The 266800-nt window shown below is 39.5% G+C and overlaps 5 protein-coding genes, 1 long non-coding RNA gene, 1 other non-coding gene and 1 pseudogene across 11 annotated transcripts; 1 reads left to right on the top strand and 7 right to left on the bottom strand.

Moving 5' to 3' along the window:
• Positions 1 to 25097: 25097 nt before the first annotated feature.
• LOC122647273 lies at positions 25098 to 28792 on the bottom strand (annotated as a pseudogene).
• A 31209-nt stretch (positions 28793 to 60001) lies between these two features.
• On the bottom strand, positions 60002 to 61029 carry LOC122647271. The gene is made up of 3 exons (XR_006330839.1): positions 60980 to 61029; positions 60803 to 60850; positions 60002 to 60158 (listed from the first exon to the last, which is right to left on the bottom strand). It is a non-coding gene; the product is annotated as an uncharacterized LOC122647271 (long non-coding RNA).
• An 8274-nt stretch (positions 61030 to 69303) lies between these two features.
• On the bottom strand, positions 69304 to 69374 carry TRNAG-GCC. The gene has a single exon. It is a non-coding gene; the product is annotated as a tRNA-Gly (tRNA).
• Positions 69375 to 70103: 729 nt separating this feature from the next.
• On the bottom strand, positions 70104 to 73352 carry LOC122647272 (probable choline kinase 2). The gene is made up of 8 exons (XM_043840701.1): positions 73294 to 73352; positions 72332 to 72777; positions 72008 to 72129; positions 71726 to 71921; positions 71326 to 71443; positions 71158 to 71205; positions 70609 to 70709; positions 70104 to 70299 (listed from the first exon to the last, which is right to left on the bottom strand). The coding sequence occupies exons 2-8, from the start codon at positions 72686 to 72688 to the stop codon at positions 70183 to 70185; spliced, it is 1059 nt and encodes a 352-aa protein (XP_043696636.1). The 5' UTR covers positions 72689 to 72777; positions 73294 to 73352; the 3' UTR covers positions 70104 to 70182.
• Positions 73353 to 81985: 8633 nt separating this feature from the next.
• On the top strand, positions 81986 to 102001 carry LOC122647291 (S-adenosylmethionine carrier 1, chloroplastic/mitochondrial-like). The gene is made up of 12 exons (XM_043840712.1): positions 81986 to 82064; positions 83249 to 83356; positions 84457 to 84543; positions 88601 to 88673; positions 90725 to 90815; positions 95967 to 96020; positions 96098 to 96193; positions 97116 to 97205; positions 97761 to 97812; positions 98493 to 98554; positions 98663 to 98743; positions 101619 to 102001. Exons 1-12 carry the CDS (start codon positions 82010 to 82012, stop codon positions 101742 to 101744), a joined length of 975 nt encoding a protein of 324 aa, XP_043696647.1. The 5' UTR covers positions 81986 to 82009; the 3' UTR covers positions 101745 to 102001.
• A 715-nt stretch (positions 102002 to 102716) lies between these two features.
• Positions 102717 to 119934, bottom strand: LOC122647290 (pectinesterase). 2 transcript variants are annotated; one of them, XM_043840710.1, is made up of 3 exons: positions 109742 to 110655; positions 107167 to 107774; positions 102717 to 102812 (listed from the first exon to the last, which is right to left on the bottom strand). In XM_043840710.1, exons 1-3 carry the CDS (start codon positions 110508 to 110510, stop codon positions 102729 to 102731), a joined length of 1461 nt encoding a protein of 486 aa, XP_043696645.1. In that variant the 5' UTR covers positions 110511 to 110655; the 3' UTR covers positions 102717 to 102728. The 2 variants fall into 2 exon arrangements, with proteins under 2 accessions (XP_043696645.1, XP_043696646.1); XM_043840711.1 differs by lacking the exon at positions 102717 to 102812 and adding an exon at positions 119886 to 119934 and having other exon boundaries at positions 107053 to 107774; positions 109742 to 110056.
• Positions 119578 to 218580, bottom strand: LOC122647289. 3 transcript variants are annotated; one of them, XM_043840706.1, is made up of 28 exons: positions 218352 to 218580; positions 218122 to 218263; positions 217006 to 217073; positions 204039 to 204229; positions 201701 to 203935; positions 199523 to 199598; positions 197149 to 197268; positions 189315 to 189570; positions 188724 to 189218; positions 188472 to 188657; positions 188079 to 188357; positions 180765 to 181409; positions 161661 to 162060; positions 161399 to 161541; positions 160868 to 161038; positions 158959 to 159171; positions 143510 to 144070; positions 143338 to 143397; positions 142871 to 143214; positions 142225 to 142654; positions 139861 to 140328; positions 137199 to 137315; positions 136892 to 137013; positions 136070 to 136814; positions 127737 to 127991; positions 127480 to 127662; positions 123942 to 124280; positions 119578 to 120803 (listed from the first exon to the last, which is right to left on the bottom strand). In XM_043840706.1, exons 4-28 carry the CDS (start codon positions 204220 to 204222, stop codon positions 120054 to 120056), a joined length of 9777 nt encoding a protein of 3258 aa, XP_043696641.1. In that variant the 5' UTR covers positions 204223 to 204229; positions 217006 to 217073; positions 218122 to 218263; positions 218352 to 218580; the 3' UTR covers positions 119578 to 120053. The 3 variants fall into 3 exon arrangements, with proteins under 3 accessions (XP_043696641.1, XP_043696644.1, XP_043696642.1); XM_043840709.1 differs by having other exon boundaries at positions 142874 to 143214; XM_043840707.1 differs by lacking the exon at positions 218352 to 218580 and having other exon boundaries at positions 218122 to 218304.
• Positions 218581 to 227076: 8496 nt separating this feature from the next.
• Positions 227077 to 266417, bottom strand: LOC122647292 (carboxypeptidase SOL1). Of its 2 annotated transcripts, XM_043840713.1 has the most exons (15): positions 266306 to 266417; positions 266005 to 266071; positions 265760 to 265855; positions 262785 to 262815; positions 262626 to 262682; positions 260661 to 260756; positions 256938 to 257060; positions 256670 to 256774; positions 244546 to 244592; positions 243013 to 243138; positions 242673 to 242775; positions 239524 to 239586; positions 235419 to 235502; positions 234338 to 234401; positions 227077 to 227414 (listed from the first exon to the last, which is right to left on the bottom strand). In XM_043840713.1, the coding sequence occupies exons 1-15, from the start codon at positions 266415 to 266417 to the stop codon at positions 227110 to 227112; spliced, it is 1479 nt and encodes a 492-aa protein (XP_043696648.1). In that variant the 3' UTR covers positions 227077 to 227109. The 2 variants fall into 2 exon arrangements, with proteins under 2 accessions (XP_043696648.1, XP_043696649.1); XM_043840714.1 differs by lacking the exon at positions 256938 to 257060.
• Between the last annotated feature and the right edge of the window lie 383 nt (positions 266418 to 266800).

Here is a 266800-nt window from a genome sequence, read left to right as displayed (position 1 = left end):
TACCAAGCAAATTTTTAGAAGTTCAGCATAAGTATGGAATTCCCATTAAAATTAGTATAGTATGTTTACTTGCAATCAAATTTAGGTTTCATCAAGTTTAATTTGCTCCATGTGATAGTGTCGGATTGTTTAATGGTCCAGATGTTAATTTGGAATCAGATTTAAGTTTCATCCACTTTAATTTGTTATTCATATTAAAGTGCTGGTTGTCTAAGTGTTAACTGTTGTATTTGACTCCTAAATCCAGAGTTGCACTCAATTTGTTAACACGCTAAAACTCCCAAACTAGGCAACTCCCTAAGAGGTCTTTCCTATTTTCTTACGCTAGTTACTGAAAAATACTATTGCTTTATTGATGGAGTTTGTGTTCTATCAATATCTTCATGAAGATGTGATCACATTCAACAAACTATAGATAAAGTCCTAGAAGTCTCTAGATATGATTCACCAGTGGAACCTTTTTCTATCTCACAAAGTCATAATAAATAACAAATTTATAAGAAAAATAGAGGATAACATATAAAAGAAATATTCTGCCAATCGCTGGATTACAATACATCGCTATGCAAATCATCCATGAATGCCAAAACACATTTCTCTAACCACAATCACAGGCCATCACTAAAAACCCATAACATACTGTTCATGTGGTGCATGTACAAATTACAAGAAAAAGGAGAGAACTTGGGATTATCAAGTATCAACAGGTCCAAAGTGGCCACAGTTGAACATGATACCTCAGGCAGGACAAACCCATATTCTTCATTTGGTTATTCAAATCAGTTTTCTATTATACATGATTTTCCAGAAACCTAATTCAGCTTTCTATTATCTACATTAAATGTTCAGCAAACAAAGAAAAAAAGCAACATTTTGAGTGTGAGATTGCAAGAGCTTAATGCAATTAGAGGGAAGAGGAAATAGAACGACATCTACAGTTTTACGAATTCCAGCACGTCTCTCTCCGAAAATATCATCACAGAACATATCTGCTAATCTCTCACTCTGCACAAATTGGTGAAACTGTGACTATGAAGCAGTGGAAATTAACATCTTAAAGTAATCGCAGTTATTATATCCAGGCTCAAAAAATTAAAAAATAAACCGTCCAAGGTCACATAAGTAATCAAAAGAACCATGGTAGACATGCTTGGGGTTGATTCATGCAAATCATGCTTACCCATGTGTGCAAGAAATTTAAAAAATATCTAATTGTTAATTGGTCATCTACAAACCTTTGGAGTCCCGTCCCCTAAGCCCCCAGCACCAGAAGTGCTCTCATGTGCCAAAGTTCCATTACGTGTAGGTGATTTCCATATAGAAAATGTAGGCTCGGGGACATCAGCCTTGGGACTATCATTCCTACCCTCAGAAGCGACAGATGTAGAATTAACCTCTTTTGGAGGAAGTTTCTGTTATGCTGCCATGTTGACATTGAGAGAACCATTCTCTGGTCCAATTACTACTCTATTTTCCAAGTAAAACAGGTGAACTTACGGGGACATGGGAGTCTTTGACACTTTTCTTGGGATCAGTAGCAGAGAAAACATTGTAGACAAGGACTAAGGTACCAGCTGGCAAACCCACACCTTTGCTGTTGCCATCGGCGATCTCGTTCGCCCCACCATACTGCACATAGTAAGACCTTCGGAAGGCCTTTACTAGCCCTACACCACACATTGCACGCAAGCATTGTGCAACCATGTACATCACAACACGGATTAGTGACACTTTAACGGCTGAGAAAAGCTCAAATGTCACTGCTGGGTCAATATGGCCTCCTGTACACACACACACACAATTGTTTATAATCAAATTGTAAACAACAGAAAACACAGAAAGAAGGAAAAAAATGGATTACCCACCAAAGATATCGGCGGTGCAGTAAACGAGGAAACAAAACCGGAGATGGATTGTTCTTGGCAGCGGCATTGGTAGTATAGACGCCTCCCATGTGGGGAAGGGTATTTAGGCAATAAAAAGGCTTGGCGAGAACAAAAGGCTCTACAGAGGTTGATTGTTCTTGGTGGCTCTGGAGTTGGCTTCTGCAACTGCAAAGCATAGCCAATTTCAACAACGGCATAGAAAACGGATTCTGACAAATATGGAATGGGTCCTTAATATGCTTGCTTCTAGAGCTCAACGAAGACAAAGGAGAGAGAAGAGGAAGAAGGAAATGCAAATAGAGTAGATTACAATCTGCATTTCAAAACAGCACAAATTAGAATGACTAAAAAATAAGGAAGAAAAAAGAGGAAGAAGGAAGAAATTCAATTGAGGCAGCGATCAAAAAACCTGGTTGTCCCAAGAAGTAGCGACAAGGTAATTTCCCTCAGGATTGAAACAAGAACTTTGAACTCTGCTCCATAGAAACCAACCGAAATTATAAAAATGCAAGCAATTAAACATAGAAGAAGCCACTGTGATGGCTGCTATAGTAAGGGAGGGATTGGGGGTAGAAGAAGATGCATAGGACAGGCCTATTTTCCTGAATCAATTTCTTCTACCTTCGGTTCTGATGTTTTCGAAATTGAGCGGAACTTCTTTCTTCTTCTGTGGTTGAGTTAACCTGGTCTCGGAAACAGGAAGAGGGCTTTCGTTGATGGATGAGACGAACCACCTCCTTAGCTTTGAAGAAGGAGTTGAAGTGACATTGATGATGGAAGCAGAAAAAGGGTTTGCTCTTCTGCAATTCAGAGGGGAGAGCAGATTGCAGCGAGTATAGAGGGGAGCGAATCTTAACAGAGTTCGTTTCATGACTCCAAAGATTTTTTCCGGTCAGGGTTTTAGTAGTACAGAATTTGAAGATGAGGCTTCTTCCTCCTCCCCCTCCTCAATGGCTTCTTCTTCTTCCATGTCCGCTTTATCCCTTTGTTTTTTTTTTTTTTCCATCTCCTAACATTGAGCTCCAAAAAATAGTGCTGGTCTTAAATCCAAAAAAGTTCATCCACAGCTTGAATGGAATACAGCCATCAAATAATACTCCCAAAGTTCCTCCTCTACACCTGCCCGGTTCAAATTCCAATTGAAAACACCATCACCCATCTCTCACTCTCTCTCTCTCTCTCTCTCTCATGTTGTTTATGACTGATGAACCAATACAGAAAAATGGGTATTAAGTCCAGCAATACACTTTATCTGGGGAAGTCAGTGTTTCTCCCTCCCTCCCTCCCTCTCAAGTTATAAGTTTGTGACTGAATCAGTTGTGTTTCTATCACAATATCATGCGGTACCTTTCAATTCAGAAGAGGTCAGAAGGAACCTTCCTTAGCCACTTACCTATAGATATTTCAACCTTGCCTCAGCTACCCCATCAGTTAGATTAATCATCCTACATCAAAGGAAAAGGAAAGTAAATATATAAGAGGAAAGAGAGATTCCTTTTTTTTTTTTTGTGAAAGGATGTCAAAATCATTTTTATGTCTTGTTTGTAATTCAGATTCTTGGTCCATTTGGCCAAGCAAACACGAAGTCCAACAGAAAAAGATAATATGCACATATGAAGGTTCAACCCAGTTATTTGATTCACAATATGATCTACCTGGCTTCAAGCTCTGAGATTTTCACAAGCAATAACTGCTCCCTTTCAAACACTGCTGTTTCAACTTGTCAATTGAGAAAATATATAACAATTTGCACTAAACTTGCCGTCAAATGAGAATATGAGACATACATAAAGAGAACTATAACACAGAATTAATATCAGAAAGAATGAATTGAACAGTTTCATCATGCTTCAAAGCTTATAGAGAGCATTGAAAAATAACATTTCACATAGAGCTGCTATTAAGACCTAATAGAATAGGCAAACATATGGCATAAAATTCTTTCAATAAGAAAAAGAATACTAAGTAAACCAGTGATCGGCTGTTGCTTTAAAGTACTAGTGAGTTTATTAAAGAAGAGAAACAGGCTGATAATAGCAATTTTTCTGATAGGAATAACGATGAAAACTCGGATCATAACAAAAATAATAATAATAAAAAAGGTAAATTACACGGTGACCCCCTGAGGTTTGCCCTAAATACAGTACAACCCCTTGTGTTTTTTAAATATACACTCAGCACCTTTAAGTGGACGGTGTTAAGAATAAAATTTAAATTCCAATTTTGCCCTTCAATTAAAACAGATCCACATCCCCCTCATGGAGATGTGATAATTGTTGAGAAGCATGATTTTAAAACTACCGTACAGTACAGAAAAAAGGGGTAAAATAGTCAAAAACAAAATCCCTGTTTTTTTAACTATTTTACCTACTTCTCAACAGCAGTGCACAAATACTGGAGGACCTTATTTTTACTGTTGAGAAGCATGATTTTGAAACTACTGTGTCTGCCTCTGCTGCTCTCCACAGGGGCTGCTAATGAACAATAGCCAGAAGTCAATAAAAAGAAATGTTTCTGTAAGAAAAAGTTTGACAGGAATGTAATATGTCACCTGAGAACATCAAACTTTCTCTCTTTTTTTACAATTCTGATTTTTCCTTTTTTTAACCTGTCCCTTTCCCCCACTGTGCCCCTTTCTTCTTCCAGCCATATGCAACATTTAGCTGCTGTTGCAACTGGAAGTGGTGTATACAAATCATCCACCATATATTGACATGGAGGGGTGTCACGGCGTTACGGCGATCCAAGTCGGTGGAGGGATGTCACGTCGATATATCGACATGTCGCCCGCCATGGCAAGCATGTCGACCATGTTTTATTTTTTATTTCCTCTATTTTTAATGTTTTAATAGATGTATACTCAAGCCATGTTTTATTTTTTCTCTATTGTTTCTCAAGTTTTAAGGATGGCAATCTTGTAATTAAGCAGAATCTAAGAAAGGGCATAAAAGGGTTTTGATTTAATGACTAAGGGTAAACTTGGAGGGATGCGTAAAGTATGGACAAAGGGGAACAAAAGAAGAGAAGGGTACTTTAGGAAAAAGGCAAAAATAAGGGTTTGTAATAACCCACGATCGGATTATGGATTTATGGTTGTCTTCAACCTTACGACTTCAGCCTGGGACGGAAAACAGCGCAGTATGAAGGAGATAACTCCTTCAACTGTTCTCGGTCCAGTCTAAACCTTCAGGCAAAGCATCGCCACATCATGTTCTATCAATTCCAGCAAGAACTCATCACAGAAATCAACTAAACAAGGAGTATTTAATTCCTGGAATCAGATCTGGAGACTTCTTAGTTGCAAAACAGAGACAGAGAGACAGGAAGAAGAAATCGAAGAGAGAAAGAAGAAATAAAGAAGTAATCGAAGAGGGAAAGAAGAAATCGAAGAGGGAAAGAGAGACAGGAAGAAGAAATTGAAGAGGGACGCTATGGCATAGGTTGACATGCAGGCTTCTCCAGCGCCAGGACGCCATGGCGACGCCATGACAACTATGATCAGAAATAACTTGGACATCAATAACTACAACCAACCAAAATGTAATTTTGCCATTAAAGAAAACAGAAAAACAAAACTGCAGGTACCTCTGAAGATTTGCTTAAATCGCCACTCGTAACCATGAAGATCCTTTGCAGTGAATTCCTGGTTTGGAGTTGCCTGGTTCATATCCTTCAAGAAAGAAAACCACTATAGAAAGTAAAGTACAAAGAAACAACAAGATAGAATGAGAAATACCAATGGAGGAAGGCATTCGTTAGCATGTTTCCGAAGAACAGAGAAGCCGCCATGAGTACTTGTATCAGATGCAGTTAGAGGTTCAGGAATGGTTGGATCAGGACTCCTGGGCTCACTTTGCTGTACAAATTATATCAGAAAACTTTAAATTAAATTTTCTCCACTTGCAACTTTACAATTGAAAGGGTTGAAATTTGAAAAGTAAGTCTTACATCTGCTTCAGGTTGTAAGGTAATTTCCGCATAAACTTCATTTGTTTCTTGTTCAGCCTGGAAATAGTAGAAATCAACAAAAATACAAAACACCCAAAGAGAGAAAGAGAGGCGAATTTACAAAGAGGAATGCCAGCAACTCAATGTGTATAACACGACAAAGGATCTTCGAAGGAAGATTAAACATAGGAATTTGCTGATTTAATTCCTGGTTCGTCGATGCTTCTAGCAGTAAAATTTCAAATGGGAAAATATATAGGGAAAAAAAATTCATGTCAGATAGGAAGAAAGATCGAGGAAGAAAAAAAGAGTTTGATTCCAGAAACGAGAAACAAAAAAAAAAACAGCTCACATATAAAAGAAATAGAGAATCACTCACTTGTTCCCACCATTACAATCTGTTTTTCTCCCTCAAAGTGGTCTTGGGATAACACCGGTTCCGATGTGAATCAGCTCCGGAAGACATCAATTCCCCACCTGAATCCGGTGACTTCTACCATAAAGGAACTGAGGATGCTTCAGCTTAATGGATTGTGCCCTTTGTTTCCTCAGTCATTTACATGTCCGCATACCACCATGTTTAATTCTACTTGGAATGGAAAGTTTAGCTTTGATTTGTTTGACAATGTATCTGAAATAACTTGGACATCAATAACTACAACCAACCAAAATGTAATTTTGCCATAAAAGAAAACAGAAAAACACAACTGCAGGTACCTCTGAAGCTGTGCTTAAATCGCCACTTGTAACCTTGAAGATACTTTGCAGTAAATTCCTGGGTTGGAGTTGACTGGTTCATATCCTTCAAGAAAGAAAACCACTAAAGGAAGTGAAGTACAAAGAAACAACAAAATAGAATGAGAAATACCAATGGAGGAACGCATATGTTTCAACCTCGCCTCAGCTACCTCATCAGTTAGATTAATCTTCCTACATCAAAGGAAAAGGAAAGTAAATATATAAGAGAAAAGAGAGATTCCTTTTTCATTTGTAAAAGGATGTCAAAATCACTTTTATGTCTTGTTTGTAATTCAGATTCTTGGTTCATTTGGCCAAGCAATCACAAAGTTCTACAGAAAGAGATAATGTGCACACATGAAGGTTCAACCCAGTTACTTGATTCCCAATATGATCTATCTGGCTTCAAGCTCTGAAATTTTCACAAGCAATAAATGCTCCCTTTCAGATGCAGTTGTTTCAACCTGTCAATTAAGAAAATATAGAATAATTTGCACTTAACTTGCCCTCAAATGAGACATACATAAAGAGAACTATAACACAATTAATATCAGAAAGGAAGAATTGAACAGTTCCATCATGCTTCAGAGCTTATAGAGAGCATTGGACAATAAATTTTCACATAGAGCTGCTATTGAGACCTAATAGAATAGGCAAACATATGGCATACAATTCTTTTAATAAGAATAAGAATACTGAGCAAACCAGTAATCGGTTGTTGCTTTAAAGTACTAGTGAGTGTATTAAAGAAGAGGAAACAGCCTGAGAACAACAGTTTTTCTGATAGGAATAACGATGAAAACTCGGATCATAACAAAAATAATAAGAAAAAACCCCATCCTTGCCTAGGTCATCCACCGAATCAATAGTAAAAGTTAGGAAACCCAAAAATGACCTGATGCAGCCATCTACGCCTCTGGCTTCTCTAAAATGTCACATATTGTCAAGGAATCTCTTACCCATGACCTCCACGAGAAAACCTCAGCGCTTCGACGGCGACGATGATGGCTTCTCCATCTGAAATTTTTTTGCAATGCAGGGCAGCAGGTTTGAGCTTTGATTTGCTTGAATAAGGTGAAGTGCACCAGGTGGAGCCAAACCTTAGGATGGGCTTGGGCCAGTTAAAAATTCAACAAAAAACCCTTGGGACTGAAACTAAAGCTCGTAACTGAATTTGTAGGAGGTTGAACAACCTGTATCAAGCAAAACATCAGAAAACAATCTAAACGAGTAAGCGAAGAACAGAATATTAGTGGCAGTAGACAAGCTTTAAGATAACCCCGAAATGGCAAACCATACAACTTTGTGGTGTCAAGATTCCATTTCTTGTGTTGTCATTAGCTAACATGAAAGTGACAGACAGAGTATGGCTCATAATTTGAAGCGTTCACTTAACTGTACTGAAGTTGTATACCAATGTTTGTTCTTCTCCCTCACAGTTATACAACAGAGATCAAGAACTTGGCATCTAAAATCAATAATGTAGCTTTACTGAATACTTAGTCTAATTGATACCGTGATCAGAAAAAAACGCTGCATACAAAATATACAATCATAGCTTTCTTAGGCCACTATGATTTCGTAGATGCATCATTATCTGTGTAATTTCTGTCTCTTTTCCTAATTTGTTACAATTTATTTGATAAACTCCTCTTAGAAGTCATATCCCATTCAAAAACGATCATTGAAAGAGATCGTGAAATTCAAAATAACTTCAGTGTCTGGTGATGGTAAATGACTCATAGTCTAGATACCAATATCTTCTCTAATAAAAAGACAACGCTTAAGCACCACACCATAAAACAGTGCAAGTCCTGCATTCAGAGGTGCCTGGATGGGTGAACTGGAGTCGATCATATCCTTTGGCCTTTGGCAATTTTGCTCGAAGTGGCTAAAATGCTTTGTTAAACTAGAAACAACTTCGAGTTAACTAGTCTTACCTTCTCTCTAAAGCACCACTCTTCAGGATCACTTTGATTTCCTCTATAGAAGACGGTTCTGCCACGGCTGGAGGAGACTTTGAAACCCCTTTAAGCACCCAACAAGTTGCTGCTATCATTTTGCACACAGGTGTGTTACCTAAAAGGAACAACAAAAAGAGTAAGCCCAAACAGAAAAAGCAACCATTATTTCCAAAAGATAAATTTGGGGAAGAAAAGTGACACAAATATTTGGAGGGAAAAAGAGAGAGACGAGAATTATTAATCATTACTTGAAAAAATTTCCTTTCTCTTCAATATCTATCTTTCTTTTTTAAATACAAGAAAGAAGGGGGATCCAGAGAATAACGTAAGCATAGCAATTGAAACAAAAAACAAAATAAGGAAAATAAATGGACCCAGTAGAACAAAGTGAAGCAAGGCATTGATATTGAACAACAATCACCAATGAAAACACCAACAGATAATAGTTGGCCTAGCTGTATTGGACTAGGAGTTTTATCGAGGTTTTGTCTGATGAAGCACCATGCCCTTCTGTGTTGTTGTATCATAAGTTTCTTCTCTTTCCTAAAGGAATAAGGTTATCATTCACCCACTGTGAATTGGGAGGAGCTAAATGATTATACAACAAAAGCTAACAACAAACAAAGGTTCGTACATTTGGGCCAGAAGATGCAAAAATCCACGGTGAAATTCAAGAGAGTTTCTGGACTGGCATACAATTATGTTCAAGGAACTACTATGAAAAAAATAGTACCGAAAAGACGAGGAACTATTAGGAAAAAAAAACTAATTCACCCACCAAACTCAATAAAATTTCAAAATATAGACCAAGACCACATAAATAAGATACCAACCAGGTATGACAAGTACAATAAGTAAAGGAAAATAAGTACTTGCTATCAGCTAGATAAGATATACCACAACTCAAAACTAGCACCCTTTCTTTTTTTATGGTAAAAATCCATAAATGGGTTCTGAATTAAAGCCATACAAACAGAAGAACAGCATCAAACTCAACTATATAGTTCTTCGAAGGACAATTTATCATAGTCATGTCCTAGATGATAAGAGAAAATTTGAGTAGTGGTCATGAGGTGCCAATGGTCGAGAAGGAAATAAAAAGAATACCATAAAATTAAAACAAATAAGAAAATAGTGATGAGTTCGAGTTACAGTGAAGCAGTCTTGAATGAAATGAAAATGGCAGTAGCTAGAGATGCAAGTCTGAGTGAAGTAGAGAACCTCAACGAGAAAACCTCAGCATTTTGACGACGATGATGGCTTCTCCGTCTGAAATTTTTTTGCAGTGCAAGGCTGCAGGTTTGAGCTTTGACTGCTTGGTGGAGCCGGACCTTTAGGGCTGGGCTTGGGCCTGTTAAAATTTTTAAAAAACCCTCGGGACTGAAACCAAATTTGTAGGAGGTTGAACAACCTGTATCAAGCAAAACATCAGAAAACAATCTAAACCAGTAAGCAAACCATAGAAATACTAGTGGCAGTACATTACAATATTCATTTCAAAATAGCGCAAATTAGAATAAGCATTGTGAGAGAATGACTAAAAAATAAAGAAGAGAAAAGAGGAAGAAGGAAGAAATTCAATTGTGGCGGCGATCAAAAAACCTGGTTGTCCCACCCACCAAGGGGAGGGGGGAACAAAACTGCAAACCCAATTGGAAGTGGTGCCCATACCTGTAAATCCCAAGCAAAAGTTCTCAATTAAAACATTTCCCATGTGGGTTAACAAGAGAATTGAGAATGATTTCTATATTACTTCTAATAATACTCTGTTTTCCAAGTAAAACAAGTGAACTTACGGGGACAAGGGAGTCTCTGGCACCTTTTTTGCAATCTTTGTCCAAATTGAATATTTTCCAAAATTTACCGCAATCTACTATCAAGGCTTTGCAAGCTCTTATGGCTTCATTCCTTTGGAAGGGCTCTGACTCCTCAAGGTTCCTTCGTCCCTTGAGTTGGGCTGTTGTGTGCCTTCCCAAAAAGGAAGGAGGGTTAGGCATTCGACGTATTAAAGAAGTCAACTCAGCTGGTATCATCAAGCTCCTCTGGAAGATAGCCTAAAAAAAAAAAGATCATTTGGGTAGATTGGATATACTTGGGTCCCCTTCGCCATGATTCCATTTGGACTGCCTCCACTGGTTCCGATGCATCTCGGGTTTGGAGGAAAATCATTGCCAGCCGTCATTTGGTCCTTCAAGTCATTCGCTCCAACATTGGTGATGGTCAGTCTACTTATCTCTGGCTTGACAACTGGCATCCTATGGGAATTCTTCTTCATCGGGTTACCCCCAGATCCATCTACTCCTCAGGCTTACATAGACTTTCTATTACTTGGAACTCAAACAGCTCTTGCTCCTTCTCTTCCAAGGCTGCTTGGAATTTTACATAGACATTCTATTACTTGGAACTCAAACAGCTCTTATTCGTCTAAAAGGCCCTTTGGCCCCTTGGCATAGGCTCCTTTGGTTCAAGCATCACATTCCTAGGCACTGCTTCACAGCCTGGAGAGCTTTCAACAACTGTCTCCCTACTCATGCTTTTCTTCGCAGCCGCTAGATCTCAGCCCCTCGTGCTTGCTGCCTTTGCTGGAACAATGATGAAGACCTGAATCATCTCTTCTTTGAATGCCCTACTGCAGCTGTAATCTGGAAGGGTGTGCTCCTTAAATGCTGGCCTGTTCGAAGATGTATCCTTCCCTTCTCTAGACAATAGATTTGGATTGATATGACTTTTGCTGGCTCCACTACTTGTGACTCGGTCGGGAAGATGGCTTGCGGTGCTACTCTCAACCATATTTGGATGGAGCGCAGTTTGAGAAAATGGACCTCCAATTCTCGGCCTTTCTAGAAGATTTGGGATTCCATTTCCTTTGAAATTAAAGCAAAGTTATCTTTACTTCCCCCCTCTTCTTGTATAGACACCCCTAGGAACAGGACCATTGTTCAATCCTGGTGTCTCTCTAATGTTTCCTTGGTCGCTCCGGATAACACTTAGGCTGGCTGGCTTGGCTCTTCCTCATTAGGGCCTTTTGTAATTCTTTTTTCTTCTCTCTTTTGGCAATGAAATTTTTATTCACCCAAAAAAAAATCATTTCACCCACTCCCATCTCTACCCTCTGCGCTCCCACCCCTCTGTCACGAATAGATCTCACTGTCTTTCTTCCTTTCCCTATCTCACTCTGCAACTTGGAACAGTCGTGCATATCAGGACTGCAACCAACACACTAACCCTTCTCTTCTCCATGACATGTTGAGAGTAAAGGAAGGCCATAGAGATCTTCAAATGGGGATATAGTAACAACAAAACAGTAAGCAGAACATCCCTATAACATTTATTTGAGCGAAAAACCAGAGGTGCATGCTTTGGCTTGAAATCACAGACGATGGCATGGTACTTTGTTGACGACCAAGACGCCTACCTCCAACACGTACTTAATTCTGCATTCTCCCCCTACATAATCAGTCAGTAAAATACGAAGCGTAACTACTCAAAATCCTGAAAATTGGAAAGCGGAGGGAAGATGTGATTATATTAAAGCCCTCTACTCAAATACCTCAGGAAAACAAAAGCAACCCCAGCAACTAATCTCTTAGAAGTGAAAAATGTACTCCATCCCGTTCTAAGCAAATGCCTGCGGGGTTGACCTGGTACATTCAATTTGAAAGAGGTAGGACTCCTCAGTCATTTACATGTCTGCATACCACCATAGTTGTCACGGTGTCACGGCGATCCAAGTCGGTGGAGGGGTGTCACGTCGATATATCGACATGTCGCCCGCCATGGCGAGCATGTCGACCATGTTTTATTTTTTATTTTCTCTATTTTTAATGTTTTAATAGATGTATACTCGAGCCATGTTTTCTTTTTTCTCTATTGTTTCTCAAGTTTTAAGAAGAAAATTTAGAAATCGAAGAAGAAATCGAAGAGGGAAAGAGAGACAGGAAGAAGAAATCAAAGAGGGACGCCATGGCGTAGGTCGCCATGCAACCTTCTCCAGCGCCAGGACGCCATGATAACTATGCATACCACCATGTTTAATACTAAGTGGAATGGAAAGTTTAGCTTTGATTTGTTTGACAGTGTATATGAAATAACTTGGACATCAATAACTACAACCAACCAAAATGTAATTTTGCCATAAAAGAAAATAGAAAAACGCAACTGCAGGTACCTCTGAAGATGTGCTTAGATCGCCACTCGTAACCATGAAGATCCTTGGCAGTCAATTCCTGGGTTGGAGTTGACTGGTTCATACCCTTCAAGAAAGAAAACCACTAAAGGAAGTGAAGTACAAAGAAACAACAAAATAGAATGAGAAATACCAATGGAGGAAGGCATTCGTTAGCATGTTTCCGAAGAATAGAGAAGCCGCCATGAGTGCTTGTATCAGATGCAATTAAAATCTTGCAGAAAGAGTGAACGGTAGGTCGCGGAGGTTCAGAAGTTCTTAGATCAGGACTCTTGGGCTCACTTTGCCATACAAATTATATCAAAAAACTTTAAATTAAATTTTCTCCACTTGCAACTTCACAATCGAACGGGTTGAAATTTGAAAAGTAAGTCTTACATCTGCTTGGTTGTAAGGTAATTTGCGTATAAACTTCATTTGTTTCTTGTTCAACCTGGAAATAGTAGAAATCAACAAAAATACAAAACACCAAAGAGAGAAAGAGAGGCATATTTACAAAGAGGAATGCCAGCAACTCAATGTGTATAACACGACAAAGGATCTTCGAAGGAAGATTAAACACTAGAATTTGCTCATTCAATTCCTGGTTCGTCGATGCTTCTAGCTGTAAAATTTCAAACAGGAAAAAAAATTTGTGTCAGATAGGAAGAAAGATCGACAAAGAAAAAAAAGTTTGATTCCAGAAACGAGAAACAAAACAAAAAGAGCTCACATATAAAAGAAATAGAGAATCATTCACTTGTTCCCACCATTACAATCTGTTTTTCTCCCTCAAAGTGGTCTTGGGATAACACCGGCTCCGATGTGAGTCAGCTCCATGAGACATCAATTCCCCACCTGAATCCGGTGACTTCTCCAATAAAGGAACTGAGGATGCTTCAGCTCAATGGATTGTGCCCTTCGTTTTCTCCTAACCGTGACTTCATCGATTTCATCCATGGTAAAGCATGTTGAAGCATGTTGAAAATTATCTAATTCACATTCCCAATCATAATAATAGTATCTAACATCCGCAAGCGCCTCCAACTTTGGAAACGCAAACTTCTCTCGTATGCCAGAAGACTTGAATGCATCCGCTCCGTCCTCCAAGCCTCCTACATCTACTGGACTGGAATTTTCTGCATCCCCAATTCCACCATCAAGGTCAGAGAGCGCATCCTTTGCGCCTTCCTTTGGAAAGGGAAAGACACCCCCCAGATTTCTTCACCCAATAAGCTGGAAGTCTATCTGTCTCCCTAAATCCGAGGGTGGTTTGGGCCTTCGCCGCATCCGTGACTCCAACACGTCGGGTATTCTTAAACTCCTCTGGAAAATCTCTTCTTGTCAGGATTCCATCTAGGTTACCTGGGTCCAAGCCTACCTCCTTAAAACCGACTCCATTTGGACCGTCAAAACCCTTGTTGACTCCTCATGGATCTGGCGTAAGATTCTCTCTCTTCGGCCCCTTGGTCTTCTAGGTATCTCCTCTTCCATTGCTGATGGCACCTCCACTTCCCTCTGCTCGACCCCTGGTACCCTCTTGGGATTCTCTATAATCTGCTTGGCCCCAGAGCCACCTATTCCTCGGGGCTGCCAAAGGATGCCCCTGTCTCTGCCCTCATCTTCTCTGGCTCCTGGTCCCCGCCCCCATCTCCCAACCCTACCATCATCACCCAGATCTGGGCAACCCTCCCCTCCTTGCAGCCCTCCACTTCCCTTCGAGCCGACAGGGTTATCTGGCTCCCCTCTTCTAACGGTACCTTCACCTCCTCTTCAGCTTGGAACCTTACAAGAGACCCTAGCCCTACTGTCCCGTGGCATAAATTAGTCTGGTTCACAGGTCACATCCCCCGCCATAGCCTCACCATTTGGAGAGCCCTTAGAATGAACCTGCCTACACAAGCTTTTCCCATTCACCACACCATCCCGGCTCCCCCCTCCTACAACCTTTGCTAGACAGGCCGAGAAGACATCCCCCACCTCTTCTTTAACTGCACCTTTACCTCCACCATCTGGAACAAGGCCATGTCATCCATTTGGCCGCGCAGCAGACGGGCGCGAAGCTTTGACCGTGAACGGCTCTGGTTGCTCAAGGCTTTTCCGGGGAACTCCATTTGTGAAACTATTAGGAAGCTAGTCTTTAGCGCTGCTATCCACCACATCTGGTTGGAAAGGAATCTCAGGAGATGGACTTCCAAATCTAGATCTTTGATGTGATTTGGGAAGCCATCTCCTTTGATGTCTCTACCAAGCTCACTTGTATCCGTCACAGGCATTCTTTGGATAAGGTCAGAAACAGACACATTTTGTCTTTTTGGGGCCTCGATCATGGCCTCTTGCGGTCTCCCTCCTCTGCGTAGGCTGGCTGGTCGCCCTTCCCCCACCCTCTCTCTCCCCCTTCTTTCTTTCTTTTGCTTCTTGTATATTGGTTCTCTCTTCCCTGCCCCCTCTTGGGGTTCGGTAATATATTCATTTACCAAAAAAAAAAAGTATCTAACACAGGAACAACAGTTTGCACCTAACCTGAGTTGAGAATTATCTAATTCACATTGCCAATCATAAGACACAAAGGAAACTCCAATGTAAAACGTTGAAACTGCCAAATTTGAGACTGCCAGGTAAGCTTAAGCTTGGATTTAAGCTAAATAAAGAAGCACTATCATTCCCAATCTTGCCCAATCATCCATCTAAAGATCATTATCTCTGCTACACTCAATTATGCACATGTTTTTTAATCTCCTAACATTGAGCTCCGAAATGCAATGCCGGTCTTAAATCCATGAAAGTTCACCTTCCGCTTGAATGGAATACAGCCATCAAATAATAATCCCAAAGTTCCTCCTCTGCATCTGCCCAGTTCAAATTCCAAATAAAACACCATTTCCACCTGAAATTTTTTTGCAGTGCAACGCTGCTTGTTTGAGCTTTGACTGCTTGAATAAGGTGAAGTGTACCAGGTGGAGCCGGACCTTTAGGGTTGGGCTTGGGCTTGTTAAAAATTTTAAAAAAACCCTTGGGACTGAAACCGAATTTGTAGGAGGTTGAGCAACCTATATCAAGCAAAACATTAGAAAACATTCTCAACCAGTAAGCAAAGCATAGAAACACTAGTGGCAGTAGATTACGATCTTCACTTCAAAATAGAGCAAATTAGAATGAGCATTGTGAGGGAATGACTAAAAAATAAAGAAGAGAAAAGAAGAAGAAGGAAGAAGGAAGAAATTCAAAATTGTGGCGGTGATCAAAAAACTTGGTTGTCCCACCCACCAAGGGGAGGGAACAAAACTGCAAACCCAATTGGAAGTAGTGCCTATACCTGTAAATCCCAAACAAAAATTCTCAATTAGAACGTTTTCCCACCCACCAAGAGAATTGAGAATGATTTCTATATTACTTCTAATAATACTGTGTTTTCCAAGTAAAACAGGTGAACTTACGGGGTCATGGGAGTCTCTGCCACTTTTTTTGGGATCAGTAGCAGAGAAAACAATGTAGACAAGGACGAAGGTACCAATAATTTCAGCTGCCAAACCCACACCTTTGCTGTAGCCATCGGCGATCTCGTTTGCCCCACCACCATGCTGCATATAGTAAGACTTTTGGAAGGCCTTTACTAGCCCTACTTCAAACATTGCACCAAAGCATTGTGCCACCATGCACATCACAGCACAGATTTGTGACACTTTACGGGCTATGAAAAGCCCAAATGTCACTGCTGGGTTAAAATGCCATCCTGTACACACACAAACACAATTGTTCATGATCAAATTGTAAACAATAGAAAACAGAAAAAGAAGCAAAAAAATGGATTACCCACCAGAGACACCGGTGGTGCAGTAAACAAGGATGAAAATCCTGAAACCAAACTACAGGCGGATTGTTCATGGCGGCGGCAATGGTAGTATAGGTGCTTCCCATGTGGGGAGGGGCATTTACGTAATAAAGAGACGTTGTGAGAACAAAGGCTCTGCAGAGGTGGATTGTTCTTGGTGGCTCTGGAGTTGGCTTCTGCAACTGTAAAGCATAGATGAGTTCAACGACGGCAGAGAAAACTGATTCTGATGAATATGGAACTGGTCCTTAATATGCTTGCTTCTGGAGCTCAATGAAGATAAAGGACAGAAAAGAGGAGGAAGGAAATGCGAACTGATTAGATTACGATCTTCACTTAAAAATAGCACAAATTAGAATAGCTTAAAGAATAAGGAAGATAAAAGAAACAGAAGAAATTCAATTGAGGCGGCGATAAAAAACCCAGTTGTCCCAAGAAATAGCAACGAGGAAATTTCCCTCGGGACTGAAACTAAGGCTCGTAACCGAATTTGTAGGAGGTTGAACAACCTGCATCAAGCAAAACAAGCTAAAAGAGTAAGCGATGCATGAAAAATTTATCCCATATGGGTTCTCTAGAGAGAGAGAGAGAGAGAGAGAGGTGTACCTTGACGAAGTAGAATCAAGTTATCCAGTGTTTTTGGATAGCGAACGTTTTACTTATCGGTGCACTTCTTCAACCAACCAAAAATTTCCCCTTACCTGTTCAAAGAATTTGGACAGTGGCCTCTGATGGTAGCGTAACTCAACATGTTAAGCACCTAGATGAGGTATCTGTGAGGAGAGGGAGAGGGGGAGAGAGCATTTCTGACTTAGGAAGGAATGAAATGGGCATGTATGACTGACTGGAGTGACTGCCTCAAGTCCTGAAATCCTAAGAAATAGTAAAGTTTCACACATAAAAGGCAATGCGAAAAGAATAAATTACGATCTTCACTTCAAATTAGCACAAATTAGAATGAGCACTGCAAGCGAATGACTAAAAATAAAGAAGAGAAAGGAGGAAGAAATTCAGTTGTGGCGGCGTTCAAACAACCTGCTTGTCCAAAGAAGTAGCGACGAGGTAATTTCCATCAGGACTGAAACTAAGGCTCGTAACCGAATTTGTAGGAGGTTGAACAACCTGTATCAAGTAAAACATTAGAAAACAACCAAAACGAGTAAGCAAAGCATCGAAATACTGGTGGCAGTCGATAAGGTCCAAGATCAATATTCAAGAAAGGGAAAAAGTTAGACAAAAATGGAGCGATCCTCTACAAATGCAATATTAGACATTGTTGGTCAAATGAAAACCTCAGATTATACTACTCAAATATAAAACAAAGCGATAATTGTGGAGAAGCATGATTTTGAAACTACCGTATCAGTACGGAAAAAAGGGGTAAATAGTCAGACAAAAAAAAAACCCTTTTTTAAAACTATTTTACCTACTTCTCAACAGCAGTGCACAAATCCTGGAGGACCTTATTTTTATTGTTGAGAAGCATGATTTTGAAACTACCGTGTCTGCCTCTGCTGCTCTCCACAGGTGCTGCTAATGAAGAATAGCCACAAGTCAATAGAAAGAAATATTTCTTTTTAAGAAAAAGTTTGACAGGAATGTACTGTGTTACCTGAGTACATGAAACTTTCTCTCCTTTTTTACAATTCCGATTTTTCCTTTTTTTAAGCTGTGCCTTTCCCCCACTGTGCCCCTTTCTTCTTCCGGCCATATGCAACATTTAGCTGTTGTTGCAAATGGAAGTAGTGTATACAAATCATCCATAAAAGTAAGGGTAAATTACATGTAAGGTGCCCAATATTTGATTAAAGTACCTATGAGATACCTCAAGTCTTAAAAGGGATGTTTGGGGTTTCTGCCCAAATTGAATATTTTCCCAAATTTGGCTTTTTAACATTTCACCCACTCCCATCTCTACCCTCTGTCCTCCCACCCCTCTGTTACAAATAGATCTCACTGTCTTTCTTCCTTTCCCTCTCTCACTCTGCAACTTGGAACGGTGGTGCATATCAGGACTGCAACCAACACACTAACCCCTCGCTTCTCCATGACATGTGTAGAGTAAAAGGAGGACAGAGAGATATTCGAATGGGGATATAGTAACAACAAAACAGTAAGCGAAAATTGAGTAATACGATTAGAGAAGAAGAACTTACTGGATATCAAGGAGTTAGTTCTCAATCCCTCCGGTAGCCTCAGGCAGCCACCATGCTCCCCTCCTCCGGCAGACTCCGCCTGCGCCCCTGCTTCCACCATCTCCTCCATCCCTTTGGCAGTCTCTGCTACTGCCCCTGCTTCCATCATACCAACTTCCTCTAAACCTTCCACCCCCCCCCTCAAGCCACCCCAGTTCAGCTCCTGAACACTCAAACTCCCCTGCATCTTCTTGGACCTCCCTTTTTCCAGTCAATCTCTCTTCCACCTCTGACAGACATACTCTCCATTTCGTTCCTCCCTCCATCCTTGATGATTCCCGTGTTGGCATCTGTCCAAAGGGCTTACTGGATGAAGAAATTTTGAAATGGCAGTGCTGCCTTGTTGGTCACTTCCTCGGCACTTGACCTCCCTTCCATGCGGTCAAATCTTCCCTACTGAAACAATGGCATGCCGCCAGAGCTGTCTACACTTACCTGCTCTCCAGTGGCATCTTCATTTTCCGGTTCTCAGATGAGTCTGACAAGGCTAGAGCTCTGGAGGGTGGACCATGGCAAATTGGCAAGAAGCAAATTTTTCTCAGGCAATGGAACCCTCACTCTTTTCTCAACAGAATCGACTTGAAGGCCATCCCCATCTAGGTCAACCTACCTGGTCTTCCCCTTCACTATTGGTGCTCCTCTGGCCTCAGTATCGTTGGATCGACCATCGGAACCCCTCTCTTCTCCGACGAGAGAACAAAGAGGATGGACAGACTCTATTTCGCCAGAATCTGTATTGAACTCAACGCGGATGATCCTCCTCCTGACTTTGTCACTATCATGGAATGGAGGCCACTGCTTCCCTCAAAGGATCATCTACGAGGGGCTCCCCCCCCCACTGCTCCCATTGTAAGATGTTTGGTCATCCCTCGAAGATCTACAGCCCTGCTTCAGGTGGCTCAACAGCAGCGCCCAGCCCTACTGCCGAGGACTCTCCCTTAATCGAAGACTCTGCCCTCGAGGGATCTTCTAGATGAAAGACTTTGATAGATGAAGCTGCTGTGACTCTCGTTCCAGCCGTTGCCGCTGCTACAACTTCGGATGACTCTACAGCGGCGTCGTCCCTGGCTACCGAGGTCTCTCCCTTAATCGATGACCTTGCTCTCGATGGGTCTTCTGGAGGACAGATGTCGTTGGTTGAAGCTGCCGCGGTTCTTATGCCTGCCATTACTGTTGCTACTGATTCTCAACTGCCTGAAGAGATTACATCTTCTGCCACTCTCACGGCTCTCCACTCAGCTGCCCCTCGTGTCCCCTCTCGTGGTGGAAGAAAGAATCATCACCGTCACCGGAAATTTCCCCTGGCCTCTGACGAGGCTCCTATCTGTGGCGAGCCACCCGATGCCCATCAAGCTTGCAGATCTGCAGATCTTGAACAAAACAGATTCGCTGTACTTCTCTCTCTCGAGCACGACGCCGATTACGACTTCGCCTCTCCGCCTGCTCCATCTAAGTCATGGAGGTACCCTGTTGCTGAGCTGCAGCCTCACCCTGTAGATTTCCCTGTGGCCTCCCCTACCCCTGCAGTCATACTTGCTGCTTCCTCTTTGCCTTCGAAGTTCACCACTTCCCCTTTTGTCAACCAAAGGCAAACCTCCCCCTCTGCTACCACCCTTTGTCGCACCATTTCAAGCTTTTGTCCCTCCCTTCCCTCGCTTTTATCGAGGTCTCCCATAGTCAACCCTGCCCCCCAGGCAAACACCCTTTCCACGTGTTCACCTACCCCCACTACCTTTCCTTGTGTCCAACTTCTTTCCCAAGTTTTACCCCTCAGCCACGTTTTACCATCTCGACCTGACCCGACCTCACCCCCTGTTGGTACACCCTTCGGCCCCCTTTCTGTTTCTTGCACCTTCTTCCCCTATGGTCAGGTTCCCCCCTTGAGAGAGTATCGCCTTCGGGCCCGCAGTGTCCCCCCGGGCTCCCGAGTTAGTCCTACCACGGGTTGGCTGCCACCTCCCCCCCTTGCTTATGATCCCTTGGACCATTTGGAATGTCTGTGGCCTTAATGCCCCGGCCAAACAAGCTAAACTTCGTTCCCCCCTCAAATCCACCAAGTCTCCCCTCTGCTACCTCCCTGAAACTAAGGTTCTTGAGCCTAACTCTTCTCTCATTACCTCTTCCTTTGCTCCCTCTTGGTCCCTTCTTTCCAAAAATAACCATTCTCCCTGTGGCCGTATTTAGGTTCTTTGGGACCCCTCCAAATTCCATATTTCGGTCATCTCCTCCTCCCCCCAACTCCTCCACCTCAACATCTCCGACCACCTTGACAAACACCTCTTCTTCTTCACCTTGGTTTATGCCTTCAATCGTTATCCGGATCGGCTCCCCTTATGGGACAACATTCGTATTCTTTCCTCGTTTGTTGGCTCCTCTCCCTGGGGCATTGGGGGCGACTTCAACGTCGTCAGATATAGTCATGAAAAGTTTGGACTCTGGGCTTAACGACCTCAGATGGTCGGGTGCTGACTTCTCTTGGCACAATAAGGGTTTTGGTCCCAACAGAATTGCCTGTAAGCTTGACAGAGTTCTCATAAATGAACCTTGGCTCTCCTCCCTTCCCTCCTCCTATGCCTCCTTTGATCTCCCAGGCTTATCCGACCACTCCCCCATCTTTCTTTTTGTCCTCCCCTTGTTATCCTTTGGCCTTGAGCCCTTTAAATTTTTTGACATGTGGATCTCTTACCCTGAGTTTCTCCCAGTTGTTCAAGCTACTTGGGACATTCCTGTCCATTCCTTCTCCTCCCCCCTCCTTACCTTCTACCTAAAGCTCAAGAATGTCAAAGCTGCCCTCAAACACTGGAACGCCTCCACTTTTGGCAACATTTCCTCTCGCGTCTCCTCCTGTCGCGACACCTTCTCCTCCATCCAATCCCGCCTTCAGTCTGACCCTCTCAACTCCTCCCTCGGGAAGGAAGAGATCTGTGCTGCTACCGAGCTATCCTCTGCGCTGTCCCAAGAAGAAAGCTTCCTTAAACAAAAATCCCGCATCAAATGGCTCGATCTTGGTGACTCAAACACCGCCTTCTTTCATCGCTCCCTTAAAGCCCGCTCCAATTCCAATTCCATCCTGTCCCTTACCTCCTCTGATGGCTCCACCCTCTCCTTTATGGATGCCATCAAATCAAAAGCCGTGGACATTTTCAAGGGCATCTTCAGCCCCTCTCCCCCCTCCCAACCCATCTTTCCCGAGGATCTCCTAAACAAATTCATCCCTCCCCCTTAGCTTCACCGCTTGCTGGGACATCATTGGTGACAAGCTTATCAAAGCCATCAAAAGCTTCTTCTTCAATCCCTATCAGATCCATAGCATCAACCATACCTTTCTTTGACTCATCCCCAAGTCTCCTGGAGCCTCTTCCATAGCCGAGTTCAGGCCCATCTCCCTCTGTAATCTCCTCTATAAGTTTATTGCTAAAGTCCTTGCCAACCGCCTCCACCTTGTCATCGACTCGCTTGTTAGCCCCAACCAGTCCGCCTTCATCTCTGGGTGAAGCATCGCGGACAATATCAACCTTTGTCAGGAAATTGTCCGAGGTTTCGACCGCAAATCCCACTCCTCGTCTGCCCTTCTGAAAATTGATATCCACAGGGCTTTCGACTCCATCTGCTGGGATTTCATCTCCAAAGTCCTTCTCAAAATGTCCTTCCCTCCCATCTTCGTTAACTGGATTCTTTCCTACCATCAGGGCTGTGAAATCTATTGTGTACTTTCCTCTGGAAAGGTGTGCACTCAGGCAGATTTCTTCACCCCGAGAGCTGGTCTTTCCTTTGCTTCCCCAAATCTGAAGGAGGTCTTGGGCTTCGAAGGATAAAAGATGTCAACATTGCCGGTTCGATCAAGCTTATTTGGAAGCTTCTCTCCATCAAAACCAGCATTTAGTCTTATTGGGTGTATGATGGGCCTCTTCGCAGGACTTGCCACACCCGGCCCGGTTATTAAGGGCGCACAGTGGTGGATGTCTCGACATCCAACCAATCCCCAAGGATCATAAGTGCGCATTGACTTATTCACAATCATTGCTTCAATGAGATACGTGATGTCGAGGGCAAGCGTGAAACAATTTAATTAATAGAGATAACATCATTAGTAAGAGAAGTCTAAATGATATTTCATTTATATAAATGATAAGGCTTGTGATACAACTATACGGTTCTCAAAGGTAAAGACGGAGCAAAAGTATACAAAAAACTATTCTATAAATATATAAAGCATTTATAAAGCATAAAAGAGTGGGAGGTAGCCTGGACTATCAGGCAAGACGAGGTCAGCCCAATCATCACGTGCAAGACAAGGTATCGTGCACTTCAAACTCCGGCGCCAAGTAAAATCCAACATTAAGTAACTAAATCACCTTTGAAAAATAAGGATATCCACGGGGTGAGCTCTCAAGTGAGCCCAGAAGGGGGCAAGCATACAAACACAATAAATCCACGATGCGTGCTGCTAAACCTAACATGTTCTAAGGAGATACTAAGTCTCGTGGGGTATAAGACTCACGATCTTCTCCAAGGTCCCGACACCCTTGGTCTCCATCAGTCCATCATCATGTCCTCCCTCCGCCTTTTCCAAGACCCCTCTCCTGCCTCCGTAGATCAACCTTCTCAAATCCCAATCTTTTCCTATCATCGGGGGTTTTAGATATCACTAAAGCCTCCATCTCTCGCCCTCTCACCGTTTTACCCTCGCACCCTCCCCTTGTCCGCTACCTCGCCTTCCCCTTATCCTCGCTAGGCTCACAACTCACAGGTAATGATGCGTGAGCGTGGCATTCGACATAAAGTTGAAATTAATGTGATAAACACGTAGGAAATTAGGGTCGAATCCACCACACGTAATTGTAGCTAGCCTAGGTGAATAAACTCCAATAGGCGAGGCGAAGACCGATCGAACGGAGTCTAAATATGAGGGCAAGAGATATTATAGATTAGTTATAGAAGGAATCTGGAGTCGATTACCCATGAACAATCCAACAAAGCCGTAGAAAGCATAAAGCGACCTTTTTAAACAACATACGACACCGTACGATAGGTTAGGGATGGTCGAGTCGAAATCCCGAGGGGGTATAGGTTATAAGGGCACAAAAATAGGAGGCCGAATGCGGGAGACTTCGAGGGAGCCGGTCGGCCGCTGGGCTGCAGGCAACATCAGGTCGGTGTCCCGGGCCCAGGGGTTTGCTTGATTGGCGGATCTTTGCATGTATGGCCCAAATTAGGAGTTTTAACATTAATTGAGGTGGGTCGATCTATTTTTGGGTGTTGATTTCAAGCTAAATAGTTAGTTAATTTAGGAATTTCTTGATTAAACCTAAATTAGCTAGGTTAGGGTTTACTACAAGTAATAGCTAAACATTGAAGGTTTGATTAGAGTTTAACACTCAATTTCAGGTCTGATTGGGCTGGAATTAGTTAGAACAGCCCGATCTCACAACAAAATCTAATTATTCAAGCTTAACTTTGAAGCTTTAATAGAGTTAACCATCTTAGGTGTATTTAGACTAAGCATAAACTAAACTTAGAGGAGAAGGAGAAGGACCTGCAAGGGTTCTCGGGGCTTACCAGAAATTAGAGGCGACAGGTCTTTGAAGCACTTTAATGGAGATTCAAGTTCCGGTTCGGTTGTGGGAGAGGTAAGCCTTGAGAAGCGACCCTTGTTCTGTTTCTCTTCTCTTCTTCTCTTTCCTTTTCTTTCTTCCTTCTCCAAGTCAGAAACGATTTTTCAGCTTCTCTAACTTTGTAAGTGATTTGTAAATAGTATAAGAGAAGTTATATATATATATATAGGATACTTAACCACTAAGGGGAATGGTCATTTGGTTATAAATTATTTCTAAAATTGATTCTTTTGTATTTATTACCTTATTCCAGCTATTGAGATGATGTCATGCGACATCGTGGATGATCCGGGGACACGCTGTAAGCTCGTCCGGAACCACATTCCCAACTGGGAAGCTGGGTCCCACGGGGTCAATTTTACTAAAATACCCTTAACCCTATTTGGTCGTCAAAAATGGTATATAAATATATTTTAAATTATACTTGCATTGAGTTTAATTAAGGGGAGGTCTCACGGCTCCAGCAGACTGCACGACTGTAGCCAGCTGCAGTGCGAGGGTCCCACATGAGTAAAAATTACTATTCTGCCCTGTACACTAATTAATTAAAAATACAACATATATACATATAAAATGGGATTCTTACCCGAGATTCGGCTTAAGACAGTAGGAGAGCCTTGGCCATCAATCCGGCCACGCTGACATGTGTGTCTTCAAGCGCTGACACCTCGGACTCATTTAAGGCCACGGTAGTTGGGTGATCGGAATGCCTTTGCATTTCGACGGAGTCGCAAGACAGGTCTGAATTTCTTAATCAGGCGGCCCACAACTTAGAGGCCAGCATGGCCAAATATTGAACCAGAACCTGAAATCACACAGATTTCAAAAGTTCAAATTTATTCGGAAATTTGACCGGGTTTCACAGGGACTCTATTTGGACGGTTTCCCCAGTGACGGACTCCTCCTGGGTGTGGCGCAGGATCCTCCAAGTGAGGCATATCGCCAGAGAGGCTATTTCTAGCAAGATCGATGATGTTATGTCTACCTCTCTCTGGCTGGATAAGTGGCACCCCTCTGGTGTTCTCTCTACCCTTGTCAGCCCCCGAGACATTTATACCTCTAGCTTGGACAGATCTTCCCTAGTTGCCTCCATCATCACCAGTGGTACTTGGTCCCCTCCCCCCTTCCCCCCCTTTGGCTGACCTTTAAAGCTCCGTCCCCCCTATCCCCCCTGGCCATCGTGGTAGAGGAGACACCATCTTGTGGCCCCCTTCCCGTTCGGGCAAATTCAGCTCCCATTCCGCTTGGGATATGGTTAGACATAGAGGTACCCCCTGTCCTTGGCACAGAGTTGTTTGGTTTAAAGGGCACATCCCTCGTCATAGTCTCACCGCCTGGCGAGCCCTAGCGAACTGCCTCCGCACTCAGGCCTTCCTCATTCACGGCCATATGCAAGTCTCTTCCAGCTGCTGCCTCTTCTAGAACGGCATTTCTCTTGCCCCTTTGCTTCTTCCAATTGGACCCGAGTTCTCTGGCATTGCTGGCCTAACCGCCGCAGCCCTCTCCCTCTCTACAGAGAATGGATCTGTTTAGATATGACCTTTGGAGGCAAGACGGTTTGTGATTCGGTTGGCAAGCTTGCTTTTTGTGCCGCTATCTCCCACATTTGGATGGAACGCAATCTTAGAAGATGGGCGTCCAACTCCCGCTCTCTTGACAAGATTTGGAATGCCATCTTTTTTTATGTCTCTTCTAAAGCTAGCACCCTCCCCCTCTCTAGTGTTGCGGATACCCCAACGAACAGGCTCATTGTTGTCTCCTGGGGTCTTCCTCTTTCCATTTTGCATCCTAGCTAGCCTTTGGCTTCGGCTGTTTGCCTTCGGGCTTGTATATTCCTGCTTCTTTCCTCGTAATTTATTTTCTTTTTCATCCAAAGAAAAAACAAAAAAAACAAAACAGTAAGCAGAACATCCCTCTGACGTTTATTTGACAGAAAAACCAGAGGTCCATGCTTTGGCTTGATATCACAGACGATGGCATGGTACTTTGTTGACGACCAAGACGCCCAACTCCAACACGTACTTAATTCTGCATTCTCCCACTACATAATCAGTCAGTAAAATACGAAGCATAACTACTCAAAATCCTGAAAAACGGAAAGCGGAGAGAAGATGTGATCATATTAATAAAGCCCTCTGCTCAAATACCTCAGGAAAACAAAAGCATCCCCTGCAACCAATCTCTTAGAAGTGACAAACGTACTCCATCCCGTTGTAAGCAAATGCCTGCAGGGTTGACCTGGTACATTCAATTTGAAAGAGGTAGGACTCCTCAGTCATTTACATGTCCGCATACCTCCATGTTTAATACTATGTGGAATGGAAAGTTTAGCTTTGATTTGTTTGACAATGTATGTGAAATAACTTGGACATCAATAACTACAACCAACCAAAATGTAATTTTGCCATAAAGGAAAACAGAAAAACGCAACTGCAGGTACCTCTGAAGATGTGCTTAAATTCGTAACCATGAAGATCCTTTGCAGTCAATTCTGGGGTTGGAGTTGACTGGTTCATATCCTTCAAGAAAGAAAACCACTAAAGGAAGTGAAGTACAAAGAAACAACAAAATAGAATGACAAATACAAATGGAGGAAGGCATTCGTTAACATGTTTCCGAAGAACAGAGAAGCCGCCATGAGTACTTGTATCAGATGCAGTTAAAATCTTGCAGAAAGAGTGAACGGTAGGTCGTGGAGGTTCAGGAGTGCTTGGATCAGGACTCCTGGGCTCACTTTGCTGTACAAATTATATCAGAAAACTTTAAATTAAATTTTCTCCACTTGCAACTTCACAATTGAACGGGTTGAAATTTGAAAAGTAAGTCTTACATCTGCTTCAGGTTGTAAGGTAATTTGCGCATAAACTTCATTTGTTTCTTGTTCAGCCTGGAAATAGTAGAAATCAACAAAAATACAAAACACCCAATGAGAGAAAGAGAGGCAAATTTACAAAGAGGAATGCCACCAACTCAATGTGTATAACACGACAAAGGATCTTCGAAGGAAGATTAAACACTGGAATTTGCTGATTCAATTCCTGGTTCGTCGATGCTTCTAGCTGTAAATTTTCAAATGGGAAAAAATATAGGGAAAAAAATTTCTTGTCAGATAGGAAGAAAGATGGAGGAAGAAAAAAAGAGTTTGATTCCAGAAACGAGAAACAGGAAAAAAAGAGCTCACATATAAAAGATATAGAGAATCACTCACTTGTTCCCACCATCACAATCTGTTTTTCACCCTCAAAGTGGTCTTGGGACAACACCGGTTCTGATGTGAATCAGCTCCAGGAGACATCAATGCCCCACCTGAATCCGGTGACTTCTCCTATAAAAGAACTGAGGATGCTTCAGCTCAATGGATTGTGCACTTCGTTTTCTCCTAACCGTATCTTCATCGATTTCATCCATGGTAAAGCATGTTGAAGCATGTTGAAAATTATCTAATTCACATTCCCAATCATAATAATAGTATCTAACACAAGATCATTATCTCTGCTACACTCAATTATGCACATGTTTTTTTTTCATCTCCTAACAATGAACTCCGAAAAGCAATGCTGGTCTTAAATCCATGAATGTTCACCTTCAGCTTGAATGGAATACAGTCATCAAATAGTACTCCCAAAGTTCCTCCTTTGCATCTGCCCAGTTCAAATTCCTATTGAAAACACCATCTCTATCTGAAATTTTTTTGCAGTGCAAGACTGCAGGTTTGAGCTTTGACTGCTTGAATAAGGTGAAGTGTACCAGGTGGAGCCGGACCTTTAGGGTTGGGCTTGGGCCTGTTAAAAAGTTTAAAAAAACCCTCGGGACTGAAACCGAATTTGTAGGAGGTTGAACAACCTGTATCAAGCAAAACAATAGAAAACATTCAAAACCAGTAAGCAAAGCATAGAAAAACTATTGGCAGTAGATTACGATCTTCACTTCAAAATAGCGCAAATTAGAATGAGCATTATGAGGGAATGACTAAAAAATAAAGAAGAGAAAAGAGGAAGAAGGAAGAAATTCAATTGTGGCAGCGATCAAAAAACCTGGTTGTGCCACCCACCAAGGGGAGGGGGGGAACAAAACTGCAAACCCAATTGGAAGTGGTGCCTATACCTGTAAATCCCAAGCAAAAGTTCTCAATTAGAACGTTTTCCACGTAGTGTTAACAAGAGAATTGAGAATGATTTCTATATCACTTCTAATAATACTCTGTTTTCCAAGTAAAATGAGTGAATTTACAGGGACATGGGAGTCTCTGGCATTTCTCTTGGGATCAGTAGCAGAGAAAACACTGTAGACAAGGATGAAGGTACCAATAATTTCAGCTGCAAAGCCCACATCTTTGCTGTAGCTATCGGCGATCTCGTTCGCCCCACCACCATACAGCACATAGTAAGACTTTTGGAAGGCCTTTACTAGCCCTACTTCACACATTGCACAAAAGCATTGTGCCACCATGTACATCAGAGCATGGATTAGTGACACTGTACACACACACACAATTGTTTATAATCAAATTGTAAACAACAGAAAACAGAAAAGGAAGCAAAAAAATGGATTACCCACCGCAGATACCGGCGGTGCAGTAAATGAAGATGAAGATCATGAAACAAAACTAGAGGCGGATTGTTCTTGGCGGCGGCAATGGTAGTATAGGCGCTTCCCATGTGGGGAGGGGCATTTACATAATAAAGAGGCGTTGTGAGAACAAAAGGCTCCGCAGAGGTGGATTATTCTTAGCGGCTCTGGAGTTGGCTTCCGCAACTGCAAAGCATAAATGCTTTCAACGAAGGGAGAGAAAACGGATTCTGATGAAACCGGTCCATAATATGCTTGCTTCTGGAGCTCAATGAAGATAAAGGAGAGAAAAGAAGAAGAAGGAAACGCGAACAGATTAGATTACGATCTTCACTAAAAAATAGCACAAATTAGAATAAGTAAAAAATAAGGAAGATAACCTCCTATTTTTTGATACCCCCGTTACCAAAATGTCAAAACAAAATGATAACCTCATATCAGTGAGTTTAGTAAAACCCCCCACCCAATCTATCAGTTCTTTTTTTGGAAAAACTTTATCAGTTCACAATGTAGAATAAATTAAAAGCTATCCATGTCCCATTAGAAAAACTCTATAAGAACCAAAAAAAAGGTGGGGAGACGCGGAGTTGTATGAGAACATAACAATTGACCAATTTCAGGATTAATTACAGGCATGCAATGTGAAAATCTGAGACAAATAAATACAAAATGCAATAGAATCCTTTAACAGTTAAAACAGTAAATAGAGTTAAGTACCAAGAAGCCCAAAGACAGAATTTTGATAAAGCACTACCCTCCAAAACAGAAACAAAAAAGAAGGGGATAACTCAAAAACAAGATTTCCTAGAGAAGCAAACAAGTAAAAAAATAAAAAAGACAATTGAACTTGAGAAACAAAAATAAGATAAGCACTTAAGGCATGAAAAAGTACTGGAACCAACAATTTCACTTGTGGAAGTGCCCAAGCCAAACAAAAATGAAGATGTGAGCACATACATACTATCACAATGTGAATATATACAACAAAAATTTATGCTTCTGAAACATTTTACCCCAATTGAATGAACATAAACATAAATGATGAATTAGAAATACCTATAACAGGAACACTTATGTATAATAGACAGTTGCATATAATTTTAAGAAATAGAGCAGAGAAACGAAGTAACCATTCACCATGAACAGTTAGAAAACTAATCATTATTACTGAGTCAATAGAGTGCAATCTTTTTTTTCTCATCTTGGCCTAAGGTACCTCAGGCTGAGATCACTACCAACACCAACACCACCCCTTGCTTCACATCTAACTACTTCATCAACCCAATTGTGATCTGGCTCCCCCGCTTTCACCATCATCTACAAGATTTATATCTGGTTCGTAGTTATCCAGTGTGGCATGCACAATCTGCACAAAGTATAAATCCTTAAATCAAAAGAAATTCATGATTGAGTAACCCAATTAAACTTAAAATAGCCAAAATTTTGAGATGTACAAACAGAAGCTTAAATCGGAAGTATATTCACAAGTAGAGAGACTTGATTATCAGACTCGCATATATACATGAATGCGCATGCTTTAATCATAACTTGCTACGGGTTTACAAACTGTTGATCCTATGTAACTACTATTACATGTGTTAGTGGCAGATGCAGATAATGTTAGATGGATACATATCAAACTCAATGATCTCCTAGAACTAAATGCAGTCTGCAGACACACCCATACTATGTCAAATGTGCATCAATATGAGTAAACATGTCAAAAATCTAACAAGAGTGTGAAGTCTTGGAATGCCAGCCCTAGAAACAAGAAATGAGTAACACCTAAAGTTATTTCAGAAGAAACTACTCTCGTTGTGGAAAGTACCCACCACAGCCCCTAATCATTCCTCTATTAAAACATTTCCACAATGTTGCTTCTAACTTTAACCTGTTTTCCTTGTGCAGCTACTAGCTCCAAAGCTCAATTTCTTCATATTGTGCCAGGAAACAAGTCATAAAACACTGGGTCCAATTGCCAACACATACTAAAGCATTAGAAAACCACTCACCTCATCAAAACCATCAAGAACATGTGAAAAATCAATTTGACTCAATGAGGAATTAGATGGAGGTAAATTTCAAAAATTATTGTGCTCATGTTGCGCTAACAAGAAAACATTACAACCAAAAAAAAAAAAAACCACCAACTACCATGGTCCAAAGGCATTGCAAACTTGATGCCCTCAAACAGCACTTGCTATAGGGAAAATTACTTTTACACCCCCTAGACTATTGCCATTTTTCTTAAAATACCCAAATTTTCAAACAATTACTTGACACCCCCTGAAACCTGACGTTGTTAGTCTGCTGTCAGTGGTTAAATGGAAAAGTTCATTTTACCCTTATCACATATTCAATAGAAAACACTGAAATTAAAATTACCTATTTACCCTTCTCCTTCTTCTTGTTACTGCAACCACACCTCCTGTTGTAACCCACCCCTTTCATTGTTGAACATCCTACCAGGAAAACAAATCCAGAATCTAGAGCAAAAGCAAGTAGAGACCAGCGGAATTCAAAAAGTCCCTAACAGGAAAGTGAGACAAAGTCATATCTCTAGAACTGACCAAGAAAGAAAAGTAAAACTGAAAAAAATATAGATATATATAGAGAAAATTACTTGGACACCCCCTGTACTATGGCCTAATTACTTACGATTACCAACGTTTGAAACAATTACTTGACACCCCCCCAAACCTCACAGTGTTAGTTTGCTGTTAGTGTTTAATTAGAAATATCCATTTTACCCTTATAACCATTTCTATTGAAACTTGCCAAGTTTAAATTACACATTTACCCTTTACATGTTTTACCTTTGAAAAACCCTAAAAACCCCAAATCGAGGATGTTGTCGTTGCCGGAGAAGAAGCAACCATAGGTCTTCTTGTAGAAGGGAGACCGTTCGAGGGACGGAGGTCAGTGAGTTTTCTGCACCTTAGGCCTGTAGCCTGCAACTCTCTCTCTCTTGCTCACTCTCTCTTTGTCGCTCTCTCATTCTCCCTCATCTTTCCCTCTTCGTTTGTTGAACGTGCTGCCAAGAACTGTGGTGTGCATCTCTCGTTCTCCCTCATCTATCCCTCTTTGTTTCTTCTTTTTCTTCACATCCGTCCTAGCTCTTTGAGCTCCCTGAAGATTCCCCTGCTATCCTCTGTTTCCAGCGATACCTGCAACTAGTCAATTCTGACTTGAACTCCACAATCTTCCTTTAACAGTTCATCCTGAGATTTTGGGCTAAGGAAATCCTTCCATTGGCAACCCTAAACCCTATGTTTTCAACTCCTAAACCCTTTTCTGGTTGGGAGATAAAGACTTGCAACTTGAATTGAATCTGCCCCTTCCGCCATTATCAATCTCAGCAGCTTTATTTCACTTATTGTTGGTTGTGGGACCTGAAGCTGATTGCATCCAGAAGGGTTTGGAATTTCGATCTACCACCTCAAATTTCTAGGGCTCCGGTTGGGGCTTGGGCTGAAGCAGAGGCTGGGGTTGGAGTAGAATCTGAGATGGAGGTTACCAGAGACTCCCTTATCTAAACCTTCATTTAGTGCCATTAATACAGAAGTAATAGAGGTGGGAGAAGATTACTCTTCCTTTTAACTTTTAAGTGTTTCTTCATACTTGGTTTCTCGGCATGGAAAGGTCATTGGTGAAGAAGTGGTTGTGGGTTTCTTCGCTGGTGTTATTGCCATTTCAAATTGATGGGTGTTTGGGGTGTTTTAAGTGGTTGTGGGTTTCTTTTCTAAGAGTTCTGTGGCATGTGAGGCTTTAATGCCAGAGTCAATTGAGTCTAGGTTGGTAAATTTAAGTCAGGTACATCATTCTCCTGAAAGTACACATTGAAACAATTTCTATATCAAGGTTTTGGGAATGCCAATTTCATAGAAATTGTGCAATTCCTTTCATATTGTTCATTAGTGTTGCTGTTTCACCCACCTATCTTTTATTGTTGAACTTTGTTTTGCCGGAGGAGACAGGAAGGATGGGATCCCTTGAAGGATCCACCAACCCGTATCTGATGGATGTGGTTTACAGAACTTTGTTTTGCCAGAGGAGACAGAAGGATGGGATCCCTTAAAGGATCCACCAATCCGTATCTGATGGATGTTGGGGTTACAGGAAGAAGAAGGAGAAGGGGTAAATATGTCACTTCACTACACCTTAAGGGTAGTTTAGGTATTTACAAAATATTTAACTCATGCTAACGGTGACTGACTAACGGACAGGGCTACTTGAAAGATATGGTAAACTACAAGGGGTGTTCAAGTAATTGTTTCAAACGTTGGGGAGACTAAGTAATTAGGCCATAGTACAGGGGGTGTCAAGTAATTTTCTCATATATATACTAAAAAGCCAAAATATCATTGGTGGTTTAAGATTTGCGCTTACACGCTGTTATCGTGACTTGGTATTAGCGCAGATGGCTAATACCGAGAATAGATGTGAGAGGGTAGATTGGTAGTTTTAGGTGTTTAAGTTATTTCTTTTAATTTTTATTTGTTTTCCTGTTTTACCCTTAAGTGGACAGATATATATTTGAAGTTTAGAGGAGAGACACACACATCGTGTGGCTCCCCAAGTCACATTCTCAACTTCTCTCTTCTCTCTCGTATTCTCTTCTTCTTCTTCTTCTTTTTCTCCATTAATTCACATGGTATCAGAGCTGTAAGGTCTGCTACAACCTTCGAAGATTTTTGCTTCTATTATCTGCAACATTCAATTGCAGATCTATTATTATTTTTTTTTAGGGTTTAAAGACCTGCGGTTTCTTCTATTTTCTGCTTGAAGGGGTGCAGCACCCTATGCTGTATTTTGGAGTTGTTTGTGGGACTGTTTAGAGACTAGTTCATGATTTAAATTAAGAACTAGGTCTATCTCGTTGTCTGAAGAATATTTGAAGGGGTTTTTCGATGAAGTGAAGGGTTTGTCAGGGTTTTGATTGAAGGTTCGATTGCTGCTGTCTCTGCTATCTGTATCGACTGTGTCAGGGATTTCTTTGAGGGGATCGATTATAATTTTTTGCTGCATATTTTGGGGAGATTAATTGCAGCCCTTGCTGCCTTTGTCAATATTTATCAGGGTTTTCTATCCCTTATCGATTTCTGTCCCTGCTGCCAATATTTTTTATTCTTTTCATCCTTCACTTCATCCCACACACAATGGGTGATGAAATAAAGTCTGCCGAAGGTTCCAAATCAGTCACAACTGAAATCTTTTCTTCCTCTTCAAATCGGATTACCGAGAAGAAGTTGGAGGGAGTTACAAATTTTTTACAATGGAAGAAAATTGTTAAGCTAGTATTGACTAGCCGTGATTAGCATCAACATCTCTTCAAAACTAAGCCTGAGAATGACTCTTCTTGGGAGACAGTTGATGCACGTATCTTGGGACAGATGTTGAATTCCATGGATCACCAAATTGTTGATTTGGTAACACACATTGATACAGTGAAAGAATTGTGGGAGTATCTTCATGTTTTGTACTCTGGCCAAAACAATCTGTCCCACATTTATGACTTGTCCCAGGAGTTCTACAAGGTTGATCGAAAGGGTCGTTCTTTGACCCAATACTTTGCTGATTTTAAGAGGATGTATGAAGAGCTCAATTCATTACTTCCTATCACTGCTGATGTGGAACAGATGCAGAACCAGCGGGAACAACTGGCTGTTATGGGATTTTTAGGAGGTCTTGGGAAAGAGTTTGATTCTGTTCGGTCCCAGATTCTTGGGGGTGACAAAGTTGCCACGTTATCTGAAACCTTTTCCAGGGTTCTTCGTGTTTCTCGTGAGACTACTACTGATGGTGATACTTGTTTGAGTTAAAATAATACCGCAAGCGTACGGGTCAATCGTAGCTACGGGTCGAACACGAGGAGATATACGCCACTCTATTTAATTAACTTAAAAGTAATGCAAAGTGGACCAAATTAAAGTGTTAAATTAAACTAATTAAACTAATGAAAATTAATGCATCATAACTCATAAGCATCTAACAAAATTAAGGGATTAAATTGGCATCCTAACACATGAGCATCTAACCTATCAAACTAAAGCGAATTGAAAGGAATAACAAAAACGTAGCCACACTTCATAATCACATAAAAAGAAATAAGGGAATAAAAGTGCATCCACATACCACAACCATATAAAAAAATAAAAAAATAGAGGCGGTAAGAAGAAGAAGATAGAGAGAGATAGAGGAAAGGGAGAATGAGATTAAGGGTTTAGGGAATGAGATACCTTGATGTGCTTGAATACTTGAATAAACTCACCATGTGCTTCCTCTTCTAAATCTCCATGTCTTGTCATCAACATAGGAACTTAGACTAGGAAGCTTTAAACTAAAACTATTACAACCATTAAACTAGACTTATGAAATCAAAACTAAGAACTTGAAATCAAAACTAAGAACTTAAGCCAAAAATAGGAAAAGAAGAGAAAATTTCACTAAGTGAATGAAATAAAAATTACACTAAAAAACTGAATTAAAATTGAACTAGAAACTAACTAAAAACTGAACTAAAAACTACTAACTCCTTACAACCCGGAGGGTAAGGGGTATTTATAAGAGGAAGAGAGGAGAAGAGAGAAGAGGGAAGTGTAGGAGAAATATTCCCTAAGAAAAGAGAATATTCTCTTCTCCTTCCTCTTTTACAATGCCTTGAATCCTAAGAAAAAAGAAAAAAATAGAAAGAAGAAGAAGAGAAAATTGTTTACATAGACCTTCTATTTCTAGAAAAGTAAACTTCCAATTCTAACAAGTGCTTCCTTTTCTTTGTAGATATCTTCTCAAGCAATAAAATCAAAGCATCTTTGATTTTTCAACTTTCCATAGGTGAGAGAATATCTTTCAAAATAAATCTATCCCAAATAGAATTCCAGAAGTGCCCTTGAGAAGTTGGAGGAGAGAGAGAGTAAGGGTGATGACTAGGATTCCTTGAATAATAAATAAAATACCCATTCTGTCCTTCAGAAAACGTGGAGCATGGGGTATTTATATAGGTCTCACCATTGTGTTCCTTTCGAAAAATCACACAAAATAGACCCAAATTTCATCCAATTCGGAGTTGGGGAGCCAAAGATATCTCAAGTTGAAGTTGGACTGTCTCGAGCCTTCCAAATGGAATCTTTCGGGTACAGTAAAGTAACTTCTGATAATTGCATTAAGGCCCCTAAAATCCGAACTTCCGCTTCACTTTGTCCCCATCCGACTGTCAATAATTATAAATAAACCCCTGCAGACCATTTTCACGCGTCGTTACGGAAACGGCCATAACTTCTTCGTTTCAACTCCGAATTAAGTATCGTTTGAACCATTGCGAAGCTGACTCGATGGGCTATGCATCCATTTATACTTCTAAAAAGCTTAAAAACATCTCCTTAGCATCATCTCCTTCATTTTCACATGAATTCACCTAAACCCTGAAAAGCACAAGAAAGCACCGAGTAACTCTGTCCAATGTGGTAAAATGTATAATTTATGCCCTAAAATTTCACACATAAATGTGCTCATCAATACTTCAGCCCTAGCTTCCTTTCCATCCAACCGTGGGCCCAACAGTGGGGCTAGTAGTGGTGGTACTCTGAAACCGGCAAAAAATAAAAAATAAAAAAATAAATTGAACTTTTGAAACCCGAGTGATTTTAGATTTTGGTTCAATATTTCCCATGCTAACCTCAAGCTATAGGCAGCATCACATCTTTTTCCTGTGCTTGGCATGCTGGTTTGATGGCCTGCGAAGCCTCTCTCTATCTTAGGCCGAATCCCAGGTAAGAATCCCATTTTATATGTATATATGTTGTATTTTTAATTAATTAGTGTATTAGGGGCAGAATAGTAATTCTTACCTAGTGGGACCCCGTACCAGAGCTACCTGTGTCGGGTCTGCTGGCTGGACAGGCTGCAAGACCTCCCCCTTAATTAAACTCAATGTAAGTATAATTTAAAATATATTGCTATAATGTTTTGTACAACCAAATAGAGTTAAAAGGGTATTTCAGTAAAATTGCCTTTGTGGGACCCAGTTCCCCAGTGGGGAATGTAATTCCGGACAGTTACCCATATCCAGATCATCCCTAATGTCGCATGACATCATTCTGTAGCTGGAATAAGGTAATAAATACAAAAGAATCAATTTTAGAAGTAATTTATAACCAAATGACCATTCTGCCCCTTAGTGGTTAAGTATCCTATATATATATAACTTCTCTTAAGTTATTTACAAACCACATTACAAGTTAGAGAAGCTGAAAAATCCGTTCCAGCTTGGAGAAGGAAGAAAGAAAAGGGAAAAGAGAAGAGAAGAAGAGGGATTAGAGGCTGTTCTTGAAGGCTTACCACCTACAACTGAACTTGAACTTGAATCTCCATTAGAAGTGATTTCAGCATCTGTTCTGCCTCTAATTTCTGGTAAGCCCTAAAAACTCTTGCTGTTTCCTTCTCTTTCTCCTCTTAATTTACTAGATTTCAGTCCAAGTGTACCTGAAATAAAAATTCTGCCATTAAAGCACTAAGTTTGAGCTCAAGTAATAAGAATCTTACCCAATTGCTTGCTGTCCTAATGCTATTTAGGCTCAATTATGCCTGAATTTCCATGACAGTACCTCTAATAAGCCCAATTTCTGTCCCCAATGACTAGTCCATGAACCTTAGATAAGAAATTTAGGTTTAATCGAAGAAATTCCTAAATTAACTAACTAATTATGAAATTGGAACCCAAAATAGATTGACCCACCTTGAATTAATGTTAAAACTCCTAATTTGGGCCATGGATGCGAAGATCTGGCCAACTGAAGCAAAACCCCCAAATTCGGACACTGACCCGGATGCTGTTGCAGGCCTAGGGGTGGTCGACCGGCTCACTGGAAGTCTGCATCCGGCTGCCCCTTTTTGTGTGATTGTTGGATTGATTCCTTAAGGTTTGACCTAGACTATTGCCCTCACTGATATATGATGTTTTGATGTTTATTTAGGACTGTTTTACTCCATTTTTGGTGAGGATTACTTGGCCTTTTGGGATTCTAACTGACTAGGTTTATCGACTATCTCAAATGAGAGAAGTAAAACAAAATTCAGAAACTTTGTTAAGGACAAAAACCAAATCCATAACTTGATGGCATCTGATCCAAGTAAGCAAGCGCTTCACAAACTGTTAGAAAAAATTCACAATCCAAGCATCATCCCAAATCCAATCAGATGCTCAACAGAATGCTCCACTTTTAGATCAAGTGATTGAAGAGGATCCTTTATAACAATTGTAAACCAATCCAAACCATCCCCCTCAAAATATATATATATATATATATATATATATATTCTACTAAGCGTGCATGTGCAAATACACGAGTGGCAAAATAGGAGGGGAGCTTGTGGAGACAAAGAGTTAAGGAATTAATTTGTAAACATGGTTAAGAGGTTTCCATGTATGAAATGGCAAGTCAAACATGGTGCTTCCAAATTGGACATAATCTCGTAACTCTTGATTAGACTTTCTAAAACTAATCATATTTTCTTCTCTCACAACTGTATTATAGTTATACTCCAGCGATATGAGTGATTAAGTTATGCCAATCAAGCTGTTAAATCTTAAAAGTTTATATCTTTTTCTTCCAATTGCTTGACCTTTGCACTTCCCTTCAATACAAGGAAACTCTAGGTTTTCCACCACAACTAATAAGAACAAGAAAAATGTTTCTCCACTGAATGGATGTTTCACCAAGCAGAAAAATCTCCTGATTTACCAATTACAGATTGTTAAGAGCAAACACAACACTTACATTGAAGTCTTGAAGGGATTAACCAGTCTGTATAATGCAAAGAAAAATTAGCAAGATATATAAGTAACTTATTAGAAAACGATGCCAATTACATCCCAAAATCACCTGTCTATGAATGAATCTGGTCAAGGTTTTGCATCCTAGAATACGAACACTCTCTTGCTGCTTTGTGGAGTCTCAAAGTCCAAGAGTTCAATTACAACAATCAGTAGACTGAGAGCGAAGTATGTCCTATAGAACAAAATGCATACATGAGAAATATACTTGAGATAATGCCAAAGAACTACCACCCATGGCCTAGCAGCAAAAGAATGCAAACAGACCCACCTTCCGGCAACTAAAATAGATACAGTATCAAGCATTTATGGATAAAATCTTCCCTAAATAAAGTAGTAAGAACAAAAAGGAAAGAAAAAAAATATTGAAAACTACTCGATAAGTCCAAATGAGGGGAATATTTAAATGACACCAAATCCGGGTCAAGCAAATGAGACTAAATTCACTTCTTGAGTTGCCTTGAGCCAGAAACGGAACTAACAGTAGTTGGACTTGGAAGTTCTAAGTAAAAAAGAAATGAGACTAGTTTCATAAGAACATTAAGTCCTAAATAAACTTTTTTTCTTTTTTCTTTTTTTAATTAAAAAAAACTGTATTCCACAACTAAAATTGAAGTAAACATCAAGAAAGATAAGAGGGGAAGAGAAAAGCATTAAACTTACATCTGCTCCTTGCATATGCGAAGCAGTTTATGGTATGCCTCTGTGATAATACTGACATATTTGATATGCTCAGACCTCAATTCTTTTGAGCACCTTTGTTCAAGATACTTGGCAATCTACAGCGAAGAAAAGAAGTCCAAAATAACCTCCAAGTAGAAACCATTGATACGGAAATAACGAAAGGAGGTTAAATTATGTTGAAAAAAGGGAGTACCTTTGCAATTCAGAGGGGGTTCTTGGCAGCATATTCACACAATTTAACAAGAGAAAATTGCTTGGACAACCCCTAGACTATTGCTCGTTTTCTTACTATCCCCAATTTTTCAAACAATTACTTGGACAGATTTTCTTCTTCTTCCTGCATCCAAAAAAAAAAAACCAGCAGCCACTTCTGCTGTTTCAAAAACCAATAGGGCATCCTCGAAGATTAAGCCCGAAATGGAGCCGACACCGCCTGTACTCTCGCATCCGTCTCTGGAGCCGATTCAACCTTCCAAAGTATCATATGCAAATTCTTTTTCTTTGGAGGCATGGTGAAAAGAATTTTAGCAGCAGTCATGAAATCCAGTTTCTCTAATTGATGATATACCTCATCATCCCTTATTGCAGCATCTTGTTATCGTTTTCATTGTTGTTTCTTTCGAAGACAGTGGAATTGTTGGAGCAGAGAGCCCTGGGATGGATGAGGCGTGCTACCCCTAAAAATTGGATCCAAGGATCTCCCACGCAAAATGTTCTGCCCATCTTATATCAACATTTCTGAACTGCACATGACACAGGTTCACTCCTCAAATTCAAGGAACGAAGAAACCAAAGCTTAAAACCAACGCTCTGGCTAATATCTTTCATCAATTATGCCAATCATGTGCAGCAGAAATTTGAGGAATGTAAGACACTAAATAATGGTTTATCAATGACTTTGAAATTCAAGGAACGCAATACTCGTGAGGAATGTAAAGAGGAAAAAGGCAAAATTGAGACCTAAGCACAGTATAAGGATTTAACAAAGAAGAAAAAAAAAATCTATGAACAGTTTTGGGTTATTTTGATTTGAAATTTGTTTAAGAAAAGAGGATTTTTTTCCTGAAATCGATTAGGGTGTCAAGTAATTGTTTGAACAGTCATGTTGCTGATTTGCAGATGTAATGCAGTACGGGGTACGGGCTGTGGGGTAAATTTGTCAATTTCACTGTTTTCTATTGAATATGTGATAAGGGTAAAATGGACTTCCTCATTCAACCACTAACAGCAAACTAACACCGTCAGATTTCAGGCGATGTCAAGTAATTGTTTGAAAAGTTGGGGATAGTAAGAAAACAGGCAATAGTCTAGGGGGTGTCCAAGTAATTTTCTCATTTAACAATTTTCCATTTAGGGGGTAGGGTGGTGGGGTAAATCTGTCAATTTCACTGTTTTCAATTGAATATGTGATAAGGGTAAAATGGACTTTTTCATTCAACCACTAACAGAAAACTAACACCATCAGATTTCAGGGGGTGTCACGTAATTGTTTGAAAAGTTGGGGATAGTAAGAAAACAGGCAATAGTCTAGGGGGTGTTCAAGTAATTTTCTCATTTAACAATTTTCCGTTCATATGGAGCACCCTTCTAAAAAATTACACAGCAAGATATCATTATCCAGGATGTTAAAAAGATAAGTAGGGCTACTCTGTTTTTATAAACACCATGTAACAAGAAGATAAATGAGTCTATCTCAAACAAGGATACAAGAGCTCAGAAGAAACCTTCCTCAGCTACTTACCTGCAGATATTTCAACCTTGCCTCAGCTATCTCCTCAGTTGGATTAATCATCCTACATCAGGATTAATCATCCTACATCAAAGGAAAAGGAAAGTAAAAATATCAGAGGAAACAGAGATTCCTTTTTCTTTTGTAAAAGGATGTCGAAATCACTCGTATGTCTTGTATTAATTCAGATTCTTGGTCCATTTGGCCAAGCAAACCACGAAGTCCTACGTTCAAGGTTCAGCTTGATTCACAATATGATCTACCTGGCTTCAAGCTTTGAAATTTTCACAATCAATAACTGCTCCCCTTTTCAGAGTTTAGACGCCAGCTGTTTCTAATAGGCAAACATAAGGCATATAGGCTGATAACAGCAGTTTTCTGATTGGCTGAGTAAAACAGTGATCGGCTGTTGCTTGTCCTACAGAAGGTTCAACCCAGTTACTTGATTCACAATATGATCTACCTGGCTTCAAGCTCTGAAATTTTCACAACCAATAACTGCTCCCCTTTTCAGAGTTTAGACGCAGCTGTTTCAACCTGTCAATTGAGAAAATATAGAACAATTTGCACTTAACTTGCCCTCAAATGAGACATACATAAAAAGAACTACAACACTGAATTAATATTAGAAAGAAAGAAATGAACAGTTCCATCATGCTTCAGAGCTTATAGAGAGCATTGGAAAATAAAATTTCACATAAAGCTGCTATTCAGACCTAATATAATAGGCAAACATAACGCATATAGGCTGATAACAGCAGTTTTCTGATTGGCTGAGTAAAACAGTGATCGGCTGTTGCTTTAAAGTACTAGTGAGTTTATTAACAAAGAGGAAACAGGCTGATAACAGCAGTTTTCTGATAGGAATAATGATGAAAACTCTGATCATAATAATAATAAAAAAAAAAACCCATCCATGCCTAGGGAGTCCACCAAATCATTAGTTGAAGTTGGGAAACCCAAGAATGATGCACCTGATGCAGCCGCCTACACCCCTGGTTTCTCTAAAATGTCACATATTGTCAAGGAATCTCTTACCCATGACCTCCAGCCTAAAACATGACCTCAAAAAAATGGACTACCCACTAGAGATGGTGGTGCAGTAAACGAGGATGAAGATCATGAAACAAAACCAAATATCATAGTTTCACCTGTGCACAATGTGACACAAATCATAAACAAACTGGTTTGACGATATTATGGAGCTATATTTGGGGGGGCAAGAGATGACCTATGTAACACAGAAGCAAATGGACTCCCAATACTATTATATCAACACCCATTATCAAGAATTCCATAACCGTGGCATAATTGGACTAAAGGTATCCTATCTTGAACCTATTAGGTTGTTTCTATGGGGTTAGACCCCTATTTTTTGACACCCCCGTTACCAAAATGTCAAAACAAAATGATAACCTCATATCAGTGTGGTTAGTAAAACCCCTCACCCAATCTATCAGTTTTTTTTTTGGTAAAAATCTATCAGTTCACATTGTAGAATAAATTAAAAGCTATCCATGTCCCGTTAGAAACCTCTATAAGAACCAAAAAAAGGTGGGGAGATGCAGAGTTGTATGAGCACATAACAATTGACCAATTTCAGGATTAATTACAGGCATACAATGTGAAAATCTGAGACAAATAAATACAAAATGCAATAGAATCCTTTACCAGTTAAAACAGTAAATAGAGTTCAGTACCAAGAAGCCCAAAGACAAAATTTTGACAAAGCACTACCCTCCAAAAAAAAAACAAAAAAGAAGTGGATAACTCATAAACAAGATTTCCTAGAGAAGCAAACGAGATAGGTTTTAAAAGATTAAAAGAGAATATTGAACTTGAGAAACCAAAATAAGATAAGCACTCAAGGCACAAAAAAGTAGTGGAACCAACAATTTCACTTGCGGAAGTGCCCAAGCCAAACAAAAATGAAGATGTGAACAAATACATACTATCACAATGTGAACATATACAACAAAAATTTATGCTATTGAAACATTTTACCCCAATTGAATGAACATAAACATAAATGAAGAAATTAGAAATACCTATAATAGGAACACTTATCTATAATAGACATTTACATATAATTTTAAGGAATAGAGCAGAGAAACCAAGTAACCATTCACCATGAACCGTTAGAAAACTAATCATTATTACCGAGTCAATAGAGTGTAATCTTTTTTTTCTCATCTTGGCCTAAGGTACCTCAGGTTGAGATCACTACCAACACAACACCACCCCTTGCTTCACATCTAACTACTTAATCAACCCAGTTGTGATCTGGCTCCCCCCTTTCACCATCATCTACAAGATTTATATCTGGTTCGTAGTCATCCAGTGTGGCATGCACAATCTGCGCAAAGTATAATTCCTTAAATCAAAAGAAATTCATGATTGAGGAACCCAATTAAACTTAAAATAGCCAACAGAAGCTTAAATTGGAAGTATATTCACAAGTAGAGAGACTTGATTATCAGACTCGCATGTATACATGAATGTGCATGCTTTAATCATAACTTGCTACGGGTTTACAAACTGTTGATCCTATGTAACTACTATTACATGTGTTAGCGGCAAACGCAGATAATGTTAGATGGACACATATCAAACTCAATGATCTCCTAGAACTAAATGCAGTCTGCAGACACACCCATACTATGTCAAACGTGCATGAATATGAGTAAACATGTCAAAAATCTAACAAGAGTGTGAAGTCTTGGAATGCCAGCCCTAGAACTAAATGCAGTCTGCAGACAACACATACTAAAGCATTAGAAAACCACTAACCTCATCAAAAACATCAAGAACATGTGAAAAATCTGCCATAAACCACACCTGAAATGTGAAAAATGAATTTGACTCAATGAGGAATTAGATGGAGGTAAATTTCAAAAATGATTGTGCTGATGTTGCGCTAACAAGAAAACATTACAACCAAAAAAAAAAAAAAATCCACCAACTACCATGGTTCAAAGGCATTGCAAACTTGATGCCCTCAAACAGCACTTGCTATAAGGAAAATTACTAGTACACCCGCTAGACTATTGCCATTTTTCTTAAAATACCCAAATTTTCAAACAATTACTTGACACTCCCTGAAACCTGACGTTGTTAGTCTGCTGTCAGTGGTTGAATGGAAAAGTCCATTTTAACCTTATCACATATTCAATAGAAAACAGTGAAATTAAAATTACCTATTTACCCTTCCTCTTCTTCTTCTAACTGCAACCACACTTCCTGCTGTAACCCACCCCTTTCATTGTTGAACCATTTGCTGCTGCTGTGGCAATTTGCAGACACCGGAGAAAAACGAAGCAAACAACCAGGAACATCCTACCAGGAAAACAAATCCAGAATCTAGAGCAAAAGCAAGTAGAGACCAGCGGAATTCAAAAAGTCCCTAACAGGAAAGTGAGATAGACCATGAAAGAGAAGTAAAACTGAAAAAAATATAGATATATATACTAAAAAGCCAAATATCATTGGTGGTTTAAGATTTACGCTTACACGTTAAAAGTTCCGGTGACATTGGCAGTTCTTATAGCTGCTTCGAGATCAAACCCTAAGCTGGAGGATTCAGTCTCTTCCGAAGCTTTCAAGGCCGCGTAAGAGTTCCAATCGGCAAGCAGAGACAAGGATTCCTTCTGATCAGTGTTACTCGGTCCCTTCTATAAACCAAGCTTGTGCAGTATTCTGCAAAATTCGAAGTAAGAGACGATGCCAAGGAAGAAGAAGAAAGTGATCCTCAGCTTCGAATCAGAAAATTAAGAAGCTGAGTGGAAAGCGTTCCAAATCGAGTGAGAGATCTGGTCCTTATGCACCGTTCAGTGTCATTATAATGCATAAAGAATCAAGAATATGATACTGAAGGACCTCAATTTTGGAGTTAAACATGTGGGGTTGTTCATTGCCTCACATCTAACTACTTCATCAACCCAATTGTGATCTCGCTACCTCCTTTTCACCATCATCTACAAAATTTATATCAGGTTCGTAGTTATCCAGTGTGGCATGCACAATCTGCGCAAAGTATAAATCCTTAAATCAAAAGAAATTCATGATTGAGGAACCCAATTAAACTTAAAATAGCAAAATTTTGAGATGTTCAAACAGAAGTTTAAATTGGAAGTATATTCACAAGTAGAGAGACTTGATTATCAGACTCACATATATGAATGCGCATGCTTTAATCATAACTTGCTACGGGTTTACAAACTGTTGATCCTATGTAACTACTATACATGTGTTAGCGTCAGACTCAGATAATGTCAGATGGATACATATCAAACACAATGATCTCCTAGAATTAAATGTGGTCGGCCCATACTATGTCCAACGTGCATCAATATAAGTAAACATATCAAAAATCTAACAAGAGTGCGAAGTCTTGGAATGCCAGCCCAAGAAACAAGGTATGAGCTACACCTAAAGCTATTTCAGAAGAAACTAATCTTGTTGTGGAAAGTATCCACCACAGCCCCTAATCATTCCTCTATTAAACATTTCCACATTGTTGCTTCTAATGTTAACCTGTTTTCCTTGTGCAGCTACTAGCTCCAAAGCTCAATTTCTTCGTATTGTGCCAGGAAACAAGTCATAAAACACTGGGCCCAATTGCCAACACATACTAAAGTATTAGAAAACCACTCACCTCATCAAAACGATCAAGAACATGTGAAAAATCTGCCATAAACCACACCTGAAATGTGAAAAATCAATTTGACTCAAAGAATGGAAGAAAAAGAAAAATAAATATGTGCATCTATAAGTGCAGAATGCCTATCAAGCTGTTAGTTTTTCAAAGTTTATATCTTTTGTTCCAATTACTCGATCTTTGCACTTCCCTTCAATACGAGGAATCTCCATGTATTCCACCACAACCAATAAGAACAAGAAAAAAGTCAACACAGTCTACCAACAATGGGTGAAAAATATAATTTAAGATCAGTTTCTCCAATGATTGGATGTTTCACCAAACAGAAAAATCTCTTGATTTCTCAACAACAGATTGTTAAGAGCAAACACAACACTTACATTGAAGTCTTGAAGGGATTAACCAGTTTGTATAATGCAAAGAAAAAGTAGCAAGATATATAAGTAACTTACTAGAAAACGATGCCAATTACATCCCAAAATCACCTGACTATGAATGAATCTGGTCAAGGTTTTGCATCCTAAAATACGAACACTGTCTTGCTTTGTGTAGTCCCAAAGTCCAACAGTTAAATAACAACAATCAGTAGACTGAGAGCGAAGTATGCCCTATAGAACAAAATGCATACATGAGAAATATATTTGAGATAATGCCAAAGAACTACCACCTATGGCCTAGCAGCAAAAGAATGCAAACAGACCCACCTTCCAGCTACTAAAATAGATACAGTATCAAGAACTTATGGACAAAATCTTCCCTAAATAAAGTAGTAAGAACAAAAAGGAAAGAAAAGAAAATCTTGAAAACTACTCTATAAGTTCAAATGAGGGGAATATTTAAATGACTCCAAATCTGGGTCAAGCAAATGAGACTGAATTCACTTCTTGAGTCGCCTTGAGCAAGAAACGGAACTAACAGTAGTTGAAAGTTCTAAAAAAATAGGAAATGAGACTAGTTTCATAAGAACATTAAGTCCTAAATAAACTTATTTTCTTTTTCTTTTTTTAAATAAAAAAAAATTTATTCCACAACCAAATTAAAGTAAAAAAGAAAGAAAGATAAGAGGGGAAAAGAAACCATTACACTTACATCTGCTCCTTGGATATGCACAGCAGTTTATGGTATGCCTCTCTGATAATACTAATATATTTGATATGCTCAAACCTCAATTCTTTCAAGCACCTTTGTTAAAGATACTTGGCAATCTACAGCGAAGAAAAGGAGACCAAAATAACCTCCAAGTAGGTTAAATTTGTTAGGTTTTAGAGGAGAAAGAGAAGAGAGGAGAAAAGCTCCAAGGGAGGCAAAGTTCAAACACGATTTGGTGTAATGTGTTATGTCTCTCAACTTGAGACAAACAGCCTTATATTGAGAAGAATATCTAATTACACTCAGGCCCTTAGCCTAATACAAATAGCACATAAAATACATAAGTAAGTGTCTAAGTACAAATATACCCCTGAAACTAAGTACTCTTAACACTCCCCCTCAAGTGGGTGGTATATGTCATACATACCCAGCTTGTCTAACATAAAACTGAAGTGATGAGAACTAAGTCCTTTGGTGAATATGTCTGCCACTTGTTCACTTGTCTTCACAAAAGGGTACAAATAGTCTTAGACTCTATTTTCTCCTTGATGAAGTGCTGTCAACCTCAACATGCTTTGTCCGGTCATGTTGGACCGGATTATGTGCAATACTTATGGCTGCCTTGTTGTCACAAGTATAGACTCATGGGTTCTGTCGTCTCAAACCCCAATTCTTGGACAAGTTTCTTCAACCACAAGATTTCACACACACCATGAGCCATGGCCCTAAATTCGCTTCAGCCTTGACCTAGCTACCACAGTTGCTTCTTGCTTCTCCAGGTGACTAAGTTTCCCCAACAAATGTACATGATCCGGAGGTGGACCTTATCGAAATAGACCCGGCCCAATCGCATCTGTATATACTTCAATTCTCAAGTTACCATTCCTAGAAAAGAGAAGACCCTTTCCGGGACATGACTTCAAGTACACGAGGATCCTGTAACTGCATCAAGATGTCCCACCTTGGGTGCATGCATAAACCGACTCACCACTCCTACAGATAGGTAATGTCAGTCCGGTGAGGGAAAAGATTAACTTGCCTACTAATCTCTGGTATTTTTCAGCATCCACAAGCGGTTTACCACAATCTTCCCCTATCGTGATTCGCTCAATGGGGAGGAGGCTGGTTTACATCCCAAGTAGCTGTCTCTGTAAGGAGATCAAGAACAAACTTCCTTTGACAAACATTGATCCTTGCTTGGATCTAGAAACCTCAATCCCGGAAATACTTGATGGACCGAGGTCCTTGATCTCAAACTGTCGAGACAAGTAAAGTTTAAGCTTTGAGATTTCGGCTTCACTATTTCCCGTGACCACAATGTCATCAACATAAACAATGAGAGCCGTAATAGTGCTGTCCTTCCTTTGTATAAACAATGTGTGATCAGCTTGACTTTGAGTATATCCGTTTTGCGGAGAGCTTGTCTAAATCTTTCAAACCAAGCCTTAGGAGACTGTTTGAGTCCATAAAGAGCCTTCTAAGACGACACACTTTCCCACTGTCACCGATGCTTGAACCTGGAGGAGGATGCATATACACTTCTTCTTCTAGGTCACCATGTAAGAATGCATTCTTCACATCCAGTTGGTACAAAGGCCAATCAAGATTTGCTGCCATTGAGAGAAGTACCCGGATGGAGTTGTGCTGGCCAGGAGCAAAGGTTTCCGAAAGTCGATGCCATACACCGTGTATAACCCTTAGCGACAAGTCTTGCCTTATATCTCTCCACGGTACCATCAGACTTGAACTTGACTGTGAATACCCATCTGCACCCAACGGGACTCTCCCTTTAGGGAGCTCAACAAGGTCCCAAGTATGATTCTTCTCAGTGCCAACATCTCTGTGTTCATTGCTTCTCTCCATTTTGGATCTGCCATAGCCTCGCCTACATTCTTGGGAATAGATATGGAGGAGATAGCCACAGAGAAGGCTATACCTGTAAGGGAAATAGAATCATAGGAAACAAACTTGCATGGGATTAGTACATGCCCGAGTTCCCTACGGTGGCAATAGGAAGGTCCAAGTCCGAGGATATAGGGGTAGAAGAAGGTATACTGTCTCGATGGATGGAGACTCGGGATGAGGTGATGAAGAAGGATTTTGGCGGGTCTTCTTTATAGGCAGCCGTGAAGCGGGATTTCTCCTTTCCTTCGTATACACCAGTAGCTCCCCTTGTTCTCTGTTCCTCTGTACACCTGGGTGCTCCCCCTCAACTACATTCTCTATACAAGGCCCCCTCAGCAGAACTTCTCTTTCCTTGTCAATCGAAAAGGTGAAATAGGAACAGGATAGGAGATAGGAAGTGAGGCAGACTGGGAACCTCTTCACCGAATACCACTACCAAGCGATAAACACTCCCCCGAAGAGGTGATGAAAAAAAGGTATGGTTTCAAAGAAACGGACATCTCTGAGAGAAGCCACCGACGAGTGGGAGGATGATAGCATTTATATCCTTTGGAGGTGGAGGAATACCGAGAAAGATGCGCTTGAGCCTTAGGATCCATTTAGTGCGGGCAGATTTGCTAACATGTACATAACAAATACAACCAAACACCTTTGGAGGGAGAGAGAATGAAGAAGACCGTGAGGGTAGGACAGCAAGAGGAACTTGAAATTGTAAGACACTAGACGGCATGCGATTAATAAGAAAGACAAGGTGAGTAGAGCATCGGACCAAAAGTTTTGGGAACATGCATGGTAAACCAAAGGGACCTAGCCACTTCGAAGGTGGCGATTTTTCTTTCAGCCACCCCATTTTGTTGTGGGGTATCAACACGAACCACTGATGAATAATGCCATGGTCGAAAAAAGGTTTCCAAACCACTATACATATACTCCCCACCTTTCGAACGAACAATTTGGATCCGGGTTTGAAATTGGGTATACACTAACTCATAGAATTTGTAAATGCAACATATACATCACTTTTATGTTTCAACAAGTACACCCAAGTAACCCGAGAATAATCATCAATAAAAGAGACAAAGTAGCGGAAGCCACGAAAGAGGTAACAGGGGAAGGCCCCAAACATCGGTATGTAGTAAGATGAAAAGGTGAAGTCGATCTATTACCATTGGATGTATAAACTGTTTTACAACTTTTGGCAATAGACAAGGTTCACAATGAAAAACATGAGAGGCTGGAAAGGAAGTAAACAAGTGAGGTAATGTTTCCTCATAACAAAAAAGAAGGGTGTCCCAACCGACGATGCCAAAGCAAAATATCCTCTTGAGTACGTCCACCTTCTAGCCCACAAACATAGGATTGAGGTTGTACAACGGAGGAAGCACCGCTTCCAAAACATATAAGCCATCGCTTCAGGACCACCGCTAATCACCTTCCTCGTCACCAAATCCCGAAAAAGACAATGGGTAGGAAAGAAGGTGACAAAGCGGTTCAAAGATTTAGTCAATTGGCTAACGGAAAGAAGGTTAGTAGCAAAGTTGGGAACATGAAAAACAGACTTGAGGGTAAGCAAGGTGTAACCTGGATATCTCCCTTACCGTGAGATGGAAGAGAATGTACCATCGGCAATTTTTACTTTATCTTTCCCGAGAACAAACGAGTAGGAATTATACAGTGGGACCTACCGGTCGTATGATCCGTGGCGCCCGAGTCAATAACCCAAGGTGTGATGCGGAGGAGGAAGAGGCCTGTAGTACTGAGAAGTAGGAGCTGCAGTGAACCGTCGTGGGCTACAACCTGACGAGGCAAGAATGTCGATGTACGGGGAAAGGGAGGATGAATCAGCTTGATGACCCCAACTGAGCCTTAGGCCCCTTTTTCCATTGTCCCTTCATCCCCGAGTGGAACCACGTGGGGCTTCCTGGAGATCCCAACAAGTCCTTTGTATGTCCGGGTTTACCACAATGGTCACATAAGAATCGGCTCTTCGAAGACCCCTTAGCAGCCCCCTTATCGGCTCCCTTAGTGGAGTCCGAGGATGGAAGAAACAAGAGCGGGCGCTCATAGTGGTGTTGATACTAGTCTCCATGGCACCCCTACGGGTTTCCTCGCTCTGTAGATATCCACACACCTCCTCCATGAGGGAAGACTAGGTCGGCCAGGATTTGTACCCTTAGAGGCTCAAATTCAGGATTCAGGCCACCAAGAAGAAATAGTACCCTCTCCTTCTCAAACAACCTGTGTACCTTGACTTCATCATCGGACACAATCGAAGATCTCTATAGTGATCATACTCCTCCCACAGCCCACAACAAGACAATAGTAGTCGAGAGATGCTTCTATCACCCGGCGTAGGCTAACAATCTGTTGGAGAAGTTGGTACACCTTTGTAGAGTCTCCAACACGATCAAAGATACGGGCTACACTGTTCCAAATATCTTTGGCGCTCTTTACCCATAAACCTCCGTCCAATCTCGGGCCATTGAGAAAAGAAGCGAGCCATCACCATGAGTTCTCGTGTCCCATTTGGAATACCCTGCTTCGGTAGGAAGAGGTGCCTTGATGTCGCCATTTATGTACCCCATCTTTCCCTTACACCTAAGGATCGCTTTCATGGATCGAGACCAATCTAGGTAATTGGTATTGTCCAACTTGACAATGGGAAGCTGCACATTGGTGTTCTCATATGAAGGGACAGAGGATGATGCAAGAAGTGGGTCTACGACAAAGGCAAGGCTGTTTCCTCATTTTTGTCACCCATATTTAACTCAAATCAAATGCTTAATAAGTCCAAACAACAGTATTTCAACCACAGCCATCTGCTCCTTGAACACAAAAAGAAAACAGTACAGAGACCAGAAAAACTGAAAAAAGGCTTGTAAAACCCAAACGAAGCGAACAGCAGCGCGAGCAACAAGGGTAAGTCTTCCTTACCCAAAACGATGCTGTATGGCCCAAAGAAAGCAGCAAACAAAGCTCACACTAAGAGCTGGATCACTCAAGAGCTCGGCTGCGGAACCGGGAGAAAAACTGCCGGCCGAAACTCGATTCTCTCCTCTCGATGCTACCAGCGACTGAGAGGACCAAATGATAGGGAAGAAGACTTCCAAACGATGCTAGAGCATCTGGTTGCTCCCTATTTGGTTGTCAAACAAGGAAGGAGAAGCTTGGTGAAGATACCCCAAGGTTTCCTTTGCAAACCAAAGAAGAACAAGGGGATTGCAGCTCACTCCAGCCTTCCACACAACCTTCAAACTCCGGAAGAAAGTGCTTTGATACCATGTTAGGTTTTAGAGGAGAAAGAGAAGAGAGGAGAAAAGCTCCAAGGAGGCAAAGTTCAAACACGATTTGGTGTAATGTGTTATGTCTCTCAACTTGAGACAAACAACCTTATATTGAGAAGAATATCTAATTACACTCGTGCCCTTAGCCTAATACAAATAGCACATAAAATACATAAGTAAGTGTCTAAGTACAAATATACCCCTGAAACTAAGTACTCTTAACAATGTTGAAAGAAGGGATTAACTTTGGAATTCGGAGGGGGTTCTTGGCCTCATATTCACACAATTTAATAATTTTCCGTTTATTTGGAGCACCCTTCTACAAAATTACACAGCAAGACATCATTACCCTGGATGTTAAAAAGATAAGTAGGACTACTCTGTTTTTATTAACACCCTGTAACAAGAAGATAGATGAGTTTATCTCAAACAAGGATACATGACAACCCTACAAACTAGATAGGAAAACACATCTGTATATGTACTCTCTCTCTCTCTCTCTTATCTGGGAAAGTCAATGTTTCTATCACAAAATCATGTGGTACCTTTCTATTCAGAAGAGCTCAGAAGGAACCTTCCTCAACCACTTACCTGCAGATATTTCAACCTTGCCTCAGCTACCTCCTCTGTTGGATTAATCATTCTACATCAAAGGAAAAGGAAAGTAAAAATATAAGAGGAAACAGAGATTCCTTTTTCTTTTGTAAAAGGATTTCAGAATCACTTTTATGTCTTGTATTAATTCAGATTCTTGGTCCATTTGGCCAAGCAAACACGAAGTCCTACAGAAGGTTCAACCCAGTTACTTGATTCACAATATGATCGACCTGGCTTCAACCTCTGAAATTTTCACAAGCAAGAACTGCTCCCTTTCAGATGCAGCTGTTTCAACCTGTCAATTGAGAAAATATAGCACAATTTGCACTTAACTTGCCCTCAAATGAGACATACATAAAAAGAACTATAACTCATAATTAATATTAGAGAGAAAGAATTGAACAGTTCCATCATGCTTCAGAGCTTATATAGAAAGAATTCGAAAATAAAATTTCACATAGAGCTGCTATTGAGACCTAATATAATAGGCAAACATATGGCATATAATTCTTTTAATAAGAAAAAGATACTGAGTAAACCAGTGATCGGTTGTTGCTTTAAAGTACTAGTGAGTTTATTAAAGAAGAGGATATAGGCCGATAACAACAGTTTTTCTGATAGTAATAACAATGAAAACTCGAATCATAACAATAATAAAAAATATTTAAAAAAATAAAAAAAATCCATCCATGCCTAGGGAGTCTGCCCTTCTAGTTTCTCTAAAATGTCACATATTGTCAAGGAATCTCTTACCCATGGCCTCCAGCCTAAAAACATTGTTAGAATCACCCTAGCTTACCACATGAATAGAATTAAGCTTCTTCATTATTCTAGCAAATTAGAAGTTAATCATTGTTATATGGATACAGCTCCAGCCTTATTTTGGTCACATTTGCCTTGGAAAAGAGTAATGGCTATAAAGAACACTCATCTTTTTTCAGCCCTTTCTGCACCTTCAAAATTGATATTTCCAAAATCTGATCCTTCCTATATTGCCTCAAATGAACAAAGAAAGAGAGGGAGAAGAGAAAATAGAGTTGATTTGAGAGGGAGCAAAACAAAAACAGTCAATGGCAAATATTTATATAGAGGAGGTGACAACTGAGATACATGCCAACTGTAGTTCCGTACAACTACGTAAGCTGCATAATCACCACGCACAATTTTACACACATCTTGCCAGGCCAACTAAGGATTTTAATCTCAAATTGGTTCTAAAAACCTATCAAGTTTCACACATAAAACAATGTAGACAAGGATGAAGGTGCCAATAATATGAGCTGCCAAACCCACACCTTTTCTGTAGCCATCGGCGATCTCCTTCGCCCCACCACCATACTGCATATAGTAAGACTTTTGGAAGGCCTCTACTAGCCCTACACCACACATTGCACCAAAGCACTCTACCACAATGTACATCACAGCACGGATTAGTGACACTTTATGGGCTAAAAAAAGCACAAACGTCACTGCTAGGTTAATATGCCCTCCTGTAAACACAAACGCACACAACTGTTTATAATCAAATTGTAAACAACAGAAAACAGAAAACAGAAAAAGAAGCAAGAAAATGGATTACCCACCAGAGATGGCAGTGTAGTAAACGAGGATGAAGATCATGAAACAAAACCAGATATCATAGTTATGTCCCGGATGATAAGGGAAAATTTGAGAAGCGGTTATGAGGTGCCAAGCGTCGAGAAGGAAATAAAAAGAATACCAAAAATTTAAAAACAAATAAGAAGTTAGTGATTAGTTCGAGTTACAGTGAAGCAGTCTTGAATGAAATGAAAATGGCGGTGGCTAGAGATACAGGTCCGAGTGAAGTAGAGTACCTCAACGAGAAAACCTCAGCGTTTTGACGATGTAGTTGATGGCTTCTCCGCCTGAAATTTTTTTTGCAGTGCGGGGCTGCAAGTTTGAGCTTTGATTGGTTGAATTAGGTGAAAAGCACCAGGTGGAGCCAGACCTTTGGGGTTGGTCTTGGGCCTGTTAAAAATTCAACAAAAAAACATCAGAAAACATCCTCAACGAGTAAGCAACGAAGAGAAAAGAGGAAGAAGGAAGAAATTTAATTGAGGCGGCAAGCAAAAATCCCGGTTGTCCCAAGAAGTAGCGACTAAGTAATTTCCCTTGGGACTGAAACAAGAACTTTGAACTCTGTGCCATAGGAAAGAACAAAGATTATTAAATTGCAAGCAGTTAAACATAGAAGAAAGCACTGTGATGGCTGCTATAGTAAAGGAGGGATTGCGGTAGAAGAAGATGCGCAGGACAGGCCTGTTTTCCTGAATCAATTTCTTCTACCTTTGGTTCTGGTGTTTTCAAAATTGAGCGGAACTTCTATCTTCTTCTGTGGTTGGGTTAACCTGGTCTCGGAAACAGGAGGAGGGCCTTCGTTGGTGGATGAGAAGAACCACCTCCTTAGCTTCGAAGGAGGAGTTGAAGTGACATTGATGATGGAAGCAGAAAAAGGGTTTTGGTCTTCTGCAATTCGGAGGGGATAGCAGGTTGCGGGGAGTATAGAGGGAAGCGAATCTTAACAGAGTTTGCAATTTGGAGGAGAGAGCAGGTTGCGGCGAATATGCATAGCACTTACTCCTTTAGCAATTTCCAATAAGCAGTCTTCAACGAAGGTCAGGAGTGAAATGTTCAAGTTTGACTCTTGCTGTCCTACCAATTCAATTGTTGCCTGAAGAGACTTCCTCAAATGCCTGTTTAGATCACTGATAATCCCAATTTCGGAGACTACAGCTCCTGTTCTGAGTTGCCGAGCCAAAGCATTAGCAATCTGAACAATATCAAATTTAATTTGTGGATCATGTGCAACATTTTTGTGATCCACATGTCGAATGACAACAGCTAGAATCAACTGCTCATTTCTTGTATGTAAGCAATGCTGAGACAACCAAAATTGGAGTAAAAATAAACAAATATTACAAGATTCAGATAAGGAAGAAATATTTGGAGGGGGAATAAGTCGGGTACAGAGATGTATAAACATGAAATGTGAGAATTTCAAATGAGAATATAAATGTTGTTAAACCTAAAAATCAATGCTTAGAAATTAGAATATAAGACTCACAAGGAACAAGACCAAATAGAACCAGGAAGCCCAATGCTCAACCCTACTGTATGATCACCGGGCAAAACACTATCTTTCACCCATGCAGTGATAATAACCAAAACACTATCTTTCATTATCATTATTACCCAAACACTTAAAATTTTCAGAAAGGAAAACCCAAACTGCAGAGATTCAACTGACAGAAGAATCAGAGAGCCTATGAATCCAACCCAGAGAACAAAATCAATCTAAAAAAATCTATAAAATTCAAAACCAAAGATGCAGTCAGAGTATATATGCAAACCACAACCTTTTGAAAACCCAGAATTCGTTCAAAATGAATAGTGATTACCAATCTACAGGCAGTGATTGAAGTTTCCACTGCCCCATCTTTCCAAGTCAACCGATAACTTAAAATTTTTCAAAAACAAAGAAACCCAAATACAAAGATCCCGTCTGAGAGAATAATCTAAAAACCAACAAAACTGCACTAACGTAGATCAAAATCAATCCAATAATCAACCAAACTGAAAACCCCAAAGCTGCAATCAAGGTATAGACATTTGTATAGAATTTAAAGGAAAAAAAAAAATTCAGAGGAACACACAAAATAAATAAATTAGATCAATGTCCAGATGCCGAGACTTACACACCCAATAACTTAAATTATCAAAAACCACGAGAAACCCAAATGCAGACATCCCGTCTGAGAAAAGAATCAGCAATTAAATCAACTAAATTGAAAACTCGAAAGCTGCAATCATAGTAACGACATTTATGACATATACCAAAAACCCAGAAGAACCCAGTATGTATAAATCAAAAACCAATAACAACGTCCAGATTTAATCAGAATAGAACATAAAACTTTTCATTAAGCTATATACATACTTTAAAAAATAAAAATAAAAAAAAAAAAGGACAGCAGATTTTACGAGTGTCTAGACAGTATATTCCCATCCATAAATTAAACGAGTGTTCCCCGTGTAGCGATGTAATGGTAGAAATATACAAATAAAGGTCCCTCATCTGATAATTAAAATAAATACATTGATTTATCTGAAAGAGAAAAAGTATATTACCTGGAAACGGAAGAGCAGCCAGAGAATCCATCTTCTGTCTCATCACAGATCAAGTAGTCAGCTCTCTCTCCCTCTCCATCTCTTCTGTTCAGTGCCTCCTTGGGGGAAGGCAGAGGCCAATCCCCTGAATAAGCACAATCATACAATTTATGTGCTTTGTAAATTAAGCTATGATATGTAATTTACAGAAATGATGAAGAAAGAGAAAAGCATAGGTACATATGCATTAACATAATTGCAGAACAACCCACCCCCCGCATAAAAAAATTGAAACAGAAGAATGCTGACTTACAGCTACTGATTAGGTTACCCCTCTCCCTTCCAAGCATTTCGAATTACTCTCAATCTTTCATGCATATTTGTAGGCAAAATAAGAGTTCTGGAATTCTCAATCAGTGATTTTGAAACACCCAGTCAAAAAATTAGAAGCATATATTGCTGTCTGATTATAAAAGAACAAAGCAAAGCATTAATTGCAAAATAATTCTGATGGAGAAAATTGTTTGCATTTCTACCATAAAGTGCTTAAATGATTTAAAAGTTAAGGAATTACAAAAAAAAGCTCGAAAACATCTAGAACAGTTTGAACCCCACAAGAAATCCGAAAGAGAACATTCTTTTTATATTCATTTTTAAACAATGACAATGTTTTAGTAAGACATATATGCATGGTCAACAAACAGGTGAATTGACAACCATATAAGTACACATTTCAATGGACATTCCTGCTTCAATGTACCAGATAACATTGATCAGAGTTTTTGAGTGCCTCCATCCATAATACATCGATAGCATTCACAAAATATAAATTGAAACCACAACTTACTATACTTTCAGACAAAGAGGTAGTCTTGCATTATATTTTAGCTGGTAAAGGCAACATTCGTAATGGCCTAATTTCAAATTTACTTTGTAATCTCTCCCTCCATGAAGCATTCATATAGCGTAACTAAAGAAGACACAACTTGGTTGATTATTGCATAAGGCCGAAAAGAAGCACAATAGATAAAAGCTAAATGTGATCAGCAAAAATAAACCAAGAAGATCCCTTTATCAGTTCCACATGCTTAGACATTCCAACTTTCTTGGCAGAGATGCTAGGGTTCTAGAGCCGTTTTATCTACTCTAGGCTCACATTATCTATACTGACTGGTTTTCTATCCAAATGTGTCAGTGGACTTCCTAGAAACAGGTTGCTTCTGACCCACCTTTCAAGAGCCTCTCTCACCTTTGTTTCCATGGCCACAGATTCAGTTGGGAATTTGCTGTGGAACTGTCACATATATTGACTAAGAGGGAGATCTGAAAGAAAATTGGGCTCTGATAAATCTGTTTCTTCCATGGAAAGATAGAGAGATATAACCTTATGACCTACGGTTCTACTTCTACATTATCTGTTTGACTAAGAGGGAGTTCTGAAAGGGAATTGAGCTCTGGTTAATCTGTTTCTTCTATGAAGAGAGAGAGAGAGAGAGAGAAACTTATGTCCTACGGTTCTACATTCTCTTTGGCTAGACAGCTTCAAGCAAGCTTTTCCCTCTAACCGACATCTACTATAGTTCTCCAGAATTTACAATGGTAGGCTCAACAGACCAAGTAGAGGCATCGCTGTTAACATCTTAATATAACGTCATACCTACAAGCTCGAATTCATCTTGATCTGAAATACTTTCATGAATAAAATTGTAGGTAGTACAAGCTTCATTTCATGGGAAAATTCATGTTGCGCTTCACCAGTCCATGACAAAGCAATGCCAACATTTGGAAGGAAATACAGGTGCAGAGGCATGATGTAGTATCCCAAAGGAACATTTGGCTGCAGATCAGCTGAAGAAATACAGAGATTCCAGAATTTTTGTTTTGGGGATATGAGGAAAAGGGAAAAAGAGAAGAATTGAGTGTCTAATATGGCACACCATTTGAGATATATTTTTAAAAAAATTAACAAAGAGAAGCCAATTCTTGGAAATAAAGCTTCCATGCTATGTAGGATGGCATCCACAAAACATTAACCTTAGGAACTTGAGAGAGAGGGAGAGACCGGCTGGCTTAGTCAGTGAGGTCTTGTGTCTGTCATTGCAAAGATCATCAATCGCTTCACCTGTGCACAATGTGACACAAATCATAATCAAATTGATTTGACGATATTATGGAGCTATTTTGGGGGGGTGGGGTGGGGGGGCAAGAGATGACCTATATAACACAGAAGCAAACGGACTCCCAATACTATTATATCAACACCCATTATCAAGAATTCCATAACAGTGGCATAATTGGACTAAAGGTACCCTATCATGAATCTATTAGGTTGTTTCTATGGGGTCAGACCCCTATTTTTTGATACCCCTGTTACCAAAATGTCAAAACAAAATGATAACCTCATATCAGTGTGGTTAGGAAACCCCCCCCCACCCAATCTATCAGTTCTTGTTTTTGGTAAAAATCTATCAGTTCACATTGTAGAATAAATTAAAAGCTATCCATGTCCCGTTAGAAAACCTCTATAAGAACCAAAAAAAGGTGGGGAGACACGGAGTTGTATAGAAACATAACAATTGACCAATTTCAGGATTAATTACAGGCATAAAATGTGAAACTCTGAGACAAATAAATACAAAATGCAATAGAATCCTTTACCAGTTAAAACAGTAAATAGAGTTAAGTACCAAGAAGCCCAAAGACAAAATTTTGATAAAGCACTACTCCAATAAAAAAAACAAAAAAGAAGGGGATAACTCATAAACAAGATTTCCTAGAGAAGCAAACGAGATAGATTTTTAAAAAATAAGAGAGAATTGAATTTGAGAAACCAAAATAAGATAAGCACTTAAGGCATGAAAAAGTACTGGAACCAACAATTTCACTTGCGGAAGTGCCCAAGCCAAACAAAAATGAAGATGTGAACAAATACATACTATCACAATGTGAATATATACAACAAAAATTTATGCTTTTGAAACATTTTACCCCAATTGAATGAACATAAACATAAATGAAGAAATTAGAAATACCTATAACAGGAACACTTATCTATAATAGACAGTTGCATATAATTTTAAGGAATAGAGCAGAGAAACCAAGTAACCATTCACCATGAACAGTTAGAAAACTAAACATCATTACCGAGTCGATAGAGTGCAATCTTTTTTTTCTCGTCTTGGCCTAAGGTAGCCCAGGCTGAGATCACTACCAACACCAACACCACCCCTTGCTTCACATCTAACTACTTCATCAACCCAATTGTGATCTGGTTCCCCCCTTTCACCATCATCTACAAGATTTATATCTGGTTCGTAGTTATCCAGTGTGGCATGCACAATCTGCGCAAAGTATATATCCTTAAATCAAAAGAAATTCATGATTGAGGAACCCAATTAAACTTAAAATAGCAAAATTTTGAGATGTACAAACAGAAGCTTAAATCGGAAGTATATTCACATGTAGAGAGACTTGATTATCAGACTCGCATATATACATGAATTGCGCATGCTTTAATCATAACTTGCTACGGGTTTACCAACTGTTGATCCTATGTAACAAATATTACATGTGTTAGCGGCAAACGCAGATAATGTTAAATGGATACATATCAAACTCAATGATCTCCTAGAACTAAATGCAGTCTACAGACACACCCATACTATGTCAAACGTGCATTAATATGAGTAAACATGTCAAAAATCTAACGAGTCTGAAGTCTTGGAATGCCAGCCCTAGAAACAAGAAATGAGCTACACCTAAAGTTATTTCAGAAGAAACTACTCTCGCTGTGGAAAGTACCCACCACAGCCCCTAATCATTCCTCTATTAAAACATTTCCACATTGTTGCTTCTAACTCTAACCTGTTTTCCTTGTACAGCTACTACCTCCAAAGCTCAATTTCTTCATATTGTGCCAAGAAACAAGTCATAAAACACTGGGTCCAATTGCCAACACATACTAAAGCATTAGAAAACCACTCACCTCATCAAAACCATCAAGAACATGTGACAAATCTGCCATAAACCACACCTGAAATGTGAAAAATCAATTTGACTCGATGAGGAATTAGATGGAGGAAAATTTAAAAAATGATTGTGCTCATGTTGCGCTAACAAGAAAACATTACAACCAAAAAAAAAAAAAAAATCCACTAACTACCATGGCTGAAAGGCATTGCAAACTTGATGCCCTCAAACAGCACTTGCTATGGGGAAGGTTACTTATACACCCCTTAGACTATTGCCATTTTTCTTAAAATACCCAAATTTTCAAACAATTACTTGACACCCCTGAAACCTGACGTTGTTAGTCTGCTATTAGTGGTTGAATGGAAAAGTCCATTTTATCCTTATCACATATTCAATAGAAAACAGTGAAATTAAAATTACCTATTTACCCTGCTTCTTCTTCTTACTGCAACCACACCTCCTCTTGCAACCCACCCCTTTCATTGTTGAACCATTTGCTGCTACTGTGGCGATTTGCAGACACCGGAGAAAAACGAAGCAAACAACCAGGCACATCCTACCAGGAAAACAAATCCAGAATCTAGAGCAAAAGCAGGTAGAGACCAGCGGAATACAAAAAGTTCCTAACAGGAAAGTGAGACAAAGTCATATCTCTAGAACATGAAGTAAAACTGAAATATATATATACTAAAAAGCCAAATATCATTGGTGGTTTAAGATTTGCGCTTACACGTTAAAACTTCCGGTGACGTTGGCAGTTCTTACAGCGGCTTCGAGATCAAACCCGAATCTGGAGGATGCGGTCTCTTCCGAAGCTTTCAAGACCGCGCAAGAGTTCCAATCGGCAAGCAGAGACGAGGATTCCTTCTGATCAGTATTACTCGGTCCCTCCATAAACCAAGCTTGTGAAGTATTCTGCATAATTCGAAGTAAGAGACGACGCCAACGAAGAAGAAGAAAGCGATTCTCAGCTTCGAATCGGAAAATTAAGAAGCTGAGTGGAAAGCGTTCTAACTCGAGTGAGAGATCTGGTCCTTTCGCACCGTTCAGTGTTATTAATGGCGTCTCTCTCGGTGAGAGCCTATTGGAGATGTTTGATTTTTCGAATCGGAAAAAATTGCTGGAACTGAAACGGGTATGAGCCGTGTGAATGAGAAGAATCACCTCCTCAGCTTCGAAGAAGGAGTGGAAGCGATATTGATGATGGTTATGCAATTCGAAGGAGAAAGCAGGTTGCGGCGAGTATAGATGGGAGAGAGTTTGTCTAATTGTCTCATGACTCTAGATATTTTCCGGTCAGGATTATAGCAATTCAGAATTTATACAGGCGCGTAGTGCCGAGTGAGGGAGGGAAAATAGAAACTATTAGAGCCGATTTGAAACAGATGACCGAAATAACAATAACGGTCGAGAGGAGATATTTATTATTATATAAGGAAAGTGTGGCGTCAAAGATACGCGCCAGCTGTAGAAATACATGCGTGCTTTCGTGCCAATTAGTGTAAGTTGTAACTCTGTAAGGCGGTTAATAGCATGCTCATCATCCGGATTTTAACTTTACCCTCCAAAAAAATTATTTATTATATACAGAGGATGTGAAACCCGGTCAAATTTTTGAATAAATTTGAATTTTTCAAATCTGTGTGATTTCAAGTTCTAGTTCAACTTTGCCCATACTAGTCTCTAAGTTGTGGGCCGTCTTGATTAAGAAATTCATACCTATCTCATGACTCATCTGTAAAGGCATTCCGATCAGCCAACTACCGTGGCCTTAAATGAGTCTGAGGTGTCTAGCGGAAGACAACACATAAGCTTGGCATGCTGGATTGATGGCCTGCGAAGCCTCTCTCTGTCTTAGGCCGAATCCCAGGTAAGAATCCCATTTTATATGTATGTATGTTGTATTTTTAATTAATTAGTGTATTAGGGGCAGAATTATAATTTTTACCTTGTGGGACTCCGCACCAGAGCTACCTGTGTCGAGTCTACTGGCTGGACAGGCTGCAGGACCTCCCCCTTAATTAAACTCAATGTAAGTATAATTTAAAATATATTTATATAACGTTTTGTACGACTAAATAGAGTTAAAATGGTATTTTAGTAAAATTGTCACTGTGGGACCTAGCTCCCCAGTGGGGAATGCTGTTCCAGACAATTACCCGTGTTCGGATGACCTTTAATGTCGACCGGCATCAAGTTATGGATAGAATAGACCAATAAATACGAATTCAGGTTTATAAACTATTTTAGAAATTAGTTTAAATCTAATTTCTGTCCAAAAGACAGATTTACCCCTTAGTGCTTAAGTAGTTAAATAAATATCAAAAGCCTTTTCAATTGATCACTATTCACAAGTCTAAGGGAGCTAAAGAAATTCGTTCCAGCTTAGGAGAGAAGGAAAGAAAGAGGAAAAGAGGAAAAGAGAAGAGAAGAAGAGAAGAAGAGAGGGAAAAAAGGGTAGCTTACCTTAGGGCTTGTCTTCAACAGTTGGAGCTGAACCAAGAATCTCCATTAGAAAGCTGCCTGCAATCTAAATCTGTTCCTATAACTGAGGTAAGCCTTGGATACTTGCTGTCTTCCTCTTTATTTCCCTTCTTCTCCATCTCTAGTTCACCCACTAAGAATTTCTGCCATTAAAGCTTGGAGGCCAAGCTTGGGTTTGTGAAATTGAGCATAATTAGACTGATTTGAAACAGTTTTTGACTCTCTAAGACCTGAAATTTGGAAAATTATCAAGTCTGAAAGTTGTATTGCTGTTCTTGATGGCAATTTATAAACCCTAAACTAATTAATTAGATTTAATTGATTAATTACCAAAATTATGAAGCTATTTATGAAATTGAACTCCCATATAGGTAGACCCACCTTTATATAATGTTAAAACACTTAGTTTCTTCCTTGCATGTGAAGATCTACCCAAAAATAGGAAAACCCCCAAATTCGGACACACTCCCGGATGGAGTTGCAGGCCCAGGGGCGGTTGACCGACTCCTTGGAAGTCTGCATCCGGCTCCCCCATTTTTGTGCCCTTATGACCTAGACCCCTTGGGACTTGACCTTGGACCATCCCAGAACCTATTGCATGGTGTTTGGTATGTTGTTTAGGGTTGTTTCTACTGTTTTCTAGTCGGTTTGTTGGATTGTTGGTGGGTAGCTGACCTAGAATTCCTTCTATAACTAATCTATAATATTTTTGTCTCATATTTAGGACTGTCTTGGTCTGTTCTTGCCTGCCTATTGGAGTTTATTTACCTAGGCTATCTACAACTACAGGTAAGGGGACTTTGACCTTAATTTATGTGTGTTTGTCATCTTAATTTCTATATTGTGTTGATTGTCATATCATGCATCATTATAACTGTATCTGAGACATATAGTTTCCTAGCTTGTTTTTAATGCATTAGAATGCACTGTGAACTAGGCTGCATATGAGCATGCTACATTGCATTGCACTGATATATTATTTATGTGAAATTATTGATGATGGAAATCAGTACTCTATAACTCAATCCATGATTGTAACATCATAATTAGATTGCACTGGGTTAGGTTGTTATTTACAACCCAGTACTACGCCCCTTTCCAACAGGGGGAAAAGTGTTGGACAACCTATGGTACAGCCGAAGGGACATGCCGGGGTGCCATTTTCTGTCCCATATTAGCGTGTCCGCTCCGCTGTGGGAATAAACAGACAGGGTTGGTCATTGAGGGTTTGTCGGGTCCGCTGCCTGGTGTGATGCCGATCTGGCAGGTCCTCACCGTAGTAGAATGGTTTCGCTCGGATGACCGACGTCTGGAGCTGCCTTGTGTCATGCTTTTCGGTTGGTCATTGGGGGTTTGTCGGGTTAGCTGCCTTGTGTCATGCTTTTCTGGCGGGTTCTCTTCGAGGCTAACATCTACTACTCGTAGTACTTAAACCTCATGAGACTTAGAACTGTGCTAGGAGCATACTAGTTAGGACATGCATCATGATTTACTGTGTATGTGTGCTTCCCCTCCCCCTTACTGGGCTCAGTTGAGAGCTCACCCTTGTGGATATCCTTATTTTTCAGGTGATTTAGTTACTTCTAATATTGGATTTACGGCGCTGGAGTTTGAAGTGTACGATACTTCGTGCGCACGTGATGATTGGGCAACCTCCTGATCTTGGCCTGATAGTCCAAGCTACCTCCCCACTCTTTTATGCTTTACAAATGCTTTATATATTTATAGAATAGTTTCTTGAATACTTTTACTCTGTGCTACCTTTGAGAACTGTATAGTTGTATCACAAGCCTTATTATTTATATAAATGAAATATCATTTAGACTTATCTTACTAATGATGTTATCTCTATTAATTAAATTGTTTCCGCTGCCTCTGATTATTGTATCTGTGAGCAATGATTGTGAATAAGGTACTACACTTGAGATCCTTGGAGATTGGTTGGATGTCAGAGACATCCCACCACACTTGGCCCTTAATAACCGGGCCGGGGTGTGATAGAGGAGGTGGCACCAGTTGTATTTTCGTACAATCTCATGATATTATTTGGCACCATGTTTCTGCTACTCTTCCCCAAGTGTTAAATGCTCGGTTGGATTCGGTTTTGGGCTGGGTTGAATCGGTTTCAATCTTGAAATTGTGAGACCAAAACCAAACCGTTAAGAAACTTTAGGTTTCGATCCAATATGGTTTCAGTTTATTTCTATTTTTCAATATCAGTTTAGATCGCTTCGCTTGTGAGCTACAATAAAATCTTAAATTAGTAATTTGTAATGAAGAAAGATTTCATAAAAAAAACATTTCAATTTACCTTCCCAAGTCAAAACAAGTATACAACTGAAAATAAGAAATTTGATTTGATATCTTAATGTTGTAATCCGAAAAAAGAAAAATTAATAAATTATATGGGGAAGAATGGAAGATAATTAATATTCAAATCAATGGATAAATAGAGTTTGTAGATAAATTATTGTTACAAATCATATAATTATTAATTGTAAGGGGAAGATAATTAAAATTGAAATCAATGAACGATCACTGAGAATATAATTAATATTGAAATCACAAAATGAACCCTACTATTAAATCATTTACTTGATAACCAATTAATTTTGTATAGTAAACAAGGAGATCAATGGAAGAAGCACAGTTATAAATCAATTTACTTTTTTGCATAACCAGGACCATTGATTTGTAACAATTCACTACAATCAGAAATGTACTCACTAATATTGAAATCAACGAAAAATCAATTCACTTATTCATAACTTTATATTCAATGATATTTTTATCAATTTCATTCAGTTCGTTTTCGATTTATCGGTCAGTCCGGTGTGGTCTGGTTTTTAGCCAGTCTCATCATACCCTAGTCCAAAACCAGTCTAATAAGGATCGGTTTGGTTAGGTCTGTGTTTTTTTTAATTGGTCTTAACGGTTCGGGTTAGGTTTTGACACCCTTACCCTTCTTCTTCTTCTTTTTTTTTGGGGGGGGGGGGGTAAATCCTTATCTTTCTCTTCTCCGCTTATGTTATTTAGTCTCGGGTAAATTACAAAACACCCTCTGAAACCGGATCGAATGTCAAGTCACCCCCTCCTATTGGAAAATACTCATCCGTCCCCTCTACGGTGATGGTGCTATCTTAAGTCAAACCAAAAAATGAAATGACAAAATTTACCTCAAATTTTAACTTTTCGAATTTGACTAAATCACATTTTATGTAGACATAGAAAGAAAAGATGCAATCCAAATTAGAAATTTCAGTTACTCTTTAATATTGCTCGAGATTCCAGATTTCAATTACTCTTTAATATTGTTAGATTCCAAATTTCAGTTACTCTTTAATATTGCTCGAGATTCCAGATTTCGGTTACTCTTTAATATTGCTAGATTAATCTTTTTTCCCCCACCCCCAAGTAAGGCTTGTCACCAAGCTCCCCTCCCAACTATATCAAGCATCTATGAAATCTTTCTTCGGTGTTTATTGCTCTTCTCCTTTGGTTTGCCATATCTTTGATCCCAACTCATATGCCTGAATTTTCATAGGCCACTTCCCACAAGTTATCTATTCAATAAATCTGAAAATCAAAAAGGGCATCTCCAACTCAAAAATTAAATTGCACACCCTTTCACTTATCGTCATTCATGTGAGAGGGTGATATGTCATAAATGTCTCTTTCCTTTTGTTAGACTTCAAAAGGGGTTCCCTCATTGGCCCGAAACTGCACTTGGTTAGTGTAAGGAATCCTCTCCCATATTTTATGGATTACAAATTTCCACCACATCAGTTTTTGGCTAAAACTGCATACGCACTCCCCCTCTAAAGAGTCCTAAATACCTCCTATTGGATGACGTTTTCATAACTAACCCCCTTCTTCACCCGAAGCTGCACACAATAACCCTACTCCATTAAAAGATAAAAATAATAATAAAAATAAAAAAAACCTCCCCCATATTTTGTACTTCAACTTGATAACTCATCTTTTTCCCCCTTGATGTTTTGTTTCTTGTTGAGAGAGAGATATGTAGTACTACCAACTAACATATGTAGTACTACCAACTAACAGACACTGGCTTTATTATCTCCCCAAAAAAAAACTTTATCACAAATTAAAGCCCCCTAATAAAACTGAAACTGTTAAATCCTTAACCCAACAAAATCACTTTTCCATTGCTTGCTCCCCCCTAACTCATCTCATATCCCACTGCAAATCTCATCTCGGTGCTCATCTTTCCAACAAATTTCTGTATAAGATTTTGGACAGAAAACAAATCTCATTAGACATATATCTCTCATAACCAAGATTGAAGTATATATGGAACCTTTAGCCATTGCTACATTCGCTGGGGCTGTCATTGGACAGATTGGGTTCATCATCTTACGCTGCCGGCCTGTCTTTAACTGTGTCCGTAAGTTGATTGAGTGCCTCCGACATCCTCGTCCACCACCACCTCAGGCAGTCACTGCACAAAGGATTATTGATGCCATAGAAAAGCAGATCCAGCTTGATTTTGGCAAACTAAAATTTTTCTGCAATTAATCCAAAAAACCTCTTGAAGCACCTCAATTTAGAGTATTATCAATTATTTTGTCATTTGTGGGTCAGGAACATATAAAGTCTATAGATTTTATTGACCTGATGAAGGGCAAAATGCATGAGACATGCCTACCCTAATGCTGATTATCCCTCCCCTCCCCCCACCCCTCTAATTTGGTTTCCTTCCGGACGAATTGGTTCGGGCTGTAATGGGCTAAACTGAAACCAAACCGTTAATCTAAAAATTGTGTTTCAGCGAAGTTTAGTTCAGTCATTTATCGGGTAGTTATCGGTTTGAATTTGGTTTTTCCTATATATACTTGAAAATAATGGATTTTTTGGTTCAATTCAGTTTTCATACCAGGTTGTCCATTCGGTCGGTCCAATTCAATTCATACCGGTTTCATAAAACCCCAAACTGATAAAGTTCAGTTTGATTCAATTTGGGCTGAGCTGATTGGTTTCAATTGATCCGACCAATTCGGGTGGACCAAATATCATTATATATGAGGGGCAGAAGAGTCATTTAAAAAATGGAAGAGACATAAACAGCGGGCTTAATGGAAGTTATCGGAGTCTGACTTTGGGTCTTTGATGTCCGATTGACGGTATCTGCTAACCGATGTCCAAAGTTTATAGCATGAGTTGCAAACCTCAAGATCGTAGTCGAATTCCCCGCTTGGTGTATCTCAGTCTTCTCATCATTACTCACCATCTTCTTCTAAAGCTCCTGCGAAGCAATCAGGGGCGAATGATTCGTCGTTGATGGAGATTTTGCTAAAACCTGCTGGTTCCTGGAAGTCGGGATGTGGCTCCTCTGTTTCCGTTGGTGTCGAGGGCATTGGTTCTATTCGATCAGATGCTTCAAATGCAACCTTAACTATCGATCCGTGCTATCAATCGATTTCTTGGGTCACTCGCCAGAGCCAAACATTTATTCCACCGTGTTTTTTCTCTACAAACGGATGGGCTCCGTAGCTATAATCCCAATGCGGTAACTGGGTCGGACAGATTTTGGCTTATCTGTATTTGGTATCATACGAAACTTGGTTTCGAGCCAAATGTCCTTACTTTGACTACCTTAAGGGTCTGTGTACAGTGGATAAAATGGCTCAGGCTAAAGAGTTGTTCCTCAATGCATTTTACATTTTTGATTTATTGCTCCAAAGAGGTCATACGCCTGACATTGTTGTTTTCAACTATTTGATACGTGGCCAGTGGAAAGAGGCTAATAAGTTGTTAGATGAAATGTTGAAACGACGAATTTCAACCTATTGCAGTTACCTTCGGTGTGTATATGTCGATGCTCTTTATAGAGAAGGAATGGCCAAAGAAGCATATGAGCTATTAGATTTTGTGGTTCAAAGAGTCATAGAACTGTTTACTAGGTCAAATGGACGAGGCATATACAGGGGGTGTCCGTGATATTTGCCCAAAATTAATTTTTGAAAAGTGAAGTTGACTCTACATAGACCATGAGGAGTTAAAAAAATTTGCACCAGCCGGGAATCGAACCCGGGTCTGTACCGTGGCAGGGTACTATTCTACCACTAGACCACTGGTGCTTAGATGGTAATTTATATTTATTTATTTATTTATTTGTTAGTTTATTTAAATAAAGGCATCCTTTTTTATGCTGTCGCTATATTTTTTGTAAAGTATTTCTAGGACTTATCAAAAAATTGGGAACCAACCGTTTATATCCAAACCACATTAAACCGTTTGGTTATGATTCAAGAATGTTAACTGAATGCGGTCACAAATCGAACCCAACCAAATGGCCAGTTGAATGCAATATGACAAAAATTCAAGAATATATGAAACTGAATCAAATTGTACCGAGCCAAATCAAATTAAAAATCGATTTGTTACGATTTCAATATTGTGAACTGAATGCAATACAATTTTCTATTGATGACCTGACCACCATCGACATACGATCTATTAATTCTCCAATGATAATTTTTGCTGGTAGCTTTAATGCTTCGAGTAAGACAGCAAATTGGGCCGCTCTTATTATTTAGCTTTTTTTTTTTTTTCTTAATTCTGGGAAGACCCAATGTCCAAGCTAGGATTTTGAAGGGAGAAGTTGTAGAGTTTCTTTGGAAGAAGCAAAGGAATTTAAATTAGTTGTGACAGAGAGAGAGAGACGGAAGGATTTTAAGTTTTTAACCCAAGCCAATAAGCCATGAACATGAAAGAGAACTTTGATTGTTCTGTGATTTATTGCTCTACAACAATACTCTTACACATTTCTCATTAAAGCAAAATTCTAGGACCATTTTCAGCATTTTTTACAGGAAATTGTGGTAATTGAATATATTTACATGATGTAGAAAATAAGATGAAGCAACAACAGTCTTATTAGTATATTCAAACAGGGGGAGAGGCTCCTGAATTTCCCAAGATTGTGAATTTCTGTAACCAGTACTGCTTGAACTTCTGTCTTGCAAACTCTGCGTAATTAAAGTCGATTTTATTGACATGGTCCTACATTGTAAACCAATAAAGGATTAACCACGAGGTTAAAATTTAGAAATCCAAAATTATATCCTAAATATGGTTCATGTACATTTTAGTAGGTTTCACCATCTACAAGCTGTGGGGAAGGAGATCCACTATAGTTATCCTACCTAGTTTGTTTTTGCATATTTCAATGTTGCTTTTAAAACTCTTCCCAGTTCTTCTCCCCTTCCCTCCAAGAAAAAATTTAAAATCCTTTGATCATCCAAAGGAAGATTCAGTCCAAATCAATCTATGTGTGTGTGTGGATAAAAAGCATAGGTCAGAAGTAGATACCGAAATTATTCCCCATAAGCCCCAAAGCAAATGGCTCGCAAGAGTATACTTCTCAATGTCATTGAGTAACTGCTCCACCTCAAGCTCACTGGGTTCACCCCCTATGCAATCAAGAGATTAAGTTTGATTAGATAAAATCACTATTTCAATGCTGCAAAGCATGACTTTTAAATAAACTCTAAACGAATCCATTTAAGAATTTGATGTTCCTCCTAGGAGATTTACTGATCTATTGATGAAAGAGTAAGGGAAACTTCCTTTGTATTGACAGAACCTTTATTATCCAACCAACACCTATAGAACTTATATTCTGAATGATAACCACATGAAAAGGGGTTTGAATGGAGCTAAGGGTCAGTGTTCAGCATATGTGGTGCATTGTTTATCTTGAGATCAATCTTAGATAATTTTTAGAAATTCTCTGCTTCATAAACTGACAACACCTTAATCCTTTTGAATTATACTAAGTTTTAGACAGGTTATGGCTAACCATGTTTTGAAACAATACTCTTTTATACCATAAAATTAAGGGGGGAAAAACAGTCTTACCTGAAGAACTAAGATATATATGGACAAATCTTTTGCGGTTCTCCAAATCTGTTGAAAGGGCAGGTCAAGAATGCAACATTAGTAAGGGCTTAGTAGCATAATAACAGTAACAACAATAATAAAAGAGGTACTGAAACACGGAACAATGGAATCTGAAAAGTCACCTACCTGGATATCGATCAAAGTCTAAAATGTGAGGATCATTAGAATGATAATCTGCAGCCATCTCACAGAAGTGATTAGCAATATCATAAGCAACAGGGTTGAAACCGGCATACTCATAATCCTGCAAAATAGAGAAAACTAAGGGAATTAGTGCAAGTTTGCTGTGATACTTCAGCAACCATGTTTAAGAAAATCCAATTGAAAGCTTTCATGGTTTCACCAGAAGGCCTGGATTTCTGGGGAAAAGGACCAGAAGAATGCTATCACAAAACAAGGACAGTACCTCCGAAACTCATCAGTCATCACAATATATTTGCTCCCAGAACACAAGCCAGAAATAATAGGAATATGTGGGATTAGTAAATGAAGAAGAAGAAGAAGAATGTGGAATTTGGAAACTTACAATTATAGTGATCGAACTTGTCTCCTCGTCGATCATTATGTTGCCATACTGCAAGTCATTGTGGCAAAATCCAACAGACTGATGGTCCCCAGACAATTTTGTTTCCAGTTCAAGGATTTCCTCCTCTAAAGCATCCAAACGAAATTCCTTGGCTTCATCAGGGTCACACAAACGTTTAGCCTCTTTAATCCAATTTCTGAAACCATAAGGAACTGTTGGGCTTAGTATCTTTAATGCAAAGTCCTCACTTACCAATATAAAAGGAGGGGAAAGTGTGTTTACCTCAGTCTGTCCCAGAGTTGGACTTCCTTTGGACCTGGCATATCAAGATCATTGAACTCCCTCAACTTAGCTGCTATTAGAGCAGATATTTCAGAGTTCTTCATGTCACGAGCTAATAATGTCTGCAATTTAGAAGTGAAAATGATAAAGGTTATTTATCATGAAAACCAATGTTTGATTGATTGATTTCTAACAGAACAGACTAAAACATCTAAATTTCGTAAAGAAATTCTAAACCAATGTTTTGAATGATTTCTAACAGAATAGACTAAAATATCTAAATTCTATAAATCAATTCTTTACAATGAGATTACAGTTGCATACCCGTGCATGAATGAACTCCTCAATTCGACCATTTGGAAACCGCGCAAGAAGGAGAGGCCCCTGCCCATGCTTTGACATGCACTCAAAAGTTTGGATCTCATCATCGCGGTTAAAGAAGACATCCACGCCCTCACCATAAAGGCGAACAAGAACTTTATGTCCAAGTTCCTCTGTTTTTTTCAGCCAGTTTATCTGAAAAACTTTATTAGTCATTGCACCCTTTAATGCGGTCACTCGGAAGGAATTTGGATCAATAATATCATTCCAACCAGAAACCAAAGAGTTCAAAATCTCCCCTACTTCAACAGGGAGATGATCTTCAGGGTTGTTCGTGACAATATCATCTGTTACAGCCATCCTAAAAGAACCAAGAAGTCTCTGACTGGAAAATGTAATTGGCGAAGATGAAACGAAGCTAATGAATCTCTTAGTATGAGATCCTTAATCTGTTGAACAGAACAAGAAAGCAATGTAATTAACTCCAATTGTTCCAATCACCCAAAACAACAAAACGAGAAATTAAGAACAGGAAATAATACCTCATTTTAGATTACAGTCATCAAAATCTCAATCTTTTAAAAAAAAAAAAGAACAAGAACTTATCCCTCAATTTAGATTGAAGTCATCAATTTCTATCTCTCTCTCTCTTTCTGTGGTTTACTTGTTCAATTTTTCGGAGAAAAATAGTATCTAATTGGACGCCAATGCAAAGGAAAGAACAGAGAAAACAAAAAAATCCACGCTTACTGATAAAAACTTCAGCGAAGAAAGGTAATATGAGTAATAGCTGAGTATCAATAACTCTCGAAACTTCCCAAGAATCCTAGAACTTGCATAGAAGTTTAACAAAGAAACTACGCTGGAACCCAAGGAAGGACAATTAAGGTAGATCTTCTCACCATTACAAGATGCAGAGAGAAATCAAAAGCACTACAAAATGGGACAGAGAGAGAATGGTTTACAATATCTGCGAAGAGCAAGAAAACTACAAGAAAATCAGCGAAAACCAACAGCTGCGAATTCCCATAGAATCCCATTTATCTCTCGTAACTTGTGTTTATATAGGAGATCAAAGTCGCAGATATTTCGGTGTGTGCCAAAATCTCATGTCCTTGTTTGGGATTTTGGGAGTTGTTGAATTGAAAAGTTGGATTGGATAAGATGTAAATTGGACTTAATTGGAAGGAGATTAGAGACGGGGAGAGAGAGAGAGAGAGGGGCTGTTGGTATCTCCGAAGCAAAAGAAAGCGGAGAAGGATTCTACCGTACGCGTCCATAACTATCAAATCGAGGTCAGCACGTGCTTACTTAGACTCTTTAAACGTCAGTAATGTGGGACCGTCAGATCGCTTTCTGAACAAGAATTTAGAAACGAAAATATTAAATACCTTCCGCGTGAGTCAGCATTGAGTACCAAAGGTCCGCGATCACAGCGGATTCACCATGTTTACACTCTACAGTTGGTTATGGTTATGCGATCACGGCTGGACGGACGAGATGGCCTGTGATCTGTGACTTGCGAACCTTGGTCGTTACTCACCGTTATTATTACATTATTACCGTTGTACCCATGGATTTAGACATCGGTATGTATTGGTCAATATGTATCGGTATTTTTTGGTTGATATGTATTTATATTGTCAGTATGATACAATGATATCAATATAGATTGAGAATTGATGAAAAAATAATTTAAATTTGAATTTGAGTTTCATACAGGTCAATACCAACTAGTTCATTCGTATTGATATTGTATTAATATCAAAGATCATCGATATCGATACCTAAAAACCCTAGTTATACGTAACATCATTTAGATGACTTTCAAAGGAAAAAAGAATTTTTTTCTTTCTTACGCATATAAGACAAAATATCATTAATGATGTTGACATTTAACTACTCAAAATGTTCATCGATGTTATATTTATATGGAACTTAAAGTAACAGTTGTGTTTACACAAAGCAAACCCTAAAATATTGCTCATTCCAGGTATATGGTAATGAGTCCTAGTTTTATCCTTATACTGACTCTAGAACTATTGAAGGTCGTGCTCGACGTGTTGGTCAAGTGCTTATTTGTTGAAAACTTGGTCACGAGTTCAAGTCTTGAAAACAGGAGCCTTGTGCGGTAAAGCTTCGTTGGCAATTTTTTTTTGTATCTTGAAGCTTGGATTGGATGGGGATTGGGACAGAATTTTGGCATAATCTTCAATTTATTTAGGTCCCTTTTAGGTGAGTTTGCTTCTATTATGGATAGTGAGTGATTTTTTATTGTTCTTTTCATACCTTTATATTTATTATGGGATCATTGGAATCATGTGGCCTTTCATTGCTCCTCCCTTAATCCTTAAACAATGCTTAATAATTTATCTCGATGGCTTGTGGATCTCAATTTGTCCTTATTTTAATTTTTGACCTCATCTCAGGTGTTGTCTAAGATCCACACACACACAATCTTTGTTGTCCCTTTTTTATAGCATCACTTTACCACCATGTGAGGATCATATTGTGTTAAATTTTATTCTACTTGAACAATTTAATTCAGTTAGTTGGATGACACTTGTAGATGACTGTAACTATTTAATGCATATATTTGCTGTGAGACTATAGCAGGTGGACTTGGGATTTTCTCTTCTTAGGATGTAGTAGATATTTTAGCATCTCTTTGTAAATGAAAATTTTTTTTTTCACCAAAAAAAGATTGATGATTAATTTTCTTTTCTTTCATTAAAAAAAAAAAATTTTAAAAAAAATGGAGTGGGACTCCATATAACATCAACCCAACCAATCTCTGAAAAAAAAACATATAATTTTTTTGGGTAATAGAACGCTATCCAGTCATGCGTCTAGCGTGGTTCCCACGTCTAGACACACAAAGTGCCTTGGAAGATTGGGGTTTCCATCTTTACATGGGAGCACGGCGGTAATTCCCAAGTGCCCAAAGCGCTTTGTGTGTCTAGGCGTGGGATCCATGCTAGGCGCAGGACCATGTATTGTTTTTTTTTTTTTTAAATTTGATAAAATATTAGGTAAGTAGTTTTCTGTTCAAGAGTGTGGCCTACGATTGCACTCCAATATGTCCATCTCTCTCCTCTTCAAAACAAGAGGGCAAAGCGCAAATGTGTCTTTTCAAATGGGGAGGCGAGAGATAGACTCATGGGAGTGTTGGTATAGACCACACTCCCAGAAAGAGATCTTTCACCCGAAATATTATTATCACAACTCACAAGATTGTTAATTTTTCAAATCTCACAAGACAGGTTCTGCCACAAGGACAAATACTGTGTATATTCTGACTATTGGATAAAAAAAACATGGGAGAAGATTCTTGCAACAAATAAAATGAGGTAAAATAATATCGTACATTAGAGGACAACAAAGACATTTTATGTGAGAAAGAGAGAGAGATAGACACATAAATACTAGAGTATCTTACGCCAACGGCTCAAAGAACCTTTTCCCTTTAATTAATTAAATACCACGTGTATTGACATGCATCCATGTATCTCCATGTATGTGTACCACCACTCTAGTTATTATTGTACGCTCTCTCTACTTTGAGCAATAATAGACAATTTAAATTAAAAAAAAAACATAAAAAATAATAACTTAGATTTATCTTGTAACTTCTGGCCACATAACAAACGGTTTAAATTTTAACAAAATTCACCAATTCTGTAGACCAGTATTTTATAAACCTTTAATAAGTGTTTCCCATGCAAACTTTTTCCTTTCTATCATCATAATTGAAATATTTATTAAAATATTTTCATAATTGTCTCTCTCATACTCAAATCATGAACGTCACCACATATCAACGTCAAATCATTATCAAATCATTATCAAATTCTTCTTACCCAAAAAAAAAAAAAACATTATCAAATCGTTACTAGCATTAATTATAATAATGTTGTCTTCAACCATAACGCTCCACAGAAAAATCCATATAACAAGTTACTTGCATAGAGAATCTTTTCGCATCTGTGTCACTTTCTTGTGGCACTCGCTGAGAATTGCATCTGGACATGATTTATGCTATAATGATTCTATCTTATCTCCAAAAGATTCATCAGATTCCCCTTCCATAAAAGCAGGGTTATGAACCAATATCGATTCTGATTTTAAATAGATCAAACTTTGTTGGAATCGATCTTAAAAACCTTATAATTGGTCATTTAGATGAGACCTTAACGATTCGATGAAAATAACCCTAGAATAGGAATGTTCAAAATCAAGATCTTTCATGACCGAATCAACTAATCTGATTCTAATTTTTGAAATGGTTCATAAAAGAACACTGTTTAAATAATTTACTATCTATTTCTAATGCCAACTAATTTCTTTGAGAATTTTTTTCCCCCTAATTGCTACAAAATATGAAGATTCCATTTGATTGCAAGGAAAATTATTAACGAAAACTAAAGGGAAGTATGGGGTATGAAACGCCATCCTCGAGTCTCATAAAATTGAGCTTTGAGGACCTATATTAATTAAGTCAATTACTGATCTTGTTCTTGTACAGATACCGTCAAAGGCCGTCCAAGGCCACTCACATGAAATCCAATGTGAGGCCCATAAGAGGAATGGATTCCATGTGAGTGACCCTGGAAAGCCTTGGACGGTACTTGTACAAAGACATGATCCGGTCTTTCACCTTAGTTAATCTATTAGATTTATTGCCAATATACCTGCATCTTCTCATCTACTTATAATCATTAATGGAAGCTTTCATGCAGTTTCTAAGGAATCGAGATGGGCATCAGTAATAATAGGAAACAGTTCTCTGATGTCAACTCATATAGTGTAGGGATTAAAACAAAAAGAAAAAAAAAAAAACAGAAATCAAATTGGGTCAAACTGATTCCGATGCGATTTTGTTCCAGATCAACTACAATCAATTAAAAACCAGCCACCAAATATCCTAAACCTAGATTTCGAAATATGATCAGATGTAGAAAATGAAGAAAATGAAACCAAAAGAAGTTCAACTTGAATTTCAATAAAAAAAATTTTAGGACTAAGCCATAATTGTTTTGGGAATATTGTTATAAAAGTGGCATTGTAATTGAGAATTAGCTCTAAAGAAATAATTTTTTCAATATTTGAAGCAAAATAATTCATCAGCCATGGTTGACAACATATTTTTATGGAGATATTTTTTTGATGTTGGGTCCACATGAAATCTATCTATCAAAATCCTAGTTCTTCTATGAGCCCTCAAATTTTGTGGCCTGAGGACCCCAATGTCTCTTTCTCAAATGATAAGTTTCAGTACAAATAGAGTTGACAAAATGACAAAATAAATCATTGAAAAATCCAAATGGCTAAGAGGTGCACGTCGTTACTTTGATTGTTGAGTGGGTGTACGTCAATATGAGCAGACATATGATTAAATTTGATTCTTTTTATATGTAGTAAATCAATTGTTGGAATAAGCAAAAATAACCGTCATAAATGCTCTGCCACCCTATAGCATGAAGTCCATGATACCCCCAATGCTTCAATTGTTATATTGATATTATATAAAACTATTGGGTATTTTAGCTATAGGAGAATGTTCTCTGTACTGCAGCGTAGGCTGCATCCAGGCACATGGGTCTGCCACTCATGGGGTAGGGTGGTCATTGTGCCCACCCCCATGTGCCTGGGTGCAGCCTGTGCTGTAGCACAGAGAACAATGCCCCTTTAATTATTTGATTATTTCAGGAATTGAAATGGATGATGACTACCAAAAACCTGTAAGTCTGTATCCCAAACACTTCACTCCTTGAAGCCATTTAACCTAACGATGGATAATGAAGCGGGTATCATTAGCCAAAAATTTATCAATTTTCTTGTAATTTGTCCTACCAAAACAGATAAATAAATGAAATTGAAACCAAAAGGACTTGTGCTCGAATTTTGAGTTTTGATTCTGACGTTTGTTGTCTTTAGAAATTAATACTATTAGTATCATTGCATTTGAGTCTAATTAATGCCAAAATAATTGTTTTAATATCTGACGCTATACATATTAATTGTCTCGTAATACAAAAACTAACTAAATTGATTCTTAAATTACAAGCCAAAGCTACACATTATTATGTTAAAATCTATAATTTTGATAGGTATTTTTGTTATTTTATTCGGTAAATAATTACTTTATAATAAAAAATGATAGTGTAATATTACTAATCTTTAAGTTGAAGGCCCTATCACTTGTCCCACTTGAAGCCTTAAGCCAACGCTACGTGGACAATGAGGTGTGTTTAGTAAGCTACGCCATTAGTGGTAATTTGGCTTTTAATAGATTTTATGAAAGTAAATAAATAAATAAATAAGAGGAAACAAGAATGCGCATGGAAGCATTAGGTGGGCAGTCATTTCTATCTTCATGGGGGTGGGATGATCATTTCACCATCTCTGTGTTGGCATGGACAATACACTCCCCCACAAGAAACATTTCTCCAATAAATAATTAAAATCAAAAGAACATGACTCAAATTTCAAGCTAAGTGTGAAGTAACATTTACTTTGAAAAATAAGTTGAAAAATCCTATTATGGGTTTCCTCATCTATCTAATATCAGAATGACAATTAATATTTTCATCATGGCAAAAACTAGCTAGAGGGCATGTAAGAAAGGTTCCTAGAATGGTAGTGTGACTCAATATCCTTTTTCCTAACTTGTGAACATCTCACCATGACTGTTTTATTACAATGATTTAATCCTAAAAGAGTATCATTGCTGAGTCTAATCAGTGGCAGAAAATGTTTCCTAATATTTGAAGCCAAAACATATTATGACTCATCATCCAAAACCACTAAGTTTTATTAAACAACAAGCCATGCTCCATCTACTAATAAACTTAAAATGGACAGATGATTATTATTATTATTATTTTTTTTTTTTGGGATCGAGTTTCTCTTCACCCACGGTGAATGAGATCCCATTCATCAAAGGGTGGGAGAAGACGAGAATGGGTATTAGGAGGGTATTTTAGAACATACAAAAACCCTAGGAGGGGTTTATGAATCCTAGGATGGTGGGTGAACTGTCCTCTATGGGTGGAGGAAAACTTTGCCCTTGTTTTTTAGTGGAAGAGTAATTTGATATATACCCTCAATTGCAAAATCTGAAATATATGGACCCAAACTATAAATAAATAGGAAAAAGAATTGTACTTCGTCACGTGCAGTGCACTGTCACTGGAGTGCACTGCACCCAGATACAAGGCTGTGCTAAATGACCGTTGTGCCTTCAGGAATTTCTATAATTCCATAAAAATATGACGGTCATTTTACGCAATCCTATGTCTGAGTGCAGGAACCACGTACTGCACACGACTAGATAGTGTTCTTTATCCCAAACAAATATCAGTGTCAATATCATGCAATATTTGTTAGAAGGACAAAATACCGTCGTTCTTTCATGTAGGAAACTTTGTTGGTGATAACCTTAGCTGGATTCATTTTGAGCTTGACGGAATATATAAATATTGATCTACTAAATCCAAACACAAGCCTTTGAAATATATTTTAGGCCACTAATCTGCCTTGGTTGGGTGGCCTTAACCGTTGACATGTTGCGTCCTTTTCATGGCTACGTTGGAAAAACTGAGGGGTAAAGGAAGTAAAGAAAGAAAAAGAGCACACTGGTCTTAAAGATAAGCTTTTTGACAATCAGAATTAATAACATTTTCATGAGTTAAAAATTTTTTCCTTCCTTTTTAATAGGAAACGGTAAAATAAAATGGTTATCACAGCCTATATAAATAATTTATTGATCCACTAATTTGAATCACATAATAGGATGACGTGGTGATATAGGTTGTTGGTTAAATAAGTCTCAGTTGGATAAGTTATATGTCAAATTTCATTAACATTCATTCAAATTTCTTCTCGCATGTATCTTTGCATATTTTTTAGTTATCTGTGAGTTTTTTTTTTTTTGGGGAGGGGGGGGGGGGGAAGGAAGGAGTGTTCAAGGGGAAGATTGGAGTGAGCAATGTGTTGATTGTGTTAATGAAAACATTATAATATGAGGTGTTGTATAAAATATTAAATTAAGACTTAAGAATCTTAAAATAATGAAAGATTAACCAAAGCCTATTGTAAATTATAATACCATTTATTGTTTTCAGAGAAAGTGTTTTGTCTAATACGTTAGAGGGTATCTTTACTCCAAGCATAAATATTTACTAGATGGAAGATTGAATAGGGTTGAAATTTTATGAATATATAAAACCCCAAGATCCCCTATTCGCATGTTAAGTTTTGGTTGAGAAAACAAAGCTGTGGAAATCTAGTAAACAATATATTTGTGCAAAAAATAAAGGATAATGAAGTACTTTCCTCTCACAATCTCTCTTCTCATTAGATGTCTGAGTCCATTCTCTCTCCTCAGTAATTATACTATTTTGCTCTCACTATTAGTTATTTAGTTTTGCATATTAGATGCCAATACAAGCAAGTAGTCGTAGGCATAGATCAAGATATCGGTATCAACAATGCCAATAGGTTTCAGTGTCATCGATACTTGATACCAATATGATATTGATAAAGATTGAGAGTTTTGATAGAAAAATGGCTGGCTTTTGAATTTTTCTCTTGATAAATATCGGATATGCCCCAATTCATATCATCTCTATATTAATAATGATCCCAATATGGATACTGATAACCTTGGCCACGTGGCTAAAAAGGCATACAGATCTCTTTACTTGAAAACAAGGAAAAAGATTTAGCACGTCGTTGGGATGCCCAGTCATGTGTCTGTCTCTCTCCCCATCCCCTATGAAATGACGCCCCTGCATAGTCATCTAATGCTCCTCATTGGTGCATACCATTAATTTGTTGAAAGTGAGTGACGTGTCCAACCCTCGCCCTTAAAACAATTAGGACTAAGAGTTAAGAGTGGATTGAGCGGTTCGACACACGGATGGAATTGGACAGATTAAAATCCAATCAGAAAGAACAAAAAGTTTTTTAAAGCACGTGGGCTTTAACGGGGTGTTTTGGTAGTTAGACACATAAAATAATTTGTTAGTAGAGGATGGGAAACGAAGGCTTTTCTTGCCGTTGCCTCTCCTCCACCCGACGTTCGAAACTCTTACCAGTTAGCATCAAGAAAGCGTTTAGAGCCGCCGAAGAAAATTACCGTTGCTGCTGCCGCTGCTTGAGGCAACAACGGAAAAGAATATGCCAGCTTAAGGTAAACCCATCATTCTTTGTGCTCTCTCACTGAATTTTCTCTTCTTATTGTCTCCTTTTCATTTTTCTAAATTCCTTTTATTTCTTTTGTAGCTTCTTTCTTCTTTCCACGGTAGCAGGAGTAAGTCTATTTTTCTCTCAGCTTTGTAGTTTATACTAGAAGCATCTGTTATTGTTCATTTTTTCTCTCTAAATCTCGTTTATTCTCTATGGTCGCTTAATCATTTACTTCTTTCCGTTTTGGGTTCTGAGTTCTTCATCAATTTTCATTAATTTTCGTTATACAATCAGTACTGGTAATAATATTCCGTAGTCTGAATTTCTCTGAAATCATTTTCTCGTTTCATTCCAAAAGATGCAATTTATTGGGTAAACTAGATTTAATAATTCGCTCGATGGCACTTTCAATACTTCGAAGATTTTTTTATTGCACAGATTTTGACGTTTCAATTCAGCGATTTTGTAGGTAGAACGTTGTTGGACTTTATGGGTCCTCCCATATCGACCGTGGGTGCAAAAAGCTCACCTCCAGTCTCATCAGGTAAACCTTTCTTTTCTGTGACTTATCAAAACTTTGCCCAATTACTCTGGATTCTACGAACTGTTGCGCTGAAGGAAAGTGTTCCTTACTGTTACGTGCGTAAGAAATTATGTTGGAACTGTAAATGTTGATGGTTCCTCCATTGCCAATCAAACAACTGACTTAGATTTTAGAAGTGTAATTCTGGCGTTTTCTATAAGATCGTTTTGTAAGCATTCAACCATGTACCTAATTGTTAATATATATTATTTTTGTTGTTGTTTTCGCGTTGATTGTTGTTTCCTATTGTTACTACTGCCAACTACTATATCATTTTGTTGTTTGAATGAATAACTATTGGTTTCTCTCTCTCTTTCTCTCTGGGATCCCTGATTCTCTTTCACATATACTGCCTTTCTTTTCATGATACATAACACCTCCATGATCCATATGTTCATGAAAGAAAGCAAAAAAAAAATCAGAAAAAAGAATACTATGTGGTGTTCATAATTAAATAAAGTATATTACTACAAGAGAATGCCATATGAAGGGACAGATTATGATTGATCCAACCAAAGTGAATAAAGCTCTATTCAGTTTTTATTCTTTTCATTTCCATCTATGTATATGGAGGTCGATAGAGGGACTAAGGGGATGGGGCAAAACATCTAAAGTAAAATTCGAGTTCTACCTCTCCTACCAAATATAGCTTACTTGTTTGATGTAAATTGACATGTCGACCACATTATGAGTTCTATAATTTCCTAGAACAATTTTCTTGGTAAAAGTTTTGAACTTTTTACATCTATTTATGTCCTTCATAGGATTATGATGTAACTCATGAAGTATCCCTTTGCTTGACAGCAAATACTTATTTTTTTCATAGTATGGGTTTTTTAAGCTGTTATTTTTATCTCCCAAAGTCTATCTTGTAGTGCTTGGCAGCTTCTTCCTCCCATTTTAATTAACCTCTTGCATCTCGTAACTTTTTATGCTGAATTTAGATGCAGTTGTGTTAACATCCTTCTTGAATCTCCTTTTTCTTGGAAATCCAGAATGCTTCTCTAGGGATCTTGGCATGGCCTTGGAAGTTTTATTGATATGGTTTTGTGCTGAGCTCTGTACTTGTTGTTTCAGTATATCTTGTTGCTATTACTGGAAGTCAATTTTATTGCTTGTTTTGAGCAGATGATATGCTTTTGCAGATGTTTTGATGGATAAAAGGCATTCCTCCCTATTGGAGTCACAGAAGCATTTTGCAACCGTCAGCATTGGGGAAGAAAAGCCATTTGACTTTTTACGTGTTTTATTTGGTATGACCAAAGATCATTCATGAAGATGGGTTTAGGTTGGAAATGCTTCCTAATTGGTTAGAAACTTCTATGCTGGTGGTTTGGCTTGTCCACTTAAACTCATTGAAATGTTGTTCTTTAATACAAAGATTCAAGGGGTCCTGTGATTCAAAGTGGCATTTTGATTCAAAGATCAAGTTAGAAAATTATTGCATAACGAAAAAAAGTGAAAATGGATCTTGTTCTATACTATAAGCCGACCTCATCTGATGAAAGGAGAGGAAAAAGAAGAAACATGGTACAGCTCTCCCAAGTAAAATAGAAGGAAAATCTTATTGAGGTATTTTTAACAAAAGAAGATGAATACTCTAGGCTTTTAAGGAAATTTAAGCTCTGGTTTATTTGAGTAAGTCCAGGTAATGTTAAAGTTCTTTTTCCCTCCTTCTAATGGAAATGCTAGAGTTACAATTTTGAGGGAATTAATTAGGTATCAAAACATTGGTATTGTTTTTCTATTTACTAGGCAAAGCTAGTCCCTTTGAAAATTTTAAGGTAGAGCGTTCCATAAAATTGGCATAAAAAAGTATGAAAGCAAAGGCCTTTCATGATTATTGGTTTGAGTTGTTAAAGATGTTACATATTCTGTTTGTCCATGTAAAAGCTTTAATCAATTATTTTATGTTTCTAATGAGCATATTATGGCCAAGGACTTTAAGATCTATTTTTGTGACATACAAGGTTAAGCTCAACCTAGCCCATGAACTGTGGGTGAGGCATAAACCTAGCCAGTTTGTTATGGGCCTTAAAAACTCATTTTGCAATTCATCCGTCAAGGTCTTTTCGGTTTTAAATAATGTCAAGTTGGCTGTGCTAGAAAATAGTAGACAAAGTTGACCACTTGGCATCTAGTCAAACATTTTCCATTCAGCAAGTTTCACATGTATCTATACTGTTATAGAACCTTATCTTAGATTTGTAAACTCTTTTGTCCATGTTATAGAACTTGTCACTATATAAGAATCAGCATGGGAAAAGGCAAGCAGTTCAGTTCCCTTGTTTCTGATTAGTCTAATCTTGATTTTGCAAAGTGTGTACTAATCACTTTGATTTGGATTTTGCAGAGGGTGTTATAGCAGGAGGTACTGCTGGTGTTGTTGTCGAGACAGCTCTGTACCCAATTGATACAATAAAGACTCGCCTGCAGGCAGGTTTACTGGATAGAAGATCCATTACATTTGTCTTATTGCATGAAAACTAGCATTGGTAGTCCTATTAAAAAAACTGAAAAACAGCATCCCAGTGCATGAGGCTTCCTCTACTGTAGGGTCTGGGAGGGGCAAATGTATGCAGCCTTACCCCCGCTTCGCGGGGAGGCTGTTTCCATGTTTTGAACCCGCAACCTGATGATTGCAATAGCACAGCTTAATCGTTGCGCCAAGGCTCGCAACCTGATTGGTAATCCTGTTCTTTCTAGAATTTGGCTATGGTAACAACTGCTGCTTTGCAGCTTGCATTATGATAGTAATATACTTGATAATGATAGTAATCTATTTGATATTGAAAGGTGAAAATTATTTTTCCTTCTTGAACAATAAGCTGAAAATAATTGTTCTTTTGTCAAAAGTATTGTTAGCTATTAGTGGTAGCCAGATCCTAAGGTGAGATGAAAGTAATTAATTTATTGTTAACTAGTAGTGGTGGTTGGATGCTATATCTGTGCTAGGTGACAGAATGATTTTTGTTTATTAATGCAATCTTAAAATCTAGATTATGGATCTCAGATTCAAGCAGGCCTAATGATCAAATCTGTGATCAAATCTGAGATAAAGAAAGAAATTGCGCTGTTAAGGGAAGATGGTGGGGGGGGGGGGTAGGTAGGATGAACCTTAGGTTCAGATTACACACCCCTTGATGCAGCTCCAAGTAGGAAGAAGAAGAAGAAGAAGTCTTGAACTTAGGGCTTGATTAGGAAGCCGTAGAGTAGGTTTATTTGCTGGTTATTCTCTGTACTTAGTTTATTTTCCTGTTTTTAGATTGAACCGGTTTAGAATTGGTTGCACCCAATTGGTTCAATTGGTCTAATTTAAGTGAAGTGTTTCTATTGGTTAATAGGTGCTTAAATCCTATTGGCTAATATGGAATCTTCTTTTAAATTAGGTGTTTTAAGTTAGATGTCTTTTAACTTAAGTTAGTAGGGTTAAATAGGTCTTTTACTGTTTTAAGTTATTTGTTTAGTTTTAATTCCTTCCCTTCCACGATTTTGTGAAGGAGAAGTCATTAATTTGTATTAGGATTTGGCATAAAGCCATATTATAAATAAAGTAAATCATGGAGGCTCCCCCACATTGAATTTTGAATTAAAAAAAAGACTGTTGCTGCTGCCGATTGCTGCTGCTGCTGCTCCTTTGTGAGTGTATATCCTTGTGGATCTCAAGGTGGATAGGGTGGGTGGATTCCTGCTGTAAGTTTGAAGTTTAATTTTCTGTTTTATCCATTCTTCTTCTCCCCATTCAATCCCTCTTATTTTTTGTTTGAAATTTTAAAACCCTAGATCATCTAAGCCTATCCAACAACAACCCCTTATCAGAATCTTACCAAATTCTGATCACAGTTTCCCCTCCATCAGTCCTACACTAGAACTGAACTGTTGTCCCAAATTCTCACTCAAACCCTAGTTCTATAAAACCCTATTAAAACCCCAAACCCTAGAATCCTGATCTCATACTTCCACCCGAAATCCAAGCCCCTTCCACTTGAACCTCCCTCCTACACATCTGAACACTCGACCCTAACCCCTGGTTCAGATTCCCGTTATAAACCCTAGTTTTGACTACTTTACTGTTTGCCTAAAACCCAAAACCCTAACCTTAAAATTCTGGAAATTGAATCTTGTTTCAAAACTTGTTAAAATCTGTTTTAATAGCTTTCCCAAAGCCTGCCTATTAAAAACAGATATACATTACCCCATTCCTCCATACCTAACCCTAGAATTTAACCTAAAAACCCTAATTCTGCCCTGCCAAACCAGCAGCCTTATTTAGATCCTATTGCTTGGCCTCTAGTGGGATTTTGTCTCCTATCTAGAGCTACATTACCCCTGTGACAGGATCTCAAGAAAACCCTATACAGAATTTAGGTCAACGATAGGGTCAAATCAACCTTTTCTGATGGTCATATTTTGACAAAGGCTCACAATCTATTAGAATAGTTATTCCCTAGAATACATCAATGCTCTAATGGTTGGATTGAGCACAGCAATTAAATAAACAAATCTGAAACTTCAAAAAACCAGAATTAGGAGATTTTTTTTTTGATTGCAGGAAATCAGAGGCTCTGATCCTAAAATTATGGTCGAAGGAAGATCTACTGGGGAGGAATGAATCTGAAAAAGATGATATAGAAATCTGATGGTTAGACTAGGCTATGCAAAATAGGTTTCAGAAATAGCAAGTCAATCACCAGAAAATTACGAACTTCAATAACTCTTAATCCAGTGTTCGATCAGAAACTTGGACTGACTGTTCCCTAAGGAGTGAGGAACATTACCTCCAAAGATCAGTCCTATTTAAGGGCTAGATGCCCCTAGGTGAGGATTCGTATTTGCAGCAGGAATGCTCCAAAAACAGGGGTACCGCCAGGTTCAGGAACATTAGTCAAACAGTGTAAAAAAAATTTCAGAACGTTAAACTCTGATCAGGCTTATAGTCAGCTAGTAAACAATGGTCTAGGAAAGCTGAAAACCAATAGGAATCAATCGTGGAGAGAATATGAAAAGGAGAAGCCAAAACAAATGAGGAAAGTCTTCCCAATTGCAGGATAAGGAAAGTATTCCTTAACTGCCCAGGACTCTAGTTGAAAGAATTCAAACAGGTCTGGAATTTATAACAAGTGTTCCAGCCTTAACAGGAAATTTAATAAGAGCACAATAGCAGTCCTAATCTAATCGCATGATTCGAGAACCAGGTCTGAACCAGATGTGGAAAACTGAACCAGAAAACTGGTCTAAACCAGGTCCAATACCAGAACTGCAAGCTATTCTGGTCTTCCTCCTGCTGTACTGCAACCTGAATTTAGAATCTGCATATCTGATCTGATTACCCCTACCTTGACTGGCCGATAAAACCTGAGGCTGAACTGACCAATAATTAAACGATCTGGTCTCGGTTTTAGATTTGAGATGATTTTAGATAATCTGTTGGTCTCAGACCCTCGGTTTGGCCTGGTTGGACCAACGGGCAGCTTAATGGATTGGCCCGATTGAGTGGGTGAGCCCGATAACCACCGGTTATCCTTTTAAAGTGGGAATGTTCACCCACTCCCAATGCTTCTCTCTTATTTATAGACTTCTTTTCCCTTTGCAAGTTTTCCAATGTTGGACTAAGAAAATGAAACCCTCAGACCTCAGTCTTTGCTCCTTAGAATAGAAGTGTTTATTGTCTCCTACAGTCTAAGAATTTTAGTCCTATATTGGATAGATACAAAGGGGGAAGATAGAGAAGAGACTATAAATATGACTAAGCCATTGGCAAAAACATTGTAAGGATGCATGATAATGTCCATGGCCCACGGCCTAAATATAAGTTTATTGGTCTCAAAACGGGTCCAAACCAATTAAGGCCTGATAACCGACCGATAGACCCACCCGAGTGATGCCCAAGAACCAACCGATCAATTACTAATCAGTCTCGGTCCTCGGCCTTGAAGACCGATTATGTAATCGGTTGGTTTTGCTCCTGGCCCTTGTCATGCTGGACCAATTAGGGGCCCAACCAGTTTTACCTCCCTACTGAACCTATTGGTTCTGCTGGATTTTTATTGTGTGAATAAGGGTTTGTGAGGGAAATGGTGTCAGGTATCCTTTATTATTAGTCCCTATGTCCTCGTCTCTTGTTCTTGCATTTCCTATTATGATCATTCTGGTATCTCTCTTAGTTCTTGATCCATTAGGGGGCAGTCACATCCTCAACATTAAAGGTGGTGGTTAGTTGGATTGGCAATACAGAAAGGGTGGTTTCTGTGATTCAAACAGTTACAAATCTTGTGCAATCTGAATTGGTTTTGGCTATGGATCCCAATGATCCAAGCACAGGTTTAATAGGATTAATTGTTTCACCCATTTTCTTTGATATTGACATGGATGGAGAATATATCTCCATTCCTATTTATCCACTTCTTTCATGTTCTGTAGAATTTCTGAGATTTTTATTTTTCTCTTATAACATTATTGTTCTGGCTGTTTATTTGTTGGTTTTCCATTTCAGGCAGCTCGTGGTGGAAGAAAAATTCTTTTGAAGGGCCTGTATTCTGGACTGGCTGGAAATCTTGCTGGTGTCTTACCGTTAGTATCTTAGTTCTGGCAAACATGGTTTCTTCTGCTGTGATTTCATGTTTTAAACTTTCTTTTGTTATTATGCATTGACTATTTTATTTTATTGCAGTAGATTTTTACTTTGATAGAACCATCTCAACATTCTTGATGGAGAGGAATGTTGGGCAATCGGGAATCTTTAGGATGAGTGTGTCTCAGATGGAGGAGCTTTATTTATTTTTGACTGGCAACAACAGAAAGAAGGAAAATTTATAAAGAAAACAGAAGAGAAAAGATACAAGAACAGGGCCACGGAAAGGCCGTAGCCCAAAGAGGAAAATGAACAATAGCAACTCACGACCTTTTTCTTATGAAGCAAGGGAAAGGCCTGATCTTAGGCACATTTTGTTTTCTTTTACTCTTTTTTCTTTGTTTTGTTTTCTCTCTGATCTTCTCTGTGCTGGTGGTTGGTTTGTTTTTGGCAGATTTGCTATTTAGACAGTGGGTTGTTGTATAGCCTTGCTCTGGTGTCTCCCCCCCCTCCTCTTTTGTGTGTGGTGGTGGTGGAGGGGGAGGGTGTGGAGCAGGTGCACTCTATGTTCTATGTTTTTTCACTCTGTTTTTATTTGGAATAAAATTTCAGTTGTTTTGTGTCCAGAAAAAGAGAAAAAAGGCACCTTGTGATATTCCAAAAGAATAAAAGGTTAGGGACTTAAGTGTACCGCAGGAATTAGATATATTGCAAATCTTTCACTTGCAGCCGCAAGATTTTTTAAAAGATTCTTGTCTTCATAATTTAGTGTACAAGAGAACATGTTACCCCTTCTAAAACATATTTCTGTGTTCATTTACCATTATTTAATTTTCATTTTGAGTAATTTTCCTATTATGACTACGTTTTTCAAAGTACTAGTTTCTTAGTGATCTATCGTGCTTCCATGTGCAAGGTGTGTTTGGGCCATGCGTAGGCTGCTGGTAATTGGTGGGTGGAAATGTAATGCGGTTCTAGAACACCTAAGGGCTAGGGTTTAAAATCTGACAAAAAATTCCAGAATCACAAGACAAAGGAAACAGAATTTGGAGAAATCAGATAACAGGAAAGGCCAAAATTCTTGTTGGAGGCTTAATTTGTCTAAGGGAATAAGATACTGAAATTTCAGGACAATCCAACGGTCTAATTAGGAGATATGGAAATATCCTACTGGCATAAGGAATCTGAAGTTGCAGATTAATAACAGAATTTGACGGTTGGAATCTTAAAGGTTCTAGCAATCTCCAGACAATGATCTGATTTTGTTAATAACAATCGTCTGAAACTGTAACAGAAATCAGAGAAATCGAATGCAGACTCAGTAGGGGGTTAGAACTGAATCACTACAGAACCAAAGGCAACAAGCCAAATTTATTATTCAAATTCATGTACAAGGCATATCCCTTATATATGTTTAATAGAAAACTCAAAACATGAATTAAATTAGGCCTAAAAGTCCTTCAGCCAATAGCTTACATTGAAGGTAGTCTATTGCTACTAAAACTAAAATAAAAGAAAACAACTTAAAACAAGGTTGGACTCATAGAAACCTAATCCAATCCAACTAAAACACTTTAATAACGTTTAAATAAAGAAATAGGACTACCTAAACTAATAAAGTAAATCCCGTATTCCTACCTCCTACCCATATTTTAGGCCCATTAATGTTTCCCATTACAATGAAAACCCATTGGACCAAAGGCCCAACACGCATAGAAACCAACCCAAGGCTTATTTCCACTAAAATAAGCCCACTTTCGCTGATTTATCTGTATCACAACTGCATCGGAAACGACATGTTGATGCTTTGGTTCCTTCAAATTATGACATTCTATTTTCAACATCAGTTTCTGTGTAATTTTCCACTGCTGAAGGAAGAAACAACTAAATTTAAGTTGTTGATTCATTCATAAACTTAAGAGCATTGTTTGTCTACCTTTTATCTCATTTCTTCTCTATTGTTACACTAAATTGATTTTTATTTCACTGTTCAAGCCACTTGTTTGATATCCATTTTGGATTGGTTTATGAATAAGACTTCTCTCTGCAGGGCTTCTGCAATATTTGTTGGTGTATATGAACCTACAAAGCAGAAATTGTTAAGGATCTTCCCCGAAAATCTTACTGCTTTTGCTCATTTGGTAAATTCAAATTGACGGATCTTTTGTTTATTATTTTCTATTTTATTTGTGTAAGGACTTCATAGGCAAGACTCAAAAATATATTTTCCCAATCCAGTTCAAGGCCACATAGCTAGATGTCTCTGTGAATAATCAACATCAAACTCTCACCCAATTTTGGACCTAACTCTTCCATCTCCCTCCTCAATTAAGAAGTGCTTGACCCTAGTATATGTAAAAGAGGACCTTTGAGAGAGGACTTGAACATATATGTTGTCAACTAGTTCAACACCACATGATCAGATGACAATACAAATGATCAGCATCAGATAGGGATATACTGAACAAACCTCATTCAATTTTTGTACTCACTCTTTTGTTTCCTCCTCAATTAAGAATCCCTTGGCCTCATGAGGCAGGGCATATAGGAATCAATCACATAGGTATGGCCCAGTATCCAGAAATTATGTCAACAGCCAGCAAGAATGTTCACAATAATAGTAATAATAGTGAACCGAGACATCAAACTAGCAATATAATTGTGTATTTGGCTAGAAACCTTGATGAACTTGTCCTTCAGAGAACTTAGTCCCAATGAAGTGGACTTGACCATGAAATCAATTGACCAAACCGCTAGCAAATTAATTGAATTTTATTTCTTTTCACTATATTCTTCCATCCCTGTATCTGTATTGCTTTTTCTGTTCATGAAACCTCTGTTTCTTTTAACCATATTTAAGCTCAAATCCAACTTCCATGCGCTTGCAATTTTTCCCCACTTTCGACCTAGCTGCCCTAACCAAAGAACAACTCTTAAAATCTACGTAACCTAGTTGCCTGCTACCTCGAGACAAAAGAATCCATGTATTGTAGATGTTCTACAAAATTACACCTTAAAACCTAATTTTCTTATTTCTGCTACTGTGTATTTTTCTTTGTTTAAATAACTTCAACCAATTCTTTCTCAAGTTATATTTATCTTTTGACCTTGTCTCTTTATTGTTCTAGGATCAATCTAGCTACATTTTGAGGACCAATTCTGTACTTTCCCCACTTCTTATTTTTAAATCTTGATTCCCTTGTTTCCTTTAAATTTGCCTAGTAGTCCTTAATTATTGATTCTGCAACTCTGGCAGTGAATAAATATTGAAGACCAACAATAATAATAGAAATTAAGATGAATCAAAGCACTCATCTATTCAGAATGATTACGTCCCTACATGACTAATGGAATTAAAAAATAGAATAAAAGAGACTTATAGCTGCTACTATATAATGTGTAATAGAGACTTCAATCTCCTATTTATAGCAAAGAAACTCCTATGCTATAGCTGGTCATCACCCTTCATCAATCTATACATACCTTCTCCTCTACTTTGACCTATCAACACTCCTACGTTATCTGGATTTGGGAGAAAAATTAAAGAAGTAATTGCAATACATGATCCCTCAATACCCTATTGACCAGAACAGCCTTATGAAAAACCCAATGTGAGGCTCAAACTATTAGAATACTTGAATTTCCCCTATGATCATACTGAGAATTTTAAACTACTGAAAAACTGACTTAAAATTAGGGATACCTACAGGAAACCAGGACCTTACCAATTAGGTCAATACCAAAATAAAGTAATTCCAAGCTTTAGTAGACTGCCATGAATCTCCACGATCAACCTTAAGTTTCTTTGATGAAACAATATTTATAATTTAAAGGTTGATGATCCTTCATCCTGTGGATATTTATGTTAGGACTGGTGGGAACCCAAGAGGAGGGGGTTGAATTGGGTAAGGCGGAATATGATTGACAATTTAAAACTTACTACAAATGAATGCAATGTTGTAAGGCAATGCAAGACACAATTGAGAGAAGAAGGAAAGAGACAATGATTGCACAATAGGATTTAGAGTGGTTTGGCCTCTTGCCTACATCCACTACCAAGTGATACTCAAACACTTGGACTTTCCATTATGTGACCAATTTTCAATTGGCATTGATCAAGCCTTCTCACAATTGTTTTCCCAAACTCACAATCAAACCCGAGTAGTTTTTTGAGCTACTACTCACAACCCTTACAATACCGGAGATTCCCCAATCTCCTACCACAACACTCTTTGAAGAGTAATACAAAAGCTTAGTAGCCAAATACATAAGTGTAAACGCAAAGTGAAAACTTCTAAGAAGGTAGGTATACAAGATAAAGGACGATAATAATTCTCAACAATTTGGGTCTAAGACTCAATAATGATATTCCAATTGTAGTGCAATTGTTGGGTGAACTGGCTCCCACAAATCTCTTAAATAATGGTCAAAGGGAGTTCAAAAGATTTGCCCAAAGAGGGGCCCAACGGCTCTATTTTTGCAGTTACGGTCAACCAGTTATTGTTAGTGGTCGACCACTTCCGATTATAGCTGTTGCAAAACTAGCCATTTTCAGACCGTTAGTCAACCGGTCAGTGACCGATCAGTAGCAGACCGCAGTCTGTGAACCGACCATGCGACAGCTTGACTGAAATCAGGATGCACTCGGGAAACATTGACCGGTTAGACAAATTTGGTGTTTTCGAGATCAGGCTGCACTCGGGAAAACATCAACAATTTGGGTGTTTAACACCCTGTGATTTTGGCTTAAGTGATATTATCATGTTTTGGTCATTCTCTAAGTCAAAATACCCAATTTCCTGCATTGTGTTTCCCTAGGCCATTTTTTCAAAAATCCCTAAGTTTGGGTATACCAATGAAGGTTAGTCTGGCTTTTGGTTTGGTGACTACTGGAGTCCTAATTTGAGAATCACCTTACATACTTAGGATTACAACAATGAATTACACATTGCAATATAAATCGTCAGTCTAGAGAATGTCCTTTAAGAATATTCACTTGTTGCTCTGACTATCTCCAAGATGGGCTTACTAAAGGAAGCTCGATTTCTCCATCGGGCTTTGCATAATCATGCCACAAGGTGGACATACTGAGGTGCTCTTAATGATACCAAGTGCTGGTGTTGGGGGGGGGGGGGTGTTAGGTAGGAACAACTCTAAAACCCTCCCGGATTGGCCTAGTCAAAAACCCCATTCAGATAGAAACCCGAAATTGACTGAAAACTCAAACCTCTCCGAATAACACCAAACTCTAGGAAACAATAGTTAATAGGAAAGATGAGAATGTTCCGATGAGTGGTTTGGAAGTAATTTAGGAAACAGTGATCTCAGAAATAGTAAAACTGAAATTAAATTCAATCCAACCAACAAAATTGAATGAAACTTGGGTAGATTCTCTATTTCAGCAATCTAATCCAAACTCCCCAAACAATTAGATCGATCAAGTGGCTAAGATAAAACTAATTTTAAAAAATTTCAGGTCTAAAATATTAAAGAGGCTGAAACAAGAGAAATTTAATTAACTCAGATCCGTGAATCAGATCAGCACCAATCCTTGATCAAAGGTGCCTCTTGTGAGGTCCTTTGAAACCCCAAAAGAGGAGAATAAAGGGAATCTCGTTTTCAGCAAAAGAAGTTCAAAAACTGGGTATCTGCCAGGTCTATTTCAGAGGGTTCTTGCTGTGATTTAAACCCCAGTATGAACATCATGTAAACAGTATTCAAAAAGAGATGAAAATCCCTCACAATCTCAGGTTAAATTGAGTTCCAGCAAGCACACAAAGAACAGATGGTAACAGTACTTGAGAAGGAGAAAACAGAGTAAGAGAAGAAAGAGAAGGATAACTATGACTTCCCATCAACAAGATACAGAATCACACTCTCCTCCATGGATATCTTACCCCCTACTGAATCGCCCAGTATCTATGGAAGAGAACTTGAAATTTTATTCATCATAAATCGTCTATGAGCCTCTTACTGGCTATATATATAGAAAACAAAATAAGAATCCTAATCTGACTAGAAAAATCAAATTCTATTGCTAATTACAAAACCTAGTTGAAAAAGGAATCATAATACTAATAGGAAAACTTAAATAGCTAACTAACCAAGCCTAATCCCGTATGCCTACCTTCTACCCATATTTTTGACCCCATTAAAGTGGACCATTACAAAGAAAACACATGGAATCAAAGGCCCAATACATATATAACCCATCCCAAGGCTTATTTCCAATAAAATAAGCCCTTTAAGTGACTATATGCATCAAGTGCGTTGTCACTGCATGTTGTTGATGGACTTACAGAAGTGTATGAACACTCCATGCCTTTGGGTGGGCTTACACAAGGACTTATGATTAACCATGAAGGTTGCTGCTTGTTGCCACGGATGGAAGGCCAGGCCTATAGAGAGAAGCTTGACCATCCGAGAACCAATGCAAAGAACATCATCTTGCACACTATGAAACTCAAAAGCGAGGTTAAATATACCAATAAGAATAGGTTTTTTCACCTTTAGGGCACAAGTAGGAATCACCATAAACATACTAAACATGCAATGTCTAAAAAATTTACTGTTGTGGCTAGGCACATTATTCATCTGTTAACTTTTGTGAATGTCTCCTTTCGAAGGCCTTCGAAAGCCTAATTCAGTAGGGCCAGGTGGCTTTGTTTGCCCCAGCTTGGTGAATCGCATCCCCGCACAATGACATTGTTTGTGCTGTGCGCCTCCGACCATTCTCGCTTAGTGTTTGCAACTGTTGGGAAGCCAATCGTAGAAGCGAAGCCCATCGCCACGCCGACCATCAAATGCGAGCCCCTTCTCAAAGATTGGATGGAATGGCCCAGCCTAATAATGGAAGGTTATAGTACGCGATGCGCTCCATTTGTACCAATCGTGAACATACCATGCACGACCGGACGTAGAGCCACAATGAGCTGGTAGACTGGGCCGACCACAGGGAGAGAGTAGATCAGTAACGCGCAACGGTGGTAAAAAGATAAAGTCTTTATGAGATCCTAACTTGCATGTATCCATCCTTGTTAAATGCGCTCAAGTTTCAAGTTTTTTCTGGCCTGCACTGTGTTATGCATATTTTCACTTGGTTGTAGACCAGAGGGTGGTTTGAAGTGGTTTCGAAAGGAAAGATTATGCACATCAAGCCTCTACATGCTCACAGTAAATTACCTGGTGGAATTACTTCTATTTCTTATTGATAATTTCTTTTTTTGCTTCAAGCCTTTCCATTTCATTGCAATAGCACCATTTTCCTCCCTAAGAATGTTGGCTAAATGCAGACTGCAGGTGCCATTGGAGGAGCTGCTGCTTCTTTTGTTCGTGTACCAACAGAGGTACATAATTCCACTTATCTACTGTCCATATTTATAGCTGCTTTACTGTTTGTCATCTCATTTATAACACTTCCTAGGTTATCAAGCAAAGGATGCAGACTGGGCAATTTGCATCTGCTCCTGATGCTGTGCGCTTTATAGTTTCTAAAGAGGGTTTCAAAGGTCTTTACGCGGTATGTTTGGCTCTTAAAATTCAATTCATGTTTGCCTGGTACTATATGTTTTCTTTCCTTGCATTTTTCAGCTAGTTCTTTCATGTTTATCCTTCAAAATTATCTATATATTGGCATTTCAAATCTTACATTGACAAAAGCTATATCAGTCTCTCCATTGGAGGACTTCCAATGGAACGAATCTGTGTAAAATACAAGGCATAAATGAACTTAAAAAAAGGAAAAAGTTACCAGCTCGGTTCCTATATCTGCCATATGGAGGGATGATTTGGTCATTTTGACTGCTAGATAGATGGGGAATTTTTTGATTCATGTCCAAATCTATGGCTCATCTCAACAAGGAATGATTTACGACGCTCTTTCCCTTTTTCTTCTGCAATCCAATTTCACCAAACAAAAAATAATTTCCAAAGCATTATATTGACATGTGGAAGCCAGATTGAACTGGAAATCTGCCCATGACAAGATGATGGGTGGACAACGTGTCCACTTAATTTTAGCACCAACCAAACTGTTCTGTGGCAGGTAAGCCAAGGTCCTGGAATGGGTTCGCCCCTGGAAAGAAAACAAGGTAACAAATTTATAAACATTTTGCTAATTCCCTATACTCCAATAAACTCAACAATGCGTTATCCCAACTAGTAGAGATAACCTATGCAAAATCTGTTTCACCATTCAACTAAATTGTGTGCAAATGTCCTATGACGCTTGTAACTTCTAGTTTATTTCATATCTTAGAGAGAGTGATAGGTTCCTTGTTTGAGGAGAAGCAGTTTCATGTGGTTGTATGCTGTTTTATGAAGCCATTTTTGTTTCTTATGCCTGTGCTGCTTGGATAATGTACTGCATATGATGCTATACCTGTTACATGTTCTGGATTGCTTTAGATACCTTTTTATTGACTCTGATTTTAAGATTGTAGGGATATGGGTCATTCTTATTGCGTGATTTGCCATTTGATGCAATTCAATTTTGCATCTATGAGCAGCTGCGGATTGGATGTAAACTAGCGGTAAGCTAAATTCTGTTACTATTTTACAGCATATGTGCGTAAATGACATGAGTTGTTGGTGGGTTTTATTTATGATTTGGTGTATATTTTTGCTCTCAAAATTCTTGAAACTAACTTGGGGCTTTGTGAAAAGTCATAGAAGCTCCTCCAAAAGTAATTCTGTACATCATGAAGATTCATGGTTACTCATAAGTGATGCATGATTGAATGAGGAATACTAAAATTATTGAAGAACAAAGCTCTTGTATTTTATTGTCTTACTGGGGCTTAGGACAGTCCGAGTATCTTCAGCATCCCGGGCACCTGTCCTGATCATCCTGGACGGGTCCTGAAGCAAAAAACAGGGGAAAAATGGGGGACGGCTGGGACAACCACCAGGCACCCCAAGCATCCTGGAGTGCCATCCTTGACGTCCCTTCCGAACACTACTTTGGATACTGGCCTCTGTTTACCCGCTTTATTTTTCTCTCACTTTTCTTTTCCCAATAAATTCTTTCGTTTTGTTGCCTATAAAAGGATGACGTTAATCATAATTGATATTTTTTTTGTGTGCAGGCTCAGAGGGATTTAAAAGATCCCGAGAATGCTATAATTGGTGCTTTTGCTGGTAATATAACGTACCAAATCTGCTTTTGTTTTCGCAGTAACTCTGGATTCTTTTTCTTTTAAAATTAGTAATGAAATAAGATAAAAAAGAAATAAACTGCCACAGTAATAGGAACAAAGATTACTTGCATGCTGCCATGAAATATGGGAAATAATAAAAAAAAATCAGCGCCAAGAGCTCTTTGTTCATTCTACAATGGCAAGAAATAAAAAATGCAGGATTTTCACTTCTATGTATGTATGTATGTATTTCTCAAGAATGTGTGGCTGGAGGATTAGAAGAAGAGGGGTGAAGGTGTAATACGATCCCAAGACCTAGCCACAACAATCCGAGGTCCTTATCGATGGGGCATATATTATCATATTTTCCAGATTAATTGAACTCATCAAGCCATAATTGCATCTAATTGGGGTTGATTTCATGGATCCTGTATATCATTCCCCTATTTATGTTTATTTTTTATTTGCATGTGCTGCTTATTAAAGCATCATCTTTTCTTTTGCTACTCTTCCTTATATTGTGCTTCATGTCTCTTAGCATGTTAGATGGCCAAAACCTGAAATACAACACTAGGATCTGATGATATAGAAAATTGCAGATGTTGCTTTTGCGTGCATGAACTTGTAGTGTTCTGGTGATTCTATGAAATATTTTTTTTTCTCAATCTTGTTATTTTTCAGGTGCACTGACCGGTGGCATAACTACTCCTCTTGATGTGATTAAGACGAGATTAATGGTTCAGGTATGGAACGTTTATTTTCTGCTCATCTTCTTTCATATTTTATGTGTAGAGATGTATTATCCATTATATATCAGTTGTTGATCCTTTACATTTTTGACCTGCTCACAGGGATCAGCAAACCAATACAAAGGTATTGTTAATTGTGTTCAGACCATTGTTAGAGAAGAAGGACCTTCTGCTCTTTTAAAGGTATGACCATCCTTTTCGCTTCCTCTGTACAAAGTGTGACCTTGAATTTGGATGTTTATTCCTTATCTCTTCCCTGATTTGGTTAAAAATCTAAGTAAACACTTCAACAAAGTGCTTCAAACTTTCTGAACTTGTTTGAAATGATTGGCAATCTTGGGCTTTGGGGGACCTTTTCAAGCATATTCTTGCTTTTAATATCATATTATCATTTTATCTCATTGGTATTTGCTTAATTTGAAGTCTTAAATGCATTTCTGCCATTTGTGTGTGTGTTTGGGAAGGGGTGGGTGGGGAGATTGGAATTTTGAATCCTTCTTGCTGATTAGATATTGGTATTTTGATCTAAAGTTCTATTTGAACAGCATAAACTACTCGTGTTTCACGATAAACGAATGGTTTGGTTTTCAGGCGAGAGTGAGATGATTAGGGTGGGCAATGCTCACTATGTCTCTCTCACCTGCCCAGTTAATAAATGTTGTCTCCTTGGGTTTGACCTGTTAGCCAATGTTCTAAATGTTGCCAAAATTACCGAAATATTTCATTTTGCAAGAAACCGAAATAAATTGAATCTTGATATATAAGGTGTAATGCTTGAAATTTTGGCAAAATTTTGTGTCGGCAGAGGCGAAATGACCTTACAAACCAAAATTTTGAACCTCTCTGTTAGCCCGATTATGAAGTGGGCTCAATTTCAGGATAGCCCCTGGACCTTATGGGCTGCTTGACCCCTTTAGTTCTGGCCTGGATCTGCACAATTACTCGATTGACATGTTCTTACAATAATAAGAAGTAAGCTAATTTTTCATTGATGTATAATTTTAGGCGATCTGCGTGAACCTACCTAATTATAAATAGGTTGGGATGAATGCATCTTGCCTATTCAATAAGTTGACAAGTTTTGGCTGGGATATAGCCCGGGACAGCCTAGCTGAACCTCCCATTAACTCCCTGGTTACCACCCCTAGTGATGATGAAGGCATAAGCCCCTTAGAACATTCCCAATTTTAAGGCTCTTTTTGGTATGATTTCTATTTCAATTTCAGGGGTATTTCAATTTCTCAGGCTGTTTGGTATAATTTTGCACCCAATTTCAGAGAAATTAAATGACTTTGAATTTTTCTCATTTTGAGCATGTGTTCATTAACTATTTAGCTCGAAATAGGTTGAAATCAATTTTTATAGAAATCTTGAAATAGACGGGGAGCTATTTCATGATTTCTATTCAAATTGATTTAAACCTATTTCATCTAAACCCTTAATGAACACGTGCTCAAGCATGAACATGAGCAAAATTTTAATTATCTCTCTCTCTCTCTCGTTTTGGATAGAGGATGAATGGAGAATACACAGAGCCTCCCTCCGTTAGCTACCACCCCCTTGGCATGAGCCACCGCTCCCTAGGCAATGCCTCCCTCCCGCAGTCCCCCTCCCCACATCCCTGCCTCACCCCCTCTATGTATTCCCTGTCCCAACCCCTGCGTAACCCCCACCACTCCCCTCATTGCAAACCCTGCCCCAACCCTGTTCTCTGCGAACCCGGCCCCACCCCCCTCTATGCAACCACTACCCCACCCCCTTTGTGCAACCCCTGCTCCACCCCCTCTCTCTGCAACCCCCAGCCTCTGAAGTTACGTCTCATTGAATCAATGATCAAACCTTCCTCCATAGGGGGGGTTGTGGCTTGGGTTTCTGGTCGAGTAGTACCAGCAGCTGCGCTTTCTTGCTAGGGCAAAGCTGCTGCCTTTTTAGCAGCAATTTTCTTGTAATGGGCTTAAAAATAAGCTTTATTTTGAGCTGTTGAACGATGTTCTACGGCCATCGGCCTCCGGTCCTTTGTCCATGGACCCTTGAGCTTTGGTTCTGCGGAGGAAGAAGACTGTAGAGAATTTATTCTCAAAATTGAACTACCAAATGGATTTCTTATTCTTAAAATATTTTCAATTGATGCAACCAAGAAATTTCAATTTCTTGACCACAAACCTATTTATTGACTTATTTCAAGAAATCAATGAAAAATTGAAATAGAAATAGAAATTATACCAAAGAGAGTCCAAGAGGTGAGCTTAAGGGTTGATCATAAACATGTGGTGTACTTTGGATTATCCCAAAGCCATATCAGATGGTTATGAATAAGCATTCTAGTTTTGACATTGAAATATGCTTAGTGAATCCAATCTAATGGATTATTCCAGTCCTCTTTTCTATGATAATGTTACTGCTGCTAGGATGCCTGAATCTGTGTATGTACTTGAGTGTACATAATTGTTAGACGTTATGAGAAATCTGAAAGAAATTAATGTTTTAAATTCTTGAGCCTCTTGATATAACCGTTGGTCGACCAACGAGTAGCCCAATGCAAAGGAAATTAGACAGAATACATATAAGATTAGGTATAATATATATGGGTGCATCACCAAGGTGGCGAAGTTAGAAGTTGTAACCTTCTTTTGATTGCCCTGTGTGTTATCCCCAAAAGTTATTTAAGTCAAGAGTAAAAAGGTATTTTAAAAATAAGTTGAAAAAAACGTATCATTATGTCATTTTCAATAGTTGCCATTGTCCATGTGAAATGACATGATTTAACCTAATGGAAAAAATAAGTTTTTTACACTAAAAGGGGAAAAAAAAGTAAGGTTACAATCTTTTTGTAACCAGCCTTGGTGACAACAAGATTTTCCCTATATATAGTTAGAATATGGAAATAGTCATACGATGAAAGGTGGAACTTATAATTAGGATTACAAGAAACTTGTTTGTTTTTTCTTCTTTTTTTCTCTTAGGCAGGGGGGGTTGGGGATATTGGAGTTTAAGATCAGTAGGCATCCTGAATTGTTAAGTTTCACTTTTATTTTGTATTCTTGTGTTGTTTTTACAGGGAATCGGGCTGAGAGTACTTTGGATAGGTATTGGTGGTTCAATTTTCTTTGGTGTTCTTGAAAAGACAAAACATTTTCTTTCACAAAGACGTCCCGGGGTTCAGAACCTGGACACCAAGCAGTAGTGAAGTTAGTCAAGTCCATGTAATTTATGTCTAGGGTAATTTTGTTATTTTGTTTCTTAATGTTACTTTTACACCCTTCTCCCTGGTGTTAAAAATGAAAAATGCGGAAGAGCTTGCTGGGTATATTGTTAGTTACACTTCGCCGTATACATCATGCTATTTTGGAGCAAAATTCTGACACAATTTTGGTCTTGAATGACTTCTCTCATTTGGATCATATGAAAATTCCGTTGTAATCTATCACCACACCATCCCTGCAGTTCCTTTGCTTATTTCTCACAGGTACCAATTTGAACAGCTCTATGCCTTCTGGGAAAAGCTCTAACTTGATGTCTAATGTAGACTTGAACAGTGTTACTCTCACAAATTACTTGCCCGTTTCAATGTTTGATTTGAGACATATCCCCAAACATCCAACACTATATACTCCGGTGCCTTAATCCACTGGGACCCCCTTTGCTTCCTTGTTCTTGAATCCAAAAAGCTTAGATCTGTTGACTGGAGTTCCTGCTGTTGTGTATGTCTGCAGACATTGCTAATGTCCCTGACTGTTGCATTTGAACTGCTCTCCAGGTTGGGTATGCATGGGTGTGTTGCAGCTCTGCTCAGGCTTTTAGCTGTGTGGCAGAAGGCATAGATTTTCTGGTTCATATTTGGTATGAGTTAATTGCATTAGTCCTGAATATTGTTGGGAAGCCGTACATTTGTGCATGTAGGATCCTGTTGCAGCAACTTATAGCATGGTTGTTAACAGACCAGGTCTCCAGCATTGACTAAGATGTTGAAGGGTCAGTGATTCTGAGAGTTTTAGAATGGGTCAGAATACTTATCCATACCTGGTAAATTGATTTGGGTATGGAAAAAAAATATGGTACTGGATAACTTTATCCAAACCAAGAATCATGAACACAGATAGATGGAAAAGAACAGAAATATGGAATAATGGACTCATCAACTCAATCATTCTTTCATTCATTCATTCATTCATAGACCAAGAGAGAAAGGAAATCCTGTGTATCCCAACCAAGAATCACCATCAATGAACCTGGAAACAGTGAAGGCCTGAACCTGAGCGGCATTAGTGAGCACTTGATGACCTTTCCAGTTCACTCTATTTGCCGTTCCGTTCCTGCACCATTACCGGTGTTCTGATACTCTGTTTTAAATTACATGTGCAGTGCAAAACTACCGCTCCACTCGTACCACCTGACAGGATGGATAACATCGCTTATTGACGATTGCATGACAAAGGTCCTCGAGTGTTCCTTCCATGGCCTTCTCAGGTATGTCTGAAACTGGCTCTTCTCCGACTGCAGAACCATGGTGACACTGATCCTGCATTTAAAGACGTCGAATTTTGGACCGAAACCGACTGTCTAAATTCCAAATAAGACTGAAAAAATTCTGTTCTCTTTTGGTTTTGAAAAGTGTAATTTCATTCGGTTCAGTTTGGCTTCGGTTTTAGATTAAAATCATCGAATTGAACTGAATCAAATCGAATAAAGTGTAACCCATATAAGTTCAACTTAGAACCAAACCTAAGCGATACTAAACTTTTCAATCAATCGTATGTCTTTGTTGAATTGTGTGAAATTACATACTATATAGGTTTCTTTGTTGAGTAGTCTAAAAAGGATTGAAAGATACCAGATAGTTTACCAGATTTAACTATCTTCATGAGGTTGTAAACTTATTCCCAACTTCATTAGTTTCAGCAGGTTATTTCCAATTAAACCGAATTTGAATCAAATTACTGAGACCATGTACTTTTTGATCGTATCGGCCAATCTGTATTGGCTTGATTTAGGTGATAGATATACCGATACGATATTTAATTCCATACCGCCATCATTACATTTGGAGGGTGTCTGGGAACAATGGAGAGCATTTCAGACTTGCAACAAACAACGGTAGATTCGTGCGTGTTTTCTTCACCTAGGTCCTAGGGTGAAAGAAAACTTTCTCCGGTAAGAAATGCCAGGTCGGTATTATGTTGGACGAGAAAGGATATTGACCTGTATATGTTCTTATATATATATATATATATATATATATTTGGCTCAAAGATGATGACCCTAGTTAAGAATCTTAAATCCTATCCAAAATTTGGAAAGCACATGACATGCTTAGACTTGCCCATAAAAAAGAAAAAGGGGGGAAAGAACAAAGAGAGAATCCGAATCCAATCCGGCCACGGATGATATGATAATGATAGATAGCCAGGGCTAGTTAGGATTATGGATGTGTAAATGGATGATTGGAAATCTAGATTCGCATCCCTATCCATTTAGGGATATTCGTATTCGTTTAGAGAAATACTGTGATAAAAATTCATTCAAAAAAAAATTAGAATATTTAATAATAAAAAATTAAGTAAATAATGATCTTGAGGCTTTTTAAAGATTCAACAAGTTCTAGAATATGTGGAAAAGAGAATCATGATCTAAGAGATATGGATTGAAAGTGAATATATTCGCATCCAAATCCATTTGAATCTGTTTAGAGGTATTCGTATTCGATCAAGGAATATCCGAATCCGATCACATCCGATTCGTATCCGAGCCGAATCCAATCTAATAACTACCTCCTCCTATTATTCCAGCTTTTCAAGAAACGTGTGACCCTCTTGGCCCCCCATCCTGGTCCCTCCGTGGGTCCTTCTTTGATTCTTCTATAGGTTCCTTGTATGGCCCTAGTGGGCCCTTGTACCAAAAAAATAAAATAATAATAATAATAATAATAATAATAATAATAATAAAATATATATATATATATATTGGTCACCCGCAAACCTTCATGACTTATTATGTTTATGTATTTTGCTTGATATTTCCGCATGATTGGTTACACTAAGAATGCAAGTAGTTGGAAGTGTCTATCTTCTACAATCCTATATATGGGGCAAATCTTCTTTATCTAGAAGGGATAGAAATAGTATCGTACATCATAATTAAAAGACAAATTACATAATTTTTTAAAATCTTATTTGGATTCATGTGAGATGAATATAGTCTCAATGTAGCTATTTGGATACTTGAAAACATTTTTAATTTTATAGATCAAATATCAATCCCAAGCGTGGAAACTACTAAGACCAATGCCTATAAGTAGGGTAATGTATGGATGGAACCAGCCGACAAGAGATGGCTGAGATCCCCCACCTCCACCTCCATCACCTAGGTGGCTAGGTTTACAACCACTCCTTAACTCATCATCTATCACAGACTAAGTTTTATTTATTTATTTATTTATTTGTCATTTCTAACCAAAGCCCATAGGCCACTAGGGGGTGAGGCCGTGAGGGTGTCTGCAAGAGGGACCTGGCTCTTGTCCAACCGTAGCGGGAGTTGGACGGTCGAGCATTCGGAAAGCACCCCAAAAATGGGGGGTGGTCATTTCACATGTGGGACCCACCTGTGAAAGGACCACCCCACCCTTGTTATTGCTGTTGTTTAGAGGGGGCAGCTAGACAAAATCCTTTTCCGTGTGAGGGGTAGAAGAGGGGTGGGGGACAATAGCAACTAGCACATAAAATAAAATTTTTAAAGTAAAAAATTGTGCACCAACCTGTCGGTAGCCTCAGTGGTTTCTTAGTTGCTTGCGGAACCATTAGGTCCAAGGTTCAAGGCTTGGTTGAGAAGGAGAGGAAGAGAGAAGAAGGAAGAGGTATTCTAAAATACCTTATTTTTAGAGACCTGGATTCAACTCTCGGCAACGGAATTTTTATTTTAATTTAATTCTTTTTTGTTTATCTTAAAACCCCAAGGGTAGCTTAGTTGGCAAAGCCTAGGGGTGTCAATGGGTTGGGTCGGTCTGATTTCGGTTTGGATTTTTTGGTTTTGGTGTGATTTTTAGAGAAACCGAGACCAATCCAATAAGAATTTTTTAGTTTCGATTTCGGTTTCGGTGCGGTTTGATTTTGTGTCGGTTTCGATTTATGACAACGGATTGATATCGGTTTGGATTCGATTCGGTATATGGTTTTTTATACAAGTTGGGTTTGGTTTGTGTCTATTTTCTTCTCTTTCTCTTTTCAACTGCATAAAATATTTCATTAGCCCCACACTTAAAAAGGAGATCAATGGAACAAGCATTGTTACAATTCAATTTCCCTATTTTCATAACATCATACTCATTTTTTTGTAACAATTTATCTTACAACCATAAATTTGCTCACTAATATTGAAATCAATTCAATGATTTATAACCTTATACTCATTATTTTTTTATTAGTTTCATTAGGTTCGGTTTTCGGTTTGTTATCGATCGATCCGGTGCGATCTTGTTTTCAACCGGTCCAGTCATACCCCAATCCAATAAAGATCGGTTCGATTCAATCTCAGATTTTTTCGATCGATTTTGTTCGATCTTAATAGTACGGATTAGATTTTGACATCCTTAGCAAAACCCAACACCTCACAATAAAGAGCTCATGAGTAACTCTCCTTGGGACCTACCTATCAAACTAATCCCACAAATGTCGGAGGAAGCCTCAAAAGCTAGGCCTATGAGCCAGTTAGAATGAGACAAGCGCTAACCAACCAAGCAACTCAGTTGTCCGCCAGGCTACGCATTCAATGAGGTTATTAACGTTGGGTTAGTTCCTACATTATAAATTTAACATTGTAATCTCTCGTATTTAAGAGTGGATTTGGAATAATTAAAGTAGGGGAATGAAGTTTAATCCTAATCAAGACTTTTATCTTAAATTGGAGGTTAGTCCATTCTTCAAAAATAAAGTATTACAACTTGGATGTACTTGTAGGTGATCAAGAAGTACATTTTTAACCCCAAATTCAAGTTTACATTTTGAACAGGCTCATCCCTTGCTTGGTTTTGGTGCACTTGCCATTGTCTATAGTCAGGCCCTCGCTTGTTTAGACAGAGTGCATTAACGACTTAACACGGTAGTTTGATACTCCATACATATCAATCATTCTGATACTTTCATGTGCATTCCCATTGGTCCCCGCATTAATTCCCAAAGAGATCAAACTCTCTCCCTCGAATAAAATCAGTTTCTTTTTTATTTTTGGTATAAAAAAAAATAATAAAAAAAAATAGAGCCATTTGGGACCTAGAAAGGGCATCCAATGGACAAACCAACAAAGTTGCATTATATTGATTAATTAATGACCCAACAAGTGGGCAAGAGACCAGGGTCAATACTCTATTTTTAAAGGATAAAAAAGGAATAAAAAACCTCTCAGCACAGACTGAAAGAAACTACAAGAACAAGACACAGACAGATTGGACAAGAATGGAAAGTATGGAATAATGGATATCATTTAAAAAAAAAAAAAGGAAATGGAGTCATCAACTCAAATCATTCATTCATTCGTAGACCAGCAGAGAAAGGAAACCCTGTGGACCCCAACCAAGAATTACCAGCAATGAACCTGGAAACAGTGAATTCCTGAACCTGAGCAGCATTAGTGAGCACCTTATATCCCTTCCACTTCACTCTATTTGCTGTCCCTGCCCCAGCCCCCGTGTTCTGATACTCTCCATAAAATAACGTATTCAGTGCGAAATTACCGGTCCATTCATGCCACCCGACCGGATTGATAACATCGCTTATCGAGGTTTGCATCACAATGGTCCTCGAGTATTCCTTCCATGGCCTTCCCAGGTACGACTGAAACTGGCTCTTCACTCCCTCCAGATCCGAAGTCGCACCAATCCTACATTTCTGGATCACAATCCCGGTGTTCTGGTTCGGGTCATCTCTACCCTGGGCCGTCACCATGTTCTTTTGACCCGAACCGGGTCTCCGGGCATGGATATCACAGTTCTGGAATACGGCTGCGGCGTTTCCGAATATGAAGTCCACGGTGCCAGCAATCAGGCATTCCACGTAGAATTGGCGAAGGGAGTGAACGTAGAGAGTGTCTTGGTATGCCAGCATATCGCATCGGTAGAAGGCCGATAGGTCTGACCCGACCCGAAGTGCCACGGCCTGGTGCTTGGATGGTCCGGCTGTGTTTTGGAACGTAATATCCCGAGCCAAGAACCGCTCCCCAACCACAGCTGCATATATATAAATATTTCATATAAACAAATTATAAATAAAAAAAATTTGACATAAATTGTATGATACTAGCAGCAAAACCCTAATCAAATTAGTTGTTGTGGAAGGATATTTATTGTCCCCAAAGGTCTCGAAGGTTTTAGGATGGGAGAAAGACGAATCGACATCCTCTATTTTTGCCTGCCCCTATTTTTATCACACAAGAAAGAGCATAAAGACCGTCTTACCCCCGCCACCCCCGCTCCGACAGGGTTTAGGCGGGACTCGTAACTGGATTCCTCTTCCTCCTCCTCCTCCTTTGGTGGGCAAAAGTACAACAATAATAATTATTAAAAAAAAAAGAGATTAAAGGAAAAACACGGTTAGCCTTATATCTGTAAATTAAAGAGTCTAAAGACTAAAGTGACAAAGCAATGACGAATGAGAAACTGACAAAAACAGTGGCTACCTGTTCTTGGCCGACCTGTTTATTCTGTTGAAGTCGAAAAGGAATAAAGTACACCTTCAGTTTCCTAGGACAGTCCAATTACACCTAAATCCACGGGTCAACATCTGTTGGCGCATTGGATGGTGTCCCCAACTCGAGGGTGCGCAGGAGAGGAGCCGAATCCCCCATCCAAGAGGCCCAGTCATCGATCTATTTTGTGTTTTGTATAAAGAAAATATAGAGTTTCTCTTCACTGAAGGGTGTGCGAGGTATAATTCCTTCATCATCCTGCCATTGTGTATCTGACAGTAAAAGGCATTTCGGACCTCTAACATATATGTTGGACAACAAAGGATCGATTCGAAATTATTTCCACATTTATATATATATATATATATAAACTCAAAGATGATGATTTTAATTGAGGAATCTTAAATCTTATCCTGAATATAGAATAGCACATGCCATGCTACGCTTAGACTTGGCCCATAAAAGAAAAAGGAAAAGAAAAAAGATGAATGAGTACCAATGATAGTGATACATAGCCACACTCAATTAGAGCTTTATTCTAAACATGTCATGTGGGATACTTCATTCTTTACCATCCCTAGCGGCCTTCAATGCCACACTACAAGACGTCCAAACCACTACTATAATTAGATAAAATTGTCCATAATTAATGTATAGAGAGGTAAAAATGGTATTACGCATCACAATTAAAAGATAAATTAGATCATATATAATTGCATAAGTGGACGGAAAGAAATGATGGAGGATCCCCAACTCCATCCTCAATTCGACTCCTCTACTTCCGTTTGCCCTTATTGCCGTGTGTGTCTCACACACAAACAAAGTGAAAAATACAGCCTTACCCCTGTCCCAAACGTCTTGCCTAAACGGTGGTAAGGCGGTACTTTTCAGCACGTTTATGTGTGGGGGCGCACGACAGTACCAGACAGACGAAAGTAGAGGAGTCAGATCCATCCTCCACCACCTAGGTGGCCAGGAGGCTAGGTATATACGCCTACTCCTTAATTAATTCATCACCCATCAAAGGCTAAGCATTGAAATGAGTTTTTTTTATTTTCTTTACTTATTACTTGAAAAGGAAATGGGGAAAGTCCTATGAAGAAGCGAACTAGATAGAATATATAAAAAAATGATGCACATGGTTAAAATTAGTGTCTAGAAGAGAGAGAGAGAGAAAAGGGCAAAGATAAAGAAACGATGACTTATCACGTGTCGCTTACTCAAAACCTTACTCCAAAAAGAAATTAAGACTATCATCAATTGATAAAAAAAAAACCTTACCCCAAAAAAGAAATTAAGACCATAGACAAAACAAAAATTAATCTTCAATTAATAAAAAAACGTTGACGTATCGTGTGCCTTTTACTTAAGAACCTTACCTCATAAAGAAATTAAGACAATAGACAAAGTGACAAATCATCAATTATAGTGAAAATAGAATACTAATCACTAATAAGTTATTAGTTAATTTTGGGTGGAGAGAAGAGTAGTGACTAGTGAGTGACTTACCAACAGTAGCAGAGTGGAAGGTGGTGCTACCATCAACCACATTCCTACTAGCAGTGATGATGGTGTTCTTCTTCCCATCTCCCACAAACATTATGTTTGTCTTCTTCTTTGGCACCTCCACATTCTCTCTATACACACCTGCTTTTATCTTTATCACATACCTCTTACTACTCTTCTCCGGCGCCGCCGCCACCGCAGCCGCCACCGTCTTAAAATTCCCACTCCCGTCCGCCGCTACCGTCACATCCGCCGTCACCGTCGTTGCCTGAAGCAGTCTCCGGTCACTCGCCGACAACCACTCCGGAAACTCACTCCCTGTCTCGTTGGTTTCAATGCCATCATCCATCATCAACCGCCTCTCCTTCCTCTCCTCAGCCATGTGTGTGTCGGTCATGTTCTTGATCATGGCTAATGCGTTACTACACATCTTATAAACGTGAACCTGACCTGCCTCCAGCATTGATCTCACCTCCTTATCCGCTCCATCGTGTGAGAACCCATCCAAACACGACTCCTGATTCGTCATTGCAGCACTCACAAGTGTCTTAAGGTCACCGGCGTGTTGGAATATCGTTTTCTTCACGTTTCTGTACTGCCTTAGATCTTTGCGTGTCTTGAGTAGCTCATCCAATGTCTCGTCCACCATCTCTAGACAGTCGTGTAGAGCTGTTTTCTCTCGTTTCGTTAAACTTTTCTTCTTGGTGGCAATGAGTTTCTTTATGGTGAAGTAGTTATGTTCGACGGCGGTGGTTGTGATGTTCAGAGACATTTCGATCACGTCCTTCTGGCTCGTTAATTTGTCCGTGGCGCCGGGGACGGTGGCGATTGCCGAGTAGCAAAGGTCTGGATACCAACTGACACTACATGATGATTTGAGAATGGCATGCGTTGGGGAGTTTTTGCCGTCACCGGAGTTCTTGTGGGAGGCTACGCCGGCAACAATGCCGATTATGGCAGCGAGAAGAAGGATGAATGAAACGGCTAGTAGGAGGACTTTCTTCTTCTTCTTCTTCTTGTTCTTTGTCATGGTTGTCTTCTCCATGGATAAGGTGGAAATGGGGTTCCCCAGTTCTAACATTTGGAGTGAGTGGGTCATGTGTGACTTTGTGGAGCAAAGAAAGATCGAGAAGACATTGTAATGCTTTGGAAGAGGGGTAGGTTCTGTTCTTATAACAGATGAATCAGGGTTTAAAGAAAAAAAGTTGAAAAATGGGAATCGCCTGTCCGCCACTCTTCTTAAAGAAAATTAAAAAGCGCGTGGGCCTGGTTCCTCAACTGGCAGACTGGAAGCTGGTCTACCATGTGACGAGTTAAAGTTGGCTATTGCCATTCTAGAGCATGAATGGATGTTTTATCGCAAAAAGCACAAAAAAAGCATGTTATAGAAGTAAAAAGGACAATACATGCATGTGATGGGTGGTCACTCAACATAGGTCAAGGACGACTACGGATTTAGTAATCGGTATCGGGATTTGATATTGGTGTCGACTGATACTGATACGATATGAATTTGGATCGAACAGTTTTATCCTTTTTATTTTCTTTTTTAAAAATTGAATTTTTTTATAAAAATGTTACCGTGGTCCATATTGATCCATTTATATGAGATTTATATGAGATTCCTCAAACCATCGTCATATTTTATGATCGATGCCATAACAATAGCAAGCAGGGGAGAATAAAACGATGTAAAATACCTAGGTATCTATATTTTGAAAGGCAAAAGATATTGTCCGATTAAATATGATTGACCTGTATTGGTATTGATTAAGGGTGTCAATTGGGATGGTTCTTGGTATTCGGGATGGGTCCACACCGGTACCGGTACCAAAGGTGCCAATCCCAGTACCGTCCCATTTAGTAAACGGGATCAAACCTAAGTCCCAATCCCGATTATTAACGGGACGGGACGGTACCGGTTCCTAAACGGTTCTAAACCCGACAAAAAAGGGAGAAAAACTATAATGGTTCCGATATGGTTCCATTATTAGAAAGCAACTTAGAGTACAAATCCAAGATGAATTTTATGGTTTTACTTTTTCAAACTCCCTAAGATCACATGTAAGTTTCTCAAAACGAAGTCTAAGAATTAACGAGGACAGACTACTGTCATATACCTTCATAACATGAAATAGACCCTTTGAAAGAGTACAAATGGTTTCGGTACCTAATCGGTATTTCGGTACTGGTACCATTGGGAATCCCGTCCCATTTATTATTCGGTACTAAAATCAGATCCCAATACCATCCCATTTATTAAATGGGACGGTCCGATACCGGGTTTTAGTAGGACGGTTCTGGAACGATTCCCGGTTCTAGTCCCAAATTGACACCCTTAGTATTGATATCGTCATCGATATCTATCGAGACTGATACATGTATTGATATCGATACCTAAGACCATGGTTGTGATAATTTGGATACGTTGAAATTTTGTATTAGGATTTTAGGATCTCGACCTCTGTAGATTCCGATTCAGTTGGAATAGGTTGGATTGAACCCTATGATCTGCTGATTTGAATCGGCAAAAATGGACCGATTCCACCAATTCCATTTATATTTTCTACCCTGATGATGATAACGTTTGCTATTATTTGAATTAGATTAGTATTTAAATTTGGAATCTGGATGATTTATATCATATCATTTGTATCTTTTGGGAGAAGTTTTTATACACGATCATGAAAGCATGTATGATTGTGTCATCTCTCACAAAGAATTGGAGAAGTCATAAATCCCCACCTATTAATTAATGTCTTGAAACTCCCACCCTTTGACATATACGGCTTACACAGCCTTCTATGAAAACATTCCCCCCTTCTTAATACTCTTAATAGTTTTTTTTTGGGGTAAAATAATACTCTCAATGGGCAAATCACCTTTCCACGAGGTGGAAATACATACATTAGATTAAAGAAATCATTATAATCCGTTTGATCGATCAGAGGGTTTTAATTTAAAGAAAAAGTCACGATGAAAACAAAAAAACAAATTAAAAAGAAAAAGGCCAAAAAAGTCACGAGGGAATCTTTCCTAATTTTTTTCTTTTCTCGATTTCAGTAAACAAAAAGAATCATAAATACCACAGAATCATAAAACCATATGGTATTTGCGGATTTTTATCTGCTCCAGTATTGGAGGAGGCGCTGTTGTGCCATCGTGTGGTACAATAGTGGACATGTGTGTACAACAACGAATAAAAATTTGATATTTATCGTACATGTTTCTCTTTCGAGTTTCGAGGGCAGTTTCGAAAGATAAAACCGTTCTGTATATTTTTAGAATCAGTTTATCTGTACGTGTGAGAACTAATTATTTTTTTTGGTAAGTAGACTAGTGAGTGAGAGCTAATTATCGGATTCTAAGAACTTTCACCATTTAAAGTATTGCAACTTGCAAGGGGTGTGGTCGAATGACAAAGTTGAGCGAAGTTTCTTAGAAACATACCAAAAAGTAAAAGTAAAAGTTAAAAATAAAAGGGGATACTACTAGATTATTTTTTGTTGATAAAATGGAGATACCACTAGTTGAGTCAGAACTCTCTCTATCACGCAACGTGGTCTTTACACCAACATGTGAGCCAATCATAATGCGTGCAAAAGCATCAAGGATGAGATTTTCACATTTCATTGATGTTCTCATAAATTCTAGTGAAAGAGAACTCTATGACCTGGGCCCGTGCGATACATTGCCCTTAAGCTCAGACATGGGGGCAAGCAAAATGTCTATCACATTCTTGAAAATTTCCACTTTTGTATGGGGGCGTGACAGTCATTTCATCCACCCCTATTTATGGGAGCAAGGCCGGGCAGCGTACCACACACGCTTAGATAGTGTTCTTATCCCTAAATTATATTAGGAGAAATGTTCTGTATGGCAGGAGTGTTCTGCCTATGCCCAAACACATTTGGGGGGGGGGGGGGAGGTCCCTACCTCCCCTCCCCCGAAATGCATTAATGGCATTCTACTTGATGCCCCTGTGCGTTTTCTCATTGGTTTTTGTGCATACGTAGGAGCCACACTTTTGGAAAGAGAGGAAATTGTTACAATCATATATAAATCAACAAAAATAGTGTGTGTGAAAGTGCGAGTATGAGAGAGAAAATAGTGTGTGACAGTGCAAGTAAAAGAGAGAGAAAGATCTAGCTAGACGTGCCAAAATAGAAAGACTATTGCCAATGAGAATAATATGTTAATTATATTAAGGGAAAATGAACTCAGTTTGAGAGCATGGCATCTGAGCGCCCACATGGGCATCGACCAGGAAGGGTCCAATGGTCATTTTGCATGTCCCAGTGTCTTGCCACAGGGTTGCTCTCCCGTACAGAGAACATGTTCTCTTATATTAATAAGGACAAAGTTTTCCTCCACCCATAGAGAACGGTTCACCCACCATCCTAGGGTTCACAAACCCCTCTCGATACCCATTTCAGCCCTCTCCTGCCCCTTGGTGAATGAGATCCCCGTGGGTGGAGGGCAACTCAGTCCAATTAATAATGTTGTACATATAAAAGTGTTGATATCTTCATGAGTGTAGCGAGGGCATTAAAAATAAGGGACAGGAACGTTAACTGATGTTGTGCCTCAGCGTGTACCTACGCCTAGGCACAATCGCACATGAATTGATCGGTACACCCCTGAAAGGCGGAAAAGATCAGGGATACACTAGTTAATTATTTCGTGCACGGATGTGCCCGGGTGCAGGTACACGCAGAGGTACAACATCGGTTAGCGTTCCTTCTCCCTTAAAAATATGTTGATCTTACAATCTATGTGTGGGACCAATTACTGAAGATGGTACCTAACTTGGTACCCCCGATGTTCTTAAATCTTATTATTACGAGGGTGGAGAAAGAAAAAATAGGGTTCTTTAAAGATTCCCCTGCAATCCCAGGCTGGGAGACACGTACTAATCCCTAAAATCAATCCCTAGTTCAATACCGATGTGGATGTTTTGTTTCTTAACCCCAAATACAGTTTGCTCTACATTTAATACATTCTATGAACTCTGGGTTTTGGAGAGGAGAGAGGAGTCTGGTGTCTTGGAGTTTTTTTTTGTGGGCGTTTCGCCTTCTTATCAAAGTAATATTCGAATTGTCTAGGAATCCTTAATTTTTTTTTCAATTCTTTGTCGAACTAGACATCCAAGATCAAGGAATCAGGTGAGAAAGACACGCTTCGATCAATTAGTAGAACGAGAGTTTCTTCTCATCTATCTCCTCGTTGAGTAGTTTAGGATTAATTTACTCTATTCCTCTACACATCTAAGTAAGACTTGGTGCCTTCTCTACTAAGCTAGCAATTAAGTGGATTCTTAAGGTAAAGTATGGTGTGAATATGGATAATAACTTTAGGAAAATATGGAGTTTTTTATTTTTTATTTTTATGGAATTTAAAAATACATCCAAAGTTTTGTCTCTTCTTATGAAAAGTGATGGTGGGGGCTTTGAGTACTTAGAAGGAAACTATCTAATTCTATGTCTATTAGCCCTTTCATTTGTAGCTTCCGTAAAGAGATTGAGATTGAATATTGGCATATATTCGTATCATGTAACTTTTCTAGAAAAATTAACCTTAGGTTTAAGGGCCTATCTTCACTTAATGACATATATTGTTATCGATGATTACTCATAATTTATCTAGAGATGTAAACGAGTCGTATACGGATCACATGTGATCAGATTTGAATAGCCCCTGATCGGATATGAATACCCCTATACGAATACGGAGACAAACCGAATCCAGATTTTTGACTATCCATTTACATCCCTGACTTGTGTAACTTGGACCTTCGACCTCCAATGGATACGATTCACTCTCAATCTGTACTTTTTAATTGTCTTGGCTCCTTTCCTCATTCTCTAGAATCTGTCATATCTTCAAGAACACTCAAGATCATTAGCTTTTTTTTTTGTTGGATATCTATTCCAATCGGATAGATTATGTTTTGGATTAGAAGAATTTGGATCCAGTTATCCTCTAAATAAACACGGATATCCTAATTGGATATGAATGCGAATCAAATTCGGATTTTCTACTATCCATTTACATCCCTAAATTTATCAGGTGGGAGATCTGGCATTCTAATATGTGATGTTAGTTTTGACTCATTAATGGGTTCAACGGGATGTACCACATAAGAAAATTGAGGGAAAAAGTTCTGTACAACGCCAATTCAAAAATGAAATTGAACACCGCTTCACATATCACTGTTCATTTGATGGGGTGATATGTCATAAATGCCCTCATTCCTATTGTCAGATTCCAAAAAGGGTTTCCCTTATTCACCTGAAACTGCACTCGGGCAGTGTAGGGAACCCTCTCCTGAATTTTAATTACAAAAGAAGTAGGTTTTATTTTTTATTTTTTATTTTTTTACACTTGTCTTGTAAATCTACTTGTTTTGTAATCAAAATTTTTTTTTTTTCCATTTCTTAGCTCTAAAAATTGTCCCATTGATTAACTCCCAATTTGTGGTGGCAGATATGAGTCATGGTTTTGTTGGTGTCCTTCAGGATAAAAAATGCGGGGATGTACTAAGGGTTGCAAGGAGCGAAAGACCAGGGGTGTACCGATGTAGAAGTATGGATAGACTGTCAAAAACTTGTGACATGGTTGATGCAAGGTTCGTGTAAAGGGTGGCTATGGGAGTATTATTTATTGCTTTATGACATTAAACTTTTTCTGTTATGTTTGTATTTTGAAAAGAACAGGTTTTATTTAGTTAATTTTTTATTTCAATAAAAAAACTGTTGTATATATAAAAAGGAAAAAAAGTGGGGGGGGGGTGAATGACCGTCCCGACCCCATGAAAAGTGAAAATCCTACCCTCTGAGATGTCAGTATGAATGCTCTCATTGACTGTCGCACAAGTGTGGCACCTGCACTTCCCCACAGAGAACGCTCTCACAAAAAGATATAGCTTGTGCTCTACCTATTTTCGTGTTCAATTCTCATGCTTTGAGTTCGATTGTCAAACCAAAAACTACGACTAGAAGTTATCCCGCATCCCCAATAGAAACAAGGGATTTTGTCAAATGCCTACCTCAAAATATTCATTTGTCCAAATGCATCCTTACAACTTTACAATTTACACGTGCTCCCTTACTTTCAAAACATTCTAACACTTTAGACAAGTCCGTTAGTCTAGGACGTTGGACGTTAACTTCAGAAAATCTAATGACCAAAATACCCTTGTGACAAAACCCACCAAAATTAAAGAGTAAAGTGATCAAATTGCCCTCATCTTCCCCAAATAATTTAAGATTTGAAACTGAAAATCAAACCCTAAACCATTTGGTGAAGATGAACCTAAAATCAATGATTATTTGATGATACATGGGCTTTCCCTGATAGTGTTATGTCTAATCCAATAACCCAGTTTTGTTTCAGGTTTGGTCAAGATATGAAGTTTGAGGTAGCCATTAAAGCAGTACCTTCAAAAGGATCAAGAACTAACAAACAAAGAATGGAGGGAAAAATGCTGATTACAGAGTTACGGAAAATAAACCAATAGTCCATGAAGCAGAGAAAATGGATTAATGGAAATCCAAAACTTACCCCCGTTGACCTACTTGAGATTTAAGATCCTAAGAAAAATCCGGTGAGAGAAGAGGAAAAGTGGAGGAAAACAACAGTTAAAATCGAACCTGGTCACCGTTGTTCCGGATGAGAGTCTCTCCCAGGTGAGGAGAGAATTGATTCAATGTCATGACGTATGCAGGTACCTATCTCTGCTGCTTCTTCGCCCATTTCTCCTCTCCCAACCTACTCCAAAGTCACAAAACAGACACCAGATGAACCCTAAAATCAATGAAACAAAAATCCACTCTAACAGATCAACATGGTAAGAGCCACGATGATACGATTGGAAGAACTCAAGCTCATAAATCGGTCTACAAGGTGAGGGAACCCAATATTGCAGATGCCCACATCCAAATATATGCCCACATCCAATCCCTTATGGGGCTGATGTGGGACTATTGTACATAACATTACCCCACCCTTTAATGGTCGACCTCCTCGTTGGCCCACTCCGGATCAGGTAGCATTTTCTAGGCAGCTCCACTCTGCTCTAAGACCCTTTCCCAACTGTAGGTAGCCCTTTCCTAGCGGCTCGCACTTTGGCACCAGGTCACCCCTCCCAAGTATCCAACTACAAAGGATGGGTCAATGAAAGTACCAATTGATACGATTGGAAGAACTCACCCTCACAAACCGGTCTACAAGGGGAGGGAACCTAGTATTATATATGCCCACATCCAATCCCTTATGGGACCGATGTGGGACTATTGTACATAACACAGGATAGATTAATTGATTTTAGGGTTCATTTTCCTCCAATGGTCTAGAGTTTGATTTTCAATTTCAAACCCTAAACGATTTGGAGAAGATGAGGGCAATTTTGTCACTTTACTCTTTAATTTTGATGGGTTTTTGTCACAAGGGCATTTTGGTCATTTGATTTCTTGAAACTAACGGATTGGACTAAAGTGTTACAATGTTCTGAAAGTAAGGGAGCACGTGTAAATTGTAAAGTTGTAAAGGTGCATTTGGGGGACAAATGGGCATTTGACAAAAACCCTAGAAACAAAAGCAAAACTTTTCTTTTTGTAACAAAACAAAAGCAAAACTAGTCCCTCTCAATTTCCTACCCGTTAATTTCCTACAATTCCTCTCATAGGAGGCGAAAATAACCACCCTACCCCCTGCCTAAACATACTGCTCGTGTGGGTTCCACCACTACAAGAGGCTTTTGGGGAAATGGACCCGACAGAGAATTGTAGGAGACAATTTTCTTGTTGGAATAAACCCCCCCCCACCTTTATCTGCTCCATTTCTTGGGTAGGTCCATTTCCCCAAGTTTCTCTAATAGAGGGGAGTGGAAATGACCACCCAACCCCTGCCCGTACATACTGCCTAGGTGGGATCCACCCCCCTCTATTAGAGGAACTTGGGGAAATGGAGCGGGTAGGAAATGGAGCAGATAAAAATACACCCCCCTCCAAAAAAAAAAAAAAAAAAAACTTTTCTCATCTTATAATCGTCTGCATCCTAGGTCTCTTCCATCATATGCATGTTGCATTCAGCCTGAATGACTTTGAAATAATGTCAACAATTTCGCATAAGTAACCAGGGTGATAAAATACCCCATTTAAATTACTTTTTATCATGGTGCTGAACAAATTCAAATTGAATGGAGATTTATATAGAATGATCAAAGAAGGAACCAATTCAGGAAGATTGCTTTTGATACAAGATTAGATCCACATATATTTGGTAAAAACACTAATCTTTTCCTTTGCCTTTGTTTTCAGGTAATATAACCAGAGTAAAAAAAAAAATTCCAAAAAAATAAAAAAAAAAAAGAAAATTTCCAACTTTAGCTGTACTTCTCCATACTGATTTTGTTCAATAACTTACTTTTATATGTTTTTAACTTGAAAACAAATGGAGCCTTCAAAATTTTATTATTAAGCGTTTGTAATCTGGTTCTACCTGTTCCCATTAATTTATGAAATCACAAATTTGTACGTATCAAAAGGTTGGGGGGGGGGGGGGAAGAACTCAAAAAAGCATGGCTCTTTTTTTTTTTTTTTTTTGGAAAAGCCCCAAATAAAATGCCAAGGGCACCTTTTAGGAAACAAATGGGCATAAAATGATACATTGTAGAAAGAATACATTGAATTAAAGATATGAATAACCCCTATACCCAAAAAATTGAAGCCACCACCCCTCCCCAAACCCCCTCACCCACCCCCCCACACCCCCCCCCCCCAAAAAAAAAAAAAAAATAAATAAATAAAAGAAGAAAAAGAAGGGTAAAGCATACAAGATATTGGAAGATATTGATAATACAGCCAGCCAAGCCTACAATACATTCTAACTGTCCATTGTACACTTCAACTTCCCTTTGAAAACTCAAAAATAATTCTCTGACCTAATGTACAATCTCCTGGTTTTCGTATGATATGATAGATGCTCCCTGGCCTTCCATGGCACCAACTTCTGGTAATCTTCCCTGGAAACACTTCAAGTGGGGGTATTTTATCAACATAATCAACAATCATCATTAGTACATCATCAGCAGCATCACCACCAATGACACTATCATCATTATATCACCTCAATCAGCATAGAAAACCATAATTCTCTGTTGTCACCATCTACAACACCATCTTCTCTATAACATCCTGAAAACCATAACCATGTAATGAACATCATAATCATCATCTTGATATGTTATTGTCAACATCATCATTGTACCACCATCATCATTACCACATCCATGTTGTCGATGCAACCAACCATATCACATAATTGGGAGGTACGCCCCACCATGCCCCTTCCTTAGCACAAGTGGACCTGCAGCGTCCGGAACCCGATCCAATGTTTTCATGCATGCATCAACCACATCAGTAAACCCAGTTGCAACTGTAGCCAACTGCAACCGCAACCTTATATCCCTTGTTCTCTTCAACAGGCACCGAAATGACCTCCAAAGGTGTTTTGCCCATTCTGCAGGCAAACCCCCTGGCGAAAGCCAGACAGAGAAGTGGGACTGATCTCCTCTTGCTGCCACTTCAGACCTATAAAATCTTGCAAGCTCTGCAAGCATTGATGGCTGGAGAGGAAGCACAGCCACAAACTCTGCCACAAATTGTTCAGTGAGTTCTGGCTTGAGCATTTGGTTCCAGAGCACCAAGGCCCATTCACCTGCTTGGTTGAGATTGTACGCTTCAGCAACAATGAGTGCCTCCTGGAAACGGGACTGCTCAACAAGGGCACGCCGTGCATTGGTCTCAGATAGGTTGATCCAGTCAATGTCAGGCATGCGAATCTGGAGTGACAGCAGGGAAGCCTGGGCACAAGCACGGCGTGTCTTGTTGCCAGCATCAATGGTGGCGTACTCTCCAGCTGCCTCGATGAAGTAGCGCATGGCATCAAGGAGGTCTTCATTTTGCTCCCTATCATAGCCAAGGAACCATTGCTGTGTAGACTGCACGGCTCGCGTCTCTAGCAGTGATGCTGTCTCATGCCTCATATCAAAGTGGTTATAGACCTATAATCAAGTAACGTGCACAAAAAGTGAGAAAACACGCGCACATAAAGATGGGGGCATCAATCAAGCAATTTCTTCATAATTATTGCTCAACTTGATGTTGTAAATACTGTAGTTCCAGGTTTCAGGTTTCAAGCCTAAAACCTTGGTCAAAACCTGGGATTTTTCTGGGCCAAAATCAAAACCTAGGTTTTGAGGCCCAGAAAATGGTATTTTGACCCTTTTTTTTGTGCTTCCTATTTTACCATTTTACACCTATTCCATGAATTAGTTTCACACACACAAAAAAAAAAAAGCCTAAAAATGGTTACTCGTAGTTTGGGCCCAAGTTTGCTAGTGTATGCTGAATGTTGTTGTACACTAGCTCTATTATAAACACCGATTACTTAAAATTTAGCTACTGGAAATGTAAATATGCAATTAAAACAATAAATTTTTTTCACAAATTTGTTGTGGAAAAATCATATTTTTAGACTAGAAAATTCAATAAATAATTTAACAACCTAAAACATAATCTGACTTCATGAAGTCTAGATTGGGCCACTCTAGCTAACATATATTTATTTAATCAAACTACTATGTCTATGTACTAATTCTTTCAAACATTAGATTTGGGGGAAAAAAACCATGACCTTCAAGCTCCAATCATGCAAATCCAAATTGCAGAAGGATTGAATGAGTAGAAGAATGCAAAAAAGTGGGAAGAAATCAACAGTTTTTGGCAAAATCCCAAGGAGCAGTGTCGAAACCTGCGAAACAAGGAGGTCTCGGTCCAAACATGTCGATATATGACAGGTTTCGATTGAAACCTGTGAATTATATATATGGTTTGACCATGTTTCGGTTGAAACCTCTCGAAACTTGGACCAAACTAGTATTGACTTTTGGTTTCGTTTCGGTTAGTGTCGAAATCTATAAATCTCGGCCGAAACTTAAAATCATGGGCTCAAGACTCTCATAACTTCACTGACCTGGAAGGTTCTGATTTTTTACTGATGGTTCAGTTTCATTCTTTCATAGTCAAAATTGGTATCCAAATCTAACAAACAGAATTTTTCAGTGTTCTCCCAGAGTAATTCTAATCTGTTAGTTGTTGATTTAAGATGATATTATTTTAACTTGATTTGTTTGTTTGATTTTTCCCATTATCAAATCATTTAGGTTCCCTTTAACCCTAGATTGCATCACACAGTGAAATAATTGCTCACATCCTACTAATTTTTTATTTTGTGAACAGAAACCACAGTGAAAGAAGGATTTGTGAAGAAACAAAAGAAAGGAATACAGACCAAGGCTGAAACCCAAAACAGAAACAATAAAAAAGAAAAAAATTAATTTCCACCAGCAAAACCATAAAACATAAACCCAACCACCCACCCTAGAAGAAGGGCACCTCACCAAACACCACCAACAGATACCGCTCTGCTATCCATCTGATGCAGATCAAAGAAGGATCTGCTACGGCGGGCGTGAGAGAGAATAATAGAAGAAGAGAAGGGAAGACAAGGAGCTGTTGTAGGGCTGTGAACAGTACCCATGAACAGTAACTTAGAAGAAAAGAGAGGAGAGGGGAGGAGGGAGAGGAGATCACAATCTCACTTAAAAAAAAAAATAATTCTATTTCATCATTACATCGTGGAGGGTGCTAGCCTTTACAATCATTTTATATTGCTGAAAATAGAAGAAAACATACTTAAAACTGAACTCTAAACTACCAATCGATGGGCTGAGTTGACAGTCCTTTATTGACTCAAAAACTTATCCATTATTCCTTCCCATCGATCAGCAGCTATGGGAGGAATTCTATCTTCACTCAACCACCTAATACCAACCTAATCAGATAAGGTAATCTCCTATTTTGCGCAGGCTAAAAAGGAGACTCCTTAATTGTCTCAAACACTAAATAACCAAAGGAATAAAAGTCCTAAACTGAAAGGAAAACTATATCCAATTGACCTGTTTATGTAGGTGTGTCCTAATCTGACCATGAAACTGATTTAAGACAAATTAAAATATAGCTGGACTTATAAAGTCCCAAATCCAGCCAACTACTTGCAATAAAAAAATAATAATAAAATAAGATGAAAATAAGCTTTTCTAAGGATTACTCTACAACCTGAACTGCTGACTGGACAGATTAGATAAGATTCCAAATTCATTGAACCTACACAATTCTCACCTCACCGGAAGAAATTGCCCAGTATTCTTCATTGCCCAGGACACTCTCCTCTAAAGCACTAGTAGTGATGCATTCAACTAATTTCTCGTGATAAACCTCCATCATTTTACCATCACTCTAAAGCTAGGAGCCAGAGGCAACATCCCAATCTAACCTGATGGTATCTCTAGATGCCATGCCCTCTCTTGGGTTGATATTTTGGCCAGATGCCATTGCCCTCTTTAGATAACATTGACCGTAAGTACAGAAGTTCTCATTCTTAAAATAATCAATCAATCCATTACAATCACTGAGAGTCAAACCCTATTGTCCATGAAGGGAAACCCAATTGCAAGAAAACCAGTCTCATCTGATTTCTCACCAGATGGAGGGAGTGAAATACCAGAAGAACCTCCAACCCCAAACAAAGGGAACTAGAAACCATTCTCACCACCATCTCCAGATATCTCTGCATGAAATGATTCACCATGACATTATCAAAGGTAAACCAGCGCTCTTCAAATTCAAAAATGTTCTGATGATCATGTATGAGGTTGAACTTTCCAAGACATATACACACTCAGCAATGAGCCATCTATCAAATCAAACATTTGCAGCAGCTGAGAGATCCAACCAAATGGCCTCCTCTAGAAGGACCAGAAAATAAGCAGTCAAATGACCAACCTATGGCAATGGCTGGGTAAAAAGAAAAAAAAAAAAAAAAAAAACCAATCATATGGCTAAGATTACCAGTTCAACAGATCTTTGAACTAAGAGATCCCAATGGGATCCGTTGATTGAGTGGCCTGGACAAATTAAAATGTACAATGTATGAATGATCAAGATCCATTGGTGGTTAGCACCATATTTATCATGCTCTTGTATATTCACATCCCCAATAATTATGCATGTTTCTATGTTACCACAAATATAAAAGGTGTTCAAATATGGAATGGAATGATGTGAGTATAGAAACGAACCATAGCAAAGGCATCAAGATCATGGGGGTTAAAATGCTTCAGTGACGTAAGAACAGAAATTCGAAATCCTCTGATAGACTCGACTGTTCCTGTTGCTGTGTCTGCTGCAGAATACTTCTGAAGAAGAAGTTCCAGCTGACCATTTTCTATAAGAATTCCAAGAATGAATTGCAGTCCATGGGAATTACCAACTCCAGTTACTAGGCGAGCCAAACATGAAAAATCCCCTTCAGACACATAAGCTTCCACCCTGGTCGCTGCAAGGGCTATGAGAACATCTACTCCATCCAGACAGGCAGATGATTTGTAGAAGTGGTGGGACAGAATGAGAAGCTCAACCTGAAACATCATTTTCAAATTGTAATAAAAGCTATATTGATTAATTATAGACACATATATTGAGAACATGAAAAGCATATAAAAAAAGAGTACTGCTGTGAATCAAACAAACAACAGAACACAAGGCTAGGTTGTTTGAAATTGGAATCCCATAAAATAACAAAGAGGATTCAGACTTCAGAGTAAAGCATAGAACTTGTAACTGCAATTAGAATTAGACAGTTAAAAGAAAAGAACAAGAGACTTGAGGGATGTAAATGCTGTTTGTACAATGCTTAGTATCAAACCGAACAAGTGTCAGCCTGCCATATGGATGACACTAAAAACAAATGTCCATGCTCCAAACAATGCAAAATACATAATTCCACCAAAGACTTTATCATAAATGTTTGTTTTCTCATAGGAGCTAACCATTCGTATACGGAAGAGGTTGGTCAACCAGGCCTAAATGTTTATATTTGTCTCTTTCCTCCACCCAAAAAATATGAAGTTACTTAATTTCCTACTAGTACCTTGCATGGGCTTTATCTACTGTCATATTCCCATTTCCCACTATATAACAAATGCCCTAGATTTTACTGATGGGTCCCCAGAGAAAAACTATCAACCACCAAAGGCTTTTAGTGGTTGAATGGGATGATCTCATATTTCCCCTTGTTTTGAAGGAATTACATCAAGGAGGGATCATTGATGCCTATCTCCTCAGTGCAGAAAGAATCAACATATGGGGCCTCATACTAAAGAATTTGCAGTAAAATACATTGGATGTTTTTCTGCTGAAGTCTTTTTACAAGGGATTGATGAGGGAGCTGTGGATACCTAAACTCTTGGAACTTTTGAGATAACCAGAGTAGGTGGAAACTTTTGCTTGGGCTGTCACGAGCCATAGGGTTGTGATGCAGATCAGCTAGACAGGTACTTCAAAAAGTACCGAAGGAAGAAGAAGAAGAAGAACCCGTGGATTCAGGAATTTCAGAATTTTTAGTTTCTCTAGGAATCCTAGTCTCACTGGGAATCCTATTCCTACTCTACAATGGAATTCTATTTAAGTAGAGTTCTCTAGGAGCCATAGGGTTGATGTAGATCAGCTAGACAGGTACTTTAAAAAGTACCAAAGGAAGAAGAAAAAGAACCTGTGGTTTCAGGAATTTAAGAATTTTTAGCTTCTCTAGGAATCCTAGTCTCACTGATCGAACCAGCAATAAATCAGCAATAAGTATTGCACATAACCCAATTCAACATGATCGAACCAATCACGTTGAGATTGACTGCCATTTTATCAAGGAAAAGTTAGAGCAAGGAGTTGTTTGTGTCCCTTTTATTCAGTCCAGTGATCAGTTAGCTGATATTCTCACTAAGGGAGTTAGTAGTAGGAGTTTTAGTTTTATTGTTAGCAAGTTGGGCATGTTTGACATCTATGCACCAACTTGGGGGGAGTGTTGTAATATGGGTTTAAGGGTAGAAATGTCATAAGGGTAATTCTGTCCTTGTACCTATTCAAGAATGTTCCTAATATTATTTTAAATAGAGGCTGTGATCGACTAGACACAAGCCATTTTTCCATTCTCAACACTACCATATTCTTCAAGGAAGTTATGCGGCTACATGGGTTTCCAAAGTCGATTGTATCTGATAGAGTTATTAAGTTTATGATCTATTTCTGGAAAACTCTATGGATGAAGACCAACACAAACCTTCATTTTTCTACAGCCTTTCATCCATAGGCAGTTAGTCAAATGCAAGTTGTTAACCGAAGCTTGGGTAACTTGCTGCGTTGCCTAGTTAATGACTATGAGAAGACTTGGCTGGTCCATTCTTGACATCGCTGAATTTGGGTACAAGCGTTCAGTGAACATGACTACGGGTAGTACTCCATTTGAGACAGTTCTCAGAGTTCAACCAAGTTGCCCTGTCAATCCTGTTCCCCTTCCGCCTCACATGTGCATTAATATCGAAGCGGATGAGTTTATACACCATATCAGTGAGGTCCATGCCAATATTCGTAGATGTTTTATTATAAGTAATAACTCTTATAAAGCGACGACTGATCATTGTCGACAATTTGTGGAGTTTCTTCAGTCTAGAGACATGGTGATGGTTCACATTGCTCCTAAGATGTTTCCTCCCGGCACCAACACGAAGCTCCACCCACGGAAGATGGGCCCCTATAAGGTCCTTAAAAAGGTAAGACCAAATTCTTATGTGCTTGATTTGCCGGCTGACAAGGCCATACACAACATCTTCAACGTGGCTGATCTTATGAACTATTTGGAACACCACTAGGAAAAGCGAGATACAGAGCATACTTTACAGTTACCCCCAGTTTATCCCACCTATTGAGGATGAGATACAGGATGTTGTGGACGACAGATATACTGCCACTCGGAAGGGAGGTGTTAAACATTCCTATCTCTAGTAGGACACTATTATAACTCCTAATCTAACTATCCGATCTGCTTCGTATTCTTATATATTGTTTACTAACATAAGAACTACTGTTGACCATAATTAGACCCAATTCTGTTCTTTATTGGCTGAGATATCTAAGTTCCTGGTTTCTAGGACTTGACTTGCTACTTCTGTAACAATGCTGGTTCTTGAGATCCAACCATGGGATCAAGTCCATCTTTTGGGGAGTTGTTCTTAACCATAAGTGATCTTTGAACAGAATATTAGTTCACATCAGTTTGCTTGATATCAAGTTATTAAATTTCCTTCAACTCTGGTTATTGTTACATCACTGTGATCCTGGTTAATCTGAGTTATTAAGTTTCTAGAGATTCAGTAAGAGTCCTCACTATTCATCACCTAATGAAGACATGGTCGTACAAGGTGAATAGATGTGTGCCTTAAGTGAGAAAGAGTAACTTCTTTGAAACTTACTGATTCCAAAGCAAGCACTATTTATTGCCCCACAAGTTGGTGATCCAGAATCTCTTCAAAAGAGACCCAAAATGCCCAAGAATCAATTATAAGGATGAAAGGTAATCAGATTACTAGTTTGTATATTATCCCCTCTTCACCCCCTTTTAACAGTATGGTTGATAATTTGATATGTCTGCATCTATGAAATGCTTCATTAATCAGCTTAGTAAGGAACATTTTCAACAGCATTTACTTCCCTTTATGATCAGTATACCATTATTGATCAATAAATAAATGTCTCTTAAGAAAATTATCACATTTTCTTATTCAATACCTCACAGGCATGTGGTATTTCCTGTCCAGTAATAACTAAACGCATCAATGCATGGCCAATTTCTGGTTCTGAGGGACAAAGCTCTGCCCACTTCAAGAAATCAGAAACTCTCCACAGAAGAGGAGCCGGTCCCTCTTCCTTTTGAGAATCCATGTATCCTCCACGGTGTGCAGCCAATAAACCCTGGAAAAATATATAATTGTAAATGCCAGATAATTGTTCTATGGCAGAAAAATACAAAGGCAAATGGGAAGCACCTTAAGAAAAGATTCAGCAAGAATTCGAGCAATGCTGGCTGGTGGCATGGAATGAGTCTGCACTAGAAGCTTCGCTTCCTCAAGTGAATCTTGTGCTTTAAGAGAGAGTAGTTGGAGCAGTTCCACTGGCTGTTTCCCAAACGCCTCGGGAAATGAAAGACCCAAGACATTGGCAGCTTTTACAACTGCTATTATTCTCTTACACAATCCACGCCCCCAACCTTCAGTAAACTTGGTTACCAAACTCTCCAAGATCTGCAATCAGGAGTAAACAATTTGGAGAAAATTTTTTATTGTTTTAATAGATAAATAACAGAAAACTTTATTCAAAAAGAATAATGAGGGTAGAAGGCTAGTCAATTAAGATAAAATACAGACCAAGAAAAAAAAGGTGGGACCAGCAAATGTACAGAGAGAACTATAAAGAATACACATTAATCCCTGGTTCTAACACCCCTTGGTTAGCCAATCTAGGCCTCCAATATTAGCAAGATCTTCATGGTTGCCTTGTCGTCTACCTTAAACAAACATATTTGCAGAACAATCTTCCCTCACCATCTTATCTCTATCAAACGTAAAGGCAACATGCAAGACATTGTATTTATGCTCTTGATGAGTCACCTTTGCCATAGTCCATGACTCTGCATCAATAGCTGAACCATCTCTAGTAATAGTCCAACCTTGTCAAAAACAGACCTAAATTGCCTAGATAGCACCCATCAAAGTTTGGGTTCCACTTTCATCAAACCTATGACATACAATGGAGCTTCCCCACCCCCAACAAAGAAAAAAAAAAAAAAAAAGCCGTAGAAAGTCCTCTAATCTCCAACAAACCTGATTCCATGTATAAGAAAGGATTTCTTCTTGGGATGAGTTGCCTTTCCCTATGATCCCTAAATATGCTCTGATCACTGAACCATTCCCCAAGTCTGATGGTCCCACCTATCCCATATAGACTTTGGTTTGCTACAGAGTATAGAGTACCAAGCAAAGTAAAGATTCACAGTTTAAAAACATATTAGAACCTTGTAAACATTCATCAAAAGGAAGAAGACAAAAAGATAGGACTGTTCAAAACAAAGGATGTGAGGAATAAGTCACTGCCAATCCACCTAAAAGATTCAGTAAATAGTTTTTCATTGTAGTGACTGAGGCTAAAAGCAAATGTCTTTTAGAAGATTCATGAGGTAGGGGTGATGGAGAGGCTTTAGATTATTGAGGGAATACCTGATTACTTTACATCATCAGTTCGCTAATGACAATACTAAAATAATTCAAGGTTTTCATTTTCAGTACTGAATGTTAAATTCAGTAAGATGAAAGTCTCTTCTTCTTTTTTTTTTTTTGGGGGGGGGGGTGGTGGTGTTGGGGTAGGGGTGGGGGGTGGATGAGGAGGAAAAGAAAGTTTACTAGAACAGAGATCCAGTTATTCTGTGAGTCCCAAATAGGTTGTCTTCATGGAAGTGATTTTGGTATTCATCCCTATAAGCCTAGCATAGAACTAAAATTCGGAACTCGACCCCAACTCGACCTTGGGAAAAACCAAGTTGTCTCGAGATATCTCGAGATTTCGGTCAAGTTGGTGCATTTTTTTTTTCAACTCGAAACTTGGTTTCGGTGGGTTTTAGACCTAGTTTGGGTCTGAAACTTGGTAGTCAGCCTATTTTAGACCATTTAAACACAATGACACTATCAGATTTTACAAAAACAAAGTCCAAATAGGAGTTTCACTTCGGACCCTAGGTTGGTAGGTGACGACGTACTAAAATACCCTACTCTACACATAATTTAGTAGTAGAAAACAATCATTCAATTATTGTAAAACAATTCTCGATCTTTTGATTTGATTTGGAAAGCCATCTCCTTCGACTTGTCCTCTAAGCTTAATTGCATTCGTCATAGGCATTTTTTGGATACCCCAAGGAACAGGCATATTGTTGTCTCCTAGGGTCTTGATTTGCATCTTTTGCAGTCAACCACCTCTGCGTAGGTCAGGTTGATTGTTCTTTCCCCCCCTCCTCTCCCCCTTCTTCTTCTCTTGTATATTCCCCCCCTTTTTTCCCCTGCCCCCTCCTGGGGTTTGGTAAGATATTTATATACCAAAAAAAAAAAACATTCAATTAATGTAAAACAATTTAAATAAGCATTAGAAATGTTAAAGTAATACATCAAACTGTTTAACAATGTTACAACTATCATCACATAAAATGTGATTGAATCATGCATTTAGTCCCCTCATGACAATCATCAAAATAACCACCACTCCGCATGCCAGCACCACCACCTGTAGCTGAATCAACTCTCCGGCAGGTTGTCCGTTGAAATCCAGAGGCAAAATGAGGCAGCAGCAGCTCACAGCCATCACATGGGAAGAAATGAGGGTCTCGACAGAACTCGATCAAAATATCTCGAGTTCTGTCGAGTTACGGTAATGAGTCCTAGAATAGGAGACAATCCTACTAGGAGCCAGGTAAAATCAGTGTTAACTATGCTGGCCAATTGGGACAGAATAGGTAAACTAGGGCAGAACTAGGGTTAGAATTAGGGATTTGAGCTGGGGTTTTATTTAGTAATGATGTGCAGGTCAAAAGGAAGCTAATGGGATAGGTTTGAATAGGTTTAAACAACTATTAAAATTCTGAAATTTTAGGGTTAGGGTTTCGGGTTTTAGGTTTTAGAAAATTGGTTGAATTTAAGGTAATGGGAGTTTTGGACAGGGCTTGGGATCGAGTTTTCTAAACAAGGAGGAGAAGGTTCGATCCAAATCTGGGAGGGTTTTGATGGTTGGAAGTTCTAGTTCTGGAAAATTAGGGTTTTGGGGGTTTAACGTAGTTGGGGGATTTTAGGGTTTGAGAAAAAAACAGGGACAACAGCTTGGGTTGAGTATAGGTAGTGGTATGGGGGGCTGTGGTCTAAGTTTGATTGAATTCTGATGAAGGAACACGTCTGGACAGAATTAAGATTAACTAGGGTTTTGGGGAATTCAAATAAAATAAAAGGGGATCAATTGGGGGAGGGAATAGAGGATTAGAAGAATAAATTGATTAACAAGTTGCAGCAGAAGTCCACTGAGAGCAGCTTGAACAGGGTTGAAGGATAGAGCCACCTTCAGAGAAAGAAACTCCAAGCTGTTACGGCGTAAGGAGTCACAGGAGATCCACCTGCCCTCCTTCCTTGATAGAACCACAAGGCAACACTCTAGAGGAGCAGCAGCAGCAGCAATCGGCAGCCAACAATTCTGTTTTTCTTTTTTTTCAAATTTCAACTGTGGGGGAGCCTCCCACGATTTGTCCTTTTATAATTAAAGGCCAAAGCCAATTCCTAATACAATCTAACTAGCTCCTCACTTAAAATCGTGGAAGGGACCTAATTAAAACAAAGTTAATAATTTAAAACCCTGAAAAGACTTAATTACCCCTATTAACTTAAATTAAAAGATTCTAACTTAAAACTGCTGATTTAAAAGAAGATTCCTTACTAGCCAATAGGATTTAAGAACCTATTAGCCAATAGGAGCACCTCACTTAAATTAGACCAATTGAACCAATTGGATGCAACCAATTTAAACCGGTTCAATTTAAAAAAACAGAAAATAAACTAAGTATGGAAAATGCAAGCAAAATAAACCTAACCTATGGCTCCCTGATTAAATCCTAAGTTCAGGACTTCTTCTTCTTCCTACTTGGTGCTGCATCATACGGTACTTTTAATGGATAAGATGGGTCGAGATTTGGGTCGACCCGAGATTGAGTCACCCGAGATCTTGACGGAGATAATGCACTTTTAGAACTCGTATTACGTCTCGTCTCGACCCCTTGGAAAACCGAGATCTCGGTCAAGATTTCGCGAGATCTCACGAGTTTTAGTTCTACGAAGCTTAGTCAATTCAGTATGTGGATATCACATTATGTAGGTGCCAAATCACTGCCCAGATGATTGTAATCCACTTGCTGAAGAAGTTTATACATTTCTTCCTTCAGAGAGGAAATGAACAATATATATTTATTTTATTAAATATTAAATTCCTTTAGAGAGGAAATGAACAAAACAAGCTTCTTCCGAATGAGGTTCCCCATGAACAATAACATATTGGAAAAGACAGCTAATCTGATGGATAATTATATGCAGATGATCTCAGAATCAGTGAATTTGTCCCAAAGTTCTGCAAGGACTCTCACAATTGGGACTCTAATACTAAAAATTGTTTTGAAGATTGTATTCGAAATGGCACTTTACTTTTGAAGCACCTAATCCCATAAAAGATGAGGATTCTAGCATGTTGTCACGGACTTAGACCTCTCTAAGCAAACGCGCCGACACTCAACACTCTTGCTAGCACTAAGTCAGCCTTTCTCCACTCCTTGAGGGACTTGGGAAGAGAACTTAGAGAACACAAGAGAGAGTTTGAGAGAATGAACTTGTATTGCTCAAAAGCTTTGATTACAATGCTTGATAGCTCACTTGCTTGGTGTCTTGGCCAAATGAGGCCACCTCTTTTTATAGGCAACCAAGAACCCAAAGAATGCCTAAGATCTTTACAAGTGTCATCTATCCAATGGTTAGGAAATTTCTAGTCTAAGGGACTAGAACATACCCACCCTTTTGTGGAGGATTCTAGTTACTTGGAGATCTCTAGAAGTCTTCTCTTTCTTTATCTATTTACAAGGCTTTTCTAGAACTTTCCTTAACCATCCTTGCTTCTAGAGGTTCTAGAACATATCTAGACTCCCTTCAAGTGTAGAGAGTTCTAGTTCATGGACTTGGTCTTAGCCCAATGTTCAAGTCCATGGGCTTGCAAGTTAGGCCCGTGGGCCTTTGTTAGGCGGGCAGTGACACTCTCCCCGCCTAAGTTGGCGACACCCCTTCTTGGAGGACTTTTGTATATGGCCTGCATGAACGCCTGTATAGCCTCCTCTCGTGCGAAGTAGCAACGTCCATTGAGCTACAACTTGAGTCTTCTATGTCTCTTCTTTATGACCTCATATGGGCCAGTGTATTGGTGAGCCTTTTCCTTGGACACCTCCTTTAGGGACTTGACGAGCACTAAGGCCCCGCCTTTGAAGCTTGTCGGTCGCCTTCTTTTACCAGCCCTTCTCTTCTTCTTGGTCTTGTCTTTACAAGACTGAGCCACATCCACCTTCCCCTTAGGTGGTGATTGTTTGTGCATCCCTGATGGCCTAATGTCCTTACATCCATCAAGGGCCTTTTTAACTGACTTGGGTAGTGCTTCCATGGGGCTGTTTTCCTTCTCCTCGAGCAATGCGGCGAGGTAGGTGTCTTCTCCCATCTTGACTCCCTTCTCTAGTTGCATTGCTGACAAAAGCCTGGGGCCTTCCTTGGTCCCTTGCACCGTCAGGACCATACATAGAGCATCTTCCTCTATGATGCAAACCGTGTTGATGAATGGCATGGGTATGGCCTTAACCTTCTAAGGCAATCCATGCCAAACACCACTTGATAGTCATCCATGGGCATCAATGATAGATCCACGGTGCCTCTCCACGTTCCCATTCGCATCTCAACCCCTCGAGCTATGCCTTGTATGGGACGAGCTTGGGAGTTGACAGCCTTGACCCAACCTCCCTCCTTGGACACCATAAGTCCAAGCTTCTTTGCCTCCTCTGTTGAGACAAAGTTATGCGTAGCACTTGTGTCGACCATGGCACGTGTGGGCTTCCCATTCATGTGTACCTCCACATACATCAACCCCTTCTGTGGAGAAGTGGACCTCCGTCTTGGCCTTGATGGCACTAAGTTGCGTTAGGGAACCCATAAGAATCGGCTCTTCTTCTTGACTCTTCTCCTCGAATAGGGCACTTAAGGCCTTCCTCTTTAGGCAGTCCCTAGCCCGGTGTGGCCCATCACACAAGAAACACTTGTCCTTGGGCTTGAACTTATCCTTATTGTCATGTCGAGGCTTACCCTCCTTGCCTGAAGAGGGTTTGCTACTGCATTCCTTGGGATGATGAGCATCAGAACCTTGGTCTCCCCCACTGTTCTCACCATTGCTCTTTCTTGGCTTGTCTTTTCTTTGGAACTCCATTAATGATTCTACCACTGCTATGGCTGAAGCAAGGTCTTGCACACCACGGCGTTGCAGCTCTTGCGCAGCCCAGTTTTGGAGACCATCCATGAAGTTGAACAATAATTCATCATCGGTCATACTCGGGACATCGAGTGTAAGTATGGTGAACTCCTTTACATAGTCCCAAATAGACCCAATATACCTGAGCCTTTTGATGTTCCTTCTTGCCAAGAAGGTAGCATTCTCAGGATAGAGTTGCCTTTTAAGTTCCTTCTTAAAACTATCCCAGGTATCTATGGTGCACATACCTTTTTCGATATCTGCATGCCATCTGAGCCACCATAGAGTCGCTATATCGGTGAGGTAGAGTGTAGCCGTCCGTACCTTTGTTGCCTCGTCTTCGAGTGCCATCGCCTCGAAGTACCTCTCCATGTGCCACAAGAAGCTGTCGACTTCCCGTGCGTCTCTCTTCCCATCAAATGGCTTGGGCCTTGGTGCCTCCACCCTAGGCACCTCACGAGAGGTAGTGGCTCCCCCGGACGCTGCCCTCTTACACATTGCCCAATCTGGTTGTACTTCGTCGATGCGAGCGTCCATCTTCGCCAATGCCTCCCATACTTGGGCCATGAAGGTGGCAAACTCCTCTTGTTGGGCATGCACTATGGTGTTGAGAGTGCTTAGTAGGGACTCCTTGAGCTCCTCCATTTGACCCACAAGCTCCTCCTTGAGCTCTATCATGTGGCCTTCGACCTCCTCCCCGCTTTGCTCTACAACATCAAGGCGCTCCTTCACCTCGGCCGTTGCTAGCTCCACCCGAGCTAGGCGTTGCTCCATAGCTCCACCAATGTCAAAGGACTCGTCTTTGCCTCTTCGCCTCTCCTTGTTGGGAACGGCCTCCCTTCCACGGGTTTGCTTGCTCACCAACATGTCCACAACCTCTGAAGGGTTAGTAGACATCTCCACCAGTATGTTCCCTTGCAACCGAAGCTCTGATACCACAATTGTCACGGACTTGGACCTCTCTAAGCAACCGCGCTGGCACTTAGCACTCTTGCTAGCACTAAGTCAGCCTTTCTCCACTCCTTGAGGGACTTGGGAAGAGAACTTAGAGAACACAAGAGAGAGTTTGAGAGAATGAACTTGTATTGCTCAAAAGCTTTGATTACAATGCTTGATAGCTCACTTGTTTGGTGTCTTGGCCAAATGAGGCCACCTCTATTTATAGGTAACCAAGAACCCAAAGAATGCCTAAGATCTTTACAAGTGTCATCTATCCAATGGTTAGGAAATTTCTAGTCTAAGGGACTAGAACATTCCCATCCTTTTGTGGAGGATTCTAGTTATTTGGAGATCTCTAGAAGTCTCCTCCTTTATCTATTTACAAGGCTTCTCTAGAAGCTTCTCAAGAACTTTCCTTAACCATCCTAGAACATATCTAGACTCCCTTCAAGTGTAGAGAGTTCTAGGTCATGGACTTGGTCTTAGCCCAATGCTCAAGTCCATGGGCTTGCAAGTTAGGCCCGTGGGCTTTTGTTGGGCGGGTTGTGACAATGTGCTTCCTTCAAAGAGAAGGACAAAAGGATGTATCATCTTTTATCGCATTCTTCCCTCTCCAAGGAGTATGTTTGTACTTCCTGGTTTTGTTTCATGTTTCCTACATCCTTACAAGAAAGCGCCTCAACTTAATCAATGGATGGACTTCTTTACTGGTTTGTGGTTGAGGAAGGCCTATTGGAGGATGTGTCTGTTTGCTCTAGATGAGATTCTATGGAAGGATGTTTGAGGATGAGTTCTCTAGAATTGATGGTGATTCACAAAGCTTTTCATCTAATCTCCATTTGGTCCTCGATCTTTAAAAACTTTATAAGGCCATCTTTTAACGACTCTAGAGGAAGTGGAAGTCTGTTATCAGGTGTATAATCCTCAGCCTCTCATATTTGGGGTTTAGATCTGCTTTCTTTTCCTCTCTATTTTCATTCTCATATTTGATGAGAGGCAAAGTATCAAATTTTGGTTAAAAAAACATCTCAATTTCAACTGGCCCTGAAACTGAAATTATTTCAGTCAAATTGACTGAAGCAATATAAAAAGTACAGTAATCTCAGTTGAAATCACTGAATCAAAATTGAAACCAAAACCAAGAATAATTCAAGTGACCAAATCTGGAGTGAAATGGAAATTCAATTCCTTGTTTAGGGGTTATGTCAAACCCTTTCCCATTGATAAAAATTCTACTGTGACTAAAGGAGGATAAAAGAACAAAGAAATTGCTCCATAGAAACAAATTTAGAAAGACATAAATCAGAACCTGAAGGGGAACAATCTGATGGTGGTCAATGAGTATATCATGTGACTGAATAACCGAAAGGACTTCTGTATCCAGCATTGACACAGATACTTCTTTGCTACTAGGAGTTGAAAAACCTGCGAGCATTAAAGCAGCATCCACAAGTATGAATTCAGATGGGACATGCGCTGGTGACAACTTGTGTTGAAGCTGTTTAGCAGCAATTATTTGTCCAAACTCCAACAGAGATAGAACAGCCCTTTCCAACTCCGCAGGTCCTACTCTTTCCTCCCATCTTGAAAATGAAGCTTCAATTTTAATGTTCTCATCTTGCAACTGCCAGCTGGTAACTGGTTCAGTGTTGCTCCTAGAATTTAGTGAAGAACCAAGACTGTCATCAGGATCACTTCTATCCACAGAGTCCAGTAATGACCGCCGCGATGGCAGAGGGCCTTTGGCTCTCCGTTTCATCTTTGTATATCCTCCACTTGTGGGAGGAGAGCTGGCATCCAAGGCATGTGGGTTACGGATCTGGTTAGTTTCCCTCATATCATTTCTCTCTGCTACTCTGGCCCTCATTGCATTTAAGTGATTATCCATTTTTGTTATGATACTCGCAGTCCGTTCTATAATACTGGAGTTAGTTCCACTGATTAGGGTCCGGGCAGGATGGAACTCTCCATCACTCTTCATCTGTGCTTCAGATTCCACCGCCAAGAGCCATACTCTAGTCTCAATTTCGCGCAGCAGATGCAAAGGATACACTCTGGAATATTCAAGTTAGAAAAAATGAGAACAAAGTCGAAATATGAAGGAGCATCACAGAAACAAGAGGTCACTTACGGATTGGACTGGGTCATGGTTCCACTTAACCACTGTAGGGAAAGCAGTAATAACTCATGCAGCTCTGTTGCTGGAATGTCCTTTTCCACAACTTCCGCATTCTTGAGAAAAAATGATCCCGCCTGCAGGCAAAGTAGTGGGAAAAAAATATATTTAAGCAAATCTAAACAGTAAGAAAGACGTGATAATTTACAAAATTATCCTTAAAGCAAAATTGGCAGAACACATTATCAAAGAAAACTTGTCAACAAGATGATCTGCGGTCAACTGAAGTTATATATAGTAGCTAATTCAGTACACGCATGACCTGTAATGCAGGGAAGGAATATCTGAGAAAAAGTGTTTGGCAATGGCCCCATAATGCCGATCTCTCTTCAGGGACATCCCATAGGAATTCCTTCCATTCTGCTACCATTGCTTCAGCCTGAAACAAATAAGGAGCAACAGTAAACAATGGAACATCCAATCAGAGAAACGCCAATAATGCTAGGCTAAACAAATGTACAGAAAGATGACAGAGTTTTGAAACTGAAATTGTCAATGGCACATATTTGGTAGTGATTAGTTTTCCTACACACAAATTAGTTTAGGAACTCTTTTTTTCATTTTAGAAGTGAAACACCATATTGAGAAAAGCAAAAAGTAAAAGAACACAAAGGATATGGGCTGAAACAAACCAAAAGCCCAAAAAGTATTGACGCAATCAAACACGACTATACGGAAACTAAATACACCAACTTCTTGCTAGTTAGGTTGGACAACACAGAAGTTGGGACTGCTAGGATCACCACCAACTGCCGGGCCAGACAATCCATCCCATGATGACCTTCAATTGCCTGAGAATTGTTGATTGGTTGACTGCTGATTTGACAAGCCAGAGCATTCAAAATTTGAACCAGACAATCAAACCCATGTACACCAATAACTAATGGGGTTTAAACATAAAATGATAAAAAGAAATTTCAAAATGTTAAAAACAAGGACAATCCTGATTGAAAATACAGGAATCTTTCTACTTCAAAGGTTGAACCGTGCCAAAGATAGCTACAATGGGCACTTTCATGAATAACATTACCAATACTATTTCTTAAGTTCTATTTTCCCTCTTGTTTATTTAAATTGCAAACAGTCAGTCTGTTCGGACAGCCAACCACCAGTCCTGGACAACCAACAACTGTTCCAAGAACAATAAATGAAATACCCACAAAGGCAAGAAAGGAAAATAAACACCCACGGGAGAGTGTGTGATCCATCAGAAAATGAACATCATTTCCCTAATCACTCTAACAGTCTTACCATAACAGAGTAACAGACAAGTTCTGTAATCTCCACACAATATGCACCAAGCAGTCAACTGTAATTATATTTGCTAACACTGCCCACATGAAAATTAATTCACTTGGCATTTGATGATTCCACAAGTGTACATGAATATAGTTACAAAGAAATGTATGGCACAGTAGCACAAAGAGCAGGGGAAAAGGCACAGAAAATTAAGTGTATTCCTGCTGGAAAATTTATGAATTCAACAGACTAAACATTTTAAGATTTAGGAATCTAATAAATTCAGGGAGCCCACTTGAGTTTTGTTACAAGAATTTTGCTACTTCATGAAAGAAGGGGTGAAAACAGAATTTCCTTATATGGAATTGTCACAATAGGCAGATCCATACAGTTAATTCTGAATTGGTGTGTTGCAAACATCTTCCTAAATTACTTTGATGAATTTATTTCAGATGACTTGAGAAAACTCTTTGCGGGACTCTGTGGTTCATATTTCACACAACAGAGCCAACCCTGAAGCACTGGACAGAAAGTTATACTTTTGAATATTATATTAGAAAAAGCATACTTCACAGCTAAACTCAACTATGCCTTTTCCCAACTACATGTGATCAGCTACATGAATCCTGTTTTGCCATTCAACCCTGTTTAAAGCTCAATTTACTGTCAAACCAGGCATCCATATATTTTGTCACTACTTCTTACCAGTTAGTCTTCTGACTACCCTAGTCCTTTTAGCTCCTCTAATCTGCAAACATTCTTCTTTACTGCTGCATTTAATCACCTCCATAGTAAATACCCTAACCATCACATTTTCCATTCACAGTATTTTGGTGCATTGGAAGGAGAGGAATGCCCACAGTTTTGAGGCAAGGAAGGAATCAGCTGAGATGATTCCATCAAATGTCACAATGATAGTTTCTATCTGGAGGTCAGTTGTTCCAGAGTTTAGAGGTGTCAACAACTTTGGGTTATGGGGCAGATGGTTGAGTTTGCAAATGAATAGTTTTTGTTTAAGGGCAGGGTTTAGTTTCACCATGAATAGGAAGGAATCTTTTTGTAAAGGGGGTTAAATTTGTATTTCTAGTTGTAGGCCTACTATGGGTGTGTGGCTGGGTTTCAGTTCCTTACTGTATAGGTTATTTTCTTTTCGGAAACAAGTAAAATATTGGTTACCTTGGGACAGGGGGAGTAATCATCTTTCAGGGCCACCCCTAAATCACCTCTAATCTGTTCATTTCTCATAATCTCTCTAGTTTTGCCACTCATCCACCTTAACATCATCATTTTAGCTACACTTAATTTATTGATGTGTTGTTTCTTTGTTTCCTAACACTCAGCTACGTGCAACATCAGTGGCCTTATGGCTGTCCTGCAAAGTTTTCCGAGTTCTAATAGAATGTTTTTATCACATAAAATTCCATAAGCACTCCTCCACATAATCACCCAGTTGTAGTTCTATGATTAAAATCTTTCCCGATTTCCCCTTCTTTATTTAAAATGGAACCTAAATCTCTGAAACAATCACTCTATGGTAACACCCTATCATCAATCCTAACAACAAAATTTTCAATCTTACTTTTACTAAAGCTGCATTCCATATACTGTTTTAGTTCAAATTCTCTATTCAGAAATTTCCTCAACAGTGTTTCAAGATAACAACTTGGTGCTGTAAATCAAAATACCTGTGCTTCAGTAACATGGTGTACAACAGATTTCCAACGTCCACCGCTGGCCTCCAACTGCCTGGCCCAGTTACGTGCTTGTTCCCAGTGTCCAGTCTTTTCCAAAGCTGTCAGAAGTGAAGCATCATCCAGTGTTTCATTCCCTAGATATAGATCATCACCTTTGCGTAGTGAAGGCTCGGCTAGATTAATTTTCCAATAAAGTCGCCGAAAACATGCTGCAGCAGAACCTCCATCACCAAAATCAGTTGCAGCCAGGAGCTGTAGTAGGCACCTCTTTTCATATGCTGATGGGCATGTTGAAAGCATTGCATCAGCAGCTTTCACAGCAGTTGAGCTTATCCATGATGTTCCAATCTGCCCTTCTCTTCCTATGTTTGCTGACAAATGGAGAGATTCTTCCTTGATTCTGGCAGAAAATGACGCTAGATGTGCTGAAGCTTCAGAAAGGCGCATTTGTGAAAATGCCTACAGTCATCATAGGAAAGAATGAAAACCTAAATTGAAACAGTATCATAATTCCCCCCTTCCAATGATGATCCAAATAACTCAAAATGCAACTAAATTATAATAATCACCACCACAACAACGACAATACTTTTCTATTGTAAAAATGGACAATGCAGTTCCATTTGCAAACATAAATCCAGCTCTTCCAATTACTGTGCTCCACAAAATTTCTTGAAGGCATGTAGCACACATACAAACAAAATCTTCACAGATATCATTACCATTTATAAACAATAACAACAATTCAGCCTTATCCCAAAATCTTCACAGATACCATTAATAACTTAAATTACTTGGGAAACACAAAAGAGAATTAAAGTAATATTTTTCAAGAATAGCAATCCACTAGATACCTAATATTATCCTGTAACCTGATTTTCATGTAACCAATTGCTATTCTCCTATCTTCCACCAATGGAATCACATTGTTAACAAAAAGCAGCATTTCAATTTTCCACACAGTTGCATCAGAGGTATTTTACTATTTATTAATATAGCACCAGGAAGCCAAAGGATTCAGTTGTTACGAGCTAATTCTTGGGCCGCTTGCACTTGTCAAGATATGAGAGAAAATTGTTAAATTTTAAGCAATTGGATCACTTGGTTTGTTTAAATTATTTGAATTTTACAAATAGTTGCATCAAAGGTATTGTACTACCTATTAAAAGTACAAACTGATGGCAAAGGATTCAGATGTTATTGTCTTATTCTTGCACTGTTTTCAAAATCAAGTCATAGAAGACGGCTGAATCATTTCACAGGGTGTAATATTGTAATTTGCTCATGTCGTAGTGATTCTTTGGGATTTTGTGAGGGCGTAATATTGTAATTTGCTCATGTCTTAGTGATTCTTTGGGATTTTGTAAGGGTGTTATATTGTAATTTTCTCATGTCTTAGTGATTCTTTGGGATTTTTTTTTTCTGCGCTTACTGTTTTAGGTATTTATTACTCAGAAGTGAAGTTTATTGAGTACTAATGAAGTCTTAAAGCTATGTTAGGAGTCCAACATTATAAGGTTTAGTCCAGTATTTATAAAAATCAATGAGAACTGCGAGGAGCCAACCTTAGTACGAGAGGACTGGGTTGGGCCAACCTATGGTGTACCGGTTGTATCAAAGGATTTTGATAAAAGCTTCTTTCCCCAATGGTTCTACGATTTGTATGCTTTTGCAATAATAGAAAGACTCTTTCCCTCTAGGCATTGTTCATGGCCCCATGTATCAGATTTTATCTCCTACCTTACCTTCTTATATTTTTAAAGCCAAACTTCATCTTTGAGCCCTAGTTTATCTTATATTATTTTTCCCCTTTTTTTGCTAATCTATCTAAACCACATCCTCTCTTTTTCTCTTTGTGCTACATCCTAGGCGGTCTTTGCTACCACAATTCCTTTGTAGTTCGGACTTAGAGATGTAAAACCTTAGGCTGTATAACATCAACTTTTCCTTCTTTATTTTCCCTTTAGGGCAGGGGATTTGGAGGAAGCAGTAACAGGGGGGGGGGAAAGAGGGGAGATGGTTGTAAGTAGAACATACAAACTGTTTTTTTTTTCAGAGGGGGATGGGGAAGTAATGCAAAATAAGGAAAAGAAAGCGTAGATCATATATAGAAGATTATTCAAACATTAGATAAAAAGCTGGGTGTGGTTTTCCTAAGCAACATGATTTGGAACATGTTAACAAACCTGGAGAGCACATATGAAAGGCAAAATAGAACAAAATGGAAGAAACATCTTAAAGGCCCTCAGCAAAGGAAGAAACAGATGTTGTTATATATAGAAGATTATTCAAACATTAAATAAAAAGTTGGGTATGGTTTTCCTAAACAACATGATTTGGAACATGTTAACAAACCTGGAGAGCACGTATGACAGGCAAAAGAGAACAAAATGGAAGAAACATCTCAAAGGCCCTCAGCAAAGGAAGAAACAGATGTTGTTCACAAAGCACCGCTACCATCTTTGACAGAGAAGCAGGCCCTTCATCAGCATCAGTTGTAACCTTCATCTGTTTATCAACTAGGTGGTTTTTTTCCTCATCAGGAGTATTATCTTGAACAGAAGTTTCAAAAGCACCAGATGTACTAGAAGAGTTAGAAGGGGAAGCAACAGAGGGATCTACTGAGATTGGTTCTATCAGTCGCCTCCGTTTCGGGTTCCTTCGGTTGTAACGAAATGCTAGGGTTCTACTACCAGCTCGCAGTGAATTACTAGCTTCAACAGCTGCTCCAACATTGTTTGCAATTTGGGAAGCAATGTCATTCACCTTTATGGATGAGGTTTCCCTATAAAGAAAATTCCAGCAGTAAGAACTATAAGCAGAACTTGTATAAACATAAATCTAACAAGAATGAAAATAACACATTTATGCTTCAACCACACCAATTTGGGATTTTTTTTTTTTTTGGGGGGGGGGGTGGGGGGAGAGGGGGTTGGAATTGATCAGCAACAGCATGTAAGCCAATGAAATACAGGATGCATGTGAAAAGAGTGTCAAAAACAACCTTGCTGCTGTAATCTCCAACCAAACCATTAAGCATGATAGAGGAGATACATCTGGAAAGCACGATGCAATCATTGCCAAGAGAGACCATCGCAAATCTTTTGCTTTTATCAGAAGGGCATCTCCAGGATTTTTCTGTTTCTCACACTCTGCAAGAAGCCCAAAAAGTTCTACAGGATTCAGAATGTTGTCTTCAGTAGAGAAAGAAATTTCATTACTCCTTCCAGTGGAACAGGAAGCTGAATTTGATGAAGAGCTGGATTTTTTTCTCGTTGACTGCAAGCTTTTCAGGACTGTTAGTATGTGAATCTTTAGTCGTGGATCACTGAAATCCTTAGATGCCTGAAACATGACAAAGAATAAGGAAAGAGAAGTTACTCACTAAATCAGGACTAAGAAAAGACAATCAAGAGCAAAATTAGTTTGATTAATGTTTGTGATGGATAGAAAGGCTATCAAACTTACAACTTGAACAATTGAATCAAAAGGATATCCACCACCCTGAGCCTCTGCCAGAAACCCGACCTATCCGACAAAAAAAAAGAAAAGAATAATATCTTTAAGGCTCAAACACCTCCTAAAAAATAGTTAAGCTACATAATAATACAAATATATAGATAGAAGAGATTTAGAGTACCCAATCATTGTCCTTAGCAAGTGCAGCAAGGTATTTTGTACTTTGGGGAATCTGATGCATCTGACAAAAAGTTGTAACTAAATCCCAGTGCTGGCTTGCAGCTTTTTGTTGAGATCTGTACTCAGTCCCATTACCATTGCCACTTAACAACCAAGATCCACAAGTTTTACCATCAACCATCAAAGGCAGACTTGCCCTTTCCAAATGCTGTAAGACAGCCATCAAAGCTCGCAAAGGATTTTTGTAACCTGTTCTACTTTTCGCGTTCTTCTGTTTCATGGTGCTAGCAATATCACTATGCAGGTAATCATCCGCCAATGCTTGAGCGAGAGAGCCTGCAATACCACCTTCATGGGATACTACATGAAATGCAGAACCCTTCGGAGAAAGATGCTTGGAATGTTCATTATAATCATTGGACTCGTAAAAAGAAGAAATGCGTCTCAAGGCTGCAATTTCTACACGAAGCATGCTAGCAGATAAGCCACAAAGCTCCAAGAGGAATGTACATGAAGAAACCAATACAGAATCCTCAAAGTGCACGATAGCTAGTGGCACGACCTGAAGTTGGAACCAGACCAAAAGAAAATTTTGAGCGGATAGTGTTGGCACTATGAACAAAGAGATTTAAGACAATTATTTTCATTAACAAGAAAGAGAACTCAGAATGCCAAAGCAGCTGAGAGCAGTAAACAACATATGGGAGCAAACATATACTACAATAGCAAAGCTTGACTTGCAAAATGTCATGACTGATGACAATGTCACACTACTTAGCTATCGTTACTGTTATTACTACTACAACTGCTTCTGTTGCAGCCACTATTACTACTATTACTATCTTCATCGGCGGAAGAAGCACCACTGAGTGATTTTTCATGACCAGCAGATTAGGTATGGCTTTGTTATCCATGCTACAAAGGCCTAAATATCTTCCACGTAGAAGCTTATTCCGCTCCCAAATTTTAGGGAACTGTTGTCAATGTCTTCCGTGACTCATTTCATAAGTTCCAGGACAGAAGCATTAGACCATTGGGCACAATTTTGGTCAAGATTTGAACAGTTGGCAAAATGTTCAACACAGTGGGCCATATGACCGAGTTTGGCCTTGAAATTTGACAGATGTTCAATCCAGATGACCCCATGGTTCGAGAACTCGCGAGATCTCGGTTTTTTGATAAATCAAGTTGAGTTCCCATATGATTTTAAAAATTACACTATCTCGGTCGAGTTCTTGGGTAACTCGAGATCTCAGGTCAACCCAGAACTCGACCCATCTACCTCTTTAAAACTTACCTAACTCAACAGAACTCGACATATCTCAGTCGAGTTCTGTCCAAAGGCCATTTTCTTCCCCATTTGAAGCTCCTTCTTCATTTTATCTATGGATTTCAAGTTCTGACCTTCGGGAGAGTTGAATCAGCCGCACATTTGAAGGATTCAGCTACACATCTTCAAGTGGTATATTATGTGCAAAACTATACCAACACTATGACATGGGAATTCTATATGGATCGTGTTGGGACTGAATACATTAACATATCACATTTTATGTAAAATTTGTTTAAAGATTGACGTATTATACACTTTAACATTTCTAATGCTTATTTAAGTTATTTTAAGAACATTAATTGAATGTTTTGATTGCTTTCTATTACTAAATTATGTGTAGAGTAGGGTATTTTAGTACGTCATCGCCTACCAACCTATAGTCCGAAGTGAAACTCATATTTGGACTTTGTTTTTGCAAAATCTGATAGTGTCATTGTGTTTAAATGGCCTAAAATAGGCTGCATACCAAGTTTCAGACCCAAACTAGGTTTAAAACCCACCAAGTTGACGTTTTGAGTCGGAAAAAAAAAATGCACCAACTCGGCTAGATCTTGACTCGACTCGGTTTTTCCAAGGGCCAAGTTGGTACTGAATTCCGAGTTTTAGTACCTTGGATGACCCCCCATCAATCCATAATGCAGGATAGCACAAACCTAACCCTCATGTAGGAATAGCATAATAGGGCCTGCTGACAGTGACCAGGAGCTACAGAAAAATAATACGTCATTGCTCGGAACAGTTTCTTATCGGATACCAGAATCCATGATTATACAGATAATCAGATCTCAAGATTAATAAGATAATTTCAGAGAACAAGGGAAAAAAAGAACTACAAGAGAAGTATGATACTCTGGAATCTGTTGTCTACAACCCTAGAGACTTGAGTCAAATTCTCAAGCGGATCAGGCGTATCTATTGAAAACAGAAACAACTTTCTCAGAAGGAAATAACGCTGCAATTTTATCAAAATCAGGTCTGAAGAGTATGGATATATAAACCAGTAACAGAATACTGAGTGGAAACAAAATTTGGATGCAATCTGATCACAGAAGTGATTGATAATAATGAACAGATCAGCAAAAACATAGCGAAAAACAGAGAACCACCTATACGAGAAAGGGAGCCACAGATCTGACTTAATTAACTGAAAATTAAACACTGAGATAACAAGAACAAAAGAAAATAAGAAACACCGTAGGAAACTAGGAATCCAAGTTAGAGATGCCTTAGCCTGTACATAAATCCATCTATACCAGAATGAATCCACATGGCATGAGCAAAATATAAATTGTCTTGCTTCAATAATGAGATTTGTATGCCCAATAGCCAGGGTATATAAGACTATAAATACATACAGAACTCTAAAAATCTGACTACTACAATGACAATAACTTGCCTAATCTTAATACAATTCAAACCACAAACTCACTTGATCAATAGTAGGCTGCAAAGAGCATATTTGAATACAATAAATCTTAAAATCCTAATGAAACTAGAACCAAACAACCAATTTGATTTAAAAAAAAAAGAGTTGAATCCCATAACTCTAACTTGTATTTATCGTATTGTTACAACCGTTTACCCTAAAAGCTCAAGCTATTAACTAAGGGAACAACAATGTATATCAACACCCCCCGCATGTGCAGGGTTGTACACACTTGACACACACTCATGCAAAACACCATCACTTGCCACCAAGGGGAGAATGTATCAGGGAACCCCGTGCACTTCACAGGTATCGAATATTCGACCTCCCTGCTCTGACACCATGTTACAACCGCATATCCTAAAAGCTTGAGCTGTTAAGTAAGAGCAACAAGAATGCATATCATAGTTGTCAAGGCGGCTAGGCAACACAAGGCAGTCGAGGGGGGGGGGGGGGAACCAAGGCGACGCCTTGACAGCTCCAATGTATATCAACAATTATAGGCACATTAAAGAAGCCCGTTGAAAATAAAACCCATCAGACCAAATGGCACATAACATAATAATCCACTGCAAAACTCACTTTGTCTAAAACAAGCCCTCTTTGATTTTCCCGCATCAACCCAATATTTAGAATCATCACATCAGCCCTCCATAAATTTGATGGCTCAAAATAAATGGGGAAAATCCACTAGATTGAGAGCCATATGGTTGCCATAGGAAACATAATTCAACGTGTACACAAAGTAAGGGATGCTCTATTTATCCAGCAGTCAAATTGACCCTATCAGCCCCATGCGTGGCTCAAAAAGGCTTCCAGATAAGGAAACTCTTTTGCTTATATTACTACTATTACTGCTGCTAGTCTGCTACTACATGCACTACTATTTCCTTAATTTCCAGCAGTAAGAAATCAAACAAGATATCTGTTCATAATATAAAATAAAATAAGAAAAGCCTTATTTAGAAGAAATCTCCGGACAACACACCTAGTGTGCCATGTGGAAGGGTGATGTGGCAAATCCTCAACCAATGGATATCTAAGAAATGGTATGGAATGGCCATGTGTAAAATTTTACTCACATTGGAGATGACACAAGGCAGAACTAGGCATGCCATCAAGGAAAACTCTCATGAACAACTACTCCCACAAAATAAACCGTAAGAGAAGGATATTGCAGTAAAGCCACTGCAACATCGAACACATGTGTTGAGAACCGTGGGATTGGAATATTGTCACTTTACCTTAGGTTATTTAGGGTTTTATTATTTTTCCCTGTTTTACCTTTTTACCCCTTGGGTTGTAATTCTTATTATAATTTATAAATAGAGTAAAACTCTGTCATTAATGACAAGTCACTTCATTCTCATTCTCTGATTCTGAACTTGGAATCAGAGCCCAAAACCCTAGAAAGTTTTTTTCATTCTTTGCGCTACTCTACACCACCATCGTCACCGCCCATTGGAGGCAGCTGCCTCCTCGTCTAGCATAGTAGGCAACTTCTGAACCATGCACTGCTAGCTTCTTTACTACGCCTACCTTCCGCTACCACGACCACTTTTTGGATCTCCTTTTTGCAGCGGCGCTCCCCCCTCAGCCACGCCTCTCTCTGTCGCGGTCTCTCGCTGGGCCTCTCCTCTTTTCCCGCCGCGATTTCCATTGCCATGCTTCTCCCACCATGAGTCACGCCATATTGGTCGCTTCTCACAGCGCTGCCGCCGCGACCACTTGTCGTCGTGCCTTTCTCCGCCGTGATTCACATTGTCGTGCCACCATCTACTGGCCACCCTGCGGTGCTGCCGCCGCGACTCCGTTGTCGTGCCTCCTGTCCGCCGGCCCTCATCTCTTGCCAGTGTCGCCACAACCTTCAAGGTCGTCCTCTGCCCGCGGCTACTTCCCTCTGCACCTCTCCCACCAGTGCTACCCTGTTTTTTTTGTCAATGTGATACTCCTCTTCTTTGAGTATCATGGGTGATGAAAATACTAGTGTGACCTCAACCAGTATAACTGAGGTGGCTCCACTTGGTCGTTCTAGTAGCTCCGCCGGCCATCACACTCTCCAACTTGGCCCCATCAAATTCAATGTGCAGAACTATCTTACCTGGTCCCATGCAAGCATTCTCACTCTATGAGGCCACAATTACTTTGATCTAGTTACAGGTGATACTCTCAAGCCTACAGACCCTACTACAACTACTACATGGATGTCTAATGACGCTTTGATCATGTCTTTTCTCATTAACTCCATGGAGCCCTTTGTTAGTCCCAACTTTGTCCACTTCAATTCTGCCAAGGACCTTTGGGATGCAGTTTGTTAGACTTATTCAATGGAAGGGAATTATGCCCAAATATATGAGATACAGCGTCAGGTTTGCAATACAACTCAGAGAGAGCTTTCTCTTACTGACTATCACTCTACCCTGACCAATCTTTGGCACCAGTTGGACTTCTATCACCCCATTCCTATGGTACATTCTAATGACATTGGTACTTCCAGAAGGAGAGAGAAATGGAACGGGTATATGATTTTTTAATTGGCTTGATCCCCAAGTTTGATCAAGTTCGACTATAGATATTAGGACAAGACACCTTTCCTACTCTTCTTCAGGCATATAATTTGGTTTAATCTGAGGACCGTCGTCAGACTGTTATAATGCCTCCTGCTACCCCTGTTCGGTCAGCCTTGCTCACTACATCACCTGCGCCTCCCTGCAGATTCATCCAAGGTTTCTCCATCTACACGAGAACCTGTGAAGTGTGATTATTGTGGTCGCCCTCGACATACCAGGGATACTTGTTGGAAACTTCATGGGTGCCCCAAGAATGGACGCAACTCTAACAGGGAAGCACTCGTTCCTAGGCAAATCTCTCTAAAGCAACCGATACTGGCGCTGCTCCTTTTACTGTAACACCCTTCTCTCTGGATCAAATGGCTGCCCTCCAAAAGTTGGTGACATAAATGACTACTAGCCCTTCTTCTTCTGTCTCCAACCTTGCCCAGTCAAGTAATTTCCATGTCTCTTCTACCAGCCCCTAATGGTTAATCGACTCTGGTGCTACTGATCATACTACTAGTAACTCAAAGGCCTTCCATACCTATTATCCCTACTCTGTCCGAGATAAGGTACGTATAGCCGATGGGTCTATGTCCTCCGTTTTAGGTAAAGGTTTTGTTTTATGCTCTCCTCATCTCTCTCGTTCTTCTGTTCTACATGTCCTTAAACTATGTGTTAATCTATTATCCATCTATCGTTTAACCAGTGAATTGAATTGATCTGTTCATTTTTTCTCCACTCATTGTGTTTTTCAGGACCTGGTGACGAGCGCTACGATTGGGTATGGCCGGGTCCGTGATGGTCTCCACTACTTAGAATCCACACCAACCGGTTCACTCCCTTCTTTAGCTCACACCCTCCGTTCTGATAGCGCCCTGACCAAGCTTCATCACTGGCATTGCCGTTTGGGACATCCTTCTTTTCATATTTTCGTTATACGTTTCCGGATTTAGTAAAAATTTGTAGTTTGGAACAGTTAAATTGTGACATGTGTAAATTTGCTAAACACATTAGAAACTCTTATCTTATTAGTGATACTCATAGTGATGTTCCATTTTCAATTATTCATTATGATATATGGGTTCCCTCCAGGACCGTTGATTGTAATGGTTTTCGTTGGTTTATTACCTTAATTGATAATTGTACACATCTCACATGGGTTTGTCTATTACACAATAAGTTTGATGCCTTCCCTTGCTTTTAGTCTTTCCATGCCATGCTTAGGACTCAATTTATTGCTACCATTAGAGTTCTTTGTAGTGATAATGATTTAGAATATGTTGCTCATGGTTTTCAGCAGTACCTTTCTTCTCATGGGATCCTTTCCCAAACTTAGAGTGTCCGAACACTTGAATAGAATGGCATCCCTGAATGGAAAAACCGTCATCTTTTAGATGTAACCCGTGCTTGATGTTTACTACGGGTGTCCTGAAACATTATTGGGGCGATGCTGTTCTTACCGCAGCCTACCTTATTAATAGGGCTCCCTCGAGTGTCCTCAATTTTAAGACACTTCTCTCCTTTCTCCCTGACCCTACTATTGCCTCCTCCATTCCATCCAAAATATTTGGGTGTGTTTGTTTTGCCCACAATTCCTCCTCTACCTGCTCTAAGTTGGATCCTCGAGCTCTTCGGTATATTTTCCATGGTTATTCAGCATCCCAGAAGGGTTATAAGTGTTATCACCCTCCCTCTCGTTGTCTCTATGTTACCATGGATGTCGCCTTTCATGAATCAGAACCCTATTTTACGTCACCTCTTCAGGGGGAAAGTCTTGAGGAAGAGCTGTCTTCTACACCTGTTGTTCCCTTGGTTATTGATAGTTTACCAAATCAGGGGAGCTTTCTTTGGAGCCTATTACTGACAGCGGTAAAGGGGAGAGTTTGGTTCACTCTGTTCCTAATCCGGGCGTGATAACTTACACTCGGAGTAGATTCAAGGACAAAAGGGACCATGAACGACCAACCATTGCCCAATGCGATACAGTCACCAGATTTGCCCTCACCATCAGGTAATATTGTTCCTACTATTCCTACTTCTGATAATGTGTCTAATCTTGCTCTACATGATGACCGTCCTATTTCTTATAATTCTTTATCACCTTCCTATCGGGTTTTTGTTTCTTCCTCATATGTTGTGTCAATTCCACAGGATTGGAAAGAAGCCATCAAAGATCCAAAATGCAAGGCTGCCATGCTAGAAAAAATGCAGGTCCTGCATAAAGATAGTACCTGTAAACTTGTTCCTCGCCCTAAAGGGAAGAAGTTGGTTGGATGCAAATGGGTATTTACGGTCAAACATAAAGCAAATGGCACTGTTGAGAGATACAAGGCACGTTTGGTTACAAAAATTTTCACCCAAACCTATGGGATCGACTACCAAGAAACCTTTACCCCTATAGCAAAGATGAATTCGGTGAGAGCTTTAATGTCCTGTGCTGCCAATTTGGGTTGGGATCTGCAACAATTGGATGTCAAAAATGCCTTCTTGAATGGGGATCTTGAATAAGAGGTCTACATGGACCCGCCTCCTGGTTTCTCCCCATCTGTTGATGGTCATGTTTGCAAGCTAAAAAAGTCTCTCTATAGTCTTAAGCAATCCCCTAGGGCCTGATTTGGTTGTTTTTTGAAAGCAATGCAGAAGTTTGGTTATCGACAGAGTCAAGCGGACCATACCTTGTTTGTGAAGAGAGTTGGAACTCTAATTACAGCCCTTATCCCAGCAAAAGTAAGTTTTGGACCTTCTCCAGGAAACCGGCATGTTGGGTTGCAAGCCTGCAAATTCTCCTATTGAAGTTAACCATCAGATGTAGTGACATGGGCAACCCTGTAGACCGAGGGCAATACCAGAGACTTGTTGGACGGCTGATTTACCTATCACACACTAGACCTAATATTGCCTACTTTGTAGGAATCATTAGTAGGTTTATCAATGAACCCAGGACATCTCATCTTGAGACAGTGCATTGTATACTGAGGCATTTAAAATCTGCCCTGGGAAAGGAATTCTCTTCTTCAACAATGGGAACTTAAGGCTGGAAATGTTCACAGATGCCGATTGGGCTGGATCCATTGATGATAGCCGATCCACCTCTGGTTATTGTTCCTTCCCTGGAGGTAATCTTGTCACCTGGCGTAGCAAGAAGTAGTCTGTAGTCTCTCGCTCCAGTGCGGAAGCCGAATGCTATGGCTCAAGGAATCTATGAACTCATGTGGCTCAAAGGATTATTGAGTGATTTGGGTACTATTTCTGAAGATCCTATGCGCCTTTACTGTGACAACAAGGCTGCCATCAGTATCGCTCACAATCCAGTCCAGCATGACAGAACAAAGCATGTTGAGATTGATAGACACTCCATCAAAGAAAAGCTTGAACAAGGAGTCATCTGCATTCCATTTGTTAGTGATGTAAACTGGCTGTCTAAAACCAGCCGCAGGTGTAGGGATTCTTCCCTACACCAGCCTAAGTAACCATCGGGTAGGTGTAGGGATGAATCCTTCATCCCTACACTAGCAACAATCGTGGGGATTTTTAGTATTTGTTTTATTTTTATTGAGTTGTAATCTAATTAGGATTCCTAGTGCAAATCTGAATCCTAATTAGAAGTCCTAAGTCCTAGTTAGCATTCCTATTTTGAGTCCTAGTCCTAGTTGGCATTCCTATTTCTATTTTGAGTCCTAGTCATAGTTAGGATTTATTTTATGTCCAGCCTTGAAGGCTATATAATGTAAAGAGCTCCATTGAGCCCCCCCACGATTTAATGAAGAAGATTATTGCTTTAATGCATTCCACTGTCCCGAGATAGGCTATGAAGGTGAGGCTGAGATAGCCTTCACTAGTTCACGCTTTCTCTCCTTCGAGTGCATTCAAGTTTGTCAAGTTTGTTGCTGCCGATTGTGTGAAGGTTCAAAGATTAGTTACTCAGATCTGTTCTCAGTCCAAGGATCCATCCAACACAAGTAAGCTTTCATCCCAACCCCTTAACCCTTCTTCTCCTATCCGTACCATCAAACCCTAACTCCATTAACCCTAACCCTCGCTTCATCTAATCCTCCATTCTCGCCCTAACCGATTGCATTATACCCAAGCGATTCTGTTCTGGTTTTAGTTGGATTGACATCCATCCGGAATTACATTATTTGGTATCAAAGCCTAGCTATGGGTTCTCCAAAATCAAGTGATCCAACCACTCTACAAAGAATCGGCTGAGATAGTCAAGGTTTTATCTAAGATGTGAAGACCATCAAGCAACAAGTTGATGTACTGTCACAACAAGGTCCTACCGCACCTCCACAAAGAATATCACAAATCAAGCTGCGCTTCATACACTAACAACCGACATCCACGTAGGTTACCACGAGGGTTCCCACACTACGGATAACACAGATCAATAACAATTCTACCTATGAAGAAGATGAAGATCACGATGGAAATCGGTATTACCGTGATGATAAGCATAAGGTAAAATGGATCTCAAGGAATATAACGGGAAACATGACCCTATTGCATTCCATGACTGGTTGAGTGCTCTAGATGACTACTTCAAGTGGTTTCGGTTGTCAAGACCGAAAGATGCAGCTGGCCACGACTAAGTTAATCGAGGAGCCGAGAGATTGGTGGCGTACACATGAAGACAAGGTTGATCCGTCGTCACATGGAACCAATTACTTGGGCAGCTATGAAAGAGATTCTCAAAGAGAAGTACTTACCTCCTTCTTATCGTAGGCGTTTGCATGATCAACCGAACACTATACGACAAGGTACCTTAACAGTTGAGGAGTATATTGATAAATTCAATGACTTACTCTCACGTATGGGTGTAGATGAGAATGATGACCAGCTTATATCCCGTTTCAAGTTGGGATTGAGGGTTGACATTAAAGACAAGATAGGCGTGGTTGAAATATATAATTTGAATCACTGTTTTGAAAAGGCCATGGATGCTGAAGATCTAATCAAGGCTGCCCCGCGAAGATTCACACCGCAGTCCGGTGATATTAGGAGAACCTTTACTCCTAACAAATCTAGTGGTTTCCCTACCCGAGCTCCACCAACTACAGAGGAAAAGGGTAAGGCCCCCATGGGTAGTCAAACACCTAACAAGTGTTTCCATTGCCAACAAGATGGTCATTATGCAAGGTACTGCCTCCAAAGAGGGAAGTCCAATTCAGTGATTGCAGCCATGGAAACTAGTCCAGATGTCCAAGTTTGTGACCCACAGTTTAATGACAATTGGGCCGTTAATGCTGCTCTTGAGGGAGAAGACTATGATGATACTTTGGAAGACGAAATTTATGAGGTAAATGTAGTAACTCGCATTCTAGTTGCCGAATCTAAAGGAGAGGACTGGCGTCGACATTGCATCTTTTATACACTGATGGATAGCGGGACAGCAACAGCACAAGTGATCGTGGACAGCGGTAGTTGTGTCAACGTGGTTTCCAAAGCTTTTGTCATTGAAGAGAAGCTTAAAGCTGAACCTCACCCACAACCATACAAGGTATCCTTACTTAATAATGATACTTTAGAGGTTAATCAGCGATGCTCAGTGCCACTCAAGATTTCTGGTTACGAGGAGAATGTCTGGTGCGATATAATTCCTATGATTCTGACTGATGTCTTACTTGGGAGACCATGGATGTATGATAACAATGTATTGACGGGAGGTACAAAAAATCAGTGTTTCTTTGACTTCAAAGGGAAACCACTGGTTCTCAACCCCCTCACTGTACCATTGATGAGGCCAAGGCTTAGAGCTGCCCAGCTGAAGCGACAACAGGTCTTGAAAACTATTGACAATAGACAGCCAATAAAAGGAGGGTCAAGCAGCAAGGCACCACACGCTAGTACTAGTACTACTAAAGCACAACCCTTGGAGCAACGAATTCTGTCCCTGCCTCACCGAGAATTCCTTACTACAAGTGAAGAGACAGGGTTGATACTAGCCCTGGTCACAAGAGCAGTGTCACCAACCCCTACCACTATTCATCCCAAATCCATAAAAGATCTGCTTGATGATTTCTCAGATCTACTACCAAACGATCTTCCAGATGAGCTACCTCCTATGAGGGATATTCAGCATGCCATTGATCTAGTACCAGGTTCGGTGCTACCAAACCTGCCCACTTATCGTCTCAGCCCTACTGAGCATGCCAAGCTCAAGAGACAAGTAGATGACCTGATTCGCAAGGGGTTTATTGTTGAGAGCATGAGCCCATGTGCTGTTCCAGCATTACTTACTCCAAAGAAAGATGGTACATGGAGGATGTGTATTGATAGCAGGGCAATAAACAAGATCACCGTCAAATACAGGTTTCCTATTCCAAGACTTGACGACATGTTAGACATGCTCACAGGTGCTTCCATCTTTTCGAAGATTGACTTAAAGAGCGGATATCATCAGATTCGGGTCCGCCCAGGAGATGAGTGGAAGACTGCTTTCAAGACAAAGGATGGTCTATATGAATGGAAGGTGATGCCTTTCGGTCTCACAAATGCTCCAAGCACCTTCATGCGTGTAATGACACAGGTACTTCGTCCATTCATCGGTAAGTTTCTTGTGGTTTACTTTGATGACATTCTTATCTACAGCCACACCACCGAGGAGCATCTCGATCATCTAAAGCAAGTGATGAGAGTGTTACGTATAGAGAAACTCTTCATCAACCTCAAAAAGTGTTCTTTTATGTTACCTAAGGTTATCTTCCTTGGGTTTATTATATCTTCAGCCGGGGTTGAAGCTGATCCGGAGAAAGTGCAAAGCATAGTCAATTGGCCAGTGCCACACACCTTGACAGAGGTTAGGAGTTTCCACGGCCTAGCATCTTTTTATCGGCGTTTTATTCGGAACTTCAGCGGCATCATGGCACCCATTACTGAGTGCATGAGAGAAAGTAAGGGCAAATTCCAGTGGACACCGGCTGCTACCAAAGCATTTTCCTTGATCAAGCAAAAGATGACCGAGGCACCTGTTCTACGGCTCCCAAACTTTGATGTCATATTTGAGGTGGCTACAGATGCATCCCATGTTGGGATTGGAGGAGTTCTCATGCAATCAAATCATCCCATTGCCTTCTATAGTGAGAAACTCAACGACGCTAAGCGGCGTTATTCTACCTATGATTTGGAGCTTTATGCAGTGATCTAGATTATAAAGCATTGGAGACACTACCTTGTGGGCAAAGAATTTATTCTATACTCTGACCATGAGGCCCTTAAGTATCTCCATTCTCAGTGATCCATAAGCAGCCGCCATGCTAAATGGATCGCCTATCTCCAGGAGTTTCATTTCGTTCTGAAGTACAAGGCAGGCAAAGAGAACCAGGTCGCTGATGCTCTAAGTCGGAAAGTTCTCACCCTATCCACCTCTTTTACTCACAGCACAGGCATCGAACATATCAGAGATGAGTACACAGCTGATGTTGATTTTTCCCCCATTCATACTACATTATAGCAAGGCGGAACTGATGCCAAATACTCCCTACGTGATGGATATCTCTTCTTCGGGACACGCCTATGTATCCCTAACACATCCTTTCGGCAGCACCTCATTAGGGAACTACATGGCGGTGGCATGGGAGGGCATTTTGGCATTAGCAAGACATATGTTGCAGTTGCTGATTTGTATTATTGGCCACATCTTCAGCGTGACGTCCAATAGGTGATTCAGCGTTGTCGAGATTGTCAGCTTGCCAAGGGTGATAAGCAAAACACGGGCCTCTACACACCTCTTCCAGTGCCTCATGCACCCCGGTTACATATCAGCATGGATTTCGTTCTCGGCCTCCCATCTACACGGGAGCGTCATGACTCTATATTTGTGGTGGTGGACAGGTTTTCGAAAATGGCTCATTTCATTCCCTGTCGGAAGACATTTGATGCCAGTCACATCGCCAAGCTCTTCTTCAAAGAGGTCGTACGTATTCATGGGCTACCCGAGTCTATTGTTTCTGATCGTGATGTCAAATTCACTAGCTATTTTTGGAAGACCTTGTGGATGAAGACCAATACCAAGCTGAAGTTCTCCACCGCCTTTCATCCTCAGACAGATGGGCAGACTGAAGTGGTTAATCGCAGTTTAGGCAATCTCCTCCGATGTCTTGTTCGTGATCATGCGAAAGATTGGCCTTCTGTCCTTGATATTGCCGAGTTCGCGTACAATAGTTCTGTCAATCGGACCACTGGCCGTACTCCATTTGAGATTTTTTGGGTTTGCAACCCAAGCGCCCCGTCGGAGACGAATGTTTTTGAGAAGGGGGAGTTGATGTAAACCGGCTGTCTAAAACCAGCCGCAGGTGTAGGATTCTTCCCTACACCAGCCTAAGTAACCATCGGGTAGGTGTAGGGATGAATCCTTCATCCCTACACTAGCAACAATCGTGGGGATTTTTAGTATTTGTTTTATTTTTATTGAGTTGTAATCTAATTAGGATTCCTAGTGCAAATCTGAATCCTAATTAGAAGTCCTATGTTTTATTTTTATTGAGTTGTAATCTAATTAGGTTATTTTTATTGAGTTGTAATCTAATTAGGATTCCTAGTGCAAATCTGAATCCTAATTAGAAGTCCTAAGTCCTAGTTAGCATTCCTATTTTGAGTCCTAGTCCTAGTTGGCATTCCTATTTCTATTTTGAGTCCTAGTCATAGTTAGGATTTATTTTATGTCCAGCCTTGAAGGCTATATAATGTAAAGAGCTCCATTGAGCCCCCCACGATTTAATGAAGAAGATTATTGCTTTAATGCATTCCACTGTCCTGAGATAGGCTGTGAAGGTGAGGCTGAGATAGCCTTCACTAGTTCACTGTTTTCTCTCCTTCGAGTGCATTCAAGTTTGTCAAGTTTGTTGCTGCCGATTGTGTGAAGGTTCAAAGATTAGTTACTCAGATCTGTTCTCAGTCCAAGGATCCATCCAACACAAGTAAGCTTTCATCCCAACCCCCTAGCCCTTCTTCTCCTATCCGTACCATCAAACCCTAACTCCATTAACCCTAACCCTCGGTTCATCTAATCCTCCATTCTGCCCTAACCGATTGCATTATACCCAAGCAGATTCTGGTTCTGGTTTTAGTTGGATTGACATCCATCTGGAATTACATTAGTTAGTTCTGATAATTAACTCGCTAATGTATTCACCAAGGGCTTGATTTGTAAAGTGTTCCACCCTCTAGTCTCCAAGTTGGGCATGTTTGATATATTTGCACCAACTTGAGGGGGAGCGTTGAGAACCGTGGGATTGGAATATTGTCACTTTACCTTAGGTTATTTAGGGTTTCTCTGTTTTACCTTTCTACCCCTTGGGTTGTAATTCTTATTATAAATAGAGTAGACCTCTGTCATTAATGACAAGTCACGTCATTCTCATTCTCTGATTCTGAACTACATGCATTACAAAAAAATTTATATAGAAATCTATACAAACAGAAAAAAATATCATCAGATCAGGAAACAACTGTTGTGAACGGAAACTAAGAACCGCATCTGTCTTTAGCTTTCCCATAAGAGAAGCCTCTAGTTCATTCAATAATCCAAGCTCTACTGACTCTATAAGAATCCTTTTTTTCCAATACACCAATCTGCCAACACAGAACAAACCATCAAGCATGTACTTGAAACCAACCTCTCTCCTCCCTCCACCACCCCCCCCCCAAAAAAAAATCCGTCTTTCTATATTCTTTGATCTCTCTAATTCCACAAAATCTCAGATATGGCATGGGAACCATTTTCCACAGAATAGAACTTCAAGTTCCAAAGGATTGCTCAATTTTGGATCAGCTCTCCTACTTTCATTTGAAAAATACTTTGATGCTTCTACAATAACAAACTATAAGTAAAAAATAAAAACAAAATTTGGCAGATCCCAATTTAGTTGGCATCAGACACAGTTGAGCTCAGTTGTATACAAATATTTGGTAGTTGACCCCATCTGACGGGGATCCCATGATCATATGTATACGAGTGTCATTGCATTCATAACAGGTACAGAGTATGAAATGGATAGTTTCAGGTCATTTAGATGATCAAATTAAAAATCACTACTCACATATCATGAGGGAAAGAAAATAGAAGGTAAAATTTCTCGTAAAGTAAGCAACAAACAATTGCATTTATGAGTCTAGAAATCGAAGGAGGAGCATACAGATGACAGAAGAGACTCTTCACTTTGAGTCAAAGTTGCAAAGAGTAATTGCACATCTGACTGGACATTTGTTTGTCCTTGTACAGAAGCACCAGACACTTCCTGATGGGCCTTTGTTGATTTCAGCTCTTGAACCCGAAGGCCAAGAAGATGGTTAAAAGCTGCAAATGCACGACCACGATGCAAGTGGTGTTCAACTCCAAATCCAGTCTCCTGCAAGACATCACAGCCAATGAGATGAGGGATTATGTCATCAGACCTTAGATGGTGTTTCAAATCCACATTCCATCAAATAGATGTTTCACACCTTGAAAGATGAATTTCAATTGCATGCCAGTAACTAAACACATTTTGAGAGTGATATTTTACTGAAATTCATTTAGTTATTAAGATTCTAAGGACAATTCGGGAACAGTTTGCAGACCTGTTACAGAGGTTTTAATATTTAATTACTTGAGCCTATAACTACTGCAGAAAAAAAAGGACCTAGTTTTGAAAATCAATACCGCTTGAAGCATTATTATTACTATCAGGCTTCATGGTTAAAATAAACAATACGGAATCCAGAAATTATCTGACTGTACGATTACAAATAGCATGGCTTAATAGATTCAAAGAACAAAGAAAGACAAGAAATGAATTCAAAAGTCAGGGGACAGAGTCATAGAAGTTCAAGTCCCACTTAAAGTGTAACTAGAAGGTTGTATCATCCAGAGGAGCTTCAATCATGGAACATAGTAAGAACTAGCACTGAAGACCTCCTATAGAGTACACAACAACTCCCAAAGAGAACTTTCAAAGAAATGCAGATCTAGGACTCAAAAGTTCAAAACTATATATCAATGAGGCAATTCAACCTTATTTACACGTATAAAATGCAAACAAAAGTGCATTTATTGATGAACCTCAATTAAAAATATGCACATGATGCAGGTGGATTGATCAATCTGCTTAACTTAATCTATAAATTTTACAAAGATTGCTCAAGCCCATAATAAGCTGGAACTGCTGGCACACCATACAAAGAAAACTTCTTACGATCCCACTTCCATCCAAGTAATCAAGTAGAGAGGTAGTTAACCCAGGAATCCAAACGGAGTTAATTAGGAACCAATGTCCACACCTGAACAAGCAATAGAATGTCTCTATGACCAGCCACCAACCCACCAATAATTTTAGATGTCAACAACAGATATACAAATATAATATACCCTAGTTGGTATAAACCTTGTAAATGGAGACATGTAAAAAAGATTGTAGTCGCCAAGTTTAATGCTAAGCAGTGTTCAGATCCATGGCTCATGGAATTAGTGAGATAAAGTTGTTGAGGAGTTGTTTTTTCTGCCCAGGGATCGAAGAGTTCATTTTGTGACAACAAAACTTCCATTACTATTACTCACAACTGTCACAAGTCACAACCCTATGCCACATGAGAAAACCAAGCATATCCAAGTTGACAGATATCTTATCAATGAAAAGCTGAATTTAGGACATGTTCGCCTCCCATTTGAGATGACAATAGACCAATTGGCCAATATATATGCACCAGCTTGAGGGGGAGAGTTGAGAATATGTTGTTTATTAAGAACACATTCGTCATATTTTCTGCTCTTATGCGGTATGGCATATATAAGGCAATGAGAAGAATATGCTGTATGTTAAGAACATATTTGTCTTATTTTATCATTGATTTTCAGCTCTTATGCCGTATGACATGGGGAAATCTCTCTCTCTCTCTCTCTCTCTCAACAGATTCACGAAACCAAATGAAGTTTACTGACACTTTTTCCCTCTACTCATCTATATATTAAATTAAGAATGCTGTAAGCACATAATGATATGATATCTGAGTTGTTTTTTTTTTTTTTTTTTTTTTGGGGGGGGGGGGTTGTGAATAAACAGGACTTACCACCAGGGAAGAAGCATACAGCTCCTCTTCAACGTTTTTTTGGATAGCTGCTTCCAAGGAAATGGCACTGACCTCAGCACTTTCATGTGCACTAACAAAAAAACCAGCGTCTTTATGCAAAAAAGATTCTCCAGCGGGTAAACCTGTTAATGATTGCCACCCAAGAGGGCCCTACACATTGAAGGACAAAGTAAACCATCACTACCAAAATTAGGGGTTACTTTCAAGGTTCCAAGACTCAGGAACAGATTGCATGAATAATCAAGATCAGCCAACACCAATACATCCAAATCTTGCTGATACCCAGAGTGTGTTGGCCAAAGATTGGGCAGGATATTAGGTTGAATCAGCCAGTCTGAATTTTGTGATGGGCGCAGCCCAATAGGATTTCCAATTGTTCTAAAGTTTCAATAGAATACACAATTAAATGATTGCCCTGATTACATTGGACCTTCATTGACTAAACTAGGAGAATATTTATGAAGATATAAAAAAATGCTGTATTCAGGTTACGAAGAAGCACCAAATAACCTGGACAAAAAGCTGAATCAATCTCCGTATACCCTTTGAGAACCAGCAAGGAAGCATTTGTAGCAGTGAAGTATCATGCCCACTAGAAGAGAATATATTCTCACGCCAATTCAAAAAGTCCAACAAGGCTGAGCTGCCAAATACTGTAAATTGGAAGATCAAATCAAAAGTAGAAAGACGCAAATAATCAACAACGATATAGAAATAAATTTTCTTGCTGATGAAACTAAAAAAGGAGCTAGTAAAACTTTAAGAGTTAGACCATTTTTTGTGTTGGGAACCAAGGAACTGCCATCTACATCCTGTCCAAAGCATGCAGCAACAAGAGTTCGCCACAGTGTGGGAAAGCGTAGTAGAGTAGGTCTCAAATTCTCCAATGTACACTGGGCTGAGGAGCTACAATGCCTATTTACACTTCCACTGCTCAGGCAATGTTGAACTGGGGCAGGGGCATACATAAGCGTCGCTAAAGCAGCCATTTCCCCTCCTCCTTCTGCCATGTCATCAACAGTACGTACAATTTCATCGATCTCAAGAACACTGAGATTCCTACCAGATACTACATTGTTTGATAGAATAGAACGGGCATTAGAGAAAGACGCATCATATTCACGTCCCTTAATCCTAGATAAGAGCAACCATTTTGCCCATTGACAATCCCCCTGGAATGATTCAATGCAGAACAAACACATCAAAAGCACTCAAAACAATTTGGAGAAGTGGAAATAATTTAATCATCGACATATATGTCAATGAATAGTAAACATAAGAGATTATTCAGCATATTCAACTTCCAATACTCCCGAAAATCACTAATTAGAAACCAAGTAAAAAGGAAAATGAAATGAGCCCTAGTCCCTCATCAGTCCAGAACTAGCCAGAACCATACAGGTAAGGCAAAAAGGCATGTTGGGATAGACGAGGCATGAAGCCACCTTATTTTGGTGAATATGGTGCTCGTCTAGGTGGGAAGGCATTACCTTGTGCGCCTTGGTGAGGGTTTTGACCTAGGCATGGCTATTCTTCAACTAATGTATTCTTTTATTTTATTTATTAACTTTTTAATATTATCAACATCTTTGATGCTATTGTCTAATAGAATAAGGGTATTTAGGGAGAGATATGTAATGTTGCCTTGTGGGAGATTAATTAAGTTTGTAAGGGTATATGTATATCTGGTACTTAATTTAAAAGAATTTTTAGTAAAACTGGCTGAAGTGAGATCATAACTCACTACAGCCCCTTTCTTCTGAAGCTCTCTCTTCTTTCTTCCTCTTCTCATCTTCGCCTCTCCCTACAGTCTTTACTCCTATTGTGATTTACAACTTTGTCACCGTATTACAATGCAATAAGATACAAGGCATGAACTAAGAAAAAGCGGCCCACAATTTGATCAAAGAATGTCAATTTTCTTATACTAGTATATCAGGAATTCATGTGTCATGACCATAGGATGTAAGATCAATGATCCTGAACAACTTAAACACAGCATAGAAGATCTATAGAGAAAGTAGAAACAGAAAAGAGAAAATAAATATGAAGTGGGAGAAACTATGTCTTCCAATTATGGTGTTTCTTCTAGAAAGTCCACATCCAACTAAGAAGAGGCTTTCATATGAAGTAGACCCTATAGACAATTTTATTTTTATTTTTATCTTGGATCACTATACAGCATAGTTATCAAGGCGACAAAGCGACCATGGCGTTGGAGAGGGTCTAAAATCAAGGTGGCAAGGCATCCGCCTAGGCATCGCCTTGATAACTATGTTATACAGAGCATTTCCATCATCTTCTTTGTAGTAATGTGTTAGAAGTGTTAGAAGTCATGTAACAGGGGTAGTTTAGGAACTAGTTACTTTACTAGTTGTCTTATTATATAATTCTTTTTCTTCTTTATTTCTCTAGTACCTCCCTAGGGAGGTGATTGTAATTCTCTCTTTATTATTATGTTTGAATCAATATAGGTGAATGGAGAACTCTCTCCATCACAATCGATTACAACCAAAACTTGCTCTCTTCTTCTCTAACCTCTTCTCTTGTCTTCCTCTCCTTCCTTCAACCTCCTCTCCTCTTCCACTTACTTCATTACTTCATTAACCTAAATCTAACTTGGTATCAGAGCCGAAAGGTTTGAGAGTCGAATCCAGCTCCCTGTTTCCATTCTTTCCTTTTCTTTGAAATCCTAGGTCATAAAGGATTTCAAGGAGAAGCCTCTTCTGTAAAGAATCTGTGAGAATACTATGGAATAGATTCAGGGTGATCTATTCTAGCCATTACAGCTGCTGTTTAAGCCTTGATGCAGCTCATTTGAAGATTTGGAGCCATTTCTGGCCTGCTCTAGGATTACGGCCAGCTTCCCATTGCAGCCTCTGTATCTCCTTCTTCCAGCATGTGTTTGAGCATTGGAATAGCTCTCTAGAATCGCCCAAGGATGTTCTTTAAGTACCTTGTGCTCCCTCTTGCTACTTGAAGACCCAATCTGAGCACAGCTCCTTTTCGCGAGATCCAGTTTCTGCTCTGTTTTCCGCTGCTGCAGGCTGCAGACCTTGGTTTCTCCTTATTTGGGGATGAACTTGGTGATTGGAGTGGCCTATTAGAATCGTAAAAGGATCCTCTCTCAGCCTCTGGTGTCCTTCATTGATGGTTGTATCTCCTTGTTGAGCACAACTCAGTTTATGGTGTTCTTCATCTACTTAGGTAAACCCGATAATGTTGTTCTTACATTTAGGGTACATTGGACTCCTTGTTTGGTTTGAGAGATGATTATGCACATCTGTATTTGCAATCTCGAAGCTTGTGTGAGCTATTTTACTCCGGAGAGAGTGTTAGGGTGAAGCTCTTCTTGGCTGGAGTCCTCTTTTTTGTGTTGGGAACTGTTTTTTTTTTGGGTTGAGTTTATACTCCCCATTTGCTGTTGTTTATCTGGTTTATGGTCAAGTACCATTTCCCTTACATGATGCCTGACACTGAGTCTTCTGAGCTTGGTTCGACTGATTCACAGCCCCCTTCAATAGCTCCTCAGTTGGTTTATGAGAACACTCACCAACATATTTCTTTTGTGAAGCTCGATGGTACCAATTACTTGGATTGGTCACACTCTGTGAGACTTTCTCTTAGGAGTAGGGGAAAACTTGGATATATCACAGGTACTATCAAGGCTCCTGAGGCTAGTTCACCCACCTTTGAGAAATGGGAAACCGAAAATGCCACAGTTATGACATGGTTAATCTTCTCCATGAAGCCTGAGATTGGGAGAAGGTTTATAAGGAAGGAGACTGCCAAAGCTATCTAGGATAGTGTCTCTGTAGCCTATGACAGAGTTGGTGACACTGCCAAAGTCTATCAGCTCCATCAAAGAATTCACTCCTTGAAGCAAGGTGATAGGACTATTTCTGAGTACTATAGTATGTTCCTTGGTCTTGTGGAGGAGTATGACCACTACAGGGACCTTCATTTGACCAACCCAGAAGATGAGGCTAAGGTGTATCAGACACTTGAAAAAGAGCGTGTATTTTCTTTACTTAGTGGTCTGAATCCTGATTATGAGCCAGTTAGACTCCAACTGTTGGGCCGGTCTCCTCTCCCTTCTCTTAGTGAGGTTTGCAGTCACGTACAGAGTGAGGAGACACGGCGGCTTACTATGGCAGCACCTGCTTCTTCTCATGAGAGGTCTGCCCTTAATTCCAGCTCTCTTCGGGACACCCGTGGAGGTGGTAGAGGCCAAGGGCCTAACAGGGGAGAAGCCAGTATTGTAGAGACAGTTAGTGCCAGTGGAGTTGGCAGAGACAGATTCAAGTGTGATCATTGTGGGCGAACTGGCCACACCAAGGATAGGTGTTGGTCTCTTCATGGTCGCCCCCCGGTACCCATGGTCGTGGTGGCCGTAGAGGGGGAGCTCGAGCTCATTCTGCGACGACTGAGGCTGATGCTCCACAGGATGACTCTACCTTTATGGATGCAGTGGTCCGCAGGGTTGTTTCACAGTTGAGCACGTCCTCTACATCTAGTGTGGTTGGTTCCTCATCCTCCTCAGCATTACAGGTCTCCACTTCGGCTTCCTCTGCCGCACAGTCTTGGGTCATTGACTCTGGTGCCACAGACCACATGACTGGTACGTCTTGTTATTATGATTCCTATACCATTTGTTCTGGTAAGGATAAGGTTAGGGTAGCTGATGGCTCCCTTTCCTCCATCTCTGGTAAGGGTAATATCCCTGTGACATCATCTATTTCTCTTAATTCTGTTCTTCATGTCCCTAACCTTACACTGAACCTTTTATCTGTGAGTCATTTGACTAAATTTCTCAATTGTTGAGTCACATTTTTTCCTTCTCATTGCCTTTTTTAGGATTTGGTGACGAAGAAGATTATTGGTAGTGGACGTGAGGAGCAAGGCCTTTACTTTTTTGACCCTTTTTTGCCCACAGCTCAATCCTATGTCTGTGGCCGTCATGATAGTAGTTCTGTGGATTCTGTTATGTTATGGCATCGGCGTCTTGGCCATCCATCTTTTGTTGTAATGAGGAAACAATTACCTCACTTATTTTCTTCTATTGCCCCCTCTCATATTTTTCAATGTGAACCATGTATGTTTGCTAAACATTGTCGGTCTTCCTATCCTTATCATGGTAATAGAACTGTTGCTCCTTTTCATATTATACATACTGAAGTTTGGGGACCTTCCCCTACTACTTCTCTATTTGGCTATCGTTACTTTGTGTCATTTGTTGATGATTATTCACGTGCCACATGGACTGTTCTTCTGAAACATAAGAGTGATGGTTGTGAAGCCTTCCAGAATTTCTATCAAATGATCCTTACCCAATTTGAGACGAAAATTAAAATTGTCAGATCTGACAAAGGGGGGGAGTACATGTTTGGTGGTCTTCAATCCTTTTTTACGACTCATGGCATTATCCATCAGCTAGCGTGTGTTGACACGCCCCAACAAAATGGGGTTGCTGAGAGGAAAAATCGCCATTTATTAGAAGTTACCCGTAGTCTCTTATTTGGCATGCATGTTCCCAAGACCTTCTGGTCTGCAGCTCTTCTCACTGCCTCCTTTCTCATCAATCGTATGCCTACCAAGCTTCTTAACTTCAAATCTCCCTTGGACACCTTATCTCCCAAGGTCTCTGCTTTCTCTCTTCCTCCGAGAGTCTTTGGCTGTGTCTGTTATGTGCATGTCAATAAATCTGCTCGCACCAAACTTGATCCCAAAGCTCTCAAGTGTCTCTTCCTCGGGTACTCTTCTACTACCAAGGGTTACAAATGTTATCACCCATCCTCCCAACGTTGTCTCATTTCTAAGGATGTTTCCTTTCTTGAGTCTGTACCTTTCTTTGTCCCTTCTCAGCATCCTCTTCAGGGGGAGCATTGTGGGAGTGAGCAAACTGCTGAATGCTGATGACTTCTTTCTTTCCCCTCTATCTACATCTCACTTTATGCTTGACATTGGAAAACACAGAACTGTAGATGTGGTTGAGATTGATGATCAACCAGGGGGAAATACTGAGTTGGTTGTTGAAAGTGGTTCTGGTAAGGAAAAGGATTACCACATTACATACCAAAAGGGTGAAGGCTTGCATAATACAAGGAAGAAGACCTACCAAGAGTCCTCCTCAGATCCAGATCCACTCCTCTCAATCAGGTAACACTCCTTCTCCTCCATCAGATTTGGACCTTCCTATTGCTGTTAGGAAAGGGAAGAGAACTTGTACTAATCCCATATCCCAGTTTGTCTCCTATGATGCACTTTCTCCTACAGGTCATGCCTTTGTTACTTCCCTCTCTACTGCTTCTATTCCCAAGAATGTTAGTGATGCTGCTGCCCGACCCAGGGAGACAAGCCATGTCCGAGGAAATGATGGCACTTGAGAAGAATTGTACTTGGCAACTTGTGGATCTTCCCAAGGGACGTGTCCTGCTTGGATGCAGATGGGTCTACACAATCAGTATAAATCGATGGCGATTGAGAGATACAAAGCAAGGTTGGTGGCTAAGGGATACAAAGTCAAGTCTATGGGATTGACTACCAGGAGACATTTGCTCTTGTGGCCAAGCATAACTCAATAAGAATTCTTTTATCCTTGGCTGCCAATAAAGATTGGCCTTTATATCAGTTGGATGTGAAGAATGCCTTCCTTCATGGTGACTTGGAAGAGGAAGTGTACATGCAAACCCCTCCAGGCTTTAAGATGCCTTCAGCTGAAGGGAAAGTATGTCTCCTTAAGAAGGCTCTATATGGTCTCAAACAATCACCAAAGGCATGGTTTGAGCGCTTCCGACAGGCCATTTTGAAGAATGGATATTCCCAGAGCCAAGCTGACCACACCCTCTTTACCAAGCAGAGTAATGGTACTATCACAGCTCTTATTGTCTATGTTGATGACATCGTGGTCACAGACTCACAGGAAATGATACTGTTGAGATAGGCAATTTGAAGAGCTATTTGGTACAGCAATTTGAAATCAAAGATCTGGGTCCTTTAAAGTACTTCTTAGGAATTGAAGTATCAAGGACCAAGAAAGGAATCAACATATGTCAGAGAAGGTTTATTCTTGATTTGTTGACAGAGACAGGGATGCTAGGCTGCAAACCAGCAAGTTCTCCTATTGAGCAAAATCACAAATTAGGAGATGACTGTGGTCCTCCACTTGTTGATGCGGGCAAGTATCAAAGGCTAGTGGGGAAGCTTATCTATCTCTCTATGACTCGGCCAGATATCTCTTATGCAGTAGGAGTTGTCAGCCAATTTATGCATGCTCCCAAGAGTGGCCATTTAGATGCTGTGTATCGCATTTTGAGGTATTTGAAGTCCTCTCCAGGGAAAGGACTGCTATATGCAAGACATAATCACTTGAGAGTGGAAGGCTTCACAGATGCTGATTGGGTTGGTTCCATTACAGACAGGAGATCTACCTCCGGCTATTGTACCTTTGTGGGAGGTAACTTAGTTACATGGAGGAGTAAGAAACAGCATGTTGTTGCAAGATCTAGTGCCGAGGCAGAATATAGAGCTTTGGCACATGGGGTGTGTGAACTCATCTGGCTCAAGAGACTTGTTCAAGAATTGGGGTTTGACACTGAAGGACCCATGAGGATGTACTGTGACAACAAGGCTGCCATCAGTATTGCTCACAACCCTGTTCAGCATGACCGGACTAAACACATTGAAGTTGATAGACATTTCATTCGGGAGAAGATTGACTCTGACTGCATTTGCACTCCTTTTGTGAAGACTGATGATCAGTTGGCAGATATCTTCACCAAGGCTCTTGGTTCTCCTCAGTTTAGTACTCTCCTAAGCAAGCTGGGAATGCATGATATATATTCTCCAGCTTGAGGGGGAGTGTTAGAAGTGTTAGAAGTCATGTAACAGGGGTAGTTTAGGAACTAGTTACTTTACTAGTTGTCTTATTATGTAATTCTTTTTCTTCTTTATTTCTCTAGTACCTCCCTAGGGAGGTGATTGTAATTCTCTCTTTATTATTATGTTTGAATCAATATAGGTGAATGGAGAACTCTCTCCATCACAATCGATTACAACCAAAACTAGCTCTCTTCTTCTCTAACCTCTTCTCTTGTCTTCCTCTTCTTCCTTCAACCTCCTCTCCTCTTCCACTTACTTCATTAACCTAAATCTAACTTAATGTTTGTAAGAGAAACAAATTAACTCACTAACTTTCACTTTGGTGCCATTTGAAAGGTTATTTACTTTCTGTTAAAGCCATTGTAGTAACAGGTATCAGACTGCAACAGAATTATCACTTTCAGAAATTTACTTTTAGTAAGCATAGTCAGAATTTTAATTTGTTTTGGAGTTCTGAGTTGAGTCAATTTTAAGTTAATATTCTTTTATGGGAAAAGAGGTCAAATGCACATAGGACCACATCCAATTGTACGAAATGAGTCAAAACTTCTGTTTTTTTATTTTGTCTTGTACATGGACTGATGGACCCTAAATTGGGATAGCTTATATATTCACTTGCACACTTGTTCATCAATGCTTTTCGGCCTTGTGGCCTAATGTAATTTTGTTGTTCTATTAAAAAAATGCTCATCAAAGTTGCTAATATTTTAATACAGTCATATGATGAGTTTTGGTTTGTTTGAGAATAAATTCTCTCGGCTCTCGATAGTTGTTTCTCCAGTCCTACTAGAAGTCTATATAAGCAGACTGCGGGCGCATTGGAAACAAATAGTTGATCATTGACTGAATGATTGCATCCTTTCTTGTGAAAAACCTTTTCTTCAGCTGTGTTAGGCTTCTTTCTTGCTCTTGCTACTGTTATATCGTATTTTTCTTCTTAATCAGATCTTGTTTTTGGTGAATTTTTTCCTGTTTTTGAAGTTGACGGTTCAGATTTCAAGATTCATGGTGCTCTTGACTTTTATTGGACAAATTCTTTTAGTTTTTTTTACTTTTTTCTTCTTATTTCCAACCCTAAAAATTGAGCCTAACCTTCTGTCCAACTAAAATCTCTACTTGATCTAAGTATTATTACTTTAATCTCAACTTGGAAATCCTATTTGAATTTTACCTTTCCCATTAGAGGTTCCTTGTCCCCACACACACACTCACCCCAACAGTCAAAGTTGAATAATATAGAGATGCAGTTAAAATTGTCCGATTTAGCCAATTGGGCCTCGGAAGACTTTATTTTGGCCCACAGTTGGGTACAATGACCCTTGGGCTTTTTATTTTTGGGTTTATCGATGTAATAAGCCCCTTCCACATTTATGGTTTTAATTCTGAATACATGGTTTACTATATTAGTTAGTCTACTTAAGTCCTAGTTCTTTATTTATATGTTATTGTGTGTTTTACTTAGGCTGGAATAGGTCCCTAAGAGTCCAGCCTTATTTGATTCTCTTTTCTTCATTATTTCAATTTCCTAGTTAGTTTAAGATACCTTATAAGTTCAGAATTAGTTTAGGCCTTTCTTTTATAAATTTGTAAGGGGCTACAACCATGCACACGAATTTGAGTAATTAATTTGGCTTGTTGCCTTTGCTTCTGTTCTTTGGTGATTCAGTTCCAAACCTTACTATGGTAACTCGGTAGGTTGATTGGTGGTGATTCCAAGATCATATCACGTCCTTTTCTTCATCTTCTTCTTCTTTATTTTCCTCCAAGTAAGTCCTGTTCTTCATCGTTTCTCCAGTTTCTAGAGTTTTCTTTAACTGATTCTCAAGTTGTATTGTTGAATCTGATCTTTTGTTATTTGTATCCTGATCTGATTTAATAATTTTGCATAAAGATCAAACCTTGCATGTGGTTACAGTTTCCTATTCTAACCAGGATTTGTTGAGATCTTTCAGATCTGAGATCTGATTGTAATTCTGGTTTCAGAATTGATAATTGGATGGAGTTTTCTGTTGAGTATCGACTGATATTTTCAATTCCAATTCTGATTCTATTTTCTCATATTCCTAATTGGCCCTACTTTCTAATTTTGAACTTTCTTACTGTAACTCAGGCCAAGCAGCACCTAATATAGGTGGAAATATTAGGACTGCAGTAGATGGGTAGGGTGTTTAGATTTAATATGGGAATTATAAGTGGGGTGAGAATGGGAGGAGTCCAACTCCTTGGACAGGTTTTGGTTCAAGGTCTGATCCAGTATCGTTGGAGGAATAGGCACCTTCAAGTCCTAGAATTAGCAGTAGCAACACGAGAAATCTTTCATTCAACTTGCTCCAAAATGCTTACAGGCAGTCCCTTTTATAGAGTGGCTGGGAGGATTCTAGACTCTCATTGAGACTTTCTGATGCAGTTCAGAAGAACAAGAAGACAGAAGCAAACCAGGCCATTGGACTGGACTAAGAAAGGACCAATATGTTTAATTTTGAGTATCCAATGGGTTATATGCACTGGCTTAGTATCTTAGGTTTACTATTGTAATGGGCCAATTCTTTAAGCCCAAATATGAGGGATCTGAGTCCTATACGGGATTAGCGTTAGTTTCTATTTTGTCAAGTTCTAGAAGAATTTATATTTGTTGGGAAACTTAGGTTGTAAGAGATTCCTCCTTCCACACATGGGAAGTTTCCTATTTTGCTTATTTCATTAAAGCTATAAATAAAGACTAGGGGATCACACTACCCCAACAATTTGAGCAACAAGTTAGCCTTGAGTTTGTGGGTTCTGTGAGAAATAGAGCATGGTTTTGTGGGATTCAGAACTGCTCTACTGTGGGATGTGTTGAGAGTTTATGTAATGAGGGTATTTTGGGTATATAGTTATGATCTTGTTGGTTAGCTCGTATTAACCTTTTATATTTTTTTTCCTTTTACCTTCCTAGGGAGGTGTATGTAATTTCCATCATCTTATGTTAATGGTAGGGGAGAGTCATTACAACTCTCTCTACAAGTTTGCACTCATCTAACTCTTCCCTCTTTCTCCTATCACCATCTTCCTCCTTGTTCTAACTTCTTCTCTTTCCTTTTCTTCTCTTTCACTTTGATCATTGCTCATTTCCAACTTGGTATCAGAGCCACAAAGGTTGGAGAGTCGACTAGGAGATCCCTCTCATTCTTTGGGCCTCTCTTGGAACCTTAGAAATGTAAAGGGGTCCAATAGGGGTTGTACCATGTAAGAAGATACAATAAGAAGACCTTATAGAGTTCTCTGATCACCTAGAAGACACTTTGGAAGAAGATTAGCAGCCATGAATATCGATTGGAAGAAAAAGAAAGGAGAATAGGGTTACCGCCAGCTGGTTTTCTCCCTTACTATTTTCTCTCTCATCCGGCCTCCATTGTAAGTAAGACCAATCTCATTGGAATTGCCCAAGAGTATCCTTCCCTTCCCCCATGGCTCCAGTCGATGAAGGAATGAGTGGGTGGAACACAACTCATTCTCCCACATCCTGAAGTTACCGCCAGCTTCTCTATTCTTGCCTATTTCTCATCTGAAGTTCTAGTGTGGTGCTCTCGGTTGATGCACTTCGGTGAGTTACATCATTTAGGTTGTATGAGTTGCCATGGGATGATATTCTACATTGAAATGCATATGTGATTTGAGTTACTTCAAGTTTTGTGGTTTGCCCTCTTGCTAGATTTTTTTTTTCTTAGATTGGGGAGGAGTGTGTACTACCTTTAGGTGTGTTCTTACATTATGTCAGAGGTCAGTGGACCCTTGTGTTAGAGTTGTTAGAATATTTTGTATAAGGGTAGTTCTGTCATTGTCTTATTATAAGACATGACTAAGTTGTATTTTTTCCTTCTAACACCCAAAGAACTTCAGTTCATAACACCCAACAAGTGTAACAAGATGCAAACTGTTAGATATATGGGCCAGAATACCGTGGGGGCATTCTGGACTTTTTCCCCTTGTTATTTTGTTTGTTTCTTATATGTGGTTTAGTCCCACATTGCTCATGTACTTATGTTTATTGTTTCATTATTATTATAAATACAGATGTGCTTGGGACGAATTAATTATCCAAGCCTTTCCCTAATTTTAAATCTCTCTACATGGTATCAAAGCAGATTTCAAATTAGGGACCACCCCTCTTCAAATTTCAGTTTTTTTCCTTCTCTCCCTCTCTCTCGATTTTCTCCTCTCCTCTCTCTCTTCTCCCTTGTTCTCTATTCTCACATAGGGCAGCACTGATGAGGTGATCATTCGATCCAGTTGCTGCCCCCATTACCTCATGGATGCTACATAATTCTGCTCGATAGGAACCAGCCATTCCAGCCTGCGAAATTTGGAGCTTCAGCTTTTTGGGGATTGCTTCTACTTCTCTTACAAGGAATCAACTCCTCCCTTTGAAGACCACAACCTGCAGCAGGATTTTCTTCTTATTGGTTCAAGTTCTTATCTCAGATTTGATCACAGTTTCAAGACCTCCTACGATCGATTTTTACAAAAACAGGGTTTTGAAAAAAACTCTGGCAATTGTCGATCTAGGAGTTTGGGCCCTCTATTGTTTCTGATTTTTTGAAGGCTGTTTCTCCACTTATAAGGACCCACCCACTCGACTGCACTTTGGGCTTCAAGAGTTCAGTTTTTTTTTTGAAGACCTCCTTGAGATTGATTCCACCATCACAGGGTTTTGAAAAAACCCTGAAACCTATCGATCTTGGGGTTGCTGCTGCCTATTGAATCTGATATTTTGCAGGTGTTTTCTTCCATTATTAAGGGCTCCTCGAACTCAGTTTCAGCCAATTCACTGCAGTTTTTTGGTCTCTTGGATCCTTCATCAATTTCAGCAATTCAGGGTTTTGTTCAAAACCCTGACAATATCAATCTAGGTTTTTTTCATTGGCTGCTGGTTCTGATTTTTGGAGACTTCTGTCATCTCATTACAAGGGGCTTCTCCTCCATATTTCAGCTCTTCACTTGAAGATATTATTGGGCTTCTCTGCTGCCAGTATGGGTGATTCTTCCAATTCTACAACTACTTCGGATCATGATAGCCACAGCAAGACAGACTATCACAGTTTTCCACCCAACCCTATTAAACTTGATGGCTCAAATTACCTTTTATGGTCCAGATCTGCCTCCTTTGCCATTGCTGGTCGTGGTCTCACCAGCCATATTAATGGCACTAGTGTTATGCCCAGTGAACAAGGACTTGCTCAGGAAAGGTGGCTTGCCAGTAATGGTGTTCTCATGTCCTACCTGATAGGCTCTATGACTTCAGATTTGCAGCATAACTTTCTTCTTCTGGACACTGCCTCCCAGATTTGGGCTGCTTGCAAGGAAACCTACGGGCAGCTTGGCAATGATGCCCAAGTATATGAACTTCGGAAGAAGGTCCTTCACACCACTCAGGGAGAACTTTCAGTTTCGAAATACTATGCTACTCTACGCAGTCTGTGGCAACAGTTGGACCACTTCTCTGACTTTCACCCTACTACAGTTGCTAACATTGCTTCCTATAAGAAGCATGTGGACAAGATCAAGGTCTGTAGATTGAAGCGTGTGCACTTTATGGGTTGAAACAGTCACCTAGGGCCTGGTTTGGCAGATTTCACAAGGCTATGCTTTCAGCAGGTTATACGCAGAGTAATGTTGATCACACTTTGTTTATCAGACGAGTTGGTGACAAGGTAACTCTTCTCATAGTCTATGTGGATGATACTGTGGTCACTGGTAATGATGGTGATGCTATCAGGGATTTGAAGCTCCTCCTTGACCGTGAGTTTGAGGTCAAAGATCTTGGCCCTCTAAAATATTTTCTAGGGATAGAAGTTGCTCGATCTTCAAAGGGCATCTTTCTTTCTCAAAGAAAATATGTCCTTGATCTATTGACTGAGACAGGGCTGCTAGGTTGTCATCCTTCAAATACTCCTATGGAAGCTACTACAAAACTTAGGGAGAAAGAGGGTGAGCCTGTTGACAAGGGTAGTTATCAGCGGTTAGTGGCAAACTAATCTACCTTTCTCACACACGACCTGACATAGCAGTTGCTGTAAGTTTGGTGAGCCAGTTCATGCATGATCCCTATTCCTCTCATATGGATGTGGTCCGTCGTATTTTGAGGTATTTGAAGTCTGCTCCAGGAAAGGGAATCCTTCTATCTCCCACTGATCACCTTAAGATTGAAGCCTATACTGATGCCGATTGGGCTGGTTCTCCTGATAGGAAATCTATCTCTGGCTACTGTTCCTCTGTGGGTGGGAACCTTGTCACATGGCGTAGCAAAAAGCAGAATGTTGTGGCAAGGTCCAGTGCTGAAGCCGAGTTTCAAACGATGGCACAAGGAATTTGTGAACTTCTGTGGCTTAGAGGATTATTGCAGGATATCGGTGTTGCTGTCCATCTTCCTATGATGCTTTATTGTGATAATAAAGCCGCCATTAGCATTACTCATAATCCTGTCCAGCATGATCGTACTAAACACGTGGAGGTTGACCGACATTTCATCAAGGAGAAGCTTGAAGCCGGCCTCATTTGTGTTCCCTTTGTGAAGTCTATTGATCAACTGGCTGATGTGTTCACTAAGGGACTGAGTAGCAAGCTGTTTCATCCTATCTTAGTCAAGTTGGGCATGCATGATATATATGCTCCAACTTGAGGGGGAGTATTAGATATATGGGCCAGAATACCGTGGGGGTATTCTGAACTTTTTCCCCTAGTTATTTTGTTTGTTTCTTATATGTGGTTTAGTCCCACATTGCTCATGTACTTATGTTTATTGTTTCATTATGATTATAAATACAGATGTGCTTGGGATGAATTAATTATCCAAGCCTTTCCCTAATTTTAAATCTCTCTACACAAACCTTCAATTCTCATCAACTAATAACCATCCAATGCATTGGCTTCCAAAAAAAGATCAAACAAGAAGCAGAAACAGAGCTGGCGGTACCTTTGGAGCAGCAAAGGGTTGAGCTATGCTCCTCAAAATGCTCCTCTCTTCAACCGAGTGTTGGGGGGTCTGAAAGGATACCCCTAGGCGATCCAAAAGCACCAAACCTCATCCCAAAAGGTTGAGAGATGAGGAAGAAACAAAAAAAATGCTGTAGAGGCTAGCGGTAACTTTGGGTGCAGCTGCTAGAGCTTCAATCTTCTTCAACAGCGTCTACAGTCCCTCCATTGTATGTTGGTTCAAAGAATGAAACTCCAAGGGATGTAATACTTCACATTGTACAACCCCTAGTGGAACCCTCTATCCTTTTAGGGTTCCAAAGAGAGGTGAAAAACAACAAAACTGAGCTTAGCCGACTCTCAAACCAGAGGACTCAACTCTGATACCAAGTTAGAACTTGAAGATGGATCGATTCTAGTAAGAGAGAAGAGATTTATAGCAAACAAGAAGGAGAAGAAGGAGAGAAGAGAAGAGAAGAGAGGAAGAAGAAGAAGAAAGGTTGAGAGAATAGACTGTGTGTTGAGTAATTCTCAACACACATATTAGCTTCATTTATTAACTCTTATGAATTACACAGACCTCCTTAGGGTGGTAAATGGAAATAAAAAAAGAAAGAAAAAAATACAACTTAGTCATGTCTTATAATAAGACAATGACAGAACTACCCCTATACAAAATATTCTAACAACTCTAACACCTTGGAAGCTTCGGCTAGTGTTTCAAGTGGTGCTAACTCCAGTCCGGTTGCATTTGAAAACCCCAGTACTCAGATACCCATTATGAAGTTGGACAGCACCAACTACTTGGATTGGTCACATTCAGTGAAGTCATCCCTGTGGATTCGGGGGAAGTTAGGATATATTACTAGTATCATCACTGTTCCTCATTCAAGTGATCCAACATATCTGAAATGGGAAACCGAGAACTCAACCATTATGACCTGGTTGATTTTCTCTATGAAACCTGAGATTGGCAAGAGGCTTATGAGAAAGGAGACTGCCAAAGACATTTGGGACAGTGTTTGACCGAGTGGATGACTGGGCTAAGGTCTACCAGCTCCTTCAAAGGGTCATCACAATGAAACAGGGAGATAGGACTATCTCGGAGTATTACAACACTGCTATTAGTCACTAGGAGGAGTATGATCAGTACCGTGATCTTTAGTTGTCAAATCCTGAGGATGAAGCAAAGGTGTATAGGACTCTTGAAAAGGAGCGTGTCTTGTTTTTCCTCTGTGGATTTAACACGGACTATGAGCCAATCCAAGTGCAAATCTTGGAGTGGTCACCTCTTCCATCCTTGGAAGAACTATGTAGCTACTTGCAGAGTGAAGAAACAAGAGTTGCCATGGACACTGTACCGTCCCTTGAGAGATCTGCTCTCACCTCTACTTTCCAAAGAGATTGGCTTGGAGGAGGAAAAGGCCAAGGGCCTTATCATGGGGAGGACAGATCTGTGGGAAATCTGGCACACTAGAGAGAGGTGTTCGGTGCTTCATGGTCGTCACCCTAGTGTGCGTAGTGGATCTACTAGCATGTGTGGCGGCAGGAGAGGGGGAGATAGGGCACACACCGTGATGGTTGCGATAGAGCCTATGGGGTATTCATCTGAACTACAGTCAGATCATAGTTCCCTCTCACGGGAAGATATTACAACTTTGTGTCGCAACATATTACAGTTGGGTAGAGGAAGAAGAAGATATGTTAGGCGCCTCACCCAACTGCGAAGAAGAAATCCAACCAATTCCAGCCTTAGCATCCAACCAAGGTTTCCCTACTGCATCCCACATTACAGCAGTTCTGAATCCCACAGAATCATGCTCTGTCTTTCACAGATTCACAAGCTCAAGGCTAAATTATTTCTCAACTTGTTTGAGATTCCCTACTCGTTATTTATAACTTCAATGAAATAAGAAAAATAGCAAACCCCTCGTGTGTGGAAGGAGGAATCCCTTATTACCTAAGTTTTTCACAAAATACAAGTTATGGCTGGATTGTAGCATATCTATACAACCATTCTATAAACACTGCTAAAATAAAGAATACGACTTACTTAAATAGAAACTAACATTGATCCCGTAAGGCCTTAAATCCCTAATAATTGGGCTTATAGAATTGACCCATTACTATAGAAAACCCAAAAATACTAAGCTCATGCATGATGCATCTAACCCATACGACTTACTAAAATAGAAACTAACACTGATCCCATAAGGCCGTAAATCCCTAATAATTGGGCTTATAAAATTGATCCATGACAATAGAAAACCAAAAAATATTAAACTCATGTATCTAACCCATTGGACACTCAAAATATGAGGGGTTTGAGTCCTATATGGGATTAGTGTAAGTTTGTATTTTGTTAAGTTCTAGAAGAGTTTCTATTTTGTGAAAAACTTAGGTTGTAAGGGATTCCTCCTCCCACACACGAGGGGTTTCCAATTTTGCTTATTTCATTGAAGTTATAAATAAAGAGTAGGGGATCACACTACTCCAACAATTTGAGAAACCCTCCGCGTCACGAACTAAATCTCAACTTTTTCTCCCTTTGGGTCGCGCCACAAAATATGTCGGGTCAGGTCGGATCCACATCGCACTCGAATCCTTGGAAGACAAGACATACTCGAACACTTGAAGGGAAAGGTAGGTTTTTTTCAAAAAACTTGATCTTTTGCTTCAAATCTTGCATTTTAGTTCTTTTTTCTTTTTTTTTTCTAAGATTCAAGGAGAATAGGTTCAACTAACTATTAGATACATGCTTTGTATACATTTGCAAAGATTTAAACTCAAATCCACCGTTTTTCACCCAAAACCAAAAATGACTTCCTTAAGGGTCAGTATTGTGCTTATGTTCGGTCAGTACACAACATCATCCTAGTTGCTCTTATTCTTGAAAGACCCTTACAGACATGAGTTTGATCCACCCCAACATTCTTCATGGCAATAGAGTGACTCTGCATGTAAGAAATCTCATCTTTTATAACAATTTCAAAGTGTCGCACTTGTCTGGTTATACATTATTCACAATTCTTAGTGTATATGCATGTTATATGACATATATTGCTTGTTTATATTGTTTTTTGTGTCCAAAAGTGTATATCCATGTGTATTTTGATCATTTTCATGCGTTTCTGCACCGATCGATACGTCTCTAAAAATTGCCCCAACCGATACGATACCCGATACCGATACTTTAAACCTTGATATCTATAACTAACTAGTTAATGCTTCTCCCCACACATGCATTAATTACTTTTGACCCTTCTTTGGCTGAGACTTGGACTGGATTAATTAGGACTGCTCTAGAAAAAGGCCGTACCCAGTGCACAAGGCTCCCGCATTTAGCAGGGTCTGGGGAAGGTCAAATGTACGCAGCCTTACCCCTGTTTTCAGAGAGGTCGTTTCCAGGACTTGAACCAGTGACTAAGCGTTCAGCAAGTGAGCACTTGACCAACCCGCCAAGCACAACCTTCCCAGCTGTAGGACTGCTCTAGACTTATCTAAAATAATCTCCTAAACAGGAACAAGCTACAAGCTTATCCCAGCTTCCAAACGACTAGAAATTCCAGCATCCTTTATTTCTGATTTCTACTTCCGTAAGTTTTCAGCTGGGTAAGAATGTCTAATTCTCATCTTTCTATTTCGAGTTTTTATTTTCAGCAACATATTCCATTTGATTCCTGGTATTATGTTGTTATTATTTTAGTTTGGGTGAGAGAACGCTAACCAGTCTCGGGCCTAGACACAGAAACCTCTGTTGCCTGGAAATAACCACCTTGGCCCCATGAAAAGGCGGGAATCCCATGGGAGCAAGGTGGTCATTTCCAGGCGGCTGGGTGGTTTCTGTATTTAGGAGTGGGAGCCACACTAGGCGCACGACCGGTTAGCGTTCTTTCTCCCTTTTACTTTATATTGCCGGATTATCTGCAATTGTTATTCTTCTTGGATTGACTATTTGACTGTCCTATATCACAGCATCCAGCCGTTGGATTGCTTTGAGATTTCAGTACTTTATTCTATACTACAGAACTAGCCTTCAACCAGAATTTAGTGTCCATCTGACTTGCTGACCTGTTTTTATTGAATCTTGAATTTTTCCCTAGTTTGTGATACTGTTGTAATGTTGTCTTTGCGGGTATTTGACACCTAAGGTGACTCCAAACCAAATCATAAAGGGTGTGATCAAACCAAACTCTGTCGAAACCTGGAATTTTTCCAGGAAAACTCGAGAACTAGGTTTCAAGGCCAAGAAAGTGGTTTTTGGACCTGATTTTTTGTGTTGCCTATTTTTGACATTTTAAACCCAATCCATGAATTACTTTTATAAAAAGAACACTCAAAATGGTACTTGTAGTTTTGACCCAAGTTTGCTAGTGTATACTGTTTTTGAAAACGATATTGAACCAGGTTTGGCACTAAATTATGTCAAATATCATTAAGCATTTACTTAAGATATTATTCATAAATAAGCAAATACCCCCGTATTTGAATCCAATAAAAATAGTTAAAAAATCAAATTCCAAAAGGATAAAAAGTCAACCTCTCAATTCAAGAATAAAAAGCTGAATTTTTCGTTGTAGGGTTGATTTTCAATTTTCCAATGCTAGGGCTTTTGTCAAATCTAAGAATTTCGTAAATCTTATTGTGATAAAACATCACGAAAAACCAAAAGAGTAGCAAAATAATCTTTTATTTTAATGACTAAAAATTTATTTCCATTCAAAGTGATTTTAAACAACATTCTCACACACCAAATAAGGACCGGAATATAACTCCTTCAATATAAATCAGATTTAAGCAATCAGGTTGACTTTTATCCTTTTGGAATTTGATTTTTTAACAATTTTTATTGGATTCAAATAGGGGGGTATTTGCTTATTTATTAATAATATCTTAAGTAAATGGAATAACAATTATAAAATCTCCCCTGACCCCACCAAGTTAAGACTTGAAAAAATCCCACATCCCAATAATTTACATAAATAGACAAATGGAATATCTCATTTAAAAAGTAGCAACATTCAATGAATTCAAGGAAACTTACTGTAGCTTCCTGCAATGAAGAAAGAGAATTATTATCTAGAGCCAATTTGTGGTGATCAAGGTAAAGGTCTAGAAGGTTTGGTAAGTCATGTTGCACACAATGATGTATGACAAGTTTATGCAAAGCTTGAACAGTATCTCCATGAACTTCACCCGTATTTGAGAAACCAAGATCTGATAAACTATCAACAGACTCATTTCGTAAGGGAACTTTTGATTTGTTGATAATGAATCCTGCACGAGCCAGAAGTGGTATAATCTCTTCTGTGCCATCCCAGTATTCCTTAAAGAAAATAAATTTCTTGGCAAGCTCCTTCTCTATAAGCATTTTTAACCAGATGGAGCACATATTACTAGCTGGAAACCTGAAAATTTTTACATCTGGCACATTAATGCATACTGAATCCAATTCTTCAGCAGAATAGATATATTTCTCATAATCAGGTAAATCCCCATTGCATCGAAGGGTTGCAGCAGAATGTAAACCATCTAAGTTTACTTGGAGACTTCCTTTTGATAATAAATATGTAGGAATCATGTCAAGGAGCCTGGAGATCTCCTCCCAGTTGTTGTGACATATGTGATACTCAAGCTCTGATTCCCATAATACATGAACACCCGTTACAAAGGGCTGATCCAGCACTATCTGCAACCAAGATAAAATTAAAGTAGGAATTAAAAACCTTCTGTGTTTCCAAAGAAATAGACCATGCAAGAAAAATAGATAGAACATTAAGTCCTTGCTGTAACGTAACTTTAAAAGGCTGACATAGTACCAAAAAATTATACTTGAAATGTAAAATTTATTTTCGAAATTAGATCAACCATAATTGATTCTGAAGTTAAAACTACTACAACTTGAAAAGCTCTATTGATCATGATCATTCATGTTTTAGAACCAAGGATTCAATAACCGCTTTCTTTTTTTTTTTTTGGTGAATAAAAAATGTAATACCAAAGCCCAAGGGGAACGAGAAGGAGAAAAGGGGGAGGGGAATATACAACGAGGGAAAGGGGGGGGACCCCATACCCGACTAAGGGCAGGAATGGGAATGTAAGAGAGCACTATCTAAACCCCAGGATAAAACAATATGCCTGTTCCTTGGGGTATCCAAAAAAGCCTTATGAGGAACAAAAGGAAGCTTAAAGGAGACATCCCCAAAGATGGCTTTCCAAATCAAGTCAAAAGAGCAAGAGTTGGATGTCCATCTCCTGAGGTTCCTCCATCCAAATGTGGTAGAGGGTAGCGCCAAACACGAGCTTGCCAACAGTGTCGCACATAGTGCAGCTAGGGAAAGTCATGATAAGCCAGAGCCATTCTCAAGCGAAGGGAACGTGTCTTCTACTGCAAGGCCAGATAAACGAAAGGGCTTTGTTCCAGATGTTAGAGGTGAAAGGGCAAGCGAAAAAAAGGTGGTCAATGTCTTCGGTACCGTTCCAACAGAAAATACAAGAAGGGGGGACTGGGATTTTTCGGTGAGTAAGGAAAGTTTGGGTAGAGAGGCAAAGGGTAAGGGTTCTTCAGGCAAGGAAGCTGTGACGGGAGATGTGGCCTTTGAACCAGACTAGCTTGTGCCAAAGAACAGTGGGGGTTTGGGGCCTAACTAGGTTCCAGGCAGATCTAAAGCTAAAGAGGCCATTGGAGGAGGGGAGCCAGATAACCTTGTCCGCATAAGCCCTGGGGGGAGGGGGGGGAGGAGGGGGAGGGAATTCCAGATCAGGGATAGGGTGGTGGGGATGGGAGGGGGGGACCAAGAACCATTCGAGATGATGGAGGAAAGGGGAGCCAGCTTGGGAATGCCAGAGGAGTAAATTGCTCTCGGACCAAAGAAGTTATAGAGAATACCGATGGGGTGCCAGGGGTCAAGCCAGGGGGAGGTGGAGGACCCATCAACAATGGAAGAAGAAATGGCTCTAAGAGCTAGAGGGCGAAAGAGGAGGATCTTGCGCCAGACCCAAGAGGAATCAGCAAGAATGGAGACAGTCCAAATGAAGTCATTCTTGAGGAGGTGGGAGTAAACCTGCTGGACCCAAATGGAGTCGTGCTTAGAGGAAATTTTCCAAATAAGCTTCAGGATTCCCGCAGTGTTGGAGTCCCGGATCCGACGAATTCCAAGGCCTCCTTCGAATTTGGGGAGGCAGATTGATTTCCAGCTGACAGACTGGAGAAATCTAGAAGATTCCTTTCCTTTCCAAAGGAAGGCACAGAAGAGGGATTCCATAGCTTTGGTGGTGGCTTTAGGAAGGGCAAAGATGTCGCACCAATAGATGTAGCAAGATTGGAGAACTGATTTGATACATTCGAGCCTACCAGCATAGGATAGAAGTCTACCCTTCCAGAGTTGGAGATGCTTACGAATATTGTCAAGCATGGGGGTGCAATGGTGACTAGAGAGTCTAGCAGGGATAAGGGGAAGGCCTAGGTATTTCATTGGGAGGGAGCCCAGAGAAAAGCCAGTGAGGAGGAGGAGGTAGTCTCTGTCGGAGGTAGAGACACCAAAGAGGAAGAGTTTTGATTTAAGGAGGTTAATGCGGAGGCCAGAGAGACTCTCAAAGAGGTGAAGGGAGGACATGATAGCGGAGATGGAAGAGGGGGAAGCTTTGGAGAAGATCATAAGATCATCCGCAAAAGCCAGGTGGGTAAGATTGAGGTTCTTGCATTTAGGGAGCGGGGAGATAAGGTGAAGGTCGATTTTGGCTTGGATGCTTCTCAAAAGAACTTCCAGGGCCAAAGAGAAGAGAAAGGGGGAGAGAGGGCAACCCTGGCGAATTCCAACTTTGGAGTGGAAAAAACCAGCGGGGAAACCGTTGACGATAACCGAAAAGGAGGGGGAGGAGATACATGCCAGAATCCAATGGATGAAAGCGGGGGGAAAGCCCATCTCAGAGAGCACATTGCAGATGAAGTCCCATTTAAGGGAATCAAAAGCTTTGTGAAGGTCAATCTTCATGAGAGCAACGGGAGAGTGGGATTTTCGGTCAAAGCCACGCAAAATTTCAAAGCAGAGGATAATGTTATCCGTAATGCTTCTGCTAGCAATGAAGGCAGATTGGTTGGGGCTGACCAGGGAAGGGATGACAAGCTGGATTCTGTTAGCCAGGATCTTGGCAATGAACTTATAAAGGAGATTGCAGAGAGAAATAGGTCTGGCATCAGAGAGAGAGAGCTCCATTTTTTTTAGGGATGAGGCAAAGAAAAGTTTGATTGACCTGGGCAAGCTGACTGGGGTTAAAGAAGAAGCTACGGATGGCCTTGATGAGGTCATCCTTGATAGAGTCCCAACAGCTAAGAAAGAATCCTATGCTGAAACCATCAGGGCAGGGGGCCTTGTTTGATTTTTGGGACAAGATAGCCTTGGTAATCTCCTCATCCGAAGGGATAGAAAGGAGGGAGCTAGCTAGGGAGGAGGGGACAAATTTGTTGATGAGGCCAGGAGGGAAGGGAGGGGGAGGGGGGAGAAGGGGGTTGAATAGGGAGGAGGAGAAGGAAGTGGCCTCGGTCTTAATGTCATGGACAGAGGAAAGAGGGGATCCATCCCTACCAATGAGCAGAGTAATGGAGTTATAGCTTAACCTGGCTTTAAGAGATCGACGAAAGAAAACCGAGTTAGAGTCACCCAGCTCCAGCCATGTAATCCGCGATTTCTGGCGGAGAAAGCTTTCATCTAAGGAGGAAAGGGAGGAGAGCTCATCAGAAAGCTTTCTCTCATCCTCAACCAGTAAAAGGTTGAGGGGATCTGACTGGATGCCGGTTTGCACGGAGGCAAGGTCCGAACGGCAGGAGGAGAGACGGTAAGGAATATTGCCAAAGGTGGCCGTGTTCCAGATTTTGAGGCTGGATTTGGTGATACGAAGCTTCTTGGCGAAAGCAATGAGAGGGAGGGAGGGGCAATGGATTGGGGAGCCCCAAGCTTTAAGAATGGTAGGGAGGTAAAGATGATGAGAGGTCCACATGTCGAAGAACTTGAAAGGTTTGGGACCAAAGGACGAATAAGGTTGGATGAGGAGGTGGCAAGGGTTGTAATTAGAAAGGCATAGGAGAAGGAAGTTAGCATGAGAGTGGGGAAGGAGGAAAGCCAAGCTTCATTGATGAGGAAACGATCCAGTTTGCGGCCAATACGGTCGTTGCCCCCCTACGATTCTGCCAGGTGAGGGGGTACCAGACCAGCGAAGAACATCAATACCAATGTCCTCAATACAGTCATTGAAGGCCTTGACGGACTGGAAGTCAAGGGGGCGGCCTCCAATTTATTCAGATTGGAATCTAACAACATTGAAATCTCCCCCCCACCCCCCAAGGAAGAGAACCAATCCCATCCTTGATGAGAGCCAACTCATCCCCAAGGGAGGCGCGGTCAGCGACCCGGTTAAAGGCATAGACAATCGTGATGTAGAAGGAATGGGGGGAGTTAGGAAGAGAGAGGAGGATATGAATAAGCTGAGAGGAGTAAGAGATGGAGATCTTAATTTTGGAAGGGTCCCAAAGGATCCAAATACGGCCATTTGTAGAATGGTTGTAGTTGGAGATGAAGGACCAAGAAGGGGCAATGGATGCCGCAATGCGAGAAGCATTCTCGAGCAACACGGGTTTCAAGGAGAGCACAGAAGGATGAATGAGAAGATTTGATGAGGTCTCTGATGTCTTGGTGCTTGGCCAGGGAGTTAAGACCCCTGACATTCCAAAAAAAGCCGGCAGACATAGCAACTAAAGGGGGGGCATCGAAGTTCTAGGGGGAACACTCTTGTACCTCCTACGAAAGTAAGCTAGGGTAGGGCGATGGCGGGCAATAACGGTAGCTGCAAGGGAGCTATCCAAACCACAAGGGGGAGCCAAGGGGAGGGGGAGGGGGGAGGGGTGAGGAAAACCCGAAGCAAAGGAGGGGGGAAGGGATGGGGGGAGGGGGCACTCAGCGGATAAGAGAAGAGGGGAGAAGGGGTTAGAGCAAAGGAGGGGGGTAAGGGAGGGGGAGGTGGAGCTGCGGATAGGAGTAGAGGGCCGGGAAGGGGGGCGGGTAGATTGGTGAGTGGTACAGGTTATGCCAGTGGATATGGAGATGGGTGAGGAGGGTCTGGAATCGGGTCGGGTAGAAGGGTAAGAGGGATGACTTAAAGTATGGACGGGATATAAGTGAGGAGGCGGGGGTAGAATGGGAAGGTTGTAGGAAAAATAAGATGGGATCTGGTTCAAGGAGGTTGTTTTGGTTGGGGGTTGAACCGGGTGGTTCGAGGTGGGGGTTTATTATGGGAATGCAGGGGCAAAGTGGGGAAAAGGTTGGAAGAGGGGCCAAGGGGTAGGTAGAAGGGGGGGAGGACAGAATTGGAATTAGACAAAAGGGGTTTAACAGGGGGGGAAAGGACGAAAAGTAGTCGTTTAAGTTACCTCGCAGAAGAGCCAGACACCCATCGAGAGAGGTACTTCTAAGGGAGTGAACCCTGGATTGATCTGCAGCAGTGGAGGTCAGTGGTGGGAGGGCTCCAGACTTCGAAGTGTCCCTGGCAGGAGAGGAGCCTACAAGGGAATCAGGTGCCAAACTAGTGAAAACGCCTTTGTCCAAGCTGTTCTGCATGGTGCTCTGGTCGATAGTAGAAGAGCCCTTTGTCGCAAGAGTCTCAGGCAAACCAATGGTAGCATTCACGATCATCGAAGCCGGAGAAGCCAGCATAGGTGGACCAAGGATTGAGGCATCAACGTGGATCGCAGACCACAGCGAAATATTAGATGAAGCCAGCGAAGGTGCAAGCACAAGAACCGAGGGGGTTTCCCTGCGAGACGGAGAAGCAGATATAGGGTAGCCGCGGCGACGTCGTCTGCAACGGCAAAGCCTTTCTCTTCCCTTGCTAGGAGATTTGTAGAAACTCGAGGGCAGAGTAGGAGCAATGAAGCTCGCGGAGCCTGGGTGAAAAACAGCAGAGGAGGAGACAGGAACTGACATGTCGAGTAACTTGCCAGGAGGAGGCGAATGGTTGAGGACGATGGCATCTTGGGCACGAGTAGTTGGGAGATCTTCAGTGGCAGCAACGGAAACTTGAACTTGAGAGGACAGGCCATCTACAGCAGAGTCGACTGGATCTTTGCCAGAGCAGCTGCGAGAGTGATGCCCAAAGACCTTGCAGTGGATGCAATGGGGAGGGATCCAATCGAACTTGACGGGCTGTTCGAAGCTGAATCCATCTTCTTCGACGATGGTGACGAAGGAGGGCGGTGGCCGATCAGCTGAGACGTCAATGCAGATTATAGCAAAAGAGAGACGATCCATTTTGAGGGTGCGAGCGTCGGAGTAGAGATGAAAGCCCAAGACTCTACCAATTCTGCTTAGGCAATCTTGGCTCCAGCAGTGAAAAGGGAGACCTGGCAGGGCTATCCACAAGGGAATGGAGCTGAAGTCGACCTTATGGAGCTGGATGTAAGGATCCCACTGGCGGAGGAAGATAGGTTTGGAGCCCACAAGCCAAGGAGCCCCCTCCAGAGCTCTGGCCTTGGTATCATCGGAGAAGAACTTGAACACGAAGACACCACTGTCGAGGAGGAAGATGTCTAACGAGCCATGAGCTTTCCATTGCTTGGTGAGGGAAGCTTTGACAGTGTTGAACGAGGATCTTGAACCAAGGAAGTGACCCACAAGGCACGCTTTCCATTTGTTGATTTCTGGAGAGAGGAGATTGCTGGGGTAAAGAGCGAAGGAGGCACCATCTTCAGAAGCAGGTTTGACATAATGGAGGGGGAGAACAGAGGGGGAGGGGGAGGTGGGAAGAGAGAACAGAGACGACCAAGGTTTAGGCCCAGATGTGGGGGGAGGTTGTAAGGTTGCAGTGGGTAAGGTGGGGGAAGAGGTGCCGGAGGTGGTGGTGGCGGTGGGAGAGATGGTGATGGGAGGCCTAGAGGAGGAGGGGAGGGTGGTGGGGGAGGTGGAGGTGGAGGGGGAAGGTGACCGAGGGGGCTGGGGAGAGGCGGAGAGCTCATGTTTTCCCGTGGGTAAGGTGGGGGGAGCTCATGTTTTTCTCCATTCCACCCCTACCAAGAACCGCTTTCACCAATTCAATCTGTAGGAGACATGTATTCTTTTTCTGATTTTCACGAGACACTGTTAAGGACTCATCCACTGTAAAAGTTAACATAAGACAAGTTTTTCAACAGCAAAAAGGCTATGAAAAACAACTATTAAGTGCATACAGCAATCCTGTTATCACAGGTGCAGCAACCCCGTTATCGCAGGTGGTCATTTCTGCTCAGCCATCAATCCCAAATTGGCATTTAAGGAAGTTGAAATTACAAGATTTTACATAATGTAAAGAAAATATATGAGAAGAGACTTACACGATCAATGGTTCTCTGATCCCAGGCATCAGACCAGACAGCGGCAGCGGCCCAGTATCCAGCATCAGTATTTTCTTCCTCAAATACCAAGGAATCAGATGTCTTATCAATATTTGTCCAGGAACCTATCACTACTCCGTCAATCTCCCCACACTCAATGATATAGTTGTTGAATGAATTAGAAGATGTCAACTGCAACTTATTTCCCTCTGGAGAAGTTGGACTGTCTTTCTGCCGGCCAATACAGGTTCTCCAGAAACTACTATTTGGGTACAGCCTCTGTTAAAAGAAGACCTTTTATTATTTCAATGAACACATACAATTGAGTAGACAAAGACAAGTAATAAGTAGAAGAAAGAACCATGAAATCCACAGAAGTTACACGATGTGAACCTCTATAAGTGCAAATCTTTCCAACATCTTCCACTCATACGGTCCCAAGTATCCATGTCTTTTCATCTCCTCTGCAACTTGCACACGAAGAGATCTCCTTACTGTACCATATAACAGTTGCCTGAGGCTGATTTCAATGTCCTCTCCAAGTCTTTGCAACGTTGCTACAGCGAGTCCAGTTTCCCCCTATTCATTGCATATTATCAGTCCAGAACTAAAATTAGACCCAATATCAAGTAAAGAATATGATACCTTTAAGAACAGGTCATAAGAAATAGCTCTCCCAACTCTACGGATTTCAGCAAAAGTATCATGAGCCTCTTTGTCAGTGTCCAGAACTCTTGATCGCTGAAGGTGTACTTGAAGAACTGCTAGAGGGAGACGGCCAGATTGCAGAGCATCCCTGACCACAGTTTTCAAGTCCAGGTTTTCTACTTCCCAACGAGCAATCATATCCTTGGGATTTTCCAAGGGAAGCATTCTCTTCTGTTGAAATCCAGCTTGTGACACAACAACAGATAAATCATCCAGATTACTAGAATCTACTTGCATTGAGGAATCCAAGGATTCCATGGGTATCAAAGCAAGCTTTTCAGCAGTATCCAAGGTAAAATCAGATGGAGGAACAGTCAATTCACTTTGCTTCAGAACCTCTGATGGAACAGCATCTACCGCAATAATTGGAAGACGAGAGTCATCGTGAGTTAAATCTGTATCCTCCAGACGAGATGCTTCCCCACGAGCTAACTGCAACAGAAAGAACACATTTAATCACTTTTGTTCTAAAGAAAACTCCAAAGAGTACTCTATTATCAGGATTAGAGAAATCATTTAACACCATACCAGTCCTTGACCTGGTCTTCTGCACCGCACACTTAGTCGAGACCACAGATTTCGAATAATCTTTAGTAAGTGAGCCATCTCATGAAGCCTTCTTGAAGTCCCCATGTCAATTATTTCTTTATGTGGTAAAATTGGCCAGAAAACTCCAATGCTGGGATCCTTAATGCCCTGAAAAATAAGGGTCTCTTTCTTATTCTGTGCTAACCCATATTTCCGGAGCATTTTGGTTGCAAAGCAGGTGGCCAATGCCAAAAGCCTGGAAAGATAATCAAAGCATGAAAAAATATGAAATTAAAGAACATAGAAAGCATGCCAAAAATTGAATTGAAGACCCTTCAATTGTGAGAATTCTAGAAATATATTGTACTAAACAATCATGAAAACCCATAATCTAGGGAGTCAAAGTGTCATGTTTTAATCATGGGAGAACAACTGAACCATTGCACAAGCTTACGAGGGAGGACAACAATGGATGTCCTTGACCCACAGAATTAGGGAATGAAGCACAAGTGCACAACATTCTGGTGAAGCTTATTGTTAAAGTGTGTCGACTTGGAGGTGTCCATGGAGGTCCAGCAACCTTGTAGCGTAGTAGGATCATGACAAAGTTAGCTTGGTTTATCTGTATCTTTATTGTTTACCTTCTATCCTATTGTAATTAGACTTAGGCTTAGCTAAGTAGAGTTTTATTTTAATTCTAGATTGTAATAGGTCTTTATTCCAGCATATAAAACTAAGAGTGTGGCTGGGCACACAGCTTTTCTCCATCTCAATCTCCTCAATCTTCTTCCTCTCAGTTCTGTTTCTGGTTATCTAGTTCTAATTCAGTCACACGATATCAGAGCTCTTTAATCATTATTAGCATCTTCTCCACCAGGGTTTTGATTGGTTGTCAATAATCTCTTCTCCTCAGGTGTGCAGCCCAAGGATCGAGGTCTCAGTATCTCGGCTGGTTTTGGTCAGCCTAAAAACCGAGTTGTCTCGGTAACTCGCTGAGATCTCAGCCGAGTTAATGTTTTTTTTTCCAACTTTCGGCCCTTTGTTTTGGGAGACATATGACCTAATTAGGTCATGAAACTTGCAAGACAGCCTATTTTAGGTATGTTAGGTTGTAAGCCTGTTGACAACTCTATGGATGTAAATCTAAACTTGGGGTGTGTGATCGCAAAGACTTTGGATAAACATCAATATAGAAGACTGGTTGGGAAACTTATTTATCTGACTCTCACTCATCCGGATATTTCCTTTGTTGTTGGAGTCATCAATCAACAACCAACAACATCATAGCCTTATCCCAACTTAATGGGGTCGGCTACACAGATCCTAAAAGAGTCAGCAAAATAATAATAAAGAAGTAAAAGGGGGGTGGCATACAACATCAACACAAACTCTAGGGCATCGTCCCTGCTTAGCTAAGTGTTGCTACTGCCCACCATTCCACTCTAGGTCTCGAAATGGAGTGTAATACAACCGTGGTACTAAATCTCGTTTCGTTTCGGTGTTTCGGTCTGACCGAAATTTCCGAGATACCGAAATTTCGTCGAAATATGGTATTTTTCTGTGGGTGTAAAATGCCAAAATGACCGAGATTTCCGAAATTTCCGAAACAAGATGATCGAAATTTCCGAAATATTCGAAATACTGCACGTGGCTTGTTCAATATCTCGTGATATATCGTGAGTCCACGATATTTCGTCGATATCTCACGAGATATCGTCAAAATATGGTATTTTTCCATTTCGGATTGGTATCGTATCTCGGACAGCTCGAGATATACGAAATTTGGCGAAATATTGCCGAAATTTCGCGAGATTTTGAACTATGAATACAACAACAGCAACACATCATCATGGTCCATCTAAATGGGGTAGACCACAAGGATCTTTGCTCTCCAATCAGCTCTATTTGAGGTCATACAAGGAACAAAGCCTAAGCTAAGCATGTCCTTCTTCAACACTTCTCCTATGGTTATCTTAGGCCTGCCCCTGGTTCTTTTGGTTCCCTCAATCAAGATCATGGTACTAAATCTCGTTTCGTTTCGGTGTTTCGGTCTGACCGAAATTTCGTCGAAATATGGTATTTTTCTGTAGGTGTAAAATGCCAAAATGACCGAGATTTCCGAAATTTTCGAAACGAGATTACCGAAATTATCGAGATTTTCGAAATTTCCGAAACGAGATGACCGAAATTTTCGAAATATTGCACGTGACTTTTTCAATATCTCGCGATATATCGTGAGTCTATGATATTTCGTCGATATCTCACGAGATATCGTCGAAATATGGTATTTTTCCATTTCGGATTGGTATCGTATCTCGGACAGCTCGAGATATACGAAATTTCGCGAGATTTTGAACTATGATCAAGATCAGGTCACTCCTCCGAACTAGGGCATCTGGAGGCCTCCGTTGAACATGGCCATACCACCTCAAACGACTCCCTCTAAGTTTATCATGTATCAGATCTACTCCCAACCCAGCTCTAATATGGTCATTCCTCATTTTATGCTTCCTAGTTTTCCCACTCATCCATCTCAACATCCTCATATCTGCAACAACAACAACAACAAAAAAAAAAAAAAAAGAGCTACCCAGTGCACAAGGCTCCTGCTACTGCAGGGTCTGGGAGGGGCAAATGTACGCAGCCTTACCCCCAGTTTCGCAGGAGAGGTTGTTCCCAAGTTTAGAACCCACAACCAATAGGTTGCAACACCAAGTTTATTTATATGGCACTTCTTCACTGCCCACCATTCTGCCACGTACATCATAGCTGGTCTAATGATAGTTCTATAAAACTTTCCTTTAAGCTTTAAAGGGATACGTCGATCATACAGACCTTCGGTCGCACCTTTCCACTTCATCCACCCTGTTTTAATCCTTTGGGCAACATCGTCATCTACGTCGCCCTCCTTGTTTAGGATTGATCCCAGATATCTAAAGTGGTCACTTTGCGGGATCTCCCTCTCATCAATATTCACCACCTCATTATCCATCCCAGCGCAGCTAAAGTTACACACCATATATTCGGTCTTAGTTCTACTTGTCTTCAGACCTTTTGATTCCAAGATAGTTCTCCATAGCTCCACTTTGCGTTAATCCCTGCTTTTGTCTCATCTAACAAAACAATATCATCTACAAAGATCATACACAATGGGACCTCATCTTGTATGTCTCTAATTAAGTCATCCATGATAAAACATTGCTAAAAACCAAAAGTGCGGTAAAATATTCATTTGTTTTGATATCTAAAAAAATATTTTCATTCAGAGCGATTTTGATAGCATTCGCTCACAGCAAATAAGGTTTGACCGGAACATGATTCCATCAATATAAATCAGATTTAAGCAATCTTGGAATTGTTGGAAAGCTGGTTTTGTGCTCTACCTACTATAAAAGGTCTCATGTAAAAGTAAAATCATTTGATCAGTCAAATTTCTTAAAGAACAAAAACATTTCTCTAAATCGAGAGTAGGTTAATTACTTATTGATAACATCATATCTTCTAAGAACAGCATAAACCAAATGTGAGAATAGGTATACCTGAAAATGACCAATTCCAAGAACATATAAACCAAATGTGAGTTTTGATTTTTCACAAATATAACTGATATCATAGTTGTCATGGCAGTTAGGTGACCCAAGGCGTTGGAGAGGGTAAAAAATCAAGGTGACACCAACCAGGCGATCCAGTCGACCAAAGCGCCTGGACACCTAGGCGACACCTCGACAACTATGACTGATATATTGAAAAAATAATACTAGAATGCGATTTAGGCTGCCTAAGTGCCTAAGCGCTTAGAGAGGACCTCAAACGCCTTGGATCGCCTAGCGCCTTGACAACTATGCTTTCCTCTGAAATCCCAACACTTGATCTAAGAGCAAGATCCCAAGCTGAATTCACCACATTACGACACCCTGCAGCTGCAAATCCAGTAACCCAAGAACCCATAGAGAGAGAGAAAGCTCAAAATCAGAAGAAGAAAATCGATTCAAGTATTCAACATCAGGGGCCAGTAGAGTTGCATCGAAGCCTAACTCAGGCGAGGGCCCCACTGCAATAGGCGGCGGAGCAGCAGATTGATCTTCGGCCGCCCTGCCGAGTCAATAGAGTTACAAAAGAAGAGAGACTGGAACCCATGGTTTCTCCTCCATCAAACTCAAGCGCACAAGCTTTCAATCATGTCACAAAATCTCTATTCTCAATCCATCCTTCGCCTTCCCCTTCAAGTTGAAATACGCTCTACAGAGTGACCAATTTAACCGCTTGTTCGGAATGGTGGCCGTTCTTCTGCTTGTTAGGCTTTGGATTTATCATGCAGTCGTGGCGTGGGTTAATTTTCTTCCACGAAGAACCAGAGAGATGGAGTTCTATCTTCAAAGATGAGGAGATACATGGGCATGGAGTCTCCCTTCTTCCGATAGAGATCAGGGTTCTTTCCTTTAAATGAGTCGAGCAAGTCGTCAGTGCGCCCAATGTTCGTGAGGACATCGGTTGTGGTGGGGTTCTCATGGAGCAGGACGAGATGTGGAGATCCAGAGGCGTTGCTCTCACTGGAGAGACTGAACAGAAGGTGGTAAGATCAGCCATATGTATGTCTTCATCAGATGTTAAGCCGCACTCGATAATAGCAAGAGATATATATGGAAGACATGTTATGTTGCAACCACTGGTACCTGAAGAGCTTCCCAAGGTAGCAGGAAAGAATCCAATCCCAAATGGAGAAAAAATCGCCGGAAGAAGGTGACCGGGTGGACGATGTTCCATTGCAGGTCCAGGTGAAAGATCTTGCAATGATGATGAATTTCTTTCTGATGGCCTCAGTTCCCTTTTGGCCATGGAAGCTCAAGCTCTAATGTAGATCACAAGTCCATATGTACCCGCAGGAACAAGCCCCAAAACCAGCCCAGCAAGGTTGTGGACTCGATTGCTGTGAGAGGCAGCCTGGTCTGATGATGTGGCAAGTTTTTGTTGGTTTGATGGAGCATCACCTAAGGCAGCCCCAGCCCAGAGAGAATCATGAAGAAGATAAGAGACCAAGATAGGGAAAAAAATTTACCCGAGTTACTGTTCACGTGAACAGTGATTTAGGGGCAGATATGGACAAGTTGATGGAGATTAAATGCAACTTTGAAGACTTCTAGAAGACTTTCTAATTTATTTAGTTTCTATTTTAGTGTCCTAAAAGAAGGCTGACATATAAAGCCTTAGTAGTTTCTAATTCTAGTTAGTTTCTATTTTCAATAAGCCATGGTCACTGATTGCCAGGTTTAGTAGTTTTTATTTCCTAGTTTCTATTTTAGGAAGTTTCTATTTTCTACCTTTTATTTTGTAAGTTTGCCTAAGCTATTAATAGGCCCCTATTGTAAGGAAGGAACAGATTTGGAGAAAAGCATTTTCAGGCCTTGTTGCCATCGGTTATGGGAGATTCCATGTTTCAACAGCTAGGATAGTTGTGGGTGAGAGACCCAGGCTGAGAGAGCCATCCCCCTACCCCACCCTCCTCTTCTTTATCTTCTTCTCCTTTCTTCTTACCTTTTATGTTCTCCATTCATCTATAATAGAAAACAACAATTAAAAAAAAGAGAGTTTAGTTATTTAATTTGTTCCTCATCGTGTTGATCCTGGCTGCAATTGATCTCCCACTGGTTTCCCTGGTTCGAGCTTGACTTCGCATTAAGCTCGCTCCCTTCATATCTGCTTTTTTATTTCGTTTCTTCTCGTACAAGAAATTGAAGGTCGCAACTCGCGAGTCATCTGTAAAATTTTCCGGGCTAATTTGGGGAGAAATTTTCCAGAGCCTTTTCCGGAAAAGAGGAGTCTCATGTAAAATTTTACCGCAGGAATATTTTCCAAATAACAAAACAAACGGTGAAATTCTAATTTCACAGTAAAATTTGTTTTACCGACTATTTTACGCTGAAACAAACAGAGCCTTCTGGAAATTCTTCTGATGTGGGAGCATCTGCTTCAACTTCGAGGAGTTGTACCAGTTTCTATATACTAATAGTTCCAGAGGTTCAAAGTTCTATTATTTGAAAACTGGATCTTGTTTGAATCTCAGAACTGTGGCAGAAAAGGATTTTCAGTCATATATTTGTTGTCAAGTCAAAAAGGCAAAATATTTGTATTCTGAGAAAAGGTTAATCGAGAAGATCTAGAGAAAGGAGGCCAATTTGTAGTGCATCAACCTCAGGGACATGATTGTTAAAAAGTTTGAGGGTATCATTTGGAATTTTTAGAAAAGGGACAAGTTTTTCTGCCCTCTATTTTTAAGTCAGGTGTATTTTATTAATTAGTGTAGAAACTGAGGATGAATGGTTTTAGTTTAGGCGAAAATGCTTTTCAAAACAGTTCCTCTTATATATTTCTACTTGGGATCAATGAATTGCACTTTTAAGTTTTCTAAGAATTTTTCTTTGTTTTTCATCAGTATTGCTTCTGTTAATAAGGTTGTTACTACTGTTATTGTTCTGTTGCATGTTTGGAAGGCTCTTCCATCCCTAGCCACTAAACAATGAGTGTTTCAACTTTCAATCATTTTTATTGGACTTCATTGGTGCAGTATTCCACTGGGAAACACTAATCCAGCTAAGGAGACCAGAATCATTGGCTTTCAGGTGTGTGTAACTGGTTTCTTTTGAAGTTAAATGTTCAGAATTTCACCGCAATAACCAAAATATTTCAGTTTTGTAAGAAACTGAAATGAAGTGACCGTCAACATATAAAGTGCAATTTTCGAAATTTTGCCCAAACATTTCAGTTTTGGCAGGGGGTGAAATGGTAAAAAAAAAACAATTTCAGACCTTGCTGAAGGTACATCCATTGGAGGCATTGAAACAGGGTCCTAGTCTCTACTTCTTGTCCTGTCTATGATGATACCTAGAAAGCATATCAAGGATTTGTTGTTTGGGCTGAAATTTTGAGATTAACTGATCTATAAGTCTACTATCCAACTCTAAAATTTCATGACTTCTGAATGCTTGGTTGATTTATGGAAAATTTCTAAAGTTGGCTGATTTTCACAACACTAAATTGCATCAGGTCAACAGGACCGCCTAGACATATTGGCTTGGGCGTGGGTTTGGGCTCAAATATGGTAGACTGAAGCATTTATGATGGGGCCACCACCATATCCTAAAGTTTCAGATACGATGGACATCCTTTTTATCCATATTTTACTTAGCCAATGTTTACTGGATGGTACAATGAGAGGACTTAGAATTTCAAACAATTTCGCTGATTTAAGGGTCAAATCTCCTTAATTTTTAAAATTTCAGTTCATCTTCAAATGTATTCTTGCACTGCAAAAAATTTCATGCGATTCCACTATGTATTGAAGCCCTTGTTCAATTTGACTAAAGTTTACATAGTTCTGGATTTTTTGGATTGCCGAACCTTGCAAGTTATTGCCATATGTGTTACTTAACAACAGAAGCAGCTATATTTGGCTCTAAAACCTTCAGGGTTAGGGCCTGTTTGGTCTAATCCTGTATCTTTCTAAAATTCTAGCACAAAATGTATGTGTTTCATATGAGAAGTATTGAAAGCCCTGTACTACCACATGAATCTATAATTGCTTCTCGAAACAAACCCCCCCCCCAACACACAAAAAAAAAATGGAGGCTATTTTCAAGCACGGCATACACTGAATGCATCAAAAGCTTTTCTAATTTCTACATATATTTTTTTTATCGTGTGCACCATCTCCCTTCAAGAAATGTTTTTTTCTCCTCTTCTATAGTTAACATTAATGTGTTCTTTCTTCATAAGGGATCCTAAAGAAATAAAAAATAAAGATTAAGAGAAGTGGAAAAACTCCATATGGAAGTGTTACCTTGATGCAAAAGCAACCTCACTATCGCTACCAACTTTGCAGATTTGATAAACAGCAGTGAAAACCAACCTCAAGACACCTTCTTCTGCCAGATTAAGATCCACAAGCATTTCCAAAGATCTGTTTCATCAAAGAGAAATCAGCATAAATCAACTTCTATCATCATCAAGATTAGAGTATTATAAGTTTATAACCCAGCCAAACATTTCCTACTTAACCCATTAAGTCAATCAGTTGGTATAAGATGCTGGAAACAAAATGTGAAACAGCATGGCCCACAAGACTTCTATAAGCATATAGCAAAGAACATTGGAGGTGGTAAAGCATAGCATTAGGGATGTCAACTGCATACCAAAGGGCATGGACAAACAAGATAATTGTTCCTCTACTTTCGACGGGTTATGTTGCAACTGTGCATGCCAGATAAAGGTTTTCTAAGGATCATGTTGTTGGACTTCCATTTAATCGGAAACAGGAAGGAGAATCTATTACACAGAAAGAGAAAACAGAAGGAATACAAACAGTACTCCAAGAAAGGAGACACCTTGCCAAAAGAACTAAAAGAGGCATCCCTCCCTGCCAACTAAAAATTAAAAAAAAAAGGCCTTACGCACCCAGATAACAAAAATAAAAATAAAAATTAGACAAGCCGAGGAAAACGGAGAAAGACAAGCCTCACAAACAGCAATAAAGACTCCAAATCCCCCAGTAGATATCAAACTCAGAGCAATAGACGGAAAAAAATTCATATCCTACTCTTCACTCTACATTGAAATAGTACTTGCTCCCCCCCCCCCCCCACCAATTACGCTTCTTGCTTTACAAATCCCCTCCCCACTTCCAGTCCAATAAATATTCTCCCCCTTATACTCAATTCAATTGTGAGTTAGCCAAATGTCAAACCAATCTTTTATACACACCTCGATAGTACTAAAGAGCTACATCTGAAAAAGCCTATTCTTATCCGGAGACAAGGCTAGATTTTAACCACGTGGAGGATATGTGCCAAACTTAAGGCCCCACCTCAATTGCATGGCCCCATAACAACTCTTCCCTTTGTATCTGCAGTACTCCACATATTGACATTTTAGGTAAACATTAGACAAAAAAGCGAGCTTCAATTTTTATTTTTTTTTTAATGTGCCAAAAGTCCTTTCAAACTAAACTTTGACATATGTTGACATATGAATAGGAATCGGTGAATCCTACCTCTGCATGTTTTCTGGTTCTACAAAAGTTATGATAACCGTTTACCCAAGCTTGACAAAACTGCGAGTCCAGTAAACCATGGTTCTGAAGACTGGCCAATACAAATAAAAGTTGCCCCTTTTGGATCTTTATCAGCTGGGACCAATCCCATCTATCACTATCAGCCTATCCACCAACAATACCAGGAATTTACTCATTGAATCGATCAAAACCGATCAGGATTGGTATAGCCTGGGAAAAATATAGATCCTGACTGCAATATTTAAATCCTTACTGCCTACATCATTCCAGTACAAGCACATGGGCTGGTTTCTACTTTGTTTTGCCTTGCTGCATTTGTCTTTCTCTTGGAGGAGAATGGTCATGTGCACCGTAGGGAAAAATTTTGTGGTTCACTGGTTCTGCTTTGTAACTTTGTTCCCTATTCTTTTGTTATCCTCTTCATTCGTCTCTTTTAATAAATTCACTTTTTCAGCTGATCAGAATAGAAAGAAAAAACAACTGCAGTTGTTCCTAAAATGAATTCAAATCAACTTACAACAAAATAAAGAGTACGTAAAACTAACCCATGCCCTATCCATTAGGAAAAAGATCCTGTCAATCCGGGCAGCGTGCAGCACTTGTGCAGCGCCTGGGATTGAACAGGCGTTTTTACCGCCTTGCCCCCTGCCCAATGCCCTGCCCAAGCAGGGGTAAGGCGGTCAAAGCGCCTGCTCAATCCCAGGCGCTGCACAAGTGCTGCACGCTGCCTGGATTGACAGGATCTTTTCCTATCCATTACTAACAAATTAGTGCTAAATAATTAAATCTGATTCAATACCATGTGCACTACACTAGTGTGCTACTCTCCTCTCCAGTGAACCAGTTCCATCTCCCAATACATGATCAATTGCACAAAATAGACGTAGGATAACCTGATACATTGGAAAAACAATGTACTTTTCTCCTATGGAGGCACATACCTCCATGAGTCTGAGAAGAAGTGTTAAAAGAAAGTTTTTGAATGTTATGAGCAAGAACTGTTAGCCAAATAGCATATATGAGAGCAGACAGTCATTTTCTATGATGTAGTATTTACTCATGTTAAGCATTTTAAGGCACAAACGACCTAATAAATCTCACATGACCCAATAACAAGAGGCAAACATGTTAAACAGAATCTTACTGCTCTATCTCATCAGATTTCAAGAAATCCAATGCCAATTGCAGGCGACGCATTCGAGCAATTCTCAAATCCCATCCTGAAACAATATAAGCAATTCATACATCACCAGTAAACAATGTGTTTCAATAATACCCAAGCATGAAATAAATTTACAAAGATGCCAAAAATGTTCTTCACATACAAAATATGGCAGAAAAGTTAGCATCACAGCAAGACCATCTCATCATTGAAGAAAGCCACTAAACTAAAGCTGTATTAACATCAAATTCACGTCCAACCATGAAAATATTTTACTCTAGCATTTATTACTCAAGGCATAACCAAACGAATGTCAAACTCAGTCAACATTAACCCCATTGAATTAATCAGGAAAATGTAAGCCCACTACAAAAACCTTTTGTAAGGATAACATGCAAAGAGATTTATTAGAAAGGAAGATCCAAGCAACATGAAGGCCCAAACAGTACAAAGAGGAAGTCTAGAACAAAGAATCTCAAAAGAAAGGGGGGGAGTGCTCTATGATCATATTACAGAGGGGGTATTGTCCAACACATGAGACTTCCCCACCAATGCTATCTAGGAGATAGCACATCTAAAAAGCTGTTGTCTAATCGCATTTTCCATTCAATAAAAAAGGGCCATAACTAGGTGCAAGTCTTGCTTTCGCAGGATCCCAGGAGGATGGACAGGGCTCGTTCAGAACCATCGACATTTTCTGCATGAAGTTGGCTCTTCTCAAACTCAAATCTTCATGCTCACAGCTCGAGCTTTTGCCGTTGCACAAACAATCTCGGTGGAGGGGGGATTAGGTCTTTCTCATTCAATGCATCTGTATTAAGAAAGTCACAGCAGATGAGGAATTTCAGGACTAACACGGAAGAGGAAAATAGGCTTCAGGGAGTGGAGTATGTCTTTTCATTCAATACAACGAATTTCAAGACTACACAGAAGAGGAACTTAGGTCTCTGCCTCTGATCGGGTTTGAAAAAAACTTTTCAAGTCAGTCCCATTTATGTCCATGATTGAAGAAAACAAAGGAAAGAAAAAAGAACAATATTTATAGGAAGCCAATTTTTAAGGTTTTCATTGGGGGGTGGGGAGATCAATCACAGTGAAGGTTATCATGTTTCAATTTCGATCATGAATCATGATTTTAGCCATTGACTGAAAACGAAAATGTTTTGGTGATCTTAGCCAAAACCATTGTACTTACATGGCTTGAATCTGTTCTACAGAAATAACTTAAGTTATTCTGATACTACTAATTTAAATGCAAATAAAAGGACAACATGACCCAAAGAGAAAGGGAGAAAAGCATGGTTTCTCCAATTAAGTGATGATTCCAGGTTGCACATTCACTCCATGTTGCACGAGGGTATATCCAGCTGCTCCAAACCAACAGATAGTGATGTCTGATGCAAATCAACTGACATTGCAAAATATTATGAAATTAGTTATCTTGTACCCAACTGCTTTCTTAACTGAGGTTTCTTATTTGTAAGACTCTTTTGGGGTTTAAGTAATTCTTATCAGGAAAACTGCTATGCATTCGTATTTTGTGAGTGAACTCATACTTGGGGTTTTCTAGAACTAGAAATATGGCATTATGCCCAGTTATTCAGTCCTCCCATTTGGGCCATAGGGAGGTCCAAACACCATAAGGTATTATGATTGGTGGTTTGGTGCTATAAAGCAGACCAGTAGATTGCTTAGGGGTGGAGTATGGTATTGGAGTAGTTCACATAATTAGCCTTACATGAACAAACAGGAAAGCCCTTGTTCCAAACTGGTCACAAAACCAAAATTGCTAGTACTCCATCTCAAGCTGATCTATCTCCTCCAATTCGATGGAATGTCCCGGTTTTTTCGTCTTATAGGGATAAACTCAACAAGAAAACTTAAATGATCATAATATAAAAGCCAGCACAAAAGAGCTTCTTAGGTGACAAATGTAAGAACAAGAGCACAGATCCAATATACAAGGAACCTGATCTCATAGCCACAATCCTGTGGTAATTATTCTACAAACGAATCCAAGCCAGTTTGTCAATCATGGCAGCATGGCATGGGTTCCATGCTATGCACTCCCATGGCTACTAAATTATTTTTCAGACTAGATAAAATGAAAAAGCAAGTCTATTGAAGTCCAAGATATGACACTAAGTTGGATTCTCTCACCATTTTCCACACACATGTGATCCGCCTCCTCAGGACCTTCATATAAAAGAACTCTATCCAAAATTTCAACTCTCCAAGGTGGCCAGTGATCCTCACATTCTTTTCCTGTTAAAAAGCATTCTGTCTGATATTCAGAACTCAAACTGACACTTGGTCGCCAATATAGAGCATATTGCGCAGGAAGGACACTCGAGGAGACTGAAATTGAGGGAAGAACAACAGATAGACCATCTCGTGTCACCAAATAGAAACATCCCTGGAAGGAGCAACCAACAGCTTCCCCAGCAAAGACCTCTTCCATCCCAAGCACATTAGAACTTCTGCACAGAGAATTCAAGTCTCTGTCATCTTGAACAGCTGACGCAACATGTAAATGGGTATGAAAAAGTTTAAAAGCCTTTTCATCCTCTCTAGAAAAATTCTTGATAAGCCGAGTGAACCCAAAGGGAGAAAAACAAATGGAATCATCTTTATTAAATCTATGCATAGGGAGAAAAATTCTTCGCATTGGACTCAACGGCAACTCATAATTGGTAATTTCCTGATCCTTTAAGTGTGAAGCACCAAAGAAACCACTCAAATAGGAATCTTCCCATCCGTCTCCCTCAAAGTGCCATCTTTTCTTTTTCAGACCATGGTGAGGTGAGAGATTAGAAAGCATCCTCTGACAGCCTATTTGAGAACCTCCAACTCCCCAACCAATCAATACTTCAAAACCAAAATGCTGATAATGGGGGAGCAGTTCCTTAAATGAATAATACTTGCTTGAAACATGGTCAGCAGCACAAATTAGGTAGACCACACCATATTCATCAACAGCAGCCAACAGTGACGAATTAGAAGCAACCATCAACCTCTGGAAATTTCTTTTATGGCACAAGTAACCTTCGATTTGTAGATCCATAATATTTTGAATTTTTCCATCCTGTCCAGATTGTACAGCAACACCTCCTGACGCCATATCAACCCCTACAGACAACAGTTCTTGCCTAAACAAGTCTGGCCTTGAGGTGAGTCCACAAATCCGCAAAACATCAAGGCATGTGACAAATTCTCCAGTAGTTGCATCATAAACGAAGATTAAACCATGATCATTGAGACAAACAAGAAGATTATCAGAAAACTGAAAGTCTGTCCACTCAAATTCCAGATCCAAATTGAGATATGTATCTGGAAGTTTCACCGAGCAAACCCATTGTATTCCCCACTGAAATATCATACCAACTACCACTACAATCTTGCTCCAGCTTCTAGCATCTCTTTCACGAGTGTTGTTCAGAACAGGATCTGCTAAAGCCAGAGCCAACCCAATTAAGCGGTGTGAAGAGCTTGAGAACACTCTGGAACATTTATAGGAACCACAGCTTCCCATGCTCACAGTTTGGGACAAATCATCAGAGTTCTCCATTAGGTCAACTGAACTAGAATCTGAATGTACTGCTCTATCAGCCTCTGGATCTAATGCTGTTTTATCACACCTGTTTTCCTTTTCCGTCGACACAGTATTGGCACGAGAAAGAAAGTCCAAGAATAGCGAGGAGCTATCAAAAATGTTAAATGAAATAATTTCTGCAGAACAAGGAAAGGATGGCTTTGAAGGGAACCTGGTGCAAAAGTTACCGTCAGACTCAATAGTCTCAACTTTGGTGAAAAATGTCCGCAACCATTTTTTTGCAGACAATTTATCATTCTTAGCTTCTGTACAAACATCATGTGAACTCCCCTCAGTCCCATTAGTCCTATCTTCTTCCGAGGAATTTGCAGGACCTCCAGAACATGAACTGGAGTGCTCCTCTATCTTGATATTAGGAACCAAGGCAGCAGAAGGCCCCCATTCTACCCACCTCCCTGGTCCAATCTCACCTTCAGGCAATGTACTGGTCAATTCAGCAGTTTTATGCGAATGGCAAAAGGCATGGACTGTAATACCATGGTTGCCAGACACAAAAAGAAGCTCTCTAAAAGTAGCATCTTTGTGCTGATTGTAAGTGTCCCCACAGTGACCCCAAGCTAGTGACTTTACATCACAAACAACCGCGTATTGCTCAGATCTTGCAGAATTACTTTCAATAGAATAAGCTCCATCTGTAACAGCTTCTGCAGATCCAGATGTGCATGGGATATTATCTACTGAACCTGACCTTTCACATGCTGCAGAACAAGAAGCCAAGGAACTTGAACTCTGATGACCTTCCAAATGATATCTACAGTGGTCATTTCTCTTCTTACAGTCTCCTGTTGTGCATTTAAAAATAAATATAAAATAATAAAAAATTGACATAAGTAAATGCATGGAGCTAAGCAATAAGGAAAGAGGGAGAATATATTAGAATGTTACCAGCAATCAATGGAAGAATTAAAGCTTCACACTGGTACGAAAGCAAAAGCAACAGCTCCCTTGTTGGAGATATAAAAGCTTCACGATATTCTGATGGATTTAGTTGGATTTCAGATGGACCCCATTTCTGCAACTGCAGCACAGCTAGACCATTCCCAGACTCACCACCAAAAGAAAAACCCATTTTGATCCTACAAGAAAAGAAACCAAGGTAAATGAATAGATGCAAACAAAAAATTATTGAGATCAACCAGGAGAGAGAGCAAGTGGAATGTGGATAGTGGTAGAGGAGTCTAATAAGCCATGAAGAACAATAAGCATGTTCACACATCGTATAAGCAATCAAGATTGATAAGATGCCCGAATTAAATGACACACCTTGAAGAAAAATGAACAAGATGGGATGCATAAGCAATAGAATTCTATTGAACATAGGTCAGTAAAAACTCAATCAACTTTGGGCATCCCACTTCTTTTCTCCTTCTCCTAAAAAAAAACTTTACACCAATATTTTACCATGTTTTCAAAATGTCTGCACGCCAAAATGTGTCCAATACTGGCAATACTGTTCTCATTTTACTCTAATTTTTTTGTAGGAAAAAAAAAAAAGAAGATTTTAATTAGAGAAGAATGTACAGACATAGGACACCCCCCCCTTCCCAACCCAAAAAAAAAAAAAAGAAAGCCAAAACGTACATAGCTTTACATTCAAAACAGAAGGGGAAAGAAAACCAGGCAAACTTCTCTCTGAAGTCTTTAATTGCAAGACCTGAATCAATGAGATAACTACCAATATGCAATATTAACAGAAACTCTGGGAACAGATCTTGAGTGATCTTCAAATAATCTCATATTCCTTTCTTTCCATTAACTCCAACAATAGCAAGAGAAGCTATGTTGCACAAGATACTAACCCTGTCCCTTGTTTCCAGGAGAAGTTCTTGGCCAGAGTCTACATAAGTGTTTTGCACTTCTAACCCATATCAAATCACTCCAAAATAAGCCAAAATATCCCCATACCACCCTATCCAAAATGTAGAGAAATAATGAGCAACAGATTCCTCATCCCTATAGCACATATGGCACCAATTTGCTACTGCCCATTCTCTGTGCAAGAGGTTATCTATGGTTAAAGACTTATTCAAAGCCAAAAACCCATGCAATAGTGGTTATCCTTGGTGGAGGTATGGTACACCAAACAAAACATGATCAGATTTTATGGCAATTAGCTGCATGAATTGCCAAGTATGTATCCAGAAATCTGGAGAAAAAACAAAGAGGTTAGCTGATTAACTTATATTTTATTAAGACAAAAAGTATAACAGAATAGCCTATTGATGCAGGTTTATCACCAAACTGGGCTTCTTTCCCTAGAAATAAGTCTAGGATTGGGTTATAGACATATTGGGCCTTTGGTCCCAAGGGTTTTCAATGTAATAGGTCACTTTTATGGACCTAAAGTAGGGCTACATATTGCATACAGGATTAGCCCTATACTTAATATGGGTTGACTGGATTTATTCAGGTCTTCTTCGACAGGACTCCATTTGGACTGCCTCAGCCTCTTCTAAAGCTTCTTGGGTTTGGCGCAAGATCATTGAGTCCCGTCACCTTGTTCTTCATGCCATCCACTCCCAGATCGGCGATGGTCTCTCTACTTCCCTTTGGTTGGATCGCTAGCACCCTAAGGGGATCCTCTTACACTTGGTCACCCCAAGGATTATTTATGCTTTTGGGCTTCATAGGCTTGCTCTAGTAGCGGACATCCTCGATCATGATGAATGGGCTCCCCCCTCTTCCTCTTCCCCGACTCGTATCCAAATTTGGAATTACCTTCAGTCCATCTCCAGAAGACTGCCAGCTAGAGGTGATTGTGTTTCCTAGTCAGCAAACAGGTCGCTCTTGTTCTCTTCCAAGGCAGCTTGGAATCTCCTTCGATAGAAAGGCCCGGCGGCTGTTTGGAGGAATCTTCTCTGGTTCAAGCATAATATCCCCTGCCTTTGCTTCACAGCCTGGAGAATCTTCACCAACTATCTTCCAACTCAGGCCTTTCTTCGCAGTCGTCAGATCCAAGTCTCCCCTGCTTGCTGCCTATGCTGGAACAATGTGGAAGACTTGAATCACCTATTTTTTGAGTTCCCTATTTCGAAGGCCATTTGGAAAGGTATTCTGAGCAAATGCTGGCCTGCCCATAGAAGAATTCTCCCATTCTCAAGAGAATGGATTTGGGTGGATATGACCTATGTCGGATCCTCTATTTGTGACACAGTTGGAAAAATGGCTTTCTGTGCTGCCCTCAATCATATCTGGATGGAGCGTAATATCAGGAAATGGACCTCCAATTCTCATTCTTATCAACAGATTTGGGATTCCATTTCTTTTGAAATCAGCTCGAAACTTTTGTTAGCTCCTCCCTCTTTTTGTTCTGACACCCCAAGGAACAGACTTATTGTTGTAGCCTGGGGTCTCTCTAATGTCTCTTTTGTTGCTCTAGCTCCCATTAGTTGAGGCTTTGGCTAGCTGTTTGCTCTTGTAATTCCCCCTTGGGGGCTCTTTTTTGTTTTTTTTCTCTCTTTGGTAATGAATTCTTTTATTCACCCCAAAAAAAAATTGAACCGGTTGAACCATTAGTCCAATTTAAGTGCTTTTAGGATATTCTTTTATAATAGAATCTTTTTAACTTAAGTCATATTTTAGGATCCACACCTCTACACGAATTTTAGAGAGGGAGTGCTTTGTATTTAGACTCAGCCTGGGATTTCTTATTCCTAGGCTGCGTAGGAATTTAGACCTTTGGCCAATATAACTAAAGAACAACCGTGGGGCTCTCCTCTGGACCTCACTGTTTCATGAAATCTGATCTTGCAAGCTGCTGCAACCTTTCTTCTATTGAAGATCTGCTTTGTGTGTGATCAAGGCCGGTGGGATTGGTGTTTGATCCAATCAACACCTTGCGGTGTGAAGCCCGGGTGGTTCGTTGGTGGGATTGGTGTTTGATCCAATCAACACTTTGCGGTGTGAAGCCCGAGTAGTTCCTCTCAAGTTCTACTTTCAAGTTTCTGTCCAAGATTCAATTTTTATTCAACTTTTGCATTCAAACACGTTGCTGCCATGGATTCCCTGCACAACAGTAAGTTTGAAACATTCCCCATCCCCATACTTCTTCTTCTAATCCTCTACATCCCCAACCCTAATCTCCCCCTTTTAGTTTTTACTTTTTCCCATACCCATAATTATGTGCAGACCTAACCATCAGAAATTCATCAAACTTCAACCACGACACCCCCTGCCCATAAGGAAAACTCGATCTCCCTTGCTGCCCATTCCAACCACTGAAACCGTAATTTCCCCCACCTCAAATCAATTCCCAAAACCCTAAAGCTCCCACAGCCCAAACCAACCGTCAGAACAGTCTACAAATCTGATCGATTATCCCTCATACCCTCCTAAGAAAACCATTCAAGTTTGGTTAACTTCTGTCCAGTCAAAACCCTAGAAATCCATCTTTTCCTCTCTTCCAAAACCCGAAACCCTAACCCTAAATTGCTGTTAATTCAAACCAGCAAACTTCACTCCATTAAAACATCTCAGGACCTTCATTGTTAGACTCCCCTACAACATCTCAAGACCTTCACTGATAAACTCCCCTACACCTTCCTAGCATAACCAACACCTCAAACCCTAACCCTAATTTCACCAAAAACCCTATTTTAACCTAGCTGATTCACTTGTTCATAACAAATCCTGGTTTACTGGCTCCTAGTTGGTCCTCTACTAATCTAGGACTACATTACCTATCAAAGTCACATATTTAAACCCGAAATCCTATGGATAAAAGACACTAATTACCCTTCTAACTATTTACTGATCAGGGGCATAATTGACCAAATAAATAGGTAAACAAGAAATAAAGATCAGGGGTTACTGTAGCATGTGAACGGTGCCATGAACAGTACCCACTGGATTAGAAACTATATAAACTAAAAAAAAAAAAATTTGTCCTATCAATTATGATGGGCCCACTCCAACCAAAATGACTTGCCATACCAAATCTGAGAGCATGAGAGGAAAAAAAAATAGGATTTGAAGCAGATGCTCTCTTTTGATCCTCTTAAACCCTGTTTTCAGTAAGTAACCAGATCTAAAACCTTAAAATCTCTCCTCATCCTTCTTTCTATCTTCCTCCCCTGATCATTCATATGGTTTTCAACACTCTTTCAACTTCCAGCAACCTAGCATCCTCCTCTTCATTTAATTCTCTGGATAACAATTTATGGTATGTAGCTACTAGACACCCTGTTCCGTAATTCTCTTAACCTCATCCTCTAATTGGAAGTAACAACCCCTAAATGAGCCAAAAGAACTTACACTTCCTCAAACATTCAAGCAAAAGTCTTCTGAACTGTGGAATCCAGGAAATCCTACCATTTCTGACTACAAGACAGCTTTCAACCAAAACCTACTTATCGACAGCCACCTTATATAATCTTCAGCAACAGTCCTTAAATCTTCCTCCTAACCATCTGTCCTCCGAAAAACTTAATTGATTTCCTTTTCCCACCTTGTATGATATGTTGGTCAGGAACTCCTCACCATTCTGGAGTGAAATCCCAATCATAAAAGCCTAGTAGCCCACAACTCTTTGCAGCATCACTCCCTAATGTACTTAAGTCCTATGGGCTCCTTTTAATTTTGGGTGTGCTTCTATTGAAATGGGCCTTTATTGGCCAGGGTATGGGATTTTATTCAGCCTGGCTTTCTGTCATTAGCTCCTATGGGAATCAAGTCACTATCTCTAGATTTAGGATGTTTATAAATTCCAATTTACTGGAAAAAGGGCCTACAAAGGTTTAGGAAACTTGCATTAGGAATTTTAGTCTATAAATAATTGACTGCAATTGAACTTTGGAGTGCTATTCACTCCTCTAAGAGAAAAAGGTTCTTATACTTTTGGTTGATGGGCAACCAAGTCTGTCATGTTGAAAAGTTTGTTTGGCTTTCTTTTCTTTGTTGTTCTTTTATTCTCAGCTTAATTTCTCCACATTAAGGTCAATTAATTTTGGTTTTTTTTTTTTTTTTTTTTTTTTTTTGGTGAATAAATAATTCATTACCAAAGAGGAGAAAAAACAACAAAGGGCCACTAAGAGGGGAATATACAGCAAGAAAGCAAAGCAAGGCTAGACCCTCAGGCGGAGGAAGGCCTGCAAAAGGGAGAGGGGAAGACCCCAGGATACAATTATATGCCTATTTCTTGGGGTATCAATACAACGGAAGGAGACAGAGGAAATCTTGTTTCTAATGTCAAAAGAGATGGTGTCCCAAATCTGCTGAAAGAATCTAGAGATGGGAGACCATTTCCTGATATTTCGCTCCATCCAAATCTGGTTGATGGCGGCACTGAAGGCGAGCCTTCCCACTGCATCGCAGATAGAAGATTCGGCAAATGACATGACCACCTAAATCCACTCTCTCTGGAAGGAGAGAATCCTACGACTTTTAGGCCAACATTTTGCTAGGACCCCTTTCCAAATGGAAGAGGAGAGGGGACAAGAAAGAAAAAAAGGTGATCGATATTTTCCTGTGTTCCAGCAAAGAGTGTCCCAGTGCATGAGGCTCCCACTACAGCAGGGTCTGGGAGGAGCAAATGTATGCAACCTTAACCCCTGCTTCTCAAGAGAGGCTGTTTCCAAGTTTTGAACCCACAACCAACAGATTGCAATAGAACAACTTAACTGTTGTGCCAAGGCTCACCCACTGTTGGGGACACTAGGAATGAGGAAGGATTGCATTGGAAGGCAGTCGGAGAGCAAATTAATTTTGGTTCTAATCATTAGAAATCTGGATTTTCAAGTTTTTATTATCACCACTCTGTTTTAGAGTTAATTTTGGGCTGAGAAAGGAGGTGTCAAATCCTACTCAAAACTGTTTCTTTTGGTATGAAATTTTATGGAAGAATTCCTAGGATTGATTTCAGCAATAGAGTTTGGGGCTGGAAAGTTAAGGAGTAGGTCTAGTCCTGTAAGTTCCAACAGTTTCATGTTCTGGAAATTTTACGTAAATTTCTGGTTGTTGTTTTGGGTGATTTATGACTAAAGCAAGAGGTCTGGAAGTTTCATATATTTAGATTAAGATTTGTTAGCAAGATGGAATCTACGGAAAAAATTCTGAAACTGGAGATACTTATTTTTATAAATTGGATCCTACAATAATTTGTAAAAGTCTCCAGAGTCACTGTTATTTGTTTATTAGTTTGGGATTCTCCAATTCTACAATTTCAGCAGAATTTGGGATATTTCCAAACCCTAGATCAAATCAGGCCCCTATAAGGAGCAGTAGTCTCAACAATAAATCTCCACAGCCAATTTACAGGAAATGCACTATTCATCTTAAATACTCATCTAAAACTTGAAACCCCCAACCTGTTAGGTCTGTAGCACTACCACCACTTGCATAGATGATATTTCTTTTTCTCTCTTGGACTCAATCCCTGCCACAGAGTCTCATATCAATTTCTCCATCTTGTTTCTGACCAAAATAGGAGCCATAAATGAGGACATCGTATACACTGGAACGCTAGACACAGCATTTTGAATCAGTATAATTCTTCCCCCTGTAGATACATATCTTCTCTTCCACCCAAGCAATCCTTCCCAACATAAGGTTCCATACCATAGTGGAGTTGAGAATGCCCCAATAAAAATTCCCACCTAGCTAAAAGAAATCTCCCCAGTAACACATCCAAGCCCCCAATCTCCTTCTTGAACTACCAGCTACCACACATTCTCAGCCCCATTATCACACTTCTAATAAGAGTCAGTCTTAGTCAAGAAATGGCTTCAAAACATCTGAGATAGCTCATTGATTTCCCACTTGTTTTACATTCAAACCTTAAGAAATAATATTATCATTTGCATATCGCATATTTGATACTCCTGGAGCTTGACCGTTCAGTATGACCCCTTCTGTCATCCCTTCTACCCACCCTCAGAACAGAAATTTGCTCAACATTTCAGCCACACTAAGAAACAAGTAAGGTGACATTGGTTCCCCGTATCAAACCTCCCCCCACCTAACAATAGAATTCTTTCCAAATAGCAGTACAGCACCATTCATCATAGTAGAGAAAAACACAGTTGACATACAAGCTTCCACCCACTCCCTCCACTTCTCCCCAAAATTAATAGTTTGTAAGGTTTCCAAAGGAAATCCATGATAAGCATGATCATAGACCTTCACAAGGACTTTGTACAAAGAGCCCTTCCTTTACAAAGGCTAAATATGTCTACTCTTCACAAATGCTCCATCTTATGAAGCAATTACCCTCCCAATTGCCTCCTTCAGACTTTTTGCCATAACTTATCTCACCAACTTGAATTTGCTAGGTAATAACCTTATGGGTCTGAAATCTGAATCTAGAATCAAAGAATGAAGATTTGGTTTGATCACACAATAAAGATTCTATCTAGCTCTACAATAAAAGAGTACAAACATTTTCATCAAGTCCACCTTCACCACTTCCCAACACGGAACCCATCAGGTCCATGTGCAATCCATCTCAAACACCGCCATCCACATCAGTGTCCTGCACTCTCATTAAATATAATTTAACATCTTTCACTAAACAAAGGGAAAAACAATAATGATGGTCAAAAGATCTCCAAACTCTGTAGTAATAAAGCTTGCAAGAGTTAAACCAGAGAGAAATGGAAATCAAAATCATTCAAGTGATCACGAGTCAAAGAGAGTAGATGTGCTACTGCCAAAAAGTCACCGCATGTTCTCTTCTGGGACAGTTGGCTTAAGAGGCCTAGAATCTAGATTTTGGACCAGATAGGTCTAGTTTTTGTGCTATTTAATAGTGCTTGATTGTTCTATTGGCGGTTACACCAACACTTAAAAATAGATTGGGTAAGACAGATATTTACTTCAACCTGGGCTGTCTTGTGATTATGACAAGAAGGACAAATTTGTAATCAATCCCAGCAGTGGGGATTGTTTTTGGACTTTCTTTCATTATCTACAGCTGGAAAACCAGCAAGGGATGTGTGATTTGAGCTTTGATAAGAGTTAATGGTATGTGTTAGAGTGTTTGTATCTCGGTTGGAGGTCCATGGGTGTCCATGGACCTCTATAGCATGGGATTTATATTCTTAGTTGTTTAGTTTAGACTAGTTTCTGTTGCTTCCTTTGTCTATTGTAATAAATTCCCAGTTTTCAATTATGTTTAGGTTTTAGGTCAGCAAGGTAAGTTTCCCTACCTATTGTAATTCGATTTTTGGTTAATATATATAAAGTTAGAGGCTGTGCGATAGAACAAATTGACTATCGTCAAGCTCTCTAAGGTGCTGATATTATCACATAGTATCAGAGCACCTTTGATAACTTACATCAACACAAGATTCTGGTTTTGAAGGTTTCTAAAGGTCTCGGTTGAAGGTTGCAGCAACCTATGCTGATTAATAATTTGTTTTAGGCCCTAGTGCTGGTGACATGATGATACACTAGGGTCTCTACTATCAATTTATTGGTCTCCATGGAGTGATCAATCAATCGGTGCAAATCTACTGAAGTTTTTCTACTGGCGGCAGATTCTGGTTCTCTACTTTGATGGCTGTTGAGATTCCTAATTACTTCCAATCGATTAAGCAGATGGTGCTCAAGTTTTGAGGGTTTGTTAAACCACAGTGGAGGAATATTTGATCCATAGTTTTAAGTAGATGGTGCTCAAGTGTCTCTTTCCAAGCTTCAACAGAAGGTTCACAGTTGCAAGAAGATTACTCGTCTTGAGTGTTTCAGCTTGTGATCTTGAAAAGCAGCAGCATACCTCATTCCCATCTCGTTATGCTCCTCATAGTTCTTCCTTGTTTTCTTTAGTTAACTACGATTTGTGGGGTCCTTGTACCAAGAGTCAGTTAGGCTTTGTTTACGTTTGTTACATTTGTTGATGATCACTCTTGTATGACATGGTTATATTTGTTAAAGGATTGTTCAAAATTTCTATGTATTTTTAAACAGTTTTATAATGAAATTAAAACTCAATTTGTCATGTCAATTAAAGTCTTTCATTTAAATAATGCCGTCAAGTATAACCAATGTCAAATATCTGATTTTTGTTCTGCACATAGTATGATACATCAAACTAGTTGCTCTTATACATCACAACAGAATGGTGTTGCTGAAAGGAAAAATAGGCACTTGTTAGAGATTGTCTGTTCTTTGATGTTTCACATGCATGTTCCTAAATATTTGATGAGTGATGCTATCCTTACTGCTTGCTATTTAATAACTTGCATGCCTTCAGTTGTTCTTGGTAATAAATCTCCATTCTCTCGTCTTTCCCGGTGTGCATCTTTTTGGATTGCCTCCACTAGTGTTTGGTTGGGTTTGTTTTGTTCATAACATATGCCCTGGACTTGATAAACTATCCCCATGTTCTACCAAGTGTGTATTCCTTGGCTATGCTCATACTCAAAAAGTTACAAATGCTATGATCCCCCTAACCATCAATATTTTACTAGTTCTAATGTTACCTTCTTTGAGTCTACACCATACTTTTCTAGTGAGAGCCATCAAATGGATGTTGATTTGCTAATGCCTTCACCACTTCCAGTTCTTCTTCCTTTTACTGATTCCACTTATGATAGTGCCCCTGCCAAGCAATTGCAGGTCTACAAGCGTTGTTCCTAGTTCACTTCCACAATCTAGGCTGATCCTTACTTAGGGATCTTCAATCTCCTAATTTGCCCGTTGCTCTTTGTAAAGGTATTTGTTCTTGTACTCAACAATCTCAAATTGCTTATCCTGTATCTCAATTTGTTATTGTATCTCATCTTACACCTTTACTTCGCAACTTTGGATTGCCTTTATCTACTGTGTATGTACTAAGTATCAAGAAGCCTTATTCTACAAGTTCTTATCTCCTTAACAATGAATCTTAATTGGCCTTTGTTTCAGCTCGATATCAAAAATGTGTTTCTTTATGGTGGTCTTGATGAAGAGGTTTATATGGAGCAACCTCTAGGGTATGTTGCTCAGGGGAAATCGCATCCAAGGTAAGCCGTCTTCACAAGGCTATATATGAGCTGAAACAGTCTCCACGTGCTTGGTTCGACAAGTTCAGTAAAGTTATTTGTGAATATGGGTTCACTCAGTGCTTCTCTGATCACTCTGTGTTTGTTCGCCGCCAAGGGGACAAAGTTGTGATCCTTGTTGTGTATGTTGACAATATCATAATTTCAAGTAATGACTTTTCTAGTATTGAAGGGGTTAAGCCATATATCCATCGACATTTTCAGATAAAAGACCTAGGAGTCCTCAGGTACTTTCCGGGTATCGTAGTTTTTCGTGGCGAGAAAGGTATCAGTTTGTCTCAGAAGAGGTACGTTATGGACTTTCTATCTTAAACAGGTATGTCAAACTAATTAAGCCTGTTGACAACCCTATGGATCCAAACCTGAAATTTGGGGTGAGTGATGGAAATGATTTTGAGGATAAACATCAGTACAGGAGACTTTTTAGGAAACTTATTTGTCTGACGGTCACTCATCCAGATTTTTTTTCCGTTGGAATCATCGATCCATATATGGAGTCCTAAACATGCTCACTAGGATAGTACTTGCCGTATTCTATGATATCTCAAAGGTGCTCCTAGAAAAGGTCTCATTTATCGCCGACATGATCACACTGATGTTGTGGGTTATTCTTGAGGGTGTCATCGGTATGGTTTTGGTTTGGTGCAAGAGACAAAAAGGAGAAACCAAAACCGTACCGTACCAAGAACTCGAATGCATTTTCAATACTAAAACCCTATTAAGTCATCAGTTCAATACGATTTTATTCGGTTTCTTATTTAGTTCAGTACAATTTTATACAGTTTCATAAAACATATCTCATATATAATATATGAGATACATATATAATATATAATGGGATACTTAATTTATAATTTCCAATTTTTCATACATGTGTATACTCGGTCCGGTTCGGGAGTAGGTAATTCGGTATAATACGGTTCATACCGAACGAGTTTGCCTTAGATACCAAAACTGTACCATACCGAATAAGATTCATTTTCTTGATACTAAAACCGTACCAATTCTTATTTGATTCGGAATGGTTTTAAATGGGCCAGTTTCAATACTCGGTTTCGGTTTCAAATTGACATCCTTAGTTATTCTGATGTTGATTGGGCTAGAGCTGCCAACAATCATCGATCGACCAATGGATATTGCACCTTTGTTGGTGGTAATCTTGTGCCTTGGAGGAGTAAGAAACAGACTATTGTGGCTAGATCAAGTACAGAGGCTGAGTATAGAGCTATGGCTCATATTGCAGCTGAGTTGATGTGGTTAAAGTCTCTCTTACAAGAGTTGGTTTTGTTGTTCCTAAACCAATAAAGATGTATTGTGATAATCAAGCTGCACTTTATATTGCCACCAATCCAGTTTCTCATGAGAGGAGCAAGCATATTGAGGTCAATTTTCATTTTGTGAGAAATGTTGTCATGCACAAGATTATTTCAACTCCGGCAATCAACATGGTGATGTGTTTACAAAGGCATTGTTTCGACCAGCGTTTCTTGATGGTTGTTCCAAGCTGGGTATGGAGAAATATATACTCCAGCTTGAGGGGGAGTGTTAGAGTGTTTGAATCTCAGTTGGAGGTCCATGGGTGTCCATGGACCTCAATATCGTGGGATATATATTTTTAGTTGTTTAGTGTAGCTTAGTTTATATTGTTTCCTTTGGCTATTGTAAATATTTCCTAGTTTCCTATTATGTTTAGGTCTTAGGTCAGCAAGGTAAGTTTCCCTTTCCTATTGTAATTCTGTTTTTGGTTAATATATATAAAGCTAGAGGCTCTCTCTGTTTTTGGTTAATATATATAAAGTTAGAGGCTCTCTCTCTCTCTCTCTCTCTCTCTCTCTCAGGTGCTGATATTATCACAATATGTTTAAATCATATTTTACTTGCGATTTGTGAGTGAGCTCCACAAAGGGTTGTGCATAGACAGATTGAGTCTTAGTGAGTATATCGCCTGAATCTCAGTTCCTTGTGTTATGTGGATCAAAGGGAGATGATTTCTCTCAACTCTAGGTGAAATCCCAGGTTTCTCACCTTCTTTTTCTCTTTCTTTTTATTTTACTCTTTTATCTAAAGAACCCACCAATACCAGCCAATATGATCAGCCCTCAAGCCCTTTCAGCAAACACCACCCAAACCCTGCTATCAGTCACCAAATCCTAACCTTCTTTCACATCCAGCAATGACAATGTCCCTCCCCCCTCTCCCCTATATTGCTATCCAATGGCCTCATTGCCTTACCTCTTTTTTTTTTTTTTTGGAATTTCAATTGCCCTAACCATATTTTTTAAATCTCAAGTCAAAACTCTATCGAGATCCGCTTTTTTGTTTTTTGTTCAATCAAAGTAAACCTGTCTAATATCAACCTTAGTTGTTTGAGAACAGAATCAAACAGTCTAAACCACAAAATACCCAACTTGATGTAGGTTACAAATCCTACATCATTCAGACAGTGACAAAGCTCCCCCACCGCTACACACACAGACACGCAGGAATGTGTGTGTGTGTGTGAGAGAGAGAGAATGTTCTGTATGTCACTATTTCATGAATTTGTAAATATTCACTACAGATCAGATTATAAGGAATGTCTTCTACAGAAGGATTTGGACATAATGTAAGAGATACAGAATGACACTATCACGGAAGTGAACGTTTCAAAAAATCAGCAATCAAAATTATAGACCAATAATTATTGCGTCTGTGAGGTGAAGACAACATGAGCAGAAACAAAGGGTCCTTTAAATGCATATCTTTGTCGTTTAGAAACAAATCCTCAAACATGCAAACAAAATATGCCAAATCTTTCCATACTTTGCAATAGAATTCAATACCTTCTGCAGGAAAGCTTTCACAGAAGTTCTGAAGATGGAAAATAATCTTCTTACCCACTCACTAATTGAAACCAGATCAGCAAAGAAGACAGCAGACCCTCTCGTTCCAAAAAGAAAGGTAACTGATCCATCAATGAGGGAAGAACAATAAATATGAGAATTTTCCAGATCAGTATCATTAAATGCATCAAAGAAAACTACCAGAGACAGAAATGAACCACAGTAATCAAACAAGAGAGAATAGTCTGAAATAAAGCAAATCAAATTTTTAGGCAAAAGTTTTCCTTCACCAATGGAGTGGGAAAATGCCCTCACCACTGATGACGTGACCATGCGATGGGACTCTTGTCCCATCACAAACTCCCAACCCCTATTGTTTGGAGTCAATAATACCCCTCCCCTTGGGCATCCGATAGCACTGATGCCCATAGCGCTTCCTTTGCCATGGGTCAAGGGAAACTCAATCCAATATTTTATGTCCGTAAGAGACTCTTAATAGATTGTTCAATCATATAAGTAGTAAAAGATGAGACTAGAAAATTAATATTTTGAGAATTAATTTCCTAACAAAACATACTCCTGAAAAAATAAATGGGAGAAGGAAGAACAAAACACATATTTTAGCAAAAAAAAATGTGACAAACAGCATAATTCTCACAATTCAAGGCAGAGAAAGAAAGAGAGAGATAGTTTGATCTTCATTAATGCCTAAATTCCACATCCCCCCTCCCTCCCGGCCCGATGATCCACATTTGCTCATCTTTGATAAATGTCCAGAAGATGAGTAACCACCTCTACTTGTGCCTTCATTACTGTTCCTATTTCTTCTGCAAGTGGATTAGTTCCATCTTTACAAATTTAAATACCAACAAAATGCACAGAATCTAAGTGCTCCTGTCTTTAACTCTTTAAAATGCCAATCATTTCCATACTATATCCAGAGTTGACGACCGGTAAAGCTTCCGGAATAGAAATTTACTTGTTAATAAGATTCTTTATTCAACCAACTGTTTTGAGCCATTTGAAACCAATCAAACTAATACTTGCAAAACTTCTAAACTGTTCTATATCAACCAGAAACCCGGGGAAAGGGAGGAGGCAGCTCCCAGGCCAATCAAAAAACTCGGAGGACGACAAAATAAGATTTATTAAATGATATAAGAGTCTTACCTGCAAGTATCACATGAACTGAACCAGATGCTTCCCCGAAAATACAAAGCTGATGCCCGAACATGTAATCGAAAAAACTTTTACATACGTCTAAATGGAACACGATTTTTTTTACAAGAAATATTCTATCAACTTCGGCAACCTGAAATCGGATCACAAAAATAATTCAAAGAAAATAGGTTGAAACACATAAGAACGATTAGGAAACCTAAATAAGAGGGGCCACAAACATGAAAACGAATCACAGGTTCGATCTCCGGAAGAGAAAAAACGAAGAAAAACCTGAGACTTCGAGTGTTCAGCTGGAATTTAGCGATCCTTTTGTGGAGGGGAGCCGCCTCTGGAGAATTATCGCTCTGTATCTGTGAACACTGCAAAATCTTGCAAAATCTTGCAAAATCTCTCTCTATCACTCCATTTGCTTTCTGCGATTACCGCCTTTTTATACCCATCGGGCTGTCTTTGAAATAAAATGGCGAAAAGATTTCGGGTTTGTGTTATAAATCGTTGCTCTCAAAAACTACCCAGACGAATAGATAATTGAGATTAATAGCGTGAAATTACAGTTTAGCACTTACATGTTTTTTAACAGAGAAAAATATAGGAAAACGATCTGTGAGCCGCCAGAGAAGGAGGGTATTTTCGCACATTTCCTCTCTATTTCTCTCCTCCGCACATGAATGACCTGGCTGCCTTTTACTTATGAAACCATTATGCACTACCTCATTAGTACGCTCCTCTACGCCATTTGTTTAGCTCTTTTCTTGACAATATACCCATATTATATTTTTAACTCTTACAATTTCTGAACTGGTTGGACCAATCAAAACTGATCCATTTAGTTCGAATCATTATCAGGACTGAACCTGATAAAAAACCAAAAACATCAATAAAAGTTTTTATAAGTATTTTTTATGAGAGAGGGTTCTTAGAGCAAGTGGTATAGAGGAGTACACCAATGAAGTATGACAAAATAGTATCACACTTTGGAGGGCAATGAGGTCATTTCATGTGAGAAACAGAAAAATAGACACAGAGCGTACCCTATCCCACCAGCTCAAAAAATCTTTTCCTCGAAACTAGACCGAATCAATATGATTTTGAACCAATAAGAACTTGTTAGCTCAACCTAACAAAATTGAACCAAACCAAAATCGAAAACTAATCTTTGCCTCATCAAGTCGGCTTTTGTTTGGCCAAGTTAAGACCAAAGATTGATCAGAACTAGACCGAATCGCGCGCCCGATTGACACCCCTTCCTTCCCCCTCTCACTCTCTGAGGAGTGGGGGGCCGTGGGTGCTAATGAAACCTTCCGCTATCAGCTCAAAGAATACCTTTTATATATTTGTTTTACTCTTTTTTTTTTTTCTAAGAACTCCCATATCCCTTGACTCTCACACTCAATTTTTGATGAAATAAGAGAATCAATCCCATGACTTTCTGATATGCTAACTATTGGCATGGTGATTCTATGCTAGATAGATATGTGAATCTTGAACCTTCATCGTGAGAATCTTAATAAAAAAGAAGGGTTGGTGTTCTCTGTGGGGGGAGGGTGGCCCCTGTACGTGCGGGGCCAATGAAAGTGCACACATTGGCAACTTGAAGGGTAGGATTTCCACTTTTCATGGGGTAGGGCGGTTATTTTGCTCCTTGCCCATCTCTGGGCATGACGAGTACACTCCCCCATTGAGAACTTTCTTCTTAAAAGAAATGGTTAAAACAACTGTATAGATCCTTGCTAAGCTAGAGTGCAGTGATGATCAATATGAGGATACAAGGAGAATTGATGTGATTTATATGAACCGTTGGATAGAATGATCACATGTCAAATTTCTAAGATCCACTCAACGCAATGGCCCACCAGTTTTTTTTTTTTTTTTTGGGGGGGGGGGGGTATTGAGAGAATGACTCAACAAGTTTGGTGTTTTGCCAGTTCCCTAGTGAGATCTCATGTGCAAAATCCTTTGATTCAATGAAAGAGAGTGGTAATAAGCAAAAATAGAAATGGAAACAGCCGCTTCCACCAACCTTGGACTTTTTCTGGTTTAATTTCCAGCATCTCATTGTTTTATTTTTATAATTAAATTTTGGGTAAAGTACACATATCTCCTAATCGGCTCAATATTCCACGTATCACCCCTGTTTTACACCCCAAATGCCAGATAGGTCCAATCCATTAAATACTACCATTAGATGCCAATATATTAACCATTTTGTCCTTTGCTCCATTTTCTTAAATATGAAAAGACTTAATTATCCTCACTTATTTATTGGACTAAATTAATTGAAAATGACCATTTTACCCTTTATTTTATTTTTATAAATGAAAAAACCTAATTGCCCTCAATTATTTATTATCCTAACCTAATTAAAAAAGACTATTTTACCCCTAAATATTTGTTCCTAAAAACCAACCCAACCTAACCGTTGCGGAGAAAGAATTCAAGAAACGAAAAACTTGACCATTTTACCCTTTATTCTATATTTATAAATTTGAAAAGACCTAATTGCTCTGACCTATTTGTTCATAATATGAAAATACCTTTTTGCCCTAACCTAATTTGATAAGACCCTTTTACCCCCACTATTCGTTCTTAAGAACTTAATAAAATCTAATTATCAAAATGCCCTTTTTAGGGCATAATTACCGAAATACCCGCATCTTCCCCAAAACTGTTTTTTTATTCTTAAAATATCGACTTTAGGATTTGCAGGTCACGGCGGACCGCAAATGGGAGAAACTTAACCCCTTGGCCGATTGTCAAGCATCCGCAGGCTAGCAGCCCTCTCCTGGCCGCGGGTTGCGATGGGTTTATGTGTAGTAGGGGGATTCAGGCCTCGGATTAGGATTGAATGATGGATGAACTCCATATCCATGTTGAACTGCCATCGTCGAGGGTTCTCTCCCTACACTACTGAAAAAACTAATTTGATGAGTGGGAAAGAAAAAACACGAAAACATTATAGAATCGAGAAAACTCAGAAAATAGTGATTTTTATGTGTAGCAGGGGGATTCAGACCTCGGATGGAGCCCAAGTTTTGGTTGAGTGTTAGACTTAGGGTTTCCTGTGAATCCCCAAAACAGTGGTAGGATCTGATTAGCAAATCCGCCTGAACTAAAAAACACTATTGCAAAAACTGGGACACACAACAGGGGAGCCGCAAGTCTTAAATCAGCGAATAATAAAGCTTCTAAGAACAGGGTTTGAAACTTTGAATTTCAATAACAGGAATAGGATCAGAGACATTAAACCAACTCAAATCAGAGATTAAACAATCGATTGATAGGGGTAACAGTACCTTTTTTTTTTGCCCAAAAAACAGAATATGAATGAATAAGAGTTAATGGTTACTTGTTAATTATTAATTAGCAGATTTGGAACAACAGTTAACCACACTCTTAAAAGACATCAATAATTCATCAAATCATTAGAAGTATCTCTATCAGGGATGAGATTTCAGATAGAGAGAGTCTCCGTTTAGGGAAGGAAGGAAGTCGTTCTTTTCTCTTTCCTCCCTCTCGAGTTAAAAGCTCAAATTCATTGGAATTATCAAGCAAATAACCCAACAACAGGCCTCGCAATCGTTTCGGAGTGGGATGAATGCAAAAACTCTTGAAGATTCCATTGAAACATATGAAAGAAAACCAAAAAGGAAATGATTTTGAGATAGAGAGAGAAAACCAAAAATAGAAAGAATTTTGAGATGGAGAGAGGTTAGGGCAAAAAAGATTTTGAGACGCAGAAATCAGAAGACCGCTCTCCAGAGATTCAAGAGAAAAACCATTTTGGGGAAGATGAGGGTAGTCTGGTAAAATAGTTTTTTCTAATTAGGTTAGGGTAATACATAAGTGAGGGCAATTAGGTCTTTTAATTTATAAACATAAAACAAAGGGAAAAATGGTCATTTTCAATTAGTTTAGTCCAACAAATAAGTGAGGATAATTAAATCTTTTCAGATTTAAGAAAATAAAGCAAAGGGTAAAATGGTCAAAATATTGACATCTAACGGTGGTATTTAACGGATTGGACCTATCTGGCATTTGGGGTGTAAAACAGGAGTGGTACATAGAATATTGAAGGGTGGTACGTGGAATATTGAGCCGCTTAGGGGGTACAAGGAATATTGGATGCATTATAAGGGGTACGTGTACTTTACCCTTAAATTTTCAATCATGTTTAATTGCTTTTATGAAAATCATATTTTACTGGTTTATCTTCCCACACAGGTGTAGTTAATTTGAGCTGCCTTTTACTCCGAAAATTTTTGGTTTTTAAATCCAATTTTACTTATTTTAATTATTCATTTTCAGATAAACCCCAAAACATGTATTTTGGCTGTCCTCTCCAGGCCGGAAGAACATAGACTCCTGTCCACGGTTTATAGGAATTTGTATGAGATTCGTCATCTCGATCGTTTCGTGTACTTGATCAATACAGATTGGCCGATACAGTATGTATCCTCCCCTAGTGGTTTAGAGAATCTTTTCCCTTAACAGTTTTCACATGTAACTTTACTGCATCAAAGGTCCAATTTAGAGGTTTGGCTAACAAGATCTAGATTGATCAAATAACTAAGATATATATAGATGAAATTTTCATGTAGGCTAACTACATGTCTCTTAGCCTTGGGCTTCTATATTAAAGCATATAACTTCTGGCTTAGAATTATTTTTTTAGTTGAATCTGGCTTTGAATCTTTCATGCCTCACTTGTGAGGTTGAATCAGACTAAAAAAAAATTTAAAATATTGGACTATCAACATGACCCCACATGTGGAAGGAGGCATTGTTAATCATTATAGAAGAATAAAAGAGACAACACTGGGATCAACCTTTGATTTAAAAATAGGTTTAAATCCAAAGTGGAGATAACTAGGGTTTGGAAGAAGAGTTGCAGGGTTGAGTGTTAGAGAGGGCAAGTTGGTCATTCTATCCTATTAAGGGTAAAATGGTCAAAAAAATCCAAACGTTTGAACATAACATCCTAGACTAACGGATTAGACCAAAATGCTACATTGTTTTGAAAGTAGGAGAGAGTTTCCATTTAGAAAAATTGTAAGGGGCATTTAGACAAATGGGCATTTTCAGATATCACTTGTTAAAAATCCAAACAAAAAAAATAAAAAATAAGGATAGTTTAATATATCCTACTACTACAAAAATGAAAGAGGTGGAAAAAAGCAAGAAGAGAAGTGATGAGAAGGGGGGGTATCCTACCAAAATAAAAAACAATATAATAGAAACCAACCAACATACTTTGTTAATGTATTGTTTTATTATTAAAAGTAAATCAGTATACTTATTCAACTCTCATATAACATACATTATCTATAATAATGCTTTGAGAGCACGGTTCATCCATGCCCGTGGTAGGACCTTTCCTACATACCCACTTTAAATGTCAACATCTACCATTGATAGATTAAACAGGTCTCAATTTTTTGTGGATCTATCAATCCTTGCTCACATGTCAAGTTTCAATACCTTTGGAGTTTGTCATACGTGTATAGACATGTATAGGGATGCATGCTATGCGGGAGGATATTTGATTGAATTAGGATCTAAAATTTGAGATCAATAATCTAGACCATGACCTCTCCATCCAATGGTTGGAATAGCCACATCAGTTGTCCATATAGCAAAAGAACAGTAGGTGAATAAGAACCATTTTCCCTAGTATTTTATCTAAATAATTTCCAAATAACTAGTGCTTTTTTCTTTTGTTGGTAAAAGGCAAATAACTGATGCTACATTTTAATAAAATGTTTTAAAATAATTATGAAAAATTGCAAATAGCCAACGCTTTCTAAATAAACCTGATATACTATCCAAAGAAATGGTTTACAACTACCTCCCTTTTTTTAATTTATAGGGAAAATTATGTCTATCACCCTTGAGGTTTCAAATAATTATGTCTATTACTCCTGGGATTTCATTTATTTCATAAATTTCCCCTCTATTTTGAAAGACTTTTACAAACGTATCCTTACCATGAGATGAGACCAGTTAAATGATGATGTCATCCCCCAAATATTAATTAAATACCCATAATACCCTTAAATGAAGGTGCTTTAACATATGTACTCCCATTTGTTTGAAGCCCTAACCTGTTAGATTAATTTCTCTCTCCTGTCTCACTCCTTACTCTCGCTGCCGGAGTCCCATGCTATTGCCGTTGTACCTCTTTTATAATCCACCCAATTCACAGACCCAAACTCAATGTCACTGTTGGAGTTCAACTTGGAAATTTCCATTCGGCAGATTACACACCCAACTGCATGCAGTGAAGAAGAAGAAAAGAAAGTTGCAGAGAAAACCCAGTTTATTAATGGCTTTAAACTATGAAAATGAAATGAAATTAATCTTAAAGATGAAGTTTGAAAAGAACTTAAACTGGAATTAAATCAATGTTTCATAAATGACTCAACAACAATAATACCCATCTACCAACTTTCCTATTTCGTCAAGGAAATGTCAAAAAGACTCTGTTCATGGTCTGCACACTGATTGAGCTTCTTTTTCCGTCCAATTGGTTAATTTGAATTAACCATATCAGGCCTTTTCTTTCCCGAGGGAATGGTGAAATCCTAACAGACGCGTTTTTTAACGATCAAAGCACCTTTGCTTTGTCCCCTTTATCGCCATTTTCTTGTGCGCTCCAAAGCTTATTAGAAACTCAAAGCCATGGAAAGAATTTCTAACCTCGTGGTTACTGCTAGTAGCGTCGCGTCTAACGGGTCTACTAATTTGTCTTCCAAATCTTGCAATAGAACTAGCTCTCAGTATATCTTCTTCTTTGGTTCTTCTTATCGGAATTGTTCCTTCTGGACATAACTTGCCTGAATTTGACAAAACCTGAAAACCTTCCGGCACTGAATCCATCGGATTGTCGCCATTGGGTCTCTCCAGTGGATCCTGTAAGAAGAACAAGAGAACGTTTAGATTTTGAGATCAAAAGGGAAGAGAAAGTTCAAATTGTTGTTACGAGCAGAATTCAAATACCAGTGGATTTTGCCCTCTCACTTCAGGATGATCGAAAGCTGGCTGTATATGTGATAGAACGCAATCTATAAGGTCACCATCTGGACTTTGTAACAACAAACAAGAATCTGATTCGTTAAACTTACAGCTCTCCTGAGGGACTTTCTCCGGCTTGATGGTGGCTTACCGTAGATGGGGTGGACGGGTTCTCTGCCGTTAGGGTTCAAGAGTAGAAAAAGGGCAAAAGTGTCATTTTCTCCAAAATTAACAGAGTTAGTACTCAGGGATATGAATGTAATTTTGAAATTCTAAGGATGATAGACATAATTGTTTAAAACCTTAGGGGTGGTAGACATAATTTTCCCTTATTTATATTATTTTGTTGAGAATGTTGACTCAACTATTATGAACCAAAAAAAAAAGAAAGAAAGAAAAAATAGTAAAGAGTTCAAATTACCTTTAATTGTCTCATTAATTAATGCATAGTAAGGTTTTATAGGAAAAAAATAGTGTATTTCATAGAATGAAAAGTCTATTTGTTATATATTTAAGAAGCACTAACTTACTAGGGCCGGCAATACATTTGAATTAGATACATGGGTGATAGTATTTGGGACTAGTTTAATGGAAATTATACTCTTTTATTTTTTCAGGAAAGATGTTCGGGCAGAGGTAAGGCGGACATTGTGCGCGGCGTTCTGTCTGGGCCACACAGGCCGCTACGGACAGTGTGTCGTAGAAAATCTGTATTACTAGATGTGTCGTTCTCACACGAATTCTCTAAATTGTCTTGGATAGGCCTCACCTAGTCTTGGAAAAGTAGGATAATCTTTCTAAAATAAAAAGGAACTTTATAAAGAACCCGATGTACAAAGAAAGGATCTGTTTTGACAAGAAAAGGATATATCCGTTTATCTCTGACTCAGATTTATGAGATGATAAAAATATAATTATACAAAGAATTGGTACACGTAGGAATGGATGTAGAATATCAAAAAGAGTTTCAACAATAGCATTGTGACTATTAGAGATCCAGGATTTGAATTGATGTCCTTTCATTGATTCTTCCTATAGATTTCATTTCAATTGGAATTTAGTTATATTCATCATGTACTATGATCCCTATTAAGCATCCATGGCCTAAATGGTTAAAACGCTCAAATCATAAATGGTAAATTCGTAGGTTCAATTGCTAATATATGCACGCCAACAGGAACGTTCAATAAGTCAAATGGAATTGGCTCTGTATCAATGAAATGAAATCTTACAGGAATGAAGTTCTGTGAGCACTTAGCAGCATCAATTGGATGCAACAAAATGTTGGAAATGCTCAAATCATAAACGGTAAATTCAGTAGTTCAATTCCTGCTGGATGCACACCAACAAGAACGTTCAATAAGTCTATTGAAATTAGCTCTGTTCAATGGAATGGAATCTTACCCGAATGAAGTTCTGTGAGGACTTAGCAACATCAATTGGATGCAACAAAATGTTGGCAACCCTTGAAGATTCTCATATCTTCTAGGGTCTATCATGAACTCACTCCAAGGGACGAAACTCGGTCCATGCACACAAATCAATAAACTGTCAGTTTTCTTCATTCTATCAACTATTGGTATTTGCCAAAAATTCTGGCTGCATTCATTGCTGATTTCTATCCTGTTACTCATCAAATTCTATAATCGCTGTTTCAATTGCACTAAATTCTACATGTATGGCTTTTTCCAAACGTTGGTACACAGAATTTACATCTGTGAAGGACTGGCAGGTATACCGCTTAAAAACGCTGAAATCAATAGGGAGACTCCGCACAAATATGAGTGAATTTCTGTCTTAGAGTTACCCATAACTGGTGCCACCACATGCAGGAAGCTTTACAAGGGGCATGAATAAAAATACAAAATTTTAGAACAAGCAGCAAAAATCATCATAACCCAGTGGAAATAAAAACAGATTTACCATGGATACAACATACAAAATTAACTGATAAAATGTTAAGACTCATACAGCAGCTGGCCTCTTTTGACCTGCTAATTGTCTATTTTTTAAGAGGTTAACAATTGGTTTCCTTTTCAACAAAAAGCACAGGAATGCCAAGATAAAAGCAGCAACAAGAGGAATTTCCAGGTGGATCTTTCCAAAAATCTTCAACAGTTCAAGTTTGTGATTATCGTTGCAACTGCTTCTTGGTTGCAGATGCATCTGTAGATCATCTTCTGGATCCAGAACAAAATCCACGCTCATGGCTTCATCTTCCAGTAAGATATGCGTGCTCTTTGATTGGTAACCAGGCATTGTAACCATAACTACAAGGCATAGTTTTTAGATTCAAGTTACAATTTTATTTAGAAATTGGGTCATCCTAAATGCAAAATACCAAAAACAAACCAGCACAACATGTTTTGTGCAGATTCTTAATATCACACCTTTTTCATTGGGCACCACTTCATATCACTCTTTAAATTGCATTAAAACAGGTACCAATCAGATGTGAAGAACCAGACACAAAAACTTTAAACTCATGGCCGCAAAGTTGGAAAGAACACAAGAAAGCCCATTATTATTATTATTTATAGAGGAGGGGGGGGGGGAGGGGGGGTTGGGAGGTGGGTGGGTTTGTGTGGGCTGGGGAGGGGTCTAGGGTTCACTCAATGGATGCTCTGGATTCATATAATCAGTTAAAAGAAAAGAAGGCACAATGTTATTCTAGGGGCATAAAAGGATAGATAATAACTTGCCCTTGGGTTTAGGATGGATGCAAGGACATCTAAATTTGATCCACAAAAATTAACCAGATATCTTAAACTAATTAAATATCCAGCAGCTCCTAAACTTGGGTATTCCAATACCTGGAACCAGACATTCTTATAGCTATATATCAGCCCATTTTTCATTAATTCCTTTTAGAATGTATACAAAACCATGTTGTTTATCTGCACAATCATAATTCATAAGCTTTGAACCAAGAACATCAAAATATGAGAAGAAAAAGAAGGAAAAGGAAAGGGCAGATGACTTAATATACTCTTAAGACTAAATAAAGCCTTGAAACTTCAGTGGTATTTCAAGTTGTCTGAAAGATGCAAACACAACTGTATTCAGAATCTGAATCAGATTGGACTAGGAAATATCTGGATTTAGTTCAATTATAATTGTAGATCCTTCATTGGATTGAATGAATGCGAATACTAATCCACTTCAATCAGATCTGATTCAGATTATAATATGACCTGTTGACTGGCCTACTTGGGTTGCAAGTGTGTGTGGTTGTGTTTGAAAAGCTTCTGAATTGCCAAGGTACACTGTGCCAACAGGTTGAACAGTCTCATTTTTCATGACATTAAAAGGCAGTGGATACACAAGCCTAGTAGTGGAAGCAAATGTCCCAGAAGTGATAGAAGCTCCCCGTGTATCATTGCGGAAATGATCTTAACTCTTAAGAAAACCAAAATGACTCCCAAGTTCAATATATAACTTGGAGACATGCTCATAATGGTGGGACCCTCTCTTTTTAAACATTGAGCCATGGCATCGGAAAGCTGATTCTCAAGCTCCTGACGCAGCTTTCCCCATGTCATGTCCTGGCTAAGTCAATAAACTATAGCAAGATGGAGTAAGCAACATTCTGAGGACAAACTTCCATCATTTTCCTATGAACAGCAGAAAATAAACCATTTACTACATGATTCACATCCCAAGATAAGGTGAACTTGCTGCCAAATGCCAAATGGAAAATTGCGTTACAACCGCTTATCTTAAAAGCTCGAGCTCTTAAGGGCTACCACAATGTGTATCAACACAAAACAACACCCCCCGGAGCATGTGCAGATCCACATACACACACGGCTCTGCCCGTGACACCATCATGTGGCACAAAGGGGGCACAACAACACATAACACAAACCCCTCACACTTACTAGGGATTGAACACCTGACCTCTTGGCTCCAATACCATGTTTCAACCACTTATTCTAAAAGCTCGAGTTGTTAAGTAAAGGCTACAAGCCTACAACAATGTCTATCAACACACAATAAAAAAGGGTGTACCCAATGCACGAGGTTCCCGACACTGCAGGGTCTGGGGAGGGTCATAATGTATGCGACCTTATCCCCCGCATTATGGAGAGGATGTTTTCCGACTCGAACCCGCGACCACTAGGTCGCAATGGAGCAACCTTACCATTGCGCCGAGGTCTGCCCTAATCAACACACAATAACAAGTTGATTACTCCAAAACTTGGTAGGAGCAAATTTCTGATTCAAAATTATCTAGAATTTATGATGCAGAGCCTGAAAACAAGCAATAGATACCTGTGGCATGTTCTTATTGCTTGAGAACCAAGTAATATGGGTTGCTTATGCTGGAACAGTGGTGTAGAAAGCAGCATCTCCACCACCATTCCATACTTAATCCCCCTCCCCACCCTCCTGTTTACCTCTTAGCAAGGGTGAAAGCTGCCCCATCACTCAAGAGCGCCCATTACTACATCACAATTCCGAGACAGAGTGAACAGCTGCCTGTAAGGCTGTAAGTAGTAAGTAGGGGAGTTAGTATTGAGTCGACCATTATTGTTCCTCGAGAATGGCCGGGTGAGGTGCGAAGCTGCTCAGCACAAAGGATCGGGTTGTGAGCTCGAACTAGTGGATGAAGATGGGTGGGGTCAGTTCATAGTTGTCAAGGCGGCAAAGTGACCCAAGGCGGTGGAGGGGTGGCTAAGTGCTTAGGCGACTAGACGCCCAAGTGTTATTTTTTATTTCCCCTCTTTTCTAACATTCTTTAGTACGTTACAATATATACCTTATATCATAAAAAATCTACATCAAGTCATAAAAAAATTAAATTAAGCCACATCAAGTGATCAAAAATCAACATTAAGTCACTTTAAGTCATCAAAAATCAATATTAACCCACATCAAGTGATCAAACATCAACATAGAACTAGAAGACAGAAGAACTGAACAAGCAAGCTATTGGAAGTTTGAAACAATCAAAACATATAGTTGGTTTATATTGTTCTTGGAATTAGTCATCGTCATGGTATACCTAGTCTCACATTTGGTTTATACCGTTCTTAGAAAATATGATCTTATCTATAAGTAATTAAACTGCTTTCGATTTAGATTTTAGAGAAATGTTCTTGTTCTTTAAGAAGTTCGAATGGTCAAATGATTTTATTTACATGAGACTTGTTGTATTAGAGCACAAAACCAGCTTTCCAAAAAAATCCAAGATTGCTTAAATCTGATTTATGTTGAAGGAATTATGTTCCAATCAAACCTTATTTGGTGTGCGTGAATGCTGTCAAAAGCCCTCAAAATGAAAATATTTTTTTTAGATATTAAAATAAATGAATATTTAACCGCTCTTTTGGTTTTTAACAATGTTTTTATCATACTAAGATTTATGGAATTTTTAGATTTGAGAAAAACCCTAGCATTAGAAAGTTGAAAATTTCACCTACGCCGAAAATCCAGTTTTTGTTCTTGAACTGGGGGGTTGGCTTTTTATCCTTTTGGAATTTGATTCTTTAACTATTTTTATTGGATTCAAATAGGGGGGTATTTGCTTATTTATGTATAATATCTTCTTCTTTTTTGCAAACGAGGAAACCCTTGAACCTGCTCGAGTTTACTGTTCAGGCCCTAGGGAAAACCCTGGTTACTTGAAGCCTCCCTCCACCCCGTGAAAAAATTCTCACAAATAAATAAGGGCCCAGGCATTCAATACCACTAAGGTGACAACTATGGGTCAGTTAAAGCTTTAGTGCCTCCTTTAGAAGGAGGGTGTCAAAGAGCCTGAAGTTGAGCTGATCTCTTTTGAATTCTTCTCACTGCATCTAGATGAGGAAGTCTGCTCCTAAGCCATCATAAGCCCTTCACCAATTGACATCCAAATATATAAACAAAATAACTCTGCTACTGTAACACCCCCCCCCCAAAAAAAATAAAATTTAATAATAAAAAAATGAAAAATGCCACAAACTTTAAGTGGAAGGGTGCTCAGAAAGGGTATAAAGTGTAGAAACCTGAAAGGAAATTTGAAGCATGTTCACATCTGTAAAAGACTGAAATTCTACCTGTGGCCCTTGAAAAAATACATCACCACATTCATTCAGTGTATATACTCAACCGACGATGCCTTAAAGTTATAAGATTTGAGAATGTTGCGGTTGTTATCTGTTGCCTTTTACCAAACCTTAAGTTTGGAACCCCTTTCAGAAGCTGTCATATTTTCCATGTCACCCTTGAATGTATGGTTGCAATATTCATTTGATTTGAGATTTTTGGACCATCCCATGAGAGAGAAGAATGTGGAACTTTTCAAACCTTTCACACTGTAGAAGGAAAAACAAAAACCACTTAATGTAGTCCTAGATAGGTAGGAGACCTACTAGGAGCCAAACAACAGGATCAAATAACAAAAGGGGCTGCTGGTTCGAATGGACAGCACTAGGATTTAGGTCAATTCCTAGGGTTTGGGTGGGATATTGGGAAAGGGGTTTATAGGGTATTAATGGGCAGGTCTAGGGGGTCAATATGGTATAAAAAGGTTAGGATTTGGATGAGTTTTGAAATTCTGTAATTTTGGGCAGAATTGAATTTTAGGGTTTTGGGTTTGGGTTTTAATGGAGCAAGGAGATGAAGGGGTTAGAGTGGGAGTTTGGGGTTGAAACTTGGATCGAGTGTCAACAATGATGTAAGGGATGTATGCTGAAAGTTTGGTTTGAAACTGATGGACAGATTTAGAGTTATGGAGGTTTCCTAGTAGAAGTAGGAGAGATGGGTAAAACTGTAATTTCAGACAATCGGTTGGGTGGATGGTGTTGAAATTTGAATCGAGTCTCTCTTAGGGTTTGAGGAAGACTTGACCACATTTTTAGCAGATTCTAATGGTTAGATTTGGCTGGGCAGAATTCTCACGAAAATCACCTTATATGTGACCTTCTAGAAGGAAGAAGAATAGTTGCAGAATTTCTTACTTGTTACAGGTCTTCAATGGCAACAACTTTGAAGATGAACAATGGGGTCTCCCGATCTTCACAATGCAAGGAGATAAGTAGCAGCCCTCCCGATCTTCACAATGCAAGGAGTCGATTGGAGATCCACCAATCCCTTCAACCTTGATATTACTCACAAGGCAACCTTGATATTACTCACAAGGCACACTCACGATGGAGCAAAGGCAGCAACAAAGGCAGCAAGCATAAAGCTAATTTTTATTAATCAAATTCGTATGTAATGCCGGCCTCCCTTACAAACTTATTTAGAAGACTCAAAAATAGACTTAGACACTAAAAAGGAATGGCCTAACCCTATCCCTAACCTATTAGGTAACTTAAACGAACTAGGAAACTAAAATACTAAAAGAAATAGACTCAAAACATGGCTGGACTTATAGAGTCCTAATCCAACCCAACTTACATCACATGACCACTTAACCAAGTCACATGATCACTTAAATTGAACCAATTGGATGCAACCAATTTGAACCGGTTCAATTAAAAAACATAAAAATAAACTAAGTATTGGGCTAATCCCGTATGCAACCTATATATCCATATTTTAGGCCCATAAAAGTGGCCTAATACATTAAAAACCCATGGGATCAAAGGCCCAACATGTATGTAACCCAACCTTAGACTTATTCCCAATGAAACAAGCCCTATTTGGTGATGAATCTGCATCACCACTTTTCCCAAAAACACAATTTTGAATATACTAGAAAATGACAAGCCCACCATACAAAGTTGTGCAAGCACTTCAGATCATGGAGCCTTGCTGCTGATGCATTGTGATGCACAACTCAGAAATTTTAAAGGGATAGAATAATGCCGCACATGGCAGATCATCTAAAAAGCCTTGTTCTTTAAGATGTATTAGTTCAACCCCTACTCACCCCCCCAACCCCCACCCCTCCAAAAAAGAAAAAAAAAAAAAGAAAAAAAAAGGAATTCACTTCAAGCATTTAAATCATTATTATTTTGGATCTCCCCAAAATGTAATCCAGTGATGATGATACAAAAAAGTGGCATTTTCCATGATAATTTATATCTCGTGGGACAAGACACTAGGAAGACATTTTAGAGTAAGTTAGGTTATGGATGGATTGATGCGACCCTAGGGCTCGGAAACCCTGTTTGAAATCACTATGGGCTCACCCAAGTGTTAGAGAACTCAAATATGATAAATATATGGCAGTTCTATAAATATATCAAAAGTAGCCAGGAAGAGTGGCAATTTGATAAATAACCAGAATTGTAGAGGGCTACTTTGGAAAGTGGATGTGGGTTAGGACACGAAGGTCTTTATATTTTTTGTATGGGTACAGAATTGGAAGTAATTATAAGTTATGGACAGACTTAGAATTAACAAGAAGCACAAGGGTATTTATGGCTATACAATAGAAAGCCTCTTTAATAAATAACCCGGTTGAGGTTATCTTCTTCAACCTCCAGAACTCGAACCAGCATCAATGTCTCTTGGCTTCAAGTGATGAAACATCCAACCATAAGCATCCAACCAGACCAGAAAAACAGATATAAGACAATGGGAAACTTCTGCAACTGAACCTGGCGTAGTCACCGCTAAAGTCTCAGTCGGAAGGCAGTAACTGCTGGTAGAATGAGAAATCTGGGAATGGAATTCCAGAGTGTGAATCACCCTAAGGTGTATGACCATCACTCCAAATGTCAGGAGGAACAGTAAGGAATGGTTACAGTTCGATTCAGATCTGGTTGGTTGCAGGCACTGCTCAGAACAGAATATCAGCGGTAACAATGAAGGGAAAAACAGTAATAGACATAGAAGATCAGAAATAAAGATAAGGAGAGAACAAGGAATGAGTAGAAAGAGCAATGGAAAAGGGATATGGAAGAAATCAGACCTGAGAAGGAAAGAAAATCAATCGCAGAGAGAAGAGATCAGAGGCGGAGAGAATGAGATGCTCAGCTCTTGGAAGCCAATGGTATCAACTATTCAACTCAAAATCTTTTTCATTCAAAACTCTCTGTTCAACGATGGACTACAAGCATCTATTTAAAGAGTTGCAAACAAGAAAACCAAACCTATTCAAACTCTAAAACGGAAATAAAATTTGACCCTGACACCTACTTGCTAAAATGACTCTAACAAGATAAAGATAAAAGAAAACAAATTGCATTATTATCTCCAAGTAACCCTAATTAACCCAATGTCTAACTGCATCATGGATGAAACTGAATGCGTATACCTTCATAGCTCTCGCCTGGAGCAAGCATGCGGTGGTAATCACCAAATGATCCATCAGCTTTCACCTGTAAATTTACAATTAAGATGTATTAAAATAGATTTATAGGACAGGTATTAGAGTAATGTTAATAAACAGGAACACATCAGAGGTGTTAGTCTGACTATAAGCCTGTCAAGCAACGGTTCCAATTTCTGAGCAGCCAATTTGTAATATGAACTAACTATTAGGCTCGTTCTGAAGATTTCCGGGCTATAGCTTTATCACAAGTTCCAATTGTGAGAGAGGGGGGGGGGGGCAGCATTCGATGATTCTACCTGCAAGGCATCCTTTACCAAAAGTTGGCCTAAATAGGGAGATAGTGGCCCTCCAACATATTTCATTTTTATTTCACTCAAAATTTTGCATGCGCACCAAATATTCCGTATGGACTAACAATTTCAATGGCTTCAGATCAGGTTGCTTTTAACATGAGAGCTGTTAGCTCCACTGGATAGGATCATGTCCATAGAGTGACAGTCTGTAGGACCAAGCCCTAATTGCAGGCAGTATAAATTATGCTGAAAGTTCATCAAGAATTTTAAAGATATTGGATGCCTATTGTTAAATCATAGTCCCTGTATACCATGATAGGGGAGTTCCCCTCTCTATCGTGGAATACCTCATTCCTAGTTGTACTAGGAATTTATGCTTTGTAGTAATCTTAGCTTCTGGTTTCTAGTCTGAATAAGACACTTTCAATTGTAATGTTAACTCTATAAATACAATTCAAGGACGGAGTCTAGCCACCGATTGCTAGTCTCTTTGGCAATTGCTTTGTTCTTCTCTTCTTTCTCTCACTCTCTCTCGTGGTTACTGGTTTCTAAATCTGATATTGTAACACCTATAATCTGGCAAGCCTGCTGAATGTAATCACTACGCAGGCTTACAAATCTTAATCAGCTTCAGTCAGTGAACTCTAGAAACCAACCAAAAGTGAATGAACTTCCTTCAACACAAGCTCATCCTAATAAACTTTTTAATTGCACACCCAAGTAAAACTTTCAAGGAAACAAGTGAGATATGAAATGGTTGAGGTACACACCGTGTAATTTATTCCCTTGATTGTGATAGAAGCAGGCAAAGGTTGTCCATTATCTGAAGAAAAGGTCTTTCCATGTATTCCTGTCTGTACAAGCACATGAATGCTTCGAATGAAAAACTAAAATTTACATCTTCAGACATTTATAAAAAAAATAAATATATAGAAAGAAAGAAGAAATTCCAGCACATCAGAAATAATGTCGGAGAATTTATGCCTTAAAACTGGAAATTAATTACTGTTCATATTCTATGTAATAAAAGTGGATTCTATGAAATAGGTATGCGAAGATAAATTAACCACACATTATTCAATGTTTTTAAGAGGCTTTATTCTATTAAACACTGTTCACAATTATTACTTATTTTGGTTAGATCATAATGTCTGTTTCAAGCTATTCAAAATTCCAACATTCTGAAGTTTTAACCAATTTCAAATCAATGTAACACGGAGCTTCCATATTTTGATGAAAGATTGAAATTTCAATATCTTGAATTTATTTTGATAAGCAGAAAATTGATGCCAAAACTGATATTCTAAGATCTTTTTTAGAATAGAGATTGTTTGTGTGTAAACAATGATAGAGCAGAAGACACTTATGTGTTTGAAAGATCCCTTGAAAAATATCTTTTAAGTGTTACTTTCATATACTTCATTATACCGCTTTTGACATTTTGATATTATCTCACATACGTACGAAATTAAATTCACAATCTAAGGGATCTATTTAGAGACCTCTCTATTCATGTATTTGTCCAGAGATTATCTTTCACACAGACCTTCTTGTTATGGGTTGAAAGCAGTAGGGGAGATACACCTAATGTGAGGGACCTTGAGTGCCCTTTACCATTATAAAAAGCCCCCCATTCAGAAGCCAGTAGAAAACTCTAATCATTCTTTTTGGGGGGTGGGGGGAGGGGTAGCTGATTGAGAAGAAGAAAAAAAACGAGTGCTTAATCACTCAATGAGGAACCTTGCTTCTAATGTCACTGCAAACGATGTTGAAAAGGTCATGGAATTCCAGATCTCAAAAGGCCTACCGTATGATAATAGACTATTCACTACCGTTTCACCTAAAAGCTCGAACTGTTAGGGAAGGGCAGCGTCAATGTACACATCAACACTCCCCCGCACGTGCAGGCCAAAGATTCCATGGTCCTTGTACATGGAGCTCACACGACATTTCCTTCGTGCGGAACCGAGGGAGAAGAAATGTCAAGAAAACTCTTCCGATTCACTTCCTAGGAGTCGAACACTTGACCTCCCTGCTCTGATACCATGTTCGCTACCATTTGACCTAAAAGCTTGAACTGTTAGGGAAGGGCAGCATCAATGTATACATCATCACAGACCACTATTGATAAGAGGACAAAAAGAGGAGGGGGGGGGGATACAAGCCCTACAATAAAGGGATCCTCAAGACATGGAAAGCATTGTACCAGTAGAACATAGCTCACATGAGATCAATTTTAAGCTACAAAGGGTTTATTTGCGATTACCTTTTAAATCTGAAGAGGTCTCAACGCATAAGATAGTAGAAGGTTCGGTTTGAATGGGATTTCAATAAGTTTGTTGATGTAGTGCCACAGGGGTATTTTAGTCACATGGTTAAAAGGGCGTACCCAGTGCACGAAGCTCCCGCCACTGAGGGGTTTGGGGAGAGTCATAATGTATGCAGCCTTACACCTGCTTTCGCAGAGAGGCTATTTCTAGAGTCCAGACTCAAACCCGTGACCACTTAGTCACAAAGGCCCAACCTTTACTGTTGCACCATTTTAGTCACATGGTATTTTTGTAATTAGTTCCAGGATATATTGCAAAATACTTATGGGGTCGAGTAGGGCATTTCTCTCCCTCATCTCGATTTTCCTTTTCCTCTTCTCTCTCTCTCTCTCTCTCTCTCTCTATTTCTTTTATAATGTTTAGTAGTGACTGAGATGGTTACACGTTATAGTAAGTTTTATGGAGAAAAGCAGTGAACCTTTCGTACATATTTAGTTGTTTAAGTTGGTTTCTTCTTCCCAAGTTGGATAAGGATGGGTTATAAAAATATTTATTATCAATGCCAAAGTATAATTAGAAGTCTTATATTATTTATTTATTAGATTATAGGAATTAGAATAAGGAAGCCTAGGTATGGCTATGCAAGGTTTTAAGTATAGATCCGTATCATATTGTATCCGCCGATACATATCGGTATCAGTAGGTATCAATACGATATTGACCGATACGTCTCTTTTTTTCAAATGAAAGTGTATCGTATTGTATCAACTGATACGTGTCGATACGATACATATCGATACAGTCGATACACACTTCATTTGCCGATTTTTTTGGATTTAAAACATATCGATATGTATCAATATGTATAAACTTCACATTTTTGCCCAAAACACGACCCATAACCTGCAGAGGTGGAAAAAAGGTATTCCAGCCACTTGGAAAACCTAGAAAAATTGGATTTGAACTCGATTTTTCACACAAATCAACTTAGGGTTTCCATTCAAGAGTGGAAAATGATTCAATCTGTGGAAAAACACCATCATTTGCATCATCCAAGAAGCTAAAATCGAAGATTGAAGGGGATTTTGCAAGGAAAGGTATGTTTTTTTCAAAAAACTTGATTTTTTTCTTCTAATCTTGCTTTTTAGTTCTGTTTTTTGCTATAAATCCATGCATTTAGGTTCAACTACGCTATTATGCATGCATGATGAACATTTGCAAGGATTTGAACTCAAATCCATGATTTTTCACCCAAAAATGAAAATGTCTTCCATAAATGACTCTACATGTAAGAAATCTCATCTTTTCTAACAATTTCAATTTAACGCACTTATCTGGTTATACATTATTCTCCATTTTAGTGTTTATGCATGATATATGTTATATATTGCTTGTTTATATTGTTTTTTGTGTCCAAAAGTGTATTTCCATGTGTTTTTGTACCGTTCGATACGTATCTCCGATACGATACGATATGTTTCTTAAAATCGTCCGACCGATACGATACCCGATACAAATACTTTAAACCTTGGCCGTATGTATTCGAGGAAAAATTCCCTGACATTGAGATTTGATGGTCAAACCTACTTTGGTTCATGGTGAACACTTCCTTATCTCTTTTCTCATTTCTTCAATTTTCTGCAATTCTGGTTCACATATTCTATAATACATAGTTGGGCCCAAGGTTCGAGAACTCGCGAGATCTCGGATTTTCGAAATCTCGAGACGAGATTGCCTGCGAGTCTCAAAAGTGCAATATCTCGGCGAGATCTTGGATCTCGGTTGGATCTCGGTTTCGACCCATTATTTTAACCCACCTACCACTTAAATACCTTACCTAATTGGACAAAACTCGACATATCTCAGCGAGATCTCGGATCTCGGGTTGACCCAAAGTTGAGGCTTCGAGTTGAAGAAAAAAAAAATGCACCAAATCGGCGAGATCTCGACTCGTTTCAGTTTTTCCAAGAGTCGAGTTGGCACCGAGACCCGAGTTTTAGTACCTTGGTTGGGCCAATCACTTGTATGCTATCAATTTGTCTACCATCATTCATAACAGAGTAGGAAGAAAATTTCTTCCTTCGAAGTTGCAATTGTGATTGTTGAATACAAGAAACAGGAAGCCAACATGGAAAAATTGGGACAAAAAAAGGGGAAACATAAGTAGTTGAATATCTTTCTGCCAAACAGCATAAGCAATAAATCCATGTGATTGACCTCATCTGCTCATCATGCTGATACATGCGGACCATGCCACAAGGCCTTTTTATTTTATTTTTAATACTATACCTACAAAATATAGCAACAATTACCTCAATTCCCAATAATTATACTAAGTGAAGCAGTAGAAATTTTGCTTGAAGAAAATATTGTGGTCATTTAAAATAATAACACAAATGGGGAAACCTATTTTTTGAGAGGAAGTAAAGACAACAAGCAAACCTACTGTTTCACACTACTCTGTTTTAAGTAAAGTAATTCAACTTTATCAGACTCAAAAAAGTGAATGACTGGAAAGTAAAGATGCATCAGAAGGGAATGTGAAAGTGGTTATAGATGATGCTACCAAATGGCTGGCCCAGAAATAATTTGCAATAAACCTCACCTTAACAAAACTTGCAACTAGATTCAGCATACTCATTCTGTTAAACTCCCAAAGAACAGGAAGCTGCAACTTTGAAAAAACATAGGATCAAAAAGGAAACTTTGAAATATGTGCACGAATATTTCAACGAAATAAGCTATAAACACTTGAATACAAAACATTAACCAATAGAAAAAAGTGATTGCTTTGAATCATACGGAATATTAAGCAATAAAGTGAGTGGGTAGAGCATATTATTCTATATGCAATCTTGTTCTTAAACAGAATGAAGCTTTGGACAAAATATTGATTGTTGACCATGATATTAGAAGGATAAGAAGTAGCCTCTTATGCGTTGAAAGGGATGCTCCCTCGAGGTTTTATTCTAGGCTTATAGCAGTAAAAGTTGAAACAAATAAAGCATCTGGGCAGGTCTGTCAGCCATTATTGGGGGTTTCCTGATGGTTCTGTTTTTGGTTCTCTTGTAGGCAGGTATTGGAGCTTATGGTGCTTCTTTGCTGGAGGGATGGCTGTCCTATGGTTGCAAGAAGGGGCACTAATCACTTATCTCTTTTGATGGGCTGTAAGCCTGTAACAAGGGTCGTACTAGAGGATTGAGTGGAAATGTCGAATTGATATAGCAGCACGAATAGAATTTGTTTAAGCTTTTCTTGTCGTCCCTCATCTTTGTTTCTCTTTTACTTTTTAGTGCTTTTTTTTGCTCTTTGTTCCTTTTTTTTTTTTTGGGTGGGGGGGATAAGCAACAAAGGGAGTTTTACCAAAAGGAATCAGAGAAAATACAAGTCACATAGAGTGATCTTCAAGAGGCATCATTGAAAAGGAAAATGTACACCCAAGACTGAGAAACAACAAGGGTCCACAGCCCTGCAAAGATAGAACATTCTTGTGATCCACTGAGACCTTCCCACATCTTTCATAGCCAACTCATCTGCCACCGTGTTCGCAGAACTTGGCTTCCAACTGAACGAGCAATTCATTTGTGAAGCCGAAAAATAATGTGTCTAATAACATGAGAAAAACTCCATGGCGCTTGTGTGGAAGATGAAAGTGCTTTGTTTGCTCTGTTGTATATCCCTCTTAACAGCTGAAGGTCAATAAAGCACTTTTTTTTTGCTAAAAAAAATGTTTGTATGTTTTGTAAGAAAGGGAGGTAGACACAAATCATTTGATGCTTCATCCAGATCCTCAGCTTGTTTAGAGATGGAAAGTGAAAGCTTTACCTACATCTTCATGCTGGCAACTCAATCTACAACCACACCAAGCTACATCCCTTAACAAAGTTGTATAATACTTACACAGCATACCCACATGGTCTAGTTGTGGCATCATGCAACATGGTCTAGTTGTGTGATCCTTGCTTGGCACCTAGAGGTCAAGACTACAACTCTCAAAATATCACTTTCGCCTTCTGTCCACTACAAAGAAAAAGGCTTCATAAATGTGAGTCCAACCCACACCTGAACAACCCATTTCTAGGGCGCAGTAATGTATACTAAGGTTGGGATCAGGTTAGCCCTCAAACTTTGGATTGGCTACTAATAAATGTTCAGCTCTTATATGGCCATGTTTTAGGGCCAAACTAGCCAAAGATGGCCTAAGTTGCAACCCTGTGCTAAAAATCCAAGGTTTCCATGCAAAAATATAATTAAATAATATCACATTTATGAGAGAATAGTTTTGACCTCAGTGAGTTGATTAAGTGGTACCACTTGATTCCTTTGACTAGAACTAGAAAGGTAAGTAATTATTCAAGGAGGACCTCAATTAAACATGAAGAGGTTACTTGTTTTTTACTCCTATATCATCCCTATTGAGACTACCATCATCTTCTCCAAAATTTACAGCATGCGCAAGAGAATATAGTGATTTTTTTCCTCCAGTACCTACTTTATAAATGGGGGAGGGGCGGTGAGGATCAGGAGCCTGAACCCGAGACCTCCTGGTGAACATGGGCTTACCGCACCATGATACACCAACTGCGCTAGGCAGTTGTTCTGCGAGAATATAGTTAGTTATTCAAGGTTTTTGTTCCTTCACAATCATCTGCTAAATAATCGTTGCGACAATTATCGGAAAAGATAACCAGCAAAACCGAGAGAGGCTGAGGAAGAAGAGAAAAAGGGGCTGCCAGATAGTTCAACAACCGATGGCAGCCTCCCCCTTTCCAACCTTATTTATAGGGTAAACACATTACAGGGACCTTTCCTACTCATAGTTCAAGAATTCGTCGAGATCTCAGTAATATCTCTCTTTTTGAAAAAAGCGAGACGAGACTTGAGGCGAAAATGAAATATTACTCCAACTCGGTCGAGTCGAGATCTCGGTTCGATCGAGATTTGGACCAAACTTACCTTTATAATGTACATATCTCGACCGAGACAGTCGAGATCTCTCCAGAACTCGACTGTCACGGTGAACTCGACAAAGAAGTATGCATTTGACCTGGTTTTTTAGGATTTTCGACGGTGGTTTATGATAGAGATATATGTAATATGTTAAGATTGATGAATTGTACACTTTTACCTTTGAAAAAGTTGTTTTATATTAATTGTTTGACTTGATTGCTTTCAATTACTAAATTATGTGCAGAATAGGGCCTATTAGTACGTTGTCGATTACCAACCTAGGGTCCGAAGTGAAACTCCTATTTGGACTTTGTTTTTGCAAAATCTGATAGTGTCATTGTGTTTAAATGGCCTAAAATAGGCCGAGTACCAAGTTTCAGGTCCAAACTAGGTCTAAAACCCACCGAAACTAGCCTTCGAGTTCAAAAAAAAAATTTTACACCAACTCACTGAGATCTCGGCCCAACTCGGTTTTTTGGCTGGGCGAAACCTGTACCGAAACCAAGTTCTTGAACCTTGTTCCTACTCAGACTAGGAAAATACAAGGAAAAGAAAATACAAACAAACTAAACTACTAGAGTCGACTTACACTCCTAACCTAAGTAGGAAAGCAAAATAGAAAGAAATAAGGAAGAGAGAGACAATAAGGAAAAAGTAATCCACGATAGGAGGACTCCTCCTATCATGGTTACATATAGTTATAATTTTAACTATCATCAAAGAATCTAACTGAAGTACACCAGGAAGTCTCAATCTACATCAGAGAACACTGTGGAGCAAAAACAACACATAAAAAGAGCTAACCTCATCCGCATTTGGCCATTTGACATCACTAATCTCCAAGGTCAATTCAAAACAGCCTGCGTGTATATAGTTCCAATCTTGCATACCACCATATATAGGGTACCTGCAACATGTTTTCCTTTAAACCAAATTTCAAAACATTGAAATAAAAAGGATTTTTTTTTGGGTGGGGGGGGGGGGTGCGTGTGTGTGTGTGTGGAGGGATGAGGGGAGTCCTCTTAAAATGTTCACATTTCTAAAAACAAAAACAGTGCAGGAGAGAAAGGCATGAGCAAATTTCTAATCATGCAGCTTGTCCTGTTTATGAAATTAATAGCATATTTAGTGTACTTTATCATACCAAAATGCTCCATTTGTTATCCCTCCATCAAATTCCTTGCTCAGTGACATGTTGAAGTGGGAGCGACTGTACACACTTGCCATATACCGAAATGCTTTGTCATCAGGACACGCATAGTACTGTTTCCTGAAAATCATGCACATTGCATTAGAACTGAAGGAGCACAAAATGCATTAAATAAAACAGAAACAAGAAAATGCAGCTTCTTAGGACTCCAATCTTCCAAAACAAGGTGCATAGTCTTTTTTTACTTTTATTATGTTTTGATTGATTAAAAAAATGTTTATACTCTGATAAAAGATCAGAATGATGAAAACTTGTCCAGCATTAACCTGGTAATAAAAAACAGAAGAGGATCACCTCAAGTTCTTTGGAATATTCTCCAATTATGCAGTGAGCTGAGAGAAACAACTATTTAGGTCACAGGCACATTAAAAAAACATTTGGGAGCCAGAATAATTTTCTGCTGCAGAAACTACTAAACCAAACCACAATATTTCCTGTATAATATCAAAAAACCTTCGTAATTTGGCATGAAGAAGCAGATTATATCATAGCCATTTTCAAGCTCAAGTATAAGGCAGCAGATCAAATCATATGGCCTATACTAGATCCGAACCTGAGAAAAAGGGGGATGCTGTTGAGAAATGATAGTTAGCACTTAACAAATTAATATTGGATGCTTAAACTACGATTTTTGCACGGTAAATATTACATATCAAATCCCCACCAACTTCTTTTGACCAAAAAAAAGAGCTTTGAGTGCTTTTGACTGCATTAAGCTCTTGAAATCATAGTTCAAAAACTCGCCTAGATCTCAGAAAGATCTCTCTTTTTGAAAAAAGCAAGATGAGACTTAGAGGCAAAATGAAATATTACCCCAACTCGGTTGAGATTTTGGTTCGAGATTTCGGTTCAGCCCATATTTGGACCAAACTTACCTTTATAATGTACATATCTCGACGGAGACAGTCGAGATCTCTCCAAAACCCGACAGAGAAGTGTGCATTTGACCTAATATTTGAGGATTTTCGACGGTGGTTTATGATAGAGATATATGTATGATGTATTATACACTTTTACATTTGTAATGTTCATTTAAGTTGTTTTATATTAATTGTATGAGTTGATTGCTTTCAATTACTAAATTATGTGCAGAATAAGGCCTATTAGTACGTCGTCGCCTACTAACCTAGGGTCCGAAGTGAAACTCCTATTTGGACTCGGTTTTTGCAAAATCTGATAGTGTCATTGTGTTTAAATAGCTTAAAATAGGATGAGTACCAAGTTTCAGGCCCAAACTAGATCTAAAACCCACCGAAACCAGCCTTCGAGTTCAAAAAAAATTTACACCAACTCGCCGAGATCTCGGCCCAACTCGGTTTTTTGGCTAGACGAAACCAGTACCTAAACCGAGTTCTTGAACCTTGCTTGAAATGCATGAGTATTAAAGCTTAAGGATAACCAAAAGAACTGAAATCTTCAATAAGAGACTACTAAAATATAAGATAAATTCAAAAATGACAATATTACCGTTTATCTTGGGACCCATCCCATGGATAATTTGCAACCAGTGCACCCTGCAAATGACAAAACAGAAGAATAAATTAAATTCGTTTAGGAGGGAGCATTGTTCCACAGTATCATACAGCTAAAACCATATATTAGCCTTAAACAATAACAGCAAACAAGAAGAGGGGAAAGAGGATGAAGAAAAGAGACAAGAAGAGTGGGAAAGAGAGGCTTGCACAAAAAACACTTGGGGAGAGATCGATTTCTCTCCCCTATATTTACTGACTTGAGAGTGGTCATGCGATATTACTTTAATATCCCCATACTAACTGTTTGAGTTAAAATAATACCGCAAGCATACGGGTCAATTGTAGCTACGGGTCGAACACGAGGAGATATATGCCACTCTATTTAACTAACTTAAAAATAATGCAAAGTGAACCAAATTAAAATGTTAAATTAAACTAATTAAACTAATGAAAATTAATGCATCCTAACTCATAAGCATCTAACAAAATTAAGGGATTAAATTGGCATCCTAACACATGAGCATCTAACCTATCAAACTAACGCAAATTGAAAGGAATAAAAAATGCAACCACACATAATAACCACATAAAAAGGAATAAGGAAATAAAAGTGCATCCACAAACCACAACCATATATAAAAAAAAATAAAAGAAATAGAGGGAGAAGAAGAAGAAGAAGATAGAGAGAGATAGAGGAGAGGGAGAACGAGATTAAGGGTTTAGAGAATGAAAATGTTAGATATATGGCCAGAATACCGTGGGGGTATTCTGGACCTCTTTTCTTTGTTATTTTATTAGTTTTGTATTATGTGGTTTAGTCCCACATTGCTACCGTACAGATGTTTACTGTTTTATTACTCTTATAAATAAAGAGTGCTTGGGATGAATAGATCATCCAAGCTTTCCCTAATTTTAAATCTGTCCACATGGTATCAGAGCAGGTTTCGAGTTAGGGACAAAACCCCTCCTTCGAATTTCAGTTTTCTTCTCCCTCTCTCTTTCGATCTTCTTCTCTTCTAGTTCTCTCTTTCTTCTCCCTTGTTCTCCATTCCCATTTAGGGCAGCACTGATGAGGTGATCATACGATCCAGTTGCTGCCCCCATTACCTCTTTTATGCACTATAATTCTGCTCGATAAGGACCTGCCAAGCCTGTCTGCGATATTGCATCTTCAGTTTTTTTTTGGAGCTTGCTTCTACAACAACTACAAGGCATTAACTCCTTCCTTTGAAGACCACAAACTGCAGCAGGATTCTTTTTTTATTGGTTCAGTTCTTATCTACAGATTTGAAGACCTCCTTGAGATCGATCCTACTATCACAGGGTTTTTTGCAAAAACCCTGACACCTATCGATCTTGGAGTTGTTGCAGCCCAGTGTTCTTGATTTTTCTGCAGGCTGTTTCTTCCAGTATAGAGGGTTAATTGACCTCAGTTGAAGCCATTTTTCTGCAGAATTTTGGACTCCTTATTATCCTCATCGATTTCAGCAATTCAGGTTTTATCAAAAAAACCCTGACATTATCGATATAGGACTCTTCACTGCTGCTGTCTCTGATTTTTGGAGTTAGTTCAGCCTTCACTTGAAGACATTATTGGACTTCTTTACTGGTAGTATGGGTGACTCTCTCGATTCTTTAGCTACTTCAGATCAGCCACCTACCGATGGTCACCACAATACTGACTACCACAACTTCACACCAAATCCTATTAAACTTGATGGCTCGAATTACCTTTTATGGTCCAGATCTGCCTCTTTTGCCATTGCTGGCCGTGGTCTCACCAGCCATATTAATAGCACTAGTGTTCAACCTACTGCCCCAGGCCCTGCTCAAGACAGGTGGCTTGCTAATAATGGTGTTCTCATGTCCTACTTAATTGGTTCAATGACTACAGATTTGCAGCATAACTTTCTTCTTCTAGACACAGCTGCACAGATTTGGGCTGCTTGCAAGGAAACCTACGAGCAGCTTGGCAATGATGCCCAGGTATATGAACTTAGGCAGAAGGTCCTCCATACCACTCAAGGTGAACTTTCAGTTTCAAAGTACTATGCTACTCTACGCAGTCTGTGGCAGCAATTAGACCACTTCTCGACTTCCACCCGTCTACGATTCTTGATATTGCTTCCTATAAGAAGCATGTGGACAAGATCAGGGTCTATGATTTTTGGTGGCTTGAATGTGGAGTATGATCCAATTCGTGTTCAAGTGTTGGGCTATAAGCCTTTTCCCACACTCGAACAATCTTATGCATTGGTTTCATCTGAGGAGAACCGTAGGGCTGCCATGTTGCACCCTCCTATTACTGATAGATCAGTTCTCAAGGCTGCTCCCCAGGCCCCTTCTGCACCTAGTGGCACTGCTTCTCTTGGTGATTCTACTACAGGGTCTGTTGTTTGTGAGCACTGTCACAAACCCTATCACACCAAAGAGAAGTGCTGGAAGCTTCATGGGAAACCGGCTGATTTTGAAGCTAAACGGGCTGCCAAGACAAAGACCAAGGCCCATCGGATCGAGACATATCGCAGCCCCTATTACGACCTGGTCTATCCCAGGATGATCTACAGGCCCTCCTACGTATGCTCAGGGACTTCCGCGTTGCGCCTCTACTACATCGCCACTGCCAATTCCTCAGCTCCTTCAGGTTCACACTTTGCCCGGTCAGGTATTCCATTTGTAGGTCATTGTGCTTCTGTGGCTTCCCATCCTTGGATCATAGATTCTAGAGCTACAGATCATATGACCGGTTCCTCTAGTCTGTTTCACAGATATTCTCCCACTTCTGGGAAAGATAAGGTCAAAGTGGCTAATGGGTCCCTTTCTTCAATATCTGGAAAAGGACTCATCAACTGCACTTCCTCTCTTCCCTTGTCTTCTATTTTACATATTCCTAATTTTACTACTAACCTTCTTTCCATTAGTAGCATTACTCGTGATCTTAACTGCAAAGTCACTTTTTTTCCATCTCATCGTGTGTTTCAGGATCTGGATTCTGGGAAGACGATTGGATTGGGTAAAGTGCATGGTGGCCTGTACCTGCTTGATGATGGTCGCCTCTCTCCACCACCATTGCCTTCTCCGCTGCATCAGAACTCCTTGGTCTCTTCTGAGCTTTACCAGTGGCACTCTCGGTTAGGTCACCCCCCTTTAAGAATTTTAGCTCATTTATTTCCTAGTTTGGTCACCCTACATACTAAGGATGACTTTTTTTGTGAGGCTTGTGTTCTAGCCAAACAGACACGTTCAACTTATCCTATTTCAAATAAAAGGAGTTCTTCTTGTTTTAATTTGGTACATTCTGATGTTTGGGGCCCTAGTCGCAAGCCCTCTATTTCTGGTCATCGCTGGTTTGTCTCTTTTATTGATTGTCATTCTCGGAACACTTGGGTATATCTTTTGCACACTAAAAATCAGGTTTTCTCATGTTTTCAGCATTTTCATGGGATGATTTAAACTCAGTTCCAGGCTACTCTCCAAATATTGAGAAGTGATAATGGAACCGAGTTTACTGAATCACAGTTTCAAAAATATTTGGCTGATCATGGCATTATTCACCAAACTAGTTGTGTTGATACCCCTGCCCAGAATGGTGTGGCAGAAAGAAAAAACCGCCACTTGTTGGAAATGGCCCGGGCTTTGATGTTTGCGAAGAATGTTCCTTCTCAATATTGGGGGGATGCTGTTCTCACTGCCGCCTATCTCATCAATAGGCTCCCTTCTCGGGTTCTTAATACCCGTACCCCCTCTGATATTTTACTGGGCCATTCCTCCTTTCTTGTCCCTCCCAAAGTATTTGGGTGTGTGTGTTATGCTAGGGATACCAGATCTCCAGGCAAGCTTGAGCCTCATGGGCTCCGTTGTATTTTCTTGGGTTATTCTCCAACCCAGAAAGGTTATAAGTGTTACCATCCCCCTTCCCGTCGTACCTTGGTGAGTATGGATATTGTTTTCCATGAGACCCTTTCTTATTATTCTTCACCACCTCTTCAAGGGGAGAGTTCTAGTGAAGATGTGCCCTTTGAGATTCCTCCACTAGAGGTTCCTCTGGCTGCTGTCCAGCCTCCTTTGACGGCACCCACGGCTGCTGCCCAGCCTCCTTTGACTGATGCCCAACCTCCTTTGGTTGATGTCCAACCTCCTCCGGCTGTTTCTCCCTCACCTAATGGGAATCCTTTACAGGGGGAGACCATAGAAAATAGTGTTGTTAATGTTCCTATTCAGGGGGAGCTGACTCCAGTCCAGAGAACTATTGGTGAATTTCATAAGAGAATTGACAACTCCAACATACTCACCTACACAAGGGGCAGAACCAGCAGAGGGCAGTTGCAATCCACTTTAGCACCAATACCCATCCAATTGTCGGCTCCAGATCCAGATCCTCCATCTCCTGGTAATCCCTCTTCTTCTGACCTACCTATTGCTCACCGCAAAGGTACTAGGACTTGTACTTTACATCCCATATCTCGTGTTGTTTCTTATAGTTCTCTTTCTCCATCTTTTCGTGCTTTTGTATCTTCTCTTTCTTCTGTTTCGATTCCTAAAACTTGGCAGGAAGCATCTACAGATGGAAAGTGGAAGGCAGCAATGTTGGAAGAAATGAGAGCACTACATAAAAATAATACATGGGAGCTTGTGATTCTTCCTCCGGGAAAGAAACCAGTTGGATGTAGATGGGTCTTCGTGGTCAAACAGAAGGTTGATGGTTCTGTGGATCGATATAAGGCACGTTTGGTTGCAAAGGGGTTCACTCAAACTTATGGAGTTGACTATCAGGAGACCTTTGCACCAGTGGCGAAGCTCAACACTGTCCGGGTGCTATTATCTTGTGCTGTAAATCTTGGGTGGATCTTCACGATTAGATGTAAAGAATGCCTTCCTCCATGGGGAGCTTGAGGAGGAGGTATATATGGACATTCCACCAGGCTTCTCGATGACAGGACCAAGGGCAAGGTCTCGTAGACAAGCGTGCACTTTATGGGCTGAAACAATACCTAGGGCATGGTTTGGCAGATTTCACAAGGCTATGATTTCAGCAGTTATAGGCGGAGTAATGCTGATCACACTTTGTTTATCGAGACGAGTTGGTGACAAGGTAACTCTTCTCATAGTCTATGTGGATGATATTGTGGTCACGGTAATGATGGTGATGCTATCGGGATTTGAAGCTCCTCCTTGGCCGTGAGTTTGAGGTCAAAGATCTTGGTCCTCTGAAATATTTTCTAGGGATAGAAGTTGCTCGCTCTTCAAAGGGCATCTATCTTTCTCAAAGAAAATATGTCCTTGATCTATTATCAAACAGGGCTGCTAGGTTGTCATCCTTGATACTCCTATGGAAGCTACTATAAAACTTAGGGAGAAAGAGGGTGAGCCTTGACAAGGGTGTTTATCGGTTAGTGGGCAAGTTAATCTACCTTTCTCACACACGACCCGACATTGCGATTCTTTGTGAGTTTGGTGAGCCGTTCATGCATGATCCCTATTCCTCTCATATGGATGCGATCGTCGTATTTTGAGGTTTTTGAAGTCCTGCTCCAGGAAAGGGAATCCTTCTATCTCCCACGGGTCACCTTAAGATTGAAGCCTATCTGATGCCGATTGGGCTGGTTCTCCGACAGAAATCTATCTCCTGGTTAATGTTCCTTTGTTGGTGGGAACCTTGTCACATGGCGTGAGCTGAAGCGAAATGTTGTGGTCGTCCAGCTTTGAAGCCGAGTTTCGTGTGATGGCCCAAGGAATTTGTGAACTCGTGGCTTAGAGGATTATTGCAGGATATCGGTGTTGCTGTCCATCTTCCCATGATGCTTTATTGTCACAATAAAGCAGCCATTAGCATTGCTCATAACCCTGTCCAGCATGATCGTACTAAACACGTGGAGGTTGACCGACATTTCATCAAGGAGAAGCTTAAGGCCGGCCTCATTTGTGTTCCCTTTATGAAGTCTACTGATCAACTGGCTGATGTGTTCACTAAGGGACTGAGTAGCAAGCTGTTTCATCCTATCTTAGTCAAGTGGGGCATGCATGATATATATGCTCCAACTTGAGGGGGAGTGTTAGATATATGGCCAGAATACCGTGGGGGTATTCGGACCTCTTTTCTTTGTTATTTTATTAGTTTTGTATTATGTGGTTTAGTCCCACATTGCTACCGTCGAGATGTTTACTGTTTTATTACTCTTATAAATAAAGAGTGCTTGGGATGAATAGATCATCCAAGCTTTCCCTAATTTTAAATCTGTCCACAGAAAACCTGGATGTGCTTGAACCGGACTGAAATTGTTTCCTCTTCTAAATCTCCAAGTCTTGTCATCAACTTAGAAACTTAGACTAGAAAGCTTGAAACTAAACTAGAATTATTACAACCATATTGAAGACATAAAATTAAAGCATGAATCAAAAACATCACAACCATGAAATTGAAAGCATGAAATCAAACTAGAACTTAGAAAGCCAAAAACTAGAAGAAGAGAAGAAGAAATTTCACTAATTAATTGAACGAAAAACTACACTAAAAACTGAATTAAAATTGAACTAGAAACTAACTGAAAACTAAACTAAAAACTAACTTCTTACAACCCAAAGGGCAAGGGGTATTTATAGGGGGAAGAGAGAAGAGGGAAGAGTAGGAGAAATATTCCCTAAGAAAAGAGAATATTCTCTTCTCCTTCCTCCTTTACATTGCCTTGAATCCCAAGAAAAAAGAAAAAAATAGAAAGAGGGAGAGAAAAGAATCCTAGATACATAAACCTTATATTTATTAAAAAGTAACTTTCTAATTCTAACTTGTGCTTCCTTTTCTTTGTAGGTGTCTTCTCCAAGCAATGAGATCAAAGCATCTTTGATTTTTCAACCTTCCATAGATGAGAGAATATCTTTCAAAAGAAATCTATCCCAAGTAGAATTCCAAAAGTGCCCTTGAAAAGTTGGAGGAGAGAGAGAGCAAGGGTGATGGCTAGGATTCCACTCACAATTAATGAAATGTCAAATCTGTCCTTCAAAAAACGTGGAGCATGGGATGCTTATATGGGCCTCACTGTTGTTTTCCTTACGAAAAATCACCCAAAATAGACCCAAATTTCGTCCAATTTGGAGTTCGGGAGCCCAAGATATCTCAAGTTGAAGTTGGACTGCTCCAGAGCCTTCCAAATGGAATCTTTCGGCTGACAGAAAGATAACTTCTGATAATTGCACTAAGGCCCCTGGAATTCGAGCTTCTACTTTACTTTGTCCCTGGCCAACTGTCAATAATTACAAATAAACCCCTGTCCACGGAAACGGCCGTAACTTCTTCGTTTCAACTCGGAATCAAGTGTCGTTTGAACCGTTGCGAAGCTGACTCGACGGGCTACGCATCCATACTATTAACACCTCAAAATTATGCTAAGGGGCCCACTATAATCACATTCAAATTTGATTGATTGGCGTGATTCTTTCAGTGCTCAATCCAAACTTGATTTTCTCGACTCCTGGGCGCTTCCGGCTATTCTTAGCATCTTTTGCTCCATTTTCACAATAATTCACCCAAAACTTGAAAAGCACAAGAAAGCACCAAAGTAACTCTGTCCAATGTGGTAAAATGTATACTTTATGCCTCGAGATTTCACACATAAATGTGCTCATCACTAACATGATAATACCTAGGGAGGTCAAATACATTCTTATTTATCAAAATGCCCATAATACCCTACATGTACTCTAACACTCCCTAATGTAGTCCTAGATTTGAAAGTCAAACTAGGAGCCAGACAACCAGGATCTGTTATGAACACCAATCAGGTAGACCAAAATTAGGGTTAGGGTTTGAGGGTACTTAGGGTTTGATGGTAGGGTTAGGGTAAGTTGATGTAGGGGGAATCTATCAATGGAGGTTATGTTAAGTTTTGATAGGTCTAAGGGTGTAAACTTGGTTTGGCAGCAACTTAGGTTTAGAGTTTTGGGTTATTGGAAAGAGAATGATGAAGGAATCTAGGGTTTAGGATGGGAGTTTAGGGCATGGACTTGGATCGAGCTTCCCTAAGGGTGAGAGGGAGATTCGGTCCAAGTTTGGACTGATTCTGATGGTTGGTTTGGTCTATGGGAGTTTTAGGGTTTTCGGGGAATGATTTGAGATGGGGATGTTAGGGTTTTAACGATTGGAATGGGCATCAAAGGAGATCAAGTTCTCCTAAGGGGCAGGGGGGTATGTGCTCCAATTTTGGGGTTTCGTAGATGGCTGCTTAGGTCTGAACAGGTTTTTGATGTTGGAAAAGTGAAGATAAAAAAGGGGGAATTTTAGGGTTGGGCTGTGAGAGGATTAAAAGAAGAATTGTGGGGATGGGGAATGCTTCAACTCACTGTTGTTGCAGATTCACCAGTCAGCAGCTTGTTTGGTTGAAGAACTTGAATAAAAATTGAATCTTGAACTTGAAAGAAGAGCTTCAATAGAACCACCCGGGCTTCACACCGCAAGGTGTCGATTGGATCAGACACCAATCCCATCAGCCCTTGATCAAACACAAGACAATTCCTAAAAAGGAGAGAACAAAATTGCAGAGCAGATTGAGCAGTTTTTAAAAATTCTGAGGTGAGAAAACACCCCTCCCACCGAATTACTTTATTTATAGTGGCAATAAGGCCTTTCTCATAACAGCCCAGGGATTCCTATTCAGCCCAGGAGAAGAACTCCACTCTTGGCCGAATTTCGAGTCTATCTCTATCATCCCACGACTTAGACCTTAGCCTTTTCTTCCACCACACCAACTCCTTTGTGAGATAGAAGCAAGAGCAGATCTCTCAAGAGATGGTGCAGTTTCCATGGTCATCTTCTATGTTTCTTCACTTTGCAAATAGCCATACGCTTCATCTAAAGATGAGAGAGGAGCTTTACCCAAAATTTGCACCTATATTGGTTCATATTCTGAGGTCAGCCCACCAAGGAGAATCAAAACACACTCCTTGACAAAGGTTCTATAAACCTTGGGCTCATCTTCGGGATTGGACAAATGGAGGTCTCTATAGCGATCATACTCCTCCCAAAGATCAATAACTATATTATAGTATTCAGAGATAGTCCTATCTCCATGATTCATTGTGATAATCTTTTGGATGAATCGATAAATCTTAACTGAGTCGCCCACTCGATCAAAAGTCTTAGCGACACTATCTCAAATATCTTTGGTTGTCTTCTTCCGCATGAATCTTCTACCAATTTTAGATTTCATATTAAAAATTAACCAAGTCATAACAGTTGAGTTTTCCACCACCCATTTTTTATATGCTAGATCACTTAGAGTGACGAACTAAATATTACCAGTGATGTAACCCAACTTCCCTAGACTTTCCAGGGACAGTTTAACAGAGTGAGCTCAGCCCAAATAGTTAGTGTTGTACAACTTAACAATGGATATCTGGGCATTTGGACTCTCCAAAGTAATCGGATTGGGGTGAACAGTCTTAACACTACTTGAACCACTAGTCGAGGCTTCCATGAGGGACCACTGACCTCAGATGTTATATGGGGACACAGGAAGACAGTTGGATACCAAATCAAATGGGGAGTACGCACTCTACTCAGAAGTTCCTTCCCAACATACACACCCCACAAAAAAAAAAAAAATACAGCCAACAAGAGTCACAAAACTTGAACAAACTTCAATAGAATGAGCATGAAGAAGACAGGCAAAATTCAAGAGAAAAAAAAGGTTACTGTTCACATGAACAGTGCCACGAGTTGCTGTTCACATGACATTGTTCACGTGAACAGTGCTTTGGGGTTAATATGGACTGCTGGTGTGAAGATTAGATGCTGGATGCTGGTGGAATATTCTATTAGAAGCTGCTATTAATTTAGTTCTTATTTTGGCATAGGCCTAGTTTATATTTTATTAGCTATTTGTTTCTAAATTAGAGCTTCGATTTTAGTTGCTTAGCTTTTATTTAGAAGTTTCTACTTCAGTTAATTTCTATTTTAGTTTCATTGCTTGTAATCCAAGTCTCAACCTTATAAGAGACTTGCTATTTTATTGTTTCTATTTTTATAGTTTCTAATTTTAGGACTTGTCAAAAATAAAACTTTCTAATTTTTGTAACTTGAGGAGCATTGCTACCTATATGTAAGGCTTTTAGAAGCCAAACAGATGAATTAATGATTGAGGTTATTGCTTTGGCAAAGATATTCTGTCCTATTGTGAGGATGAAGGTCTGAGAGAGCCGAATCTCCTTATCCCTTTCCCCTTCTCCTATCTTCTACTTCTTCTCTTAATCGATTCCCTACTGTTCCTGCTGTTGTGTGACTGCAATCAAGTGCTGCTACCTGCTACTGCATCTGCAAAGACCTAGAGAGCATCCTAAACAACAACTGACTCTGCAGTTGCTAAGAAGACCACTTTCTACACTTGCGGCTGCATCAGTTCCTTATTCACTGCTGCTGATTCGAAGGTCTTAATCTCAGCACTCTTCCTCCCAATCAGAGTGATACTTAGTCTTGAACCCTGCTGCTGTTCCCTTCATTGTATTGATCCTGCTGCAATCAACCTCCCACTGGTTTCCCTGGTTCGAGGTCGACTTTTGCACTAATAATTCACCAATAAATGACACTGATTAACTCAAATATAGCATTCGAAATGAGAAAACAGCCAGCAAACCAGAAGGTGGTGGTACTACAGGACAGTAGGAATTCGAGTTGCAGTCAAATGTGGCATCACCTTCACAACAGAGGTTTTGAGAGCTAGAAAGAAGACCCTGGGACGATTTCAGATGTGCCAGGACACACCTTCAATGGATGTCAGATGAGAGAGAAGATGCTCAAACACAGACCAGGCAGCACCCCTGTTTTTCCTTGTTACTCATCAATCTGTCCTAATAACTTCAAATCTTCTAGTTGATAGCTGGACACCTTAATCCACTCTTCTTACATGATGCAACCTCTTTCGGAACCCTCAACTATTCTAGGGTTCCAACTCTAGAGGTACAGCGGAAAGGCAATTTGCTGATCGACTCTCAAACTTGGCTTTGATACCAAGTTCAAAACAATAACAGAGAACAATACATGGGGAAAGATGATGAAGAGAAGATGAAAAAAAGAGAGGTTTGCGCAAAAAGAACTTTGGGAAAGATCGATTCCTCTCCCCTATATATACTAACTTGAAAGCAGTCATGCAATATTAAATAAATACCCCCATACTAACATGAAAATACCTAGGATGGTCAAATACATGCTTATTTAACAAAGTAACAAGGTACCCATAATATCCTCACTACATGTACTCTAACAATATTTTCACTAAAATCTAGGAGACCCAAATCTGACCCCCAAAAAAACAATAAATATTAAGTTCAAAACGCTAAAAACACCAATTCTGCCCCAAAATGGAGAAATCAATTAAACAACGACCAACAACTATCTAGTATCTACTGTTGATGTTATATTGACGCTGCTCTTCTTTAACAGTTCGAGCTTTAAGGTGAAATGGTAGCGAATATGATATCAAAGTAGGGAGGTTGAGTGTTCAACCCCTGGGAAGTGCATCGGAAGAGTATTCCCAACATTTCTTCTGAGTGAGCTCCATGTGCAAGGACCACGGGATCTTGGCCTGCATGTGCGGGAGAGTGTTGACGTATACATTGACGCTGCCCTTCCCTAACAGTTCGAGCTTTTAGGTGAAATGGTAGTGGATATCTACTCAACCAATCCAACCATGCTATTATTTCTGACCCTCTTTCTCCCTATGTGAGTCTCATGGCCCAAGGATCTCCACTATGGGCCCCACTTGGAAATCCAACCCCCTTTTGCAAAATGCAAAGTTGACTTGATAGGAATTTTTCCCGACTTTCCTCTCCAATCTAAATAAGTTTCGTTGAATAAGATTATGAAACTGAACATACCACCTTCAGGATTTTCTCTTAATTCTTAAGTGATCTACATAGGAGGAGTGAAACAACCATATAATATGGTAGAAAAATCTTTTTTTTTTTGGGTGAATATGGTAAAAAAATCTTAAATGGTTCTCAATAAGAGATTTTCTATGTCGCACCAACAGAGATAAACAAATGCAACAGTGCAACACAAATAACAAACCAAAATTATAGAAAATTTATTATTAATGTTCATAGGATGAGAATATAGGAAAGAGATGTACCCCATGCAAACTGGCAGAGCCTGTGAAACGCCTCTCTTTCAACCAACTCATAATGGCTTTTGTCTCAGGTTGGCGAGAGTCCAAATCATCATTTAAAGGAAAAAACTGCAATTTATGTAAGCTGATATTTTTTTATTGAAGTTTACCCAAGAAAAATCCAGAGAAAGCAAGCCAAGCAAGATTTAACAGCAATGATCCCAATGTAAATAAATGACACCATGCATTTTCCAATAATACGATAACCGGCGGTGCATAACAAAATGCTCACTTGATCTGGAAAATCTCGATTTAGATCAACATCGTTTGCATTACCACGCCTCCTAAGTGAAAAACCATCAGGATTCATTGTCGGAAGTATATGAAGGTGAACATTTTTTATAATCAATGTGGCCTATAGAGACAGAACTCAAAATATATTAGACAGTGCATGTGCATCACAAAAAAAATAAATGGTATTTCAGCATTTCAGAACATGAAGTAAATCAGTCATTTATACACAATAAATGAACTAGCAACAAACTGTATCTAAACCAGAGAGGACACACACATACACACAAAATCATCGTCTAAAGTTAAAACAAAAAATGCCCAAGAGAGACCACTTTCCCTTCAAAGAAAAAGTCAACCAGGACTCATCTCCTGTCGAGAATACTCATATATTTATGGGTATAACACTCATTATTGAGTTTTGTCTTTTCTTGGAATTCATGTATTTGCATTTAACCCAACCCAACATACAATATAAATAGTATATTTGAGAAGAGGTTCACCACTTCACCATGACCTACTATTCTCTTTCATTTATTCGTTCTTCTTCATTTTCTATAAGCCCTAGACACTGGATCTCAGTAAATTACACAAGTCAACCTGATAGAGAGCTCCAACTGATCCAAGCCTGTTTCTTCTTCACTGGTAGATTAATAGATTTAGAAGCTTGCTTAAGATATCAAACCACATCAGCAATCATACAGTCAACTTGCTACAAGCCTACAAGTAGTATGCGAACTAGATAAGTACACAGGAGTACTCTGATTTCAGAATAATTTTGAACAAGCCTCAACCAGTAGTTTGTGGGTGTCCATCATGGGCTCTTATTCTCTCTCTCTCTCTCTCTCTCTCTCCCTTATTTCTTTTTTCTTTCTTTTTTTGTGGGGGTGAATAAATAATTCAATAAGGATACAAGGAGCCCCAGAAAAGTGGGGAGAAAAAGAAAAACTATACAAGAGTGCCAGACCGAAGAGGGACTAAGCCCTAAACCTCAAAGAGGGGAGGAAGAGGGCCAAAGTAGAGAGAAAGGGAGACCCCAGCAGACAACAATGAGCCTGTTCTTTGGGGAGTCGACACAAATATCAAGGCTTTAGAGACCTTACTACGAACATTAAAATCTATCGTGTCCCCTATCTGCTGAAAGGATCTTATTTCTAGTTTCTCTGCTTCTTATTCCGGAAACTGAAGCACTATGTCACAAATCAAGTTCTGAAATTTCTTTTACTTCACTCCATCCTCCTTTAATGCATGTTAAGAGTGTTGCTATTGTGTTTGGGTATATATTTTGGTTTTAATAGTCTTTTATGTAATGTTTAATAGTGGCATTACATGATGCATCATTGTGGTCACGGTTTGGTACCAAACTGTGAGTTTCTTCTCTAGACTTCTAGCTCTGTCTCCTCTTCTCTTCTTCTTCTTTCTCTTTTTCTTCTATTGCTAACACTGATTTCCTGTATTTGATATTGTTTCATGGTATCAGAGAAGGTTTAATCAATGTTTGCCATCTTCTCTTTCTTTGCTATGAGAGACTCTGTTTAGGGTTTTCTCTTGTGGTGTGCAGCCACCTATTGCTACAAGTTTATATCATGAAGACCTAGTTAATATCAATGAAAAACTAGGGTTTCTTTCAGACATATGTTGGGGGGAATTGCCCATTCAAGAGTCTCATATTCCCAAGTTGTTCACGGCTAAGTTTTGATGATAACAAAAACTTGAATACATTTAACATGTATGCAAAAGATTTGTAGTTACTCATCTATGTAAAGACAATATTGGAGTAACAAGACTGGAAGGAGAACCAAGATCATGATCAACTCAAGCTTATCAAGTCAAGCCAAGGCAAAGCTTCAGACAAGATACAAGATTGAAGACAAGACAAAGACAGACATGCTCATGTACAGCTAGACTGTTTTAGAACACTTGCACACACACTTTCATTACACACTTGCATTACATTGCATACTTGCATATCCATATGAGCATAGACCTAGATAGACCCTAGGTAATGCCCAAGGACCATTGAAAGGACCAAAAATATGTCAAAAGACCATTGGTGTAAAAGCCCCGAAAGACCCGATCAAAACAAGGCAAAACTCGGCTGAAATTGCACCAACCGGTCTGACGGGTTAGTGTCCATGTGCACTGGTCTTAACTGGCTGCACAGAGGTTGGCAACCGGCTGGAGAATGTCCAGCCGGTTGTCCAACAGCTATATTTTCAAACGGCTCTCTCAACCAGTCTAACCAGTTCATGAACAGGTCAACTGGTAGACCCAAAATATGACCTTTTTTACCGCTTGAGATTCAAATCTCTCTTTTTGGCTATAAATAGCCACTAGAGGACAAACTCAATACAGCTTTTGAGGAATCGTAGACGCTGAATTTTGTAAAACCCCCACCCCCGGCGATGACGTCAAACAGGACACGGGCGACCATCGGCACCCCACTCAAAGTCGGACAAACCATGAAGAAAGCCAGAACACAAGAAAATTCTCAAAAAAAAAAAAACATGTAAATATGACCGTGGCGCCTCGAAGAACGCAGCCTCATGATCGTCGCCGTGAAATCATTTGTTGTTGGGGTTATTAGTCAGTCTATGGAGTCACCTAAGAAGGCTCACTGGGAGGCGACATGTGGAATATTAAAGTATCTTAAGGGTGCTCCAGGAAAATGGCTCATTTATTGACCTCATCAGCATATGAATGTGGTTGGATACTCTGATGTAGAATTGGCTGGTGTTGACAATGATAGGAGGTCTACCACAAGTTACTGAACATTTATTGGTGGCAATCTTATCACATGGAGGAGCAAGAAACAAACGACTGTGGCCAGGTTTAGTGCTGAGGTTGAGTATAATATCATGGCTCATACTGCAGCCGAGTTAATGTAGTTGAAATCATTGCTTCGAGAGGTTGGGATTCCGGTTACTAAACCTATGTAGATGTTCTGCGATAATCGAACTGCTATCTATATTGCCAGCAACCCAGTATTTCATGAAAGGGCCAAACACATTGTAGTTGATTGTCACTTTGTGAGGGATGCAATAATGAGGAAGTTGATTGATCCTCCCTTGTTTATTCTGCAGATCAGTCGGATGATATGTTTACCAACCCTCTGTTTAGTCCCGCTCTACGGAAAGATTGTTCCAAGCTGTCATGGGTGATGTATATGCTCCAGCTTGAGGGGGAATGTTAAGAGAGTTGCTATTGTGTTTGTGCTACCGCAAGGGTTATTTTGGGTATATAATTCTGGATTTAATAGTCTTGTATGTAATGTTTAGTAGTTTGGGGTATTCTTGTAATTTTCTGAACTCACTACATTATATAATACATCATAGTGGTCACGGTTTGGTAGACTGACCAAACTGTGAGTCTATTTTCTCTCAAGAGTTACTGCTCTCTTTCTCTTCTGTTGCTAGCACTGGTTTCCTGTATTTGATATTGTTTGAATGCGCAATGACAAAATGATTTCATTAAAGTAAGAAATCATGTACATAAGGTAGTGAACACAGTCACTCACTAAGAAAATCAATAAAGAACTGAATTATAAACAAAGAGTACAATGTCAATTCTCCACATTGTGCTATTTGGTCCTTTTAACCACAGAATAAAGGTAGACAAGCTCTCAATTTTCTCTAAATACAAAAGTTCAAAAAAAATTGATATACGCAGGTGGACCGTTATAAAGTAGTGGCGCATTATTTATGAGAGAAAGAAAGGATAATACCAAAGGGTTCTTCATATAATTATCGCACAACCAATTTGCTAGAAGTAATAGTAGCTCACGGCCAACAGGTTCATCTCCATGCACGTTTCCAATGAACTGCAGCAGAAGGCAAATTAATTTCTGTTTGACACCAACATACATGATTTCATGAAAGAAAAAAAAAGTGGCTAAAAACTTCATCATTTACAAATTAAGAAGAAGGAACATCCAAACCTGCTAATTTATCCATACTTGCTCGAAGCCCAAAAATGGACCAAAAGTGCAGCCAAATAGAATCCATAACTGGTGAACGTTTGAACTAGATTTGTACATTACTTGTTTGAACCAAACGGGCCCACATCCCATTTGGAGATAAGGGCAAGTAATTATGGAAAATGTCCTCCACGATCTGCTGGCATGTTTGGAATGGAACAAAAGAATATCTGAAGGCACGCAAAGGCCACTGGTACACATGTGCAAGTATATCATTCTTACTAGAAGTCAATCCTAGAGTTTAAGATGGTTTTCTTTCTTTGAATTCAAGCCTTAACTTGAGAAGGGGTAGGATTTCTACAGTTAGTAGGGGTCTGCGACTCTGCAGTAGCAACCATGTATTTTGGAATTTGGAGATTGAATTAAAAGAAGTCATGCGGAAGTTTAGGGTGATACTCGCAGGTAACAGCCAGGTGAGTTGAGTTGTTTCCTGCTTTCTCTTTGGTATTATTCATGTTATTGTCTTCTTCTTCCACCGTTGTGCAGAGACTTATTGGTGATATCCTTCAATCAAATTCGAGCTTAGCATTCATTTTGAGTTTCCCTGTTTTTTCTTGTTCCTGTGCATATAAACTGATAAACCCAGGTTCAATTTGAACTTGTTTTTTCAACTCAACTTGAAACTTCTATTCTATTTCTTGTTTTACTTCTGCTCAGTTCAATTCTTAGTTACATGTTGCCTCTTTATCATGGCCCTGTACAGGAATCAGGCTGCATCATCAGATGGAATCTTATTTTCTTTAATTAGGTAGTCCTGGGTTTTATCTATTTTGTGGGAACCAATGTAACTCAGTGATGCTTAGGGAATAAGCGTTATCTGGCAGCCTGCAGGCATACATGTTATTGGTTGTTATAAAGTGGTTTTTTTTTTCCTATGCCTCCTTTTCGCATTTCTTTTGTACTGATTATTTAATCTTGGCTAGTTTCTCAGTATTATTGATATTCACCAAGTTCCAGATTTGTTTTCATTAGATTTCCGACTTCTAATTTATTTTACTTGCAACTGATTGACATGTCTGGGTTTATTGGTGGCCAATTGCATCTAAAAAATAATTAATTTCCCTAACCTGTGCCATCTGGTCCCTCGTGTTGAATAAAGAAACTTCTTCATCCTTTTTAACAACATTCGTGGCAGGTTATGCCATGCATGCATTTCAAATTTTAACACTTTTGGTTACACATTATTTAATATGAAGAACACCAGCATATCAAGAATGACCAGGTACTCTTCACTACTTCCAGTAAACAAGCCTTCCATGCTCAAATAAGTTCTACACCCAAATGTTAAAGAGCTGAAAAGCACACAATTAATAATCCCCCTAGCAAGAACAAGGAAGTACATGTCTCCCTACTACCTCAAGTCAACAAGTGCATGCTGATTACTGAACCATGTAGCCATGCTTAATTGACCCATTTCTCATGAGAGAATTATGTTTATCATATTCAGTATGTAGCAATCCACTTCCCAGGCCCCACCCTTCCTACCAGCAAATTCGGTATATAAATATATCATACTTTCAAGTTTCAAAAATGCTCCACCAACAGTTAAGGATTAATCACTAATAGTAAAATGATGTGCATAAACAGAGTGCAAGCTTATGGTACAATGATACACATAAACAGAGTTCACTGCAACCATTTCAGGAAAGAAATACGATAGAAACTGATTTCTAATCACTAAATGAGAAAAATATGGTAAATCAGACCGGTCACCTTGAAGGCAGGTTCTGCCTCTTGCTGCCCTGGCTTGTCAGATATTTCCATCACCCACTATGACCAAAAAACCAGAGACATATATATCAGTCAAAATTTACATATGCTACACATTTAATGAATGGTTGGAGGATGAAAATAGTGTGATGTTATTATTACCAGTGGAACTCCCTCCACACTCTTCCCAATACTGGTTATTGATTGCAATAACCCCTCAAAGAGAGAAACAAAGCACAAGTCAGCATGGTTATTAAGGCATGGCCAACCCAAACACCATATGTTGGAACTGTTAAATAAACAGACAGTCCTAAAATACGGGTTATTGATAGCAATAACCCCTCAAAGAGAAAAAAACGAAGCACAAATCAGCATGGTTATTAAGGCATGGCCAACCCAAACACCATATGTTGGAACCGTTAAATAAACAGTCAGTCCGAGTAAAAAAGCGGATTTAGTTTCAAATTTTTGAAAGTTTCGCTTTATTGCATTATGAACACTTATATTTATAGGTTCCTTGATGGTGTTTGAGAAATGAAGCACAAGGCAGCATGGTTATTATGGCATAACTAACTCAAACACCATACATTGGAACTGTTAAAATAAACAGATGGTCGACTTCAGTATTGGCAGATTTAATTTCAAATTTTAGAAAGTTCCGCATTGTTACATATGCAGAAGTTAGATTCATAGGTTCACCTTGATAATATTTGGGTAACTGGAACTTTATGATTTGTTATTCAAGTAGATCACTCAGACCTTCTTGTATCTAATCCCTATAAAAGATCTTCATAAGACAGTATATATCTTTCTTATTTTCTTTCCCCTTCCACCCAATTTTTGGAAAGGGGGCAAGAAGTGGGTTGAGATGAGGTGTGGGGTCAGTCCCTGGTTCTATTCTCTAATGAAATTGCTCCCATGGTGTTTACTGGGTCAGAATTAGATATATACTTGAGGCAGATGCTGCACTTAGGCAAAAATATGTAATCCTCATGACTATAAAGGTGGAGAGCAGCCACAAATAGCTTTGCATCTTCAAGGAATGCCATTGCAAGAAGATTCAAATCATCAGGTTATATAATCTGCATGGTAGAACAGTTTGTGGTAAGCCATAAAGTCAGGCTATACTCAATGCACGGTCAAGTGTAAGACTCCAAAAGTTGCGGGCATAAACATTAAATGATAACGTGCACAAAAAGAGTTTGTTAACATAATTTCAAAAATCAGGATACACAGTACGCATAAATCCTGAATTAATATTTTTTGTTTTCTAATATCGATGATGATGATATAACTTTTCCAACCCCTTTTGGTTAATAGAATAAGAGTTGATTAATATGTGTATTCTGGTAGAGGATAAGATTTCGGATTAAAATGGAGTTTACACATTACCACAACTGAAATTATTGATAGTTAAGAAGTTTTTCCAGCTCCCCTGTGGACAAAGAGAAGGATTTTGGAGATTCTCTCACTGACTGGGTGAGTACAGAACATTCTTTTAATAGGAAGAACAGAATACAAGATAGTAACAAAAGTAGAAAGTTAAACATCTTGAATACAACATGTGGACTATTGGATGCAGCTCGAAGATAAGGGCATCCCCTATGCTTCACATTCTGACAGCGATGGCTTTTATGATTGTTAGCAATTGATGAAACTGGAGTGTCACCAGCATAAAGAATGATTAAGAAGAAGGTTTTATCTGATTGACTAGTTTAAAAGAAGTTGAGACAACAGTTATATAAACAGATACTATCAGCTTGCTTGTTTCTCTTTATATCTGGTAGGTTATTTAAGCAATTGTAGGTTATAGCTTCTCCATTTAGCCTGTTAGATTCTATTTTTCAAATAGGTACAGCCACAGGTTGATAATTTTTCCCTTTTTTTCTTTTTTGGTTATGCCTACCTGGGTTAAAAGTTGATGAGATTTGTATTATAACATCACTAGAAATAGATTTAAATGGTTAGCCTGCAGGCATTGACAAATGAAGAAAAATCTTGCAGTCACAGAGATGGAATACAGATTAAGTTATTTAATCCTTCAAAACATCTGCTACATTTCCATTTGTTTGGCATAATTATTGGCCTTCAAAATATCTACTACATTTCCATTTGTCTGACATAATTATTAGTAATTCATTACCAGTTCCTCAGCTTAGTAATCATCTTAGGGTTAGCATTGAGAGATGCCAAATGAAAAATTCTGCACCCTCAGACTGTTGATCATGCAATACAGGATTAATCAAATACAAGCAAGCGTATTTCATATTATATACCCAGTATATAACAATAATTATTACAAATAAACCCCTGAGTGATAAAACATTATTACATTTAAGTACCTCCACTTTAACAACATTGCATGGCAGATTTACGGGTATGGAAAATGATACCGTCAAAAACCCAAATCCGTCATAACAGCCGATACAGAGATTCTTGATTATAAATTGAACATAAAACATTTATAAAACCTTTTAAAATATAAAAATTTAATGATAATATTAAAATGCATTTGTAAACAATTTACAAAACCACCACTGAGCTCGGAATTTCGTCCGACCATTTGTCAAAAAGTTCTCTCAAGATATTCTCCTTAATTGGGAAGTGGATTCCATATTGAGCATCTCCTCCATTCACATGTACACATTATGAATCTAGCATACCAATAAATAGCCAATGTAGGCATCCACCATTGGTACACCAGACGCACAAAATATAACTGCAATGGCAAGGACCTCCCAGGTATGGGGACAAAAATAACTATTAAAAAGCCTTGTTGCATAAACAACTGACGATAATCCATACGAGACTCTAACTTTGATCATATCCAACACACATACAATATGACTGCTCACATTTATATTTTGGAGTTACATTCCGAAAATATACCATGTGGCAACCCCATGAACAATATGCCCCATATTGTTCCTAGTTGTGGACACTTTGAGGTATAATCTTAGGACAATTTATCACACATAAAATGACAATGCAAATAAATTTTGTTTAACCTACTTTAAATTGGGTTTGATGGATACACATATCCAACCCAACCTTAGAATGTACAAACAACTCTAAGATGTAAAATCTGTCATTTTTCATAACTATACAGAAAACAACCAAACCAAATCGGAACTTACCTGTAGAACCTCGAAATATGACTACATCTTCGACCAAACTGTTCTACAGCTTTCTCTAGTTCAACATTAGTCATATATCCGCGAGCTACATCAACCCTGCATGGCACTTAGAATTAAATTTTGGCCATTCTTTTCGGTTTGTCTCCTCGAAATTTCTCTAAACTTCGCTGAATTAGAAAATTTACTGAGAAAAAAATCAATGGAAAAAGAAGACGGGAACAGTCTAAAATAACCAGTACACGTACCCGGTTGCAGACTGTTTGTCTTCAGACAACTTCCGAGTAGAATAAGCAAGATTGTGATCCAAATATCCTGAAGCAGTCCAATTCATAGTTAAAGCTAATCGCATAACAGAAAACCATTACAGATCAGGACAACTTCAAACCAGACGCCATCCAAATTAATGATTCTCGGGAGGATTGATAAAATCAAAGAAACTCAAAAATTAAAAGAGAAACTAAGTTCAAACCGTGTGAAAGAGAAGAAAAATGTGAAACTCTTAAAAACCTTTACGAGAACCGATATAGTTGTAGCGGATAAGAGCACCTGAGAAATCCGAGCTACGTTCTCCGCCTCTGGCTGTTGCAGTTGTGGACAAAGAAGAAAAGCAGAAGGCGAGAAAGATGAGGGAGAAAGAAGAAGCGTAGGAGAAATCCATCGAAAAACCAAAGTGGTTTCGGAACTCAGCTTGGCCGATGCTTTGACTCCGCTTGTCTCTTTTTCAGTTAAACGCTACACAAACCCATCGCGTAGTTTACCACTTTACCCCAAAATTTATCAAAAAAAACAAAAAAACAAAGCGTAACAGTAAATGACGATAACATCCTTCATGTTAGTAACATCAAGGTTTTCTACGCATTCTCACAGTGGAATTTTTTATTTATTTTAAAAAAAAAAAAAAAAAAAACAAAACCACAACGCCAGCCTAAAAGTGAAATTTCACATCCCTCATATATAATTATTCATGTCAGGGTGATATGTCATAAATACCTCTCCTGCTTTTTAATCAAACAACTAAGGCTCATCCTGACCAATGTAAAA

The sequence above is a fragment of the Telopea speciosissima genome, unplaced genomic scaffold (assembly GCF_018873765.1).
Source record: "Telopea speciosissima isolate NSW1024214 ecotype Mountain lineage unplaced genomic scaffold, Tspe_v1 Tspe_v1.0017, whole genome shotgun sequence".
NCBI classification, from domain to species: domain Eukaryota; kingdom Viridiplantae; phylum Streptophyta; class Magnoliopsida; order Proteales; family Proteaceae; genus Telopea; species Telopea speciosissima.
This window is presented reverse-complemented; position numbering and strand designations above follow the sequence as displayed.

What these genes read in the sequence shown, in the direction of transcription:
- LOC122647272 (XM_043840701.1), bottom strand. Translation starts at nt 72,688, where the DNA reads ATGGCTGTAACAGATGATATTGTCACGAACAACCCTGAAGATCATCTC. An exon ending in AGGAGTTCATTCATGCACGG is followed by an intron (nt 72,130 to 72,331) that starts GTATGCAACTGT and finishes TCTAAATTGCAG; the next exon opens with ACATTATTAGCTCGTGACAT. An exon ending in CAACTCTGGGACAGACTGAG is followed by an intron (nt 71,922 to 72,007) that starts GTAAACACACTT and finishes TTATGGTTTCAG; the next exon opens with AAATTGGATTAAAGAGGCTA.
- LOC122647291 (XM_043840712.1), top strand. Translation starts at nt 82,010, where the DNA reads ATGGGTCCTCCCATATCGACCGTGGGTGCAAAAAGCTCACCTCCAGTC. An exon ending in AAAGACTCGCCTGCAGGCAG is followed by an intron (nt 84,544 to 88,600) that starts GTTTACTGGATA and finishes CATTTCAGGCAG; the next exon opens with CTCGTGGTGGAAGAAAAATT. An exon ending in GTTTCAAAGGTCTTTACGCG is followed by an intron (nt 96,194 to 97,115) that starts GTATGTTTGGCT and finishes TTAAGATTGTAG; the next exon opens with GGATATGGGTCATTCTTATT.
- LOC122647290 (XM_043840710.1), bottom strand. Translation starts at nt 110,510, where the DNA reads ATGTCTCTGAACATCACAACCACCGCCGTCGAACATAACTACTTCACC. An exon ending in CTTCCACTCTGCTACTGTTG is followed by an intron (nt 107,775 to 109,741) that starts GTAAGTCACTCA and finishes ATATATATGCAG; the next exon opens with CTGTGGTTGGGGAGCGGTTC. An exon ending in TGCTCACTAATGCTGCTCAG is followed by an intron (nt 102,813 to 107,166) that starts GTTCAGGAATTC and finishes AATGCCGCTCAG; the next exon opens with GTTCAGGCCTTCACTGTTTC.
- LOC122647289 (XM_043840706.1), bottom strand. Translation starts at nt 204,222, where the DNA reads ATGGGTTTTTCTTTTGGTGGTGAGTCTGGGAATGGTCTAGCTGTGCTG. An exon ending in ACCATGACCCAGTCCAATCC is followed by an intron (nt 136,815 to 136,891) that starts GTAAGTGACCTC and finishes TGAATATTCCAG; the next exon opens with AGTGTATCCTTTGCATCTGC. An exon ending in ATCTTGATGCCTTTGCTATG is followed by an intron (nt 120,804 to 123,941) that starts GTTCGTTTCTAT and finishes ACTTGATTATAG; the next exon opens with GTCTATAACCACTTTGATAT.
- LOC122647292 (XM_043840713.1), bottom strand. Translation starts at nt 266,417, where the DNA reads ATGGATTTCTCCTACGCTTCTTCTTTCTCCCTCATCTTTCTCGCCTTC. An exon ending in GATGGGTCCCAAGATAAACG is followed by an intron (nt 243,139 to 244,545) that starts GTAATATTGTCA and finishes CATGATTTTCAG; the next exon opens with GAAACAGTACTATGCGTGTC. An exon ending in TAGTTGCAAGTTTTGTTAAG is followed by an intron (nt 235,503 to 239,523) that starts GTGAGGTTTATT and finishes GTGCTTGTACAG; the next exon opens with ACAGGAATACATGGAAAGAC.